This window comes from Thalassophryne amazonica, chromosome 2 (genome assembly GCF_902500255.1).
Source record: "Thalassophryne amazonica chromosome 2, fThaAma1.1, whole genome shotgun sequence".
NCBI classification, from domain to species: Eukaryota; Metazoa; Chordata; class Actinopteri; order Batrachoidiformes; family Batrachoididae; genus Thalassophryne; species Thalassophryne amazonica.
In genome coordinates, this window is record NC_047104.1 from 66,281,394 (window position 1) to 66,563,615 (window position 282,222).

General features: G+C 42.2%; 3 protein-coding genes across 7 annotated transcripts in view; 2 read left to right on the top strand and 1 right to left on the bottom strand.

Moving 5' to 3' along the window:
- Positions 1-79,460: 79,460 nt before the first annotated feature.
- On the top strand, positions 79,461-199,987 carry LOC117525198 (ras-specific guanine nucleotide-releasing factor 1-like). The gene is made up of 27 exons (XM_034187044.1): positions 79,461-79,736; positions 126,115-126,221; positions 133,534-133,681; positions 136,890-136,982; positions 139,327-139,580; positions 139,687-139,766; positions 142,090-142,283; positions 147,131-147,240; positions 149,998-150,116; positions 153,711-153,871; positions 157,826-157,889; positions 161,276-161,418; positions 162,188-162,270; positions 164,443-164,691; positions 172,440-172,813; positions 174,184-174,300; positions 180,920-181,090; positions 181,962-182,068; positions 182,161-182,273; positions 186,541-186,601; positions 186,711-186,817; positions 187,005-187,089; positions 187,170-187,367; positions 190,270-190,349; positions 190,486-190,603; positions 194,054-194,122; positions 199,758-199,987. Exons 1-27 carry the CDS (start codon positions 79,461-79,463, stop codon positions 199,848-199,850), a joined length of 3,774 nt encoding a protein of 1,257 aa, XP_034042935.1. The 3' UTR covers positions 199,851-199,987.
- A 14,750-nt stretch (positions 199,988-214,737) lies between these two features.
- wdr76 (WD repeat domain 76) lies at positions 214,738-242,698 on the top strand. Of its 3 annotated transcripts, none has more exons than XM_034187048.1 (15): positions 214,738-214,866; positions 215,070-215,183; positions 215,299-215,394; positions 215,490-215,582; positions 218,313-218,371; positions 219,343-219,463; positions 220,050-220,154; positions 224,382-224,422; positions 224,581-224,734; positions 233,506-233,664; positions 236,999-237,114; positions 237,455-237,553; positions 237,669-237,821; positions 238,512-238,565; positions 240,544-242,698. In XM_034187048.1, exons 1-15 carry the CDS (start codon positions 214,807-214,809, stop codon positions 240,797-240,799), a joined length of 1,680 nt encoding a protein of 559 aa, XP_034042939.1. In that variant the 5' UTR covers positions 214,738-214,806; the 3' UTR covers positions 240,800-242,698. The 3 variants fall into 3 exon arrangements, with proteins under 3 accessions (XP_034042939.1, XP_034042942.1, XP_034042949.1); XM_034187051.1 differs by having other exon boundaries at positions 219,346-219,463; XM_034187058.1 differs by lacking the exons at positions 224,382-224,422; positions 224,581-224,734.
- An 8,619-nt stretch (positions 242,699-251,317) lies between these two features.
- The window catches only part of LOC117525236 (FERM domain-containing protein 5-like), a 333,800-nt gene continuing 302,895 nt past the window's right edge, over positions 251,318-282,222 (bottom strand). For all 3 annotated transcript variants that reach the window (XM_034187087.1, XM_034187078.1, XM_034187070.1), the window contains 8 exons: positions 270,509-270,596; positions 266,683-266,771; positions 263,810-263,873; positions 261,908-261,999; positions 261,743-261,817; positions 260,699-260,767; positions 260,471-260,577; positions 251,318-251,966 (listed from right to left, as the gene is read on the bottom strand). In XM_034187087.1, coding sequence (XP_034042978.1) covers positions 251,377-251,966; positions 260,471-260,577; positions 260,699-260,767; positions 261,743-261,817; positions 261,908-261,999; positions 263,810-263,873; positions 266,683-266,771; positions 270,509-270,596 — 1,174 coding nt within the window. In that variant the 3' untranslated portion in view covers positions 251,318-251,376. The remainder of the gene's footprint in view (positions 251,967-260,470; positions 260,578-260,698; positions 260,768-261,742; positions 261,818-261,907; positions 262,000-263,809; positions 263,874-266,682; positions 266,772-270,508; positions 270,597-282,222) is intronic.

Below are 282,222 nucleotides of genomic sequence, written 5' to 3' on the forward strand. Positions count from 1 at the left end.
ACATAATGGCAGACAATTTGAATGTTGTGGACCGGATTTTGGCGACGCCATTTGATAGTCTTCCTTACGAAGAAGCCGTGGCTGCTGTCATGGCTTCAGCTCTCAATGGTTTGCAGTACAAAGTTAAAGCAATAGCCCCCAGTGCAATGTTTGTGCATTGCTATGCACACAGACTGAATCTGGTTCTGTCTCAGGGGGCTAAATGCTTATCTGAGTGCAGAATATTTTTTGCATCACTCTCTGGGTTTGCCACATTTTTCTCAAAATCCACAAAGAGGATGTCTTGAGTCTGCAGGCTGCTCAAGGTTGCCCAGAAATGCTCCTACTCGATGGAATTTCACATCACGAATAGTGAGCACTGTGGCAAACAATTATGATGCCCTCCTGCAAACTTTTGAGATGATCATTGCAGATAAGTCCATGGATGATGACACATTAGACTGTGCCAATTTCTTTGTGTTTGTTATTGCAGTAGTCATTAAAACCGGAAATTTGTTCTTGAAAATAGCTGTTGTGAATTAATTTGTGGGATTGTGGGTGTTCTGGACGAAGTTAGTGTTTTCATGGGTGGTGGGGCGGAGGTGGTGGCCACGATAGTGTGCGCGGGGGGGCACACACGGGGTTTCGCCCAGGGAGTAAATCACTCTAGGACCGCCATTGTCCTTTACAACACTGTTTGTCCTCTTTGTTCCAGACTAATATATATAAGATGTCTGAAATTTGGTTTGCGTTTATTAAATTTCACACAGGTTAAACGTAGCAGACACGGAACAAAAATATGGACCGAGCAGCGGCTAGTATTTAAAAAAGCTCATATGATTATGTTCCACTACGATTGTCAACATTGTCTTGTTTGGACCCGGAAACAGATTTATCACGTGATGCGTTACATCAGAGCTTAACAACAGGATTTTGCTGAGTAAAATTTACTCTACTGGGATAACATTTTATCCCAGTCCAAATAGAGTAAAAAACACTTTAATGCAGAGTGAAATCAGCTCTACTGTCGTCAGTGACCGAACGGTCCCCCCCTAAAAATTGGTCCGCCCTGCCTCCACTGTGCATGTGTCATTTTGGCACTCAGCAGCTCCTGTGAGACAGACTGTCTTCACCCAAAGTGATCAAAGGGAATAATGTGATTATTAACCATCATATGACAAGGTAAAACCTCTTAAATCATTCTAAAGTTAGATTTAAGCAGAAACAAAGCAGATTTAGGAACGAGGCGACACTCTGTGATGGTTTGAAATGACGGACGGTCAGTGAACACAACAGCTAGCAGCCCGTTTAACAGCGGCACTGTGATCACTTCCTCCATCTTTTCTGAGGAATGCTGAATTTAAGTGGAAATGATTCTTGTACAAAAGCTTTAGATATCTGTCGCTGAGACAGATGATGACTGGAGTGAAGTTTTAAACAGAAATGAGGTGATAAACCGTGAACGGCGTCTGATGACGCATGCACAGTGAAAGCAGGGTGGGCTGAGTTTTAGAATGGACTGTTCAGTCGCCGACACCGTCTAGTGAGTGCAAGTGGTTCTGCTTCAATAAGAGTTGATTTTACAATATGTTGAGTAGTGCTGATAGAGTATATTTAACTCTATTTAGACTGGGACCAAATGTTATCCCAGCAGAGTAAAATTTATTCAGCAAAATTTCCTGTGTACATGGTTTTCTATTTACCACCTCATTAACTGTTCAGTTCAGGAGTTTGTGTGTACTGTAGATTTTTGCAAACTGAAGAATGCAGCTAAACAGGATCTCAGTGGTCATATGAATTCAAAGACCCTTTGAAGAAATCTAATTGTGGCTTTTATTTATATGATCAGAAAAAAAACCTGTGAGTGTGGAATGAATGTAATGGTCAGGTTGAGACAACTAGCCGTAATAGTCAACTAGTAAGGTCCTTAATCCCCATGTTGTTTCCATGGCAGCATGCTGACTTAGTATGTAAATTGATGAATGTGAGGCATCGTTGTAAAGCACTTTGAATGAAAAACACTATAGAAATAGTCTATTTAACCACAGGTACCTCGTACCCAACTAGTAGACTATTTTCCTCTAGTCCATGAGTCGGGGAATTCAGGCAGACAGATTTTTTTTTTTTTTAACAATTTAATGGTAAATCATTAACAGTAGTAACCATTGTCTAATTGATCATTTTTAAGTCTTGACTGCTCATTTTACACAGACAGTTTAATGTATAAATTTCCACTGCGGTTGATTCACAATCATGATTTGTTTGAAAGAATCAGGAAGACTCCAAGACCCTCTTGGTTTTAGTTTCATGCAAAGAATTTGGAGAAGAGAATAAAGCATTAAGTTTCAGTTTCCAGGAAAGAGGCACAAACTGTTTTCTGACTGCATAGTGACCAAAAACACAGACAGGTCACCTCGGATAATCAGGAACCAACACAATCCGACACCCAGAACTATCATAGTACCATCATAGTTTTCACATAGCTCCCTGCCATGGCTTTTTTGCCCATAGTTCTGCAGTTTTGTTTTCAAATAAAGTCAGTTTGGAGTTGTAAAGTTTAGATTTGAAGATTCTATGACTTATATTACTCATCTAGTTGACTAATGATTTTCAGTAGTCATTCCCAACCCCAATAAATCATGAAGCACAATTTTTGTATCGACTTAGTTGCATTCATTTGTGTTAAATTGTACTAAAATAAAAAGTTGCTGTGTGATCATGTAAGTGTCTGTTTGTGGAGCAAAATGACAAATGAAAAAAAAAATAGTGAAATGCAGTTTTGACTTAGAAGACTTTCTGTGTACTACAAATAAATATAACTCAATTACAGGCACAAATAAGCAATTACAGCTAAATATCAGTGTGAGCAGTTGGCTATTTTCATGCACATTTTAAACTCCTTTGTAGATTTACATTTAAAAAGTCTACACTTTGAAACTTAAAAACCATGTTTCCAGGGTTTTGAAATTCTAACTCCTTTAAACTGCAAAAGCAAACAGGCAATGTGCAAAAAACTGGTACGACACTGTGATAATCAATTCGATATTAAGTCCAACTCTGCAATTTTTCCAGATTCTTCAGTATCTGTAGGTAATGTCATGCACATGCCCTTATCAGTTCTCCGTCCAACGGATTCAGAATCGATAGCTGGGCTGGAAAAGTGATAAGGAGATGTGAGCGACCACAGAACCATCTGTCAATCTCTATCAAACTCAAAGATCAGTGTTTGAAAGTGTTAAAAGCCTGTGCGATCGCTCTTCGGCTGCTGACCGAGGACTGCCTGACGTTACCATCACTCCCGAAGTCATGACCTTTACAGTGGAAGTTCCAAGTTTGACGAGATCTGTTGTGTGCGTCTGGAGCACAGGTGGAAAGTCCCTTTTGCGCTTGTTTCCTAAAAAAGTGAAAAGTGTTGGAATCCTCTTGTAACCAAAGTGGCTCCCTGCTGCAGGAGTCGTAAGCCTGGGCTGTTTGAGTGCTGACAAACTTTTGAGACACACCCCATTGATGAGTTTTATTTCACCGCAGCCCCGCCTGCCTCACAGGGTTTTCTTGCCGTCCATTGGTTTATCATCACAGCTCATCATACCTGCCCCCTGGGTGTTGTGGTCTGAAGCCAAACCATCCTCCCAACTGTCAGTCACAGAGAGATCAAGCAGTGGGATGAGAAAGGCCATGCTTAGCGTGTGTGTTGTCTGCAGGTGTGGCTGAGAAGCACATTCCGATATGAGCATACCTGTCAGCTCCGCTGGTATTCGGCTGTCTGCTGACCGCTCTCGCTTTGTCCCACAGGGGCCTGAGCAGAGGGAGAAGGAAATGACTTGTATTTCAGACTCAGAAATATGGAATGCTATCCCTCGTAGTGTGCATCTACTCCATAACTTCTTGGTGTGCCACTTCTTTGTGTGTGAATATTGTAACGCCTTCAGATGCAACACATCTCGCCTGTACGCACATAAACTGCACAGTACTACTGTGGTGTATATCATGATATGCACAGGTGCAGGCAGTGGCATGTGCTTTGCCCCCCAGCAAAGGAAGTCTGTGCCTCCCTCTGAAGATCATGAAGCCTGAGCCAGAATGCGTGTGATGTGGCGGCGTGCACGCCTTTGCTACTTTTATCATTCGGCCTTTCTTTTTTCAATCTGTCTTTACCCAGTTCCTCTCCCACTTTCTGCAGAAGTGTACAGCGTGTGCCCGAGGCGGGTGCAGGAATGCAGGTTTGCAGCATTCACGACCTTAGAGCAGAACAGTAAAGCCCATGCTGTGATTGCTTTTGGACGAGTCCGTGCATGTGCTGAGCTGACTTAGAAGAGCTGCAGTGACGTGACTCAGGTTTGTCACCAGTCACTTACCCTCAGCTCTTACCCATGTTATTAACCTTCAACTCATTCACCGTCTCTAAAGCAGGCCTGCAGTTCTGAAAGGGTGCGTGTGTTGGTGATTTTAAGGCCCTGTTGGTCAGCCCTCTGCTTCTCAGACAGACGTGTGCAACTACACCTGGAACACTGCATTTGCTGCTTTACTGTGATTACCGTATTTATACCCACAAGATCCAGATGAATCACTCAAGAGGAAGTCATTAATGGTTAATGATTAATGTAGTGGTTAACATTTCAAAAGTATGCACCTCAGTCAGAGGTCATGTTTACACCTGTATCTGATGTGGTTTGTTTGTTTTATTTAAAACCTGACTTGCATGACATTTGGTTGATGGGTGGAGCTTGAGCTGGGAAAGCATCCATTAAATTTAGGTGTATATCCAGTTCTAAAGGCAGAGACAAAACCTAAAAGCCAAAAAAACGTCTTCAACAGTGTGGGACTGCGTTTTTTTTTTTTTTTTTTTGTAATAAACAACGAGGAGCACACAAAGTGCAGCCATTTCAGGGATGTCTGCTTCTGGGTGTCATGTAATGCATTGTGGTCTAGCTTGTGTCCAAACACAGTTTGCATGTAACCAAAGTTTGAGAAGGATAGTTTTGCACAGAAGTACTCTATCAGATGACATTATAAAAATCACACAGTTATAGATACACATATGATGGTATGCGTGTGCATGCACAACACTCAGAAGCTGACATCTCTAAAAAAGTCCATGCCTATTCAGTGATACAATAACATGTAGTTCTGTGTGGCCTTCAAATTGGATTAATTCTGTTCAAAATTGAACCTTTACACAATCACATAAATGGTGGCCCATAGATTCAGTTAAGAGTTCTAGCAAATGGCCATCTTCTTAACGGCCAGTTAAGTCTTAAATATAACGCAATGCTAAACTACCCTCTGCCATATGAGCAAAAAAGGCACCACAATGAGGGGACCACTTTAATTATACACACCTGCAACTGTGTGGATCGTTCACTTACCCAAAAAACAAACACAACACAAAACACGTCCATAACCAGACCAGCTAGAACCGAACCACGGGTTCCTGGACAGTCACCTCTGCGCTTCTTCTCGCTGGCTTTATTTCTTTCACGACTTAGAGTCATTTTGGACACCATGATCCAACTTTTCACTTTGTGTTCGTCTGTTAATGTTTGCGAAATCACTCTTTTGTGCACTCACCTTCTGCGAAAATGCTTGCTTTGAGTGCGAGTCATTGCATCAGCGTACACATAGCGGAGTTCATCTGATCCATTATAACAAGATCTTAATTCTATCATAAACATACTTTTACAGCTGCTTATAAAGAAGGAATGAACATGCAACTATTTTACCAAGCTATTACAATAAAAGCAGTACAAATAATGACCTTTAAGGCTGTTCCAAATATGTTCTCAGCACATGACACACACACACAGAGAGAGAGAGAGAGAGAGAGAGAGAGAGAGAGAGAGAGAGAAGCTGCAAATGAAATGTCCTGTGATTCCAGAAGCGATTAGAGATGTTTTCAACATCCAAGCTCTGACAGAAAATGATTAATCCACTACAAAATAATTATGTTGTATACAGCGTCCAGCGTACAAAGCAGGTGGAATTGTAGCGCGGGAGAGGGCGGAGCCAAAATAGCCTGTCCAAAATAGCCTGTCCTGTCCTTGTAAACACCAGGTGCTGGGATAATGGCCTTTTAACAGCCTCGTTCTCACCACACACGCCTCTAAAATCCTCATTTGTCCTTGTAGTACCTTGTACACAAACTGCCCCATGCTGTTGTTGCTAAATTTTGAACTTCTTAAAATTAGCGCCACACTCAGAGATGAGTCTCGTTAGCTGAATATTCTGCCTTTAAGAGCCACTGTCCCCCACGTTTGTTGAATAATGCCTGGGTTCCACCGAATAATAAAGTATGAATAATGAGCCACGTTTTTTTGCTATGAGAAGGTTTCTTCAACTATCTTGGGAGAATGGTGGCTCTGAGTGGCTCTTAGAGACATTATCTTCAGTTAATGAAGCTCATCTCTGCACGTGGTGCTAATTTCAAGATGTTCAAAATTTAGCAACAACAGCGTGGGGCAGTTTGTATGCGAGGTTTTAGAGGCATGTGAGTGGTGAGTCTGCTAAAAGCCCATTATCCGTGCGCCTGGCAGCTACGCAGGACCTGATAGGCTATTTTTGGAGTGGCTGCCCTCTTGCGAACACAATTCCACCTGCTCTGTGCTCTAGACGCTGTATATAAAATAATTATTTTGTAGCAGATTAATAATTTTCTGCCAAACGTTGGATGCTGAAAACACCTCTAATGGCTTATGGAATCACAGAGGACTGTTTCATCTGGACGCTTTTTTCCCTCTCTCTCCTGCTCCATGTGGAATGTATTTTGAACAGCTTAAGGTAACAATTTTTAATGTTTTTATAGCTTGATAAAACAGTTCCTAGCTGTAAAAGTACGTCTATAGTTGATTTAATATCTTGTTAATGGATCAGCATTTAGGCAGAACGCCAGCTCACAAAAGAGTGATTTTTCAGTCAATAATGGATGAACACAAAGTTAAAAATTTGGATGATTGTGTGAAAGTGGCTGTGTGTTTAAAGCCGCGGAAGAAATAACTCCAGTGTGGAGCTGTGCAGCAACACAGAAGGAGAGCATGCAAAAGACCAATTTTGTAGCCATAACACAAAGTTAAAAGTTGTATCACGGTGACTTGTATGTATATACTACCTATATACAGTATCTCTCTCTCTCTCTCTCTCTCTCTCTCTCTCTCTCTCTCTCTCTCTCTCTCTCTCTCTCTCTCTCTCTCTATATATATATATATATATATTCTTAAAGTGATCCACATGAGTTGCAGCAGCAGGTGTTGTCTAAACGACTGCTGCTGTGCACCGTTCACTTGAGTCTCTGATGTCCGACACTTCCTTGTGTACATGAATGCATCACTCCCTCTGTGCCTGCACATGTAAGCAATACAGGCAAGAGTGATTATGGCAAGGTTTGACTTTTATTTTCTGGTGATGTCGGATGGATTTTCTTTGTTGTGTGCATCCATGACTATGTAAGTTACAAAGTTCTACAAGCTTGTTATGTTCTCTGATAGTTTGTCATCATGAGTGCAATTATAAGGAGTTATAGGAGTTAATTGATTCATTCTGCCAAGTCATTGCTTTGCTAGTTAAGTCCATATGTACTACTTGTGTGTGTGTACACTATAAACCTGTTCAATGTAATTGAGTATTTATTCAGTATTGTTTTTCATATCTGTATGCTAATATTAATAGCTTTCAGTTCTGATATACGTTGTATGTACTTGTGTTTTCTGGCCGATTGGTGTTTATGGTGGATTGTAGTTGTTAATCACTATGTATTTTGTTCTCTGTTGTTGCAGAACCACACAGATTTTAATGTATGACTATGTAAACAGTCAACTCTCTAAAGAGACTCTGCTCACAGTGTGAAAATGATGGTGTTTACAGCCAGGGAAAAAAATAAAGCCAGCAAACCACAGATGGAAAGGAAGCCAGTGAGAAGGAGCACAGAGGCGGCTGTCCATGAATGGACAACAGCAGCGTGCGCGCAAAAGAGCGATTTTGCAGAAATAAACGGAAAAACACAAAGCTAAAAGTGGGATCACGATGTGTGTGTTTAAAGCCGCAGAAGAAATAAAGCCAGTGAGCCGCAGAGCCAGCGAGGAGCACAGAGGTGGCTGTCCAGGAACCCTTGGTTCGGTTGTAGCTGGTCTGGTGCATTACAGGTGGACAGCAGTCTGGCGCACAGTGCACAACCACGGGTCTGTAATGGAGTGTCTATTTTTGGACTGCATTTAAAAAAATGTGACATCTTTAAATGCTGCTGTGAATGTGTGAATTGAACACCCAGACTTTAAAGGGACCAGGTGAGGGAGGGCTGGAGGCTTGGACCAAACCCATGCCTAAATGTACGCCAACATCGCGTTATCTTGGTGCTATCATGGCACTACGTGGCTTAGCGTGGCTAATGCGAGCCATTCGAGGCTCTAATGACTGTTTGGTCGTGGCTCACTAGAGGCTGCTATGTGGCACATGCGGGGTACAGAGAGACACATAGAGGCACCTTCATAGCAGATATGTGATAGATGAAAACATGGGTCATTCTTCAAATAATCGCTGACACACCCATGTGTGGCTCATTATTCATGGCTTATTATTTGGTGGGACCAGGGCTTAAGTATGTTCCACAAAGGCCACAAGGTTCGTTTGAGTCTGTGCATTCTAGCAGATTCTGCAACATGAAATGAATGAGTCTACAACTCAGCTGGATAGGATGCCATTTCAACAAATGTTACTTCCTCAGGGCCCAGCCAAGGTTGGTGTCTGTTTACATGTGGGTGGACTGAGACAATGCAGATGAAGTGGTTTGTCCAAAGATACAGGCGGGCAGTGTGACTGAGATTTGAACCCAAGTCTACCTACTTCACAAATGAGAGAGACTAGCAAATATAAAATCATCGCTTTCATTGGCAGGATAATTAAACACAGCATGATGTAGACCTGAGTGTCAGACAACCAAAATGCCTTAGTAAATGCGTATGTTTATGCCAGATCAGAGACATGGAGGTAGGACGTTTCCCAGAACCCACTCTAAACCAAGTGGACCACCAAGTTGGCTTCAAGATGATTTGTCATTTGGTAAAGTGAGTGGTGTGCAAAGCAGCTGGCTCAGTAAGGTAGGAGTTGGAATAACAAACCCATAGGTAGGATTACAGGTGTAGGTTGTAGCTGTAAATGGGCGCCAGAATTGGCTGGAGATGTAACCTGCGATGAACCTGGTGTCCCGTCCAGGGGGAGTCATAAAGTCATGTTACAGTATTCAGGGTGTAAGCACAGACACAGTGGGCCTATAGAGGACTGACCTCAATGTGAGTTCCTCGACTTGGATTATCGGTGCACTGTGTGATCTTCTGCCACAGGACGCTCAGGCTCTTCTTCAGCTCTGCCACACACTGACAAACACACTAATTACTCGTGTTCACTGTCAGTGGAACTGACAATTGAATTTGCTGCCAGTACTGCTGATGTGTTTACTCATTTCTTTCAAACTTCACTTTGTTTTTAAAAGTTAGGCATCACTCCGGATACATTTTATACCCTTACCAAAAAGTAGTTTGTTTTATTAAATAAATCTCAAGTTTGCTTCCTAAGTATAATTTATAATATACTATGCTTGTAAGTGTACTATTTCAGTACATCTTGGGACTATATTGGCCCACCTTTTCATTTCTAAAAGTATACCTGAAAGTACACTTTGAAGTAAGAGTAGTAAAACTTGAATACACAAGTTTTAATTTACAGTGCAAGTGAACTTGAAGGCAGTATTTTATATACTTTTAGTCCGCTTTATAGTTTATGAATGTACACTTACCCAAAGAACTTTAGTGATTTCCCATTGTGATCAGAATTTGAACCAAGCATCTTCTGATCACGAGCCCACCACTGTTTTATGTGTTACCTGAAGACACTTGCTTCTTATCTGGATCTGCAAAATATTTACAGCACTCTCCCCCCCCCCACCATTTTGTTATGTTACAGTCTTATTCCAAAATGGATGGAATTAATTTTTTCACTCAAAATTCATAACACAGTACCCCATAATGAAAACGTGAACACAAATTATGTTTGAGATTTTTGCTAATGTTTTAAAAATAAAAAGCTAAGAAATCACATGTACATAAGTGTGGTGTCCAAAAAATGAGGTGGGCTTCATAGATAATTGGCAAAGTTTCTGGGGAAAACCTGGTCTTGTTAGGAGAGACGGCATCCATCCCACTTTGGATGGAGCAGCTCTCATTTCTAGAAATCTGGCCAATTTTCTTAAACCCTCCAAACCGTGACTATCCAGGGTTGGGACCAGGAAGCAGAGTTGTAGTCTTACACACCTCTCTGCAGCTCCTCTCCCCCTGCCATCCCCTCATTACCCCATCCCCGTAGAGACGGTGCCTGCTCCCAGACCACCAATAACCAGCAAAAATCTATTTTAGCATAAAAATTCAAAAAGAAAAAATAATATAGCACCTTCAACTGCACCACAGACTAAAACAGTTAAATGTGGTTTATTAAACATTAGATCTCTCTCTTCTAAGTCCCTGTTAGTAAATGATATAATAATTGATCAACATATTGATTTATTCTGCCTTACAGAAACCTGGTTACAGCAGTATGAATATGTTAGTTTAAATGAGTCAACACCCCTGAGTCACACTAACTGTCAGAACGCTCGTAGGGGGCCGAGGCGGAGGATTAGCAGCAATCTTCCACTCCAGCTTATTAATTAATCAAAAATCCAGACAGAGCTTTAATTCATTTGAAAGCTTGACTCTTAGTCTTGTCCATCCAAATTGGAAGTCCCAAAAACCCTATCGTTGTTACTGTGAGTTTCTCTGTGAATTGTCGGACCTTTTGTCTGACTTAGTGCTTAGCTCAGATAAGATAATTATAGTGGGCGATTTTAACATCCACATAGATGATGAGAATGACAGCCTCAACACTGCATTTAATCTATTATTAGACTCGATTGGCTTTGCTCAAAATGTAAATGAGTCTACCCACCACTTTAATCATACCTTAGATCTTGTTCTGACTTATGGTATGGAAATTGAAGACTTAGCAGTATTCCCTGAAAACCCCCTTCTGTCTGATCATTTCTTAATAACATTTACATTTACTCTGATGGACTACCCAGCAGTGGGGAATAAGTTTCATTACAGTAGAAGTCTTTCAGAAAGTGCTGTAACTAGGTTTAAGGATATGATTCCTTCTTTATGTTCTCCATTGCCATATACCAACACAGGGCAGAGTAGCTACCTAAACTCTGTGAGTGAGATAGATTATCTCGTCAATAGTTTTATATCCTCATTGAGGACAACTTTGGATGCTGTAGCTCCTCTGAAAAAGAGAGCCATAAATCAGAAGTGCCTGACTCCGTGGTATAACAAACAAACTCGCAGCTTAAAGCAGATAACCCGTAAGTTGGAGAGGAAATGGCGTCTCACTAATTTAGAAGATCTTCACTTAGCCTGGAAAAAGAGTCTGTTGCTCTATAAAAAAGCCCTCCGTAAAGCTAGGACATCTTACTACTCATCACTAATTGAAGAAAATAAGAACAACTCCAGGTTTCTTTTCAGCACTGTAGCCAGGCTGACAACTTTAACTAGTAATGACTTCATGACTTTCTTTGCTAATAAAATTTTAACTATTAGAGAAAAAATTACTCATAACCATCCCAAAGACACATCGTTCTCTTTGGCTGCTTTCAGTGATGCCGGTATTTGGTTAGACTCTTTCTCTCCGATTGTTCTGTCTGAGTTATTTTCATTAGTTACTTCATCCAAACCATCAACATGTCTATTAGACCCGATTCCTACCAGGCTGCTCAAGGAAGCCCTACCATTAATTAATGCTTCGATCTTAAATATGATCAATCTATCTTTATTAGTTGGCTATGTACCACAGACTTTTAAGGTGGCAGTAATTAAACCATTACTTAAAAAGCCATCACTTGACCCAGCTATCTTAGCTAATTACAGGCCAATCTCCAACCTTCCTTTTCTCTCAAAAATTCTTGAAAGGGTAGTTGTAAAACAGCTAACTGATCATCTGCAGAGGAATGGTCTATTTGAAGCGTTTCAGTCAGGGTTTAGAATTCATCATAGTACAGAAACAGCATTAGTGAAGGTTACAAATGATCTTCTTATGGCCTCAGACAGTGGACTCATCTCTGTGCTTGTTCTGTTAGACCTCAGTGCTGCTTTTGATACTGTTGACCATAAAAGTTTATTACAGAGATTAGAGCATGCCGTAGGTATTAAAGGCACTGCGCTGCGGTGGTTTGAATCATATTTATCTAATAGATTACAATTTGTTCATGTAAATTGGGAATCTTCTTCACAGACTAAGGTTAATTATGGAGTTCCACAAGGTTCTGTGCTAGGACCAATTTTATTCACTTTATACATGCTTCCCTTAGGCAGTATTATTAGACAGCATTGCTTAAATTTTCATTGTTACGCAGATGATACCCAGCTTTATCTATCCATGAAGCCAGAGGACACACACCAATTAGCTAAACTGCAGGATTGTCTTACAGACATAAAGACATAGATGACCTCTAATTTCCTGCTTTTAAACTCCGATAAAACTGAAGTTATTGTACTTGGCCCCACAAATCTTAGAAACATGGTGTCTAACCAGATCCTTACTCTGGATGGCATTACCCTGACCTCTAGTAATACTGTGAGAAATCTTGGAGTCATTTTTGATCAGGATATGTCATTCAATGCGTATATTAAACAAATATGTAGGACTGCTTTTTTGCATTTGCGCAATATCTCTAAAATTAGAAAGGTCTTGTCATCTGAGAGTGATGCTGAAAAACTAATTCATGCATTTATTTCCTCTAGGCTGGACTATTGTAATTCATTATTATCAGGTTGTCCTAAAAGTTCCCTGAAAAGCCTTCAGTTAATTCAAAATTCTGCAGCTAGAGTACTGACAGGGACTAGAAGGAGAGAGCATATTTCACCCATATTAGCTTCTCTTCATTGGCTTCCTGTTAATTCTAGAATAGAATTTAAAATTTGTCTTCTTACTTATGAGGTTTTGAATAATCGGGTCCCTTCTTATCTTAGGGACCTCATCACCCCAATAGAGCGCTTCGCTCTCAGACTGCAGGCTTACTTGTAGTTCCTAAGGTTTGTAAGAGTAGAATGGGAGGCAGAGCCTTCAGCTTTCAGGCTCCTCTCCTCTGGAACCAGCTCCCAATTCGGATCAGGGAGACAGACATCCTCTCTACTTTTAAGATTAGGCTTATAACTTTCCTTTTTGCTAAAGCTTATAGTTAGGGCTGGATCAGGTGACCCTGAACCACCCCTTAGTTATTGCTGCTATAGACTTAGACTGCTGGGGGGTTCCCATGATGCACTGAGTGTTTCTTTCTCTTTTTGCTCTGTATGCACCACTCTGCATTTAATCATTAGTGATTGATCTCTGCTCCCCTACACAGCATGTCTTTTTCCTGGTTCTCTCCCTGAGCCCCAACCAGTCCCAGCAGAAGACTGCCCCTCCCTGAGCCTGGTTCTGCTGGAGGTTTCTTCCTGTTAAAAGGGAGTTTTTCCTTCCCACTGTCGCCAAGTGCTTGCTCACAGGGGGTCGTTTTGACCGTTGGGGTTTTTCCGTAATTACTGTATGGCTTTGCCTTACAATATAAAGCGCCTTGGGGCAACTGTTTGTTGTGATTTGGCGCTATATAAATAAAATTGATATATATATATATATATATATATATATATATATATATATATATATATATATATATATATATGACATAAGTATTCACAGCCTTTGTCATGAGGCTCAAAATTGCAGGGCAAGTGCATTTTGTGGCAGTGGCATGTTGTCTCGGCACTTCCGGTGGCATCTGTATGTGCTGCCAGTGTTTCTCTACCTACCGCAGCAGATGCCAGTGTTTTCTGTACCTGCCGTGGCAGATGCCATTGTATTCTTTACCTGCCACGGCAGATGTCAGTATTTTCTATATCTGCCACAGCAGATGCCAGTGTTTTCTGTACCTGCCGCGGCAGATGCCATTGTATTTTTTCCCTGCCACGGCAGATGCCAGTGTTTTCTGTACTTGCCACGGCAGATGCTAATGTTTTCTGTATGTGCCATGGAAGATGCCAGTGTTTGCTTTACCTGCCGCGGCAGATGCCAGTGTTTTCTGTCTGTGCCGTGGAAGACGCCAGTGTTTTCTGTATGTGCTGCAGAAGATGCCAGTGTTTTCTTTACCTGCCATGGCAGATGCCAGTGTATTCTTTACCTGTCTTAAGTTTGCCTATGACCATTTGGATGATCCAGAGGAGTCATGGGAGAAAGTTATGTGGTCAGATGAGACCAAAAGAGAACTTTTTGGTCTTAATTCCACTCGCCGTGTTTGGAGGAAGAAGAATGGTGAGTACCATCCCAAAAACACCGTCCCTACTGTGAAGCATGGGGGTGGAAGCATCATGCTTTGGGGGTGTTTTTCTGCACATGGGACAGGATGACTGCACTGTATTAAGGAGAGGAAAATGAAAAAAACAACCTCCTTCCCTCAGTTAGAGCATTGAAAATGGGTCGTAGATGGGTCTTCCAACATGACAATGACTCGAAGCACACAGCCAGGATAACCAAGGAGTGGCTCCGTAAGAAGCATATCAAGGTTCTGGAGTGGCCTAGCCAGTCTCCAGACCTAAACCCAATAGAAAATCTTTGGAGGGAGCTCAAACTCCATGTTTCTCAGCGACAGCCCAGTAACCTGGCTGATCTAGAGAAGATCTGTGTGGAGGAATGGGTCAAAATCCCTGCTGCATTGTGTGCAAACCTGGTGAAAAACTACAGGAAATGTTTGACCTCTGTAATTGCAAACAAAGGCTACTGTACCAAATATTAACATTGATTTTCACAGGTGCTGAAATACAGTCTCTCACAGTGGACATGCACCTAAGATGAAAATTTCAGACCCCCTCATGATTTCTAAGTGGGAGAACTTACAAACTCGCAGGGTGTTCAAATATTTATTTTCCTCATTGTGTGTGTGTATATATATATATATATATATATGTGTGTATATATATATATATATATATATGTGTGTATATATATATATATATATATATATATATATATATACGAGGTCTCTTAGATAATAAACCGACCCTTTTATTTTTTTTTTAACTATATGGATTTGAATGACATGCGATTACACCAATCATGCTTGAACCCTCGTGCGCATGCGTGAGTTTTTTCACGCGTCGGTGACGTCATTTCCCTGTGGGCAGGCCTTGAGTGAGATGTGGTCCCGCCCTCTCAGCTGAATTCCTTTGTTTCACACGCTGCTCGAGACGGCGCACGTTGCTTTATCAAAATTTTTTCTGGACCTGTGAGGAATATCCGAGTGGACACTATTCGAGAAATTAAGCTGGTTTTCTGTGAAAAGTTTAACGGCTGATGAGAGATTATGGGGTGTTTCTGTCGGTGTAAGGACTTCCCACGGAGCGGGACGTCCTGCAGCGCTTCCAGGCGCTGTCGTCGGCCTGTTTCGAGCTGAAATCATCCTAATTTAAGGCTTAATTCACCCAGGACATCGTGAGAGAATAGAGAAGATTCAGAAGAGGCCGGCATGAGGAATTTATGCGGACATTCCACTGTTTAAGGACATTTTTTTAATGAAAGACGTACGCGCAAATTCGCCGAGTCGTTTCCGTGACGACTCGGCAAATCTGTGTGCGCCGCGACAGGAAAAACACCTCCGTGTTGAAAACCATTTGTAGAATTCAGGCGGCTTTTAATGGCTTTCAACAAGTGAGTAACTGAGAAATTGTTTAACAGCTTGGGCATGTTCCAACTTGCCCGTTAAGGTTTCCAACGGAGGTGTTTTTCCTGCCGCGACCCCCCGCGGTCGGGTCCAGCCCGACATGCGACTCTGCCCGCACATTCTTTCATTACAAAATGACCGTTAACAATGGAATGTCCGAATAAACTCCTCATGCCGACTTCTTCTGAAAGTTCTCTGTTCTCTGACGACTTACTGCGTCAACAGAGCCTGAAATGTGGAAGTTTTCAACTTGAAATGGTGACACGCTGCTGCCTCGAAGCGCAGATCGCCGTCAGGCGCCGTGGACCGTCCTTAAAGCGACACTACCAGACCAAAATCTCTCATCAGCCGTTAAAATTTTTACCGAAAACCAGCTGAATTTATTGAATGGTGTCCACTCAGTTGTGCCTTACAGTTTTGAAAAAAATTTTATCAAACAAAGTCTCTGAGCCATTCCTAAACAATGAAAAAAATCGACGAGCGGGTGGACGACTCCTCACTCAAAGACTGCCCACAGGGGAATGACGTAACCGACAGGCGTGAAAAAACTCTCGCATGCCCACGAGGGTTCAAGCATGTCTGATGTAATCACACGTGATTCAAATCCATATGGTTTTTGAAAAAAATAATAAGGTCGGATACTTTTCTAATAGACCTCGTATATATATGTATATATATATATATATATATATATATATATATATATATACTCAACAAAAATATAAACACAACACTTTTGGTTTTGCTCCCATTTTGTATGAGATGAACTCAAAGATCTAAAACTTTTTCCACATACACAATATCACCATTTCCCTCAAATATTGTTCACAAACCAGTCTAAATCTGTGACAGTGAGCACTTCTCCTTTGCTGAGATAATCCCTCCCACCTCACAGGTGTGCCATACCAAGATGCTGAATAGACACCATGATTAGTGCACAGGTGTGCCTTAGACTGTCCACAATAAAAGGCCACTCTGAAAGGTGCAGTTTTGTTTTATTGGGGGTGATACCGGTCAGTATCTAGTGTGACCACCATTTGCCTCATGCAGTGCAACACATCTCCTTCGCATCGAGTTGATCAGGTTGTCAGTTGTGGCCTGTGGAATGTTGGTCCACTCCTCTTCAATGGCTGTGTGAAGTTGCTGGATATTGGCAGGAACTAGTACACGCTGTCGTATACGCCGGTCCAGAGCATCCCAAACATGCTCAATGGGTGACATGTCCGGTGAGTATGCCAGCCATGCAAGAAATGGGACATTTTCAGCTTCCAAGAATTGTGTACAGATCCTTGCAACATGGGGCCGTGCATTATCCTGCTGCAACATGAGGTGATGTTCTTGGATGTATGGCACAACAATGGGCCTCAGGATCTCGTCACGGTATCTCTGTGCATTCAAAATGCCATCAATAAAATGCACCTGTGTTCTTCGTCCATAACAGACGTCTGCCCATACCATAACCCCACCGCCACCATGGGCCACTCGATCCACAACATTGACATCAGAAAACCGCTCACCCACATGACGCCACACACGCTGTCTGCCATCTGCCCTGAACAGTGTGAACCGGGATTCATCTGTGAAAAGAACACCTCTCCAACGTGCCAAATGCCAGCGAATGTGAGCATTTGCCCACTCAAGTCGGTTACGACGATGAACTGGAGTCAGGTCGAGACCCCGATGAGGACGATGAGCATGCAGATGAGCTTCCCTGAGACGGTTTCTGACAGTTTGTGCAGAAATTCTTTGGTTATGCAAACCGATTGTTTCAGCAGCTGTCCGAGTGGCTGGTCTCAGACGATCTTGGAGGTGAACATGCTGGATGTGGAGGTCCTGGGCTGGTGTGGTTACACGTGGTCTGCGGTTGTGAGGCTGGTTGGATGTACTGCCAAATTCTCTGAAACGCCTTTGGAGACGGCTTATGGTAGAGAAATGAACATTCAATACACGAGCAACAGCTCTGGTTGACATTCCTGCTGTCAGCATGCTAATTGCATGCTCCCTCAAATCTTGTGACATCTGTGGCATTGTGCTGTGTGATAAAACTGCACCTTTCAGAGTGGCCTTTTATTGTGGGCAGTCTAAGGCACACCTGTGCACTAATCATGGTGTCTAATCAGCATCTTGATATGGCACACCTGTGAGGTGGGATGGCTTATCTCAGCAAAGGAGAAGTGCTCACTATCACAGATTTAGACTGGTTTGTGAACAATATTTGAGGGAAATGGTGATATTGTGTATGTGGAAAAAGTTTTAGAGCTTTGAGTTCATCTCATACAAAATGGGAGCAAAACCAAAAGTGTTGCGTTTATATTTTTGTTGAGTGTATATATATATATATATATATATATATATATATATATATATATATATATATATATATATATATATATATATAAAGGGTGTAATGGTTATATTTGTATTTGTATTGAACCGTTTCAGTACGGGACGTTTGGTTCGGTACAAGGCTATTCACGGGTGAGTTCACGTTGCTTGTGTTTACATTCAGTGTTGCCAACTTAAAGATTTTCTAGCTAAATCTGGCACTTTCCAAACCCTCTTGACAACTTATTTTCTCAAAAGCAACTAGTGACAAATGTAACTGCTTTTCCTGGCGACTTTTCTGATGCTTGGCGACTGAAAGTGAAAGTCTCTGTTGTCACCAAGCAGCAGCGGGTCTCCCCCTCCCCCTCCTTTGCAGCCTGCAGCAGCCTGAAAGTGCTGAGTGGAGGAATATCTACAATCCTCCTCACTCGGACCACTCAGCCTACTGACTTTGTTTGCTGTGCTGTGATTAAATAGTCCCCAGACTTTGAGAAGCCCTGGCCTTGAGAAGGTATTTTATTTTAATAAGTGATGACCAATTTTAATGGCAAAATAAATAAACAAAGAACTTTATTTGTGGTTCTAAAAATTTTGAAGGTGGTTTTACTCACTTTTTTGCAGTTACTCACTTTTTTACAGTTAATAGAAAGAGATCAAATAAATTGTACAAAAGTAAAGGGATTCTTTAACATTAATTCTCTTTTTTTAAAAATCCCTTATAGAATGTGACAGTTTTGGACAAGTTAATTTTTCTGGCAAAAAATATGAAAGTTGAATAAAATTGAACAGGGCTTAATGCAGGAACTGTTGTGCTGCTCTTTACTTGTGGAAAGGTTTTGTTAAAAGCTGTTTACTATGAATGTATTTTTTATAATATTTCATACATTTGTCATTTATTTGAGAACATTTTATTTAACTTATTACCAGGCAGCACTTTGCAATTATTTTATGATGCCGAAAATAGAGCTCGGACAGGGCTCCCCCCAAACAATGCATAAAAAACACTATAGTTTTGTGAAAGCATTGCTTCTTAATTATTGCAAACAAATGTCAGCATGTTTTTATCACACTTTCCTTCCAGTCTTGCCTTGAATTTCATGCAGTCTCATAATTTATTATAAACTGTCATTCCCATCATACTTCAGTATACACTAGGTGGAACCATTCATTGTTAAAGTATGAACTTTGCAAATTGTAATTTTGTCATTTACTGACTTTACATTGTGCATTGTACAGTGTATTGAAATATTTCACCATCCGTAGGACAGGTACTTTGCTAGTATATACATATATGGCAAGTGGCGACACACTGGCATCTGCCATGGCAGGTAAAGAAAACACTGGCATCTGCCACTGTAGATACAAATGCCACCGCAAGTGGCAAGACAACACGCCACAGATACAAAAACACTGGTATCTGCCCTGGTAGGTACAGAAAACACTTGCATTTGCCGTGCGAGACACGTCATTGCTGGTACGCTGGAATAGTCATGTATACACTTTTTATGAATGAATACTTTTGAGGGTTTTTTTTTTTATATATATAATTGTATTTTTATTTTTTCATCTATGGTCTGTTAATGGTTTTACATGTACACATCTGAAATAAACAAACTGTAATTTGAATGGGTTGAATGCAGAGGGCAAATTTCATTATATATATGTACAATGGCAATAAAGGCCCTTCTCTCTATCTTCTTTTCTCTTAAAGAAGACTTGAGGCTGTAATTGCTGCCAAAGGTGCAGCAACAAAGCATTGAGCAAAAGGTGTGGATACCTATATGTATAACCCAAATTCCAATAAAGTAGTAAAAACAGAATTCAATGATTTGCAAATCCTCTTCAACCTATATTCAATTGAATACACCACAAAGACAAAATATTTAATGTTCAGTCTGATAGACTTTTTTGTTTTTGTGCAAATATCTGTTCATTTTGAAATGGATATGCATTTTGTAGCACCAGTTATCCATCTTCATGATGAAGTGGTACAGAGGATGATTTTCTTAAAAAAGAAGACCTGAAAGTTTAGCTACAAATTGCCAGAAGATACATCTGAGATACAAGCCTGGATTTGATCTGTTTTGGTGAAAGAAAATTGTTCTCTGCTCTACTCCACTATGAAGCTAAGAGTAGTGATGCAAAATGCAAAGCTTGCACTGTGCACAATTTCTCCAATCACAGCCACATAAGCCCATAACTTCTCCTGGGTTGTGTGGGTGTCTTGGTGGCTTTCCTCACTCTTCTCCTTGCACAGTCACTCAGTTTTTGAGAACTATATACTCCATGCAGATTTACCATAAAGTGCCATACTGTTTTTCTTTCTTTGTAATTGATGTAAATAAAGTCCGGAACATATTCAGTGGCAGCTTTACCATCAGAGAGCCTTGTCCACAACTACCACAAAAAACTCCAAGCTGTCATTGATGTTAAAGGGGCAATACACAGTATTAAGAACAGGCGTATGTAACCTTTTGATCAGGGTCATTTGGGTAGTTCTCTTGTCATTTTGATTTAAAAAGTGGAAACTCAGTTGTTTGACAATAAATGGCTTCACCCAACCACTAACCATGAGTGGAAAAAAGTTTTTGTGTTGTCATTCATATTCTCTTAAAAATGGCCAAAAAAGGAAAAATTCTGCCAGGGTATATATACACACACACATTTGCAAAAATACGGAGTGTTATGAATAGAATTTTAAGGGACAAAATGAACTTACTCCATTTTGGGCATTTTGGAATAATGCTGTAACATAACAAAATGTGGGAAAAAAGTGAAGCCCACTGAATACTTTCCGGATGCGCAGTAGCTGCAAGTAGAATCCACTACAAGATTTAAACATACTTTCTTGTATATCAGTAAAATTCAAAGTATACTTAGACTTTACACTGTACTTTTTCTGTACATTTCTCTATTTTTGTCAGTATACGCCAAGAATAGATATTCTCCTGCATACCCGTAAATTACACCCAGTATACTTTGATTCTTATTATTTTATTGTTTGTTTGGTTGTTTTTTTTTTGGGGGGGGGGGAGTATACTTGTCAGTATAAACTGAGTATACTTTATATATCATCTGTTCAGTGTATATATCTGAAAAGTACATTAGTAAACTGAAAATTTATCCATCTTTACAAACAGTATACCTACCTCCCAAAAGCCTAAATGTAATCCCAATGCAAAATTGAGGATTGTTCACCCTCAGTGGTGGTGCCCCTTGCAGTTTGATTTGACATATTTCATGTGGAATAGTAAATGTTTATGAGGGGTTGGTTTGTCCTTCCAATTTAGGAATAACACAAGCAATTATACCCAACAAATAATAAAAAAAAAAATCTCTCGAGTGCTGAAGATGCTTTTAAAAATGATCAGATCCAGCTTGCTGTCTGTGTCACCGGTACCTTTTTGACCCACTGTGCCTCCATTTGCTTATATTACATAAAACCTGTTGGCTGGTTGAGTGGTAGTAAACCTGTCCCATGGTCCTGGCTGTGCATGAGAGGGCCGATCACAATCAGTGTCTGGAAAAATGATGAAGCCCGGGCGAGTATGATTGTGAGGGGTGTTCCCGAGGCTGTATTCTGTCACCACAGATAAAAACATTGTTGAGTGAGCACAGAGACAACAGGGGAGGTGTTGAATCAGCCATCCGCCTGGTTTAGCGCACGCTGCACTGCACCAGATGATTAACTGCACTGTTCCCATCATCAGCTTCTCCAGTCATGGACTCACAGGTCAAACCTGCAGTTCCTGACGGCATTACAGAAAGTCAGCTAATCTATGGCTTTGTGATATCATCATGAAAATGTGATGGGGGCACAAACAAAAAGCATGAACCTGGGCTGGTTTGGTCTGTGGTGGACCTTTTAATCAACATGTGAAATGCGGTATCAGCAACCCTTACTCTATAAGGTTAGGCATGTCTAACCTTATATTCCAGCTTTAAAATAAAAATGAATAAAATGAAAAGAAGTTTTTAACTTCAAATAATTTTTTTTAAATGAAAATAACTTGCACTCCACCCCCTGGAACATATATTATTGGGCATTTCGATTTTCATTTGCTGTAAGGCCATATTGTAATGACAAATTCATAGATTTTAAGTAACAAAACTGAATAAAAATATAAAATAAACTGAATAAAATGCTTGCACACCACAGTATTTATTTTGAAAATATTATTATAATCACAAATTAATGATAATAATAATAGAAAATAGAAATACTAGAACAAATCAATTAAAAAAGAAAAATAATCATTGAAATAAATTTTTATTCTTGAGTGCCTATGTTAGTGCACCATGGGTTGTATTTAGGGATAAAAAAAATCTTAAATTTGTCATATTAGTGGATAAGTTCATGTAGTGTATACTATTGCCTTTACATTTATAAGTACAGTTTAGGCTCTACTACGGTGAATCCTTCAAATATTGTTACTGTGTATAAAAGGAAGTAAATTGTGACGTGTTGGAGGGCGAGTGCGAGCAGCTCTGAAACTTCTCATTTCAAACTTAAGCACAGATAATATTTAGGTTTTGAGTGCAATTTGGAATATCCATGCAGAATAAAGATTCTGACTCGAGTCTTTTTGTTCAGCTGTCCTGTTATGACATTTTCACCTCTTTAGTGTTCTTCAGTTTGATGGCACGCTGCCTCAGCATGCAATCCTCTTCTGCATGGTTTGACATTGTGCTCTTGATATGTTGTGATGTCTTAACATACCATGGGGAGAGGAAGGGCTGCAGCTGTCTCTGCCGCCATTGTTGCTGATTATTTAGTTGAGTTCCTCTCATCAGTGTGAAAGTCTGGCGCTAACCAAACAGCCACCGGCCTCTGTTTATCCAGTTCCGGATACTGTGGGAACGTTGGACACCAGGGTCGCTCATGTGGACGAGGGGAGATCTGCTAAAACATCTTCTGCCCCTCAGGGGGATTAGAGAGGACACATTCCTAACCCCTGGGATCTGCAGCTCCCAGCATTCTGCTTCATGCTGCAGAGGTCCAGCAATGCTCACGTGTGTCTGCATCAACGATTACATGTATGTAGCCACAAGTAAATAATACAGTCAATAAATGACTTGAGTTTTCAAATATTTATATAACCTGGGTTGTGGCAGTTTGTTGTGATGAAGGAGAATGCCGTGACGGATTTTACTTCCCTGCTGCTTCTTGGAGGACTCAAGCAGGCTCCATACGTCACTGAAATAGTAATTTTTTTCGAGCACTACATGGCAGCTGCTAAATATACAGTAGTGTTCAGAATGATAGTAGTGCTATGTGACTAAAATGATTAATCAAGGTTTTGAGTATATTTCTTATTGTTACATGGGAAACAAGGTACCAGTAGATTCAGTAGATTCTCACAAATCCAACAAGACCAAGCATTCATGATATGCACACTCTTAAGGCTATGAAATTGGGCTATTACAACCCCTGGCAAAAATTATGGAATCACCGGCCTCGGAGGATGTTCATTCAGTTGTTTAATTTTGTACAAAAAAAGCAGATCACAAACATGACACAAAACTAAAGTCATTTCACATGGCAACTTTCTGGCTTTAAGAAACACTATAAGAAATCAAGAAAAAAAAATGTGGCAGTCAGTAACGGTTACTTTTTTAGACCAAGCAGAAGGAAAAAAATATGGAATCACTCAATTCCGAGGAAAAAATTATGGAATCATGAAAAACAAAAGAACGCTCCAACACATCACTAGTATTTTGTTGCACCACCTCTGGCTTTTATAACAGCTTGCAGTCTCTGAGGCATGGACTTAATGAGTGACAAACAGTACTCTTCATCAATCTGGCTCCAACTTTCTCTGATTGCTGTTGCCAGATCAGCTTTGCAGGTTGGAGCCTTGTCATGGACCATTTTCTTCAACTTCCACCAAAGATTTTCAATTGGATTAAGATCCGGACTATTTGCAGGCCATGACATTGACACTATGTGTCTTTTTGCAAGGAATGTTTTCACAGTTTTTGCTCTATGGCAAGATGCATTATCATCTTGAAAAATTATTTCACCATCCCCAAACAGCCTTTCAATTGATGGGATAAGAAAAGTGTCCAAAATATCAACGTAAACTTGTGCATTTATTGATGATGTAATGACAGCCATCTCCCCAGTGCCTTTACCTGACATGCAGCCCCATATCATCAATGACTGTGGAAATTTACATGTTCTCTTCAGGCAGTCATCTTTATAAATCTCATTGGAACGGCACCAAACAAAAGTTCCAGCATCATCACCTTGCCCAATGCAGATTTGAGATTCATCACTGAATATGACTTTCATCCAGTCATCCACAGTCCACGATTGCTTTTCCTTAGCCCATTGTAACCTTGTTTTTTTCTGTTTAGGTGTTAATGATTGCTTTCGTTTAGCTTTTCTGTATGTAAATCCCATTTCCTTTAGGCGGTTTCTTACAGTTCAGTCACAGACGTTGACTCCAGTTTCCTCCCATTCGTTCCTCATTTGTTTTGTTGTGCATTTTCGATTTTTGAGACATATTGCTTTAAGTTTTCTGTCTTGACGCTTTGATGTCTTCCTTGGTCTACCAGTATGTTTGCCTTTAATAACTTTTCCATGTTGTTTGTATTTGGTCCAGAGTTTAGACACAGCTGACTGTGAACAACCAACATCTTTTGCAACATTGCGTGATGATTTACCCTCTTTTAAGAGTTTGATAATCCTCTCCTTTGTTTCAGTTGACATCTCTCGTGTTGGAACCATGATTCATGTCAGTCCACTTGGTGCAACAGCTCTCCAAGGTGTGACCACTCCTTTTTAGATGCAGACTAACGAGCAGATCTGATTTGATGCAGGTATTAGTTTTGGGGATGAAAATTTACAGGGTGATTCCATAATTTATTCCTCAGAATTGAGTGAGTCCATATTTTTTTTCCCTCTGCTTGGTCTAAAAAAGTAACTGTTACTGACTGCCACAATTTTTTTTCCTGATTTCTTATAGTGTTTCTTAAAGCCAGAAAGTTGCCATTTGAAATGACTTTAGTTTTGTGTCATGTCTGTGATCTGCTTTTTTCTACAAAATTAAACAACTGAATGAACATCCTCCGAGGCCGGTGATTCCATAATTATTGCCAGGGGTTGTAGTAAAAAAAAAGTAGAAAAGGGTGGAAGCGCCGGTGCCATGTGTTGCCGTATCCACCACTTTATGGAACCATCTTGGGTATTGGATCGCAACCACCCAGGAAGACAACCAATCCATCCCCATTTCTTAAAAGTAAGCATCTATCTGTCATCACCAGGTGACATGTTGGTGTCTCCGCTTTGGCATTCTCCAGCTTTTGGGGTCCTCAAACTCTGAGGCACCTGCATGCTGTATCATACCCAAAGAAATAACTACATTGGCAAAATTTTGTAGCTATCCCTAAGTAACCATTTATTTGACACAAAGCCATTCACACAGAATCCAAGGATCCTCCAAAGCAGCCTAGTACCAACAACATCCAGTCATTTCCTTAAAGCCTCCCTCACAACTCACCGTACATGCTGCTATGTACTATGTACATACTGGTAGAGTGGCCTAAGCAGTGGGTCACCCCTTTGAGTCTGGTCTGCTTGAGTTTTCTTCCTCAATATCATCAGAGGGAGTTTTTCCTTACCACTGTCACCTGTGTGCTTGCTCTAGGGATTGGTAAGGTTAGTCCTTACTTGTGTGAAGCACCTTGAGGCAGCTTTGTTGTGATTTAGTGCTATATAAACTAAATGGAATTGAATTGCTATGGGCAGCTTATGAGTGAAAAAATGGCAAAACTGCGTGTGAGACGTTCACATCACATGCATGTGTTCATAGCTGTAGACAATTGTAGACTGCCCATGGAGACATTCACTCCTGCACATGCAAATTCTACTGGTCTTGTGAAAGCTCAGGAACACATAAGCATGTACAGGGCCCGTACTGCTGTCGTACACCTGACCCAAGTCAGGAGCACGGTTAGTACGGGCCGTGCGATGACTGTGAGATGCATGGTCATTGCCTGGGTGTCATGCATCAGAAGTACTACACACATACTCCACATTTGCTGTTTGTGCGGCCTGTAAGGCACAAGTCTTGCAGGCCCAACATACCTGCCGAAATTATTGAGGTGTTGGACTGCTATAGGCAGGTGATAAAAGCTGAGAAGAGGCACAAAATTATGTTGGCTTTGCTGACAAGTTAGTCATGAGTGATTGCTACCTGTGGACCACCTGCGTCACAGGTATCCCTGGCTTACAAAACTGCTAAATTGTAAGTTACATGCACTCCTCCCTCACTGCACATGCACGGATCACATGCGAATGGTGCAGACTAATGCTGCAATATTCACCACGCCTCCTGCATGACAGCTGTGCAGCCTGTATGTGACAAGTACGATGTCCATACTCTTTCCCCGGATACCTGTGGCACGCCATTTAATGGCTGGGACAAAACTTTGAAAAAATAAACTCCTGCCTTATATGCCATTAAGCACCCGGCATTATGTGCATTAAAAAGGATTACATTTGGTCAAGTCACTCTTTTTTTTTTGTGTCCGCTGCAGAGTGGTACCTTAAAATCCTAAAGCCTGATTTATGCTTCTGCAACTCCGTAACTCCATGTCCGTGCAATGACATTGACGTGCGCATGACCTTTTTTAAGTTCTCTGCCATGGTGGTGGGTGTTTTATTGAAATTTACCTCAGGAGCAGTTTTTTGTGGATCATTTTGTCTCTTGATGAGCTCCACTTCTTTGTACAATCAGCAACCTCCAAACCAACGTTACGGTATGTGCAATTTTCCTCTATGAAAATTTGGGCATCTTTTTCTGACTCCGTGTTGTAAGCGCTGTTGTTGAGCGCTTGCAGAGGAAAGCACAGGCCATCTGCAAGGATAACCGCCACCCGGGCCATTTCCTGTTTGCTCTGTTGCTGTCATGGAAGAGGTACCGCACTATAAGGACACAGACTAATAGGCTAAGGATGTTGTGAAAGTGTAGGAACACGGACCCACAACAGGGGGCGCAAATGAACGGACAATGGAGGAAGTCAAATAACAACACTTTACTGTCGTGAATGAGCACAACAAACACGGCAGGTCACAATAGTATGCAATGAAGTCAATGTACAGAACGTGTCATGTGGGCAGGCTCGAAGATAAGAGACGTCTGTCCAAAGCAGAACCGGAACCACACGATTTCCTCCGCCACCGAACCCCGGGAATACTGGAGCCGCCAAGTCCCGAACTCCCAGGTGGTCACTGCCTCCGCTTGTCGGATCTGGTACTGCTGGCGAGGAACAAAAACAGTTAGATGTAGGTGGGTTTACACCCAGCAACACGTATGGTGGGAAAATCCACCTCCACCTCTCATCAAAAAGCTGGTAAATGCAGGAGTATGGTTACTTATCAACAGGTAGGAGAAAAGTCCAACTCGGTCTCCAGCTGCAAGCACTCACTCTGCTGTCAAAAACACAAAGCAACAATATTCTGCTGTCAGAAAGATAATTCAATCGGCTGAGCTCGTTACCTCCTAAGAATAGCGATATCTCGGCAAAGAGGTGGAGATGTCGTCCTGCTGATATACAGATGAAGATCAGATGATTGGTGACAGCTGTCATAGGTGATTAGTGACAGCTGTCACCCCGGCGGCTCCTGTGAGGCGGCAGCGCCCTCTTGTGCCTGGAGCCCGCACTCCAGGCAGGGTGCCCTCTGCTGGTGGTGGGCCAGCAGTACCTCCTCTTCAGCGGCCCACACAACAGGACCCCCCCCTCAACGGGCGCCTCCTGGCGCCCGACCAGGCTTGTCCGGGTGGCGGCGGTAGAAATCGGCCAGGAGGGCCGGGTCCAGGATGAAGCTCCTCTTCACCCAGGAGCGTTCTTCCGGTCCGTACCCCTCCCAGTCCACCAAATACTGGAAGCCCCGGCCCATCCGACGGACATCCAAGAGCTGGCGCACAGTCCAAGCCGGCTCTCCATCGACGATCCAGGCAGGAGGCGGTGCCGGTCCAGGAGCACAGAGGGGTGAGGTGTGATGCGGTTATACACGGGACACATGGAAAACCGGATGGATCCGCAGTGAGGCCGGAAGCTGAAGCCTCACTGCGGCTGGACTGATGACCTTGAGTATCTTGAAGGGACCGATGTAACGGTCCTGCAGTTTAGGGGAGTCCACTTGGAGGGGAATGTCCTTTGTTGATAACCACACCTCCTGCCCTGGCTGGTAGGCAGGGGCCGGGGACCGCCGGCGGTCTGCATGGGCTTTTGCCCTCGTCCGGGCCTTCAGCAAGGCAGAACGGGCGGCGCGCCACACCCGACGGCACTTCCGCAGGTGGGCCTGGACCGAGGGCACACCGACCTCTCCCTCCACCACTGGAAACAACGGGGGCTGGTACCCCAGACACACCTCAAAAGGGGAGAGGCCGGTGGCAGAAGACACCTGGCTGTTATGGGCGTACTCGATCCAGGCCAAATGGGTACTCCAGGCCGCCGGGTGCGCGGCCGTCATGCAGCGCAGGGCCTGTTCCAATTCCTGATTGGCCCATTCTGCCTGCCCGTTGGTCTGAGGGTGGTACCCGGACGAGAGACTCACCGTGGCCCCCAGTTCCCGGCAGAAGCTCCCAGGAAGCTAACATTAAATAATTATTAGCTTATTGTATTCAAAAACGTTGCTATAAAAGGAAGTGTGAATGTGTCCTTGCGATACATTGGCAGCCTGTCCAGGTTGTACTCTGCCTCATGCCCAATGACCACCGGGACAGACTCCAGCCCTCTTCTGCAATTAACTGGAATAAGCAGGTCAACATAATATATGTATATACACATGGTGCTGATTGGGTAACACCAAATCTCTGTGAACCTTCATGGGCTTTGAAACCTTATCATACAGCAATCAATATTAAGAATGATGTCCAGGCCTCATGATGAAGTTTTAAAATTTCATGTCTGACCAAATGACCTTTTCACACAGAGGGAAAACCTTTTGTGTAAGAGACAATACATCGAAAGAAAAACTTTATTCATACTACATTATTGTCCATGGTATTACCACAGTAGACTGCAGGCTGTTAAAAAAAAAAGTTCTCCACGTGATGTTAACCTCAGTCAGGCCTCCTGGCATGTCTGTTTGTCCTCCTGTCAGACTCCAGTGGAATGTCCCCAGATGTTTCCTCCAGCATTGCTGAATCTTTTCCTCATTCCTCATGCTTTGTCATTAACCTTCCAGCAGCAGGCTGCAAAAGCATTTGCACTCAGACAATAGTGTTCAGTAGTGTTCAGCTGTCTGTTATATGGGATGTCTTAACTACGTTGGATAATAGTATTTAATTAGTGCTCACATTTACAGCCCATGCTTTCTGAAAACAATTGTTGTATGATGTGACATGTCTAACAATTGTGAAGCATGCAAAAACTGAGTTCTTTGTCCTAGGAATCAGTTTTATTAATTTTGTGTGTGTGTGTGTGTGTGTGTGTGTGTGTGTGTGTGTGTGTGTGTGTGTGTGTGTGTGTGTGTGTGTGTGTGTGTGTGTGTGTGTGTGTGTGTGTGTGTGTGAGCGAGGGGTATTGAATTAAATGACATTTTGAATGCACACATCAGATTAACTCAGCCATAGGGTGTGCAGTCAGGGCATTCTGAGTGCCAGTCCCAAGCCCAGATGAATAAGTAGGGCTACATCAGGAAGGGCATCCTATGTAAATTTTGCCAAATCAAACATGCAGATCACAAGCCACCAGTGCTGTTGTCTAACATGGTGCCGGTGGAAATTGGGCTACTGTTGGGTGAAGAAGAAAAGGTGGAGAATGTGTACAAAGGCAGTGGAAGAAGAGGAAAGTTGCAAATATTGAAGTGAGAGTTGGGACTTTGAATGTTGGCAGCATGACTGGTTAAAGGGAAAGAGTTGGCTGACAGGATGGAGAAGAGAATGGCAGACATACAGGTGTATCTTGAGTGTTGTGAAAAAGTTCAGTGTTTTTCTGTTTTGCTTTTTGTCAGGTATTTCAGAAAGTGAAAATTATATATTCTTGATCCATTTTATGTGGACAAAAATGTTTTAAGTATTTTTTTTATTAAATTTTGATTACTATGGCCTACAGCTCAAAAAAAGAAAAATCATTTGTCAGAATCTAAGAATACTTAACAAGAGGTTTTTTAAAAAGGATTGATAATACAGATATGTAAAAAAATATATATATACCACAGAGATTTTCTATGGGGTATTGTCTGTAGGGCAAATTGAGTACAATAATACCATCGTCAGAAAACCAGGTACCAGTAGTTTTGGCATTGTGGGAAGGTGCCAAGTCCTCCTGGAAAAGAAAGCCAGCGTCTCCATAAATCTTGTCAGCAGATGGAAGCATGAAGTATTCTAAAATCTCCTGGTAGATGGGTGCCTTGGCAAAAAATACAAAAATTAGGTCTCCCTAGATTTTGTATTTTCTGTGAAATATTTTCTGACCAATAATTAATTTTGGCTTACACATGTATACCATTTACAATTCTGAAAATCTGAAAATATTTGAGCAGAGTTGGAGACATTTGCTAACCTCCTACTAACCCCTGCATTTGAATGAATGAATGCATGAATGAATGAATTTATTCGGTACACATGGATCCAAAACAAATCAAGAAAACATACAATAAAAAGAGAAAATAATCCAACAGTACACCCATGTGGCCAAAACGGTGCAGGCAGAAGCAAAGCCTGTAAACGCCAACCCCATTAACCAAAAAAATAAAAATAAAAATTGTACATATGTATATAAAAGTTATACATACACCTAATACAAATATAAATTTATGTGTGAACTACAATTTCAAAAACACAAACGTACAAGGAGCAGTACACCAAAACAAGACAAAAGCAATAAACCTAATTTAACATACTATAACGAGCAATCAAATTGTTTTTTGAGAGCATTTTAAAGCCTACCAAAGTACCAAATGGTTTTATGTTATCCAGGCAATTTTTCCAAATGTTAACACATTTTACACAAACACAATGACTTTTTGCAGTAGTTCATATCTTTGATTTCTGAAATAACAATTTTCCTCATAAATTATAACTAGAGTCCCCCATTTTAAACAGGTCCTGGACATTTGTGGTAGAAATTTATTTTGTGCTTTGAACATAATTTTTATTATGATATAATCAATCAAATCCCAAAATTTCAAAATATGCCAATGGACGAACAAAGGATTTGTTGACTCACAATATGGTTCCTTACAAATAATTCTTATGGCTTTCTTTTGAAGTAAAAAATATAGGATTTGTGTTTGTTTTGTAGGTGGTTGCCCAAACCTCAATATAGTAGGTCATATATGGAACAAGTAATGAATGATATAAGGTAACTAATAAATGTTGGGGGAGGAGGTCTTGTGCATTATACAAAATGGTAATGATCTTTGACATTTTAGATTTAACATAATTTATGTGTTTTCTAATTTAGATTATCATCAATAAAGACCCCTAGAAATTTAGGTTCATTTGTGAGTTCTATTTCAACATCGTGTACTCTTATACTTCTACATAAGTTCCTGGGCTTATTACTAAATACGATACACTTTGTTTTTCCAAAGTGAAAGGACAGTTTGTTGGAATCAAACCATTCCTTGAACAACTTCTTTAAAAAACTTCTAAACTTCTAAAAAACAAACAAACAAACAAAAAACATAGCATCTTAAACGTGGGGAAAAAAACAACAATTTTAAAAGTGATTATTATTTTGCTATTAATTGAAAGCCTCATGCCTGCTTTCCTGTGGGGAGGAAATGACACAATATAAGCTACTTTTTTAAGATAGCAGGAAGTAGCATGTAGCTGATAGACTGAAAGTTGCCAGGCTTCGACCTGCTGTTGTGTTATGTTGTGTTACACTCAGTTTGTTCACTGAAGGGTGGAATGTGATCACAGAAAGCTAGTGGAGCAGATAACTAACAATTGTTCATTTCTGGTAAGAAGCACCAAAGTTGGCACAAATACTCCTTAGACATTACTCTTTTGAAAAAACTGAGTAGGCACTTGAATTTTCAGTAGGCGGACAGGTAGGGGTCAATTGAAGAATTACGCAGGGGTCAAAATTTAAAAATGCTCCAGTCATATTGAAAGCTATACCACATTATTTGTCTGATCACAGCGATACCAAAAAGGTATAGTTTGGACTATCTATGACTGAATGTTATGGAGTTATGGGGTAAAAACAACAAGAATGGTGACAAAGGTCAATTTCAGTTTATACAGGGGTTAGAAGTTAAAGTTGCTCCAATTTTGGTAAAAAAAAAAAAAGTGGTGCAAATTATTGGTTGAACTAATAGGATTAATAAATGAAATAGTTTTGACTGTGTTGAATGCTTGGTCTGCAAGGTAAAGGTAGAGCAAAGTCGACGTCCATTGGATTCTATGACATGTGACATATGTTACCCTGTAACATGATAACTAAGCATGCCGCATAGTGCAAACTATTCCTTTTTAAAACCCTATTAACTCAACCAATAATTTGCATCACATTTTACAATATTTAGAGCAACTTTAACATCTGACCCCTGTACAAACTAATGCTGACCTTTGTTACCATTCTTGCTGTTTTTACCCCATAACTCCATAACATTCAGTCATAGATAGTCCAAACTATACCTTTTTGGTATCGTTGTGCTCAGACAAATAATGTGGTATAGCTTTCAATATGACTGGAGCATTTTTAAATTTTGACCCCTGTGTAATTCTTCAATTGACCCCTACCTGGCCGCCTACTGAAAATTCAAGTGGCTACTCAGTTTTTTTCAAAAGAGTAATGTCTAAGGAGTATTTGTGCCAACTTTGGTGCTTCTTTCCAGATTTGAAGGATTCCTCTGTAAATATTCTGTTATCTACTGCACTAAGCTGTCAACACACACACCAGAGCCCCACAGAAGAGAGAACAAATCCAGAAAACTGTTATCTCACTGTAAGCTGGTGACCGCTAGAGGGCAGTAACGGTCTGAGCGTGAGTGGACACAGCCTTCAGTGTTTGAATGGCAGGGCTCCAGAAAATCAAATAAACGTGAAATCATCAGCTGGAATTAAACCAGCTCAAATGCTGATGATTTAAAGGTGTCATGGTGAAAAGTGGAAAAAACAAATAACAAACTTGCTCCTCGTAGTGGTTTACTCACCTTTGCAGATTACATTGTACAACATAAAACTTTCCCACAAATCATTGAAAAATCAAGTATAGGGCGCCTACAGTACATGAATTCAATTTACATTTTTCTGAAGCTTAAAACGCCATTGTTATTTATATAGGGACATTTTACCTACTGGTGGCAAGTCCATCGGAAACTACTAAAGAATCCTCCACTTTCAGTGTTCTTTGTTCAATTAAGCTAGAAAAAAATTAAAGCTGTACGTTTGTTAGCATGTTCAGCTAATAGTAAAGAAATGTCACAGCCCCCTTCTAGATCACTAGAAACACTCATAATATACCCTTTTTATATTGCCTGATTTGGATTTTGTTGTGTTGTTTGCTACACTGTGTGAAATAAGTTAATAAGATTAAAAACAAGCAAACGAACAACCAAAAGCAGGGTTGCCAACTTTGGGACCTTGGCTGGAGTGAGATTCTCCACACACAAAATTTTGGACCATTAATCCTAATTAATAAAAATAAAATAAACAGTCCTCATTTACTAATAAAAATAATAATAGAAAGGAAACACTGATCTTTCTTCTCTCCACATGCATGGTCCTTCCTTTTTTCAGAAATATTTCAGCAAGTTCATTTACAGGCATGTGAGAGACAAATAAAGACAAATGCTTAAAATGGCTGGATGTGAAGAGGGCCCTGACTGGGGGGCTGAAGGGTTTTAGCCATGCTAATGCTCCCCAGAAACATTTTCTGTAGTGAATTTGCAAGGAGCGTTAGGGAGGATGGAGGCTCTTTACAAATTGGACAAAATGTATCTTTATATGCGAGCAGCTTCGGTTCCTGTGTGAGTCTTCTCCAAAACTGAAGAGGAGGAACAGACTCGAACCTAACCTATGTGACCTCAGAGGTGGCATAGTTCAGAATTAGAAGTATTCCACCTTGTGTGGTGTGATGCTATCTTAGACTAAAAGCATGCATTACTGACTACAAAGCGGACCTATTACTCTGATTTGATCAACAAAAACAAGCATAACTCAAAGTTCTTGTTCAACACGGTGGCAACACTCATTCATGGACAAACAACCACCTGTAGTTTGCTCTCATTTTACAGCACAAAATTTCCTGGATTACTTTGAGAAGAAAATAGAAGACATTAGGTTAAACATATCTCAGCATGCCTTAACCCAGCCACTACACCCTACTATTGAGGTGGGTGCCATTACTGAGGTATTACCTAGATGTACAGAATTTGACAGTATCTCTGTAGGCATGCTGACAAAACTTGTAATGTCAACAAAAAGCAAAACCTGTCTATTTGATCCCATACCAACAAAACTGTTTAAGGACCTGTGGCCCACTCTTTGGCGGACTGTGCTGGAAATTATTCATCTTTCTTTAACTTCTGGATCTGTTCCTAAATGTTTCAAATCTGCAGTGATTAAACCATTACTTAAGAAACCTAATCTTGACCCTAGTGTACTGAAAAACTATCGGCCGATATCAAATCTATCATTTTGCTGTAAAATTCTGGAAAAAGTGGTTTCACGGCAGCTCGTGGACTACCTTACTGAGAATAATCTCTTTGAGCCACTGCATTCTGCTTTTAGAAAATATCATTCCACAGAGACGGCTCTCACTAAAGTGGTGAATGATCTTCTGCTTGCAATGGATTTGGACACCACTATGGTTCTTGTGCTGTTAGATCTCAGTGCTGCATTTGAGACCATGGATCATCATATTCTACTTGATAGGCTGGAAAATCATTTTGGGATTACTGGGAGTGCCCTTGCATGGTTGATGTCATACTTGACCAGTCGTTCTCACTGTGTTCTGTACAGTAACACTACCTCTAACCTTAGTGACATGAAATTTGGGGTTCCACAGGGGTCCGTCTTAGGTCCCCTGCTTTTCTCCCTTTATATAGCACCCCTTGGGCACATATTGTGGCGCTTTGGGATTACCTTTCACTGCTATGCTGATGATACTCAGTTATATATGCCGATAACTGCTGGTCATCTCATCCACATAAAATCCTTAGAAGATTGCCTTGCATCAGTGAGAATCTGGATGTCTAGAAACTTCCTACTTTTAAACTCTGATAAGACTGAAATGATGGTTCTTGGTCCAGTGAGACATCAGCATCAATTTGACCAGCAAACACTGAGCCTAGGCTTGTGTGTCATACATCACATGGATAAAGTGAGGAACCTTGGGGTCATTTTTGATTCTACGTTGTCCTTTGGTCTCCATATTAGAAATATTGCGAGGACTGCTTTCTTCCACTTGCGAAATATAGCGACGATTCATCCCATCCTGTCTATGGCTGATGTTGAGACCCTGATCCATGCATCTCTTCTAGACTGGACTACTGCAATGTTTTATTTTCTGGTTTACCGTAATCCAGGTTTAGGGGTCTCTAATTGGTTCAAAATGCTGCTGCCAGACTTCTGACACAAAGCAGAAAGCTCGACCACATTACACCCATTTTGGCATCCCTTCACTGGCTTCCTGTCCTAGTGAGATCAGATTTTGAGGTTCTGCTACTATCCTATAAAATTTTTCATGGACTGGCACCTCCCTACCTAGCTGACCTAATTAAACCTTACGTACCGGCCCGGGCTTTGCGTTCTCAGGGTGTAGGACTACTTTGTGTCCCTAGGGTGAATAAGACGTTTGCAGGTCATAGAGCTTTCTCTTATCGTGCCCCTGTTCTGTGGAATGATCTTCCTATGTCAATAAAACAGTTAGATTCTGTGGAGACTTTCAAGTCCAAACTTAAGACGCACTTATATTCCTGTTCGTATGGCTAGTATACTGGCATAGTATAGTTCTACGCTTTTCACTCTTTTAATTCAATTTATTAGGAAACGGAGCGTGCCGCGGCCTCAGCTTTACCTCAGTTCTTGGTCTTTTAGTGAAGCTCAGGGCTAGTGGCCTGCGATCACTTTAGTATTTCCTGTTTTTTCTTGTTGTTTAATGCTGACAAATTATACTGTATTTCTTGTCTTTCTGATGCTTTATTCTGTTTTTTCTCTCTGTTTAAGGTGCAGCTCCATCCAGAGATGGGTGTGGTCATTGTCCTGGAGACCCTCCTGTCCTGTGCACCAACAGCTTTTCCTGTATATTCGTTTTGTGAATTGTTCTATAATTTATGTCTGTAGCATGGCCCAAGCAGAGGGTCACCCCTTTGAGTCTGGTCTGCTTGAGGTTTCTTCCTCAGAGGGAGTTTTTCCTTACCACTGTTGCTCTAGGGGTTAGTAAGGTTAGACCTTACTTGTGTGATGCTCCTTGAGGCAACTCTGTTGTGATTTGGCGTTATATAAATGAAAATAAATTGAAATTGAATTGAAATATTCAAGAAGACTTGATGCTGCAATTGGTACCAAAGGTGCATCAACAAAGTATTGAGCAAAGAGTGTACTTTACTACACTTACTACTTTACTACACTTTACTAAATGTCCAAAAATTGCAGCTGGTCTGCTCTGTGTCAGCCTGATCCCGTCAGATCTCAGAAGCTACACACAGAGCAGTAGCTGGTTAGTACTTGGATGGGAGACTTCTTTGGAACACCAGCGGCTGTGAGTGTTTCTCCAGGTGAAACTGGAGTTGCTTCTGGAAGGGCATCCGGCGTAAAACATGTGCCAGTTACCAATGCGGATCTGGCTGTATCCGCTGTGGCGACCCCAAACAACAAACCGGGAGCAGCCGAATGAACTAAATTTGCAAAAATTAAAAAACAAAAAACAAAAAACTTTTTTTCATGTTAGGGTTAGGGTGATCAGTGGAAACAGGATGCACCTGAGCTCAATTTTGAGCTTAATGGCAAAGGCTGTGAATACTTACTTGCATGTGATTTATTTGTTTGTTTGTTTTTTTTATTTTTAATAAATATGCAAAAATCTAATAAATATTTTTCACAATGTCATTATGGGGTATCGTGTGTAGACATTTGAGGTAAAAAAAAAAAAAAATTTTTAGCCATTTTGGAATAAGGGTGTAACATAACAAATGTTACACTGCGCCTCTCCTTCGTCAGCTGCTTGGGGTTGGGCCTCACATGTCATACCCTTTTAATGCACTTCACCAGCGTAGTACATGCACACACATCATATTGGGTTTTAAGCAGCACATTATAGGGTTCAAATAGTTTTGCAGTCAGGTGTTGGGGATGGGTTTGCAGGGCAGGGCTGTGCGCTGCAGTCTCCCACTGCAATCTGCCCTGCCCTGCCATTTTAATGCACACACTTTATTTCTACACATTTAGTAAACACATTCACTAATTTAGAGTTGGGGTCACTCGGCGGTGGTGGGTTTGCAGGGCAGGCTGTGGTGCAGCGGTGTGCTGCGGCCTCCCATGGCAGTCTGCCACCTGCCATCTCCTGCCCTGCTTTTAATGCAACACTTTATCTTTGCTTACTTAGGGGGTGACACACAGCAAGGGAGATTAACTGTAACAACTTTGGTGGGGTTGGTAGGTAGGGTGAGTGTGGCATGTGGGGTTGGCCCCGGGTGGTTGTGGATGTCTGGGGCTCTGTGATGGCAATGGGGGGGTCTGCCTCGCCGTTCTGCCGTGGTCTGGAGGCCCTATTCTGGGGCTTGTGGGGCCCAGGATCCTGCGGCCCGTTGGAGGTGGGTGGTGGCGGTTGGGTGTGGTGTGGTGTTGGCACTGGGAGGTGGACGGCTGCTGGGGGGGTTGGGGGCCATGGTTGGGCGGACTCCCGATGTTGGGCTTTGGTGTTTTAGGTGGGGTCCGGGGCAGAGGTGGTGGATTGGGTCTGGTGGAGAGTTTGGAGGGATCCAGCTGGCTGCGCTGGGGGAGTCTTGGGTGTTGGGGGGGCTTGTGTGCTTCCTGGCACTGGGGATTGGGTCTTGCCACTTGTCTGGAGGCTGGGAAACATCCTCATATGGCTCAGTGGTCCCTGCCCGTGCTTTTGGTTCGGGTGCAATGGGTCCTTTGCCCCCATCCCCGTCGCCGCTTGCTCCTCCCTTTGGGGGCCGTGGCCTGGGTGGTGTGGTTCTGGGGTCCCACCTGTTGGTAGGCCCATGCTGGCACCCTGTGTACTTCCCTTGGGTATGGTGTTGCTTCCTGTGCCTCTGTGGGTGTGGCGGTGGTGTCAGGGGTGCATTCTGGCGCCACCGGGCCGCTTCCCTGTTGGTTCGCTGTGCTGCACCGGTGGCTCTGGGGGCTGCCCTTCCTGGCCCCTGTGCCCTTCCACTGCCTTTTTTCTCCTTGTTTCTCCTGGGGTCCTGCGTCCTGGACCCATTTCCATTGTTGCGTGCGCCCGGCCATATGTCTTCTGACGTGCCGGAGTGGTCCATGTCATATATAAGGTTCTGTACTTTCGTCTTGGCCCAACATACCAGCCACAGTAGTGATCGGATATTTAGCTGTGATCTGGGTCTCTGTGTGTGGATGGTTGTGTGTTTGTGGCCGTCACCACAATTCCGTTTTAGGTGCTCTCAAGGGGATCAAGACTCTGGTGTCCTAGATTAAATCAATTCAAATCAATTTTATTTATATAGCGCCAAATCACAACAACAGTTGCCCCAAAAGCCATACAATAATTACAGAAAAGCCCCAACGGTCAAAACGACCCCCTATGAGCAAGCACTTGGAGACAGTGGGAAGGAAAAACTCCCTTTTAACAGGAAGAAACCTCCAGCAGAACCAGGCTCAGGGAGGGGCAGTCTTCTGCTGGGACTGGTTGGGGCTGAGGGGAGAGAATCAGGAAAAAGACATGCTGTGGAAGAGAGCAGAGATCAATCACTAATGATTAAATGCAGAGTGGTGCATTCAGAGCAAAAAGAGAAAGAAACACTCAGTGCATCATGGGAACCCCCCAGCAGTCTAAGTCTATAGCAGCATAACTAAGGGATGGTTCAGGGTCACCTGATCCAGCCCTAACTATAAGCTTTAGCAAAAAGGAAAGTTTTAAGGCTAATCTTAAAAGTAGAGAGGGTGTCTGTCTCCCTGATCCGAATTGGGAGCTGGTTCCACAGGAGAGGAGCCTGAAAGCTGAAGGCTCTGCCTCCCATTCTACTCTTAAAAACCCTAGGAACTACAAGTAAGCCTGCAGTCTGAGAGCGAAGCGCTCTATTGGGGTGATATGGTACTAAGAGGTCCCTAAGATAAGATGGGACCTGATTATTCAAAACCTTATAAGTAAGAAGAAGAATTTTACATTCTATTCTAGAATTAACAGGAAGCCAATGAAGAGAGGCCAATATGGGTGAAATATGCTCTCTCCTTCTAGTCCCCTTCAGTACTCTAGCTGCAGCATTTTGAATTAACTGAAGGCTTTTCAGGGAACTTTTAGGACAACCTGATAATAATGAATTACAATAGTCCAGCCTAGAGGAAATAAATGCATGAATTAGTTTTTCAGCATCACTCTGAGACAAGACCTTTCTAATTTTAGACATATTGCGCAAATGTAAAAAAGCAGTCCTACATATTTGCTTCATATGCGCATTGAAGGACATATCCTGATCAAAATGACTCCAAGATTTCTCACAGTATTACTAGAGGTCAGGGTAATGCCATCCAGAGTAAGGATCTGGTTAGACACCATGTTTCTAAGATTTGTGCGGCCAAGTACAATAACTTCAGTTTTATCTGAATTTAAAAGCAGGAAATTAGAGGTCATCCATGTCTTTATGTCTGTAAGACATTCCTGCAGTTTAACTAATTGGTGTGTGTCCTCTGCCTTCATGGATAGATAGAGCTGGGCATCATCTGCGTAACAATGAAAATAACAGTATCAAAAGCAGCACTGAGGTCTAACAGGACAAGCACAGAGATGAGTCCACTGTCTGAGGCCATAAGAAGATCATTTGTAACCTTCACTAATGCTGTTTCTGTACTATGATGAATTCTGAAACCTGACTGAAACTCTTCAAATAAACCATTCCTCTGCAGATGATCAGTTAGCTGTTTTACGACTACCCTTTCAAGAATTTTTGAGAGAAAAGGAAGGTTGGAGATTGGCCTATAATTAGCTAAGATAGCTGGGTCAAGTGATGGCTTTTTAAGTAATGGTTTAATTACTGTCACCTTAAAAGCCTGTGGTACATAGCCAACTAATAAAGATAGATTGATCATATTTAAGATCGAAGCATTCATTAATGGTAGGGCTTCCTTGAGCAGCCTGGTAGGAATGGGGTCTAATAGACATGTTGATGGTTTGGAGGAAGTGACTAATGAAAATAACTCAGACAGAACAATCGAAGAGAAAGAGTCTAACCAAATACCAGCATTACTGAAAGCAGCCAAAGATAGCGATATGTCTTTGGGATGGTTATGAGTAATTTTTTCTCTAATAGTTAAAATTTTATTAGCAAAGAAAGTCATGAAGTCATTACTAGTTAAAGTTAAAGGAATACTCGGCTCAGTAGAGCTCTGACTCTTTGTCAGCCTGGCTACAGTGCTGAAAAGAAACCTGAGGTTGTTCTTATTTTCTTCAATTAGTGATGAGTAGTAAGATGTCCTAGCTTTATGGAGGGCTTTTTTTTTATAGAACAACAGACTCTTTTTCCAGGCTGAGTGAAGATCTTCTAAATTAGTGAGACGCCATTTCTTCTCCAACTTACGGGTTATCTGCTTTAAGCTGCGAGTGTGTGAGTTATACCACGGAGTCAGGCACTTCTGATTTAAGGCTCTCTTTTTCAGAGGAGCTACAGCATCCAAAGTTGTGCTCAGTGAGGATGTAAATCTATTGACGAGATAATCTATCTCACTCACAGAGTTTAGGTAGCTACTCTGCACTGTGTTGGTATATGGCATTGGAGAACATAACAACGAAGGAATCATATCCTTAAACCTAGTTACAGCGCTTTCCGAAAGACTTCTACTGTAATGAAATTTATTCCCCACTGCTGGGTAGTCCATTAAAGTAAATGTAAATGTTATTAAGAAATGATCAGACAGAAGGGAGTTTTCAGGGAATACTGTTAAGAGTTCAATTTCCATACCATAAGTCAGAACAAGATCTAAAGTGTGATTAAAGTGGTGGGTGGACTCATTTACATTTTGAGCAAAGCCAGTTGAGTCTAATAATAGATTAAATGCAGTGTTGAGGCTGTCATTCTCAGCATCTATGTGGATGTTAAAATCGCCCACTATAATTATCTTATCTGAGCTAAGCACTAAGTCATACAAAAGGTCTGAAAATTCACAGAGAAACTCACAGTAACGACCAGGTGGACGATAGATAACAACAAATAAAACTGTTTTTTGGGACTTCCAATTTGGATGGATAAGACTAAGAGTCAAGCTTTCAAATGAATTAAAGCTCTGTCTGGGTTTTTGATTAATTAATAAGCTGGAATGGAAGATTGCTGCTAATGCTCCGCCCCGGCCCGTGCTACGAGCATTCTGACAGTTAGTGTGACTCGCGGGTGTTGACTCATTTAAACTAACATATTCATCCTGCTGTAACCAGGTTTCTGTAAGGCAGAATAAATCAATATGTTGATCAATTATTATATCATTTACTAACAGGGACTTAGAAGAGAGAGACCTAATGTTTAATAGACCACATTTAACTGTTTTAGTCTGTGGTGCAGTTGAACGTGCTATATTATTTTTTCTTTTTGAATTTTTATGCTTAAATAGATTTTTACTGGTTGTTGGTGGTCTGGGAGCAGGCACCGTCTCTACGGGGATGGGGTATTGGGGGGATGGCAGGGGGAGAGAAGCTGCAGAGAGGTGTGTAAGACTACAACTCTGCTTCTTGGTCCCAACCCTGGATAGTCACGGTTTGGAGGGTTTAATAAAATTGGCCAGATTTCTAGAAATGAGAGCTGCTCCATCCAAAGTGGGATGGATGTCGTCTCTCCTAACAAGACCAGGTTTTCCCCAGAAGCTTTGCCAATTATTTATGAAGCCCACCTCATTTTTTGGACACCACTCAGACAGCCAGAAATTCAAGGAGAACATGCAGCTAAACATGTCACTCCCGGTCCGATTGGGGAGGGGCCCAGAGAAAACTACAGAGTCCGACATTGTTTTTGCAAAGTTACACACCGATTCAATGTTAATTTTAGTGACCTCCGATTGGCGTAACCGGGTGTCATTACTGCCGACGTGAATTACAATCTTACCAAATTTACGCTTAGCCTTAGCCAGCAGTTTCGAATTCCCTTCAATGTCGGCTGCTCTGGCCCCCAGAAGATTAGGGTATGGATGGTCACTAATTAGACAACAGACTGCCACTGTCACCGTTTGTTCATATGTGGTGGTTTGTTCCGGCATGTTTTATGTTGGGGCCCCGTCTCCTCGGTGTCTCATGTCACAGTTATTGTCTTCACCACTTGTCTCTCATTCTTGTCTGTCTTTGTGTTGTTTTGGTGGTCTGCCCTTCCTGATAGAAGCTGTCGGTTGGCTTTGAGTAGGATGTTGTAGGCTGATCGGGAACGGTGGATGGGGGTCACACACACACACACCACATTCACTCATGCACTACATACCTTCTGTCTTGCAAGAATAAATTGCATATATGTGTATTAATGTACATAAATGGTTCTGCCAGTGTGGCATTTACCATTGCTATATATGCAGACGGGAAAAAAGAAAAGAAAAAAAAGTATAAAAAGTGAAGTAAATGGACTGCATTTATATAGCACTTTTCCATCTGCATCAGATGCTCAAAGCTCTTTACAATAATGCCTCACATTCACCCCAATGTCAGGGTGCTGCCATACAAGGCACTCACTACACACTGGGAGCAACTAGGGGATTAAAGACCTTGCCCAAGGGCCCTTAGTGATTTTCCAGTCAGGCTGGGATTTGAACCGAGGATCTTCTGGTCTCAAGCCCAACACCTTAACCACTAGACCATCACCTCCCCCAATATTTACAAACATTTTGTGTCCTTACCCCGTAAATGAAATGCAGCATAATAGTTAGATGTTGAACGATGTTATTGTCCTGAGGCTACATCACGACTCAACGTTAGAGTGAAGACCGTCTTCTGCAGCTTGTGAGACACTGGGTCACCGTCTGCACCGTGTCTTCTGATGAGCCTTGGGAATGAACATGCACATCTCTTTTCAATCGGTCCTGCAGCACCTTGACCGTCTCTTTGCCAAGGGGCTGAAACTGTGCAAGGAAGTCGTTGCTGGTCTTGAAGTGCTGTGAATACTTTCCAGGTGCACCGTATGTCCTTGTATAACTTCACACTCTGTCACAGGCCAACAAAACGAGCATCATAACATTCATTTTGTCATCTGGAATATGTGAAATACATTGATTATGTATGTTACTTCACATAATTGCCACCAGGGGGGCTTTCACGGATGTAGTATTTGTAAAAGTGTGTCTGTTTCTGTATCTTTGTACGCATGGCCATGAGAAACTTTCATATAACACTCAAATGTCAACAGAAGGGGCATCATAACATTTATTTTATCTTTTAGTGTACATGGAATACCTTGATCACATACATCAGTTCCACACTTACAGTAAGTTATAGGTAATGTGAGAGCTGGATTGGCCATTATGAGTACCGAGATTTTGACTGGTGGGCCGATCAATACATCTGTTTTTTTCCATGGTAATGTAACAGACTTTTTTACCATTGTGTTATATTTAATTATTCATTCATTCTGTTTATTTGAAAGGGGCAGGGCACATTAATGAACATCAGTATACAATACATATATTAGTATGCCGGTATCGCAGACCGAATGGTCCGCCCCTAAAAATCTGTCTGCGTTTTGCATCTACACATGCGTCATGTCAGAGCTCTGACGCTCATCTAAGACAAAGTCTCTTCACCCAAAGCGATCGTGAACGCATCAGCTAGCAGCTCATTTAGCCGCGGTGCTCTGATCGCTTCCGCCGCCTTTTATGATGAAATAATGCTGAATTTATGTGGAAATAATTGTTGTACAAAAGCTTCAGATACCTGTCGCTGAGATAGATGATGACTGGAGTGCAGTTTTAAGCAGAAACAAGGTTTTAATCTGTGAATCGCGGCTAATGACGCATGTGCAGATTCAAAAAGCGAACCGATTTTTAGGGGGGACCGTTCCTTCGGTGACGCCGGATTTAGCAAAACTGCTAATTTAAATCCATAGTCCTTTAATAGCTGACACATAATACTGATCATCCAGTCAGATAGACTACACAACATAAAAAAACAAATACATACTAAAACACAAATTACAGACGACATAACAATTCATAATAGCACAGTAACAGAACTAATGTAAACTGTCGGTATAAAGTACAATATGCCTTATCTGTTTGTCTGTTAGTTTTGGTTTATTTTAATCCATAGTTTTAGATGGGCTTTTAACGTAGTTTATGTGGGACACTGTCACATTGCAGGCAGTATTGTTTCAGATCTTGCTACCTTTAATTGACAGCATAGAATGTCCAAATTTGGTGCGGCTACAGAGCACCTCACAAGCCCCCTGACAGAGGCTCCAGTGGTTTTCCCACTATTTGGCTTTTAACTTATTGTAATTAGTTAATGGTGGTGGCGCAAGTCCATCTAATACATTATCGACAAAGCAGGCATACTCAAAAAAATTTTAAACAATCAAAACTCAAAAATTTGTGATTCTTGAGGGCATATCAATGGTGTTAAAAAAAGAGTTATCCATCAAAGATATTTAGGGATTTTTTAATGTAATACTTCTGTTGGTTTGAGCACAGTTACGCCAGCAAGTGAGTAAATCTAATTCATCTGAGGAGTAATGCATACCCTGCATGCACACATAGTACTGCGCTCCGACATTTGTACAGTGGTTGTAATGTGACCACGAAGGAAGATGTTGTTATTACCTTCGCCAAGGAGGTTATGTTTTCGGTCGAGTTTGTTTGTTTGTCTGTTTGTCAGCAGGATAACTCAAAACGTTTTGAATGGATTTTGATGAAATTTTGTGGAGTGGTTGGAAATGACAAGAAGAACAAGTGATTACATTTTAGTTGTGATCCGGATCACGATCCGGATCCAGGAAGTTTTTAAAAGATTCTTCACCATTGCGGGATAGGGGGAATTTTGACATTCTAGTTTCTAACTCCACAAAAACAAGGCAGAAAGGCTTGAAAAAAATTAGGGTGTAACATAGTCAAATGTTCTATCAAACAACAAAGTTTGGTGATGATTGGATCCGGATTCCAGATCTGGTGATCCAGAATATGCAAAAATATAGGGAAAATAGAAAATGTGTCAGTGTGAGGTGACAAATTAAGCTAGAGATGCACAACTAACACCAAATTGTAGCTGAGTCTGTACTGATTCAGTAAGGTGTCATCAGATTTGATGTAGCTTCAAATGTTATGGAGCTGGATCCAGAAGAAAACCGCCATTACTGAAAAATCGTTTTTATACAATAACTTTTGAACTAATAAAGACATAAAAGTGATTCCAAGTTCTAGTGGTATGTTTTCATGGTCAAGGATGTCAAATATAAAGGAAAGAAAAGTGTATGCATCATAGTTTTGGTTGTAACACTGAATTGTTGGATAGATCACTGTGCCAAGGAGGGAATCTCTTTAAGGTCAGTGACCCTATGGCCTTGTGTGGCACATGCAACACTTAAAAAATAGTTCTATTTCAGAATTTACTGTTATTTATTTAGAGAAGTGTTTCATAAATGTTAAAAAATTCATATATTTGCAGTTTAGTTGAATAATAAATTGAATTTTGTCTCTTATTTGTTTTTGTAAGCACATGCAATATCAATATCAGTGCTCAGATGACAGTAGCTTCTGGGAAAGGTGCAAGTTGCAATAAACTGTGATGCCAATCGCTAAGGATACATGCTATCCAGTCACAGCAGATGAAACTTTTTTTACTACTGCACTGTAAAAAAACAATAGTTGAGAATACTTCAAATTTACAGGCAACAGTCTGCACTAAGACTTTTATGTTTTTTGTCTTTTTCAAATCTCGGTTGTCGTCCTGCGTCTTTGTTTGTCTGTGATTATTGTTTTTCTGTGCTGATGGGGTTTTTTTTCCTCATTGCTGCTGTGTAACGCAGCGGCTATGAGGGTTTTTTTCTCTTTCTTCCCTCGTGTGTGCTTTTTATATGTGTTTATGTACCGGGCAGGCTTATGTGTGTTGTGTGTTATGTGTGTGTCGTTTGTTATGGGTCGGTCTTGGTTTGCTCAGCCCTGCTGTTGACCAAGGCAGGGATGTACATCTGGAGCTGGTCCCCGGGTGCCTAATGGCGACTTCTGCTCCTAACTGGCAATTAGGATGGGTTAAATGCAGTAGACACATTTCATTGTGCAGGGAACATGTTCTTTTGTGCATATGACAATAAAATTCTTTTGAATCCTTTTGAATCCTTTTGAATCCTTTGAATCCTTGAATGTTGTGCCGATGATGAACTATATACTATAACATATATTTCATCATCGGCACAACATAAAAGCCTTAGTGCCGACTGTTGCCTGCAAATTTGAAGTATTCTCGACAATTTTTTCTTACAGTGTGAGCAAACATCATTGCTAGACTTTTTTAGGTTCAATGATTCCACGGCGTGTAGATGTTATGGCGTCAGTGACCCCATGGCCTTGGCGGAGGTTTGCATTCTCTGAGTGCTTCTACTTGTAGTTCTATCCATGTTATCCATAATGGTTGCAGACACAAGTGTTTCTCAAACAATAGTGATGTCATTTCATGATGTTTTAGTGATGTCATGACATCATTTATATCATGCAATTTAAGCACCAGGATTGTGTTCAGATCAATTGTTTTTTGGACTACACTTTGGACAACCTTGGCCTTGACCTTTGACCGATCTGCTCCAAACTATAAATCTCTTGAGAAATTCATCTAAGGAATATTCTTTAGTGAAAATGTGCATTTCTGTTTCACAGTTATTTTGTGCACAAACAGACGAGAGATTAGAACAACCTGCTGCACTGAGGGTGCACACAATAATTAGCACAGCAAACGGAGGCTGCTTCAGTCTTACATATGAGGCTGCATGGATTTGTTTGAACTTGTTCTTTTCACAACGTTTTTCCTGTTTTTGAAGGATGATTTTGCCTTACTATTTTAATATGCTGAAAATAGAAAAAAAGAAAAATGTGGAATGTGCAAATAAGTCACTGTGAAAAAATTAGTCTATTTGACTGCTGAAGAACAGCCAGATTTGATTAAAAAAGATTTAAACTACAACTCGCAATGTTTGTTTACTGCTGGTGTGATTTGTGGTTTCGTACTTCACATGTCAGACAGTGTTCCTTCAGTTACGGTGACCTTCAGCACTGTGCCTATTTTAGTTTATCAGTGTGCTCATGCACGGTTGTGCACTGCAGGCGGTGAGTGCCAGTTCTGCTGCAGTTTTGAAAGGAAGTGAGGCATACTCTGGGAGGTTTATTAGTCCCCTTCTTTCTCCTCGGGGCATGGCAAAGGCAGAGATGCTGCCACAAATAGACTCTCTAAATATGGAGGCCCTCAGTCAGGAGAAAATGCGTGATCGTATTTTAGGCAATGCCACAGCTTCCAGAAAAAGAACAAGACAGTAGACAGGCTGAAGACACTTTGTGATCTTTCCTTTGTGTACACCTGCAGCTGTCTGTGCACGTGTGGTAAAAGTGCAATCATCTGTGTGGTCTGAGGCCGGTATACGTTCACCTTTATGAGGTTGTTTCTGCATCTTTTGTTTGGTGACATGTATCCTCTTGTGGTGAAAAACCAAATCTTAATTTTTAAATTTTTGCAACACTGTGTGTGTGGTAAAGGAGACAAAATACTAAAACACTATTAAAGGCTGAATATTATTTTCTGTACATTTTACAGTTACATATAACCCAGGTTTATGTTGAATATCCCCAGAGTCCCCCAGTCCTATGACTGTAAAACTTAGCAATTATGCTGTTATGAACAAAACTTAGTGTTGAAACAGCTCCATGGTTAACATAGTGACTTATGTAACAACAATCATCTGGAAAGTATTCACAGAGCTTCACTTTTTCCACATTTTGCTATATTACAGCCTTAATCCAAAATGGAGTAAATTCATTTTGTCCCTTAAATTTCTACTCACAATAACTCATAATGACAACATGAAAAAAGTTTTTTTTTTTTTTTTAATTTTTACAATTTTATAAAAAATAAAAAAAAACTAAGCAATCACTTCAAGGTAAGTATTCACACCCTTTGCTCAAAACTTTGTTGATGCTTCTTTGGGAGCAATTACAGCCTCATGTCTTCTTGAATATGATACCACAACCTTGGTGCACCTATCTTTGGGCAGTTTTGCACAATCCTCTTTGCAGCACCTCTCAAGCTCTATCAGGTTGGATGGGGAGCGTCGGTGCACAGCCATTTTCAGATCTCTCCAGAGTTGTTCAATCAGATTCAGGTTTAGGCTCTGGCTGGGCCACTCAAGGACATTCACAGAGTTGTCCTGAAGTCACTCCTTTGATATCTTGGCTGTGTGCTTTGGGTCACTGACCTGCTGAAAGATGAACCATTGCCCCAGTCTGAGGTCAAGAGCGCTCTGGAGCAAGTTTTTATCCAGGATGTCTCTGTACATTGCTGCATTCATCTTTTCCTCAATCCTGATTAGTCTCCCAGTTCCTGCCGCTGAAAACATCCCCACAGTGTGATGCTGCCACCACCATGCTTCACTGTAGAGATGGTGCCTGGTTTCCTCCAAACATGACACCTGGCATTCACACCAAAGGAGTTCAGTCTTTGTTTCATCAGACCAGAGAATTTTGCCTCTCATGGTCTGAGAGTCCTTCAAGTGTCTTTTGGGAAAGTGGCTTCCGTCTGGCAATTCTACCATACAGGCCTGATTGGTGGATTGCTGCAGGTTGTCCTTCTGGAAGGTTCTCCTCTCTCCACAGAGGAATGCTGGAGCGTTGACAGAGTGACCATCAGGTTCTTAGTCACCTCCCTGACTAAGGCCCTTCTCCCTTGATCGCTCAGTTTAGACAGGTGACCAGCTCTAGGAAGAGTCCTGGTGGATCTGAACTTCTTCCATTTACAAATGATGGAGGCCACTGTGCTCATTTGGACCTTCAAAGCAGCAGAAATGTTTCTGTACCCTTCCACAGATTTGTACCTTGAGACAATCTTGTCTCTGAGGTCTACAGACAATTTCTTTGACTTCATGCTTGGTTTGTGCTCTGACATGCTCTGTCAACTGTGGGACCTTATATGTAGACAGGTGTGTGTCTTTCCACATCATGTCCAATCAACTGAATTTACCCCAGGTGGACTCCAATTAATCTGTACAAACATCTCAAGGATGATCAGTGGAAACAGGATGCACCTGAGCTCAATTTTGAGCTTCATGGTAAAGGCTGTGAATACTTATGGATATGTGGTTTCTTGGCTTTTTATTTTTAATAAATTTGCAAAAATCTCAGGCAGCAGGGTGGATTAGTGATTAGCACTGTTGCCTCACAGTGAGGAGGTCATGGGTTCAATTCCTGCCTGTGGCCTTTCTGTGTGGAGTTTGCGTGGTGTTCTCCCCATGTTTGCATTTTCGTGTGGGGTATATATATATATATATATATATATATATATATATATATATATATATATATATATATATATATGTATGTGTGTGTGTGTGTGTGTGTGTGTGTGTGTGTATAAACCCCGCAAATATATCTTTGTTCCAGGAAATTGTGTTATTATATAAGGTGGACAATAAATTGTTGCTACGCTCTGTCTTTCGATATGTCTTGGTAGCACTCAGTACACTGTCAACTTTAAAAGTGGATCTCGGTTTAAAAAGGTTGGGCACCCCTGTTCTACCATATTTTTTTTTTCATCCACCCACTAAAGAAGCTGATTCTAATTTGTTCAACTCTACAGGAAGGTAGATGAACTAGCTTGTGAAATCACCTGTTTTAGGTGCACAGCTAGGAGCAATACATGTAGGACCTTTACTCACTGAAGCCAGAGTTTAACACCTGTGCAAATCTGCAGACATAAGTAAGATAAAACTTTGCCCTATCTAGGCCTTGATGCTTGTCTTCTGCAATATGAAGCAGATGAGAGTCTACAATCCCCCTGGAGGGAACACCATTGTAGCACAGGTTAATTCCACAGCCAAGGATGGTTCATATTTACAGCTGGGTGGACTGAGACAACACAGATGGAATGTCTTGTCTAAGGACACAAGTAGGTAGCATTAGCAGAATTCAAACCCAGATCTACAGCTCCTTATCCGCTGAGCTACCTACTCTGTCACCTTAATTATAGACGGCAGAAAATAAATAGATAAATGATCAACTGTGTTGGATTTTCTAATATCAACAAGCAAACTGGTGTAATGTCCACTGACACGTGCAGAGACAGACAGATGATGGACAGTCGGGTTGGTGAGTTCTTCATTATAGTTTTGCTTTGCTTTGTTATCAGACACTTCACATTTAGCCTCATCCTCCTGCAGCACAATGTCCATGAGGAGTTTGGAGCCAGTGTTGCAGAATTCATGCAGTGTGACGGGGACTTTATTTCAATGTGCACTTCTCCAGCAGCAGAAGGAACTTCACTGACTCACTGACATTTGAGCAAAAACCGGGTGAAGACCTTCATCCTTCAACTGTTGCAATGCACCACCCAGTCCGCCCTGCATTTTAAGCACTGAGCACAAAGCATTCTGTCAACATCGTGCATTGATAACTTTCATACAAAAAATAGCAGAATCACTAAAGAAACTGCAACAGTCACATTTTAATATGATCAGCGAAAGACTCGTCCACACTGACTACATTACAATAATAACCACATGTCCCCCCGCCTGAGTCAGCCTCCGTCTCTGTGCAGTGTGATGGTGGACGGCGTCTCTAAGTGCGTGGACGTACGCATGCGTCTGTGCAGCCACGTGTCACAGCAGATGTTGCCTAAAGCTTGGTATCCAGTGACGTGCTGCCTGCTGACCTCCCGTAACATTTAAAGACACGGCAGCCTCGGTTGTCAAGGACGGTTGGTGTCTGCGGCTGATTGGGATGCATCGCCTTTTCATTAATATGCCTCACCTTCGGCTGTGATCTAACATTTGCATGATATTAGCATATATTTGAAATGTTTCTCGCCACAGCGTGCACATCATGTGGGAATGACACCTGTTAGACAGTGAGGCAGATGTCACTCTGACAGGGTCACGAGATCTGAGGGCGTTTAGTATCGTGTTCAGTTACACTGAATGAAATGGAAAAAGAAAAAAAAAATACATTTTTTATGATCTGTGAGATGTTTTGGAAGAAGGATTTTTCTCCTGATTTGGCACTGGAATGAACCCTTCACTGGAGATCAAACGTTTATTAAACATGGCTGTGCAAACTGTTTTGTTGTGTGACATGAACACCACATGCATTTCACCTGAGTAACACCAGAACACCCTGAATTTATTGCAAATTGTTTATGGGGTTACAGGAAATAAATTGAGAGAGTGGAGATACACACTTGGAGAGTGTGTAATAGCCTCCAAGGCTTCACAAACGTCAGTTTCACTTCGTACAGGGGTCAAAAGGTTCAAATTGCTCCAGTTTAGTTAAAAGTGATGCAAATGATGTGGTTTCACCAATCAGGTTTAAAAGGGAATCTGTCATGCTTAATCACATTACAGTGTAACATGTCATATGTCATAGAGTCCAGTGGGCATCCACCTTCTTTGACCATTGCTTTGGAGACCAAACATTCAGCACGGTACAAAGCTATTTCATCTATTACCTCAACTAATAAGTTGCATTTTTTTTTTACCAAAATAGGAGCATCTTTCCCTGCAGCCAGATCCCGGATAATCGGTTGAAGATGTATGTATGTTTGGAGCAACTTTAACTTTTGACCCCTGTATACATTGAGATTGACCTGTTTTACCATTTTTCAGATTTTACCCCCAGACTGGACAGAGTCTGTGTGACATCACCCATTGGTTTTCTATTGAGACTGGTTCTGGTGTTTATTCTGGTGTTAGTTGTTTGCCTAACAATTTACTTTGATGTGGCCAGCAAAAGTTCTGAGCTGTTTATTTCCTTGGTAATCATGCATGAAGTGGACCTACCTACAACATTAAATAAGACGAGAGCTTCAGTCAGTGCTAATACTGCAACAGGGACGTATTAGATGATCCATTAGGATGTTTCACCACCACAACACTTATTTTATTACAAACACCTGGATTATTCCAGGTGTTTGTAATAAAATAATAATAATAATAATAATAATAATAATAATAAAAACAGACGCAGCAACAACACAACAGCCAGTGGCTGCTGCCAGTGGACTCTAAGTTACGGTTGGAGGCTACGAGAGGAGGACTCATCAGCTGTCACTCAATGTAACCACACCCACAATTAGACCAAATTCTATGGCTTAAAATGTCTTAAACTCAGAAGTTAAAAAAAATCACCCCCATGTAATTGTTATGGAGACGGAAAACCATAAGCCAAAACCATTTTTGTACTAAACTGTTGTCCTTTCAGCTGCTCAGGTCAGTTCAAGGTGGCCTACAGTGGCTACAGGCAGAGCCACATTGGTATTTTTGGCATGAGTTTTACGCCAGATGCCCTTCCTGACACAACTCCAGTTTTACCTGGATAAAGGCACACTGCCCCTGGTGGCCCAAAATGGACTCCCATCCAACTGCTAACAAGCCCCACACTGCTTAGCTTCTGAGATCTGATGTTTATTTGTTTATTATTGTTTATTGGATTTAGCACAAAATAAAACATAAAATAATGTATATACATAAAGAGAGAGAGAGAGAGAAAAAAATACAATATAAATAAAGTGCAAGGGAGTGGTGGAAGCCAAAAGGCTTATAAAGAGTCCACTCCCAAACAAAGCATACATAACAGAATACAAAGGAATTACACCATTTTTGCCAGATTACAACAAATCATTGTAAATACTCCTGCAGGATCTTCGCTTTTAGACTACTTTTATACGTATATAAGGTGATAGATGGATTCAAAAGATGTACATTATCATTCCAAGATTTAACACCATGATATCCGATGTGATGCTGATAACAAGTCGCTCTATGCAAAGGTAAATGCAAATGTGCAGCCTGCCTGGTTGGATAATTATAAATTTGATGGTTATGCACAAAATAATATTTAAGAAAGGAAGGCCACTTAATATCATACAGAGCTCTGAAAACAAATGTACAAGTCAAGAAAATATTTATATGGAAAATATTTAAGAGCTGCAATTTAAAAAACAGAGGTGCACTTGGAGCACAAGGTTTCGAACAAGTCGCTATTCGAGCAAATTTTTTCTGTAGAAGTATTTTGTTTATATAGGTTGCAAAGGTACTTCCCCATACAATATTATTTAAGTAACTTAAATATGGATAAACTATAATATAATGTTAAGAGACATTTGTGATGTATTAAATATCTTATTTTGCTTATGATTCCTATTGACTTGGTTATTTTTTTACAAACATGATCAATATGTTCTCTCCGAGACAGTTTCTCATCTATCCACACACCCAAAAAACATATAGATGAGACCCTTGATATTATTTCCTTATCAATGCAAATTTTCATTACACCATGATTACATTTTTTATTGCCAGCAAATAACATAAAATTAGACTTTTTTATATTTCACGATAATCTATTGGCTTTGAACCAGGTTGAATAATTACAAAGATCATCATTTAAAGTACTAACCAAACTATCAATATCTTTGCTGGAAATAAAAAGAGTAGTATCATCAGCGAACAACAAAGGGAATGTAGTAGTAGAAACAGATGCAAAATCATTAATATATATGTATTATGAACAATAACGGTCCCAGAATTGAACCTTGAAGTACTCCACACACTATACAATTGATATCCGAGTCCAGGTTTAGAGAAACATACTGTTTTCTTTCAGATAAATAATTACTAAGCCATGTGTGTACAGTTGCCTTAAATCCATATTTGTTTAACTTTGAAAGCAAAATTTCATGATTTAATATATCAAATGCTTTTGAAAGATCTAAAAACACACCAATACCAAACTCATTATTTTCCAAAGCTATCCAATAATTCGATCAAAGCCATATACGTAAGTTGAATGATTTTTCCGAAAACCATATTGATAATTATATAAAATTGAGTTCTTAAGCAAATGATTATTTAATCTCTTGTAAACAAGTTTCTCCAAGATCTTTGAAAAACATGGCAAGACTGAGATAGGGCGATAATTTGAAAAAGATGCAGAATCACCTTTTTTAAACAGAGGTATGATTTTAGCGATCTTTAAATCAGAAGGTACTATGCCCGTTTTCAAAGACAAAGAAAAAATATGTGTAAGTGGTTCAGAAATTTCACATACTGTATAACAGATTTAACAACAGATGTACTTATTCCATTATGGCCAGCTGCAGATGGACGCAGACCAGCAATGATTTCACAAACCTCATTAGAATTTGTGGGTTCAAATTCAACCATAGAAGGAAATGAACCTTTAATGTAATCTACAGGATTTATATTTGTGGAGTCAATTTTCTTTGCAAGAGAAGCACCAACATTTGAAAAGAATTTATTAAACTTGCAAGCGATATCAAAAGGATCAGAAAGGGGTCACGTGGGACAGCCGAGAGGAATGGCCGCACATTAGATGAGCTCCTGAAACCCATCCTTATTTTAAAACTTTTAAAACATACGCTCCGATTAAGGACAGTATTTTTGATCGTGCAGCAGATTGGTTATGCTACACTTTTTGTTCTTTCTTAAGTTGTTCATTCAGACAGCATTCTATATGGGCCAAGGGATTTTTATTGCAAAGTATTTTGTTAAATGCCTATACATTCAAAGCTACTGCTCATGGTATATATTCTAATTCATGGTAATGTCTAAGTATATTAAAATCACATCTTAGAATATAAAGGGTTGCGGAGATCCAATTGAGAGGTGGAAGGTTCTTTCATACTTAAAAACAAAGAACACAGATATAGCGTTCATTCAGGAGTCACATATGGCAGGGGAGGAAGAGGCACAGAAATTTAAAAGGGATTGGGTGGGGACTGTACTGCATAGTTCATACTCAAGTAAACAAAATGGTGTCATGATACTGGTAAATAAAAGTTTGTTTTGTATTATCAAAGATGTATAAGGATGGGGAGGGCCGTTTCATTTGTGTAGAAGCCCTAATTAACGGAATTAGGATAATTTTGTGTAATATTTATGCTCCTAACACAGAGGATACACATTTTTTTCATTCAATCAATAGTGTAATAGGTAACATGGAGGGTCAAATAATTTTAGCTGGGGATTTTAACCAGGTTATGGATGGCATTATTGATAAAAGCAAATTAAGTGGAAGGTCTTCACCCAGGGACAGAGAGGCAATACATTTGTTAGCGGAGGACATGGGCTTGGTGGACATATGGAGGCTGGTTAACCCATCTGAGAGAGAGTATACCTTTTATTCACATTGTCATAACACATATTCAAGAATAGATTTCTTTTTGATATCTAGAGCTTTAGTCAACTCGGTGGTGGGATGTGACATTGGAACAATTCTTATTAGTGATCACGCTACAGTAGAATTACTTGTAGATCTGAACGTGGATAGATCAAAGAGGGGTCAATGGAGGCTCAATACTATGTTATTACAAGACAAATTATTTAGTGAGGAGATTTCAGAGGATCTTAAAATGTTTTATGAAATTAATATGGGTTCCACACATAAAGTTGCTTCAGTATGGGAGGCATCCAAAGCTTACTTAAGGGGTAAGATAATTGCACATGCCACAAAATTGAAAAGAGAAAAGTTGGAAAAAGAAAAGAAGGAAATACAAACATTAGAGAAAAAATTAGCTAAACAATTTTCAGATGATAAATACAACCCCTGGCAAAAATTATGGAATCACCGGCCTCAGAGGATGTTCATTCAGTTGTTTAATTTTGTAGAAAAAAAGCAGATCACAGACATGACACAAAACTAAAGTCATTTCAAATGGCAACTTTCTGGCTTTAAGAAACACTATAAGAAATCAAGAAAAAAAGATTGTGGCAGTCAGTAACGGTTACTTTTTTAGACCAAGCAGAGGAAAAAAATATGGAATCACTCAATTCTGAGGAAAAAATTATGGAATCACCCTGTACATTTTCATCCCCCAAATTAACACCTGCATCAAATCAGATCTGCTCATTGACACTGACCCTATGCCATGACATTGACCCTATGTGTCTTTTTGCAAGGAATGTTTTTGCAGTTTTTGCTCTATGGCAAGATGCATTATCATCTTGAAAAATGATTTCATCATCCCCAAACATCCTTTCAATTGTCCAAAATATCAACATAAACTTGTGCATTTATTGATGATGTAATGACAGCCATCTCCCCAGTGCCTTTACCTGACATGCAGCCCCATATCATCAATGACTGTGGAAATTTACATGTTCTCTTCAGGCAGTCATCTTTATAAATCTCATTGGAAAGGCACCAAACAAAAGTTCCAGCATCATCACCTTGCCCAATGCAGATTCGAGATTCATCACTGAATATGACTTTCATCCAGTCATCCACAGTCCACAATTGCTTTTCCTTAGCCCATTGTAACCTTGTTTTTTTCTGTTTAGGTGTTAATGATGCCTTTCGTTTAGCTTTTCTGTATGTAAATCCCATTTCCTTTAGGCGGTTTCTTACAGTTCGGTCACAGACGTTGACTCCAGTTTCTTCCCATTCGTTCCTCATTTGTTTTGTTGTACATTTTTCGATTTTTGAGACATATTGCTTTAAGTTTTCTGTCTTGACGCTTTGATGTCTTCCTTGGTCTACCAGTATGTTTGCCTTTAACAACCTTCCCATGTTGTTTGTATTTGGTCCAGAGTTTAGACACAGCTGACTGTGAACAACCAACATCTTTTGCAACATTGCGTGATGATTTACTCTCTTTTAAGAGTTTGATAATCCTCTCCTTTGTTTCAATTGACATCTCTCGTGTTGGAGCCATGATTCATGTCAGTCCACTTGGTGCAACAGCTCTCCAAGGTGTGTTCACTCCTTTTTAGATGCAGACTAATGAGCAGATCTGATATGATGCAGGTGTTAGTTTTGGGGATGAAAATTTACAAGGTAATTCCATAATTTTTTCCTCAGAATTGAGTGATTCCATATTTTTTTCCTCTGCTTGGTCTAAAAAAGGAACCGTTACTGACTGCCACAATCTTTTTTTCTTGATTTCTTATAGTGTTTCTTAAAGCCAGAAAGTTGCCATTTGAAATGACTTTAGTTTTGTGTCATGTCTGTGATCTGCTTTTTTTCTACAAAATTAAACAACTGAATGAACATCCTCCGAGGCCGGTGATTCCATAATTTTTGCCAGGGGTTGTATAAGGAACTTTGTAAGAAGAAATTTCAACTAAATGATATATACAACAGGAAAGCTGAATACGCATTGTTTAGACTAAGACCTAAATTTTATGAGGGAGGGGAAAAAATGGTAAGATATTAGCAAGACAATTAAAACAACAGGATAATCTTTCCAATATACCAATAATCAAAAAGGATGACCAAGTAATAACTTCATCAAAGGAAATAAATGACATTTTTAAATCGTTCTATCAGAATCTATATACATCCGCATCCGTTAATGAAACGGAGGTAGATTCATTTTTTTCAGATTTGGAATCGCCAAAACTAACCACTGATCAAAGGGAAAAGTTAGATGCGCCTATAACAGAAGGAGAAATAAGAGCAGCAATATCATCCATGAAGAACGGACGGTCACCTGGCGTGGATGGATATCCGATCGAATATTACAAGAAATATATAAACATTCTTAGCCCAATATTACAAAAAGTTTATTTAGAAGCATTTTATTTGGAGTCACTACCAGGCTCTTTTAATGAGGCACTAATATCTCTAATTCCTAAAAAAGATCGAGATTCCTCTGACCCAGCAAATTATCGTCCAGTAAGCCTTCTGGGAGTGGACTGTAAAATTCTAACAAAGATATTGACATCACGGCTGGAAAAAATACTGCCTACGATCATTGATGGCGATCAGGTTGGCTTCATCAAGAACAGATGTTCTGGAGACAATGTGAGGAGACTTATTCATATAATGCACAAAAGTGGGACATGCCTGGATCCGGTCGTGGCCTTCTCCCTTGATGCGGAGAAGGCTTTCGACCGGGTGGAGTGGGGTTTTCTCACGGCAGTCCTGTCTAGGTTTGGTTTTGGGCCAGCATTTTGTACCTGGGTGAGGACCATATATTCAGATCCAAAAGCCGCAGTTCATACCAATGGGTTGATTTCAGGTTTTTCTCTCTCTCTAGAGGAATGAGACAGGGATGTAGCTTATCTCTGTTACTTTTCACAATATTTTTGGAACCTTTAGCTTTAAAAATACGTGCAGATTCAAGAATTAAAGGGGTGATGGCTGGGGGCAGAGAACATAAGTTGTTCCTGTATGCGGACGACATCTTAGCAGTGTTAAATGACCCAGTACAGTCTCTACCAGCTTTACTTCAATGTGTTGCTTCTTACTCAAATATATCGGGATATAAAATAAACTGGAGTAAGTCGGAATGCATGCCTCTTTCACCTACATGCTTGTCTGGATATGTCTCTCCTTTTAACTCTAGATCAGGGGTGGCCAAGTTCGGTCCTCGAGAGCCACATTCCTGACACTCTTAGTTGTCTCCCTGCTCCAACACACCTGAATTCAATGAAAGACTTGTTAGCAGACTTTTAATGAGCCTTTCATTGAATTCAGGTGTGTTGGAGCAGGGAGACAACTAAGAGTGTCAGGAATGTGGCTCTTGAGGACCGAACTTGGCCCTCTAGATGGTTGCCGTTAGGTATGAAATATTTAGGTCTTCTTTTGAACCCTAATTTAGAAGAAAGAATGCGATCAAATATGGAACCTCTCCTCCTCAAAATAAAAACAAATTTAGATAAATGGGGGAAATTAAAACTAACATTATGGGGGAAAATAAATGTGATTAAAATAATTGCTCCGCAATTCAATTATGTTTCCATGATGTTACCTGTGAAAATTCCACCAGATATATTTGTTAAATTTGAGAGGATGATAAAAGATTTTTTATGGGAGAAAAAAAGACCAAGAAAAAATATAAAAAAGATGTGTGCCCCAAAAGAAATTGGAGGTCTTGCACTTCCAAATGTAAAACTTTATAATCTGGCTTTTGAAATGTCAAGGTTGGCAAAACATTGGACAAAAACGGACTTGGATATGAGCTGGATCAAGATTGAGCAGGAGTTGGCTGAACCAATCACGTTTCTTGACATTTTATCTCAAGAGTCAAATACTAATTGTTTGGGATTACATGACAACCCAGTCCTCACATATTCAAAACATGTTTGGAGTGAGGTACATAAATATTGTGGGGTATCTCATTTAAGACAACATTATGCATCTTTGTGGAATAATACTGCTATACGAATTGGAAATAAACTGCCAATTGGAAGGAATGGATTGAAAAGGGAATTACTAAAGTTGGTCAACTTCATGAACATGGAGGGATAATGTCTTTTGAGGGAATCATTCAAAAATATAGGTTGGAAAGGAGAGGGAATCTTTGGAAGTATTTACAATTGAGAGACTGCATTATCAAAGGCAAATTTACTCACGAAATAAACCCTGTAGTGGAGTATTGTAAACTAACTATTGGAGTGCAAAAAGCAGCTCTATTTTACAAAGTTTTTATTAAGTTAAGAAAGGACATATGTGATAATTTGAAAGTTGTTTGGCAAAGGGACCTGGGTAGTAATACTATAAATAAAGAAGAATGGGATAGGATACTTTTGCATTCTTGTAAATATATAAAGGAGGCTAGAGGGCAGTTTACTCAATATAAACTTTTGCACAGATGCTACTACACACCATCTAAACTCAAAAGAATGGGGATTATGGTGAATGACAAATGCTGGAAGTGTCACTTAGCCCCTGGAACCTTCTTGCATATGATTTGGGAATGTGGAAAAGTTTACCCCTTTTGGGAAAAGGTTTTAGAATGTTTGGAAAGGTGGAATGGCAAAACAATACCCTGGTCACCAAGATTATGTTTATTATCAGTCATTAATTCCAGGAATTACAAAATATGAATATGTGGTCTTGAAGACAGGAGTCATGACAGCAGCACGGGTAATTTTAACGGTGTGGAAGGATCCCTCTCCTCCAACTTTTGATAGATGGATGGATATCACAATGAAGGTAATTTCATATGAGAAGTTATTGGCAAGGTTAAACGACAATTCAGACATTTATTCTAAATCATGGGGACGTATTTTTGATTAAATAGTGAGGTTGGTTTGGGAGGAGATACTTGAGGCAAAACTTTTTCCTTTTTGAGTTGTGGTAATTTTGTAGAAAATCAATAGAGGCTATTCTAAATTCTATTGTACCAAATTGAACTATTAGGCAGTAACTATTATAAATATATATATTTATATTTTGCAGTTTGTTTATTTTATGAAGGGGACACGTATTGTTCAAGGTTGTGTCAACTTTGCCTGCAGTACCTCTTTCTCAGTACTACTGGGGGACTTTGTATGAGTATTGTACACTTATGGCATAAATTTTATTTTATATAGTTTTTTAAAATTTGTATTTACTATTATTGCTTTTTATTTTACTTTTCTTAATTCCCTTGGGCCCAGGAGGAAATGTATAATTTGGGTTGCTGTCTGTTATGTTTAAATGTTAAAAATGAAAAAAATTAAAAAATAAATAAAAACTTGAATTACAAAAAAAAATGATCAGAAAAACTTCTAGATCCATCTGAAAAGGTTGATGGATATTTTGTTAAACATGTTTTCTTTTTAAGTAATTCATTGATTATTTTCCAGGTCCCTTTAATGTTTATTGATTTTTGAAAATGGTCACTGAAGTATTTCTTCTTTGCAGCCCTAACAAGAGTAGTGTATTTGTTTTATAGATTTTATAAGTTGATAAATTTAAAGGTGAAGGAGATGATAAATATTTTTTTATACAACTTATTTTTTCTGAATAAGGATTTTTGTAGTCCCATAGAAAACCATGGGTTTTGCTTTCTAGACATATCACCAGATAATTTAATGATTGGAAATGATTTTTTGTAAGCTTTGTTAAACATTTGCATGAAGACCTGATAGGCTAAATTGGGATCTGTTTCCATATTTTTTTTTCAAAGGATATGTTCTCAATTAGTCTCTTAAATTTCATTTTATTAGTAGTATTGACATTTCTATAGTAAGTAGTAGACTTCTTATTTGGCATATAACAATTTTCTAATTCCAGAATTTGAAATATTGGAAAATGATCTGAACTATCCGTAAACAATATTCCAGATTTCATTGCATAATTTAAGTTATTAAATAAAATATTATCTATTAATGTAGCAGAATATTCTGTAACTCATGTCAGTTTGGTAATTCAGGGAAAAAAGTAATTTGCATGAAGATTATTTAAGAAATCATTCATTGCACAATGAGTTTCCCTATCGAACAAATTTATATTAAAGTCACCAAGAATTTGACAGATTTTATCCTCTCTGTTAATGAATTCCAGAATATTTGAAAAACACTGGTTGAAATTTGCAACATCTGTATTTGGTGGCCTATAAATACAACCAATGATAAGATTTTTTGTTCTACTATCAATAAATACAACCAATGATAAGATTTATTGTTCTACTATCAGACAATATTTCAATGAAAATTAATTCTAAATCAGATTCACTTGAGTTCATAAGATCAGATCGCACATTAAAATCCATTTTTTTTATGTCCAAATATTGAAACTCCTCCTCCAGACCTTTGTTGTCTAACAAAGTGAGTAGAGTTATAAAGTGGCAATTCATACAAGCCAGTGTCTTTGCACTGCTCAGTCAGCCATTATTCTGTAAGGGCAATTACAGAAAATTCATGATTCAAAGAGGATATAAGATATGTCAAAGACTCATAATTTTTAAGAAGACTGCAAATATTGAAATGTAAGACTGAAAATGTTTTATAAGTATTAGGATAAGATTGTAGAAGATGTCTGAATTTGAGTTTGTCATAATAATCACATGAATTATGAGTTAGTTGAGTTATTTGCATTAGAAAAAAAATAATATCTGGATCAGCTTGTAATCTATGAGTAACATCATCTTGATCAAGTTCAAATGGGTTGAATAACAAAGTCTCATTAACAGCAAAACCATTATAATTATCAAGATGTCTTTCAAACTCTTCATCATTAAGTGAAGAGAATGGGAACATTAAGCAACAACTTCCACAGAACCACATACAATCTATTTTCTTTATTCTGTCAGAAAAAAGTGCACATTTAGGATGAAATACATTTTTACAAAAAGAACAACCAATAAGCTGCAAACCTAATTGTTTCTGACATTTTGTGCAATTGTTATCACTGTTCATGGAGTTGCTGGACAATGAATTCCAAAATCATGTAGAACTACTAAAATGAAAAAACAAACAAAAAAAACAAACAGAAATAAATAAATAAATAATAATGCATGTCAAACCTTTGTTGGCTGTGTTGGTCGGTGGGTGATAATTTTGTCAAATCTTAAATATGCAATATCACCTCGTTGTCTTGCCTCGTTCATTGCTGGAATCAGCTCCTTGCGTTTTTGTCTCACAGATTCAGAGAAGTCTTCATTAATATAAATGCTTGATCCCTTCAGAAGCTTTGCCTTTTCCAACACAGCCATACGATCCTTATTCCTCAAAAATTTTACCACAGTTGGTCTGGGTTTATCACCTTGGCCAGGTTTGTTGCCACTACGATGCACACGCTCCATTTCAATATGCCTTGGGTCTAGTTTAAGTTTTTCAGAGATGATCTTCCTTATCTAGTCCTCAGAGTCAGACCATTTCTCATGGCCACACTCCTGAATTCCATCAAACACCAAATTATTCCGTCGAGACTAGTTCTCCAGGTAATCAAATTTGCTAACCACATTGTTGTATGTGGAATTAAAAACAGACATGTCTTTTATTATTTCTTTACACTTACGTGACAGATCATCAATTAATTTGACATCATCAACCTCCTTCTGAGTATACTGAAGGCTTACTTTAAGGTCACACAGATCTTTAATTACACTGTCTAACCTTTTGTTGAAGGAGTCCATTATTATCTGAATAAAACCTTTATAGGTACCTTCCTGTTGTTGCAGTAGCTCCTTAACCCCTTAACGCCTATTGTCGCATATATGCTACAATATTTGGCTCAAATATGCAACATACCAAATTGACCAGTATGCCTGTTGTCGCAAATTTGCAACATACCATTGTTATTATTATAACATTATAACATAAATTATTACCAGAATACCAAAATTACTATTTATTTTTTGTGCAATAGTGTAATTAATAATCTCAACATTATTTACCATCTACTTAAAGGCAAAATCACACACAAAACATTTTTTTATATACAGCTATATAAATTCAGGTGTTAAGGGGTTAAATGAGGCCATTTGTTGATCCAAAAGATCCCAAACTTGAGCGGAGGTCATAAAATCCTCCTCAAATTTTGCACTCTTAGGTGGCATTTTTGAAGATGTACTTGCAGGTCGCTGATTAGCAATGCTGGATGGCTTTCACCATAGCCTGGACCAGGCCTGTTGGTAGCTGTTTCAGGTAGCTGTCTTGCCGCGGTAGCCTGCGCCAGGCCTGGGGGTAGCTGGCTTGCCGCTGTAGCCTGTACCGGGCCTGGGGGTAGCTGGCTCGCCGCTGTAGCCTGCGCCGGGCCTGGTGGAAGCTGGCTGTAGCCTGTAAGCAGGCTACAGCGGGGGGATCAGGCTTACATAGTGCACACTGGCTGCTTTTTGCACCAGACTGTAAACATGTTTATTTCTGCTCTATAGTTGGGCATTTTAACATGGAGTCCTATGGGAAAGTGCTTTGTTTTGGAGCCAACAACAAGTGGCCACTCAAGGAACTACAAGAAATAGGACTTCAGCTTTATGCCGCGTTCACACCGGGCGAAACCAGACGCCACAAATTTGCATCAGTCACGTGGCGACAGACGCACCACCATCGCCCGGTGTGTCACTCTGCTTTCACTGCAAAAATTCGCCCCAGTGCATCATCAAATAGGAGGAGCTTCCATTCCGCTCGCCGGCTCTGGTTGTCAGTCAAGTTAACATGATGGACCTTGATCACACGGAGCGAGTTGTTGTCGAAAGCTAACAAACGTCATGAGACGTTCCCAATTCGGGGAGTATCATTATTTGCTGCAGGAGCTGCGTCTGGATGACGGCCGCTTTCAGCGGTCCTTCCACCTCTGCAGGACCCAGTTTGAGGACCTCCTGTCCTGTTCACACGCGCACATGTAAACAATTTAAAAAAAAAACCTCCGGTGCTTGCTGTGGGGCTGCTCCTCGCTCTTCCCCAAAAAACTCTGTCATAATTGTGTTTAGAAACCAGTCACCATTTGCTTTATTATACATCTGTGTAGGTAATTAATAAAATAATCTTCACGGACGATAAAAAAAAAAAACAACCAAAAAAAAACCTCTGCTCCCCCTGCTGTGGTGCTGCTGCTCGCTCCAAAAACTCTGTCATAATTGTGAAATAAAGGACAAAAGAGACATAAGTCTTGCTCACAGGCTGCTACCAGATACAGGACATGTTCACATCCCACTCAGTCAAACTCCAGACATCTCCACGTCACTACATATTCAGTCCCTGATTGGTCATCACGGCGTGACAAGATGAAAAAGTTCAGATTTTTCAACTTGGGGAGGAGGCCAACGCGACATGACGCGACGCAATATCATGTCACAAACGCGCCAATCGCTCAAAATCACTTCACTTGCGTCGCTTCATTCGCATCCATTGCATCGCGCTGCGTGGCTTGGCACCAAAATGCGTCCTTCCATAGGAATTACATGGCAACCTGTCGCTGCTGTCGCGCCTGGTGTGAACGTGGCATTAAGGCTAAAATTCAGGCTCTTGTGTTGCTGTTTAATTTTACCCCATAACTACGTAACATTCAGTCATAGATAGTCCAAATGATAGCTTTTTGGTATCTTTATTATCAGACAAATAATGTGGTATTTTTAAAATATAAGAACATTTTAAAATATTGAGCCCTCTGTAATTCTTTATTGACCTCTACCTGGCTCTACCTGCCACACTGGGATGGCTATCATACATTTTTGTCGGCCAAGGTACACTGAGGGTGGATTGTAAGTATAACTCTCTGGAAGGGGTCTTGATTAGCTAAAAATTTGGTTCTGGCTCTTGTGCTAAAAATGGAACCATTTGATTAAAACACAGCTCTTCCACCATGTTTAATCTATATTGTTTCAGTTAAACAGTTATGGCCTTAAGTTTGACCTTTCATTGATACCAGAGGTTGAAGGTCACATGAACAAAATAAAGGCGATATATGACTTTGTGTCAGAGTTTAATATTAAACTGTATCTTTAACCAGTTCCTCACATGTCAGAGGCCAAACATCAATGTTGGCCCGTGACCTTGGCTTTTAATACATTTACCTCAAAATGTAATCACTTTTTCTTTGGCTGACTCTGAGCCATTCCACCAAATTTGGTACAAATGGGATCAACAATCACGTAGGGTCAAAAACAATCCCCCCCCCCCCCCCCAAAAAAGGGGGAAAACTGCCATTTTGACCTGACATGAGGATGTCTGCAGAGGATTTGAAGCTTCTCATTGACATGTTCTAGTTTTGCTGATTTATGCTATAAAATCGACTGCAGCTTTTCCTAAACCTCACTCAAATGAGACACGGCTGCCTAAATATAATATCTGACTTTCTTTGGAGAACCAAATGCTTTGTGAACATTACTTTTCAATTTCAAAATTTCTGTATTGTACATTACACAACTTCACTGTTCAGCCTACAAAATACATAGATTGGATCCTTTCAAAATTCATGTTTTTATTCCCATTGACCTTCAGCAAGTCATGATTTAATGCTGTGCTTTCACTAGTTTCAAGAATATTAAAGGTGGCTGCTGGTATAGTGCATTCTAATGCTGCTCGCTCTGAGGATGCTGCAGCCAGGTGGTGACCCTGCATGCAGTACCTGGCACATCGTCTGTGGTGCAGCAGCCAAATCCCTTAAACTAAAACCTGCCTACATTACAATCTGCCAGCAGGGGAAATGTGACAAGAGCTGCAGACATCAAAACAACACAAATTCTCTGGCAGGTGAAGCAGACCAGGTCGTATCACAACAAATATTCTGTGCAAAAGATTTCCAGATTTTCACATCCATCACCTCCACAAAGGCAGGCCTAATTACACAGTACGGAATTAACACTGCACCAAGTGCATGTGCTCCCGTTCAAAATAGTGATAAATAAATTCTATCACTGTGTTAAATAAACTATGTCGTGGTGTAAATGTCAGGATTGGAACGATAATGTCGTGTGTTTTTTTTCTCCTTGGTTCTTGCTGCACTGCTTTCTATTGTCTGTCACTTGGTGCTCGGTGGTGGGCGTGTCCCTCTGTCTTTCCATTCCCACACCCTGGATCTTTCCCTCACACCTGTTCCTCATTGTCTGCTCATCACCTTCCTGTATTTAAACCTCACCTTGTCCACCTGTTCCTCACCAGATCGTTGTGCCTGACAGCCTTTGCTTCCAGCCCTATCTTCTGAGTTTTGTCTTGATTATATTTTAACACTGTAATAGAGTTGATTGAACTCTATTTGAATAGGACAATATGCACTTGCTGTGGTGTACATTTAACACTGCAAAATTTACTGTGCAGTGGTGCAGTATGTACCAGCTGCAGTGGTATGCTGTTTGAAATTGACATTTGGTTATTTGTAAGTACCTTCAGACTGGTTCACAGCAGGGAAGTCTGTTAAATTTTTAAGTTGCAGACAATTGCGACTAAAAACGAAGCCGTGTCTTCGCTGTCAAGCTAAGTGCTAGTATCAGTTACTGTAATTCACCAGCCTCGAATGGTTTAGTCCTGACTACCAGCTACTTGTCCTTTTTTGTTTTTGGTGCAATTCTATCCAACATTTGTGTGAAAGCCTTTTATTTAAACAAGTCCAAAGCAGAAAATATGAATTCAGGATATTTGATGGTTTGTGTGGTGAACGTCATTTCATTTGTTAAATACATCCATTCCTGGATTTCAGGACTGCAATACATTCCAGAAAAAGCTGGGACGGGGGCATTGTAGGGCTAGTAATGAGGTTAATTTAATAACAATGATTTTATTTCAAACAGGTGATGTCAACAGGTGACTGTAATCATGATTTTCTGCAGGAGAAATACCCATGAAAGTCTGAGTCTTTGAGGAGCAAAGATGGGCAAAGGATCTCCAATTTGTCTCTGGTGCATAATATATCATTAACGATTCTAGGAATCTGGAGGGATTTCACTGCATAAAGTGCAAGAATGCAAACCTAAGCTGAACAGCTGTGATGTCTGATCCCTCAGGTGGCACTGCACCAAGAACCATTATTCATCAAGAGAGAAACCTTTGTCAGGCACGACAATGCAGAGTTACATTCATAAATGCCACAAAAAACTTTACTGTGCAACAAAGCGGCCTTATCTTAACCTTGTCCAGAAGCAGCATTGATTTTTCTTGGCTTGGAGACATCAGGGTTGGACCATCACACAGTGGAAGCATGTACTGTGGTCAGACAAATTAGTATTCCAGATCACTTTGGAAGACCATTCAGATTATCACACTGAAAAAAGAATCAACTTAAAATGTTGTTTCAGTTAGTAACACCTGGATAAATTAAGTTGTTTGAACTTCAGTTAGTAAGTTAGATCAACTCTAACTTACAAACTGAAGTTCAAACAACTTAATTCATTTAAATGTTACCAACTGAAACCATTCAGTTAAGTTAGTTCAACTATTCTCTTTTTTCCAGTGCAGCTACAAGTCCAAAAGCCAGCGTCTGTCATGGTATGGGGTTGTGTCAGTGTCCTTAGAGGTAATTCACACTTCAGTGATGGGAGACGTGTGTCGAGATTTTAGAGCAACATATGCTGCTTTCAAAACAACATACCATAATTTCCGGACTATAAGTCCCTATTTTTTCTGCATGCTTTGAACACTGTGGCTTTTACAGTGATGTGGCTAATTTATGGATTTTTACAGGCTTTTTTTTAATAAGTCAAAATACAGCAATTGATGCTGTTGATTGATTTCAGCTGTGCTCCTCATTTAGTGTAAATTCACACACAGTGTAAATATAAGATCTTACCTGTTCGTTTTAGTGAAGAAAAGTCCCTCTCCGGCACTTTGTGCCCGAGTTGCGCCATCAGATGAGTCAGGGGAGCCGAGCCTTCTCCCCCCACCCTTCCAAACTGGTTCTCTGTCTTGGCGCAGCAAATCAAAAAAGTCACAGTGCCTCATTAATGTCTCATTTACCACAGACTCCATCCAATCCTGGCTGCATGTAGATGAAATCTCAAGAAAAAGTTGAAATTTCTCAGTTCTCTGTGTGCAACAGAGATACCGTGCGTGCGCTGGATGACGTGCGCGTCAGTATTTATATGTAATACTTCAAATAAAAAAGCATTTACGGTACAAATATCTCATGTTACAATGTGGAGACCCGCGGCTTATAGACAAGTGTAGCCTATTTATGTGCAATTTCTTTTTAAAATTGGTGGGTGCTGCTAATAATTGGGTGTGCTATATAGTCTTTTTCACATGACAAAAGTACACCTGTAGAAGAAAAGAGTACTTATATTGGACTGGCCTCTCTGCAGTCCTGAGATGTTCCCAATAGAGAATGTGTGGAGAACTTTGAAATGAAAAAAGCAGCAGCGACAATCTGTAGTACTGCTACACACCTCAAGGTGTGTATGCTGGAAGAATGGGAGAAAATAACAGCTCAGGTGCTTTGTCGCTTGCTATCCTTAATGCCAATACATCTTTTAAGTGTTGTGAGAAAGAATGACAGTGTTACAAAGTGCACTCTAAGAAATAAAATGTTGAATTTAATTAATAAAGTTAAGGTAACTTTTTCCATATAACATTGTCAATTAAGTGCAAAACAATATTGTAATTGAAATTAATTAAATCCAATGAAACATTATTACTTAAATCCCTAAAATGAACAATTCCAAGTATATTGAAAATAATAGTATTTATTACATTTGCAACCCCTGTGTTTCATTTCTTAGAGTGTGGCAAATGCTTTAGCATCCCATTAATAGATACATACTCGTATTAACAAATGAAATGAAGCTGGCCACACAAAACATGAAATTATGGCAATAGCTCAGTTGGTAGAGCAGGCCGTCCTATGACCAAAGGGTTAGCAGTTTGAATCCAGGCAACTACTCAAAAATCTACATATTTCTGTTGTGTCCTTGGGGAAGACACTTTACCTGCCTTCCCTGTGTATGAATGAGGTGATGGTCAGAGGGGCCGTAGGCACAGAATGGCAGCCACACTTCTGTCAGTTTGCCCCAGGGCAGCTGTGGCTACAACCAGTAGCTTGGGAATGTGTGAATGAATGAATAATGCAGCTTGTGAAGCCTTTTGGGTGTCTTGAAAGGTGCTCTATAAATCAAATCTATCTCTTCCAATCAATTCTATCATATCTTAGGTTCATACTGCCCCCCCCCCCCCCCTCCATTTTTCACATGTTCCTGACTGATTTGGAGTTGTGTATACTGTACATACAATTAAATATATTATATTTTGTAGAAAATTAACACTTTAAATTTAAAATGTCACAATTAATAAAAACAATATTATTTTATCTGCTTAATATTTATTTAGTAATTTACAGAGAATCAGTTAATTGTCATGGTGGGTCAAAACAACAGGAGTTTGGACTAAATATGGCCCACAGCTTAAAAGGAAACGGAAAAAAAAACAGTTGTTGACATTTTTTACCCTAGGCAACAGCCTATATCGCCTGTGCCACAGGCCGCCCCTGTGTCCCAGTTCAGTCAGTGAACCACTTTCAGTGATGAGCACAATGCGCTTAATGTGGATGATCATGTTCACCCATTAAAAAAGATGTTTCAAAAAAGCGAAAAGACAAGCTGAAGTCACTTTTTATTTGTTAGATCACACAAGCATGGGTTTGAATCCCCTTTGTGACCTTTGACAAAAGGTACCAATCAATATGTGCCACCATTTTTCAGTTTGAATGTCTAAGAAAAAGCCATAAAAAATAATCTGTGCTGTTCTTCTGAGAGGAGAATCAACACCTCATTAGCGCCGCTGTCTGGGGGTTGATTATGGGATGGAAGGAGCCTGGAAACAGAGCTGAGCCTGGGGCATCCTGGTGGCTCAGTCTGCTAATGGCTGCACGCCGCTGGATTGCAGCTTATTCCACACCGTTGCATCTTTCTGCCCCCCCACTTTCCTGCCACTCTTCACTCTCTACCTGTCACACAACAAGGGAAGAAAAATGAAATACTTGAAATGGATGGATTGTTCTCTCTTCTTTTGAATAAAAAAAGCTGGTTGAAAGCAATATAAGAGCAGTTTGAATTTCACTCAGTTATGCCGTGTTACCTCCCTGTATGCTTTTAATGATCCCACACAGACAACGCACTGTGATCCCACTCTGAAATGCTGTGATGAAACAATCCATTGTGTGTGTCCTTGCTCCAATATGCTAATCCTGGATTAATTATGGGCTGACCCTAATGAGTATCTCTCATGCCCTCTTAGATATGGAAATGTTGCAGCAGCGCACAGCTGCGAGAGGCTTTTGTATGTCTTCTGTGTTTATGACCAAAGTGTACAAAGTACACTTGATATTGATTATTACAAATCTTTTATTTGATGGTACTAAATTAGGTGTTTTATATAAAAAAAACAAATATGGAAATAATATAAAATGTGATCTTAAACTTCACAGTTAAATGAATTTTGAGTTTGTTGTATATGAGGAGCTCCTATCATAGTGTTTTGAGTATTTTGTAACGGTGACATTTCTAGAAGATGTTTTTAATGTTTCAAGCATTTCCCATCAGTTATCTGTTATTTTTTTATTTGTAGGGGTGGTGGCCAAGTGGTTAATGCGCTTGGTTTCAGTGCAGAAGGTTCCGGGTTCAAATCCCACCCCGGCCACATTTCTCCATGTAATGTGGAGTTGCGTCAGGAAGGGCATCCGGCGTAAAACCTGTGCCAATTCAACATGCAGATCCACCTTGGATTTGCTGTGGTGACCCCGAGTGCAAAAACAAGGGAGCAGTTGCATGAAGTAAGATTTTGAGTGTTGTGAAAGATTAAATATTTTATGAGTTTCAGGTAGTAATTTTTTGGAAGCAATTCTTTCATTTAGTATTTCATGAGTTTCAAAACAGGGAATCGCCTGAGGCAAAAGTGTATTTGGTGTTTCAAATATTTTGAGATAGCAAATTACTTTCTGAAGCAAATGTTTCACTTTGTGTTTTAAAACAGTGAATTATAATTTGTTTAATTTTATTTCAAGTGTTTTGAAATTGTGACTTTTTGAAACAGCTGGTTTATTGTGAAGCAGAATATTCTTCAAAACTTTTTTTATTTAGTATTTGAGTATTTCCGTGCATCTGTTTTCTGAACCATCTCATTCCAGTTAAGGGTCATGGTGACTGAAACCTATACCAGCAGTGTTCTGAGTACTTGAGGCAGCATATTGTTTAAACAGTTGTTTCATTTGGAGATGTGAACGTTTTTGTTGGGAAGGTGTCGTAGCACGGACCCACAACAGGGGGCGCAAAGGAACGGACAATGAATAAGCCAAAGTAACAATTTAATGTTGTGACAACACACAACTAAACACACAAGATCTGTAAAGTCAATTAACACCAGGTGACGTGTGGGCACGCTCGAAGATAGAAGACCCCCGACGAGAGATGAGCCGCGTCCCACACGGCTTCCACCACCAACGGTCTGAAGAACACCGGAGCCGCCAAGTCCCGAGTCCCCAGGTGGCCTCTGTCTTCTGCTGTCAACCCTGGTACTGCTGGCAGAAAACAAAGACAGGATGGATGAGTGTGAATTCGCACACTCAGTAATCCACAGTCTGCACTCAGTTAGGAGGGAGCACCTCCACCTCCAATCACACACTCGTGCAGCTCCTGATTAACCACTTATCTGGGTTGGGGTGTGAGGCGAAGCCGTCGCTGATCACACCAAACGCCAATCCCACAGATAAGGACAAACACCACAGGATAACGGCTGCAAAAGAAGTTCAGATTATTACTTAACGTTCGAGTCAGCAGAGAAAATTACCTCTTCGGTAGTTGATTTCTCGGCGAGGAGGTGGAGTTGCAGTCCGGCCTTTATGGTGATGGTGATGATGATGAATGAGTGACAGCTGGTGCTGAGGATGAGTGACAGCTGTCACTTCTTCTGGGTCTGGCGCCCTCTCGTGCTTGGAGCCCGCACTCCAAGCAGGGCGCCCTCTGGTGGTGGTGGGCCAGCAGTACGTCCTCTTCAGCGGCCCACATAACAGGACCCCCCCCTCAACGGGCGCCTCCTGGCGTCCGACCAGGCTTGTCCGGGTGTCTCTTGTAAAAATCGGCCAGGAGGGCCGGGTCCAGGATGAAGCTCCTCTTCACCCAGGAGTGTTCTTCAGGTCCATACCCCTCCCAGTCCACCAGATATTGGAACCCCCGGCCCTTACGACGGACATCCAGGAGCCTGTGGACTATCCAAGCAGGCTCCCCGTCAATGAGCCGGGCAGGAGGTGGCGTAGGTCCAGGAGCACAGAGGGGTGAGGTGTGGTGTGGCTTGAGGCGGGACACATGGAACACAGGGTGGATCCGCAGTGAAGCTGGGAGTTGGAGCTTCACTGCGGCCGGGTTGATGATTTTGAGGATTCGGAAGGCTCCTATGAATCTGTCCTTCAATTTTGGGGAGTCCACACAGAGAGGGATGTCCTTTGTCGAGAGCCACACCTCCTGCCCGGGCTGGTATGTGGGGGCCGGGGAACGCCTGCGGTCCGCATGGGTCTTGGCCCTCGTCCGGGCCTTTAACAGGGCAAAGCGGGCGGTCCGCCACACCCGGCGTCACCTCCTGAGGTGGGCCTGGACCAAGGGCACACCGACCTCTCCCTCCACCAGCGGGAACAATGGGGGCTGGTACCCCAAACATGCCTCAAAAGGGGAGAGGCCGGTAGCAGACGAGACTTGGCTGTTATGGGCATACTCGATCCAGGCCAGATGGTGACTCCAGGCCGCCGGGTGCGCGGAGGTGACGCAGCGAAGGGCCTGCTCCAACTCCTGGTTAGCCCGCTCTGCCTGGCCGTTTGTCTGGGGGTGGTACCCGGACGAGAGACTCACGGTGGCCCCCAGCTCCTTACAGAAACTCCTCCAAACCTGCGAAGAGAACTGGGGACCACGATGTCCGATGGTATCCCATGCAGCCGCATGACATGGTGGACCAGGAGGTCTGCCGTCTCTTGGGCCGTCGGGAGCTTCGGGAGGGCCACGAAGTGGGCCGCCTTGGAGAACCGGTCCACTATCGTGAGAATGATGGTGTTGCCCTGGGATGGCGGGAGGCCCGTGATGAAGTCCAGGCCGATGTGAGACCAGGGGCGGTGAGGCACCGGCAGGGGTTGGAGGAGTCCCGAGGTCCTCCGATGGTCTGCCTTGCCCCTGGCGCAGATGGTACAGGCCTGGAGGTAGTCCCGAACGTCGGTTTCCAGGGACGCCCACCAGAAGCGCTGCTGGACCACTACCACGGTCCTACGCACTCCGGGATGACAGGAGAGCTTGGATTCGTGACAGAAGTCCAATACGGCAGCTCTGGCCTCTGGTGGGACGTACATTCTGTTCTTGGGGCCGGTCCCCGGGTCCGGGCTCCTTGCCAGGGCCTCCCGGACGGTCTTCTCCACGTCCCAGGTGAGGGAGGCCACGACAGTGGACTCGGGGATGATGGTCTCGGTGGGGTTCGACAGCCCCGCCTTGGCTTCTTCTTCGTGCACCCGGGACAACGCATCCGACTTTTGGTTTTTGGTCCCGGGGCGGTACGTGATCCGGAAGTCAAAGCGCCCGAAGAACAGAGACCAGCGGGCTTGCCTGGGGTTCAGCCGCTTGGCGGTCCAGATGTACTCCAGGTTCCGATGGTCCGTGAAAACCGTGAAAGGCAACGACGCCCCCTCCAGCAGGTGTCTCCACTCTTCAAGAGCCTCCTTCACCGCGAGGAGCTCCCGATTGCCGACGTCATAGTTCCATTCAGCTGGGGTCAACCTGCGGGAAAAATAGGCACAAGGATGGAGAACCTTATCAGCCTCCACGCTCTGGGACAGCACGGCTCCTATCCCTGAGTCAGAGGCGTCCACTTCCACTATGTACTGGCGATCAGGATCAGGCTGCACCAGAACTGGTGCAGTCGAGAACCGGCGTTTCAACTCCTTGAACGCGGCTTCGCACTGATCCGACCAGGTGAAGGGGACCTTGGTGGAGGTCAGGGCTGTCAGGGGGCTAACTACCTGACTGTAGCCCTTAATGAACCTCCTGTAGAAATTTGCAAAGCCGAGGAACTGCTGCAGTTTCCTGCGGCTTGTTGGTTGGGGCCAATCTCTCACCGCCGCAACCTTGGCCGGATCAGGGGCGACAGAGTTGGAGGAGATGATGAACCCCAAGAAGAACAAAGAAGTGCAGTGGAACTCGCACTTCTCGCCCTTCACAAACAGCCGGTTCTCCAACAACCGCTGTAGGACCTGACGTACATGCTGGACATGGGTCTCAGGGTCCGGGGAAAAGATGAGTATATCATCCAGATATACGAAGACGAACCGATGCAGGAAGTCCCGCAAGACGTCATTTACCAAAGCTTGGAACGTCGCGGGGGCGTTAGTGAGGCCGAACGGCATGACCAGGTACTCAAAGTGACCTAACGGGGTGTTAAATGCCGTCTTCCATTCGTCTCCCTTCTGGATCCGAACCAGGTGGTACGCGTTTCTAAGATCCAATTTTGTGAAAATTTGGGCTCCATGCAGGGGCGTGAACACTGAATCCAACAGAGGTAACGGGTATCGGTTGCGAACCGTGATCTTGTTCAGCCCTCTGTAATCAATGCATGGACGGAGTCCGCCGTCCTTTTTGCCCACAAAAAAGAAACTAGCACCCAGTCGGGGAGGTGGAGTTCCGGATCAGCCCGGCAGCTAAAGAGTCCCGGATGTAGGTCTCCATTAATTCGCGTTCCGGACGTGAGAGGTTGTACAACCTACTGGACGGGTACTCAGCGCCCGGGACCAAATCGATGGCACAATCGTACGGTCGGTGCGGGGGAAGAGTGAGTGCCAGATCTTTGCTGAAGACGTCAGCAAGATCGTGGTACTCCTTTGGCACCGCCGATAGATTGGGGGGGACTTTAACCTCCTCATTAGCCGTCATGCCGGGAGGAACCGAGGATCCTAAACACTCCCGGTGGCAGGTTTCGCTCCACTGCGTCACAACCCCGGATGGCCAATCTATCCGGGGATTGTGCTTCACCATCCACGGAAATCCCAAAATCACTCGGGAGGTAGAAGGTGTTACATGGAACACGATCTCCTCCCTGTGATTTCCAGACACAACCAAGGTCACAGGCTGTGTCTGATGTGTGATTAACGGAAGCAGGGTGCCATCTAGTGCTCGCACCTGCAATGGTGCCGGCAGAGCCACCAGGGGGAGCCCTACTTCCTTTGCCCATCTGCTATCCAGCAGATTCCCTTCCGACCCCGTGTCTACCAGTGCTGGGGGGTGAAGGGTTAGATCCCCACAAAGGATCATTACTGGGATTCGTGCAGATTTGCGGGGTTTCCCCGCGTGCGTGTTATGGCTCACCCTTAGCCCAGTTTCTAAGGACGGGCATTTGTAGTTTGACCGTTTGGGGCAGTCCTTCTGCATGTGCTCACAAGAGCCGCAGACAAAACACTCCCCGCGGGCCAGCCTCCTTTGTCTGACGTTTGTCTTAACTTTGGCCCTGCTCGTGTCCATAGCCTCCTCAGCAGGGGGAGCTGTAGCCACACGGAGCTCTCTGGCAGTGAAGCGTGGGGACGACGTCACCCTTTCGGAACCGGAAGGGGGAGGGACGGCTCGTGCCCGGTCATGCCCCCCGGCCTGCTCCCGACGACGCTCATTCAAACGGTTGTCTAAACGTATAACCAAATCGACAAGCCCGTCAAAATCCCGCGGTTCCTCCTTAGCCAGCAGGTGCTCCTTCAGGACCGGAGACAGTCAATTTACGAAGGCGGCGCGGAGCGCAACGTTATTCCAGCCGGACCTCGCTGCCGCGATGCGGAAGTCGACTGCATACTCGGCTGCGCTGCGACACCCCTGTCTCATTGACAGCAGCATGCTCGAAGCGGTCTCGCCTCTGTTGGGATGGTCAAAAACTTGTTTGAACTCCCGTACAAACCCAGCATAAGACGTTAGGAGCCATGAATTCTGCTCCCAAAGCGCCGTAGCCCAGGCGTGTGCCTCTTCTCGAAACAGATTAATAGCATAAGCCACCCGGCTGGCGTCTGACTCATACATGACAGGACGCTGTGAAAAGACGAGCGAACACTGCATGAGGAAGTCTGCGCACGTCTCAACACAGCCTCCGTACGGTTCCGGAGGGCTTATGTATGCTTCAGGGGACGGTGGGGGGGGTCGTTGAACGACCAGTGGAACGTCTGTTACGGGCCCAGGACCAGCAAGAGGAGTGGCTGCAGCAGCGCCCTGATCGCGCGCTTCCACCCTGGCGGTGAGAGCCTCCACCCTCCGGTTAAGGAGAACATTCTGCTCGGTCACTAAATCCAGCCGAGCCGTGAAGGCGGTTAAGATCTGCTGCAGCTCACTCAACATGCCTCCCGCTGACGCCTGCGCTCCTGGCTCTATCATTGGCCGTTCAAGCTCGGGTTGATGCCCCTCGGAATCCATGACGAATGGCCGAGAAATCCTGTTGGGAAGGTGTCGTAGCACGGACCCACAACAGGGGGCGCAAAGGAACGGACAATGAATAAGCCAAAGTAACAATTTAATGTTGTGACAACACACAACTAAACACACAGGATCTGTAAAGTCAATTAACACCAGGTGACGTGTGGGCAGGCTCGAAGATAGAAGACCCCCGACGAGAGATGAGCCGCGTCCCACATGGCTTCCACCACCAACGGTCTGAAGAACACCGGAGCCGCCAAGTCCCGAGTCCCCAGGTGGCCTCTGTCTTCGGCTGTCGACCCTGGTACTGCTGGCAGAAAACAAAGACAGGATGGATGAGTGTGAATTCGCTCAGTAATCCACAGTCTGCACTCAGTTAGGAGGGAGCACCTCCACCTCCAATCACACACTCGTGCAGCTCCTGATTAACCACTTATCTGGGTTGGGGTGTGAGGCGAAGCCGTTGCTGATCACACCAAACGCCAATCCCACAGATAAGGACAAACACCACAGGATAACGGCTGCAAAAGAAGTTCAGATTATTACTTAACGTTCGAGTCAGCAGAGAAAATTACCTCTTCGGTAGTTGATTTCTCGGCGAGGAGGTGGAGTTGCAGTCCGGCCTTTATGGCGATGGTGATGATGATGAATGAGTGACAGCTGGTGCTGAGGATGAGTGACAGCTGTCACTTCTTCTGGGTCTGGCGCCCTCTCGTGCTTGGAGCCCGCACTCCAAGCAGGGCGCCCTCTGGTGGTGGTGGGCCAGCAGTACCTCCTCTTCAGCGGCCCACATAACAGTTTTGAAACAATGAATCATTTTTGAAGCAACTGTTTAAGTTGGTGTCTTGCATGTTTCAAAGTACAGAAATTTTTTCTAATTTTTTTTATATAGATATTTAACAGTAGACATTTGAAGCACTTAATGTATTTGCTGTTTAGAGCATTGTGAAACAGTGAATATTTTATGTATGAAGTGTTACTTTTAATATTTCAAGCATTTAAAGTCAGTTATTTTCTGAATCAGTGGTTTTATTTACTGGTTCTGTCATCTTTAAACAGTCATTTACTGAACCATTTGTCTAAATGAATGTTTCAAAATAGTGAATCATTTTTGAAAGAGTATGTAATTTTTGAAAAAATGATTTACTGAATTTTTGAGCATATTAAAATAGTGAATATTTGAAGCAGTTATTTTATTTAGTCTTTCAAATATTTCAAATCACTTGGGCTTTGGGGATCTTAGTCATATTGCTGACAGATCTTGTAATATTAGTGTCAATATGAATCCACATGTACTGGTAAAGAAAAATCATAAACTGTAATACTTCCAAAAATTTCAAAGTGCAGTGCCACATTGCATTATGGGTAAAAACAAACCACCCTGTATGTTGTGACCATGGTCACTACCCTACTCCACACTCATCAGCTGCACATTTGTGTGGTGAAAGTTCAATAAATTTTACCTTTTGGTAAGGGTACTCCTTCGTGGTGCATGTCACATGTTTATGCACAATACTTCTGCAACATTCAAAATGTACTAGTGCATTGCCCGTGGGGATCTGTGGGCTCTAGATTGAGTAGTCTTTATAAAATAGGTAGATGACATTTTTTTAAGGGTGGTAATAAATTATGCAAAGGTTCTATAATGATTTGGAATGGTGTGTGTGAATCCAGAATGTAATTAACAACGTCCATTGTTCACTGTTGTTGGCTAATATCCCTCATTTCTCCAAAGATATTTGTCCTATCAACGTTCTGTTTTGGTTTCATTCATTATTGACCCAAAATACATAAGTATACCAATTGGCAAATGTCAGCTCTCCACAGTTTGTCCGTGTTTGAAGATACACACGTACACAGAGGCCACTTGGCTTTTAATATATAGATTTTTCCTGTATTTTGACTGGGTGAGACATATATTTGGACACTGAAGTTTCATCAAATTGTCAGCTTTAATTTGATGGTAGTTTTGTGCACAGCAAAACTGGCAGTGTTAAATTGACACCGACAGTGTTAACAGTAGAAACGGGTTAATTTAACTCTGAAAGGAGTGGACACATATGGACATGCTCTAGAATAAATTTAACACTGTGAATTTTGCTGTGATTAAATCAGGTGGATCAGATTGCTGCTGATAACAGAGCGCTTTATCAGGAGGGAGTGCTGGAGATTTGGGGGCGGTGCAGGGGGCGGGGCCCTGCTGTCCGCGGTGCTGAAATCCACCTCTCCGTGGACAGATCACATGACTGCGCTTCCTCCAAGAGCAGGATGGCGTGCCTGCGTGCGTTCGCGCGCGCGGACACGCACGCAGGCACAGCTGTGGGGCTGCTGTAGTGAACTCTCCGCGCGGGATTCGAGCACTTCCACACATCACTTCTTTTCTTTTTCCCCGCCTCTGTTCTTGTCGCCGGCGCAAAACATTAAGTGCAGCAACTGTGGACGGACGTGCAGGAGCGCAGCAGCGCGCTCCAGCCCGCCAAAATGTGACTGCGATTCTGAGAGCGATGAACATGCAAGAATCCTCAGGCGCATCCTCTTAGATTCACGGACAAATTAAAAAGAAGAAGAAGAAAACAAAAAGATGCAGAAAGGGATGCGCCTCAATGACGGTCACATCAACTATCTGGCTCTGCTGGCGAAGAAGGACGGGACAAGGCGAGGGTGTCTGAGTAAGAAAAGCTCAGACAACACAAAATGGCATTCAAAGTGGTTCGCACTGCTGCAGAATATGCTGTTTTATTTCGAAAGCGACTCGAGCTCACGCCCCTCCGGACTGTACCTGTTGGAGGGATGCGTTTGTGATCGCGCACCGTCACCCAAACCGTCTCTGTCAGCCAAGGAAGGCTTAGAGAAGCAGGTAGGACCTCAGACTCAGCCAGCGCGCTTCGGGTTCCACTTAAACACCAACAAACCCACAGTGACACCTGCACCGGTGCAGCATGCGCCACAAACACACGAGAGGCGCTTTTGCACGAGTTTACTTGACGTAATCCCGTCATTCTGACTGATTGTGTAGATTCTGCACAGAAATCGACGGCAGACTCATCACATTCACCGGCTGCACAAAACAATAAAGAAAATAAATAAATAATAAAAGTGCAGTGTTTTGAAGTTGCCAGCTGCGGTACTGGATTTTTTTTTTTTTTTTTTACGTGGGTAGTAAACTTCAGTTGGCTCCCAACTTTGAAGGTTGCCATCTTGCGGAGGAGAGTTGCTCCTTCCTTCCCTGTCGTTTTTGACGTATTGATTTAATTCCTTGTCTTGATATTAATAGCATCCTACCTTGGCAACTGGGTCTCGTGGGTCTGAGGTATTCGATAACTCTGATTATCACAGTGCTCCTTAATGAATGAAGCAGCTCAGTGGCCTCTGAGTGGAGTCCTCCTGTGTGAGTGCCAGGGTGTCAGAATTCATATTGAAATAAAGGCCCTGCTTTGGTTGGATAGTTTCGAAGCTTGCAGAGGTTTATTAAAATAAAAAAAATGCACCTGGTAGAGGTGTTGGGATGCTGTGAGGTGACTGCCGTCACCTTCTGAAATGCGCTCTGCCAGCTGCAGCCTTTCCTGCTCTCTGCAGCACTGATAATGAACTGAGCAGTAATGTCAAATCTGTTTGCTCTAATGTGGACTTTTCCATCCAAACCGCACCATTAATCACACTATTTTCCCTGTATTTTGACTGCTTTCAAGAAAGTTCCATGCTATTTTAAATCCTGCACAAAGTAATGTTCTGTTTTTCTTAGAAAACTACAAACCAACTACTTGTAAATGTCCTCATTCACACTGGATACAGTTTTGCAGACGATATTAAGGTGTGCTTACAGGTCAGCAGACTTCACTTGATAGCCATTTTTAGTTCAAGACTCTGGAGACAAGAAAAATGCTAAAGTGCACATCACTAGTAAATAAAATCTCAAATGAGCTGACTATATTTTAAATAAATAAATGCTTGTGAAAATACTGATGTATTTTGTTTTATTTTTGGTGCCATATGCCCTGAGAAATTGTTATAAATAGTGCAGCAGATAAGTGAAACAATCATGCAAATGGTGATAAAAGCATCAAATTCGGCAGAAATACTCCTTAGACACTACTCTTTTGAAAAAACTGATTGGCCACTTGACCTTTCAATCGGTGGTCAGGTAGGGGTCAATTGAAGAATTACACAGAGGTCAAAATTAAAAGATGCTCCAATCATATTGAAAAATCTTCCACATTATTTGCCTGATCATAAGGATTCCAAAAAGGTATAGTTTGGATTATCTGTGACTGAATTCTATGGAGTTACAGGATAAAAACAGCAAAAATGGTGACAAAGGTCAGTGTCAGTTTGTACACGGGTCAAAAGTTACAGTTGCTCCAATTTTGGTAAAAAGGAATGCAAATTATTGGTTGAGCTAATAGGATTAATAAATGGAATAGTGTTGACAGTGTTGAATGATTGGTCTCCAAAGTAAAGGTCAAACAAGGTCAACGTCTATTGGAGTCTATGACATGTGACATATGTTACCCCGTAATGTGATAAGTATGATACATGGTCCAAATATTCCTTTTTAAAACCATGTTAACTCAACTAGTAATTTGCATCACTTTTTACCAAAATTGGAGTAACTTTAACTTTTGACCCCTGTACAAAATGACACTGAATTCAGTCACAGATAGTCCAAACTATACCTTTTTGGAATCTTTATGATCAGGCAAATAGTGTGGAATATTTTCAATATGATTGGAGCATCTTTTAATTTTGACCTCTGTGTAATTCTTCAATTGACCCCTAGTGAACACGGATTGAAAAGTCAAGTGGCCAATCGTTTTTTTTTCAAAAGAGGAGTGTCTGAGGAGTATTTCTGCCCAATTTGATGCTTTTATCACCATTTGCAGGATTCCCCTCTAAATATTCTCTTATCCGCTGCACTAAAACATGGGGAAATCAGCATAATGCTGCGTTTACACATAATGACAAGTCACGAATGCCATGAAGTACACATTCTTGGCCGCTGATCACGAATGTGATTATTCGGGGCGGAGGCGTCAGGTGTCATCAGGAACTGCTGCAACCTGTTACCACACGTTACGATTAATGGCATATGTTGCTGGAGAATTATCAGGAACCATTATGCACGGTCAAGAATAGTGTTCCGCGTTGTTGCGCGCTATTGTGCATAACAGCGCATCGTTAAGTTCTGTCACGTTGTGAACGAGGTGAATTGTCTCCACACACACTCCCATATTCATCCAACCGACTTCAGATCGCTCCAGTTTTTCAGAAGAACTTTGTGACTGCATGCGTAGTTGGGCTCTGTGCCGTGGAGTGGCGCAGAGAGGAGGAGGAGGAGACGGACAGAGCCAGATGTGTGGCTTCATGCGGGTGTCGTCTGGCGCATTTTCCCAAACATCAGGCTCATGCAGCAGGTGGAACACCTGCAGGAGTGCGCTGAAGAGCACTGAAATTTGACTTTTAGCCGACTTGGTGTCAGCAGTCAAACTGATTGCGGTGCAGCAGGGTTTAATTGTGTGCGCGCTTCTTCCTCCTCCGGACTGGAGGAGGTGCAGAGATGTCTGGCTGCACGTGAGTCTCCTCTGGTTCCTCTGGTTGCTCAGACTCGTTCTCCCGCTCATCGGTTACAACAGCAGGTGGAACACCTGCAGGAGCGTCCTGAGGAGCTTCAGCAGGAACTGTGGAACGACACTTGGAGCCGAGTTTAATTGTGCGCACGTGACGGAAAACTGATTCGTCGTGGCGCGCAGTGAAATGTGACGCCACGTTACACGTCGTGTCAAAACTTGACCGTTTCCGTGTCACTTCGTAATAACGCGTGACAGTTTGGGCTCCAAGAACCATCACAGGAACCACTACGAACGTTGTCACGTTCGATTAAGGATCAATACTCATCAAGACGGATCAATACGCTCAGTTGCGACCTCCACGACGTGAGACGAAATGAGGGTGGTGTGTGACATTCGTGGAAGATTTTTTGACAGGCAAAAACATGCTCCATGAATATCAAGAATATTACGCACCAACACGCACTATTAAGAAACCTATTCAGATGCGTTAAGTCACATTAAGAATGTCAGGAATGTGTCACGAATGACAGAAAAATGACATTTGTCACGCGTCTTGCTCATGTGTAAACGCACCTTAATTTCACCTGCTGCTGATAAAAGCTTAGAAACCTCAAGCTGTGAAGAATATGAACTTTGGTGACATCATCTCAGGTCACACACCTATCAAAATATTCTGTTGAAATAAATGGGGAACAACAGAATTTTTTATAGTGTGAAATTTGTGTTTTTTGCAGACTTTGAAGGTGAATACATCGAACTGGTTAAAATGTGTATTTTGCAAGGATGTAGTCACATGACTAGTGTTGCTTAGTAGGAGGACAGATTTTCCATAGAAAATATTTTGAGCAAGAAAGTGAGAGCTTTTTTATAGTGCGTCTCGTACAAACAGCAGAAGTGAAGTCCCGCACAGCGTGCAATGGTCTTCAAAACATGGATCTTACCACAGATTTTATCTTTTCCTTTCGTGTGACCATGAGAAAATTCTTAAATACGACAGCTAAGACCAAGCTTTACTAAATTATAAATAACTTTTTTAATGATATGAGATAGAAACTTACTTTTTTTTTTTTTTTTTTTTTTGCTGAAAAGTTAACTCCGCGGACTTTCGAGCCAGCAATCAGCCATCTTTGTACTCCTCATAGAAGCTGTGTGATGACGTGTGCAATGTGAGTGTCCAATCAGAATTGGTTCACCATCACATGGTTTTCCAAAATCCAATCGTAGGACAGATTTACCTCACGTGAAAAGCCAAAGATCGTTTTCAGGAGTGATATGTTACTTGTTGGCCCGTTTGAATAGCCCCCTGGGTGCTCCAATGAGTACATACAATAAGTACATACTCAGTGTGCCCTGCGCCATTATGCGCAGCGATCAGTGAAAGCAGGAGCAAACAGAGAGCCTCTGATGACAATCTAATGTGCTCAAACAAAGAGTGTGTAACTATCAGGATTGCTCCACTAGTTTGCATGTGAATGTTACTGGATAACTCTGTTGCTTTCTCTGTGTAAAGCACTGTTTACCATATCAATGGACAACAAAACGCATAGACCATTTTGTATATGTTGTTCAAAATGTGCATTTGTGTTTATTGTTTGAACCTTTTTGTTGTACAGCCTTTCACACAAGACCTCAAATTACCTTTATAAAGTGTCAAAACAGTTGTTTATTATAGTTTGCTGTGTGTTTTGAATAAATGTGTGGAAAATTATTTTTCGCTTTATTTTTTCCTTGCCTATTTTTGATTGTAAACCTTTATTACACTTATAAAACACAACAAAAACATATATATTCTGAAAGCACAGGTTGTCCTGAAAAAAAGAGACATAAAACTTGATTGTGGGATGCAGGGAGAGCTGTTAACAGCAATAATAAAACATTTATGCAAGGCGAGTGAACTGTCCAAAAAATGCCCTCGTACCCCAGAGGGTTAAGAGCCACACCTGCCCCCTGAAAAAAGCAATTGAAAGCAACAATTAGAGATTCAAAACATTGATATGTGCTTCTTAGCTGTAACTGAAAATATTATATTTGCCATATTCATGCCTGGAAGTCTTGTAATACAATTTCAGACACCTCATAAGTGGACCATATATTTATTGATGTTACTTATGACTTAAGGTACAATTTAACAAACTACCATTAGATAGCTAAAGCTAACATTTGCCTCACTTAGCTAACTGTCATTATCCAGCTAAAGCTAACTTTTGCCTTAGCTATCTGATTGTTATTGTGTAGTTTGTGCTTCTCCTGTTCAGACTTCCCTGTTTGCCCCAAAGTGAACAACATTGTTTTGTAACCAAAGTGAGTAGTTACAAATAAAACAAACAAACAAAAAACCCCAACAATATTAAACCAATCAGTGGTAAAAATGAGTGATAGTGTTATTTCATGAGCAGACACATCATCGTTGTTATTGGACATTTGATGCCTTTGTGGGATGTTGGAATTTCTATAATAGGAACATCATTTTAAAGTTTTATTTACCCTTTGGTGCTCAATTTTTTTTTTTTTTTTTCCCGACTTATGCAGAATGAATATTTGGAGTCATTAGATATCATAAACACATATGCGAGCTTGCTTTTTGCCAGTGCATGATGCAGGTAACATTAAGGATCAGCTTGCCTATAAGCCAGTGCTGATTTGTGAATCTTTAAAAGTACATCTATAAAGTACTTGGCTTATGACAACCAGAACTGTGAAAAAGTACAATATCTGACCAGCAGTCTGATTTAACACAAAACCATACTGATCAAAAGCTGAACATGATACATCTTTCTCTGGTCAATGAGGAGGTTAAGCAAAATGTATTTTAGTTTGTGCTCTGAACTTACTGCCTTCAAGATATCTGTCTTCTTGAAATTATTTCACATGGCTGTCTCCAAAAGCTAAGAGGGTCTGGCTACAGAGTGGAGCTCCCCAATTGACACTTGAAAGGCTGCCACTTGTGCTACTGTAACCCGAAGCCTTTTCAAAGTTGGGGTTTTCCAATGATTATTTGGATTAAGCTGGTCTCCCATTACTGATTTTCAGTCTAAATTGTGTCCAGATTCCAAACATGAGGAAATCTGGCGTGATTTATTACAGTAAAATCCATGTTCCATACTACTGTATACTGATGCTGTCCAGTTAGTGCTGACTACATCCAAATATAAACATGTCCCTTGACACAAGTGCTTATGGACATGCATGCAAATACTTGCATACAGACTGTGGGGAAATCCCTGCTGTTGTTATTGCCACACTTTTCTAAATTAACATCTCAAAACTGCCTTCTGTCGAAGAGTGAAACATGCTTTTCATGGGATTTATGTTGCATAGGAGAATCAGAAGAAGGGTCCTGCTCCGAACTGTTCCCGTCACTGCATGTTGTACTCAAATGTCCATAATCACCTACTTTTTCTATATAGACATTAATCATGTGTATGATATCTTTGCCTTTGCTAAAGCAATACACAGAGTTGTGCTCCTCATTGAGCCACTAAGCACCTCATGGATCCACTGCTCTTGTGACTAAAATCTCTATGCTCCAAAACAGAAACTCGACTTTGTATTTTAATTTTAGCCTTTAATTACAGCCTGATATCAAAATAGCAGAGCAGTTCAAATCCACATTCAAGCAGAACTTATTTATTTCAAGATGCACTAATGAAATAAAAAACTAACCTGTCTATAAAATTAAAGTAAAAGATGATTATTAACCCTATCTGCACAAATTACACCACATTTTTGTGGATCACAATGTTTCCCAGTGTCACAATTTTTTTTTAAACATGTTTAAAACTCTCCCAAATGCACACAGTGTTCTACAACGCTACATAAGCAGCTCGTTGAGTAATAGATTGCTGTACTCTCGGTGCAAAACAGAATGCCCTCTGCAGATCATTCCAGCTGCAGTCAGACTGTGTAATTCCTCAAAATGTTTTAGCAACATAACCACCTGCTGTGTTGTGTGTTGGGGGGTGTGGCTGGACATTTTGGTGTTCTTTTCTTTTCTTTGCTCTCTAGGTGGCATGAAAACTGATTTGTCTGTGGAGAAGGTGCTGGCTGAAGAGTCCTTCACCCTCATCAACATCATGTGCAGCACCTGTGACTGGTGCTCATGTGCAGCCTTAAAGACTTTCAGCTGAAGCAGATAATTGGATGGCGTTCTGCATTTAAGTCATGTGTGATTCAAGCAGAACTGCCGGGAACTCGACCTTGTGATGTTCGTTTGTGAGACGCTGAGGACCGCGCCTGGGTTTGACACATCGAGCCCGTGAAGCAGGAAGGGTGAGGGACACATGCTGTCAGCACACATCAGAGGTGATTAAGTGTTTGACTAATTGTTGATAGTAACGTGGTATTTTGTTACGCAGTATACTTGAATTGTGATGAGAATTGTGCAGCTTGCTTCTCACTGCTGTGGCGTGCGGACAAGTGATCCTCCACCTGTTGTGAGAAGCTGCTCATTTCCATAAAGCTTAAAATACAGACCTGAATGTGTTGCTGATAGTGTGTGTCATTTGAAGGATATTAATTGTAACTGCTGACTTACCTCACCTCTTCTATGCTTCGCAGAGAGTCGGTTTGTCGTGTCCACCTGGGGGGTGTTTGGCGGTGGTAGTGGTTCCAGGTGCGCTGAGCTTCGATCCTTTTGGGCGCTGGAGAGCGTGCCAGCCTTCACTCCACCAGAAGGACGCTATTTTGGTTTTTACACTTTGTTGTGCACCAGCGGGTGAAATAAATAAATTGTTTTTGTTATTGGAACCGCTTTCTGGTTATTTTTAGCGCTGGGTTCCGTCTGACGCAGGTCCGCTCCTCAACCCGCGTCGACACATAACATGCTGATTTTGTACTATTAACTACGACTTCCACCACCTTTTGTGCTTTATTACATGCACAACTGTGATATTTATCCTATGCAATAATTTTACCATATCTATACATACTTTATACTCACTTATATTCTCTTTTTCACGTAATCTGTTCACATTAGTATTTATGCACCAACCAGTAAAAATTGCATCATACTTTATACTTTAGTCACCTTTCTTTAATGTAAATATTTCTTTTTTCTTCACTACTGTACGACTCTTTAAGATGCAACAAGTGATTTTCCCTACTGTGGGATCAATAAAGTTTAGCTTAGCGTATTTACCATAGATTATGCCCCTTTTCAGGCACCGATTGGATATCCCCCTTTTTTTTTGTATTTATTCATTTATTTTTGTGTGCCAAATATGTACACAATGAAGTGTCAGTAGGGTTTGTAAAGATTACATGTTTCTGGCTGAGAGTGGAGCTCTACTTTCTGCAACCAGAACCTTTTCCTAAAAGCTGCTTCTTGCTGACTCTGTCCAAGGTGCTGGATTTTGCTGTTCTGCTACCCACTGCTTATTATCAGCACATCCAGCACATGTGTCCGTTTTACTTTACATAAAACTTAATCTGATTCATTCTCATTGAAGAAGATGATTAGTTTTGAGGGCGTTGTTTTTTCTGGAAAAACAAAATAACTTACAGATTCTTCAAATAGATTTGAGGACAGCCTTTACCAAGAAGTGTGTGTGTGTGTGTGTGTGTGTGTGTGTGTGTGTGTGTGTGTGTGTGTGTGTGTGTGTGTGTGTGTGTGTGTGTGTGTGTGTGTGTGTGTGTGTGTGTGTGTGTGTGTGTGTGTGTGTGTGTGTGTGTGTGTGTGTGTAAGCAATGATTGCAGGTTCTCTGTTACCAAAACAAAAGGAGTGTGCGATCCAAAGGTTTGCACATGACAAAAGATAAGGTTTTTTTTTTTTTAACTAAAAACCATATCTTTTGTCATCCAAGCCATTTTAGATCAGTTATGTTAAACATCCTGTGCTTTACCCACCGGTTTGGCCATTCAGAAAATAATCACTGAGATGTGTTTTTAAAAGTGCTTTGTCAAATGGCCTAATTTGAAGCAAAATGTTTTAGGCACCCCTTTCGTGGTGCAACCTCATTTTTTTTTTTTTTTTAAGTAGAAACATTTATTTATTTATTTGCCTATTTTATGAAAGAAACATCAATTAAGAAGTTACAGTTCATTGATTTGAAAAACAAAAACAAATTTTCTAGGCGCACTGCCTGATACACGACAACACAAATACACATTGTGATGATTGCTGAGCTATTAAATGATTGTTAAAAAAATTGTATTAAAGAATTTAAATTTGTATTAAATTCAGCTTTTGTGTGTGAAATTGCAGGAGACTGTTTGAAAGAAAATATACAGTTTTATCACCCAAATAAAATGATCTATTTTTACATGATTAAAACATGTGCATAACAGTATATAACAATTTTCATTTTGAATACTGCTTACTCCAATCAAGGGTCATGAGGGGGCTGAAGCCTATCCCAGCAGTCATAGGGTGTGATGCGGGACACACCCTGGACAGGATGCCAGTCTGTCATAGGGTTGCATATAGACAAACAGACACATTCATACTCACATGCACACCTACAGTTAATTTAGAATCACAAATTCATCTAACCTGCATGTCTTTGGAAGTAGGAGGAAGCCGGTGCACCCGGAGGGAACCCATGCGGACACGGGGAGAACATGCAAACACCACACAGAAAGACCCCAGGTGGGAAGCAATACCACATCCTTCTTGCTGTGAGGCAGCAGTGCTAACCACTAAGCCACTGTGCCACCATGACAACAACAATATACTTTATTTAAAACTTGATAACATCGTAGGTCATAATATAAAATGTGAAACATTAAAATGACATGTCCTCTTTTCATGGCGGTGGAGTACAACAGCATATTAAAACAAACAATAAGGAATAAAATGAACTACTTAATGAAGGATGTTACATCAAGCTGATAATAATGTTGACATAAAGCTGATCTAAAACTAGCTAGACTTCTACCATCACTGATATGAGATGGTAAGTCACTGTCTAATATGGGACCACTGACTTAATGCTTGTGGATTTCAGAATGAATGAATGGTACATTTAAAACTTTATGTGGACTTGTTTACTCTCATGCTTTAGCTGTTGCCACTTGTTCTACCATCATGCCTATTTTCTTTTAGTCCTGCCAACACAAGAGGCACGCTGTAGTCCGAGGAAGAAGAATCCGCTGCCATCTACAATGACAGCTGCTCATGCAGGCTGCTCCAGTCAGTTTATTTCAACAATGAATTAAATCAATGTGAAAGCCTTCAGTTAGTATAACACAGTCTCCTTTCTGTTCACCACGTGGCTCTTTACATAATATGCATCAAGAATAAATTTGCCGTTCTGTGTTATTCATGTGGTGCTGTGAGATGTTTCTAATTAACGTGTGCATGGAAGTAAAATGTAGATGCACGTATGCTTACATGTAGGAGAAGTGAAGACGTGTCCACGGTTCATGTGCATGTTGTTATTTAAGAGTGTGCATGTGTCACTGATTTTATTCTGCACAGAAAGGTGGAATCAGGACAGACAGACGTAAATAAAGCTCCCCAGTTGCTGGAAAAACAAAGTGATGCCTGCCTGAGAGCAGACTGCAGAGGTCGTCTGAGGCAGCACTACTGTATATTTGATGTTACCGATCCAGATCAACAGATCACGGCACAATTCATTGCTAAGTGTTGTGTATGTGCGCTGGAGCTGCAGGACAGGTCAGAGGACTGAATCTTATCTGTGTGTGACAGGAAGAGGGACAATGCAGCGAATAGATGCCAAGCCAACTGGCACCTTGCAGGGCTGCAGCGCTTTTTATAGCCTCGCGCCTCAAAAAGGCAAAAGATCTTTCTCTCCCTGACTGTCTCTCACTCCCTTGCACCGTTTTTCTCTTTTTGCTCTCTCTCTTTCAGTCTCTCGTTCTCATTGTATTCTGTGGCATGTTCTACTTTTTAAATGTTCTTATTCCCCATTTAGAAGGCCAGCTACATTTAAGCTCACAGTTACTATGGCAACCCCTATTTGCATCTGAAAAAGTGCATCTGAAGGGGCCAACAAAATGTGCAACATGTTTCAGTGTGATATTTCACTTGCAGAACTGCAAACATGGACATATTAGAGAAGCAAGGAAGGTCGCCTTGAGTGGTGATGATGAAGACAGTAGAATTAAGTCAAGTATATCTTTAGATTTAAAGGAAAAAGTATGTGCGTGTATATATATATATATATATATGCCACAACCCCCCCCCCCCATAAACTTAAAGATTGGTTCCAGCAGATTCCAGAAATAACATCTGAGAAATCTGTCCAGTGGAATATCTATTTGAGAATACTGTACAGAATCCTAAAGCTGTTGGGTCTCTGTTGGAGGTCTTAAGCTTGATTTTGAGGGCAAATGACTCATTGCACATGAAAATAAGCCCTGGAGACATAGAAATAAAGTTAAAAACTTATTTGTCTCAGACACTGTATCACTATCCCTGTCTGTCCTTAACCTCTGCCACTCCCTTGTGACTGTTGGTGGTGTTATTTTGAGTTCGCAGTGGGTTTTCATGTCAGTGTCTGTCCTTGTCCTCTGGCTCCACCTTGTGACTCTTTCTGGTGTTGATATTGTCTGGGGTCCCTGTGGGTTTTCATGTCTATGTGCTATATTTATCCTTGTCGGTTTTTGGTGTTTATTTGAATGTTCTGCAATTTAGTTCCTGTTAGTGTCGTCTGATTTTATTGTTTCATACCTGTGTTTATTTTATCATGATTGTGTTTCTACGTTTATTGTAGTTAGTTTTTCTGTTTTATTTTAGTAGTCTTGGTTTCCTTGTGTGTTTTGTTAACTTTCTCCCTGTGTATGTTCCCAGCTGTTTATCTAGAATTAACCTCAGCTGTCATCCATTTGTGTAATTACCTCCAGTGTGTATTTATACGAGGGATGCACCAATCCACAATTTTTCACTTCCGAGCCGATCCCGATACCTGAATTTGAATATCTGCTGATACCGATACTTTTCCAATCCGGTACCAGAGCTCTGTTTGCTTTAATATCATTATTATCATTATTGTTGATTTTATATGAGGATTTTATTAAAAAGGAGACCTGAAAGTCGAGCTACAATTTGCCAGTAGGTGTATCTAAGATAAAAGCCTAGATTTGATGTTTTGGTGAAAGAATTAAGTACTTTTATTTTATTTATTTTATTTTTTTTTATAGACTTAGAGAAAAGACAGCACTCTCTGTCTCCCTCTCTCTCTGTCTGTCTCTCTCATTCCCTCACTTGCTTTCTCTCTCACTTGCTTTCTCTCTTTTGCTCGCTCTCTTTTTCTCCCTCTGTCTCTCTTTTTCTTCCTCTTGAAAACAGCGGTTTTCGTGCTGCACAAACTTCGAACGTTTTGGAAACATGAAGCCTTTCAACTGTAAAATAGAGGTATCATCACCAACACTCATGTGCAGGATTTTAATAGAGACAGAATCTCTGTTCAGCCCTTCCTTGGCTACACGCTGAGCTGCCATTTTACAACCTTGGGCCAGTGATGTAGCTAACTTTTTAGCACACATTTTCAGCAACAATTCAATTAATTTTTGGGAAAATCTGTGCTCAACAAACAATTTGAACTCGAGAGCCGAGCAGGAATTTGGCACTAACCGCAGCTACAACACTGCGGAAGAGAGCTCTCTGAAACAGCTCGGCTTCAGAAAACCTCTCCTCCTCCTGCTCGGCAACAAACAAGCAGATAGCAAACACCAGCAGTTGAGAGGATCCACAGTGGCTCTTCTCCGGTATCAGAAAATGTCGCAGGTTTGATCGGTATTTTCCGATACGTGAATTACGTTGGTATCGGAACCTGATACCGATCCGGGTCCCATCCCTAATTTATACCTCTGTGTTCCTCTTGTGTGTTGCTTGAATGTTTGCACTTTGTTGCTTTCTTCTTGCCATTACTTGTAATGTTTCCCGGTGATTGTCTTCTTGTTGCTGACCTTTATTTGCCTCTTGTGAATGTTTGATCTTGGTTGCTCTTTGGACACTTTTGCTGTTCATTGCCTCTTGTGTTTTTGGACTTTTTGCTGCCTCGCTGACTGACTCTATTGCTGTATACTCCTGTGTACCGACCTTTGACTCTTCCTACGTGAGTCATTAAAGACTTTATAACTTCTCTGCATTGGGGTGTGAACCATCCTTCCACTTGTGAAATTACATTCAAGCCAGACCAGACCCTGCAGAGCACCAGTAAAATATAACATAACTTTTACAAATGAACTCAGCACGTGCTACCTTAATCTTTACCCAAACTAAAAGGCTCTTTGGCAAACTGAAATCTTTTTATGAGTGTTATCACTAATCATGCAACTCTAACCTTGTGCTATGTGCCTGGTTCCTGGATGATGCATGGCCCTTGTTTGGCAATAATCAACAGTTAGCAGGTTTTTTCCTGGGTTTGTTATGATTTGGGCTGGACCAGAGTCAAATAGAACCCCAAAAGCAGGTAGCCAGGACACAGAGGTGTGAGTACAACAAACCATGGTGCTTTAATAATCCAGGAGAAGGAGCAAAAACCAAACATGTAGGTGCAGGGATGTGAAAATAACAGAGTCCAAAATTAAACACAGGGCGGAGAAATACCAGGGACCTTCACACATAACACAATGTTGGCCGAAAGATGAAGAAAATCAGTGAATCAGAAACAACATGGGGAACCGCAAACATTCCACCTGTTGTCGGGAGGGACGCACGGTCGAACAGGCGTCCGTGATACCGCGGTGACAGTATAGTGCCGTGAACAAGAGTGTGCACGAACACAACAGCAGAGCAAAATATTAAAAAAACACCACAACTTATAATAATTTCTGTTATAAAGCGCGGACTTAGACTCTGCCGAGTCATACACCAGGAAGTAATGAAATGTTGTGGATTAATCTTCACTCTTTTGTTTTTTACATGAATTACCTGATGCACTCGTCTCATGAAGACATCAGCCAGGCTCTCGTCTCATGAGGAGTCAGCTTTCCTGTCACGCGGACTCGGGCTCCCGCCTCATGAGGAGTCGGCTCCTGTGTCATGAATAGGGATGGGTATCGAGAACCGGTTCCTTTCGGGTATCATTAAGAAATGATTCGATCCACCGACATCAATAAGCTTTGTGCTTAACGATTCTGTTATCGATCCTTCAGAGTGGCAGTTGTTTTGGGGGGGTGTTTGTCAGGAAAATGATCATTTCTCTACATTGATTACAGACCCTGCAGCGGGTCCGTAATCAACTTTTCTGCAGCGCGGCTTTGCTTTGAACGTTGAACCAATAGAAGCAGTGGTTTGCAGATTGAAGCAATGCTTCGATCTGTTGCTTCTTTTATTCTTTCTTTCTTTCGCTTAATTTTCCCCCGCTAAAACCCTAAAGAGCATACATCTGTGAGTATTATTTACCTTTTCTATGTTAAACTGACCTGTTATGGTCTTCTGAAACAACTGATAGATGTATTTTCTAACTTAAAAACGGGAGCGATGCTAATGCGTTAGCATGTCTATGGCATTTTCAATGTTAAAAATTAGCATTAAGCAGTTGCAGATGTCATCACGTTCGGGTGCATTTGTTTTCAAATTGTAATATTTCTTATATTTATTTTTGTTTATATATTAATAATCTAATGATTATTATATACAATATATAGTTATTATATACAATTTTAGAGAAAGAGACAAAAAGAACCTGAATAGAAACACAACAGAAAATATAAAAGCAACTAACAATGAAAATACATAAATAAATACATACATACATACAGAAATAAATAAGTGTTTCCTGTGAACACCTAGTGACTCTTACGCCTCCATTTAATCCCTGTCTTATTTAAGTTTAATGAGTTTGTTTCGGTCAAACCATATTTTCAATTTGTTAATTTCTTCTGTGATTTCCTCCAGAACTATCTGTCAAACTAGAAAACTGCTGCATCCTAGTAAGAGCAGAATACTACTGGAATGAATTTGAATAAGGAAAGTTGGGTTTTTTTCTCACCTAAATGGATGCTGCACTCACTGCAGTTTATTGTCTGGAATAGCCCCAGATTGCATTTCAGAGCTTCTAGAATTGAAACATTTTCGTGCAGGTGGTGTTGGGGGGTAATTTTGGGTTTCACCTTTTTTGTTATGTTTCGGACGCGGTCGGAGCACCGACCCAGCGTTTGAAAGGACCCAGCATAAAATAAGCAGAGCACGGTTCAAAGGATAACAGAATTTAATAAACATAACAGTGAGATGCAGTGCTAAACAACTAAAAAAGTCCGCAGTCTGGTGAGGTGGAAACACGGCGCGCTCTTAACAGCGCAAACGGTCCGGAGCCACAGCAGTTCGGACCCAGGGACCCCGCCGACACCCCCCAGGTGGCCGCGACAAACCGAGTCTGTGAAGAAAGAAAACATGAGGTGAGTCCAACTCCACACAGAGAGACACAACTCAAAGGTGCACGCAATCAGCAAACACTTCCTGGCTTAAATCTATACATCAGCTTCTCACCCTGCAGGCACGGAACAACTCAGTTCAAATCTCCACTGCAGCAGAAGCTGATTAGACAATTAGCATAACGTGACAGCTCAATAACACAAGGTGTAAGGGACACCAAATCCACTGTCATTACTTCATAAAAGTCACCAAAACCAAATTACCTCAGGAAGTGTGCTGAAGAGCGTGAGACCTCACCCAATCCTCCTTCACAGACTGTGGCGTCAAACCTGGAGCGGTCTCTGCGTCCGTGATGGTGAGATTGTTCTCCTGACGTCGATCTCACACGTCTGCTCACAAGGTCGAGTCTCTGGCAATCACACACTGTGCATTCAAGGTTTAAATGCAGCAATCTCTGATTAAGACAAAATACACCACAGCTGTGAGTCCTGATGACCTGCATGTGAAAACAAGCCTCAGGTGTTCAAGGTGAGGTCCTAATGCTCAGCCACTCAGTCCTGAATGCATACCACCTGGTGGGAGAAACAGAAAACAAAACCCAAGCCAGCCAAACACCCCAGCCCACAACAGTACCCCACCCTCACGGGAAGCCTCCCGGCGACCACACGGACCTGGGCCAGAAAAAACAATGCCCCCCTCCAGGGACCATGGCTGGAATGTTGGCTGGGAACAAAAAACACCTCCTGCAGCTTCAGTTTCGGCTCCTTGTGCTGACGATCCAGCTGGGAAAGGCCCGTCTCCAGGAGCTGTGCGTTACTGTGCTCTGACGACAGCTCCATCATCAGCTGCTCCACCTGCAATGTTAATTTCTTCATGCAGTCATTGATCATCTCAATGTTGAGCCTCTCCAGCTCTTCCCTCAGCTGGATAACGCACGCTTCCAGCCGCCTCTTCTCTGTCAACAGGGAACTCCGTGCCCGAGACCATCACTCTCATCCTGGAGCTCATCCTTTCCCACCCTGAGCCTGTCTGCAGCAGACTGCTCCGCAGCTGACACTCCAGTGCAGAGACATCCTTTGTTAACTTTAATGGTCTTGCCCTCTGTTTCATTTAGCAAACCTGTTAGAGTCTCCACCTTTGCGTTCATTCCTGTCCTGTAGTTGTTCACTTTGCATAATTTTGGCCAGGAGTTCTTGAACCTGTGCACTCAGCCTTCTTCCGACTATGTGTTAAAGTCTGCTTAGTCATAAAACAAAAAAAAAGACAAACACAAACAACCATACCAACCCCCCCTCCCCAGAGGACCGTTCCATCAAACCCCGGGAAGAGGAGAAAAGAAAAGACACAACCCAAACTTAAGCTTGCAAAAAAAAAAAAAAACGCTAACACCCCCCCCCCCCCCCCCCCCCCCGGACGACATGTAGGGACCAACACCCCCCAGAGGACATCCCACCAGCCCCAGGAGCAATAACCACAGCCGAGGTCCCTCTGGGATCCAAAGTCACCCACGGGGACTCCCAGCGCCTCCCAGAGGACCGTTCCATCAAACCCCAGAAGACGCCCCCCCTCATGACTAACAGACCCAGCCCCGGCCGTCTACGGCTAGATGGACCCACCGCACTTTCCCCCCCAGAGGACACCACAGTCACACCCTGAGGGCGGAAACTGGGGGGAAAAAAAAACAAACATACAAACAAAACAACCCCAACCCCACCCCCTCAGCATAGTGGAAACTGGAAGTACGTCCAGTGTCACCAACCACGACTACACCCCAAAGGTCAACCGGGAGGAGTGGAACAGCGGTAATGGCGTACGGCACAAGACGGCGCCACCCCTCCGACTTTTAAACCAGCCACCAGCTGCGGGTATAATCCACTGCCCCAAACCTCAGCTACGCCGATGGCATACGGCTCAAAGGCGCGCTGAAGCCGGAGGTGGAACAGGGAATCAACAAAAAAAAACAACACCCTGAACCCCCCCCTCCCGGATGCAGAGGTCACCTGGGAAACGCCCAGCACAACCAAACTGCACCACCCCAGCAATGCCGACAACCTACGGCTCACACGGCTGGGGCCAGAGGAGAAGACAGGGAAGTAAAAAAAAAAAAATACCCCAAACCCCCCGGGTACAGAGGTTACCTGGGAAACGCCCAGCATAACCAAACTGCACCACTCCAGCAACGCCGACAATGTACGGCTCACACGGCTGGAGCCAGAGGAGAAGAGAGGGAACAACAAAAACAAAAAAAAAGAAAAAAAAAACAACCCAATTACCCCCCCCATCACCCCCCAGAGGACCGTCCCATCAAACCCTGGGAGGTGAAACCAAAAGAAATAAAAAAGACCAACAGACAAACATAAAGTCACCTGGGTCAAACTATGCTCCAGACAGCCTGCATTTTCAACTCCACCAGACCACAGACAGTGCTTTAAAACCCACAAAAACAACAAATTAACCCCTGATAAAAACACCTCATACTAAAACAAGAAACAGATAATAGACCAATAAAAAAAAAAACTAACATTGGCCTACGTCGTCAAGTGCAAAGAATGGAAAAACGTGTTTTCCATCCTTTGAACCTGAACAGTAATGTGACTCTGTCACCAACAGAGGGACCCAAAGTGCCAAATAAGAAAATCCCTGTGGTAACAGAGTAAAAACCCATTCACACTGCTGTAAATGACAGCAGGTTATAACAAACAGCTTAACGTGCAAACTAAATACCACCGGGGCTGCTACAACAGGCATCGGAGCCAGCTGCACGGGAGGAGACGGGGCTACAGCCGTAACAGCGGGGTGCGACACGACCCAAGCTGTAAACTCCGCCATGCGCGCACCAACGCGCACAACCCGGGCGGAGAGCACCCGCAACTGATCCCGGATCAACTCCAACATCTGCTGCAGCCTTCCCGGCAAAAATACCGTCTCTGCTTCCGCTGGTCCATTGTTAAATGGCCAGAGACTACTGTTATGTTTCGGACGCGGTCGGAGCACCGACCCAGCGTTTGAAAGGACCCAGCATAAAATAAGCAGAGCACGGTTCAAAGGATAACAGAATTTAATAAACATAACAGTGAGATGCAGTGCTAAACAACTAAAAAAGTCCACGGTCTGGTGAGGTGGAAACACGGCGCGCTCTTAACAGCGCAAACGGTCCGGAGCCACAGCAGTTTGGACCCAGGGACCCCGCCGACACCCCCCAGGTGGCAGCGACAAACCGAGTCTGTGAAGAAAGAAAACATGAGGTGAGTCCAACTCCACACAGAGAGACACAACTCAAAGGTGCACGCAATCAGCAAACACTTCCTGGCTTAAATCTATACATCAGCTTCTCACCCTGCAGGCACGGAACAACTCAGTTCAAATCTCCACTGCAGCAGAAGCTGATTAGACAATTAACATAACGTGACAGCTCAATAACACAAGGTGTGAGGGACACCAAATCCACTGTCATTACTTCATAAAAGTCACCAAAACCAAATTACCTCAGGAAGTGTGCTGAAGAGTGTGAGACCTCACCCAATCCTCCTTCACAGACTGTGGCGTCAAACCTGGAGCGGTCTCTGCGTCCGTGATGGTGAGATTGTTCTCCTGACGTCGATCTCACACGTCTGCTCACAAGGTCGAGTCTCTGGCAATCACACACTGTGCATTCAAGGTTTAAATGCAGCAATCTCTGATTAAGACAAAATACACCACAGCTGTGAGTCCTGATGACCTGCATGTGAAAACAAGCCTCAGGTGTTCAAGGTGAGGTCCTAATGCTCAGCCACTCAGTCCTGAATGCATACCACCTGGTGGGAGAAACAGAAAACAAAACCCAAGCCAGCCAAACACCCCAGCCCACAACATTTTTTTTGTTTTTCACCACTTTCATCCCTGAATGTGTCAATCGTGAGACACTTTTGTGCAGATTAAAGTTAGTAACTGGGACTCCTGTCTTGTGAGAAAGAAACGAGAATTGTCCTCCGTTCTGTTCACACACCTCCAAATGCTGCGCGGCTCTCTGCCGAGTCAAGTTAGAAGCGAAACACCGTTTTGTTTATTTTTATTTATGTCCAGAGATCAAGGATACAGTGACCAATTTCATATTTATTTACTTTAAGACTCAATGAAATACATAGAAAACCTGTAAAGCCTACTTTTAGTACAAAATTCACGAGGTATCGATAAGGGAATTGATAAGGAATCGGATCGATAAGCAGAATCGATAATGGCATCGATATCGATAAAATCCTATCAATACCCATCCCTAGTCATGAACGCATCAGCTGGCATGGCATGTCCAGCGCGCAGTCTTCCGCTGGTAACCGCGTTACAAATGTGATATGTGTTTTAATTATTACAATATGCAGAAATCCCGCAGTGACACGTTGCTCGTGGTGTTTTTCTGCATGGCACGATATTCACCAGCGTTGCGGTGCGCTGATGCGGTGGTCATCTGAAGTGAAATATGGTTTAATTTATTTCCACATGAGGACAGCATGCCGACATTCGCTCCTCACGGCAAAGATATGCCAGGTCAAATCATACAAGCTAGTACAGGTGTTCCCCATCTGTAACTTGCAAGCACAGATACCTGAACAGCTGCACGTCGCAGGGGGACACGCCCACCTTTGTCTGTAGACGTTGTCAGGTCACAGAAAAAAAGGCTCACTGTCTGTTGCTTTGTTCTGTGATTTTAATTTAATGTATATATTATTTTTTTGTCCATTATCTGTCTGTCTGTCTGTGTAATGTAGCACCTTGTGTGCACAGTTAGGTCCAGATGTCAGTCAGTCGGCGGTCAGCTGACAGATGCTGTATGTCCACAGCAAAGTGTATGAGCAAAATGATCAGACATGAATGAGTTCACACCTTTACCCTTTTGTTTTATTTGATCTCCACTCTTTATGTCTGTGATGTAAATTACAATTTATGTGGTGGAAGTGACATGAGCCTGCCTGGCAGGCTGTGCCATGTGCTCAGATGCTGGCCGGTCCTCATGAGAGCGTGAGGGCCTGCACACACATGTGTATTGCGTGTTCACCAGCTGAGGTGCAGTGCACAGTGGTCAGCCGGTCCAGCAGCACACTGCGCTGGACAGCGGCCGGACTCTGGGACCCCCAGTCAGCTGACAATGTTGGATTCATGGTGTGTGTGTGTGTGTATGTGTGTGTGTTGGGGGGAAGACACAGTCCACAAGCCATTTGTGTTGGGGGGAGGGCGACGACGACCACACACTCCACACGCTATTTGTGTGTATATGTGGGGTGGGGAGTTCAACACAATTACACCCATGTGTGTTGCTTGACAATGCCACAATCGTGGGGCACTTAGACACTTTTCACAGACAGTTTGAATGTGGTCATCTGCCATCTACTATCGTCCCAGTTGTGTGAATAGCCATGCCTGTTCTAAGTGCCCGGTGAGTGGTGTTAGATGTTCGTGTGTGGCAACTGGAATGTGACAGACACCTGCCAAGAGAGGGGTAAAATGGGCATGCGCAGGGCATTCGCTGCCTTTCAGCCGCTTGTGTGCACAAATGGTTGTGGCGACAGGTGTACGAGGCGTTTGAGGCGGCTCCGATTTTTCATAGGTGGCATACAGTTCCTCCTTCGTGTGCCAGTCGGTTTCAATCATGTTATGTGTGAAGGGGCCCTAAAGACAACTAATGACAAGGTGTGCAATAACCATACGGGGTACTTACTAACACGAACACGGGACAGACCGCAAGCACAAAACACCACAACACACGAATGAAACATAAATCGACCCACAACAAACAGACAAGCGGGTGCAGCTTAAAAGCAAAACAGGTCTAATAAGCAACAGGTGCAAAAATCAAGGTGGACAGGAAACAATAGACACGTGAAATTCAAAGGAACACAAGGTGACTGAACAGAAAAATAAAAAAATAAAACCTGAGCAAAACCTGAGACATGAAAACATCCAAAACACAAAGTACAAAAACAACTCGTATTTGATCAATCAAGAGAGAATGCCAGATCATGTCTGCTTCGATCTCAATTTTTAAGTATGCTTCTGATGGTACCTGGGGCAGAAAAGAAGTATCCTTCCGTCCCACTATTCCCCATGCCACTTGAACAGGGAAGTTGTTGGCATAACACGTCGGGCACCACAGAGTCGGTGTTATCTCCCAGAAGTAGAGCGCTTGTTCCAGGGTGGCTTGACAATGAATACATCTTATATCCCCCTACATTGTAAGAGGAAACATTAGTCTTTTAACTATTATATTGCAAGCAAGCAAAAGTGTTCATCGGGATTATTCAGATGTACGCCAGAGACGCCTCATGATCACCGTAGGAGAGTGGGACTGTGGTGACATTGTCATTCCCGCTGTAGCTGAAGGAGCTGTACGCGGGAAGCAAGCATCATAGGTCGTAAACCATAACAGCAGGAGTAGTTGACTAACCATGGACAGCCAATATAAAGCTGATAATATTCCCCATCCTAAGGCCCAAATTATGATAAGTCCAAGTTTGTAGAGCCAGGGTTTCTTGCATTGTACGGCTCCAGTTAACGTAGCTATGTATGCCAACAGGGTCAAGGCCATCACAGCTTCGCACACAATGTCAGCTATCACTGCCGGGGCGTAAAAGATTGCTGTCATATCTATCACCATCCAAATTGTAATTGATGTGTACTGCCATATTCCCCAACAGTCAAACTGGAGAGTAAAGCGACCGAGGATGTGAGTGATGAATAAAGACAACCCTAAGCCACTCTGACCGTAGTGCAGATTGATGATCGCCAATCTGACACATCCATGTAGTAGCGTTACTATTTGCAGTGGTTGTCGTAAGTCCCAACGGCCGACACAGCAGTATAGCAGCCATACTAACAGTAGTGCAATAAACTCCACTCTACTCACTTTGAAGATGGTGTCATTTACGCCGCAAGTATTGTTGGACATTGTGCTCTCTTATTCTTTTTACTTATCTCCTTTAAGTTTGTACGCTGTTATGTAGATGCTTCTTCTTCCTTCACTCCCCCAAGTCAGAATGAACAGGGCATGTCTCGGCGTCGGGCTTTGTAGGCTTCATCGCTCCTCCCCTAACGGAGGAGGGGCTCCATATCACTGCGTTGTGTGCTCCTCCCACACAAGCGCAGGGTGGCTGCGAAACTTCCTTTTAACAAAACATATCCAATCACTGCAGCAATAATAAGTCCTATTATGATTAACAGATAGGGCCAAAGATATCCAAACAAATGTCCAATCCAACCAGTCACCACTTCGAGACCTTCTTTAATGACTTCTCCGGTCTCTGCAGCGAAAGTGGTGATGATTCCTCCAGCTATTATTTGCGTTCTTTCCCACCAAGAACATTCATGCCGACCTCTTCCTTTTCCACAGCTCAACCAATGTTCTGCAGGCGATTCACACATACCATTATTGTAAATCCGATTGGGTCCCAACCATTCGTAACCGACAATTTCTCGTCCTTCGCATAGACTTTTCTTGAAGGTGTATCCTTCCTCAAGCATTATCAAAGCATCACCAACAAATGGCACTATGTGGCCTAGGACCTGCTTCCTTTTCGACATTCCATGTCCCAGGACAGCCTTGGCACATCCAACGTTGGGTGGAAAAGCACTTATCCATACGCCAGCACTGTTCTTCTCCCAAACTGTTTGATGGCCGTAAGTGTCATACTCGCCGTCATAGTAAGCGTCACAATATCCTTCCCAGCCAGGAACATTTGTACAATTTTGGCGGGCAAGGCTTATCGTACATGTGGTATTATGTCTATTACAAATCATTTTCCAGGGTCGTGGCGTAACATAAGGGTTTGGTCTCCAGAGTACACTGGACCAAGTAGCTCTGTCTCTGGAGTAGACCGTGGCGATGTATTGATATTTAACCCAATAATTATTACTTTGATCCAAACAGGGGAATACCCAATCTTCAACTTCATATTTCTCCATTCCCCACCAGGTGACGTCCTTACTACGTCTAACTCCTTCCTGCCATGCTTGAAGGGTCCCCTTAATGGTTGGAATCTGTAACAACTGTGTACAGTTATATACCCATCTTAGCCAATTCCCTGTCTTAATTTGGTCTATGGGACATCGGGGGGATTTACGAGAACCTTCAGCCAAATTATTATGGTATTCTGTCTCATGTAAGCTTCCATAGATTTTATTCGCCACGCATTGATCAATTTTGCTAAAATCTTCCTGAGGTACTGACCTTAGCTCATCAGGCTTTGGTAGTTTTTGCACATAGAAGTTTGCTTTATGTGGACCCCGCAAACTATGCCCAGTCCACATGTATCCCTTTGGAAAATTCCCCTCAAAATGTATCAGTGGAACGCTCCAGACCCACGGAAAGGTGTCGTTAAGCCATTCATCATGTTTTGCCTCCTGCTTCTGTTTCCAAGTAATCCTGTCTATCAAATCAATAAATGGTGCAAGCACCATGTAGTTTTGAGATTTACATCCAATAGGTCGATTCCAATAACATCTATCTAATTTTGCCACTTTTTCTTTTACACAATAATCATGAATCTTCTTCCATCTTTTTTTTAGCCGCGTTATCAATACTTTTAACTTTTGGTTCTAATACTTGCTGGGTATCTTGTGTTGGCGATGTAGGGAGTGGTTTGGTTTGTCCCTGAGTTGGTGATATCTTTGTGGATCCCACCGATGCTGCTGATGGGATGGCGGTTGGTTTAGAATATAGTATTCCTGCTCCCATGCCGGTAGCGTTGTTCAACAGAGGGACTGTTGTAGATATTGTATCCACTTTCTGCACTCTGCTGCGGGTGTTGTCACAGGTGAGGTTATAATTACCCCAATGTTTCCAGGTAGGCATTATCATTCTGCAAACATCATGTCTTGGTAATGCTGGAAAAACAGCTTCTTTTTCCCAATATCCTGCTCGATAGCCTAGTAGTACTCTGCATCCCCATGAGCAATACCAGGCTGGCTCGCCAGGTTCAGGTCTTATCTAAGTGCAGCCTACTTCTCTTCGCTCTCTTTGTTTTAACCGTAAGATGGTTGCCACGATAATCTCTTGCTCCCTCACTTGTAGGTTTTGAAGGATGTCTGCTCCGGTGGTCAGGTTCATAGTAGAATTCACTTGGTACTGGTGGCAGCGGCTGCAGCTTTTGGGGTCGTTGCAGTAGTGGCATTTCTATGCCAAACTCCTCTTCTCTTGGTCTTTCGTTGGTTCTTTGAGGTTGCGTGGTGATCACGCTGTCCTCCCGTGGTCCTTCCATCTCGGAGATAGATGATCTTAGGTGCTGTTGTTTGTCTCATGTTCCCAACAGAGATGCTTGATGCTCATTGCTGAAGAAGGGTGACTAACAAGGGAGACGGCCATGGGAGTCTAATATCTAGTCCTCGCCACGCCCATTTCCAAGTGACGACTGTCACCTCCTTCATTTCAGGCGGTGGTCCCTGGGGTGTGTAGAAACACTGTGAAGATGCAGGATTAAATTCTCTACGTAGGTGCAAGATATCCTCATAGGCGTCCCAATATGGCGTTCCACTGTAGACATACTGCACCATCACAGAGTACAGAGGAGTCAATCTCCGGAATAGTCCTCTTCCCGACTTTATGCTAAGTCGTATCAGTATAGCCCTTGGGGGTTGCCAAAGCTCCACTAGTACTCTGGTTCGCCATCCACTTCTAATAGGTGGGAGACTTCCGCCTTTCTCGATGTCAGGGTACTGTACCGTCGTGCATATTGGCAAAGTTTGGTTCTCAATCAAATAGAAAGTTGAACGTGCCTCTTGTAGTTGAAGTTTTTTATACATATAGGGACTACTGGTCCAGATCTGGAAAGATCCAAGCTAAATATCCACATACACTCCCTGTAATGGATCAACATAATTAGGTCCCCACCTTATTATAAACCTGTAGCCCCTTTTTTGTACATGCACTACGTTTAAGATGCAGGGGTATGAGTCTGGACACCGGGGAATTGGGTAAAACTTCCATCCGACCCCAGGGCAATACCAGTGTTGTCCAACTTTGTCCACGATAGCTTCCAGAGGAGTGTATAATCCAGGCTCTGCAAGGTCAGCAGTCCTTTTATATGAATCATTATCACAAAGTATCCTCCTGTTCCCAGCAACCATCCTTTCTCTTTGAAATCCTTTTGTGGCCAGTTTAAACATATTTTCTTGTAGGGTAATTCCAAGTATGGTGTAAGTCCTCCATGCCCAGATCGTAGACTATTTACATTATTTTCATCCAGTTTGAAGGTCCGCAGCATGATTCAGAGTGAGCTGTCACTCCGCCATCGGTTTCTTTCTCTTTCTCCCAAGATGCACCACCATAGGGAATAGTCGTTGTTTCTTAAAGAGATGAGTGTAGATGGGAGATGGGTGCTTAAGTTCTGAATCCATTCCTTTCCACGCCCACTTCCACATCGTAACAATTATCCTGTCAGGTTTAGGGATGGGTCCTTCAGGGATCCTCTGTACCTGATGTGGGGGTACATAGTTCCATAGATCTTGCCAATGCTGCCAAAACAGTGTTCCAGAATACCTGGTCTGTGATAAGGCTAGATAAAGGGGAACTATAGGCTTCTCTTCTTGATCCTTAGGCTCAATTTGAAGCTGAATCTTCCTTGCTTGACAACAGTTCCAGACTCCTTTTTTGTACAGGTAGAAGAAGTATTGATTTACAAAAATTGTTGGTATGGTTGGGGGTAGGCAGCTCATACAGGCCCGAGGTTGATCGATAACTCTCAAATTTAATGTCTGGTTATCTAAAACGTGATATCTTGGGTCTTGCAGTCGTCTGTACATTTGACATCGCATGTTGGGGCTTGTCGTCCAGATCAAGCACTGGTTAAGGTATATTTCAACATAGACTCCTTGGAGTGGCTCAACGTAATTAATCCCCCATCTCAATGTGAATCTCAGGTCTTTGAGTTGTAGGTAAACCACATTTAATATCCAGGGGTAGGTGTTTGGACATCTTGGAACCGATTGGGGTATTCTTCGGCGTCCTATTATGTACCAATGCCGCAGACTTTCCTCGCTAAGCACTCGTTCAGCAAGTAATTTTTGTCCTGTTGTCTCTGTTAAGTCGGCATCTCTTTTATATTCATAATTTGAGACATAATATCCGTTAGATGCTAGTTCCCAATCTTCTTCCTCAAAATCTTTTTCTGGCCAATTTAAGTATAGTTTCTCAGCACCAATGCCACATTGTATATAGGGTCAAAGTCTTCCTCGATTATTGATAATGGGTACTCTATTTACATCTGGTCCTTGCGACATTTTGCAAACAGCCGCTTCTTTTTACTTCTTTCTTATCCCGTGGAAAATGGAGGGAAACATCCAGCGACTCTGAGGCCTTCCTGATTTTTCCTCACCTTGAGTCGGTTGGTGTAACGACTGCTGCTGTTCCTCCAGGAGGTCAACATGTGCCCCGACAGAGTAAACCCCCACACAGGGGACCAACACCATCAGCACTGTGAGCCGCACCTTAAGTGTTTGGTCCGGCCTACTAGGAGTGTCCGCTCTGCTAGCCACTCCCCCCAAAGATTGTATCCTCCTCTTTCTCACCCATTCTTCAGGTGTCACGTGGTGGCTGACTTCTTCTTCGGTTTTGCCGCTTTATTTCCCCAGGCGTCTAGTCCAGTGGTAAAATAATGCATGAGGGTTTCTCTGCCCCCTTTTCTTGTGGCACCTCTTCTGCATCTTCCAGTGGAATTTCTGGGTTTTTTAGAACTTCTTCTATCAATTTGGCCCAAATTGTCAGTTCCCTAGGGCCGATCCATCCTTCTTCTTGGGCTTTTTGCTGTTGATCATCGGTCAGTCCTCCCATCATGTCTGTATATCCAGGTCGCTCCGGATCTCTATACACTCTGAACACCAGTGGAATTTGCACTGTGTCTATTGGAGGGTCATAGGTTTGCCCATACTCTGGACCATGGGACCAACTTTGATGTATAGCTTCATGCAACATAGACGTCTTTCGCTCACCACCTCCTGCAGCTTGGTCACTTCCTCCTGCTCTAGTTGTTTCCAACATCAAATAGACACTTGGTGCCGTTGGACTCACGTCACCGCTGCCTTGATTCCCTTCAGCTTGATCAAGTGCAACTGTTGCTGCAGGATTAGCCCAACAGGCTTCATCGGTGTGAAAGGTCCTCAGGGGGTCCAAAAACCTTCTCACTTGCCATCCTTCCGCTCTTGCCACATGCAGAAGTCTTCCCATATGAGTTTTTGCTTTACACACCAGGCAATACTCGATCGCATGTCCATTCCAATAGCATGAGCACACCTGCATATCCACATCGTCTCCACGTATATCCCACTGGGTGTAAAAGACCATTCTTGGCAACTGGGATAGTCGGCATAACCCACATACTAGTGCATCCAAAACCTTCACTGGCTTGTGAAGTATTTGCTTGAACTCATGTTTTGCCCCATTTAGAATTGGGGGTTTTCTAATCCCAGGTCCCGACCATTGGACCGTCAGCGGTACTTCTTCGCGGCAAATCACACAGTGATTCTCAACTTTTTTCCACTGTAATATCTCCTTTTCACAAGATAAAAATCCTTTCTTTGCATGATATAGTTTCTTCAGGGCTCTGCCTGCCCAGAGGTCATTTTTTGTTCTTCTTAAGGCAACCACCCCATTGACAGTGGCCACTCTGACGAAGGGCGGAAGATCTTGGGTGTTTTTGGCCATGTTTAGCTCCTGGTTTCGTCTAGTTAGGAGTTGGCTTCAGCTGCTCCACTCCTTGGATTCCCTTCTTCTTCAACTCTACTGTGTTGCTGTCCAGTATCTTCACTACTGTATCTGTGGTCTCATACTTAGGTTTAACAGCAGTATTGGTTAGGTGATCTCGAGCTCTCACCCACACCTTCTGTCCAACCTTAAATGGGATCTTTGGTTCTGGTTCTCCATCCTTTTTAGTCTGACTCCGCCCCACTTCCGGTGTTGAAAATGGGCGTTGGTTCAGTTCTTGCGAAGGGGTAGGCCTGCCGGCACGATGGCGGTCATTCAGGGCCTGTCCAATTTCCAGGGACTTAGTACTCCATTCCCTCGTGTTAGCATTCTTCCCAATCCAGTTTTTCACCAGTCCAATAGCCCTTTCCACGACTCCATTTGCTTGAGGGGTGTATGGGGGCGAGTAAATTCTCATTACTCCATTTTTCTGGCACCACTGGTCGACCTGAGCATTACAGAAATGTGTCCCATTGTCCGTTCTCAGCTCCCTAGGTATCCCCAGATTTGAACACACTTGATCCAACATGCTGATCACACTGCTGCCGTTGGCTTTTCTCACAGGCTTAACAGTCATATAGCCCGACATAGAGTCCACAAGCACCAACAGATACTTTTCTCCTTTCTTACCGGTCACCCCCATGGGCCCGGCAACATCCATGCATACTGATCCCCATGGAACAGTACTCTTTATGGTGAAACCATCCACCCTTTGTCCTCGTCGTCCTGCATTGTATCGACCACATACTTCACAGTCTTTGAGGACTCGGCAGACTTGGTTTCTCGGAATCCAAAGTTGCAGCTTCTCCAGCTCCTTCCATGTGGGAATGGTGCCTGCATGGCCAAGCGCTTCATGTACAGCCAGCACCACTTCTTTCACGGACTTTTTTGGAACTACCCTTCCCTTGGGTGTCTGTTCCCACTTCTCGATCCCGACAACGACGACTTTTCTCAGCTGCACATAGCGGTCCACTTCTTCGTTCCCGCTCCAATGTGCTCCTTCCTTTACATGGGCCTTCTGATGTACCACATCTAAGTCCATTGTTAGCCTCAACTCGGCTATTTTCCTCCACAAATCCATATGAGCTACAGGCTTCCCCTTAGCTCCATCGAATCCATTTTCATCCCAAATGGATAAGTCCTCTTTCAGGGCTTGTGCGCAGTAATGACTGTCTGTAACCACTTTAGCCCTTTTTACTCTCCTCTTGTTTAACTCCAAGAGTCCTTCCAGTATTGCTGTAACTTCTCTGGCTTGGGCACTCCCTGGCGTTTGACCTTTTTGACGATATTTCTCCTTATCTTGATACTTCAGAATATAGCCCCAATAAGCTATATTGTCTGTACCCTTCTTCGACCCATGTACATAGTCCAGTCGTATGGCTCCATAGGGAGTTGCCTCTCCTTCGGCAACTTTTTTGTCGCCGACTGTTTTGGCCCAATTTCCAGCTCAGGGTCTAGCAGGATGTCCTCCCACCTTCCCCATCTGGCATTTATGGCTTTAGTACTCTCAATAGTTCCTTTCCTTAGGAACCGGTGGACTTGGCTTTGAGTGATAACTTTTATTCCCTGACCTTGTGCAAGTTCTTTTAACGCACTCCAGTATCTAGCCAGGACTGCCAGTTCTTTTTCTTCCAGTGGATATTTTCTCTCAATCGAAGACAGAGTATAGCTCCATAAAGTTACCATACCCCCTCCTTCGTTGCTCACTTTTACCACCGAATCCTCTTCTTCACACCTTATTTCGGCTAGCAGACAAGTAGTCAGACTACGCGGCTCCAGCCTAACTGCGTCTTGAATTGCTTACTTAGCATTTCCAAGCAATCCTGATCTGTAGCTGTCCAAATCCATTGCTTTGCTCTTGTCCATTAGGTTACTTCTTGAGACGAGCATAAAGGGGCTTTGCGTATCTCTGATAGTGTGGAACATGATCTCTCACATAGTTACATAATCCCAATATTTTCTGTAGGTCATTCTCAGACTGCGGTGGTTTAATCTGACTCAGTTTTTCTCGGAATACTTCTGAGAGTCCCAGGTCTGATGATACCTGGAATCCCAAATAGTTAACCTTGAATTGTTCAAACTGACATTTCTTCAGGTTGAGTTTTAATCCAGCTTCTGTGAGCTTCTGAATCACCTTTTGCAGCTGCATTAGGTGTTCATTTTCATCATCATGTGCGATAAACACATCATCGATGTAGACTGTTACCCCCAGATCTTTTAATATTTCCATTACTGCTGCTTGGAACACATTTGGTGAATTTCTGTATCCCTGCGGGAGTCGTTGCCACACATAACTTTTCCCCTTATGTGTGAATGCTGTTTTCCCTTGTGACTGTTTTGCTAATCGCAGGGAAAAGAATCCATTTGCCAGATCAATGCATGATTTGTATCTCTTAATTTGGAGCGTTTCCAGTGCTCCTTGGGGATTTATCAAACTCGCTCTATTGGCTATTGTTCGACGATTGAGAGCCTTGAAGTTGATTACTGGTCTCCAGCCTCCTCCTGCCGACTCTGGCTTCTTAACTGCTTGGATGGGGCTGTTAGTGATCGGATTCAATTCCACTCGAATGATCCCCAAAGCTTCCAATTCTTTTACTATTTTATCCATTTCCTCAACCGCTCCAGGGTTCAAGGGATATTGTCGCACCGGTGGATGTACTCCTCCTTCGATGACATGAATGTATTTAGCCCCCAAATCTCCACAATCATTTTTAAATTGTGCTACTTTAGCTTTGGAGATAATTTCCCTCAATTTTTCTTTCCCTGCTTCAGAGAAATCACTTTCTCCAATCTTTTCTTCTGTGACAGCTGGTACATCCACTTCTTTGTACCAGCTTACCGGACTCTTTCCAATTGGAGTCATATCCATTTGTACGACTTTTGCCTGTAATTTTTTCACTCGTCGTCTTATTAGATTTCAAAGCCTTTTGAGCCGATGCAAATCTCTCAAATCCTTGACTGTTATCAAATTAAAGGGGCCTTTTATCCAAACTACCCCTTTCCATATTCCAAATGGTCTTTTCTCCGTTGCCGCATTCGCATATTGGATCAGTAGGTATCCCTTGGTCTCGAGGCTTCTGCGGGTCATGGACACCTCTGCTCCCGTGTCCACCAGGTACGGTTCTCCATCCACATTAGTGTAGATGTTGTCCCCCTCCCAGTAGGTATGGTCTAGCGTGACCCGCGCCTCCGAAGCCATTACTTCTTCTGCCCTCCAGCCGCCGCTGAGGCTTGGCGGACTTCCTGGAGGGCTTTCCTTTGTTCTGGAGTTAATTTGTCATACTCCTCTTTAGGGAGATAGCCACCACTACAAGGTGCAGGTGTAGGTCGCGATTGTGGTGGTGGAGGTGGTGGACCTCTCGGCTGAGAGCTCCATTGTCCAGCTGGAGGCCTTTGATTATTCCTCTGTGGTGTTTGATGCGGCTGAGGAGGTGGTGGTTTGGGCACTGAATTTCTTTTCTCCACTCCCATCGGTTTTTGTCCTGATCTCGGTGTGCTCTCCTTCTTTCTCTTTTCTTCATAGAACTGCTGCTCCAAATCCCAGCTCTTTACCACCGCGTCCATTTGTGGGACTGTAGTGCCGTCTATGGGCATTTTCACAAAGGTTATCTCCCCTCTTCTTCCCTTAGTGACCTCTCTCAGTGCCCTAACATAGTGTTGTGGCAAAATCGTCTGTTTTAGCCCATGCCACACTTGAACTAATGTTTGACCTTTGTCTAGTCCAGCTTTAGCTCGAGCAATATGGGAATCTTCATCATTGGGATCTTCCAACACTAACCTGGCATAATGGTTTCGTGCTGGTTCACCCCGACTGATGGGTTGACTGGTAACTTGGGCCAGCCACATAGATTTACCCTCTTCGCTGTTAGAAGCTCTGTCAATAAGGGCCCACACTTCCTTCAAATAGTCGTTTAGGTCCTCATTTGGTTCTTTCTCTCTCACCAGCATCTTTAATTTCTTGAATTCCCGGAATTCCCTGCCGTCTGCTTGAATTTCAGCTTGAATTGCTGGCAGACTTTGCTCTCTAGATCCAGCAGGAAAGTCCTGATTTGGGAGGCTCGCTTGTAATCCTGACGATGGTGGAATTGTTTCTCCCTCATCATCCAGATTTTCTTCATTAGTTTCTCTCAACACTTGCCGTGACCAGCGTAAAGCTGCTGTTTTTAGTTTTCTCAACATCACATCATGGGCAACGCCTAAATAGGCGACTCTGAAGTTATTTGTTAACTCTTTACAGGCAGTCAGTGTAGGATAGAAGGGCCACATTAGTATATTAGCCCACTCTCCAACAGTTGCTGTTACCTCGAGAGTTTTCTTTTCATCTTGTCGCTCAATCCACTCTTCTGGGATGTCATACCCAGTTTGCCCAACTTCTGGAGCATAGGTTTGTCGCTTATCTCGGGTCTCCACTGCGTTAACCCTGATATCTCTTGCAATTCTCTCTGATGCTACACGCACATTATACACCCCAACTTCTTTCTTTCGTCCTCTGTAGTGTCCAGTTCGTAGTTCTGGGCGTGAGACTTCTCTTTCCCCTACCACAGATAGCGGTTCATCCTCTTCCGAGTCTTGTGGATTGATCTCTTCAGACTCTCTTTCCTGGTCGTCATCCATATCAGATTCATGGGAAGGACATGGGTCTCGTGGTTGTGGGTCCCTGTTTTGTTCTGACCTTCGGGGTGACCCGGTTGCTTCGGTATTTCCGACAGGTAGAGGAATGAATATAGGATCCTCTTCTCCATTATCAGGTGGCGGAGCCTGGAAAGGCTCTCTCATCCGAGATTGGGAGCTTGTGGGGTGTATGATAGTCTGGAGCCCATTTGCAACTCGTTTTAATGTTGGTCGTGGGGTTTTAATCCTTAATTGCTGCACTCCCACAGCATGAACTGATCTTTTCTCACTTGTCGCCGTGGGGATGGACTGCATCACTAGCGGGGGACTAGTTGCCACTCCACTAGCTCCAACTGCACCCTTCCTTGGACCTGCTCTACTTGGTCCTAGGTTCACCGCTTGAAGTGCCCTTCTCACTCGATCTTGCTCCTGCTCATTGCTAGTGACCACCACAATTTCTCTCATTGATCCCCATGCTCCTGGGGTACGCATGTGTAGGTTCATGGCTGCCATGGCAACCTTTTCTGCCTCTTCCCATGTCATATGTCCAGATCGTAATCCGTCCACACATATCACCACCCGCCGATGCTGGCGTTCTTTGGCCAAATCAATAGCTGTTCCCAGAGTTTTCAGCATTTCCTCCATGTATTCGATCGAATTTTCTCTCCCTAGGTAGCTTTCAAAGGGCACATGTATGAGTGCATGATAAGCCATTCGTGGTGCGCTTGTTATCACCATCGATCTTCCGTCCAGATCTCTCCCCTTTATATTCTTAAGCTCTTCTTGGTATTCTCTGCCTGCCCGCTCCTTGAGCTTTGCTCAGAATTTTCGGTTGGCAATTTTCAGTCTGGGATTTGTGAAGACAATGAGACTATCTCCATCTATATCCCAAGGACTGCCAAAATAATGATATGCCCGTCTTCCAACTTGGGCCACCATTTTTTTAGTTCCTTCGGGCATAGGGTCCAATTCCTCCATGTAGTCAGATTCATTGTATACATGGTGGGTTTTTGCTTTAGATTTTCTAAAGATCTCCTGCAAACACCCTTCCTCTTTAATATGGTAACTCGGTCCGGCAACACATTCTTCAGCTTTAAGCTGTCCCAAGCTTCTGGGCCCACATTCCGGCGATTGATGGAATATCTGTCCAGACACTCCCTGAAGGCTTCTTCGTCTTTTATCCTGCTCAACCAGGCGTTCTGTCTGTTTTTTAACTGTTGAGGTTGTTCCTCTCACACTTCCCAAGGGCAAATTTGGCCACTCTGGGTCAAAGCTTGTGTGGAGCTGGTCCGGGCTTTTGTATTCTTGACCATTTCCCCCAGGATTAGGACCTCCCGGGGATATCGATTCATCTCCACCTACCTCTGGGTTGTGTTCCTCATCACTTTGTTTGGATTCGACCTGGGAGTCTATCTTGCCTTCGTCTTCATTATCGAGGATCTTACTTCCACTCATATCTTCCATTATAGGATATTGTTCCTTAAGCATTCTTCCTAACCCTTTTAGCCGTTCTGCCATGGACTTAAACTCAGCATATATGGATGCTGATTTTGCTTTAACATCAACCAGCACCGTCTCTACTTCCAACAACCCAGCTGTCATTTTTACTACGGATTCATAACTTTTATCAGGGCTTATTAAGGTGGTGATTTGTCCTCTTTTCCACTCTTCTCCGAGAAGTTTGCACCACCATTCAAGCCACTCTCTGGTCCCCATCTTGTCCTTTGGGACTGGTGGTCTCCCCAAAACGGCCAGGATCTGCCCCTCCTTATGCTTACCTGGATAATATATCCCTAATGTGTGTATAGTTCCTGCCATATCTTCTTTGAAACATTCTTCATCAGTTTCCACACTTTGATCTATGACATATTTTTGAACTGTTTCTGCCCAAGTATTATATCCTCGTCCATACAATACCACTCTGTGTGGCCGAAAATCCTGTTCTTTTCTCCCTTCATGTTCAGATTCAGGGTTTGCTACGGGTCCTGGCTCTCCTTCAGCCATATTTTCACTGCTTGTTCTTAATACTAAACTTACTGTTTCATAATGATTGTTCTCTCTTTATTCTCTCGGTTGCTGAGATTGTCGATTCCACCACTGTCGTCTCCTTGACTTCAGCTATGGTCTTTGTCATCTCGAGTCGTCTGCCCCTTAAAGCCTCTCTTAGCGCTTCGAGTCAGGGATAAGTGACAGACTACTTGGCTATTCAGCGCTGACCTCAGGATTCAGCTTAACTGCTCCTCTTCAGTCGCTCCTTTCCCCGCTTCTCCCCTCAGGAACCTCACGGGGTGATGATCCTATTCTCTCTTGTAGATCACCATTTTGCACGGTATACTCTCATACCTGCTTTCTTGACGATCCGATCCAGCAGGCTCCCTCGACTGCTTCCCTTCCTCGTTGTTTCGTGACGATCCAGCAGGCTATCCCCATCTGCTTCTCGTCCCAGTCCAGACGATCCAGCAGTGACACATCTGCTTCTCATCCTTGATCCCAGCTCCCTGGGATACTTACTCCTGTTGTCTTTACTTCATCCTTCTGGTGGTCGCTTCCAAATTTTCACACCTCTGGAGGACAGATATGTTTCAAGCCATTACTGGACCTATACAGGCCATCAGCCGACACTCTCCACAACACTGTCTCCTTTGGTGATCTACTTAGGGGCTTTCCACCTGCCCAATGGCAAAGACTCTCCTTTAGCCAGGATTCTTCCTCAGACCCGACTACACTTTGTCAGGTCCCTGTTCGGGCGCCACGTATCAGATCCCGCTTTTTAGATACACGGCACACGCTCACCCTCCGATGAGTGTGTTTGTGTAAAAACCAGCTCTCCGTCTCTGGGGTCCGACCTTTGTGTCTCCACGGGTATTACCCGACAGGGCTGCACAAAGGCTGTTCAAGCTGGTGGCGAGGAGATTCATCTAGCTGCTCACTGCCTCCATCCGGACGTCCACCCCGCTGAAGCTGATCTCGCACCCCGGTCGAATAGCCTTCTCAGGAACCAGGATACGAACCGGCCACGCCCGTTAACGGCAGCTCTCCTCTTATGGATCAGGGCTCTTGGAATGTTGCTAGATTTTAAATTTAGTGACTCGTACAGTGAGTCCCCAGGATGTGTTATTTTCATTAAAAAACCAGACTAACCTTTTAGAGCCTTTTGATGTTGTACACCTAATAAACTTAACTTTCACACCTTAAGAAGCATCAATAATCCAATGTCTGAGCCTTAACACTTTAACTGCATGCTTGGAATTTTATTGCAGGTTTTGCAAGTGCCGATAACATAATCAAAATAGGTTATATGGTGATAATTTCACAACAGTAATTCAAATATAATTAGAATAATGATTGGCAGAGATTTTTTTAATTCAATAATTCTGACTGATCTTACTTTGACTGGGACTGGATTGATTTCTCAACAAATATTTTCTAGGAGTGAGGGAAGAAGGTTTTCGAGGTTAAGGTCCCCAACTGGATGAACTTGATTTCCTCTTCATCAGCTATTAGTCGTTAGCTGACCACGATCCTTGTGTGATATTGTAATCCTTCAGGAAGTTAATCCACATAAGAGTTTATTCTGTCTTCAATCAACCAAAAGTTGATCTAATCCATTCTGGTATGCTGTGATATTCCTTGAGAAAGAAATCGTTGAACATTCCCCACTCAGACTTAAGGCCAGTGGTTATCCTCCATTGTTCTGCTACTCCGTGACTGGACGGCCTGAGTGGGAGTTGAAATCTCTCTCAAATGATCTTTTATGGCTCCAGTCCTCTCACTCCATGATTCCAATTGATGCTCACAAGATGGTCAAGTCTTGTGATCTCCTCGTAGCAGGGGAGTAGTGCCAACAGCACCTCTCCCTGGAAGAATAACCCCGTTTTCTGGTGTTTCAACAAGTTATATATGTTCTTGACTCCAGTCATCCTCAGATGATCTTGGTTACCATGGGGACGCTGTTGACTCAAAACCTCCTCCCTTCTCCTTCTGCTTTACTGGAAATCTCCGCAGCCCCTACCAGTAACTTATTTCTCAAGTTCCTCTTTTCTGTTAACACTTCAGCTTTTCTGAGAATTCATTCTTTTAAATCATTTCTTCAAAATCACATCAATCATATTCAATCATTTCATTACAACTCTCTTGTTGGGAAAGTGTAGGTACACGGACCCACAACAGGGGGCGCAAATGAACGGACAATGGAGGAAGTCAAATAACAACACTTTACTGTTGTGAATAAGCACAACAAACACAACGGATCACAACAATAGACAAGAAGTCAATTCACAAGAATGTGTCACGTGGGCAGGCTCGAAGATAAGAGACGTCTGTCCAAAGCAGAACCGGAACCACACGATTTCCTCCGCCACCGAACCCCGGGAATACTGGAGCCGCCAAGTCCCGAACTCCCAGGTGGCCACTGCCTCCGCGTGTCGGATTTGGTACTGCTGGCGAGGAGCAAAAACAGTTAGAAGTGGGTGCGTGTGCACCCAGCAACACGTATGGTGGGAAACCACCTCCACCTCTCGTCAAAAAAGAAACGGAATATCCAACTCACACAATCAACAGATATTCACAGTCAGCTGAGAAATTACCTCCTTGGTAGAGCGATATCTCGGCAGAGAAGTGGAGATGACGTCCTGCAGATATACCGCTGCGGATCAGATGATTGGTAACAGCTGTCGTAGGTGACAGCTGTCACCCCGGCTGCTCTTGTGAGATGGCAGCGCCCTCTGGTGCCTGGAGCCCGCACTCCAGGCAGGGTGCCCTCTGGTGGTGGTGGGCCAGCAGTACCTCCTCTTCAGCGGCCCACACAACAGGACGCCCCCCTCAACGGGCGCCTCCTGGCGCCCGACCAGGCTTGTCCGGGTGGCGGCGGTAGAAATCGGCCAGGAGGGCCGGGTCCAGGATGAAACTCCTCTTCACCCATGAGCGTTCTTCGGGGCCGTACCCCTCCCAGTCCACCAAATACTGGAAGTCCCGGCCCATCCTTTGGACATCCAAAAGACGGCGCACAGTCCAAGACGGCGCACAGTCCAAGCCGGCTCGCCATCGATGATCCGGGCAGGAGGTGGTGCCGGACCCGGAGTACAGAGGGGTGAGGTGTGATGAGGCTTAATCCGGGGCACATGGAAAACGGGATGGATCCGCAGTGAGGCCGGAAGCTGAAGCCTCACTGCGGCTGGACTGATGACCTTGAGGATCTTAAACGGACCGATATACCGTTCCTGCAATTTAGGGGAGACCACTTGGAGGGGAATGTCCTTAGTTGACAACCACACTTCCTGCCCTGGCCGATACGTAGGGGCCGGGGTCCGCCGACGGTCTGCATGGGCCTTCGTCCTCATCCGGGCCCTCAGCAAAGCAGAACGGGCGGCACGCCACACCCAACGGCACTTCCGCAGGTGGGCCTGGACCGAGGGCACACCGACCTCTCCCTCAACCACCGGAAACAAAGGAGGCTGGTACCCCAGACACACCTCGAAAGGGGAGAGGCCGGTGGCTGACGACACCTGGCTGTTATGGGCATACTCGATCCAGGCCAAATGGGTACTCCAGGCCGCCGGGTGCGCGGCCGTCACGCAACGCAGGGCCTGTTCCACCTCCTGATTGGCCCGTTCTGCTTGCCCGTTGGTCTGGGGATGATACCCGGATGAGAGACTCACCGTGGCCCCCAGTTCCCGGCAGAAGCTCCTCCAGACTTGCGAGGAGAACTGGGGACCGCGATCGGAGACAATGTCTGTGGGAATCCCATGCAGCCGGACGACGTGGTGGACCAGGAGGTACGCTGTCTCCTGGGCCGTCGGGAGCTTCGGGAGGGCCACGAAGTGGGCCGCCTTGGAGAATTGGTCCACTATCGTGAGGATGGTGGTGTTGCCCTGGGATGGCGCGAGGCCCGTGACAAAATCCAGGCCGATGTGGGACCAGGGGCGATGAGGCACGGGCAGCGGCTGGAGCAGTCCCGAAGCCCTGCGATGATCAGCCTTGCCCCTGGCGCAGGTGGTGCAGGCCTGGATATAATCCCGGATGTCGGCCTCTAGGGACGCCCACCAGAAGCGCTGCCGGACAACCGCCACGGTTCTTCGCACCCCTGGATGACAGGAGAGCTTGGAGCCGTGACAGAAGTCCAGGACTGCAGCCCTAGCCTCTGGTGGGACGTAGAGTCTGTTCTTCGGCCCAGTTCCGGGGTCCAGGCTTCGTGCCAGGGCCTCCCGGACGGTTCTCTCTACGTCCCAGGTGAGGGTGGCCACGATAGTGGACTCCGGGATGATGGGTTCCGGTGGATCCGACAACTCCGCTTTGACTTCATCTTCATGTACCCGGGACAAGGCATCCGATCTCTGGTTTTTGGTCCCGGGACGGTAGGTGATACGGAAGTCAAAACGGCCGAAGAACAGTGACCAGCGGGCTTGCCTGGGGTTCAGCCGCTTGGTGGTCCTGATATACTCCAGGTTCCGGTGGTCAGTGAAAACCGTGAATGGCACGGACGTTCCCTCCAACAGATGTCTCCACTCTTCAAGAGCCTCTTTCACCGCAAGGAGTTCTCGATTGCCGACGTCATAGTTCCGTTCGGCCGGGGTCAACCTGCGGGAAAAATAGGCACACGGGTGAAGGACCTTATCGGTCTTCCCGCTCTGGGAAAGCACAGCTCCTATCCCTGAGTCCGAGGCGTCCACTTCAACCACTAACTGGCGACTAGGATCGGGCTGCACCAGAACGGGTGCAGACGAGAAGCGCCGTTTCAACTCCTTGAACGCGGCATCGCAACGATCCGACCAGGTGAAGGGGACTTTTGGTGAGGTCAGGGCTGTCAGGGGGCTAACTACCTGACTGTAGCCCTTAATGAACCTCCTGTAGAAATTAGCAAAACCGAGGAACTGTTGCAGCTTCCTACGGCTGGTGGGTTGGGGCCAGTCTCTCACCGCCACGACCTTGGCCGGATCAGGAGCGACGGAGTTAGGGGAGATGATAAACCCCAGGAAGGACAAAGAAGTGCGGTGGAACTCGCACTTCTCGCCCTTCACAAACAGCCGGTTCTCCAACAACCGCTGCAGGACCTGACGTACATGCCGGACATGGGTCTCAGGATCCGGAGAAAAGATGAGTATGTCGTCCAGATATACGAAGACGAATCGGTGCAGGAAATCCCGCAAGACATCGTTAACCAATGCTTGGAACGTCGCGGGGGCATTTGTAAGACCGAACGGCATGACCAGGTACTCAAAGTGACCTAAGGGGGTGTTAAATGCCGTCTTCCACTCATCTCCCTTCCGGATCCGAACCAGGTGATACGCATTTCTAAGATCTAGCTTAGTGAACATTTGGGCTCCATGCAGGGGCGTGAACACTGAATCCAACAAGGGCAATGGGTATCGGTTACGAACCGTGATTTCGTTCAGCCCCCTGTAATCAATGCATGGACGTAGTCCGCCATCCTTTTTTCCCACAAAAAAGAAACCTGCACCCATCGGGGAAGTGGAATTCCGGATCAACCCGGCAGCTAAAGAGTCCCGGATGTAGGTCTCCATTGATTCGCGCTCAGGTCGTGAGAGGTTGTACAGCCTGCTGGATGGAAACTCAACGCCTGGAACCAAATCAATGGCACAATCGTACGGGAGGTGCGGGGGAAGGGTGAGCGCCAGATCCTTGCTGAACACGTCCACAAGGTCATGGTACTCCACCGGCACCGTCCCGAGATTGGGCGAGACTCTGACCTCCTCCTTAGCCTGGGAACCGGGAGGAACCGAGGAACCTAAGCATACCCGATGGCAGGTCTTGCTCCACTGAACCACTACCCCGGACGGCCAATCGATCTGGGGATTGTGTTTTAACATCCAGGGGAACCCGAGAATCACGCGGGAGGTGGCAGGAGTCACAAAAAACTCGATCTCCTCCCGGTGGTTCCCTGACACCACCAGAGTTACTGGAGGTGTCTTATGTGTGATTAAAGGGAGTAGGGAGCCATCTAGTGCCCGTACTTGCACAGGTGAAGTAAGTGCCACCAGAGGGAGCCCTGCCTCCCTGACCCATTTGCTGTCTAGCAAATTCCCCTCAGAGCCCGTGTCCACCAGTGCTGAAGGGCCTGAAGGGTTAAATCCTCATAAAGGATTGTAACTGGGAGTCGTGTGGCAATATGGGTGTGTCCCACGTGAATGTCTCGGTCCACCCCTAGCCCAGTTTCTAGGGGCGGGCGTTGGTGTTTAACCGCTCGGGGCAGTCCCTCACCTGATGCTCTATCGAGCCACAAACAAAGCACGCTCCGCGGACCAGCCTCCTCTGTCTATCCGGGGGTCTAAATGTGGCCCTGCTCGTGTCCATAGCTTCATCAGCAGGGGGAGCTGTTACCACACGGAGCGTAGGGGCCGTGGAGCGTGGGGAGGGCGGAGCTTGGTCGGAGCTGGAAGGGAGAGGGACAGCACGTGCCCGGCCACGCCCTTCGTCTCGTTCCCGACGGCGTTCTTCTAACCGATTGTCTAATCGTATAACGAGATCAATAAGCCCATCTAAATCCCGCGTTTCGTCCTTAGCCACCAGGTGCTCCTTTAGAACCAACGACAGTCCGTTTACGAAGGCGGCGCGGAGGGCAGTGCTATTCCAGCTGGACCTCGCAGCCGCGATGCGGAAGTTGACTGCATAAGCAGCTGCGCTCCGGCGCCCCTGTCTCATTGACAGCAGCACGGCTGAAGCGGTCTCTCCTCTATTTGGGTGATCGAACACTGTTCTGAACTCCCTCACAAACCCATCATATGTCTGAAGGAGCCGTGAATTCTGCTCCCAGAGCGCTGTAGCCCAAGCGCGTGCCTCACCGCGAAGCAGATTTATCACATAAGCTATCTTGCTGGCATCAGTCGCGTACATGACAGGACGTTGTGCGAAGACGAGCGAACACTGCATAAGGAAGTCCGCGCACGTCTCTACACAACCTCCGTACGGCTCTGGAGGGCTTACGTATGCTTCCGGGGAAGGTGGGAGGGGTCGTTGAACGACCTGTGGAACGTCACTGTTACGCACAGGGTCGACAGGAGGGAGAGCCGCAGCAGCGCCCTGAGGGCGCGCTTCCACCTGCGCGGCGAGAGCCTCCACCCTGCGGTTAAGGAGGACATTCTGCTCGGTCATAAGATCCAACCGAGCCGTGAAAGCGGTGAGGATTCGCTGCAACTCACCGATCATTCCTCCTGCGGACGCCTGTGCGCCCTGTTCTTCCATTGGCCGTTCAACAGCCGGTTGACGCCCCTCGGGATCCATGACGTTGGCCGAGATATCCTGTTGGGAAAGTGTAGGTACACGGACCCACAACAGGGGGCGCAAATGAACGGACAATGGAGGAAGTCAAATAACAACACTTTACTGTTGTGAATAAGCACAACAAACACAACGGATCACAACAACAGACAAGAAGTCAATTCACAAGAATGTGTCACGTGGGCAGGCTCGAAGATAAGAGACGTCTGTCCAAAGCAGAACCGGAACCACACGATTTCCTCCGCCACCGAACCCCGGGAATACTGGAGCCGCCAAGTCCCGAACTCCCAGGTGGCCACTGCCTCCGCGTGTCGGATCTGGTACTGCTGGCGAGGAGCAAAAACAGTTAGAAGTGGGTGCGTGTGCACCCAGCAACACGTATGGTGGGAAACCACCTCCACCTCTCGTCGAAAAAAGAAACGGAATATCCAACTCACACAATCAACAGATATTCACAGTCAGCTGAGAAATTACCTCCTTGGTAGAGCGATATTTCGGCAGAGAAGTGGAGATGACGTCCTGCAGATATACCGCTGCGGATAAGATGATTGGTAACAGCTGTCGTAGGTGACAGCTGTCACCCCGGCTGCTCTTGTGAGATGGCAGCGCCCTCTGGTGCCTGGAGCCCGCACTCCAGGCAGGGTGCCCTCTGGTGGTGGTGGGCCAGCAGTACCTCCTCTTCAGCGGCCCACACAACATCTCTTTCACATAAAAACAATTCATATGATCATATGCAAACATTCTCATTCCTTATTATTCATTTCATTTTTACCAACATCTTAATCATTTGATCAGTTGTTTAACATCAGCTTTTCTTGCCCCACTTGCAACATCTTCTTCACTTCCTCTTTTTCTCTGACTCTGCACTCTTTATGAAAAACAACTCATATAATCATTCATTTCACTTATTCGTAAAATACATTTTCTAATCAACTCTTAATTTTAACACATTAATACTCCATTTGATCATACTTGTCATGTTAGAATCATTCTTAGACATATTCCATCGTCTTCACTACCGAGTTCATTCCGTGGGCCTCCCCATTTACAATGGAAAAGTCCGGTATGACCTCACTTACTCCTGGAAGGTACCAAACACTGTGCAGTTTAATCCAACAGCATGTATATTAATCCCGTGGCACGTATTATATTCCAAGATGAAAACAAGCTGAAAGCAAGCTTAAAGTCATCTTTCCTGACAGTGCAGTGCCTAATGTAATACTTAGGAAAGTGAGGAGTGGAAACGCCAGCTCCTCCAAACTTCCACAAAACCAGCTCCAAGCTGCAAGTATACACAAGGTTACGACTGCAAAGAGTTCAGAAGCAAAAACGTGCGTACGGCACAAAACGGCTGAGTTGGTTTACCTGTAAGGTAAGCTGATAACTTGGCAGAGTTATGGTGTCTCTCCCAGGCTTTTATGGAATGGTGTGATGAGGTGATGGATGACAGCTGACAGCTCAGGTGCCCCCGGTGATCCAACCAGGCCACTGCGCCCTCTGGTGCCTGAAACCCGCCAACAGGCAGGGCGCTCTCTGGTGGTGGGCCAGCAGTACCTCCTCTTCGGCGGCCCACACAACACATGGACCACAGGCGCATGTACACACAAAAGGGACCCACACAAATGACAGATGACTGAGAAACCACACACACAAACACAAGACTCAGACATAACAGCACACCACAGGAACCCACACGGGAGACATACATGACCTGCACAGACATAACGATCGGACACACCTGCAAGTGGGTTTGATGATATGGAACACTTGTTTTGCCAGAGCACCCTTCCTGTGTAGTCCCAAGATTCAGAATTTGTTTTTCAACACCTCAGTTTGTAGCTCAGTTTAATTAAAACAAGCACTGCTTCAGGTCCATGCTCTAGTCATAGAAATTTTGTTTTATGGTAACTTGCTGGCTTTGGACACTCTCATTAATTTCCTCAGTCATCCCTATCTGTGTCAACACATTCCTGGACTATCAAAAATAAAGATAATCAACCCACAAGGGGATCCCCTTTACTGTTGGAGGACCCAGGCAATGTCTTGGCAACTTATTTTTCAGACTCTCCTGCTGCAGTTCCTGGGTCCATCCTAAAGGCCACACCAGAGTTCTCCATTTCTCCAGCGCCATCTTTGCATCAGCCTCCAGCGCAGTCTTCATGTCAAACTCCAGCACTAGCTGCATCTCGGCAGCCTACAGTGCCGTCTTCAGTGGCGCTACATCCCCAGAATCCTCAGCTATGCCTTCAGAGTCTGCATTACCATCAGATTCTCCAGTGCTTACCTGAGTCTTCAGTGGTGTCTACTTAGCCAATGTCTGCTGCAGTGCCTTCAGTGGCACCTACAGCGAAAGTTGCACCTTCAGCAGCATCTACAGTGGCACCCACATCTCCAGCATTTATAGCGCCCAAAGAGTGCCTCCTGTGTCACTGCATCTTGGACAGTTATTCATTTTGTGTTGTGTCTTGTTTTTATGTTTCTTTGTTTTCCATTTCTTTTCTGTCTTTTTGGCAAGTGGTATAGTTCTCCCTGTCTTTGCCCTTGTCATCCTCCTTGTGATCCTTTTTTGGGTTATTTGTCCCTTGTTGCCACCTCTGTTGTTGTTCTTGTTCAATTGTTCCATTTGTTGTTGTTTTTTGTCTCCCCAGTCTCCTTTCTTTTGTGTCTGTCTACAGCCCCCAGTTCTGCTGTTTTCTTGGTCCTCTGTTTACTTTCCTGTTTATTATATGGTTTCCTGGCTGTTTTCTCCACTGCCAGTGTTCCGTGTAACCATCTGTTGATGTACGTCCATTGGTTTCCCCGCAGTCAGTCCTCTGTTTTGTCTGTCTTGTAGTGCCCTCACTGTTGCTCCTGACCTCCTGTGTCACCGCTGTTGTCCGCATTGCTGTCTGCCTGATGTTCGCCCTGTCCTGTTGTCTCTGTTGTTCCACTGTTTGTCTGAGCTCTGTTGGCCTCATGGGCATCCTGTTGAGGGTCTGATTGGCCCTGGATGCTTTTTGTTTGTCATGTCTCCTTTCCCACCCACCTTGTTGTTTTGGTGTGTATGTGTGTCTGTGTGCCCGACCTCTGCCTTCCCTGTTCCTACTTCCTGCGTCTTCTGTTTTTTTTTTAGGGGGCGCATGGTGTTGCCCTTTGGGGTGGGTGGTACTGTCAAGATCCCTTTCTGTCCGTATCCTCTGCCACCCCCTTGTGATTGTTCCTAGTGTTATATTGAGTTTCCTGTGGGTTTTCATGCCTCTGTGCTGTCTTTATACTTGTCTGTCTTTGGTGTTTATTTAAATGTTCTGCAATTTAGTCCCTGAGTTATTCTAGTCTCGTTTTATTGTGGTTCATTCCTGTGTTTATTTTGTCATGGTTGCATTTTTACATTTATTGTGGTTAGTTCTTCTTGTTTTATTTTAGCGGTCGTGGTTTCCTTGTGTGTTTTGTTAACTTTCTCCTTGTGTCTCTCCCCAGCTGGTTATCTAGAATTACCCTCAGCTGCCATCCATTTATGTAATTGCCTCCAGTGTGTATTTATACCCCTGTGTTCCTCCATGCATTGCTTGAATGTTTGTACTCACTTTCTTCTTGCCATTACTTCTAGTGTTTCCCGGTGATTGTCTTCTTGTTGCTGACCTTTATTTGCCTCTTGTGAATGTCTGACCTTGCTTGCTCTTTGGACACTTGCTGTTAATTGCCTCTCGTGTTTTTTGGACCTTTCACTGCCTCTCTGACTGCTCTCCTGCCTATCCCTTCACGGACACCTTTGCCAGTTGTGGACTGCTCTCCTGTGTACCGACTGTTGACCCTTCCTGTCTGAGTCATTAAAGACTGTTTGTAAACTTACTTGTGTTATCTCTGCGTTGGGGTCTGAACCATCCTTCTACTCGTGACACACTGTCCTTTCACTTTGACAAGTCTACAAATGTAATGTACAAACCAGTCTATATATATATATATATATATATATATATATATATATATATATATATATATATATATATATATATATATATATATATATATATCAGTTAAAAAGTCCACTAAATGTTTTTTGTGTGTGTTTTGTTACCCCTGGCAAACAACCAAAGACGTTTTCAGATAAAACATATAAAATCATTTGTTTTCCTGTTAACAGGTTTTGTTTTAAAATTTATAGATTTTTTTAAGTGACTACATTTTGTTATTTCACTAACTTATATAATGTCTCTGCCAAAAAAATAAAAAGTCGTGATGTGCTAAATATAGCTGGAGACGGGAACATCGACATAAATGTTGCTGATCAGGAAATATTTAACATTATTCCCTTTACAAAGGATTTGTTCTTGGCATTGGAATGGATTTAAAGAAAGTATATTGGATTTGTTGGTGTATCTTTGTTGCATTATTTGATGCATTTCAGTCACCAATAAGGTCTTGGTTTATTTTGCTGTCATGACATCACGTTACTCAACAGCTGCACATACATGTCATTACTGTCATATAAACTGCATGGTTACAGTCGTTACCTGAGAATGGCAGCAAAGACGAGCACCCAGACGTGTCATTAAAAAGCACCTAAATCAGTGGGACAAAGCAAAACTAAAGTAGACTCAGCGTGGCGTCAGCAGAGGCTTCTGCTAATTCAGAGGGAAGTTGCTAGGTTACAGACGGGATGCACAGAGGCCCTATAATGAATTTCTAAGCACATTTCCAATAGCAGTCAATAGCATTGTGCTCATTCACACACATGGCCATATGTGTGCACGGACACAGAATCAGTATCAAAGAAGTGGTGTTGATCAATGACGAAAAGGTTTTGACTGTCTCGGTACATGCTGACCAGATGTTTGACTCTTTCTCTGTGTTGTTTTCCAGTATTACTTCACTGTCACTTTCAATTATGACAATCAGAAGGCACTGGAGCTGCGTACTGAGGACATCAAGGACTGTGATGAGTGGGTGGCTGCTATCACGCAGGCCAGGTAACTCTCACACATGACCTCTCACACATGAGTCTTACCCTCATATAGACCCACAGCGGGGCAATTCCTGAGAAATCCCTGCTGAGGAGAAAGACAGCATGTAGAGAGTCATCTGCCATATTAATGTGAGCTGTAAGTCATCAATACAAAAGTCTTTGCTCACCTTCGATCACATTTACACTGAGGTGCACGTGGTGCATTGGTGCCACAGCAGCTGCTCCCCTTGTAGTTTTTTATGCTGGGTGAATTTCATGAAAATAAGAAGGTCCACTTCCACAGATTCATGGAAATTATTTCTTTGTGATTCAGTGTTACTATAATATGAACCACATACATATATGTGGTTCATATTATAGTATGAACATGCACACATACATACATATGCATATATAAACCACATGATATAATATGTGGTTCTGTGTGGCCTTGATATATGATCACTTTTGCCCAAAACTGATCCACTGCATCCCTGACTAATACACAACCCTCCCACCATGTTTCATCAATACTGGTGCCATTCATTTGGAGGTAAACAGTTATGACCTTGGGGTCATGTGACTAATAAAAAGGTATTATATAACTTTACAAACAGCCATTGTACATAACTCTAAAGGTCACCAAAGGCCATTTCCAATAGAAAGGTGATATGACTTCAAGTTTTTTCATAGTAACCATAGGTGTATATTTATCAATTCCTCAAAGCAGCCATTGTAAATGACTTTGACTTTTAAAGGTCAACAAATGTCAAAGGACGTGACCAATAGAAAGGTGATACAGAACATCATATTTATGTTGTGTACTAACCTTAGGTGTGTCTTTAATTTGATTGATTTCTCAAAATAGCCATTCTGAATATTCAAATGTAATTATTGGGCCAAACCATTTGACCTTGGTCTCTGAATGCAACTTTTAACAGTTTTTTTTTTTGTTTGTTTTAGAACAAATCTAATTACCTTTTCCTTGACAGACATGGACATGGCTGAGAGGCCTTTTATTGTGGCCAGCCTAAGGCACACCTGTGCAATAATCGTGTTGTCTAATCAGCATCTTGATATGCCACACCTGTGAGGTAGCACAGGTTTAGACAGATTTAGACAGATTTGTGAACAATATTTGAGAGAAAAGGGTCTTCTGTGTATATAGAAAATGTTCAGCTCATGAAAAATGGGAAGAAATTGCGGATTTGCGGATTCTGAAAAGCCAGAAAAGCAGCAAAGCAGTGGGTCACAGCGCTGCTTTGTTGCTTCAAGCAGACCCGCTGCTTCTGCAGCTATCAACGTAGAGAAATGATCATTTTTTTCGACACACCCTCAAAAACAACAGCTGCTCCGGCGTAATGTGAACTGAAGGACCGATAAGGGAATAGTTAAGTGAAAAGGTTATTGATGTCAGTGATTGAATAATTTCTTATCGATTCTTTACAGGAACCAGTTTTCAATACCCAATCCTAAGATTATATTGATTAGTGGTCAATGAATCTGTAAATGACTCGGCTCTTTAATAAAACTGTCCTGTTGTATGGCTGGGGGTGCCTGGCTGCCTTTTGTTTCTGTCTTCGTTTCTGTCTTTTGTTTTTCCTTCCAGGTGGCTTGCATTCAGGACTGAGTGGCTGTGTGGCTGAGCTATCAGGACCTCACCCTGATCACCTGAAGCTTGTTATGTGCAGCTCGTCAGGACTCACAGCTGTGGTGCATCTACATGGATTGGAGCATGGTTGCATTTAAGTCTGGAGTACACAGTGTGTATTTGCCAGAGACTCGACCTTGTGACCAGACGGGTGAGATCGTCGTCTTGAGAGCCATCTCATCATCATGGATGCAGAGACCGTCCAGGTTTGATGCCATGGTCTGTGAAAGAGGAGGGGGTGAGGTCTCACGCTCGTCAGCACACTTCCTGAGGTACAGTAGGTTTTGTGACTAACATTAGTACAGTCAGTAAATGTGGTGTCCCTCACACCTTATTATATTGAGCTGTTATGTTAGTCGTTTAATCAGCTTCCACTGCAGTGATAATGTGAACTGGGTGTTCCATGCCTGCAGGGTGGGAAGCTGATTAGTGATTAAGCCAGGAAGTGTTTGCTGTTTATGTACACCTTTGAGTGGTCTCTCTGTGTGTGGAGTGTGGACTCACATGATGGTTTCTTCTTTCACAGACTCGGTTTGTCGTGGCCACCTGGGGGGTGTCGGCGGGGTCTTTGGGTCCGAACTGTTTCTGGCTCCGGACCATTAGTGCTGCTGGGAGCACACCGGCATTCCACCACGCCAGACCGCGCACTTATTTGTTTGTATTTTGCACATCACTGTTATGTTATTAAATTCAGTTATCCTTTGTACCGTGCTCTGCTTATTTTATACTGGGTCCTTCAAACGCTGGTCGGTTCTCCGTCCTGCGTCCTACACATAACACTGTCCAATACTTTAAATACAGAAAAACTGTTTATTAAGATCTCAGGGAAAGTCAGCTAGATGTAGGCTCTCAATGAATATAGCTCTCACAGGAACTGGTTCAAGAAGAGCCATGAATACAAGTACAGTGGCTTTTTATAGAATGCAGGAGTCTCCTCCCCCTTACAATGGGTGGACCTAGTCTCACAACCGGTTCCTAATGGCTTCAGAGCAACAGAGGGGTGAAGCACCCGTATCGCGTGATTGAAAGATTACTGGATCGTATAGTGGTGTTGTGTCAGGCCATGTACTGTAGCTAAACTGGTTCAAAATGGAACATACAGATAGCATACAGATTACATGCGTCATGCAGATAATCTGGGGTTTGGTACAAACCCACGCTGTAAAAAAATGAACCGCTCTCTCAACGAGAAAAAGTGATGTAACATTTTGCAGAAATTTTTAAAAGTTATTAGAGATTAAACTTAAATGAAATCAAAATCAAATCAATTTTATTTATATAGCACCAAATCACAACTAACAGTTGCCCCAAGGCGCTTTACATTGTAAGGCAAAAGCCATACAATAATTACAGAAAAACCCCAACGGTCAAAACTTAAGGAATATAATATGAGCATAAGACAATCATTAACAAATCCATCAGCACTTACTGTACTGGCAAAAACTGTCCTGACAGGACATTGCACAGAAGGACAATGAAGGCATTTCTGCACTTTTTGCTGTTTTTGTGTGTGTGTGTGTGTGTGTGTGTGTGTGTGTGTGTGTGTGTGTGTGTGTGTGTGTGTGTGTGTGTGTGTGTGTGTGTGTGTGTGTGTGTGTGTGTGTGTGTGTGTGTGTGTGTGTGTGTGTGTATGTGTTGTGTCAGGGGGTTGTTCAAATGAATAACCCTGTCCCTCTGTCCATGAATCGTGTAAGTGCAGCTCCTCATGATCCAGTTGATGGACTTTAGTGAAACTTCATATAGTCGTAGTGCACAATACTATGGTGATGGAAAATAACTCAGACCATATTTGTCAGTTACAGTCCATGTGTAAACTGACCTGGTGGGCTCTAAGCAGTTTGTTATTTCAGGTATTTCATCACATATGATTTACTACCACTGATGATCAGCAATACAAGTGTGCAGCTAGTGTGCTCATGGGGGACGAGGGGGTGGTGCCCACAAATACCTGCTTATTGTAGATCAAAGTAAAGTCAAGCATCATCTTTACAATTCTGACTTTTTGCACCACTTCAAATGACTGCACCCATCAAAAAACTTCCCATTCGAAGCCTTTCCTCAGACACTGTAAAATGATGACGTGAGTAATGTAGCGAAATGATGGACATAGAGGGCTGGATTTTGTTTGGTGCGTTGCTGAGTTTGCATACTTACCGCTGTTCTGCTGCTGAGAGGTCAATGTCAATGTCAATGTCAATTTTATTTATATAGCACATTTACAACAACAGCAGCTGCCCAAAGTGCTTCACAGTAAAAACAATATCAAAAACCATACCACCAAAACAAAGCATTAAAATTCCAAAATATATGAAAACACATAAAACCAGACACACACAGCTTAAATTGTATTAAAAGCCAAAGCATAAAAACGAGTCTTAAGAACAGATTTAAAAGACTCTAGAGATGGAGCAGCTCTGATGTGCATAGGCAAACTGTTCCAGAGTTTAGGCGCAGCCACCGAAAAAGCCTGATCACCTCGAGTTTTTAGTCGAGATCTGGGCACATTTAATAAAAGCTGGCTTTCTGACCTCACTGATCTGACCGGAACATAAGGAGTCAAAAGCTCAGAGAGGTATTCGGGAGCCAAACCATTTAAACACTTGAACACAAGCAGCAGGATCTTAAAATCAATCCTAAATGTGACTGGGAGCCAATGGAGCGAGGCCAACACAGGGGTGATGTGCTCTCGTTTCCTCATCCCCGTGAGCAGTCGTGCAGCAGCGTTCTGAACCTGCTGCAGACGCTTTAGAGACGACTGGTCCAGTCCACAGTAGAGTGAGTTACAATAATCTAAACGAGATGTTATAAACAAATGAATAACTCGCTCAAAATCACACGCTGGGAGGTAACCCTTCACTTTTCTCAAAATTCTAAGTTGGTAGAAACTGGCCTTTACCACAGAATTAATTTGCTTGTCCATTTTGAAGGAGCTGTCAAAAATGACCCCCAAATTTCTGACAGAATCATGCACACAGGAAGACAAAGGACCAAGCACATCATATGAACCAGATGACCATGCAGGGCCAAAACTAACTATTTCAGTTTTATTCTCATTGAGAATTAGAAAGTTTTGAGCCAACCAAGTTTTCACTTCCTGCAGACAATTTACCAAAATAGTCAGAGAATTTGATGGGAGCTTAAGTGGCAGATAGATTTGCAGGTCATCAGCATAAAAATGAAAGACCAAGTTGTATTTTCTGAATATGGTGCCAAGTGGCAGCATATACAGTGAAAAAAGAGCAGGACCCAAAACAGAGCCTTGTGGAACACCATAATTTAAGGGTGCTGAGCTGGACTGGTGTGGCCCAAGGTGCACAGAGAAACTACGGTCTCTAAGATAAGATCTAAACCACTCCAGTGCTGTGCCTTTAAAACCTGCATAATACTCCAGACGGGACAGTAAAATACAGTGATCAACCGTGTCAAAGGCTGCAGTCAAATCCAGCAAAACTAAAATCCCAGAGCACCCAGAGTCAGCAATTAAAAGGAGATCATTAAAAACCTTCAACAGTGCTGTTTCAGTACTACGAAGTGATTTGAAGCCAGACTGGAATTTTTCAAAAATGCCATTAGAATCCAAATGAGACTGAAATTGACCATAGACAATTTTCTCAAGGATTTTAGCTAAGAATGGCAACTTTGAAACGGGCCTATAATTGGCGAGAATATTAGGATCCAAGGTGGGCTTTTTGAGGAGAGGCTGAACTACAGCATGTTTTAAAACTCCTGGAACACAACCAGATAAAAGAGAAACATTCATAACATTTAAAATGTATGGCCCAAGGACAGAAATAACACTTTTTAAAAATCGTGCGGGAACAGAATCAAAAAGACAATTGGAAGGTCTTAATTGCTGAACCACTTTGAGCAATTCAGTTAAAGTTAGAGGCTGAAACTCAGCAAAGGCCGAAGTACACTCAGTGTTTAAATTAAAATCATTAGAGTGAGACACTGAGATCGAAGCCCTGATTTGTGACACTTTTTCAACAAAGAATGACAAAAAGCTGTCACACAGTGAGTCAGACAGCACAAGACCAGATTTAGATTCTGGGTTAATCAGACGATTCAGTACATTAAAAAGGACCTGAGGCCTGTGAGTGTTATTTGCAATAAAATTTGACACATACTGGGCTTTTGCTGACTTAACAGCTTCTTGGTAATCCACAAGACAGTCTCGAAATATTCCCAGGGAAACATGCAAATGGTCCTTCTTCCATTTACGCTCCGCGCGCCTGCATTCACGTCTGCGAGCACGAGTAATCTCATTGTGCCACGGCTCCGACGCAGACCTGGAGCGCTTGGTCACAAGTGGCGCAACAGAGTCTAGCGCTGCTGTGCAGACAGAGTTAAATAAAATAAGAAGCTCCTCACAGTTCAAAGCACTCGGGTCACGAAGTGAGGAGGGCACAGTGGCCAGAAACGCACTCGTAAATTGCTCCACAGACTGTGAGTTTAACGCGCGTTTTGTGCGCACAGAGAGGTCCCGTTTTTCCACTGAGCCTGGAAGAGCTAAGTTGAATAAAATCGGCAGATGATCCGATATCTGACAGTCACATATCTCCTCGACTTGAACATTGAGGCCAAAAGAAAGAATAAGATCTAATGTATGCCCCTTTTCATGCGTGGGACCACTAACCCACTGCGTGAGATTAAAAGAATCAATCACATTAAAAAAGTCCTTGACCAGAGGTTTATTGTCACAACAAATATGAATATTAAAATCACCCACAATCAACAAACAGTCAGTGGTGATTACAATTCCTGCCAGGAAATCTGAAAACTCTTGTATAAAATGCTTGTTGAACTTAGGGGGGGGCGATAGATGAGCGCACAAAGGACAAGTGGGTTTGTCTGGAGTTTTAACAGTTGTATTTCAAAACTCGAGAAGAGTTCAGAAGGAGAGCGACAGCAGTGAAGTCTGGATTTAAAAACTGTTGCAAGCCCTCCACCTTTTCCAGAATTACGAGGCGCACTAAAATATGTGCAGCCCGGCGGGAGAAGTTCAGAAAAGGCCGAGCACTCACCCACTTGCAGCCATGTCTCCGTCAGGAACATAAAATCCAGTTTTTTAGAGGCAAAAAAGTCGTTAAGAAGGAAGGTTTTGTTGGTGACCGACCGGCAGTTTAACAGCACCAAACGGAGTGCGGTGTGCTCGATGCGAGGAGTTTGAGCACGGGTGACCACGCGGATGTTTCCCCAGTCCACACCCCGCTTGCCTGCTCCTGACTGCCGGGGGACGAACCAACACATGGGCGGATGCAGGTGATCCATGGGGCCGCATCTATCCAGGGCCAGTGGAGTGATCCACCGCATACGGGCCTCTGCTGCTCGCCCCGACAAGGACGAAAAATCACCACCACGAGCTCTCAGGTAGGCCCTTACCCAAACAAGGATGCCGCCTCTCTTTCCCCTTCTCCTGGAGCGTCTTTTTCGGGGACATGCCCAGGAGAGCCTTCGTAGGCACGCCGGAATAGATGCGAGGGGAGGACAGTTTGTGGAATCATGCTGTTTCAAGCCATGATTAAAAAGTGCCTCATATGATGCTCGAATATTTAGAAGTGATTGGCGATCATATACAATTACAGCTGTAATTGTATATGATCAATTCAATCAGGTCAAACATTTTCTGATCAGAAGTCTGAGCACTCATGAAGCATGCACGAATGAGATTTTTATTTGTGTGCAGTTACCGGAACCTGGCTACAGAGCATGAGACCCTGATGCAGAAGTACCTCCATCTTCTCCAAATAGTGGAGACAGAGAAAACAGTTGCCAAGCAACTTCGACAACAGATAGAGGATGGAGAAATTGAGATAGAGCGGCTAAAATCAGAGGTAACCAGTCTTATGGTTTCACACTAACGTCTACCTGTATGATTGCACAGAGGAGGAATGAGGCAGAAAGTCACCATGGGAAAGTGATCACAACCCAGATTTTAACCACATTCTCTGAGTTTATGCTGCGCACTGTTGATCACAGGTCCATGAATTACTGGTTAAAATAAAAATAAAAATCCTTTCAAAGCAACATCAAAATGGTCTTGTTTTAATGAAGTCCCTGAGCCTGCAGCCAATTTTGACCTCATTGGTACCACCTAAGGTGAATGAACAACACTTAACAATCCAGCCTCATGGCCTACACAAAAATGTATGATAGCCTTCTGGGGGTTAATGAATTATTACACAAGGGTCAAAATTTAAATATGCTACAATCATGTTTAAAATTTGACTGTATTATTTGTGTGACCATAAGGATTCCAAACAGGTATACCTTGGATGATCTATGACTGAGAGTTATAGAGTTATGGCATAAAAATAAGAAAATGGTGACAAAGAGAGTAAATTTCTTCAGGTGTCAAAAATGAAAGTTGCTCCAATTTTAGTAAAAAGTAATGCAAAATATCGGTTGAGCTAATAGGATTAAAATATAATGCAATACTAAAATACCCTTGGCCATATGAGTATGTACAGTGCCTGCAGGAGGGCGTGCGTGTGCACACGAGCTTTTGAAAACACCGGAACTAACCTTTGACTGTGTGTGATGCACATGCACGATGACATCCACGAGATGTCTTGCAAATCACTGCAGAGGTGTTATCAGGTTACACAACCAGCATATTCAGTTTTAGAAGTACTTATTTTTTGGGAGGTTTACATAATATATGAGAAACATGTTAGATTTACACAGAAATTCAGCGCATTCTGCCATGTTGAATTAGCAGCCAGAGAGAGACCAGCCAGTGACGTCATAGTGCCTCTCTACTCTGATTTGCATGATTCATAGCATAAAATTAGGAAACAGAATGTGACCTTTTGACCTCTTAAAATAGGTCAAGGTTAGTTATGTTTGAACTTGTCCAAGGTCTGTGTCCCAAGAATGTTCCCTGTGAATTTGATGACCCTGGCAGTAGTAGTAGTAGCACCTGGGTAGTCCTAGCCATTTCCTTACCTGCGCATTCACCGATCGCTCCAGCCAATTGTCATGGGATAGAGTGATCTCATGGATGGAAATTGGCCACATGAGGTGGGGCAGCAACCCGAACTGAATCCACCAGAGCTTCAACTTGCCTTGGAGAGCTGTGCTGGTGATTTGCTTGAGGTGAGTTGTTCCACCTGTATAGAGTCTTTAAGATTTGAGTTGCACCACCGACCAAGGCATTTGATGGGCTTCTTCAAGATCATTTACTGCCTCGTCATTGATTTGGATCCTCTTGCTGGCAAGCTGGCCCCTGACGATGGAGCTACCCCGAGATATGCTGGGTTTAATCTCCATTCATGCCTGATGTTTCCCTGGAGTTTGTCCAGTAGGCGTTTGGTGCATGCTTTAGTTGTTATGGTCATCATGTCATCCATATGCACCCTGATAGGAGGAAGCTGTAGCCCACTCTTCAAGCGTTCCCCTCCAACCACCCGTTGAGATACTCAAGTGATTAACTCCATTGCCATGGTGAAGACCAATGGGGAGATGGTGCAGCCTGCCATTATGCCTATCTCCAAGTGCTGCCAGGTGTATTAGCCTGAGTTGTAATGCAGAACTGGAGGTCCTGGAAATAGGCTTTGACTAACCTTCTGATGTGCTCAGGGACCTGGAAAAAGTTGAAGGCTGCTTAGAGCACCTCATGAGCCACTGAGCCAAAGGTGTTGGCAAGGCCTAAGAAAACCACATGCAGATCTTTCTTTTCCTTCTTGACTGTTTGTACCTGGTGCCAGATGACATTTACATGTTCTAGGTATCCTGAGAAACCACTTATTCCTGTCTTCTGCACTGAGGTGTCAACATAGCTGTTTTTATGCAAAAATGACGAGAGTCTTTGGGCCACAACACTGAAGAAATCTTTCCTTCCACATTCATTAAGATGATCTGATGGAATTATTTGATGTTTAAGAAGTTCTTCTCTTTGAGAATCAGGATCCCTCCTGGTATGATACCTTTTTCCCATGCCACTTTCATTAGCTTCCAGAGGAGCTTTAAGATGTGTGGGGTGTTCTTATAGGGCCTATATGGAACACCATTGGGCCCAGGGGCTGATGCTGTTCGTGCCCACTTTACTGTATTCTCAACTTTGCTCCATGTTGAAGGTCTTGTGTCCAGCCTGTGCTCGGGTGTTTGGATTGGTGGCATGTCATCAGGGATGGTAGCTGGCATATGCCTGTGATTGTTGGAGTAGGTCGTTCTCAGGTGTTCTTCTAGCTTGCTCAAAGGTGCTTTAATAGTCTCGGTTTTCTCCTTGACAGAGAGGTCTTTGTTGAACTTGTAGGGGTCTCTGCAGAAGTCCAGAGTAACCAGTATCAAGATCAACATCCATTGTATTCTATGACATATGACATAAGTTAGTACACAACGTGGTAACTACCATAACAGATGGTACAAACTATTCCTTCTTTACAATTCTTTCAAGCAATAATTTGCATCACTTTTTACCATAATTGAACCGACTTTATTTTTTGACACCTGTACAAACAGAAATTGGCCTGTGTCATCATTTTTATAGTTTTGATGCCATAAGTCCATAACTTTCAGTTAGAGGCACTCCACACTATACTTTTTTCAACTCAGTATGATCAGACAAATGACGTGTTGTACCTTTGAATATGATTAAAGCATTTTCAACTTTTTTGACTAGGATAGTTATTATACATTTTTTGTGTAGGCTATGGTAAACTAACACTGGATTGTAAATGTTAACTAATCACCTTAGGTGGTACTGAAAACCTGCTTGGACCATGGACTAAAGCACTACTGGACAATGTGAATGTCTTCAATATGCACAAATCTGCTTTTATCACACCCGATGCACAGTTTGCAGCACACAATGATCACGTTGTTTCTCTTTGTTACTTTTTCACATATTCCTGCAAACACTTTGAAACTAGCTAATGGAGAGTACGTAAGCTGAACAAAGAGTAAATGACACTATTCAATTCATCATTACAATGAAGTCAGTCAGTAAGGGAACATGTAGGACATGCAGAACCTTCTTCAGTGTAGTGCTTAAAATCTCTGTTGTTTGGTTGAAAATAAGTAATGTCTGGTTCATGTCAGATTTCTGGATTGCTGAAGGACAATGAGAAGATCCAGTCAAACCCAGAGGTCCCACCTAGTGAGGATGACACTGAGATTAAGAAAATTAAAAAGGTGAGTTTTTGTAGTGTTGCACAAATGTGGCAGAACCAAAGGAAGATGTTTGATTCTGTGCTGGGAGGGAAGCAGATTTAAAAAACATTATTTTTTTTTAAATCTGTTTCCCTGCCATGATGAAGCACACTATCGTCCTTGGGCACCTACTGTTTCTATTTTTAGCCAGCTATTTGTTCAGAGAAGATCCATATTTACATTCACAGCTGGAAGCAGCTCATCTACCACAACACCAGCTTACAGTGTCTTCAGCGCCGTGCAGCCGTGCTGCTCAGGGGCTCTTCAGTAACAGGCATGAAAGTTAATGGTGGAAACTTAGCTGTTAACACTTTCACCATCTGAATCAGTGCTTTAACTTAGTAATTGATTCCACAAGTACACAACAAGGATGTCCACATGTAGAAGTTGTAGCATTTTGGAACAAATGATTCCTTCCAGGTTAAAGGCTCTTTCTATGTTATAAAAGTACTCAAGTAGTTTACGCAGGTGGAGCCAACTGGGTGTTTGTCGGAAGGGGAATTTGGTCACTTCCACTTGGAATTTGGCTACTTCCGCATGCCACCCCCCAAAAATTCAAGCATATGATTGTCTTCCACCTTCCTAAATATATGTTTTTGGCCCATGAGGTGGAGAAGAGGAAATATATTTAATTTGGTGGTTTCAGTTTTGGAAACTGCTCTCTGGGACATCCTGAGAATTCGTGGGAACCCCAAGAAGCTGCTGGACATCAAAGCCAGGCTATACACAGACACTGTGAGTGCTGTGTGGAGCGGAGGCACAGACTGTGAGTTTGTTAGATGTGTGTTCTGGCTCCTACACTGTTCAGTGCCTGCGTAGACTGGGTGTTGGGTAGGTTGTGTAAACCAATGACTTGGGTGCTTTTTTGGAGAGGAATGGTTTACTGACCTTGATTTCACAGACGATGCTCTGATCTTTATGGAGTCAGTAGATAGTCTGAATGCAGAACGTGAGCTGAGTGAGGAACTGGAGTGTCTTGGTTTGAGATTGTCCTGGATAAAGACTAAGATTCAGGCTTTTAAGGATTTTCTGGACTCAGCCATCAGAAGTGTATCTGTATGGTGAAAGTGTTGAACTTGTAGAGACATTGACGTATTTCAGCAGTGACATTCATGTCTCTGGATCCTCAGCGTTTCAGATCGAGAGGTGCCTGGAGTTGTGAGGTCACTGGACAGAGGTGTTTGATGATGCTGGTATCTTTGCATGTGAATCCATGCTTATTTAGGGTCTGTTCCTTTCTCTGCCCCTGACCAAGGTCACATCTCTACATCTGGAGTTGGTCCTGGCACGAGACTGTGGCTGCTCACTGCTCCTAGTGGTTGGATTGTGTCTAACTGTAATTAGGATGGGTTAAATGCAGAGGACAAATTTTGTTGTAAATATGTACAATGATAATAAAGGCTCTTCTTCTTCTGAATGGAGGTCCAAGTCTTCAGGGTCCTGGTGTTGCCTGTCTTGCTGTATGATTGTGCGACTTGGATGCTAACCAGTGACCAATGAGGTGACTGAATGTCTTTGGTACTAGGTGTCTTTGGAGGATCCTTGGGTACCACTGGAATGATTTTGTATCAAATTACAGTTACTAACAGAGACTAAGATGAAGAGTATCACTTGCATTATGATTATGATGAGCTTCAGCTTTGACATGTTGGCCATGTGGCCCATTTCTCTGAGGTGCCTGAGTGTTGAGGACCACAGTAGCTGGTTGAAGACCAAAGGGATGGCCACTTTTCACCTGGCTGTGGCAGATAGATGGTTATTTTACAGATGTGGGACTCGACCAGTTGTCTGCCTGGGTGGTCTGCCTAGATACTCCTGGACTTGACTTGAGTTCTGCAATAATGAACAAAAGAAAAGCCACTGAATCAGAAAAGTAACAGGAAGACAGATCAACTCAAAGAACCACCCAAGAGTAAATTAACGGCAAACTTTTTTTTCTCAGTTATTGCAAGAGAAACTTCTTTGGAGTTGTCTGGGTGTCTTGATGGCTTCCCTCAATGCTCTCCTTCTTACACAGCCACTCCATTTTTGAGAACTGCCTCCTCTAGACAGATTTACCATGCAGTACCATACTGTTTGTATTTCTGAATGATTTATGTAAATGAAGTCCAAGACTTGTAGATGTACATGTATCCATCCTGATGTGTCTAAAGAAAACTGGCTGTGAAAGTGATGCTTTTGTTGTTACACTACTAACATACAGTATTTATGCATTCCATTCTTTTGACTTTGATGTTTTTATTTAATTTATGTCATGTTTGTCATATCTTACGGTAGCACTACTTCCCAAATACGCATCTGTGTTTGTACATTTTTTTAACTATAGGTCCAAAGTTTTCTACGAGGATGGATCTGCCGCAGGAAGTGGAAAACCATTATCCAGGACTATATCCGGTCTCCCCACGCTGAAAGCATGAGGAAGAGGAACCAGGTGGTGTTCAGCATGCTGGAAGCAGAGGCAGAATATGTCCAGCAACTCCACATCCTGGTCAACAACTTCCTGCGACCGCTCCGTATGGCTGCCAGTTCAAAGAAGCCGCCCATCACCCACGATGATGTCAGCAGCATCTTCCTCAACAGGTGACTGGCAGTGAGACTGGGAGTGATAGTCACTACTAACCGTCAAGAACAAGAGAGGGTGGGAACAGAAGCTATTTGGTGACAACCATTTTATTTGTTTTATCAGTGAGACCATCATGTTCCTCCATCAGATCTTCTACCAGGGTCTGAAAGCCAGGATCGCCAGCTGGCCCACACTGGTCCTGGGTAAGATTATCACATCAATCAAATACATAAATTATCATTCACCACACGTAGTGTCTGACATCCAGACAGTATTTTTTTTACTTTACTTTACTAATTGGTGAGGTGGTGAACTCAAGGTTCAAGAGGTGGGCTTATGAAGAGAGGCTCCTCAGACTAATTCCCACAGTCAAACCAGAAAATTGCTGAGGTCCCTTGAGCAACTGTCCTTCATTTTCAAGTTGCTCCCAGTGTGCAGCTGAGCACCTTGCATGACAGCAATCACGTCTGCGAGTGTGCATGTGAATTGGTGGATTTTAGGAATTTTGCTTTGAGCCTCTGCATCAGATGAAAAGAAGAATAAGTCCTACACAGGCCCTGAAGCTTGCTGGTGCCTGTACTTATCTTCTGATGCCATAGCATGAAGCAGATGAGAGTCTACGACTCACCCTGGGTAGGACGCCAGTCAGGTGATGGCTACTTCCCCAGGCAAGGGTGGTACCCATTTACATCAGGATGGACTGAGACAATGCAGATGACATGTCTTTTCCAAGAACACAGACAGGTAAAAAGAGCAGGAATTAAATCCACCTCTACATATTGGAAGGCCAGCTCCATATCCCACTGAGCTACATGGAAAACCACTGTAAAAATACAACCCTTTTTTAATTTTGGTGAGATGTCCAGCAGTCTAACTTCTCTTATCTTAGAGGTGAATAGAGGAATATTCAACAAACGAATAATTGACTAAGTTTAACCCTCTGGGGCCAACGCCATCGTATATGACGGCTAAGACCTAGCTTTACTATATCAGAAATAACTTTGTAATGATATGACATAGAAACGTACTGTTTTTGCTGAAAAGTTAACTCCACAGACTTTCGAGCCAGCCATCGGCCATCTTTGTACTCCTCATAGAAGCTGTGTGATGATGTGCGCAATGTGAGTGTCCAATCAGAATTGGTTCACCGTCACATGGTTTTCCAAAATCCAATTGTAGGGCAGATTTATCTCATGTGAAAAGCCAAAGATCATTTTCAGGAGTGATATGTTACTAGTTGGCCCGTTTGAATAGCCCCCTGGGTGCTCCAATGAGTACATCCAGTGTGCCCTGCGCCATTATGCACAGCAATCAGTGAAAGCAGACGGAGAGCCTCTGATGACAATCTCACGTGCTCAAACAAAGAGTGTGTAACTATCAGGATTGCTCCACTAGTTTGCATGTCAATGTTAGTGGATAACTCTGTTGCTTTCTCTGCGTAAAGCACTGTTTACCATATCAATGGACAACAAAACGCATAGACCATTTTGTATATATTGTTCAAAATGTGCATTTGTGTTTATTGTTTGAACCTTTTTGTTGTACAGTCTTTCACACAAGACCTCAAATTACCTTTATAAAGTGTCAAAACAGTTGTTTATTATAGTTTGCTGTGTGTTTTGAATAAATGTGTTAAAAATTATTTTCCGCTTTACTTTTTTCTTTCTTATTTTTGTTTGTAAACCTTTATTACACTTATAAAACACAACAAAAGCATACATATTCTGAAAGCACGGGTTGTCCTGAAAAAAGAGACATAAAACATGATTGTGGGATGCAGGGAGAGCTGTCAACAGCAATAATAAAACATTTATGCCAGGTGGTGAACTGTCCAAAAAATGCCCTTGGACCCCAGAGGGTTAAAGCACAAACTGAATTAAAGACAACATCCAATCATATTCATACAAGATCAAATTGCTTAACTTTTTGTGTGTTTAGACCCACTACCAGATGCAAGAGCTACACTGGCAGTCACGGAAACCCCATCCACCTCCCCCAACCTTAGATAATTCAAACATTATCATGGATGTTTGCAGGATAAATTGTTCACATGTTGAGCTAAATTGTTAAGATTAAGCTGTGTTTGATTATTATGAGCTGGAAAAATCAAACAAAACACACTTTCCTGTTGGCAGTCCTTATCAGGAACTTGGGTCAGTTGGGTAAGCTGGCTAAAAGGTGACTTGACTATGGGCATCTCTGTTCTCCTGTTTGATTATCTTAAATTGGTGGCAGCTATAAATTAGATAAATCTGATTTCCGACCATAATCGATCTTTAAAAGTGTAAATCCCTCAAAGCGAAGAGCCATTTACGCCTAATGTACCTAAATAACTACTCGCTAAAAATGGTGAATGATTTAAAGCAAGCATGACCAACTGACTTCTCACCAGCTCAGTCTCACTAGATGTCTGCATCACGTTAAAATTTTTGTTTGATTAAAAAAAAAAAACAGATTTTAATTGAAAATGCACTGTACTATTATATTAAGTTTTGGCTTGAGAAAGATGCATGCTTCTCATTCCAGCTGACCTGTTTGACATCTTGCTGCCCATGCTGAACATCTACCAGGAGTTTGTGAGGAACCACCAGTACAGTTTACAGATCCTGGCCCACTGCAAGCAGAACCGAGACTTTGACAAGCTGCTGAAGCAGTACGAGGCTAAACCCGACTGTGAGGAGAGGACACTAGAGACATTCCTCACATACCCCATGTTTCAAGTAAGACTCCACTGGTGCAATGTTGGTGTTGCATTATTATGTAATACAAACCACACCCTTGCACTATAATATGAGCTATAATGGGCTCAGCAGCATTTCATCGCCCTGTAAAGTGCATCCTATTCTGCATAAACTGGCAAACAAAAAATCTGAGTACAAATTATGCAATTATGTATAATACATGGTGGTTAAATTATTTCCTGATTTTCCAGAATGTGCTTCTTATGTTAGTATGGTACAAAACCAGTACCACTCTTCAAATTGTGCAGCAGGTGGGATTTTCCAATTCTGTTCTTAGTCACTTTTCAATCAATCAATCAATCAAATTTTATTTGTTAAGTGCCTTACAACAACCTAAGTTGACCAAAGCGCTGTACATATAAAAATCGCATTTAAAATATAGTTAAAAAGAGGAACACGGATTCATTTTATTCCCAAGTCTAAAAGACTAAGTATCAAAAGCACATCTAAACAAATACGTTTTGAGTTTTGTTTTAAAAAGGGGCAGATCCGAGATGGCACGCAAGTCAAGGGGCAGCGAGTTCCAAAGTTTAGGACCTGCTACTGCGAAAGCACGATCACCCCACTGTTTGCTTCGAGACCTGGGCTGCTCCAACAAGTAGAGCTGTGCAGATCGTAGAAATCTGCTGGGCTGGTGAAGAGTCAGAATCTCACATAGATACGCAGGTGCGAAGCTGTGGATGGAGCAGTAAACAAACAGGAGAAGTTTGTATTGGCTCCTGTATTGCACTGGCAGCCAGTGGAGAGAGCGCAGAACAGGTGTGATATGGTGATGTTTACGAGAATTTGTGAGGAGCCGGGCAGCAGCATTCTGTACCAGTTGTAATCTGTGTAAAGATGTTTGACTGAGTCCAATGTACAAAGCATTGCAGTAGTCCAAGCGTGAGTTGATGAATGCGTGGATTGCTTTCTTCAGGTCACAACAACTGAGGAAGGGTTTCACTCTTGTGAGAATGCGGAGCTGAAAGAAGCTTGTCTTAACAACAGAGTCAATTTGTTTATGGAGATTTAGGCCAGTGTCCAAGTGAACTCCCAAGTTTCTGATTACGGTGTTATGGTGAGGAAGTGAGTGACCATTTGAGACAGCGGCAAGTGGGCTTGTGGTGCCAAATAGACAGAATTCCGTTTTGGATTCATTTAGACTCAGGAAATTCTGTGTGAGCCAGTGCTTGATGTCATCCATACATTTTTACGGATGTAGGACAAAAAGGACCCTATAATCCTTTTAATACAGAACACAATCTGAGGAAAAATGGCCAATCTCTGTCAAGTGCAGTCACAGTATTGATAAGAACAGGTCAGATCAGGTGTGGGCACATGTGCTGGTGCCACGTGTCACACCATCCACAACACTTGGGAACTGCTGTGGGTCATGTATGGCAACTAACCAAGCAAACAACTGATCCATCCTCACTTCCCAAAAGTATCGATTGGTGCAGTCACATGATATATGAATGTCCTCTTGGCCTTTTCCAGCTGCTGGGGTCTTCAGCGTTGAGACATAGCTGGATCGTGTCCAGAGAAACACAGCACATGACCAACATGTTGTAGTCGATGGTTTTTGCTCGCTCAAAATGCAAGTGATACTCCTCATCTGAGCTTCCATAAGTAACAGTGCATTTGATACAAAGTCATTCCAGCTGTATTCAGGGATTCTCCAAAGAGATCTAGAACTAAAGACATCCTGTTCTTATCCTAGGTCACTGGATAGTGTCCAAATCTCACAAACATACTGTAAGACAGAACCAGGCTCCAAAAGACTTCGACCTTTGTTCTCTAAAAGTGTCGGCATCACCAAGCACCTGTGTCTAGCGTCTAGTGAACTCATGATTCCATGAGCTCTTTCCTGGAGTCTCAATCTCAAAGGCCGAGGAACGAGACACATGAATGCCACTGACCAAGACAAGTAATATTAGGCATTTTATGGCTGACAGGCAAATTAGAACACAGTCATTTAAAAATAAAATTTACAAATGAAAAACAAATGTGCGGTAACAATAAATAAATAAATAAAATGAATTGTTGCTTCCGACTGTTAATTGGGATTATGTTAAAAAGCTGCACTATGTGGAAGCTTTGGACTGAACACGTTGGTTCATTTTGGCTTCTTCAGCAGACAGCAACAGATCTACTGACCACCTCGTCCTGTTATGGTCCTTCAGATATCTCCGTTTCTCAATAATGCCTGTGTTATGGAAGATTTGATTTTTAATTACATGCGTTCAGCTGTCTGGGTGTTTGCTTGTTTGTCTGGAATTTGAACAGCACAAAATAAGCTTTGGAGTGAAACATTTGTTACATATAAATCTGATGCGCAAATATTTGTTTATTTTAAAAATGCTATTATAACTGTGTTAAATCTTTCACAGTGATGCAGCTGTTTCTCAAAGCTGACCCTGTTATTGCTGATTCAGCTCTTTACAAGTGCAGCGTAACTGAATATTTAGTTTTTACTGCCTATGACATAAGAGAGAAATTAGTAAAATTAATTTTTGTTACAGTTGCTGTGAGTTTTCAGATAGGGATGGTGTGACAACAAATATCCAGGAAGCTGTGGGTTCAAACCCAGATTGAGGTCTTTGTATGAAGTGTTCCTATAAACAGTGTCCCAACAATTAAACTTTTAAACCAGAACAGTTTTAAAGTACTTTTGTAAGTGCTGAAAACATCTTTCCATATGTTATTAAGTAACACTACAAGTGTCAAAAATGGTGCTACAGTAAACATGAGGTTTATTCTTATTCATTTATTTTCAGTCACTCATCCGTGTCCGGGTCACAGTGGCAGCAGAGCAATCAGCTCATCCCACACTTCCCTATCCTCGGCCAAGTCCTGTAACTTTTCCCGGGGGATTCCAAAGCATTCCCATGCCAGCTGGGAAATATAATCTCTCCAGCGTGTGTGAGTCTTCCTTGGGACCTTCTTCCAGTTAGATGTGCCTGGAAGACCTCCTCAGGGAGACAACCAAGGAGCATCATCACCAGATGCCCAAACTGCCTCAACTGGCTTCTGTTGATGCGGCTCTACTTTGAGTCCCACCTGGATCATCGAGCTTCTCACCCTGTCCAGGAGTGAAAGCCCAGACACTCAACGCAGAAATCTCTTCTGCCACTTGTATCCGCAACTTTATTCTTTCAGTCATAAAGTGACTGGTAAACTGAGAGCCTCGCCTCCCGGCTCAGCTCCTTCTTTATCACAATGGTAAAGGCGCTGCCCCAATCCATCTATCGATCTCCCGCTCCAATTACCACTACTCACGAACAAGATCCGAAGATACTTAAACTCCTCCACTTGGGATAGTAACTCTCCCCTAACCCAGAGTGGACAATCGTTTTCCGACAGAGGGACCATGGTCTCAGATTTGGAGGTGCTGATTCTCATCCCAGTCACTTCACACTCAGCCTCAAACCTGCTCAGTGCGCATCGGAGGTCACTGTCTGATGAAGCCAACAGAACCACATCATCTGCAAAAAGTAGAAATGCAAATCTGAGTGTGAGGTCACCAAACTGGACACCCTCCAGCCTCTGACTGCACCTTGAAATCCTGTCCATGAACATCACAAACAGGATTGGTGACAAGTGGCAGCCGTGGCAGAGTCTAGCTCCCACCAGAAGCAGGTCTGATGTAATGCAGAGGGTGCTGACACAGCTCCTTTGGTGATATTTGGTGAATCAGGTCATCTGCAAGTGATTTAGCACCAGGTTCTCCACAAACATGAGTTGCGTGGGAGGAGAGGGGCGGTCGCATATCCGGCCGTGCCCCAGTCCAGTCACGAGCGGCTCTGCTCACCGCCCCCCCGAAAATCCACGGTGCTTCGGTATCGCTTCGTCTAGGCAGGATTCTGACTTAGAGGCGTTCAGTCATAATCCCACAGATGGTAGCTTCGCACCATTGGCTCCTCAACCAAGCACATACACCAAATGTCTGAATCTGCGGTTCCTCTCGTACTGAGCATTGGTGATTGATCTCTGCTCTCTTCCACAGCATGTCTTTTTCCTGATTCTCTCCCCTCAGCCCCAACCAGTCCCAGCAGAAGACTGCCCCTCCCTGAGCCTGGTTCTGCTGGAGGTTTCTTCCTGTTAAAAGGGAGGTTTCCTTCCCACTGTCGCCAAGTGCTTGCTCATAGGGGGTCGTTTTGACCGTTGGGGTTTTTCTGTAATTATTGTATGGCTTTTGCCTTACAGTATAAAGCACCTTGGGGAGACTGTTTGTTGTGATTTGGCACTATATAAAAAAAAACTAATTTGATTTGATATAGAAGCCGGATTCCACGTTGCAGCAAATCCGGTACACCATACTCCCACAGCACCCCCCACCGGATACCCTGAGGGGCCCAGTCATATGCCTTTTGCAAGTCCACAAAACACATTTAGACTGGATGATCACACTCCCAAGACCCTTTTGATGGTAAAGAACTGGTCCATGACCAGGACAAAACCCACAACCCAGGTTTGTTCTTAATGATTGAAAATAATTGATGTTTTATGATTGTTGGGAAAACATTACTAAATAATAATAATAAGAATTTGTTTAAAAAGCACTATTAAGACAAAAAATTACAAAGTTCTGTCCAATTCAAAGTTAAAATGAATATGAAATTACAACAAATGTTTGAACAAGTTTAAAACAAAAAGCATACAGATCCTACGTAACAACAACAAATTTAAAATGTAAGGCACACACTAAATACAGTGGAATAGCTATAGTTTTTAAAATTGACCTTAAATATTTTGAGTGAAGTGGTCTCTCTCTCTCTCTCTCCCTCTCTCTCTCTCTCTCTCTCTCTCTCTCTCTCTCTCTCTCTCTCTCTCTCTCTCTCTCTCAGATCCCCCGTTATATCCTGACCCTCCATGAATTGCTGGCTCATACCCCCCATGAACACGTGGAGAGAAACAGTTTAGAATATGCCAAGTCAAAACTGGAGGAACTTTCCAGGTAAATCTCCAATTTGTCTATCAGCCATACAAGAAATTAGTCAGTGAAGTAACAGAAGCTATCTGTTTGATTTTACAACTTAAACTTATTATTCTTTTACCTTTCAACAATAATTATAATTATAGCAAGCAATTACAGTATTAACAGAGTTGTATTTTAGTAATAGTGATTGTGTGCATGCATGTGTAGATGTTTTGACCTGAAAGTGCTATATAAGAAATGAGCCCCTTCAGTTTCTCCCTGGGTCACCACAGAAGATCCAAGGTGAATCTACATGTTGATTTGGTGCAGGTTTTATACCGGATGTCCTTCCTTACACAACTCCACATTACATGGATAATGGGGGGGGGTCTTGAACTGGGACCTTTCCATACTTAACTGCCCAGTACACCATACCCTCTGTCCTGGTGTACTGTAGTGAGCGAAGAAGAAAAACTCTACTTAGGTTAGGGCCCCTTCACACATAGCACAAATAAGTAGGAATCAGGGTGAATCACGGCGAAAAAGCCCAAATGAGCGAACCACAAAAACATCGAGCTGAGGTCAGGAGGGACACATAGTCAGGCAGCTGTGAACGATCCCACTGCGACAGTTTCATGCACGCTCATCTGTGTGCACGAAACCGTCGCAGCGGGAACACAGGGCGAGCAGCTGGAGAGTGTGGAACCACATCGCACAGCTGCTGTGGTAAAAAATAAAAATAAAAAATACATGCCATCCGTGGGATTCGAACCTGCAATTTACAAAAGCTCTAATAAACAGACAGAAACTTTACCACTGCGCTACCATCACTGTCCTATAACAGGAGCATAAAATGCCTGAACTCAACTTGGAGATAAATGTACAGTATTTTTTTAAAAACGAAATTAGTAGATGTAGACGGTCAAAAAAGAGCCATAAAAAAACCCTGCATTTTATTAAATCCCTCTCATCGAGCTGAGAATACAAGTATGAACCACAGACGCCTGTGTGAAGCTAATTTATTTGCAAGAATCCCTCACAAAGTCCCTCTGTTAAATAAAAGACGTGCAGAAGAGGTTACAATTTGCCAAAGAACACATCACCTGGCCTAAAGAGAAATGGAGGAATATTTTGTGGACTGATGAGAGTAAAATTGTTCTTTTTGGGTCCAAGGGCCGCAGACAGTTTGTGAGACGACCCCCAAACTCTGAATTCAAGCCACAGTTCACAGTGAAGACAGTGAAGCATGGTGGTGCAAGCATCATGATATGGGCATGTTTCTCCTACTATGGTGTTGGGCCTATATATCGCATACCAGGTATTGGATCAGTTTGGATATGTCAGAATACTTGAAGAGGTCATGTTGCCTTATGCTGAAGAGGACATGCCCTTCAATGGGTGTTTCAACAAGACAATGACCCCAAGCACACTAGTAATCCAGCAAAATCTTGGTTCCAAACCAACAAAATTAATGCCTCGCAGATGTGAAGAAATCATGAAAAACTGTGGTTATACCATTAAATACTAGTTTAGTGATTCACAGCATTGCTAAAAAAGCAGTTTGAACATAATAGTTTTGAGTTTGTAGCGTCAACAGCAGATGCTACTATTATTGTGATCACCCCCTTTTCTACTTTTTTTTAATAATAGCCCAATTTCATAGCCTTAAGAGTGTGCATATCATGAATGCTTGGTCTTGTTGGATTTGTGAGAATCTACTGAATCTACTGGTATCTTATTTGCCATGTAACAATAAGAAATATACTCAAAACCTGGATTAATCTTTTTAGTCACATAGCACTACTATTATTCTGAACACTACTGTACACCACATGTGTTTCCGGGGGGGGCACAACACACGCACACACGTGCAATACACATGCAGGCCACGTGTGTTGCTTTTTGCAATGGCACACTCGTGAGGGCACTTCGACAAATTTCACATCCACCTCGAAAGTGATCGTCTGCTGACTGTTTTCGTGCTGACAGCATGAGTGGCCACACATTTTCTAAATGCCAAGCGAGCGGTTTTGGATGTTTGTGTGTGTCAGCTGGAATTTGGCCGATACCTGCCGCGAGAGGGATCGAATGGGCTCTCACAGCGCACTCTCTGTCTTTCAGCTGCTGGTGTGCACAAATAATTGTAGTGACAGGTTGGAGGCAGCTCCGATTTTTCACGTACGCTAGTCGGCTTCAGTCGTGTTATGTGTGAAGGGGCCCTTAATAAGCAGTAGATGCATTTAGGATATAGTGGATGATTGAGGCACTGAGAACATTAAGTGGATCTGAGACTGGAGTCCAGAATTAAAGACAGAACACACAGATGAGAGAAGGCAGGAGACTGGTACATAAGTAGGCCAGGTAGTAAAGCATACACACCCGGTAGGGAGCAGGTTGAAGGCAGGTCAAGTATTCAGTGGGTAGAAAAGCAGCAAGAAGAATCAGCAATGCGGACAAACCAGGTGAGGATCAGGTGGAAAGAAGGTTGAAGAAGTCAGATGCAGTACCAACTCAACATGGAATCATGACAGATAAGAACAAGAGACTGGCAGAATAGAAGAAACCATAAACAGAGAGGAGACAGGCAGGCAGATAACCCAGATCAGGAAGCAAGTGAATGGAAACAGGTGGAGCAGTGTAACTGCAAACAGGAGAGTGGTTTGAAGGTGGAGAGTTAAGAAGATGAAGGATTAATGGAGAACCAGGTTGCAGTACATGGACTTTCACTGACCAATAGAAGTTAAAATTTGGCTTTTGAAATCATGAATTCTTCAGTATTTACTGTGGTCCTTTCAGAATTATGCACGATGAGGTAAGCGAGACGGAGAACATCAGGAAGAACTTGGCCATTGAGCGGATGATTGTCGAGGGCTGTGAGGTGCTGCTGGACACCAGTCAAACATTTGTTAGACAAGGTGAGTATGCGTCAGGCCACAACACACACACACACACACACACACACACACACACACACACACACACACACACACACACACACACACACACACACACACACACACACACACACACACACACACACACACACACACACACACACACAACACAAACGTCTTCAGAGGCCAAAGCTCATGAATTCCCTCAAGGATGATTTTCTAAGATGATCTTGTTTCTTCACTTTCCAGATCTATATGGACTGCATTAATGTAGCACTTTTCCATCTGAATCAGAAGCTCAAACCACTTTACAATGATGCCTTACATTCACACTCACTCATCATATCAGGGTGCTGCCATGCAAGGTGCTCACTACACACCGGGAGAAACTAGGGGATTAAGAACCTTGCCCAAGGGCCCTTCAAATCAAATCAAATCAATTTTATTTATATAGCGCCAAATCACAACAAACAGTTGTCCCAATGCGCTTCATATTGTAAGGCAAGGCCATACAATAATTACGTAAAAACCCCAATGGTCAAAACGACCCCCTGTGAGCAAGCACTTGGCGACAGTGGGAAGGAAAAACTCCCTTTTAACAGGAAGAAACCTCCAGCAGAACCAGGCTAAGGGAGGGGCAGTCTTCTGCTGGGACTGGTTGGGGCTGAGGGAGAGAACCAGGAAAAAGACATGCTGTGGAGGGGAGCAGAGATCAATCACTAATGATTAAATGCAGAGTGGTGCATACAGAGCAAAAAGAGAAAGAAACACTCAGTGCATCATGGGAACCCCCCAGCAGTCTAAGTCTATAGCAGCATAACTAGGGGATGGTTCAGGGTCACCTGATCCAGCCCTAACTATAAGCTTTAGCAAAAAGGAAAGTTTTAAGCCTAATCTTAAAAGTAGAGAGGGTGTCCGTCTCCCTGATCCGAATTGGGAGCTGGTTCCACAGGAGAGGAGCCTGAAAGCTGAAGGCTCTGCCTCCCATTCTACTCTTACAAACCCTAGGAACTACAAGTAAGCCTGCAGTCTGAGAGCGAAGCGCTCTATTGGGGTGATATGGTACTATGAGGTCCCTAAGATAAGATGGGACCTGATTATTCAAAACCTTATAAGTAAGAAAAAGAATTTTAAATTCTATTCTAGAATTAACAGGAAGCCAATGAAGAGAGGCCAATATGGGTGAGATATGCTCTCTCCTTCTAGTCCCCGTCAGTACTCTAGCTGCAGCATTTTGAATTAACTGAAGGCTTTTCAGGGAACTTTTAGGACAACCTGATAATAATGAATTACAATAGTCCAGCCTAGAGGAAATAAATGCATGAATTAGTTTTTCAGCATCACTCTGAGACAAGACCTTTCTAATTTTAGAGATATTGCGTAAATGCAAAAAATCAGTCTTATATATTTGTTTAATATGCACTTTGAATGACATATCCTGATCAAAAATGACTCCAAGATTTCTCACAGTATTACTAGAGGTCAGGGTAATGCCATCCAGAGTAAGGATCTGGTTATACACCATGTTTCTAAGATTTGTGGAGCCAAGTACAATAACTTCAGTTTTATCTGAGTTTAAAAGCAGGAAATTAGACGTCATCCATGTCCTTATGTCTGTAAGACAATCCTGCAGTTTAGCTAATTGGTGTGTGTCCTCTGGCTTCATGGATAGATAAAGCTGGGTATCATCTGTGTAACAATGAAAATTTAAGCAATGCCATCTAATAATACTGCCTAAGGGAAGCATGTATAAAGTAAATAAAATTGGTCCTAGCACAGAACCTTGTGGAACTCCATAATTAACCTTAGTCTGTGAAGACGATTCCCCATTTACATGAACAAATTGTAATCTATTAGATAAATATGATTCAAACCACCGCAGCGCAGTGCCTTTAATACCTATGGCATGCTCTAATCTCTGTAATAAATGTTTATGGTCAACAGTATCAAAAGCAGCACTGAGGTCTAACAGAACAAGCACAGAGATGAGTCCACTGTCTGAGGCCATAAGAAGATCATTTGTAACCTTCACTAATGCTGTTTCTGTACTATGATGAATTCTAAAATCTGACTGAAACTCTTCAAATAGACCATTCCTCTGCAGATGATCAGTTAGCTGTTTTACAACTACCCTTTCAAGAATTTTTGAGAGAAAAGGAAGGTTGGAGATTGGCCTATAATTAGCTAAGATAGCTGGGTCAAGTGATGACTTGACCCAGCTATCGGCCTTAGCTTAGTTAAGCTAAGCTTAACGGCTTAACGGCATATGGTCCCACTCTGACCAGAGTAGGGTCATATGTACACTGGCAGTGTTAATTTAACACTGTCAGTGTTAGTTTCACACTAGTGATTTTACTGTGTATGCTAGAGAGTATTTCATACTGTTTTGAAATGGAACATGTGCACTGGCTGAAGTATTAATTTTACACTAAAAAAATGCTCTCTGATGTGTGGCCTGATGGATCCAGCATTGAATATGGCTATTTTTATGGACATGAACCCCCCCCCCCAGCTCTGTGGACACTATCTCAGCAGCCATAATGTTACATTTGATGGGATGTTGGGACTGACCCCTATCATTTAAATTTTTAAAAGGTCTGTTTCATGGCCACAAAACATTCAAATTTCCTAATATAACGATAAATAAAGACATTTATTGTTCTCTGCTATTCGTATGTGGACCACTGGGATCATTACACACGTTCTTATGTATGTGTGTGTTAGGGCTGTTCATGTTATATAGTGAAAAAAATCAAAGTTGTGAGAGACTTCGGGCCACATGTTGTTTTTGTTCCACTTTGGGTTTTATAGGTGCAGACCAAATTTGAACTCAATCAGATAAGATTTAGAGGTCCCCCAGAGTGACACATTTTCCTCTCCCTCCGCTGGCAAGGCAACATCACCCTAATGGGACAAGACTCTGATGCCATTATTTTTCTTTTACAGGTACATGTGATGGCTTCTAATCTCAAAAAGTGGTGGTTGATTGGTCATCCAGAGGAGAACATTACTGGAATTACTGGATTACTACATTGATTGCTTGGGGGAAATTTTTGCTTTGTGGGGGACCCCTAAACAATGTCCGATTACAATAAAATTTGGTACAGATCTTTTACTGTATTAGTGGAACAAGAACAACATGTGGCCCAAAAGATTTTGTAACATTTGACTTTTTGTGTGTGTGTGTGTGTGTGAACTCCCAGAGTTCGATCTTGGGGCCCCCGGCTACCATGGCACTATCAACACCATTAACTCTTGTCCATGTTTGATCATTCGAACGCTGCAAATCTCTGTTTGTTTTACAGATTTGATTAAATTAGATCTCATTCCACTTTAATCTTCAGGTTTCCAGATTGAATAAATAATTTACTCTGCACTTGATTCTTCGTATTTCCATAAAAGGCCCTTTTTTGTTGTTGTTATAACTTTGACATTTGTATAGAAAGCTGAATATGTTTTCTCACATATAGTACCAGTCAAATGTTTGGACACACTTTCCCATTCAGTTGAATGGGAAAGTGTGTCCAAACATTTGACTGATACTGTATGTGTAATGTACATGCAATGTACTCTATGTGTGTGTGAGTGTGTGTGTGTGTGTGTGTGTGACCACAGGTTCTCTGATCCAGGTGCCAATGAGTGAGAAGGGGAAGATCACGAGAGGTCGACTGGGCTCTTTGTCTCTGAAGAAAGAGGGCGAGCGACAGTGTTTCTTGTTCTCCAAACACCTCATTATCTGCACCAGAGGCTCAGGAGGAAAACTCCACATCACAAAGGTACAACAACTGTAAACAAGAAGAGCATCACTAGCAACAAAGAATAAATGTCTCTAATTGGGTCATTTTAAAAATGTAATTGTTATAAATGATGAGTAGAGTGACATGTTAACCATTAAAAAAAAATCTCTGCCAAAACCAAATTTCAAGTCAGGTTTTCTGTATAGATTCCCATATTTGCATATTTTAATCCACATGTACAAAATATTTGCAGCTCAGAAATATTTCAGTATGTCTTAAGTTGATTGACAGTTGAAATAAACTTTTCAACTCCAAGCTCATACATAAAATAGTTTAAGGAATTTAATTATAATGTTGATGTCAGTGTAACAGATATGTTTTTAATAATCACAGTGATGACAGTAACAGTGAGAACAACAACAATAACAATAAACAATAATAAGTTTTGTTTATCTGTATGGACAGAGGTGTTGGCGATGCTGATATCTTTGCAGGTGTATGAAGGTCCAAGCGTTTAGGATCCTGGTGCTGCCTGTCTTGCTGTATGGTTGTGAGACTTGGACACTAATACCCTGTCACACTAGAGGCTGAATTTGGCCAAATGCCAGCCGAATGAAAATTTGACCCACATTCGGCAAGTGTTGATATCAGACTGGGTGGACAGAGACGTCTGAAAACAAATGCAGGACTCAACAAGGCACCTCTGATTTTTAAGATTGTTTACTGTATGATTAAGCAGGGTCTGGTACACAAAAAGGCAGTACAAAAACAGCAAACAAATCAGGTACATCAGGTGATAAGGCATGGTCAAAAAAACAGGCAGGTGGTCAAAAAACACAAGGTGGCATGCAGGACTAGGAAAACACAAGAACAGAGCTGGACGGGAAGGCATAAAGCACAATGATCTGGCAGAGAACTACGTAGTGCAACCAGTGAATCTTATATACACCCTGGTGATGAGCTACAGATTACAAACAGATGTGTGGAAAGCTCCTGATTAGGGTGTGGCCCAAACAGTGTGCACCGCCCACCACCAAGCAAAAAGAGAGACAGACAAGAGAGATAGGGAAAGACAAAGCCCAAGTAGGAAAAACCCAGCAAGAGCAATCACACACTGGAAAAACAATCAACCTAAACTAAACATAACAAACATAATACAAAGGTCCAAATCCTGACATTTGAGGTGCATTTACAGCCATCGGACAGCATTTTGAGCACAGTCCAAACAATCTGGCACGTCATGTGGCTGCTCCAAATGTTTTGCTCATGTTCAAAATTTTTGTTGTGCAGTCGAAGTGGACAAATATTGAACGCCAGTCGAAGTTCCGTCTGACCGCAGTCTGACTGCATTTTAAACAATTGGACGGCATGAAAATGGCATTCATGACATTCTGAGTTCCGTGTTTGAGGGAATATTCGGCATGTTTCCACCACATCCTGGCCGAATGTCCCGAATGTGCTTGAATGCACCATGAGTGCACCTTGAGTGCTGCTACAATGTATTCTGCTGAACCGCTATCAGGCCATAATCGTACAGCTTGTAAGTGCATTCTGATTTGTTCGTACTGCATTCTGGCAGCTGTCTAGGTACCCTTACAGTGTTCCACCAACATTTGTACTGCATTAGGAGGCTCATGTGCACGGCATGTGCACAGATCAGTCAGGGCAGGGCGGAGTGTAGTCTGGGTATTCGGATGGCTGTCCTTCGCAATTCTTATGCCCTCCCAGATGTGGGCCGAATTTCATTTTTTGTTTACATTCCTGATTCGGCTTGGCTCGTGCTCATTCGTACTGTGACGGGGCCCTAACCAGCGACCTAAGGCGACAATTGGATGTCTTTGGCATTAGGTGTCTCCAAACGATCCTCAGGTACCTCTACCTGACTTTGTACTGAACAAGTAGTTACTGAGCAAGATAAGCGCCTTTATTGTCATTGTACCTTCATACAACGAAATTTGTCTTCTGCATTTAACCCATCCTAATTACAGTTAGATACAATCCAACCACTAAGAGCAGTGAGCAGCCCGGCGCCCAGGGACCAACTCCACATCTAGAGACGTTGCCTTGGTCAGTGGCAGAGAAAGGAACAGACCCTAATAAAGCATGTTTTTGATTGTGGGGGGAAACTGGAGTCCGGGAAGGGATCCCACAGTTTTCTTGCTGTGAGGTAATAGTGCTAATGACTAAACCACTGTGCCGCAATGCTCTTCATAGTAAAAATATTGAAGTATCTCAATAAAATAAATGGGAAGCAATATAAAAGTAAGTAAATCCCTTCGGCTGCTCCCTTGTTTTCATTCAGTGTCGCCACAGCAGTTCCAAGGTGGATCTGGATGTTGAATTCGTACAAGATTCACGCTGGATGCCATTTCTAACACAACTCCACGTGACATGTAGAATTGTGGCAGTGGTTGGGTTTGAAGCGGGAGCCTTGCACGCTGAAACCAAGCGCACTAACCATTTGGCCACTTAAAGATAAGGCTGGATTCTATTACCAAATGAAAAACATTATGCAAACCAATAAATATAAATAACATGAGATACACACACACACTTATCTTCAACCGGTTAGTCCAATCAAGGGTAGCGGGGAACATGGGATACAATCATACCTTAATTATAAGATACAGAAAATAAATATGTTTTAAGATACACCATAGAAGAGTCAACAGTAGTGCACCTTCTGATGTCTGCTGGCAAACTGTTGCACAAAGTGGGTGCACAATGAGCAAAATTTTTCCTTTCTTCAAACATGCAAACCAGTAACAGTAGGAATTAAATCCATGAAAGTATATTTTAGACCACACTAACAGAATCATGCTCAGAGTGACAAGTGATTTAATCCAAGATTCATATAAATTAAGACATTTTGTATGTTTATTTTCAAGATGAGTCCTTTTGCCCCAGTGGAAATAGTTTCTGCTCTTTTCACTAACATTTATATGCATTTATACGAGGTCTGTTAGAAAACTATCCGACCTTTTTATTTTTTGCAAAAACCATATGGATTTGAATCACGTATGATTGCATCAGCCAAGCTTGAACCTTCGTGCGCATGCGTGAGTTTTTTCACGCCTGTCGGTTGCGTCATTTGCCTGTGAGCAGGCTTTGTGTGAGCACTGGTCCACCCCCCTCATCGGATTTTTATTGCGAGTAAAATGTCTGAACGATTTGGAGCTTTGCTGCATCAAATTTTTCCAGAAACTGTGAGAGACAGCCAGGTGGACACCATTTGGAAAATTCAGATGGCTTTCAGGGACGATTTTATGGGGATCACACAAATTAAGGAGTGTTACAGCTGGTTTAAAGACCACCCACAGCGGCTGAGAGCGCACCGCGCTCCGAGCGGTGATCGACAGGTTGAAATGACCAGATCATTTCCAAAGTGAAGGCTGTGTTGATCCGGGACGTCGTCTGACTACCACAGAAATTGCAGAAGACATGGACATCAGCACTTTTTCGGCACATTCCACTGTTACAGGAGTTTTTTGTCATGGAAAGAGGAGCGGAGGAATGCGCCACAGAGCCGCGAATGGCGCGGGACAAAAGCACCTCCGTGTTGGTCTCACAGGACAGCTTTTAGATGGCTTTCAGACGGCTTTCGGTGGCTTTTCAGTCATGTGACTATCCGAGAAATTGTGGATGAGCTGGACATGCCAGAACATGTCTCTCACAGTTTCTGGAAAAATTTGATGCAGCAAAGCTCCAAATCGTTCAGACATTTTACTCACAATAAAAATCCGATGAGGGGGGTGGACCACTGCTCACACAAAGCCTGCTCACAGGCGAATAACGCAACCGTCAGGCGTGAAAAAACTCACGCATGCGCACGAAGGTTCAAGCTTGGCTGATGCAATCACACGTGATTCAAATCCATATGGTTTTTGCCAAAAATAAAAAGGTCAGATAGTTTTCTAACAGACCTTGTATAACATTTATACCCAAGCATCTCTATGCCACACGTGACACTGTGACTTTAAAACTTTCTCACAGAATGGAGTGGTCTCGCTCATCGACTGCACATTGATGGAGGAGGCAGAAGGCACAGATGATGAGTGTAAGTTGCTTTCATACCTTGGTAGTACATAAATGCAGGAACTCGCCATATCATTGATGAAATCTGTTGTCATTAAAACATAAAGTCTTTCAAGTAATACAACCAAATAATTGCATGACCTGTTTGCCATTTTACATTCCCGCCCACATTTCCCACAAAAGCATAAATATTTAAAATTAAGCCAAAACTGCAGAGTACTACTCCTGAGGCTCTTATGGGATCTGTCTGCATTTATACCATGCAAACTAGACATATAGAGCGCAAAAAATAAATAAATAAAAATGTTATTCATAATAACTATCCAAAATAAATGAATCAGAGTAATTGTGATCCTACCACAATTATGAGCAGCACTGGTGTATTATATTCTTAATCAAATATGAACATAAACCACAGTTATCCTCTTGGACAATGCAAGAAGAACAGGGCACATTATTCTGAGGGATTCAGACTTCAGACAACTTTATTGATCACAAAAAGGGGATTTACCACGATCTGCTTTTTCACAGATTTCAATTTTCATAAAATTATAATTTCTTAAGTCTCAGCGGAGCTTTCTGGACAACAGGTCATCTTATTTTGAATCATAATTACATGTAATCCATTACTGTGCAAGCTTGAGCACAGTGGGTCTGTGTGCACGCTGCAAAAGCTCTGTGATTTCACACCATACATTTCAAATTAGAATGAATTAATTTCAAGGTCAAAGTCCTGTTAGAAGTGGCTTTTCATAAGCTAAATTAGATGTGATTAAATGTCAGGAGTATGTTTTTAGTTCATGCACTTGAGTCAGAGTTTTTTGTGGTGCCAGGTTTTTCTTTTCTCAGCTTTTTCGGTTTCTGAATTCTTTTTCATATAATTTTCACAGAACATTGGTTATCTCTGGTATACACAATTTGTCATTGCTTTTAGGCACTTGTTAACTGGAAGATACACAAACAGGCATAAAATTGGAACCTCCATCCAGTTTTGGTGGTGTAGGAAACAGAAAAAATTAGAGTGATTGAGGCACTTTTGATTGAGATATAATGCAAAATGTACACCAAATGGGCTTTTCAATATTAAATTCAATTGTCCACAAAATTCACAATCCAGATCCAGATCAAACTTTTTCAGGTGATAGTCTGCACCTCACTGTCAAATATGAGGGTGACTGGGCCACATTTATTTAAGATATAATGTAAAATATACATTAAATGGGGTTTTCAATGTTAAATTTAAAGGATACCATCCTACATAATGCTGTCAAATATGAAAGAAATTTGTTCTTTTTTGACAGAGTTGTGAATTTTTGAAAATTCATTCAGTGTTAAAGATAGAGATTTTTCCTGGTTTAAGAGCAATCCGAGATTTCTGACATCCACCAATGTGGATCTCGATCACCTCCAAAATTCAGTGGGGTCTTCCATGCCATAATATCTATCTGTGGTGCGAATTTGGTGAGAATCCGTGTAGTTTTGACGTACTCCTTCAAAGCCTACTTAAATTTTATATGTATATGTGTGTATACACACACACACACACACACACACACACACACACACACACACACACACATATAGTATATATATATATATATGAAATTTTTACTTTCACTTTTGATGCTCTTTCTGTGTGCTTCTTAGGGCCCGGTCCCACTGGCGTTAGGAGGATTTGCATATGGATTGCGCACAAAATTGGCTCATATTTGCTTAACATCCGCATTATCAGTGAAACATGCTTGTATGAGTCGGCCGACACCCGCACACGTCTGCAATTATCCGCAGAGGCACGTTTTTCCATTGCCAGGATTTTTGAACTGCACAAAATTTTTTGACATCCGCCTTACATACTCAATACATACACAAACATAATCTATGTGCTGTATATTCGCCGTCATCTGCTGATATCCGCATCTGACAGGGATTTGCGGCTTGGCAGCGGACTGGGACAGTGTGTAAAATGGATATTTTGCGTGCCCATCATGTCCACATCACAAACTAAAATAAGTTGTAGCGACTGCATACAGATTGGCCACGAATAAAGCATTTTTATTGTGTCTGCTTTGCATCTGATTTGTGGCGGATGCAAATCAAATGTGCTGTGTTCACAGCTGGACGCCGTTCTTTGTTCTACTGGCTGCCACGCGCTCTGCACTGGATGCTGTGTATAAAATAATTATTTTGTGGCAGATTAATCATTTTATTCTGCAAATTGGCTGTTGAAAACGGCTCTAATCACCTCCTGAATCACACAGGATGCTGCAGAAAGCATTTTGAGCCGTCTAAAAAAGTAATTATTTGACTTGTTTACATTGTCACGACTTGATAAAACAGTTGCATGTTTTATCCTTCTTGTCTGCAGCTGTTACAGTATTTATTCCTGTTTATAACAGATTTATGTTCTTGTTATAATCGTTCAGACGAGCTGCGCTCTGATGCATTCCGCTGACGTCACCACTCGCCCTGTTCACTGCTTATTTACTCCAATCAACTTGTCCAAGTCCAGCAAATGCTCCAGAGGCTGTATTGTTGGTGTGAATAGTGATGCCGATGGCCCGAGTGTGCTTCATTTATGGCCGCAATGCAGATGCCGTGCACGCGCAACACGTGCATGATGCATTCATAATACACCCTTAATACTACCGTGATAATTGCAATGCGTCGGATCCGTTTCCTCACTACATGCGTTATACAACCGTGATTGTTCATCATATTATTCGCTATATATTATTAATATATCCGTAATTCATACTGGGACATTTGTCATTTTTGGCCATTTTTGTTGCGGATGACAACGAATGACCGTACTTTGTGTACTCAATTCATGCGCAATTAGCTAATCCTCTCCCCAGTGGGACCGGGCCCTTACCCTGTGTGCAGCTATGCAATGCTCTTGGAACCTTAGCTTCCCTGAGGAAGTCTTCCCTAAAGGATTAATAAAATTCTATATACTCTAATCCATAATTTAATCTGAAGTGAAATCTTAATCCAGAATCCAGATCCAGATCCAGATCACCTCCAAATTGGAGTGTTCCATGGCCTAATATGTATCTGTGGTGAAAGATTTCGTCAAAATCTGTTCGTAGTATTGATGTAATCCTGCTAAGAGACAGACAGACAAATAAATAAACAAACATTGATGTTTTTATTGTGTCCTTTATTTATGGATGTAATAAAGACAGTTAGGTCAATCAAATTGCTTGTGAACCTTGTTGCTAAATACACAGTTATTGCTTATTTTAGGTTCTGCCTTGATAGTCTTTTTCACTGTGTTTTTATTGTGGGTATTTTAGCCATTCATTCACCTACTGATTTTAAATGTTTTTTAAAAAACAGTCTTTTGTATTTTTTGTCTTTTGCTGTATTTTGATTTTACGTAAATGCTGCTGAATTTGTGTCTTCCAGCCAAAGCAGAGAAAAGTGGTCAGGACACGGATCACTTGGATTTTAAGGTGATGGTAGAACCCAAAGACAGTCAACCCTACACCGTCATCCTGGTGGCTTCGTCCCGACAAGAAAAGTCAGCGTGGACCAGCGACATTAGCCAGGTATGTCTCTTCATATGCATTTGAAGTTAAAAAACAAAACAAAACTCAAAATGTATTCACACAACTCAAGATATACACACACACACACACACACACACACACACACACACACACACACACACACACACATATATATGTGTGTGTGTGTGTGTGATGAAATATGATGCACTTATAATCAAGAGGATCTGCTAAAGTAAAAAAAATAGAAGAAAAAAAATGATTAAAAGGACTTTTATCATTGCGTGGTTGTTGTTGCCAGGCAGGCTGGTTTGAGTGTTTCAGAATCTGTTGCTCTGCTGGGAGTTTCATGCACAACATCAGCTTTGGTGTATTTCCACGTGTTGTTTTGTTTATGAGCCTGTGTTTGTGCTCCCTGTGTCGCTGTCTCTGCCCCTCACTCACTTGCTGTGTTTGGTGTTTTTCCGTTTGATACAGTGTGTGTAACTACTGACACCATTCTGTGCTTGGCGTAGAACTGGAATTTTCATCAACGATGATGGAAAAAAGAATCACCGTGCTTTCTCTCATCGGACATTTAATCTTTACTTCATCCTGGGAATGCAGTTCTGTGTGTGAATAGATGAATTTGTGAACAAATGTCACTATAATGAAGGTCAGAGCAACAGAGCTTGGAGCTCATGTCCATTTTTATTTCTTATTTTTTGTCCTTTCTGTCACATGATGTTTGTAAAAGGAGTTTGTGAGCTCAGTCATCTTCTTTGTGCTTCGTTGTGCTCATGGAACACTTTTTCTCTCTCCTGCATTCCAGTGCATCGACAACATTCGCTGTAACGGTCTGATGATGAATGCCTTTGAGGAAAACAGTAAAGTCACCGTGCCACAGATGATTAAGTGAGGATTGTACACTACAAAGCAATGCACATACATTATGCACGCTCAAACAGAGACTGAAAGCTGCATTTCATAAACGACAGTGACAGTGCATGAAAAATGCACGAAACTCACAAATTCTCTTTCTCAAGGCCTAAAAGTGGCATTTGCAAAAATAAAAGTACAAAAGTAATTAAACATTAATGAATCACTAAAATGTCTGTGCTCACTTAAAGGCAAATCAGAGGGTATTCCAGAGGGTCGAAATGAGTCAGAGGACCTTGGTTTGTTTTGGGTCAGAGACATGGGCATAACTAGAAATGAATCCATTTTTGGGGGGTGATGGGGGCGGGGGATTTCCAATAAATGCCACTACTGTATTGTTTCTAGAATTTCAGAATAGTGAATCATTTTCAGTTCAATTTATTTTCATTTATATAGTGCCAAATCACAACAAAGTTGCCTCAAGATGCTTCACACAAGTAAGGTCTAACCATACCAACCACCAGAGTAAGCACACAGGCAGTGGTAAGGAAAAACTCTCTGATGATTTGAAGAAGAAACCTCAAGCAGACCAGACTCAAAGGTGTGACCCTCTGCTTGGGCCATACTACTGACACAATTGTCAATACAAATATACAGGAAATTTTCTGAAAACTTTTCCTTTTAATGTTTCAAACATTTCAAAACTGTGAATAATTTTAACATTTATAAAGCCAATTGCTTCATTCAGTGAATCGTGGATCACTTTGTGAAGCAACAGATTAATGTTAATGTTGTTTTGAGCGAAAGAATTAATAATTTTGAACAATATCCAAGCATGCTCTGTGACAGACTGCTGTCCTGTCCAGGATCCAGGGTCTACTCCGCCTCACGCCCTATGACTGCTGGGATAGGTTCCAGCCACGCGTGACCCTTAATTGGACTAAGCGGGTGAAGATGAGTGTGTGTGTGTGTGTGTGTGTGTGTGTGTGTGTGTGTGTGTGTGTGTGTGTGTGTGTGTGTGTGTGTGTGTGTGTGTGTGTGTGTGTGTGTGTGTGTGTGTGTGTGTGTGTGAGTGAGTGAGTGACTGAGAGTAAACTGAACAATTGTTTCTGAAAATGATTCACTGTTTCCAAATGCTTGGATGTCCCATCCATTTTCTATACCCGCTTATTCCAGTGAGGCACAGTACACCTTGGACAGGACGCCAGTCCCTCGCAGGGCCACTGTTCAATTTACTATTTCAAGCAATTTGAACAGTGAGTTACTTTCAGAATCTTTCAGAATCAGTTATTTATTTTTGTATTTGAGCATTTTAAAACTTACCAATGCAAAAGTGAACCACTTTCAAACGTAGTTGTTTCACCCTGAGTTTCAAGTGTGTCTATTGAATTAATCATACTTGGATATAATTGTTTTATTTAGTATTGTGAGCATTTCATAACAGTGAGTAACTTTCTACCTCACCTGCTTCATTTGTTCCAAGTGTAAAGGAACAACAAATCATTTTCTGAACCATCACTGTCTGTGGAATATTTCACTACAGCCTTAATTCCTTCCACCTCTACTTTTTTGTTGTTTTACCCTGAGAGGTTGGTGTGGTGAACCCAGTACCAATCAAGGTTGTAATTCCCACACTGGGAGCAACATGTCCTTGGTTTTCATTGTCTGAATTATGTTCAGGCCCCACATCACACCTCCTACTTTTGCACTTTTACTGCCACAGTTTGCACTATTGGCTAAAATCTCCCAGCATGCTTTTAATGTCCAGCTGCTGTAATTTGCATGTGAGATGCTGTGAGCTGATGAAAATGCACATATGCTCCACCAGGTCACCTTCAGTTGTTATTGTGCACTCACAGCAATAAGCATTAGGAGCAGCAGGGAGTAGACAGGAGATTTAAGCTGCCCTGGGTTTTGCCTGCCAGGCTACGCTCAGGCAGTTCTGGACATCTGATGGTTGAAGCTCAGTGGTGATTCTGTGCAGCCTGACTGAAAACTCTACAAAGACCACTGTGAAATAATATGCATGAGAATGTACAAATGTAATATACTGTCTGCTGTCCTCAGAGGAAACTCCAGTTTTGATGCTGTTTGCAAAAATTCCTGGACAACTAGTTTTCACAGTAGAAAGCAAACTTCTATTTTAAGATGTATTAACAGGTATTTCTCTGAGTAAAAAAGCCTGATGTCACTTGTTGTCCGTCACAGGTCGGACACCAGCCTGTACTGTGATGATGTCGACATCCGTTTCAGCAAGATGATGAACTCCTGCAAAGTGCTGCAGATCCGTTATGCCAGCGTGGAGCGCTTGTTGGAGAGGCTGACTGACCTGCGCTTTCTCTCCATTGACTTCCTCAACACTTTTCTTCACTCTTACCGGGTCTTCACCAGCGCCGACGTGGTGCTGGATAAGCTCATCACCATTTACAAGAAACCCATCAGTGCCATTCCTGCACGGTGAGTGAAGTACCACTGACATAAAACATTGAATAAGAGATTTTACTTTCTCATTGGCTGGATATTAAAGGCCTTGTCACACCTTGACGATTTAGCCAGCGTATGCCAACCATATTATAACATGCTGTCATAAATCTAAGAAGTTAAGGGTAAGTTTTTTCTAAGTTAAGAGCACGCTGAAGCTCACTGATGTATGTCCTAATATGCTGAGCTCCTTGAAAAAGTCTGGGCATGCTGAAAATTCTCAGCGAGTGCCAGTGTGTGACACATGCGGGACATAAGTTGTAGGTAAGTTATGCGATTGTTGGCACACGTTTCTTGTAATTTACTCATAAGTCTAAATATGTCTGTCAGTGCTGTCCACTGATTGGCTGAAACCTGCAGTCCTCATGTGGACAGACAGACAGACTGTTTCATTCACACATGGAGTAAATCAGTCTGATGTCAATGGTTCTTAACGTATTTATTCTTAATTTGTTAGGATGGGTCATTATATACATTTTGTATGTTTTATTTTACACAATAAAATGAATTATGAATTGTGTTCACTTCAGTCCGATCCATCGTCACAGTGTGACGGACACGTACATAAAGTGTCCTGATTTTGGAAAACGACGACAATGAAACTGCACTCATTGTCAGCACCCCTGATTTTAAAGACAGATTTTACAGTATGTTCAGAAATAAATGCAAATGAACCAATTTTGTAGTTTTAATATTTCATAAAATGTGTAAAATAATTGAATAAGAGCAAAAAGACTTTCATGTACTGAAATACACAAAATGGATGTGTGTCTGACAGTTGCTGGCACTCTTTGATGAATTTATACTAAAACTTCACCTTTACTGGCAGTTCTGAAGATTTTGAATGACTGTATATGGATGGTGACATCTGGGACCATGTGTTGGTGCTGCGTGTAGCTACATTCACCACACTACAGAACCACCTTGGGTCATGAATGGCAATCACCCAGGTGGACAGTGGCCATCTATCTGCCACAGCCAAGTAAAAAGTGAGCACCCCCTTGACCTTCTTCAGTCGCTGCTGGGGCCCTCAACACTGAAGCACCTGCAAGTTGGATCACTGGAGGGGATTTGCATATTTCTCCCTCTACAGTGCATTACATCATTAAATGATTCAAGGAATCTAGAGGAGTTTCAGAGCATAAAGGACAAGGGTGCAAACCTAAGGGCCCCTTCACACATAACGCAACTGAAGCCGAATAGCGCACAAAGGGGGAATAGCATGCCAGTCGTAAAAAATCGGCGCTGCCTCTAATGCTTTATACACCTGTTGCTACAACTATTCACGCACACCAGTGGCTGAAAGACAGAGCGTGTGCTGTGAGAACGCATTCGAACCCTCTCGCGGCAGGTATCGGCCAAAATCCAGGTGACACACACGAACATCCAACACGCTCTCAGGACACTTAGAAAATGTGTGGCCATTCGCTCTGTCAGCACAAAAATAGTGAGCGTGCAAACACTTTCGAGCTGGCTGTGGAATTTGTCTAAGTGCCCCCACAACTGTGGAGTTGACAAGCAACACACATGTGGCCTGCCAGAGTGTCGGCTCCCCCCTCAACACGTGCCATGCATGTGTATCACGCGTGTCCCCCCCCCACAACACGTGGGTGCACCCCCCCACACACACACACACACACATGTGTTGCGGGGGGGGGCACACTTGCATGACATGCTGATATGTATGTACAGATGGGGAGCAGTCAGCCAGAGCACACACAGCACAGCGAGCCGCCTTTCAGCTGATCGTTGGCCAGAGACTCACTGACAGCTGCAAATGACGTCTCAGTGTACACGACATGTAACATTAACCACAGAGATCACAGCCAGCGCGCCGCAGGACTGCAAGCCAACAGTGCAACAAATATGCCACTTTCAGTCACGTATCACAAAGAAATACACTGTAACAAAGTGTGAGGAGGTGATGGTCTAGTGGTTAAGGCGTTGGACTTGACACCAGAAGAGCCTCGGTTCAAATCCCAGCCTGACTGGAAAATCACTAAGGGTCCTTGGGCAAGGTCTTTAATCCCCTATTGCTCCCGGTGTGTAGCGAGCGTCTTGTGTGGCAGCACCATTGGGGTGAATGTGAGGCACATATAAATGCAGTCCATTTATTTAACAAACGCCAGTTTGTTAGTTATTACGGTGCTTTTTTTGCTGTAATTAAAGACTTACTCTTCGTCTACATAATCTAATTTCTCTTTTTTTTTTTTTTTTTTAAATGAATTTATCTCCTTGTTGATTTTAGGCATTTTACACTTCTGTTATAGGACAGCAATGGTAGAGTGGTAAAGTTTCTGTTTGTTAATCAGAGCTTTTGTAAATTGCAGGTTCGAATCCCATGGGTGCCATGTATTTTTTTATTGTTTGTTTCTCCACAGCAGCGTGCGATGTGGTTCCACACATTCAAGCTGTTTTTTTTGTTTGTTTGTTTGTTAGTTATTTGTTTTTTTCCCTCTAACATCAGTGGCGTGATGTGGATCCACACATTTTTTTTTCTTTTTTTTATATAGCGCCAAATCACAACAAACAGTTGCCCCAAGGCGCTTTATATTGTAAGGCAAGGCCATACAATAATTACGTAAAAACCCCAACGGTCAAAACCCCCTGTGAGCAAGCACTTGGCGACAGTGGGAAGGAAAAACTCCCTTTTAACAGGAAGAAACCTCCAGCAGAACCAGGCTCAGGGAGGGGCAGTCTTCTGCTGGGACTGGTTGGGGCTGAGGGAGAGAACCAGGAAAAAGACATGCTGTGGAGGGGAGCAGAGATCAATCACTAATGATTAAATGCAGAGTGGTGCATACAGAGCAAAAAGAGAAAGAAACACTCAGTGCATCATGGGAACCCCCCAGCAGTCTAAGTCTATAGCAGCATAACTAAGGGATGGTTCATGGTCACCCGATCCAGCCCTAACTATAAGCTTTAGCAAAAAGGAAAGTTTTAAGCCTAATCTTAAAAGTAGAGAGGGTGTCTGTCTCCCTGATCCGAATTGGGAGCTGGTTCCACAGGAGAGGAACCTGAAAGCTGAAGGCTCTGCCTCCCATTCTACTCTTACAAACCCTAGGAACTACAAGTAAGGCTGCAGTCTGAGAGCGAAGCGCTCTATTGGGGTGATATGGTACTATGAGGTCCCTAAGATAAGATGGGACCTGATTATTCAAAACCTTATAAGTAAGAAGAAGAATTTTAAATTCTATTCTAGAATTAACAGGAAGCCAATGAAGAGAGGCCAATATGGGTGAGATATGCTCTCTCCTTCTAGTCCCCGTCAGTACTCTAGCTGCAGCATTTTGAATTAACTGAAGGCTTTTCAGGGAACTTTCAGGACAACCTGATAATAATGAATTACAATAGTCCAGCCTAGAGGAAATAAATGCATGAATTAGTTTTTCAGCATCACTCTGAGACAAGACCTTTCTAATTTTAGAGATATTGCGTAAATGCAAAAAAGCAGTCTTACATATTTGTTTAATATGCGCTTTGAATGACATATCCTGATCAAAAATGACTCCAAGATTTCTCACAGTATTACTAGAGGTCAGGGTAATGCCATCCAGAGTAAGGATCTGGTTAGACACCATGTTTCTAAGATTTGTGGGGCCAAGTACAATAACTTCAGTTTTATCTGAGTTTAAAAGCAGGAAATTAGAGGTCATCATCTGCAGTCATCATGCAGATGATGACTGCAGAGTCATCATCTGATGAACCTTGTGGTATTCTGGGTAAAGAAGTTTGGGCAGCTGGTTGTAGATGAGGCCGGGGTCTGAGACAGAGCACAGGAAGACGTGGTACACCGGCGTGTTCAGGTGGTGCACTGCAAGTACCGCGTCGGCTGCCGTAAGTCCCGCGCCCACAATCAGCACAGGGTCTGATTGACATTCCAGCTGGTTTCTTTTCTTCTTCCACAGCAGCTGCGTGATGTGTTCCCGCTGTGACGGCTTCGTGCACACTCGTGCACGTGTACACTCATGGGTGTGCACGAAACCATTGCAGCGGGATCGTTCACGACCGTGTGTCCCTCCCAACATCGGCTTGATAGGCTTTTCGTGGTTCGCTCATTTGGGCTGTTTCGCTGTGATTTGCCCTGATTCCTACTTATTGATGCTATGTGTGAAGGGGCCCTAAGCTGAGCAGCCGTGAACTCTGATCCCTCAGATGGTGCTGCACCAAAACCAGCCACTCATTAATAGCTGATATAACCACATAGGCAAGGGATTTCTCTGGGAAACCTTTGTCAAGTGCTACAATATGGAGTTACATTCACAAATGCCAAATAAAATTGTACTGTGCAAAAAAGAAGCTGTATATTAACCCTGTCCAGAAATAGTGACAATGTCTCTGGGCTTGGAGGCATCTGGATTGGACGGACCATTACACAGTGAAAACATGTATTCAGGCAAATGACTATTCCAGATCTTTTTTGGAAGAAATGGACACAATGTGCTCCAAACAGTTGTAAGTCCAAAAGGTAGGGTCCGTCACGGTGTGAAGTAATTTACACTTCTGTGATGGCAGCATTAATGCAGAAAACTACACTGAGATTTTAAAGCAGCACCTTCAAGATGACATCTTTTCAGGGACATCTACACAAGACAATGCAAAACCATGTTCTGCAAACATTACAAAGCCATTGCTGCAGAAGAAGAAGAAAATGGGTACTGGACTGGCCTGCCTGCAGTCCTGACCTGTCCTCAACAGAGACTGTGTGGAAAATCTTAAAACAAACAAAACAAATGCAATAATGATGATCTTGTACTACTGCAGACCTTAAAACGTGTTTGCAGGAAGTATGAAACAAAATAACACCTGAAATGTTTCATGGCTTGTCATCGTCATTGCCAAAATGTCTTTTCAGTGTTGTGAGAAGGAATTGCAACATTACAAAGTGATAAATGCTGTAGTGTCCCAACTTTTTTTGGAAAGTGTTGCAGGCAGTAAATGCACGCATGTATATTAACAACTGAATTGAAGTTGAACACAACAAACAAACATGAAATATCTTGGGCTGATATGTAGAAATCAAAGTAAATGTAAAGACCACAGAATTTTGTTTTTGATTTGGAATTAATTTATTTTGCATTTTCTATAGTGCTCCAACTTTTTTTCTGATTTGAGGTTGTACAATATATAATTTGTCCCAGAGTTCTTAAAATTTTTCATATTGGTTGAAAGTTGTGAACTGAGGTTCATACCCCTTAGCAAAAAGTAGTTTACTTAAAGTTCATTTTATTAAGTATGCTTCAGTATAAGTATAGCAAGTATACTACAGACCGTGTACTGTTAGTATACTAGAAAGTACACAAATTTAATACTTTTTCGGACTAAATTGGAACATTTCAAGTTTATAAAAGTATATTTTAAAGTTTGTTTTAAGTTTGCAAAAGTACACTTTAAAGTACATAACAAGTACACTCATCTATATACTATCAATGTACTTGGTATATCCCTCTTGTATGCTTAAAGTATACCACACATACACTTATCAATGTACTTGATATATCCCTCTCCTATGCTTAAAGTATACCACAAGTGCACTTATCGATATACTGCCATTGTACTAGTTGCATACTTTGAGTCCCTATTTTTAGTTTATTATTGTCTACTTAAAGTATACTGTTATACACATTGGTTATTTCACTATTTTACTTTTATACTTTAATTTTGCTTGGCATATTACTTGTAGCTTACTATTATATACTGAAAATATACTCCTTAAAGTATTCTTAAAGTTTACTCATACTGTATGTACACAAGAGTGTGATGCATTTAAAAAATCACAAGACAGAATGTTGAAAACAAGTTTGATATATATATAAAACAAAGACCTATGAGATCAAGTCCTTCCTTTGTGGAGAAAATTAAAAGAAAAAGTGCATGTAAAATGTAAACATAATGGTCTCTCCAAGATCAAGTCCTTTTTTGTACAAATGTAAACGTCTTCAACTGAGAACTAAAGTCCTTCCTTGTCAAAAAAGGTAAAAGAAAAGTGCGAACCTTTGGAACCAAAAATAAATAACTACATAGAAAAAAAAATCTGTACTTTTATGACTTCTTTTGAGTTACTTGAGTTAATGTCTTGACGTAGTATATCTTGCTCCAAGTGCATAATAAGTATTAGTACTTTGTGGCAGAAAGACGTAAAAAGTTTTAGTATTAAAGTATAAGTGTAAGTCTTAGACTTATACTTATAATGTACTTAGACTTAGACTTTTGTTTATACTTTTTCAGTATAAGCCAAGTATACTTCACTATACTATACTTAAGTATATAAAATATAGTTTATAAAAAGTCACCTTCAAGTATACTTCCTCAATTTTAGTAAAAAAATAAGTATACTCATAGTACACTTGAATAAACTTCTTTTTGCTAAGGGACTGCTATAAAAGAAATCCGGCAATCACAGTTCTAAAAATATGCAAGAAACAAGGAGTTGCACTCCAGACTGCCAGTACATCAGTTATACAAAGATAATAAGAACAAAAATATTAACTTAAGGGGAAGAAAAACATGATATGCAAATCACAAAAAACATCAATGATGTGAATGAGAACTATAAACTATTTACTTGGTTGCATATTGCCTGTTAGTAGGCAAACCACCTATGATGCCAGTGTGGTCAAATTACTAAAGATTCACTTTATGTTTGTGATTCACTTAAGGACTAAAAAGAGACAACTATTTTTACATACTTGTCTTTACGATCAGAAAAAATGTTTTTGGATGTGTTATCTCTGTAACGACACTTCCCACTATTATATCCTCTCCAGGTGAGACACAGGTAAGAGGTCACGCCCCCAGTTTTCTGCCCGTTAGAATGTCTGAGTCCTGCGTCCGCAGTTCACCTCCTCAGTCCCTCCACCCTCCACCTTCTCACCCTATGCCATTCTCACTTGTCTTCCTCTTTCCACAACTCTGACCATCCCTCGCTTTGCTGCGCTGTCACCATGGCAACCCTTCGCTCTGCTGCAGGACCCCACCCTCTCCTCCTGTTCTCCCTTTTTCTCTGCCTCTCTCCCATCATCTGCAGCGGCTCTACGATATTAAATATTGATGGTGGCGTTTTGCACCCAGACCCTGTTTTGCCCTCTTCTCATCGTTCTTTTTTCTTGCTTTGTTTGTATCCGCTCTTCTGCGCCTTTTCACTGTTTTGTGATTTAGGAAAAGAGACGCAACATGACTGCAGCTGACACCTTACAGGGCTGAAGGCTTCCCGTTTGCCCACTCCAAGCAGGAGCCTCCGCTGTGGTGGAATCCATGTCCACTATGTTGCTCCAGCGTCGCCTTTCTCCTTCCAGCTGACTTGTTTACTTACTCATTGGTTTCTCCCTCACTTGTTTTTTTATATATATATATATTTTACTGCACCTCTCCCTCCCTTCCTCCCCTTTTCTCTCCATCTCTGTAGGCCTCCCCTGGGCTGGTTGCTGTTGGCAGCACCCGTGCCTCCCACACTGTCACTTGACATGCTATTTATAGGCCTTCAGAGGGGGTGGCTCTCAGTGCAAGGAGGATGCTGTCTTAAACAATGCAGCTTAAAAAAAGAGGCAGGAGCTCCCAAAGAGCGGCGTGCTTAATGCGTCACATCATTGTATCATGTATCGCTGTCATCTGACGGCCACACCGAGAAGCTTTTACCAAAGCTCAAACTGCATTGTATGTTTTGTCTTAATATTTATCTTTTCCCCTCCTATCTTTTTCTCCTCCTTTGTCTTTATTTGCTGCAGTTCTTTGGAGCTTTTTTTTGCGAGTAGCCAGAACAACAAACTCCTTTACGGCGAGCCGCCCACATCACCGCGTGCCGGCCGCAAGTTCTCTTCTCCGCCTCCTCTCTCCCTCACCAAGACCTCCTCGCCCAACCGCCGTCGAAAGCTTTCGCTCAACATCCCCATTATCACCGGGGGCAAAGCCCTGGACCTGGCTGCGCTCAGCTGTTCTCCCAATGGCTATGCAGGCGTGCACTCCACCATGTCACCCTTCAGCAAAACCACACTTGACATCAACAAGCTCTATGTGTCCAGCACCATGGCCAGCAAGATTCCCAATGAGGCCGAGCCCAGAGCCGAAGGCAAGGCTGAGGAGTCTGTCCTTAGTAAGCAAGGTCAGAGTTTATTTAATGATGTTCATGTTTATCAGCAGTGCAAATTCTCTGTTGTGATTTATATGTTGGATTTATTTTCTTTCTTTCTCAGCCGAGTCCATCATTTTGGCCAGGGGTTCCCATCCTTTTATCTTTGGAGCCTTCCTACTTGTACCTAAAAAGGCAGTGCTCCCATAGCCCAAGTGCACCCCCCACCACCACTACCACCACAAAATTAAAAAAAAAACTAAAGTGATTCATTCCCACTTTTTGGGGTGAAGTGGGGAGACATGATAGGTTTCTCCCTTTTTTTCTTTAGTTCTCCACTCCCATCTTTAGCCATGCATGGCTGTAGAGCAGAGCAGTAGTCGTCGTAAGTCCTATGGGCTCTGAGATCCAATGGTGATCCCCAGATACAGTAGTGTGAAGTGGACGAGAATCTACAATGTCTGTCACAGGTTACTTCCCCAGTCAAGGCTGGTGTTGCCGACCGAACGGTCTCCCCTAAAAATCGGTCCGCCGTACCTTCACTGTGCATGCGTCATTTTGGAGCTCAGCAGCATCATTTCTGAGTGTCAGCAGATTATCATCTTGTTTCTGTTTAAAACAGCACTCCAGTCATCATCTGTCTCAGCGACAGATATCTGAAGCTTTTGTACAACAATCATTTCCACATAAATTCAGCATTATTTCATAATAAAAAACGGGGGAAGCAATCAGAGCGCCACAGCAGCACATCTGAGTCTGACATGCTGCGGCCTACGTCATTTCAGAGCCTCGGTAGCGACTCGCCGATTATCGTTTTGTTTTCTGCCTAAAACTGCCTCGTTTCTGCTTAAAACTGACTTTAGAATAATTTCAGAGGTTTTAATTTGTCATCTGATGGTTAATAATCACATTAATCCCTTTGATCACTTTGGGTGTAGAGAGTCAGACTCACACGACACGTGCTGCTGCAGTCCCAAATGATGCATGTGCAGTGAAAGCAGGGCAGACCAGTTTTTCAGTTTGCGACACTGGTACCCTTTAACAGCTGGGTGGATGGGAAAAAATGCAGATGAAGAGTCTTGTGTAAGGACACAGACAGGTCACATGTACAAAAATTCAAATGTTGCAAACACATTTGTTCTTGTACATGACAAGCTTTTCACTGAATTCCTTTTCCTTCTGTAAGTCAGGAAAATATTTTCATAGTGAAAAGCACAGGGCCCTTTGTGATTTGGGACTCCTGGATTTCATCCCACACAAACCCATGTATTAATCTACCTCTACCACAATACGGGTGTATCAAGACGATACAGTTGTTTCTCTTGATACTTTCTTATTTATGTTTGCAGGATTATTTTTGCATGGTTGCATTGAATTTATTCAGGTTATTTTTTTCTGTGCAGATCTCTCGGTGAAAGAGGAATGCAACGAAGAAGAAAGTCAAAGTGACGACGCAGAAGCAGAAATGTCTCCTCCCAAATCACCTTCAACACCGAAGAATGTCAAGTCAAAAAACTCTGGTATGATTGAAACCCCGTGGTATATTTTCTACGTTGTTTTATGTCTGAGATAGAGCCTGACCGATATGGATTTTTTGAAGCCGATGCCGATAACAATATTTGAATGAAAAAAATGCCGATAATCGATAAATCGGCTGATTTGCCGATAGCCGATAAATCAGCCGATATTATTTTTTATTTTTTTTTATGAATAAAATGTTCTTTTTTGGACCCTTAACAAAAAAGGTATGAGCTAAAAGCTGAAGCTTTGTCCTCATATTGATTAACTTTATAACAGAGAAGAATTTTCAAGTTCAAAAAATGCAAAAATGCAATTGGAGCAGTTAGGGGGCTATTCAAACTAGTAAGATATCACTCCTGAAAATGATCTTTGTCATATCACGTGAGGTAGATCTGCCATACGATTGGATTTTGTAAAACCATGTGACGGAGAACCAATTCTGATTGGACACTCACATTGCGCATGTCGTCACACATCTTCTATGAGGAGTACCAAGATGGGTGATGGTGGATCAAAAGTCCGCGGAGTTAACTTTTCAGCAAAAAAAAAGTAAGTTTCTATCTCATATCATTAAAAAGTTATTTACAATTTAGTAAAGCTTGGTCCCAGCCGTGGTATACGACGGCGTCGGACCCAGAGGGTTAATGGCGAACGGCAGTAATTCCCAGAATCCTTCCAGACGTCCATTGAATCTGAATGTTTCAACCTCTTAGCAGTAAACAAAAGTTTTTCATGCTAGAAATAAGGTCTACACAACGTGGGCTTAATAAAAAATGTGACCGACGCAATGAAGCACATTTGACACATTACTACATAAACTGAGTTAATCAAACTGAGTTGAACTGAAACGGGAGAAATGTGGGGTGAATGTAATCGCAAAGTTATTACAAACAACATCCTTATAAACTTACTTGTATGCTTTTGTCAGCTGATCAGTGCAGTGTGACAGCGAACTATGGGGACCAGTGATGAACACATTTAAGCAGGGGTGTAAGCAGCTCTCAGTTGAATGGAGTCAGAGCTCCATCTATTGGACAAATAGTGCAAGGACATTTTACTTTGCCTACACACAAACATTATTTCAGTAACTGTTCTGTTTATGAGAAATTATCGGCGTTCTATCGGTAAAATTTCGGCCGATAGTGAGTACTTTGAAAAGGGCTTATATCAGCTGATAATATCGGCCTCTAATATCGGTCAGGCTCTAGTCTGAGACCCTTGTGTCTTTTCAACACCAATCACCCACTTTGGAAAGAAATCGTTTGGTCAGAACTGAAAGAACTGAAAGCAGCTTGGCAGGCAGGAAAGTATCTACTTACAGCAGCGCGTGATACAGTATAAAAACATAGAAGCATGAAATTGTGCTTAATAGTAAAACTCAATCAATAAGTACTGGTAACATTCAGTACTGTGCAAAAGGTTTAAAAACCAGTCTCTGTATAGATGTGTGTTGTTGCTGTTGTTGTTGTTGTGCAGCTATGCTGCTCTGTCTGCACACCTGATCCCATCAGATGGGAGAAGTGAAGCAGAGCAGGTCCTGATTAGTACTTGGCTTCGGAACACGAGCAGCTGAGTGTGTTTCTCCCTATAGAACTGAATTTGCAATAGAAAGAGAATCTGGCATAAAACCCATGCTAACCTGTAATGCAGAGTTCTACCAAATCACCTATGGCAACCCTGCACAAACAAGTGCAGCCAAAGATCACAAAAGACAACACACCCGTTTCATCAGGAAAGGCATCCGGTGTTAAAGTTGTGTCAAATCAACAACTGCATTCATATCGGATCTGCTGTGGTGACCAAAAAGGACCAACCTGAAAGAGCTTACTTCTAATCATTTCTGTCTTAACAAAAGACCCATTTAAATGTTCAAATGTTCATTTTCAAAATAAATAAACATGATGTTGCTGAGGTAGGAAAGTATTACATTTTATCAGGTTAATCAAATGCTTACATTATACGTACAACAACATGCACAAAACTGTAAAATAAAAAAAGCTACTTTTTCAGGTTTTGCAGGACATTTGTAATACCAAAGTTAAAATAAGATGTTGAGTTTTTTTGTTGTTGTTGTTGTTGTTACTGAGTCATGCCTACTAAAAATGTTGAAGAAAGCACAGTGAGCTTGAACATGCGAGTTGTTAAAAAGTTTGAGGCAATTATTTGAGATCAGTTGAATAAATATAGCCACAGTATGACATATTACAAAGTTTTTCAGAAAGGACGAGCATAACCATCATCAAATATGGTCTTTATAAAAACCACCCACAGCCTCTGTGCGCCGAGAGAGAGAGCATCCACCCTGTAGGTAGTCAGGCTCCATCCATCCCCAGTGTGTTCTCTTCCCACGGTGCTGGATACAAGGGAAGCCAGTGCCTTGTGTGAGTAGGTGGAAGGAAACCTTGTACCTTAGCAACTATGTGCGTGTTCTTCTTTTCCGCCCCCGGCTGCATGGAGGAAGGCAGGGAGGGGGTGAAGGACGGAGGCAGAGAGGCAGACACCGTCACCACTGTGATGTGCAGGACCCACAATGCTGAGTGTCTCTCAGCTCTTTGTTGCCCTCCACTGGCTGTGACCTGGAGAAATATTGTGTATCCAAAGCTCAGCTGCCCTCACTTTGCCACTGCACACTCATATGACAGTGGAGCCTTTCAGCTAAATTCTGCCAGAGACCAGAAATAAGAAATATTTCCAACACATTGGTTGTTTTTCTTAAGACATTCATGACAATAATGAACGGCAAATGAGGATTTTAGAACCTCGCAGCAAAAAAGGTCATGGGATCGATTCCCACCTGTGTCCTTTCTGGGTGGAGTTTGCATGTTTTCCCCATGTTAGCGTGGGTTGTCTCCGGGTGCTTCGGCTTCCTCCCACATTTAAAAACGCACTGGTTAGGTGAATTGGAAACTTTAAATTGTCTGTATGTGGCCCTCCGACAGACTGGCGTCCTGTCCAGGGTGTACCCTGCCTCGCGCCCTATGACTGCTGGGATGGGCTCCAGACCCCTTGTGACCCTTAATTGGAGTCAGCGATTGAAGATGAGTGAGTGAGTGACTGCTGGTTATAATGTGCTACAGGGGCATCCCCATTAAAATAATCAGTAAAAGATTCAGTTTTTGTTTTTCTTTTCTTTTTTCATGTGTAACCCAAACTGACAGAATGTCTCACTGGGCTTCAACTTGTCCACAACATACGGGAAGCTGTTCCTGGAAATCAACTTTATGAACTCTAACAGAGTTCTAGTGTCTATGATTGAAGTTATATACAGTGAGGAAAATAAGTATTTGAACACCCTGCGATTTTGCAAGTTCTCCCACTTAGAAATCATGGAGGGGTCTGAAATTTTCATCTTAGGTGCATGTCCACTGTGAGAGACATAATCTAAAAAAATAAAATCCGGAAATCACAATGTATGATTTTTTAATAATTTATTTGTATGTTATTGCTGCAAATAAGTATTTGAACACCTGTGAAAATCAATGTTAATATTTGGTACAGTAGCCTTTGTTTGCAATTACAGAGGTCAAAAGTTTCCTGTAGTTTTTCCACCAGGATTGCACACACTGCAGCAGGGATTTTGGTCCACTCCTCCATACAGATGTTCTCCAAATCTTTCAGGTTTGGAGTTTCAGGTTCCTCCAAAGATTTTCTATTGAGTTCAGGTCTGGAGACTGGCCAGGCCACTCCAGGACCTTGAAATGCTTCTTATGGAGCCCCTCCTTAGTTGCCCTGGCTGTGTGTTTGGGGTCATTTTCATGCTGGAAGACCCAGCCATGACCCATCTTCAATGCGCTTACTGAGGGAAGGAGGTTGTTTGCCAAAATCTCGCAATACATGACCCCATCCATCCTCCCAATACAGTGCAGTCGTCCTGTCCCCTTTGCAGAAGAGCACCCCCAGAGTATGATGTTTCCACCCCCATGCTTCACGGTTGGGATGGTTTTCTTGGTGTTGTTCTCATCCTCTAAACATGGTAAGTGGAGTTGATTCCAAAAAGCTCTATTCTGGTCTCATCTGACCACATGACCTTCACCCATGCCTCCTCTGGATCATCCAGATGGTCACTGGTGAACTTCAAACGGGCCTGGACATGTGCTGGCTTGAGCAGGGGGACCTTGCTGCCCTGCAGGATTTTAAACCATGACAGCATCATGTGTTACTAATGTAATCTTTGTGACTGTGGTCCCAGCTCTCTTCAGGTCATTGACCAGGTCCTCCTGTGTAGTTCTGGGCTTTCTCAGAATCATCCTTACCCCACAAAATGAGATCTTGCATGGAATCCCAGACCGAGGGAGATTGACAGTCATCTTGTGTTTCTTCCACTTTCTAATAAATAATCATAACAGTTGCTTGCCTGTTGTCCTGTAGTCCATCCCAGTCTTGTGCAGGTCTACAGTTTTGTCCCTGGTGTCCTTAGACAGCTCTTTGGTCTTGGCTATGGTGGACAGATTGGAGTGTGATTGAATGTGTGAACAGGTGTCTTTTATACAGGTAACAAGTTCAAACAGGTGCAATTAATACAGGTAAAGAGTGCAGAATAAGAAGGCTTCTTAAAGAAAAATTAACAGGTCTGTGAGAGCCAGAATTCTTGCTGGTTGGTGGGTGTTCAAATACTTATTTGCAGCAGTAACATACAAATAAATTATTAAAAAATACATTGTGATTTCTGGATTTATTTATTTTTTTTAGATTATGTCTCTCACAGCGGACATGCACCTCAGATGAAAATTTCAGACCCCTCCATGATTTCTAAGTGGGTGAACTTGCAAAATCGCAGGGTGTTCAAATACTTATTTTCCTCACTGTATATGTTTAATGTATACACAGAACAAAAATATAAATGCAACACTTTTGTTTTTGCTCCCATTTTTCATGAGCTGAACTCAAAGATCTACATTTTCTATATACACAAAAGACTGATTTTTCTCAAATATTATTCACATCATCACATCATCTGTCTAAATCTGTGTTAATGAGCACTTCTCTGCTGATATAATCCATCCCACCTCACAGGTGTGGCATATCAACATGCTGATTTGACAGCATGATTATTGCACAGGTGTGCCTTAGGCTGGCCACAATAAAAGCCCACTCTAAAATGTTCAGTTTTATTACACAGCACAATGTCACAGATCTCTCAGGTTTTGAGGGAGCGTGCAATTGACATGCTGACTGCAGGAATGTCCATCAGAGCTGTTGCCCATAAACTGAATGTTTATTTCTCTACCATAAGCCGTCTCCAAAGACGTTTCAGAGAATTTGACAGTACATCCAACCGGCCTCACAACCACAGACCACATGTAACCACACCAGTCCAGGACCTCCACATCCAGCATGTTCATCTCCAAGATCATCTGAGACCAGCCACCCGGACAGCTGCTGCAACATTCAGTTTTCAGAACCAAAGAATTTCTGCACAAACTGTCAGAAACCATCTCAGGGAAGCTCATTTGCATGCTTGTCGTCCTCATCGGGGATCTCGATCTGACTACAGTTTGTCGTCATAACCGACTTGAATGGGCAAATGCTCACATTTGATGGCATCTGGCACATTGGAGAACTGTTCTCTTCACAGATGAATCTCGGTTTTCACTGTTCAGGGCAGATAGCAGACTATGTGCGTGGCGTCGTGTGGGTGAGCATTTTGCTCCTGTCAACGTTGTGGATCAAGTGGCCCATGGTGGCGGTGGGGCTATGGTATGGGCAGGCTTATGTTATGGACAACGAACACAGGTGCATTTCATTGATGGAATTTGGAATGCACAGAGATGCCATGACAAGATCCTGAGGTCCATTGCTGTGCCATTCATTCACGGCCATCACCTCATCTTTGCAGCATGATAATGCACGGCCCCATGTTGTAAGGATCTGTACACAATTCCTGGAAGCTGAAAATATCCCAGTTCTTGCATGGCCAGCATACTCGCTGGACATGTTACCCATTGAGCATGTTTGGGATGCTCTGGATCAGCGTATACAACAGCGTATTTCAGTTCCTGCCAACATCCAGCAACTTCGCACAGCCATTGAAGAGGAGTGGACCAACATTCCACAGGCCATAATCAACAACCTGATCAACTCTATGCGAAGGAGGTGTGTTGCACTGAGTGAGGCAAATGGTGGTCACATGAGATACTGACTCCTTTTCTGACCCCCCCCCCCCAACGCCCGATGAAGTAAAACTGAACATTTCAGAGTGGCCTTTTATTGTGGTCAGCCTAAGGCACACCTGTGCAATAATCATGCTGTCTAATCAGCATCTTGATATGCCGCACATGAGGTGGGATGGATCATTTTGGCAAAGGAGAAGTGCTCACTAACACAGATTTAGACAGATTTGTGAACAATATTGGAGAGAAATAGGTCTTTTGTGTGTATAGAAAATGTTTTAGATCTTTGATTTCATCTCATGAAAAATGGGAGCAAAAACAAGTGTTTTGTTTATATTTTTGTTCATTGTATGTTAAACTTAATTTTTGCACCCTTATCACTTCGTGTGGGGTGGGGTGGGGTGGGAGGTTGGGAAGAGCTCACCCTTTCTTAGATGTAAGTCGGGGTCTCCAAGGAAAAACACTGGGAAACACTGAATTACTGTCATTCCTGTTTTCCATTCTGCAGAGTTTTCCCTGTTTTCCTTCAACAATGGCATGGTGGTGTCATCATGTCGGGAACTGGACAACAACCGCAGTGCCCTTTCTGCTGCCTCTGCCTTTGCCATTGCCACTGCAGGTGCCAATGAGGGTACACCAACCAAGGAGAAGTACCGCCGTATGTCCCTTGCAAGCACAGGTGAGTTGCATGTGGTTTATATGTTTTATTGGAGATTTTGGGGGGGTTAGACCTGGCAGATATATCAAAGACTGAGTGTAATATAATGACAAAATGAGAAGTTAAAATCCTGGAGGTTCACAACAAAATGGTCAGTTGTAGAGAATGGAGAATTTCTGGTTTGGTCGCATGTTTAATTAAATTCTGATGAGCACATTCAAGTTTATTTAATTACTGATCAGTGGCTTTAGAGGGAAAATTTTACTTGCTCAGTCTTCTCATATGTTGGTGCGGTGAACTGATTTAATTTAATTTCATTCCCCTTTCATTTACTCCTGCAGTTCATTTTCTGCAACAACACTAAAAGTGAAACTGATAAAAATGAATGAATTTGTATGTGAAGTCCACCTCAAAGGCTGAAACTGCACAGCCGTGCACGGTGGTAAATGCTCTTCACACAGGAGGATGCAACAGGTTTTAAAGGACAGAATACATCTTCCAGTGTTATTTCTTCATGCATGTGCACACTCTGTCTGCACTGGTCCGTTTCCTCACCAGAAATCCTCTCACACCTCTTGCTGTCATTCTCTTAATACCATCGCGCTGTAGGCCTGACAGCATTTCAAAGGGAATTACAGGTGACACTGATTGAATTTATATTCAGTGTACAACCTGTGCGTGACAAAAGAAAACACTGAATACAGCCACTTTGCACTCAACGACCCCGTTTGTGCCATCTCAGTGGCGAATAGGCCTTGGACACGTCCCAAAAGCATTTATGCCACATGTTTGTGCCTCCCCATCAAGCCAGGATGCTTAGAGTCGAATGTTTTTGTCAACTTGTTAACAGGTGTCATCATTTTGAGTATAACTTTGTTCAACCTGATCCCAGGTTTTCCTACAGACCAGAGAAATGGGGACAAAGAGTTTGTTATCAGAAGAGCAGCAACCAACAGAGTCCTCAATGTGCTGCGTCACTGGGTCTCCAAACACTCGCAGGTACAGTTCATTTGTCTTTCTCCTTGTTTTTTTTTTTTCTTCATTCTTTCTTCCTGTAATGATGCATGCTGCTGTTGCTGTGTTGTGCTCAGGACTTTGAGCTGAACACCGAGCTGAAGGTACGAGTAATTGGCTTCCTGGAGGAGGTGATGCATGACCCAGAGCTTCTGACACAAGAGAGAAAGGCAGCCGCCAACATTATCAGGTTTGTCTTCTGCTGACATCATTTGATCGTCAGTACTTCCAGGCACCATCTGTACACTGTAAACCTGAACAAGTTAGCAGAACTCCAAAATATTGAGCCAATCAATTGCCTCAATATTTTTGAGTTCATAAACTTAAAAGTCAGTTGTTCTCAAAACTTAAATGGTTTAATTAAATGCTACTTGTACCTCATGATTATAATTAAATTAAAGTGCTCATGAAGTAAAAGTAAGTCCCTTCGGCTGCTCCCTTGTTTTCACTCGGGGTCGCCACAGCAGATCCAAGGTGGATCTGCATGCTGAGCTGGCACAAGTCATACACTGGATGCACTTCCTGACACAACTCCACTTTACATGGAGAAATGTGGCAGGGTTTGAACGAGGAAACATCTGCACTGAAACCTAGCACACTAACCACTTGGCCACCATCCCTTGCTAAAGTGTTCATTAAGTCAACTCAAATATTTTCATATTTGCATAAACGTGTGTGCTTTCATATCATCCTTCACCACACCCACCATATGTTGCTGACATGAGACACATGCAATAACGCTGAAGCAATAGAAATGAGTGGAATTCAAATATATCATTACTTAATTATTTTAAGTTGTGCTTAAGTTATGCTTTGAAGTTTTGTTTAATTAATGTACAATTAGTTCAAGTTAATCAAAAATTCAGAGTTTAATTTAGGGCCCTTCACACATAACACGAATAAAGCAGACTAGCGCACGAAGGAGGAATTGCATGCCATTTCTGAAAAATCTGAGGTTGCCTCAAATGCCTCGTACACCTGTTGCCACAACATTCACACACACAAGTAGCCAAAAGACAGCGAATGCCCTGCGCGTGCTCATTCGATCCCCCTCTCGGCAGGTGTCAGCCAAATTCCAGGTGTCACACACGAACATCTGACACCACTTGCTGCACACTTAGAAAAGGCGGGGCTATTCACACACCTGGTATGATAGTAGAGAGCAGGCAACCACATTCGACCTGTCTGTGAAAAGTGTCTAAGTGCCACACATGGGTGTGACTGTGCAGAACCCCCCACATACACACTCACACAAATGGCATGTGGAGTGTGTCGTTGTTGTCCCCCCTCCCCCCAACATGAATGGCTTTTCCCACTTTGTAATAATTAAAACACATCACATTTGCAACGGATCACTGTTGATGTGTACACGACGCGAGAGCCTGGCTCTTCATGAGACGGGAGCCGACCCTTCATGACACAGGAGCCGGCAGGCCTCGAGCGCATCAGGTAATTCATGTAAGAAACATAAAGGGGGGAACAGTAATCCACATAATTTCATTACTTCCTGGTGTACACCTAGGCGAAGGTTAAATCTGCTCTTTATAGCAGAAATTAAGTATTATAAATTGTGCTTTTCATTTTTTTCCTCCGCTGCTGTGTGCGCGACTTTCCACGTGCTCACGCTGTGTTCGTGCGCGCGAACATGAACGTGCACGAATCCATCGCCGCGGTTTTGTGCACGCTTCTCCAAACGTGTGTTCCTCACACCAGCAGGTGGAATGTTTCGTGGTTCCCCATTTCGTTTTTGGTTTGCAGATTTTCTTCCGGCTTCTGCATCTTTCGTGTTATGTGTGAAGGGCCCTTACTCAAAAAGCAAGACCATGTTACACAAACTCGAAATATTTAAGTAAGTAGAGCGTTTTCTGAAAAAGTTTGAATTTACACCACTCCATCTATTTAATTAATTTGAACATTCAGGTTTACAGTGTAGTCATGTCCAGTGTTGCCACAGTTACTTTGAAAAAGTAATCCAATTACTGATTACTGATTACTCCTTGAAAAAGTAACTTAGTTACTTTACTGATTATTCAGTTGTAAAAGTAACTAAGTTAGATTACTAGTTACTTTTTAGTTACTTTCCCCAGCTGCAGACAACAACCCTCTGCCACCTCAACATGAAAATGATACTTGTTTTGCCAAAACTCACTTTATAGTCACCCTTTCTTGACTTCAATGAAAATAAATACTTGTTTTATAAAAAGTAAAATAAAGACCTCTTTCTTGACCTCATATTTAACTGTTGACAGCACTGTAACAGTAAAACTTGCAGTTTCTAACCTACATTGTTTATAAATGTAACTATTAAAGTCTTTCTAACATTTTTCCAACATTTAAATGATCTCTAAACATTTTTCTTAAGTAGTATTAGCAGTTGTAGTAACAAAAAGGCTTCAAAACTGGACCTTTAATCTAGGGGTGTTGTTGTAGGGGGGGCACATCCTTGCCCCACGCCCCCATTCCATCTGGATTCACCCCTGCTTTGGCGTTTGAGCACAAAGAATGGATAACATTTATTTATGCAGAAAACATGACCAGATTTACAGGAAAGTTTTATTGCGTTTTCACATCATGTGGTCGTCAGAAAGAGAGTTTAGGTGCATTTGAGTGGAAAATAGTGTTAGTTGTTGACGCGTCGCGGAGGATCAGCTGTTTTTAGCGAGCAGATACGGAGCGGCTCAGCTCAGAATTCTAAATAAAGGAGAAAAAAGCATAAAATATCTTTGTAAAGCTCAGTGCAGGTGTGCTATTGTCACCGCACTTTAAGAGGTGAGGACGAGTGGTAACTGCTGCAGAAAACCGCGGATGAAAAGCTCACAGCTCGATTAAAGTGGGCAGTGCAGTCGAACCCCGACCTCCTGCCAATGGACCAAGTTTAATGCTGCTATCGACCCACAATGCAAAAATAATAGTAACGCACAGTGACTTAGAGAAGTAACTTTAATCTGATTACTGATTTCGAAAGATTAACATGTTAGATTACTCGTTACTAAAAAAAAGTGGTTAGATTAGAGTAACGCGTTGCTGGCATCACTGGTCATGTCTGCAGTTCTTGTACAGAGTCATGTTGACTGGAACCTAGAGTTGTTCTTCCAAGAGTGTTTCTTATGGTAGAAACCAGGAACATGTTCTCCGTGTGTGGATTAACATTTTAGCTGGATTACATTGCGTCATCCTGGATTTATCAGTTGTTAAAAAAATACTACTGGATTCTTGTCACAGCAGCATGTCTGTAAGTTCAAACCTACTCTGAAACAAGTTTGTTCAGCATAAAAAAGATTTGAAGAAGATGGACTTGAATTGTGGTACTTCAAGAAATCTGTCCAAGCATTGGCTGTGCCATTCTTGTGGGAGGCACCAGTTGAGATTGGTGCATTGAATAGAAGAGGAGCATTCCATGTGGAGAGAATATCTCATGATTGTAAAGCTCCTTTAGCATATCCTGATTAATTACTTTCATACAGGTACTGCTTCACCCAGGAGGCAATAAACCTATTACATCTTATTGATTCAATTCCCCACCCTGCCTCACACGCACACTAATTCCATTTGTTCTGCTATAACCTGCACATAAATCTATTTGTTCCCACCCGGGATCTCCCTGGAGATCATGTTGAGCGTGACTGATCATATATGCATAAATGAAGGGTTGCGCTGAGTCTTTTGTGTGTGCTTCAGTAGAATGCCCTGGGAGAGATACTATGCTGCTTGGCTTAAAACAACCCACTGGCAGTGGCAGTGTGGGTTCTCGTTCAGTTTATTTTGCAGAGCACATAAAAATTAATCTAAGCTATCAAGAAGAGTTCATCAGCCTGGAGTTCTGCGACCATCTGTTATGGTAAATTAGAAATAGAAAATCAATAAGTATATAAATGGTCATTAATTTAGTACCACCACCAAGGAGGTATTGTTTTCAGTGCTGTTTGTTTGTGTGCTAGCATGATTACACAAAAACTACTTTCTTGAAGCTTGGTGGAAGGGTGAGGTATGGCCTGAGGAGGAAACATGACCTTTAGAAGTGGATCCAATTCAGGGTGCAAATCCAGGACATTTTTTTTTTCACTTTCTTTAATATTACAAAATAGAACATAATGGCTGCCTCACTTACACTGAACGAAGATAACAAATTTGGCTAGAAAAAGTCTTTTTTTCACATATTCTTTGAGCAAACAAACATAGTATTTGTTTCTGATGGCATGAAAGTAATAAAATGATTAAACATTTATGGTACTAAGGGTACAAAGTACTATTGAAGGAGTTGTCATGAAACATTCAGGAGTTTGGCAATGCCACAACTTCTGCAAGTAACTTGATGAGTCGGAATTAAAGGGATCACCAGGATTTGGGAACTCAGCGCCTATGGGTAATCACCATGGCCCATATTGTGTATGTGAGTTTATGGTGCTGCAGATTTTGTCAATAAATAAATAACAGAACTTTTGTCTGTGTACTCACAGAACTCTAACACAGGAGGACCCTGGAGACAACCAGGTCAGCCTGGAGGAAGTCAGACAAATGGTGAGGAGAAAAATGACAGTAAATATTAACATTTTTTGTTCTTGTTAGAGTTACTGGCTGAGCTTTTTGACATGATTTGTAATTCCTGACATGGTTCTTTCTGCTGTAGGCCATGGAGGAGTGTAAGACTGAGCCTTTTGAGAACCACTCTGCCCTGGAGATAGCAGAGCAACTTACAATGCTGGACCACCTGGTCTTCAGAGTCATCCCATACGCGTGAGTGCACATGCACATGCACAAGAACACATGAACGATTACAGGGAAAGAGTAGAATGAAGGTTGAGAGAAATTGGCTGAATGAAGGAGAAATGCTGATATAGATACCAAGTATAAACCTTTTGTATTACTTTTGATGCATTTTCTGTTATTGATTATCTGAAGATGATTCTCATCCATTTTACAGGGAGTTCTTTGGGCAAGGATGGATGAAGAACGACAAGAATGAGAGAACTCCATACATTATGAAAACTACCAAGCATTTTAATGATGTACGTGTTTAATAAGACATTATTCCAACAAATTACTATCTCAACTTCTTCATCTTAACATATTTTCACCTGACTGTCAGATCAGCGACAGGATCGCCACAGAGATCCTGCATTGGGACGACGTCAACATGCGGGTAGCAGTGATCGAGAAATGGGTTGCAGTGGCTGACATTTGCCGCTGCCTCCACAACTACAACACTGTACTGGAGATTACGTCCTCTCTCAATCGCAGCTCCATTTTCCGCCTCAAAAAGACCTGGCTCAAAGTCTCCAAGCAGGTACCATTTAATATTGATGGAATCTTCCTGGTGCTGAGCAGCACACAGTGTGGTACAGCTGTCATTGCTAGTTTTCAGCTGACACATATGGTTTATAAGACACCAAAATGGTGGTAATGTGGTCAAACTTTCTGCTTCCTGTGAAAAGTCTGGCAGCAGCATTTAGAACCAATTGGAGAGCCCTAATACTGGACTGTGGTAAACCAAAAAATAGAACATTGCAGTAGACCAATATAGAAGAAACTAATGAATGAATCATAGTCTCAGGATCAGCCATAGACAGGATGGGACGAATCTTCGCTGTATTTCGCAGGTGGAAGAAAGCAGTCCTCATAATACGAGGTCTGTTAGAAAATTATCCGACCTTTTTATTTTTTTCAAAAACCATATGGATTTGAATCACGTGTGATTGCATCAGACAAGCTTGAACTTTCGTGCGCATGCATGAGTTTTTTCACGCCTGTCGGTTGCATCATTCGCCTGTGAGCAGGCTTTGTGTGAGCACTGGTCCACCCTCTCGTCGTTTTTTTATTGCAAATAAATGTCTGAGGGATTTGGAGCTTTGCTGCATCAATTTTTTTCCAGAAACTGTGAGAGACCTCCAGGTGGACACTGTTTGGAAAATTAATATGGCTTTCAGAGACGATTTTATGGGGATTATACAGATTAAGGAGTGTTACTGCCGCTTTAAGGATGGCCCACAACTGCTGAGAGCGCAGCGCGCTCCCAGCGCCGATCGACATGCTCAGACCCCGCTGAAACAACCAGATCATTTCCAGCGTGAAGGCTTTATTGATCCAGGACCTCGTCTGACTTTCACAAAAAGGCAGAAGTCGTGGACATCAGCACTTTTTCGGCACATTCCACTGTTACAGGAGTTTTTTTCATGGAAAGAAAAGCGGAGGGACGTGCCACGGAGCCATTCATTACGCGGCACAAAACCACCTCCGTGTTGGTCTCACAGGACAGTTTTCACGTGGATTTCAGATGGATTCCGGTTGCTTTTCAGTCGTGTGATTATCCGATTGTGATTGCGCATGAGCTGGACATGCCCCAACATGTCCCGGAAGGCTTCATCACGGCGTTGCTTTGCGCCATGCGGCTCCACCGCGACGCGCGGAACTCCTCCGCACGTCTGTCTTAATGTGCTGTAAAAATGCTGATGTCCACGTCTTTTCACAATTCCTGTGCTAGTCAGAAGACATACCGGATCAAGACAGCGTCCAGTTTAGAAATGAACGGCACATTCCACTGTTACAGGAGTTTTTGTCATGGAAAGAGGAGCGGAATTCCGCGTGTTGCGGTGGAGCTGCATGGCACAAAGCAACGCCGTGATGAAGCCTTCCAGGACATGTTGGGGCATGTCCAGCTCATGCACAATCACAATTGGATAATCACACGACTGAAAAGCAACCGGAATCCATCTGAAATCCACCTGAAAGCCGTCCTGTAAGACCAACACGGAGGTGGTTTTGTGCCGCGTAATGAACAGCTCCATGGCGCATCCCTCCGCTTTTCTTTCCATGAAAAAAACTCCTGTAACAGTGGAATGTGCCAAAAAAGTGCTGATGTCCATGACTTTTGCCTTTTTGTGAAAGTCAGACGAGGTCCCAGATCAACAAAGCCTTCACGTTGGAAATGATCTGGTTGTTTCAGCGGGGTCTGAGTATGTCGATCGGCGCTGGGAGCTCAGCAGTTGTGGGCCGTCCTTAAAGCGGCAGTAACACTCCTTAATCTGTATAATCCCCATAAAATCTTCCCTGAAAGCCATATTAATTTTCCGAACGGTGTCCACCTGGAGGTCTCTCACAGTTTCTGGAAAAAAATTGATGCAGCAAAGCTCCAAATCATTCAGACATTTATTTGCAATAAATAAATGACGAGAGGGTGGACCAGTGCTCACACAAAGCCTGCTCACAGGCGAATGACGCAACCGACAGGTGTGAAAAAACTCACGCATGCGCACGAAGGTTCAAGCTTGTCTGATGCAAACACACGTGATTCAAATCCATATGGTTTTTGAAAAAAATAAAAAGGTCGGATACTTTTCTAACAGACCTTGTATCTCTAATGTGGAGGTAAAGGACAACGTAGGATCAAAAATTACCCCAAGGTTCCTCACTTTGTCAATAGGATGTAAGACAAACAAGCCTAGGCTAAGCGTTAGCTGGTCAAATTGATGCCGATGTCTCACTGGAAAAAGAACCATAATTTCAGTCTTATCAGAGTTTAAAAGTAGGAAGTTGCTAGACATCCAGCTTTTCACTGATGCAAGGCAGTCCTCTAAGGATTTTATGTGAATGAAATTACCAGCAGATACTTTCTACTACATTGTCACCTTTTTTTTTTTTTTTTTTTTGCATTTTTACTTTATTTGCTTTCAGAGAAAGTGCCATGTTTCTGATGAGGACAGATGAGTGACTGGGCAATAACGGGGCTGTCCCCAGAAGTAGAATTATTGCATCATATGCTCTTTCATTTGAACCCTTTATTGGCCACCCTCAAACTAGACTATGGTAACCTATAGGGGCAGCATGGTAACACAGTGTTCAGCAGTCTCACAGCAAGAAGGTCCTGATTGCAAGTCCATCAATGCTTAGATCATTCCTCTGTGGAGTTTACATGTTCAAACCACGTCTGTATATTGGTAGCTTGCAGAGCAGATACACTACAGTCATTTGTTGGAGATGTGTGATGCCAGTTAAGAAAATTATTTCTATTTCCTGAAATGTTGAGGTTGTGCATAAAGTGGCTGAATTTTTTCAAACGTGCTGGGGTGGATGTTGTGTTTGGAGGTAGTAATATACTAATCCTCCACAGTGAAACACATTTAATAAACCTTTGGAATGGTCAATATAAAAAAGTACTGCACATTCCTGAAGCCTAACACTTGTTTTGATAGACCAAGACTGTGATTGACAAATTGCAGAAGCTGGTGTCATCTGAGGGAAGATTCAAAAACCTGAGGGAGGCTCTGAAGAAGTAAGTATATGCGGAATTTTGCATTTAATTTCCCTTTTCTTATAAAATTAGCTGCAAGGACAGGTTTTGTCTGTGTAGATGGACCCTTAATGTTTGTGTCCATGCCTTCTCTCTATCTGGCCTGTCCTATCATTAGCTGTGACCCTCCCTGCGTTCCATACCTAGGAATGTACCTGACTGACTTAGCCTTCATAGAGGAAGGAACGCCTAATTACACTGAGGACAACCTGGTCAACTTCTCCAAGATGAGAATGGTAAGCAACACCAAGAAGCCCCCACGTGTGTTATACTAGAGCGCTTGGGAAACTCTATGGTACCTGTATAATGGAAAATGTCCAACAGATTGAGAGTTTGCTCCATTTCACAACCGTTAAGGCTATGTGTGACACCACCCATGACAACCAACCTGTTGCTTATAATAGTTGAGAACATTAAATCTGTTGTTTTTTTAATGTGGGATGAATAACAAAGGTATTTTTTTACCAGCTACATCATTGATCCCATGGACTGTAAATATGGACAAACATGATGTCACGGATAGCTAGCTAGCTAGCACTTTATTAATCCCTGAAGGGAAATTTTAGTTGTCATAGCAGCCAGGTACCTCAAAAAGATAAAAAGAAAACTAACAATTACAATAACTGAAGTAGAAACACACAGAAGTGCAGTGGTTCCAATGTCACAGTTTAAGAGTGTGTGTTAATTAAGGCACAATGGTGTTATATGGCATGTATTGTTACGTATTAAGTGGTATTGTTACGTGGATTGCAACAGATAAATAGTAAATATTATAGGCTTTTTAATCTAGTTCAGAGACCACAGATGTAGCCGAGGCACATATATTAAAGAGTCTGATGGTACTGGGCAGGAACAGTGTCCTATACTGTTCCTTAGGCAGTGTGGTTGTATGAGTCTGTTGCTGAAGCTACTCTTAAGATTGTGCAGTGTTTTATGGAGGGGGTGAGAGGCACTGTCCTTATTTGCCAGCAGTTTAGCCAACATTCTGTCCTCAACCACCTCCTCCTGGTTGGCAAGCTTGGAGCCAAGAACAGACCCTGCCTTTTTGACCAGTTTATTCAGTCTGTTGGCGTCCTTTGCTGTGATGCCTGCACTTCAGCAAACCATAGCAAAGTAGATGTTGCTCACAACAACAGACCGATAGAACATCTACAGCAGGGGTGCCCAAGTTCGGTCCTCGAGATCTACCTTCCTGACACTCTTAGTTGTCTCCCTGTTCCAACACAGCTGAATCCAATGAAAGACTCATTAGCAGGCTTTTAATGAGCCTTTCATTGGATTCAGGTGTATTGGAGCGGGGAGACAACTAAGAGTGTCGGGAAGGTAGATCTCGAGGACCGAACTTGGGCACCCCGATCTACAGCATCCTGTTACATATATTAAAGGATCTGGTTTATAGACCACTCCAGTTTATTGTCCAGGTAGATGCCCAGATACTTATATGATGGGACTGTGTCCACATCAGTCTCACTGATGCAGACCGGAGAAGGTGGGGGCTCGTTCTTCCTGAAATCCACCACTATCTCCATCATCTTTGCCACATTCAGATGCAGGTGATTCTCCCCACACCATCTCACAAACTGCTCAACCAGGTCCTATACTCATCCTCCCAACTATTTTCCACATACCCAACTATGGCCGTCTCATAGGAAAACTTCTGTAGATGACAGATGTTGATGGGTTTTCTGAAGAACGGGTTTGAAGCTCAAGTGGGTTGGTTTTGGTTTTGGTTGTAGCCCTCTTAATAGTGTCTGACTCTGCCAAACTCCAACCGGCAACCTGTAAATGGGTAAAGGGATGCAGTGTGGTAAAGACTGCCATAGCTTGAGTGGGACAAATGAATCCAAAATGCATCTCACACACACACATGCACACTCATCTTCAACCGCTTACTCCAATTAAGGGTCACAGGGGGCTGGAGCCTATTCCAGCAGTCATTGAGTGTGAGGCGGGGTACACCCTGGACAGGATGCCAGTCTGTCACAGGGCCACATAGAGACAAACAAACACATTCACACCCGCACAAAATTATAAAAGGAATTACACAAAAAAATTCACTCACAGTTTTCATAGATATGTAGCAAGATGAAGTCCGGATTGAAAAGACGTTCCCGCTAGCTTGGCTAATGGGGAATTCCCCTTTGGCTGGCCTGGTAGAGTTCTGGTCTTTAATGCGAGCAGTCCGGAGTTCGATCCCACTGCCGTCCATGCCACAAAGGTCCTACGGTCACAATTGGCATTGTCGGCATGATGTGGGTTGTCACAGAACATGCTTAAATGCATCTGTGACTTCAGGATGAAGTCAAAAATGGTGGGGGAGATGTGTAGCAAGATGAAGTCCAGATTGAAAACACGTTCCCGCTAGCTTGGCTAACGGGGAATTCCCCTTTGGCTGACCTGGTAGAGTTCTGGTCTGTAGTGCGAGCAGTCTGGGGTTTGATCCCACCGCCGTCCCGGCCACAAAGGTCCTACGGTCTCAGATAAATTGCCCGTTAGCATAAATAAATGCTTAGTAAGACATGTCAATCTAATATTTCTATGAAAAATACTCCGAAAGGAGTTAGCAGCTAGCCTCTAGTGGCAGGCTAGTCGCTGGCTCCCTGGATGGTAGTGTTCACTTAAATTGACCACACCCCAAATTATTCATTGTATTGCACTTTATGGCTTAAAACATCTTAAACTAATGACCTATGTTAAAATTAATCCCATACAGCTGTCATGAAAGGGTAGACTAGGTCCACAAAAAAAAAAAATACCAGACTGTAATCGTGTTTATTTCTGTGGTAATGGTGGTCATTTTAACATGACGTTTTATGGGGATTGATGTTCATTTGGAACCAAACTCAAATGGCCATTCAAGGAAATGTGTATTTTGGCATTTCTGTATTTGGCATTTCTTCATTTTTCAGCAGTGGATATTACTGCTTGATTAATCCACAAGCGGGGCAGCACAATGGCCTAGTGGTTAGCACTGTTGCCTCACAGCAAGAAGGCCATGGGATTAATTCCCACCTCTGGCCTTTCTGTGTCGAGTCTGCATGCTGTCCGCGTGTTTGCGTGGGTTTGCTCCGACTTTCTCTTGCATCTAAAGACACGCAGGTTAGGTGAACTGGAAACATTAAATTGTCCGTAGGTGTGTGTGCGTGTGAATGTGTTTGTTTGTGTATATGTGACCCTGCAACAGACTGGCATCCTGTCCAGAGTGTACCCACCTCACGCTGGGATAGGCTCCAGCCCCCCATGACCCTTAATTGGAGTAAGTGGTTGAAGATGAGTGAGTGAGTGAGTGAGTGAGTGAGTGAGTGAGTGAGTGAGTGAGTGAGTGAGTGAGTGAGTGAGTGAGTGAGTGAGTGAGTGAGTGAGTGAGTGAGTGAGTGAGTGAGTGAGTGAGTGAGTGAGTGAGTGATCCATGAGCTTGAAGTAAGTAGGTAAGTCCCTTTGGCTGCTCCCTTCTTTTTCACGATGGGTTGCCAACGCAGATCCAAGGTACATCTGCACGTTGATTTGCATGTTTTACACCAGATGCCCTTTCTGATGCAACTCCACATTACATGGAGAAATGTGGCAGGGGTGGGGAACCTTCCACACTGAAACCAAGCACACTAATCACTTGGCCACCACCCCTGCGATGGTAAGGATGGTGAACTGTTAAGCTTGTAACTTCTTTTAATTCTGTCTTTCTCCAGATATCTCACATTATCAGAGAAATACGCCAGTTTCAGCAAACAGCTTACAAGATTGATCATCAGCCAAAGGTGAGACAGTTTTACCCCTTTGCATGGTTTATTGTGTAGTTTTATATTGCATCACGATAGTAGCAGTAACCACTAGTCTACGGGCAGTATAGAAACTTTTCTTCAAGAACAATTACTGATCAATGGCACATGGTTATAGAGTATTATGGTAACTAAAACGAAAACATGGAAGTCATATTGGGACACAATTCCGTTTTTGGCTCAACAACTACTGAGTGACATGCCTAATCCATCCATCCATCTTCTACCGCTTAGTCCAATTAAGGGTCGCGGGGGGTTGGAGCCTATCCCAGCAGTCATAGAGCGCGAGGCAGGGTACACCCAGGACAGGACGCTAGTCTGTCGCAGGGCCACAAATAGACAAACAAACACAGACACACCCACACACACACCTACGCACAATTTTAAAGATTCCAATCCACCTAACCCGCATGTCTTTGGATGTGGGAGGAAACCGGAGCCCCTGGAGGAAACCCACGCAAACACTTGGCCACCACCACGAAAAGCCACGGGAATTGAACCCACAACCTTCTCGCTGTGAGGCAACAGTGCTAACCACTAAGCCACCGTGCTGCCCTGAAATGCCTAATACAACATAAAAAAATTAAAATATGCCACTATATTGGTTAATACCATCGAGACCAACAAAACAAAACACAGCCAGGCAATAATGAGTAGTTCAGGCCACCACCTTGTCACAGGCATTGAATGATTTTAAACCATGTAAAAAAAAAAAAGCAATCTGTAGAAGTCCGGGAAGGAGGACAATGGGTCATCCAGTTTACTGGCAAATGCTGAATGTTTTATACCCCTGTCACATACTCGGAATCACACAGAGTGGCGTCGGACATATGAATTGGCACACATCCGAAAGGTGTCGGATTTCAGTTCCAAAATGTTCTGACAGCCATCTATGGAAGTCCACGCAGTTGGTCAAAATCAGCCGGCGGCCCCAAGTGTGATGCACATGTTCAAAACTCCCCGGGCACGGTCAAGATGGGACACCTGTCCGATGGCGGTCCATGTGTTATCTGAGGACCATCTAACTGTAATTTGCATATTCTGATGGTGGAAAAACAGGATCCGAAATGATTTGAGCGCATATGAGGGAACCTCGAGATGGCTCTGGCATGGTATGCCTGCCGGTATGACCTGCAGTGACATGTATAATAATGCCCCCCCGGGCGCAAAGGAAATGCTGAAATGTGTGTCAGCTTCATCACAATAATAATTATGAATTATTATCATGTACAGTGAATGTGAAAAGCAGCTGTCAAACCAAAATCTCCATGCGCTACTGCGCGCATGCTGCCACAAATATGAACAGGCTGTTATATCCACAAGAGACCTTACAGTACAGATTTTTGTCCATTTCTTCCCATGGGCAATGTAAATAATGTGAACTATTGTCTCCATCATAACACAGTAACCCGTCATTGCACATGTCAGGCTCAGAGCTGAACGGCTCTCAGGCTGTAATAAATGTTCACCTTCTAACTCTGGAGGATATATCACATGGAACTGTTGTGCCAGGTCGTTACACCATTAGCCCTCTGGGGCCGACGCCGTCGTATACAATGGCTGAGACCAAGCTTTACTAAATTCTAAATAACTTTTTAATGATATGAGATAGAAACATACTTTTTTTTGCTGAAAGGTTAACTCCGCGGACTTTCGAGCCACCGTCCACCATCTTTGTACTCCTCATAGAAGCTGTGTGATGACGTGAGCAATGTGAGTGTCCAATCGGAATTGGTTCACTGTCACATGGTTTTCCAAAATCCAATCGTAGGGCAGATTCACCTCATGTGACACACCAAAGATTGTTTTTAGGAATGATGTGTTACTAGTTGACCCGTTTGAATAGCCCCCTGGCTGCTCCAATGCGCCCTGCACCATTACGCACAGCGAAAATGAAAGTGAGCAGACGGAGCAGATGGAAAGCCTCTCATACAATTTCACGTATCACATGTATGAGTATCAGGATTGCTTGACTAGTTTTCCTGTGAATGCTACTGGAAAAGCCTGTGGCAAGCTCTTTCGCTCCGGCGTAAAGCACTGTTTACCATATCATTGGAGCAAGGGGGAGGGGCTGCTCCTCAAACTGGATGAGCCTCGAAGTGTGAATGTTGCTTTCAGAGCAAGAGAGAACAAACACACAGTCATCTTCATAGTAGAAGTTTGTGATGTGACCTTTGTGTAATAGCAGACAGAAATTGCTTTGAGATGAAGACAAACAAAACGCATAGACCATTTTGTATATATTGTTCAAAATGTGCATTTGTGTTTATTGTTTGAACCTTTTGTTGTACAGTCTTTCACACAAGAGCCCAAATTACCTTTATAAAGTGTCAAACAGTTGTTTATTATAGTTTGCTGTGTGTTTTGAATAAATGTGTCTGGAAAATTATTTCCGCTTTACTTTTTCCTTTCTTATTTCTGATTGTAAACCTTTATTACACTTATAAAACACAACTATAGCATATATATTATATATATTTTGAATGTACAGGTTGTCCTACAAAAAAAAAGACATAAAACTTGATTGTGGGATGCAGGGAGAGCTGTGAACAGCAATAATAAAACATTTATGCCAGGCGAACTGTCCAAAAATGCCCTCGGACCCCAGAGGGTTAATAAACATGTAGCTTACCTCCAACAGCGGTCTTGGAGTGTTTCGCAGTGCCAACATGTACATGAAGCTGGGACAGCAGCCTGCCATTAAAATCCTCTCATCCAAAAGAAAAAAAAAATAATTCCATGTGATAATCCAACCATTGCGGTGTCCACAGTTGCGTTGTGCTCCTGAAGTGGGCAAACAAGAAAAAAGAAAGTTCCTTGGAAAGGCTCCAGCTGAGGGATTGCATGGCCCAATGCCAGCAAACTTTGGAGTGAAGCTGTCCAGTGGCAGGCACGGGCACACATGTGCCCATGTAGCGTTATGCACACGCACACACACACACACACACACACACACACACACACACACACACACACACACACACACACACACACACACACACACACACACACACACACACACACCACTGAGTGATAATTACAGCCCCACGTGTGTGCGCGGAGCACATGTGCACATGAGCGCTCCAGTCTGCCATCCAGACATTTGGAGATGGGCAGTCTGCAGTGCCTTTTATGGTCATCTGACAGCAGTCTGTGTCATCTACATATGCTCTGGATGCGATCTGACAGGTGTGGACGAGGCAGTCTGACTGCACTCCGACACTGCTTGGCCACGCCTCTTTTCCTCCCGACTGCATCAGATTATGGCAATATTTGCCATATCGGGCATGCCTCCGGCACATTCTTACTATGTGTGACAGGGGCTTTAGATTCAGAACCAGAATCATAACACCACAGTCAATACCAGGGTGGACAGTTTCATTTGAGGCAATCACAGTGATAAATATTCAGTTTCAGTGCATAAAGCCCCTTTCACACTGGGCCAGCTTTGAGTTGCTTCCTGTGGTCTCATGCGTCAGGTGCACACAGCAGGGGGCAGAGAGGAGGTGAGAACGCACCTATCTTTAACATTGAACGAATTAAAAAATTAATAAGTGTCAAAAAGATCTAATTTCTTTCATATATGAGAGCTTTATGTAGGATGGTATCCTTTATCGACTGACAAAGTTTGTTAAAGATCTGAACCAGATGACAGATTTTGTAGCCATTTATATTTAACATCGAAAACCCCATTTAATGTATATTTCACATTATATCTTAATCAAACGTGCCCCAATCACTCTCATATTTGAAAGTGAGGTGTAGACTGGCACTCATTATAACCTGACAAAGTTTGATCTGGATTGTGGATTTTGTGGACATTGAAATTTAACATTGAAAAGTCCATTTGGTGTACATTTTGCATTATATCTCAAACAAAAGTGCCTCAATCACTCTCATTTTTCTGTTATGGATTTACCTACACCACGAAAATTGGATGAAGGCTGTGCCAAACAAAAAGCAATGACAACTTGTACATAGCAGAGATAACCAATGCCCTGTGAAAATGATCTGAAAAAGAATTCAGAAAACAAAAAAGTAAAAAAAAAAAACCCACCACAAAAAAACTTTGATTCAAGTGCATGAACTAAATACATACTCCTGACATTTGATCACATCTAATTTAGCTTATGAAAAGCCACGTCTGACAGGACATTGATGTAGAATTTTTTTTCCAAGGTAAAATTTTGTGGAATGGGAAACTCATGTTGGCAGAGGTTTGTGCTCCACGAGCACGGTGCTCGAATTTATGTATTTATTTTTATCGAGCCTGTCACCTGACAGCACCCATAAATTCAACAAATCAGCTTCTTTCGATGTGCAACAGAGACCGCAGGCCATTGAGAGCTTGTGGGGTTCCACACCTGCAGTTAAAAAGTCTCTGTCATTTTATTAAGCCTGCCAAGGTTGTAGTAAAATCACTGGCGTTTATTTATGTATTTATTTGTCTGTCTGCTGGCAAGATTACATCAAAACTACTGCACAGATTTAAATGAAGTTTGCACCACAGAAAGATATTAGGGCATGGAAGACTCCACTGATTTTTGGAGGTGATCCGGATCCAGATTGGCAGACATCAGAAATCTCAGATTGCTCTTATTACACATAATTCTTTGATGATCATAAGTGATTAAGTTGTTTGGCAGCACAGAAGTAATGGTGCATTCCATTTGCACTCAGAGGTTGTATTTCTCCCTTTGCAAGAAGGAAGTTTCAATTGAAATGCTCCCTGACGTTGTATTTCAAAGTTGTCAGCTTGTTCGGACACAACCAAGGTTGGGTAGGATTACTTTGAAAGAATACATGTGGATTACATGTATGTATGTACATACATTTGGATTACTTGTAATCTGATTACTTTTGGATTACATTTCAAAGTAATCCTACCCAACCCTGGACACAACATACTGCTACCAGCATTAACAGTGGCTGTAGTTTGGGGTTTTTAGGGGTTTTTTTTGGGGGGGGGGGTCTTTTTTTGTGTCCACTTTAATAAGCCTGTGGACATGTTGCTATAGTGTTTTTATACGTGTTTTTATACAGTGTGTTTGTCAACTGGTGCTTCTAATATTGGCTAACCTGGTAGATGTTGCACATGTAGTCAGGAAAATCCAGATTCAAGACTAGTGTACTACCACGTCAGCCAAAGGGGAATTCCCATGAGCCAAGCTCATAGGAAAATATTTCTTTCTGGATTTCACTTTGATACACCAACAACAATGACTACACTTAAACTGAAACGCTTCTGCATCATCTGTTCCAACTTGGAAACTGGAATTCATGTAATGTGGGTGTGATGTCCCAACTTGTGAGGCAACTGAAATGCAGCATAAAAAACAGACTTTACTCAGTGATGGAGTCTGTAGTTGAAAATTATAAATAAATAAATAATTAAAAAAAAAATCCATCCTTGTGTTTTTTATGGAATGAATTTCAGACCATTTGTTGGAAAAATGGTCAGAAACGGTTTCTGAGACTCCGCAATCTGGTACATTGGTCATGATTTGTCTTAACCCACCTGAACCTTTTGATTGTGATGTATCATCACATTACTGCAATTGTATAAAATAGCTGACCTGCAGTTGGCTGATGTATGTATTTGTATTTGCTTTAGGTTGCAAAGTTCCTACTGGATAGCAGTTCGGCGTTGGATGAGGAGAGCCTATACAAAGCATCTCTGAGACTTGAACCTAAAATGTCATCATGAAAAGGAGCTCCCACTTTCTCAGACTAAACTTTGTGGAATGTACAGGTGCAATATATCATATTGTACATATACTTTTGTTGGTATTAGATACAGTAGGCTGTGCCCTTCCAGTATGTGGACTCATTAGACACTAACGGAAGCCTAGAGAGGTTCACTTTGTGTTATTTGTCTTAAATACTATTTTGTTATCAGGTTATTTTTTAACCAAAGCACTAACAGCTGAGAGTGTATGTAGATGGAGTCTTTATTGTTATCCTAATGAGAACGTGCAGTACAATCAGTGTTGCAATTTAGTGAATTGTCGCTATATTTAGTGACTGTTTGACCTTCCCTAGCAACTAAAAATCCAGTCTGGCAACTTGTGACAAATCTGGCGACTTTTATTCCACACAAACTGGTCCATTTGTAAATAGTTAACAAAATTACCACTACATAGTTCCCGCTCATTTTTGGTGAGATTTTAATTCATTCATTCATTCATTCATTCATTCATTCATTCATTATTTGGCAACACTGAGTAGAATAGGCTCTCATTTATGCCCACATCTGAGAAGAACAGCACGTACAGAAAATTCAAGTCTTTCAGCAAATTTCCACATTAACACACTGCCTTATTAGCCGTTTCCACCACAGCAACTTGACCTACTTCCCATATGTCACAAATGTTTACAGGAACAGCCCGTAATTGGCCTTTTGCAGTGTTGTGTTTGCTGTGTGAAGACCCACCGAGCTCATGCAGCTATGTATGCAGTGACAGCAAGCATCTAATGCTAGCAAAAGCTAACAAGCAAACTTTAACGTCAGATGCAAAATGACATCAGACTTAGCTTGCTAGCTATTGCTAGCATCCAACATTAGCACATTAGTCAGTAGGCAAAAGGAGAAACATGATGCTTCTTTTATTTAGCTTTCCACGTTAGTATAGTGCAAACTCCTAAAATATTTGAATTTCATTAACTGTTTCCCTGACTCTGGATTTCTCAATGGAGTTTCCTCCACTGCAATATCTGTGTCCAAACAAAACAGCGAGTCTTTTGTCCCCACTTTGCTGTTGTACAACTTTCTGTGGGTGAGTACCGCTTGTTGGTTGTGTAGTCTCAGCACCTATTCTTGCTGTTGTCCTTCAGATGCCTGTTGTCCTGTGTCAGTATTTTTAATTTCTCTCAGCACTGTTTCCTGGTGTGTTTAGTTCCAATGGTGCGCTGACATGCTGTGTAGACACAGTCTTGCTTGACCACTTCCGCTGAGAAAAAGCCGCCAGTGCCTGTACTTCCTCGTCTGTTCAACTGTCACCTCTGCTGTTCATTCTCTTTTATTTCTGCGCACTTTCAGAAATTGCATTTGTTGATTTTTGGTATCTTCCTCTGTGTGAGTTTGACCAATTATCATCAAGTCCCACCCAAAGTTTTATCAGAGTGGATCAGTAGTACCCATCCTGAAGCAGGGACTTAGGCATCGTTTCCACATACTGTATGTATAATGCCCGTATATACGCAACTCAAAATCTAGTGGTCAACACAAACAAAAGCACTTCTGTATGTAGACCCCAGCAGCCATAACAAGCTAATTTTGTCTGGGTTTTTTTTGCTTGTTTGTTTGTTTTTTTGGTCATCCAGTTGTGTGGAATATGTACTACAGAAACAAAAACAAGAGATGACAAATTCACTTCTTATAGGTACCAAACATAACTCGTATTCACAATGTGTTAAACTCACTAAATCACTTTATTTTTGCTTCTCCAACTACACTATTTGACTGTGTAGTTGGTTGTGATGGTGACGCACAAACATGCCAGACCTCCAAAAATAGCCCACGAGTGTCTGCGGTGGAAACAGACCTATCAGAATATAGAGCATTTCTTTAACATATTTCTTCTCTAATGTACAGATAAAAGTAGAACTGCTACTCCATTGACTGGACAATCATCCACTTAAATAAATTATTCAATTTGAACAATAATCTGTAGAAGTAAGAGTACTGGTGAACAGTCGACTTATGTGCCGATGTTTAATGTAGCAAGCGAATAGCCGCTGTAAGGGATACAGAAGTGTTTGGCATCACACTGACTGGCATACAATCAGGTGCCAAATTCTCAATAAGCTAAGACACTTCCCATTTTGGAATGTTGAGTTTTGATGATTTGCATACTTAATCCCCTGGTGGGTAATATGATATGATATGATATATATATATATACACTCAACAAAAATATAAATGCAACACTTTTGGTTTTGCTCCCATTTTGTATGAGATGAACTCAAAGATCTAAAACTTTTTCCACATACACAATATCACCATTTCTCTCAAATATTGTTCACAAACCAGTCTAAATCTGTGATAGTGAGCACTTCTCCTTTGCTGAGATAATCCATCCCACCTCACAGGTGTGCCATACCAAGATGCTGATTAGACACCATGATTAGTGCACAGGTGTGCCTTAGACTGCCCACAATAAAAGGCCACTCTGAAAGGTGCAGTTTTATCACACAGCACGATGCCACAGATGTCGCAAGATTTGAGGGAGCATGCAGTTGGCATGCTGACAGCAGGAATGTCAACCAGAGCTGTTGCTCATGTATTGAATGTTCATGTCTCTACCATAAGCCGTCTCCAAAGTCGTTTCAGAGAATTTGGCAGTACATCCAACGAGCCTCACAACCGCAGACCACGTGTAACCACACCGGCCCAGGACCTCCACATCCAGCATGTTCACCTCCAAGATCATCTGAGACCAGCCACTCGGACAGCTGCTGAAACAATCGGTTTGCATAACCAAAGAATTTTTGCACAAACTGTCAGAAACCGTCTCAGGGAAGCTCATCTGCATGCTCGTTGTTATGTGTTGGGGGGGTGTGGCTGGACATTTTGGTGTTCTTTTCTTTTCTTTGCTCTCCAGGTGGTATGAAAACTGATTTGTCTGTGGAGAAGGTGCTGGCTGAAGAGTCCTTCACCCTCATCAGCTTTATGTGCAGCACCTGTGGATGGTGCTCAAGTGCAACCTTAAAGACTTTCAGCTGAAGCAGATAATGAGATGGCGTTCTGCATTTAAGCCATGTGTGATTCAAGCAGAATTGCCGGGAACTCGACCTTGTGATGTTCGTTTGTGAGACGCTGAGGACCGCGCCTGGGTTTGACACATCGTGCCTGTGAAGGAAGAAGGGTAAGGGACACATGCTGTCAGCACACATCTGAGGTGATTAATTGTTTGACTAATTGTTGTTAGTAACTTGGTATTTTGTTACGCAGTAGATTTGAATTGTGATGAGAATTGTGCAGCTCGCTTCTCACTGCCGTGGCGTGCGGAGTGGTAATCCTCCACCTGTTGTGAGAAGCTGCTCATTTACATAAAGCTTAAATGCAGACCTGAATGTGTTGCTGATAGTGTGTGCCTTTTGAAGGATATTGGTTGTAGCTGCTGACTTACCTCACCTTTTCTATCCTTCGCAGAGGGTCGGTTTGTCGTGTCCACCTGGGGGGTGTTTGGTGGTAAAGTGAGTCCAGAAGCGCCGGGCTTCGATCCTTTTAGGCGCTGGAGAGCATGCCAGCCTTCACTCCACCAGACTGATGCATCTTTTGTTCATACACTTTGTTATGCACCAGAGGGTGGAAAAAATAAATTGTTTTGTTATTGGAACCGCTTTCTGGTTATTTTAGCGCTGGGTTCCGTCAGACGCAGGTCCGCTCCTCAACCCGCGTCGACACATAACACTCGTCGTCCTCATCGGGGTCTCGACCTGACTCCAGTTCGTCGTCGTAACCGACTTGAGTGGGCAAATGCTCACATTCGCTGGCGTTTGGCACGTTGGAGAGGTGTTCTCTTCACGGATGATGCGAAGGAGATGTGTTGCACTGCATGAGGCAAATGGTGGTCACACCAGATACTGACTGGTATCCCCCCCCAATAAAACAAAACTGCACCTTTCAGAGTGGCCTTTTATTGTGGGCAGTCTAAGGCACACCTGTGCACTAATCATGGTGTCTAATCAGCATCCTGATATGGCACACCTGTGAGGTGGGATGGATTATCTCAGCAAAGGAGAAGTGCTCACTATCACAGATTTAGACTGGTTTGTGAACAATATTTGAGGGAAATGGTGATATTGTGTATGTGGAAAAAAGTTTTAGATCTTTGAGTTCATCTCATACAAAATGGGAGCAAAACCAAAAGTGTTGCATTTATATTTTTGTTGAGTACATATATATATATGGGTCATTCTTAGACTACGGGCACTTATTATGTCCTTTGATCATATTGTATGAAAAACAGAAAAAAGGGGAAATTTCACACTTTTATAGTTATCTTTACAATGAAAGTGTTTTAAGAAATTTGTTCTAGTAGTCTATGATGACTTTTTCACCCTTTTTCAGCATCATTATATGCAAATATTGCCGTTTTGTGCTTGTCCCACACCCAGACTTTTGATCTTCAATGATAAAAATGAATGGTAAAAAAAACATTTTTTCTAATGTTTTAAAATATCTCTGAATAAAATATCAGTAAAATAATCAAAACATAATTGGGGTATTCAATGTCATACAACTATTGTGATTTTTTTAAACAAAATGTAGTTGTCTCACACTATTGCCGTAATTTCCACCACAACACTGTAATGTCCCTTTAAACAGTTTGTATGAAAGATTGTTTGGGTAGTTTCTATGGAGATAAACAGTGACATCAGAGCACATGTATATAGTGCCAAATCACAACAAACAGCTGCCCCAAGGCGCTTTATATTGTAAGGCAATGGTGTGGTGGAAATTACATTTACAAGGCCAATATATATATGTCAATATATATATATATATATATATATATATATATATATATATATATATATATATATATATATATATATATATATATATATATAAATGCAACACTTTTGGTTTTGCTCCCATTTTGTATGAGATGAACTCAAAGATCTAAAACTTTTTCCACATACACAATATCACCATTTCCCTCAAATATTGTTCACAAACCAGTCTAAATCTGTGATAGTGAGCACTTCTCCTTTTCTGAGATAATCCATCCCACCTCACAGGTGTGCCATATCAAGATGCTGATTAGACACCATGATTAGTGCACAGGTGTGCCTTAGACTGTCCACAATAAAAGGCCACTCTGAAAGGTGCAGTTTTGTTTTATTGGGGGGGATACCAGTCAGTATCTGGTGTGACCACCATTTGCCTCATGCAGTGCAACACATCTCCTTCGCATAGAGTTGATCAGGTTGTCAGTTGTGGCCTGTGGAATGTTGGTCCACTCCTCTTTAATGGCTGTGCTAAGTTGCTGGATATTGGCAGGAACTGGTACACACTGTCGTATACGCCAGTCCAGAGCATCCCAAACATGCTCAATGGATGACATGTCCGGTGAGTATGCCGGCCATGCAAGAACTGGGACATTTTCAGCTTCCAAGAATTGTGTACAGATCCTTGCAACATGGGGCCGTGCATTATCCTGCTGCAACATGAGGTGATGTTCTTGGATGTATGGCACAACAATGGGCCTCAGGATCTCGTCACGGTATCTCTGTGCATTCAAAGTGCCATCAATAAAATGCACCTGTGTTCTTCGTCCATAACAGACGCCTGCCCATACCATAACCCCACCGCCACCATGGGCCACTCAATCCACAACATTGACATCAGAAAACCGCTCACCCACACGATGCCACACACGCTGTCTGCCATCAGCCCTGGACAGTGTGAACCGGGATTCATCCGTGAAGAGAACACCTCTCCAACGTGCCAAATGCCAGCGAATGTGAGCATTTGCCCACTCAAGTCGGTTATGACGACGAACTGGAGTCAGGTCGAGACCCCGATGAGGACGACGAGCATGCAGATGAGCTTCCCTGAGATGGTTTCTGACAGTTTGTGCAGAAATTCTTTGGTTATGCAAACCGATTGTTTCAGCAGCTGTCCGAGTGGCTGGTCTCAGACGATCTTGGAGGTGAACATGCTGGATGTGGAGGTCCTGGGCTGGTGTGGTTACACGTGGTCTGCGGTTGTGAGGCTGGTTGGATATGCTGCCAAATTCTCTGAAACGCCTTTGGAGACGGCTTATGGTAGAGAAATGAACATTCAGTACACGAGCAACAGCTCTGGTTGACATTCCTGCTGTCAGCATGCCAATTGCACGCTCCCTCAAATCTTGCGACATCTGTGGCATTGTGCTGTGTGATAAAACTGCACCTTTCAGAGTGGCTTTTTATTGTGGGCAGTCTAAGGCACACCTGTGCACTAATCATGGTGTCTAATCAGTATCTTGATATGGCACACCTGTGAGGTGGGATGGATTATCTCAGCAAAGGAGAAGTGCTCACTATCACAGATTTAGACTGGTTTGTGAACAATATTTGAGGGAAATGGTAATATTGTGTATGTGGAAAAAGTTTTAGATCTTTGAGTTCATCTCATACAAAATGGGAGCAAAACCAAAAGTGTTGCGTTTATATTTTTGTTGAGTGTATATAAAATGTAATACACCAGGCAGTGTATGTAGCAGATATAACCAATATTCAGCCACTTACTGTAAGGACGTTTAACTCCCAGCTTCCACACTCGGACAGCAACAGTATATTTTTTTAGGGTTAACCCTCTTTGGCCAGTGCATTATGGTTTTGCCTTAAATCGTGAAATCAGTTACGTACCACAAAAAAGATGTAAACTGTTTTGTTCTACAACTTGCCAATGAAGCAGAAATATTTGCTGTATACAGAGAGGTTGATGAATTTCCTAATGAGCAATGTGTTAAACATATCCCTGGAAATGTGTTATCCTTATGATCGTTCAACTCTGTAATAACTTTTCTGTGTATGATAATTTAACACAAATGTTGAAAACTCTTATAAGTGTAACACATTTGGTATACTGTCTTTTCCAATGTTTTAGCAGGAACTATACAGTAGTTATATTGTGCTTATTCTTGAAATATTTATATGTATTTTTTACAGGCTTTGTACAGAAAACACCTAATGCTTAAGTGGCAGGCATGTACCACTTTTATTCACTCATATCAAATTCTATATCTGGAACACTTGTATGTGAACTGTGTTAAAACCTGACATTGCACATGAATCTTTACCCTCCAACAGGCACATCAAATGTTTGCAGTGAGAAATACAGAGTGGTATTAGAGTTACAGTATCTTTCAGTCTGTTTCAACAGCTTGAGTAGTATTTACATTTTTGTATAAAAGTGTCTTCTTTCCTGATTACCTCTTGTTAATAAATCTATTCTTTCTCAGGAGGAGAAGTGTCTTCACGGCCATGCATATTTATTTTAATTTGTCGTTTGTACAAAGGAATAGTACTTTCATGTCTCTGGCTCCGTGGCCTTTGAGATCCAGTCCAATCCAATCCACCTTTATTTGTATAGCACATTTTAAAAACAACAAGGTTACCAAAGTGTTGGACAACAGATAAAATCTAAAAAAAAAAAAATAAAGTTAAAATACAGTAGATTAGAAACATATAAAAACAAAAGGAAGACATCAGATAAAACACTAAAAAGATAAAAACACAATAAAAACAGAGACAGAAGACCACACAACTCTCATGCAGTGTTAAAAGCCATGGAATAAAAATAAGTTTTTAAACGCGATTTAAAAATATCCAGGGTAGGGGCCATTTTAATATGAATGGGCAGCTCATTCCATAACTTGGGAGCCACCACTGAAAAAGCACGGTCCCCCCTGGTCTTTTGTCTGCTTTTTGGCACCACAAGACGGAGCTGATCAACGGCTCTCAATGCTCTCGTGGGGGCGTAGACATGTATAAGATCAGCAATATACTGAGGTGCCAGGCCCTTTAGAGATTTAAAAACAAACAATAAAATCTTAAAATTTATTCTAAAATGGACAGGAAGCCAGTGGAGAGAGGCGACAATGGGGGTGATGTGATCATGCTTACGAGTGCTTGTTAAAAGACGAGCAGCCGCATTTTGGACTAACTGTAAATTAGGCTTAAAACTTTCCTTTTTGCTAAAGCTTATAGTTTGGGCTGGATCAGGTGACCCTGAACCATCCCTTAGTTATGCTGCTATAGACTTAGACTGCTGGGGGGTTCCCATGATGCACTGAGTGTTTCTTTCTCTTTTTGCTCTGTATGCACCACTCTGCATTTAATCATTAGTGATTGATCTCTGCTCCCCTCCACAGCATGTCTTTTTCCTGGTTCTCTCCCTCAGCCCCAACCAGTCCCAGCAGAAGACTGCCCCTCCCTGAGCCTGGTTCTGCTGGAGGTTTCTTCCTGTTAAAAGGGAGTTTTTCCTTCCCACTGTCGCCAAGTGCTTGCTCACAGGGGGTCGTTTTGACCGTTGGAGTTTTTACGTAATTATTGTATGGCCTTGCCTTACAATATAAAGCGCCTTGGGTCAACTGTTTGTTGTGATTTGGCGCTATATAAATAAAATTGATTGAATTGATTGAACTGTAAGCGGGCCAGGGAGGACTGGTTAATGCCAGTATACAGTGCATTACAGTAGTCCAACCGGGTCGAGATAATCAAACACTCAAAATCATTAAAAGAAACGACAGATTTGATTATAGATAAAAGCCTGAGATGATAAAAAAAAAAAAAAAACTGGTTTTAACCACTGAGTTTATCTGTTTATCAAGTTTAAAATCACTGTCCATTTTAACACCAAGGTTTATGACAATGGGTTTTACATATGGGTGCAGGGAGCCCAGATCTATAGAGGAGACCCCACAGGCTCGACTGGGTCCAAACACCATAACCACGGTCTTATCTTCATTTAAATTTGTAAAAATTAGAAGCCATCCATGCCTTGATGTCCTTTAGACACTCTAGTAAGGGCATCAGGGAGCTCTTGTCAGTTTTCTTAAGGGGCAGATAAATTTGGGAGTCATCTGCATAAAAATGGTAGGAGAGGCCATGTTTTTAAAAAACTAAACCAAGAGGGAGCATGTATAAAGAGAAAAGGATGTGCCCAAGAATAGAACCTTGGGGAACTCCGCAAGACAGGGGAGCAGTAAACGAGGTGAAATCACCAATCCTCACTGAAAAGCACCTCTCAGACAAGTATGATCGGAACCACTCCAAGGGAGCATCTCTAATACCAACACAGTGCTCAAGATGAGAAATGAGAATTTTGCGGTCAACCGTATCAAATGCGGCAGTGAGATCTAAAAGCATAAGAACAGCTGAGTCACCTGAGTCAGTAGTTAATAACAAATCATTAAAAACCCTTAAAAGTGCAGACTCAGTGCTATGTAATGCTTTAAAGCCAGACTGAAAAACATCAAGAATATCATGTTTTTCCAGAAAATACTGCAACTGTACAAATAAAGTTTTCTCCAAGATTTTAGCGATGCATGGAAGCTTTGACATCAGTCTGTAATGAGAAAGAACTGAGGTGTCCAGATTTGGTTTCTTTAGCAGAGGTTCCACAACTGCTTCTTTAAAATATGCTGGGACAACACTGGAAGCAATACTACTATTTATAAAGCTCAAGAGATGACTGGAAATAGCCGTCTTGAGGATGTTGGACTCAGGTGTTTGGTGATGCCGATGTCTCTGCAGGAGAATGAAGGTCCAAGTCTTTATGGTTCTGGTGCTTTCTGTATTACTGTATGGCTGAGAGACTTGGATGATAATCAGTGACCTAATGTGACAAACAGATGTTGTTGGAACCATGTCTCTCAGGAGGACAGTGTCTTACCACTGGAATGACTGTGTCAAACGAACAGTTACTTGGGGGCCTCAAATGAGGTGTATCGCTTGCATGATGTCAGCAATGTGTGCCAGCTGTGACATTTTGACAGTTTGACTTGTTTATCTGTGCATGATCCAGCACATAGGCCCCAAATTGGTGATGACCCCAGAGAACAGCAAAAGGCAAACAGTCACCCAACCCACTCTTTGTCTAGCTGTGACAGATAGATGGTTATTTTCGAGACGTGACGATGGATCGGTTTTCTTTGTGTGGTGGCACGTGATACCAGCACATGCTCCCAGACTTGACTTAAAGCCATGGGGCAACCCATATTTCACTAAACTGACAAAATGTAGTTTCTCTTGAAATCCAAGCATTATAATGTAGGTTTATTTTAGAAATGTCTTATAAAATTACAGCTAATTTTAATCAAGAGAACATTTATGAATACTTTCTCTTTTCTTTTTAACACCGTCTGCAGGACGAGCATGTGTGTGTGTGTGTGTGTGTGTGTGCATGAATGAGCTTTTGAAAAGACCAGGAGTATGCGATGTGTGATGCTGATACGAGGTCTATTAGAAAAGTATCCGACCTTTTTATTTTTTGCAAAACCTGATGGATTTGAATCACGTGTGCTTGCATGAGCCAACCTTGAACCTTCGTGCGCATGCGTGAAAAAATTCGGTCAGATACTTTTCTAACAGACCTCGTATCTGTGAAATTCCTTGTAAATCGCTCCAGAGGTGTTATCAGTTTACAAAAACAGTATTTTTCATTTTAGAAGTGTTTATTTCTTGCGAGTTTTTACATAATAGGAGAAACATCTTAGATTTACACATAAGGCCCCATAAAAAGTCCCTCATCCCTGAGTTACTCCAGGTGTGTAGTTGAGTGCCTTGCATGGCAGCACTCTGATATTAGTGCATGTGTATGTGAGAGAGAGAGACAGAGAGAATGGGTGAATGTGAGGCATCAATGTAAAGTGCTTTGACCATGAAAGCACTCATGCAGTCCATTTACTGTAACCACCACATCTCTGGAAGTATTGTTAAATGTATCCAGCGATCCTCAAGGTAACTTATGAAATTATTCTTTCTTTTGAGGTTTATTTATCTCTTCAGCTCTTGACAGCTGTTTGTGTGAGTGGATTCGCTTTCTCTCCCTCTTGTACCAACAGACCTTCTCATTCTTTGTAGTGAGAATTTTTTTATTTTAAAATTTAGCTGTTTTTCCATGTGACGTTGACTATGGATTTCGTATGTAGCCAGTCTCTGCAAAACTTGCAGGCCAGACCTGAGGCCTCCGAGACCCCTGCGATCCAGCCCTGTCACACACTTCGCACAGTCCATGGGATTGCTCTGCTCATGGGCACAGCAACAGCAATGGCAATCTGACAGATGCAGTGACTCGTCACTCAGGTTATCAAGTGTTGGTTCCTCTGTACAGGCTGGCTGTGAGAGAGAGGAGCCTGAATAATCAAAACGTCAACAAAGGCTGTAATGAAGCACTTTTGATGTTCACCTCATTGTCCTTGCAGAGCTGAATGTCCAGGCATTTCAGAAGGTGAATGAAGATACACCGCTTGTGGCTAAATCGACTTTTGTCCTTTTTGTGGATGTTGTGTGTTCCACGAAAATGAATATCACAACTATTCTGGATAAAAGCTCTGGCTTGTGCATCCAGCTGGTCATCTGTAACTGTATCATCGCTCTTGGTCCTGCTATTGAAGGAGGCCTTGAATTCACACCTCAGCTCCAGGTTTTCCCAGTACGTGTCCAGGCTATTTATTTATTTATTTTTTTATTGAGTCATTCATTATGTATACCCAATAATTCCAATTAAGCTTCACTGGACAGCTAGAGCCTATTCCAGTGGTCACTGGGTGAGAAGTGGGGTACAGCCTGCACAGGCTGCCAGTCCATCTCAGACGCGTGAGGAAGCCGGAGCAGCTGGGGGAATTCCATGCAAACACAGGGGAGATCATGCAAAATCTACACAGAAAGGACCAGGCGGGAAGGGATCCTATGACCTTCTCACTGTGAGGCAACAGGGTTAAGTGACTGTGCAGCCTTATTAGCTCTGCCAACAAAATTGGGCTGAGGTAACGTTTTTGCCCCTGTTTGTTTGTCTGTTTCTTTGACTGTCTGTTTGTGAACAGCCTGTAACCCACAATTTTTTATGTCATTATGAAATTTTTAAAGAGGATTCATATCCTGATAGGCAAGAATTGATTCAGTTTTCAAGGTCATAGGTCAAGGTCAGGAAAAATCTTGGAAAATTGGAAAAATCCCTATCCTTTAACATAGAATGAATTTTCAAAAATTCATAACTTTGTCCAAAAAGATCAATTTTCTTTCTATGTGAGAGCATTGTGTAGAATGGTATCCTTTATCAAATGATAAAGTTGATCCAGATCAGATCCAGATTACAAATTTTGTGGCCATTTAACATTGAAAATCCCATTTAATGCATATTTTACATTATATCTTAACCACACATGCCCCAAACACTCATATTTGAAAGTGAGGGGCAGACTGGCACTCACTATTGCCTGACAAAGTTTGACCCAGATCTGATCCAGATTGTGGATTTTGTCGACATTTGAATTTAATATAACCACTGCTGCTCTGGGGGTTAGTAAGGTTAGACCTTACTTGTGTAAAGCGCCTTGAGGCAACTCTATTGTGATTTCGCACTACATAAATGAAAATAAATTGAAAATTGAATTGAACATTGAAAAGCCCATTTGGTGTACATTTTGCACTATATCTCAATCAAAAGTGCCTCAGTCACTCTCATCTTTCTGTTATTTATTTACCTACACCACCAAAACTGCCTGCCTGTCTCTGTTCCAGTTATCAGCTGGAAACCCAGTGCCAAAAAGCAATGAGAAACTGTGCATAGCAAAGATAACCAATGTTCTGTGAAAATGATCTGAAAAAGAATTCAGAAACTGAAAAAGTTGAAAATAACAAAACCTGACAACACCACAAAAAAACAAAAAACAAAACTTTGATTCAAGTGCATGAACTAAATACATACTCCTGATATTTGATCACATCTAATTTAGCTCATGAAAAGCCACTTCTAACAGGACTTGGATGTAGAAAATTTTTTCCAAGGTAAAATTTTGTGGAATTGGAAACTGTTGGATGGAGGTTGGCGCTCCATGAGCACAGTGCTCTAGTATGTTATTTAATTTTAATGAATAAAATCTTTATTTTGAACATGTAAACAAAGTAAAAAAAAAAAGAAGAAGAAATAAATACTATTCAGTGAAACCAAGTGTCTGCATGTTGCAGAATTGAATTCACATGGTGAAAAGGAGTGGGCTGAAGTAATAAACTTATATAGCCCCTCTCCTTCTCCATAACTCAAACTGAATTAAGTAAACATCCAATTTCCTAAATAATAAAGATAACATAATGTAAAAAAAAAAGACATCCCCCAAAACAAACAAAAAACAAAACAGAACATGTGATAAAGCAAAACGGCCAAAAATAAACAATGAAATAAATAAAAAATAAATTACCTTCAAACACCTTCTTCCCTGCACCTCATGAAAATCATGTTTTTGTACAACCTTTTAAAATGCATCATGCTTGAACTTCCCTTTAGCTCCTCATTCAAACTGTTCCACCGTTTCCCCCCACAAACTGAATACAAAAACTTTTCATAGTTGTGTAATTTTTGCTCTAAACAATATCTGTAATGTTTGGAAGTCTGCCAGGCCTGCAAATGTAAGTAATTTAGAGTGTAAAAATAATGTTTGTATGATCCAGGTAACCAGCCGTGTGTATATTTTTCTTATTGCTCTTTTTTGGAGAGTAAATAATAAATGTAGGTGTACTTTTATAGATATTTCCGCACACCTCAGCACCATAACTAGGGTGAAACCAGTGAGCAGAGAATTCAGAGTGAACTGTAGTCTAGAAACTGTTTTACTTTGTTTGTTATTGCAATACTTTTTGATACTTTGGAGTGTATGTGTCTTATATGTGTGTTCTAGCTAAGTATTTCATCAATAATTATCCAAAGAAATTTAATTTCCTTAACTCTTTTGATATTAGAATGGGCCAAGTGGAGAGAATTGTCCGGAGTCATCAACGACAAAAGGATGCCAAGAAGACTGAATGTCAAACTGTACAACACCATCATAAGACCAGTACTACTGTATGGAGCGGAGGTCTGGACCATGGGAAAAAAGGAAGAGAGAATCCTAGAGTCAACTGAGATGAGAATGCTTAGGAGAATCAAGGGAGTGACACTGAGAGATCGAGAGAGGAGTGAAGACATCAGAAGAGAGCTACAAATAAACACCATAAATGAGAAAGTTATAGAGATACGGTTAAGGTGGTATGGCCATGTAGCCAGGATGGAAGAGGAGAACCCAGTTAAGAAGGTATGGGAAGCAAGCATACCGGGAAGGAGACCCCGAGGACGACCTCGTAAGAGATGGATGGATTGCATCAAGGAAGATATGACCCACTTCAGAGTGAGACCGGAGGAGGCCCAGGACAGGAAAACCTGGAGGACAAAGACCAAGGCAGCCGACCCTGCAAAAGCGGGAATACAGGCTTAGGAAAAGAAGAAGAAGAAGAAGAAGAAGAACTCTTTTGATATTAACCTGTGTTTTGAATTTTTTGTGTGTTTATTTTTTTCAAAATAATATTACTGTAGCTTGTTAAAGTTTAGTGATAATTTATTACAATTGACCACTTCTTTAGTTATTTGGTGGTAACCTCCTCCAGTAGTTCCCTTAACTTGTCCCCACAACAAAGGACATTGGTATCGTCAGCAAATAAGGCGAGTTTGAATGATTTACGTACTTTACATATGTCATTAATATATAAACGGAAACATTTATTTATTTATTCATGGATAAAAGAATCAAGTTGCAAAAATGGAAAAAGTGCTGGTATATCTGCGGACCATTGGACTCTTCGGCAGAATCTGATCCACGTGTGTGGGTTTTTTTTAAGTGACCAAGAGATGGCAGCACCGTGCCTTGAACGCGTCTAGTCTGCTAAATAAGAGAAGAAGAAGAAGAAGAAGAAGAAGAAGAAGAAGAAGAAGAAGAAGAAGAAGAAGAAGAAGAAGAAGAAGAAGAAGAAGAAGAAGAAGAAGAAAGTTGCAATTTCCGACATATGCCCAGCTGGTGGCGGTAATGCACCAGGATGTCTGCAAACCGCTAATAATCTCGACCGACGAGGAAGAAAAACATTTCTCGCGGTTAAAGTTGATTTGAGTTGATTTCGTTACATAATTGTCCGACATGTCGACCACACGTACAAAAAACACAAGAGAAGAGGCTGAAAAAGTGAGATTAGCCACGGTAAGTCTGTGTCTTTGGGAATTTGATTTCGTCAAGCTGCTATTTACTGAAATTGTCGTTATCTTATGTAAGACTCGCTCAGTTTTTTTCTTTTTTAATTACTGAAACTTTCGCGTTTAGTTTTCCTAAATTATCATTCGCTGATTTAGTGAAGTTTAATTAATTTATTGGTGGCTGGCCGACTTTAATTAAACACTTTACAGGATGTAACTCCTCTGACGTTGAAGGAAGCAGTTCGACGGTCAGAACGACCGACCCGTAAACGCCTCATCTTCTCTCCTGAAGAAAATCTTGTGAAAACCTCGAAAAAATCAAGGGTGAGGTGCCGCGTGCACTGATAACTTATTTAAAGGTTACATAATGTTGTGGGCTATTGCTTAAATTTTATTAACATTGCCCTATTATTTATTTATTTATTCTTTTTTTTTACAGAGGACTAAAACAGTACACACAAACACACTGAAAAAGAGCAAGGTCGAAAAGCAAGAGGACTCTGATATTGAAAATAGTGATGTGGAGTGTGCATCTGTCAGTATGATCACTACCGACATTTTAAAGTTAACATTGTGCTATTGATTATTATATCTGGGTGTGATCAAGTCTTGTGCATTTGTGCACCACAGGATGTAAATGGAGGACTGTCAGCGTATGAACTAGAACGCCTGGAGAACATCAGACAGAACCAGGCATTCCTGTCTGCTATCAATCTGTACCAGGTAGTCGGTGTTTTGACACTCACCCAAATTTCCAAACTTATTAATTATATCAGGAAAATGAAAGTCACTTTAAAGCTGGACTGAGTTTGCCCGTCACAGCAGATAATCCATCACTGTCTCAACTTGTTGCCTGTCCTTTGTCCAGTGTTGGGGAAAGTAACTTTGGAAAGTTACTTCATTAGTTTGTCTATACAGTTATATTTTACATATTTTACATTTACTTCATTAGCAGCTGTGGACACCTTGTCGGCAGCTGCTGAATGTAATTAATAAAGTTACTCATAATCTAATTTGGTTATTTTTAAGATTTAGTACTCAGAAAAGTAACTATTAGTTACATTACTTATTAGTTGCAAGTTTTCTGCAGATTCTAATAAAGTAATTGCATAAAGCTGCTAATGAAGTAACTGCATAAAGCACCTGTATAAAGCAACTAAAAAAGTAACTTGTCAAAGTTACTTTCCACAACACTGCCTTTGTCCCACTAACCACCTGCATGTTCTTCCTCACTACATCCATAAATGTCCTCTTGAGCCTTCCTCTTCTGAAGGATGCTACCAGGACCTGGTAGCATCCTTCTTCTGATATACAGCAAGTATAGGGGATATTTCAGTTTAAAATTTTGGCAAATTGTAGCCAAATTTAACAATAACACAAGCGCTCTCTGTTGGTGAAACTGTGGACAGCTGGGTGACTTCTCACACATTTTCTAGGAATGTCCAAAGGTAAAGATTTTTTTTAGGATAATGTAAATAAAGAAATTAAGAAAATCCTACATTTAAATTTAGCATTTGAGGCTCATTGAATAATATTAAGTTGTGAAACAAATGGTGTTTGGGGAAAAAGGAAAGTTCTACATATTAAAAGTTTTACCGTTTGTTCCCCACAAAATGACAGCTAATTGGTTGAAGCCGCATTCACCTACTTTGGATCAATGGATCCAAAGATTAAAGTCTGTAAATTGTATGGAAGAAATTACAGCTATTCTGAGTTTAAAGAAGGACATTTATTTAAGAAAATGGTCATCTGTTATTCTTTAAAGAAATGTCTTTTGGATTGATATATTGTATATTATTATAACTGCTATTATTTCCTAATATTATTTTATTCATCTTTTTTTTCTCTCTCTCTTTTGCTGTTTATTGCTCATTGTGAATTTTCACCATGTTGGAAGTAATTGTCCTAAACGAGTGTGCTTACATGTCAAGGAATGTTTAGTTTTAATAAAAGTGGGTGATGGCAGCAGAAATCATACCATACATTGTCTGTTCTAATTTTGTGCATTTTTATTTCCAGCGGGACAAACTGTGCGCGCCCAAGCAGTGCACCACAATGGAAAAAATAGTTACGTGAATATCCACTATAAATGACAGCCATGAAATTCAGCACGTAAACTCTTTAGATTGTTACGTCTGCCAAGGACTTAATAAAATCATTGGTGTTTATTTATTTATTTGTCTGTCTGTGTGTTAGCAGCATTACATCAAAACTACTTAATGGATTCTCACCAAATTTTCACCACAGATAGGTATTAGGCCACAAATTTTGGAGGTGATCTGGATTCTGGATCAGGATTTCAATTTGTAGGCTTCACTTTGTTGGATTTTGAGGATTACGTCAAAACTACTAAACAGGTTTTCACCAAATTTTCACCACACATTAGTGGTAGGCTTTGGAGGACTCCATTAAATTTTGGAGGTGATTTGGATCCAGATCCGGATTCTGGATCAGGATTTCACTTTGTAGACTTTCAAGGATTACGTTAAAACTACTTGATGGATACAACATCACAATGAAAAACCAAGATCAGGAAGACACCATTTTGTTTCAGCTTGTGAATTAAATATGAGATTGCAACATCTTGATCATTCAGACCATTCTGGATTGGTATGCAATTATTGCATTGCATTGTGTTGTGGAATCTGGATCCAGGTAAAGTTCGGGTCAGGATGTGAATCACATATCTGTTATTTTGAGTCCTTAACCCTTGGTGGATGTCAGAAAGCTCGGATTGCTCTTGTTTATTTGTCCAACAGACTAGTCTGCGAAGCATTTAACGTGCTGACAGAGGGTGAGGATAAAAGTGGACATTTGGTTTTTGCGTCACAAACAGTCCATCATCTAACTGTTATGTTTGTTTTTTAGACTTTGAAGTTACAAACTGTGTTCAGATGGAGCCAGAACTTGTCACTACGCGCTTCTTGTTCTGTGGTGTGTCGCATATAGTCCAAAAAATGATGGTTTTCTGTTTTATTACGGAGTGCAGCACTTGCAGCTCCATGCTGTGTCCCCCGACATAAGGAAAATGAAAGCTTGACAGAGTGCAGCTGTCTGACATTAAAAAAATACACTTCTCACACACACATACTGTTTAGTCACATGCAGATTCATTGTATCGGACGTAATGCTTCAACACGACACTTTTGGTGATAACCGCATAAAGTTGTACTGTGTATTCCGCGTACAGTTCTGTGTACTGAACATGTGTACCGTATGGTTAATACAAATGCATGTATTGTGACACCCCTAATACATGAACATTACCAAGTCACTGAATAGCTCTTGGATTTTATTTACATCAGTCATTAAGAAATACAAACAGCATGGTACTGTATGGTAAATCTGTATCAAGTAGGCAATTCTCAAAAATTAAGTGACCATGCTGGAAGGAGACAAGAAAGGGAAGCCACAAGACAACAATCATTAATTGTTACTTTTCTCTATCCAAAGGCAACAGAGACACTGAGAGAGTCAACTCGGCCAAAGCCTTCACAGAGGGGTCTCATGAGGTACCACTGGCTAACCTGTAATTCACAAGTGATTGATTGAGCACAAGAACCATTTCTGAATGAAGTGAGCTAGGCAAGTAAAGTTTAAGTTAAAGCTGGGATTCCCCAACACTGTTAGAAAGCATTCATTTTTGTCCGCTGCACCTTTGGAGGTGCTGGTACTATTTAAGACATTACTGTCAAAAAAACATGTTTGTTGCTGCAGAACTTGAAACTCTAGAAGCCACTTGGATGACTGATGAAACATCTTGAAGACCAACAGGAAGTCAGGTTGCCATAGAGTTAATTTTGAGACTGACTGAATGCCTGAGAACCTTCATGTGAGCTTGTAGGCGCTAAATAACTAACTGTTTTAATGTCCTAGCATCTGCACAGGAAAGACTTTTACCCTGAAAATCATTGTGGCACGTTGCATTTAGGAAACTTGTCGGGACATTGCTGTTGTTAGGTTCTTAAAACAAACACATATTTTTGTTGAGAAATAATTGAGTAATGTGTGTCTGAAATGTATTTTGTCAATAAGAAGGAAAAAAAAAGTACTGGGATGAATATACAGTTTGCACAAATTCAGTAAGTGAAGAAGCTAAATAAAGGTTTTACTGTATCTAGGGGCTTCCATCAGCCACAAGTATCCAAAATCTGTAAAAATGATTCATTACTAGATCTGATACATTTTTAAAACTAGGTTTAAAAACATGTTCTTAAACCTGAGGGTTTTTTTTTTTTTTTTTTTTTTTTTTTTTTTTTTTTTTGTAAATGTAATACTTTGGAATTTCTGACTCCAAAAGAACTAATCTGAAGACATCATTTTACATTCTGGCATCTTGAAGTGCGGTTATAGTTGTGAAATCATTAACAAAAGTGTGTGAATGAAACAAGAAAGTTGATCTGAGAACAAAGAATTAAGTTTTCAGATTCTGCAAAATCCTGCATCTCCCCAATGCCACTGTAATAATTGCTTGCTGTTGTAGCAGGTCAAAGGCTGCTCCAAAAGATGTCCTTCCATCCCGCAAATCACTGCGTCTTCAAAATAAAGAGGCAGAGATTCCACCATCACTGCAGGATCTGAGAGCAAGTCTGCCAGATGAAGAGGTAGCCACCTATCACATCTCAAGTCATACGAGAAAATTCACCATCATATCTTTACTACACAAAACATCCCTTGCATTTATAAAACTAGAAGGCCAGGTGGTAGAACACACACCTTCACTGAAAACTCGGCCTCCTAAATTTAAATTAAGCCAAAAATCAAATTCCAGTCTTTAGTCCACCTTATAACGTTGTTCATACCATATCTACCTGAACAGGGCGCTCTGGATCTGTGGCTGACACATCAGCCAACCAACAGAATGTTGTGGAGGTCAGATTAAATCAAGAAACTAATATTTATTCACAAGATGTATTATTTAAAACTTTAGACAGTTTTACAAAATATCTTAGCATATGTCCATGAAGATCATGTTAATATTGCATCTCTGTACATGTGAAAACAGTATTTGGAGCATTTCTTTGGCTTGCTCAGGGTTTTTTTTTTTTAATTAATTAATTTCTTAATCCCTAATCTCGTTGTACTATGCAGACTTTGTTTGCTGTGTATAATGACAATAAAGGCTTTCTATTCTTTCTATTCTATTCTAATTTTTTTTTTTTAACTTGCCTTAATTAACTTTTTTCAAAGACTCTAAGGTTTTCCAAGAAGCCACCTGGCCCTCTGCCTGTGGTTCCACTGAATGTGGAAGAAGGAAGTCGTCTGCCTTCAGAACTCATTGAGCTCTGTGCTCAGGTAATTATCACCTTTCTAAGCTTTTACTGGTTTGTGTTCGCATTATGTCCCTTAAATTTCGCATCTTTTTTTAATTAAAATTTACTAATTGCTTTCTGAGATTGTCCACACAGTCTCCTGCTTTCATCACTTACACAGTTACAAAAAACACAAACTGTTAAGGATTCTTAGTTGTAGCCTCTGTATTGTTATTACTTGTTTTTGTTTAATTTGATAACTAAACTTAATATAAACACTGTGCTCTTGACTTCAGAATCCTTAATGCTGCACTCTGCCACCAGCACATGAATGCAAAATAATACTTAAAACATTTTGGAGTAGCACTGAAACAGTTAATGTAAGTAAATAAATCAGTAATAATAATAAAATCAACTCATAATTTTAAGAGTCAAATAGATTTTTTTTTTTTAATCCATTCAGCTGTATTCATCAGTGGGGGCCCGTAAACCTATTAAGCTACAAACTGAAAATATGGTCATCTTGGATCATCTGTACAGGAGACGCCCCAATGTGGAAGATACTAGAAATGTTACAAAACAAGTGTGGTTCAGGTGAAGTTAATTTGCTTATGTTATGCTGGTTTTTGAGCTTTGATAATGTTTATGTAACCCAGTGTTAAAAATGAGATTAAGAAGTATATTCATAAACGTTTGGTTAAAAACCACAAGAGCATAAATATTGATCAAATAATACTGAAATATAAGTTCAGAAATATGTTGATATAAATATGCTAAAAAGAGTTAAAAAGTTGTAAAATTAAGTTAAAATGTTGTTTTGATTGAAACACTGAGCAACCAATAGCAGTTAAGTGTGGTGTGATATTATCCAATAAGGTCAAAGGTTGAGCCACGGGGCATTGCGCATTGCTGCGCCTTGCTCAGTCTCTCATCAGATGCTGACAAGAGAACTCCCTGCTCGTGTGTTGTGAAAGCTAACGTGTGGAAATCGGCACTTTTCCATTGATACAATTGGTGCTTGATACTGAAGTGCCGAGTGCCCACGGAAGCCTCTGGAAACCCCGTAGCCTTGTTAGCACATTGTGCCCTGTAGCGGTCAGGTTTTATGGTTTGGATCAAAGTTCGAATTGCAGATGTGCAAGGGAAGAACGGATCAACATTTCCGGTACTGGATGGCGAGCCCCAGCCCAAAGAGCCAAACGAACTGGTAGCTTGTAGCCCAACTGGTTACAAACGCATTGAACACTGAACGAACCTCTAAAAAACACTTATCAGACTACAACAGACATTGAAAAAGGACTATACCCGGCTATATTTGATTTTATTTCGGGTATATTTTATTTTTGGTAAAGAGCGCTGTCTTTTATTTTTGATATTGTATTGTTATTACATGTGGGTTCATTGACAGTCATTTTCTATATAAATAGTTCTTCACTTTAAATCAAAGTGTTGTTCATGTCTTATGTTGATACACCCCTAGGCTCTTACGAATCTATAATCTGTCTGATCAGGCCCATTTCTCCCTTTCCTGCTAGTACATACGGTAGAGGTAAATATATTGCCACTTCCAAATACTACAAAGAGGGTCAAGAAAGCACCTTAAGTGTTACATTTACAAATAAAAAAACAGGCTGGTGCTCTGTAAACTGAATTTTTACTTTCACATGTAAAGATATCAATTTGTTATGGCCCCTTCACACATAGTGCGAAGTTTGGACAGCGTTTGGATGAAAACAGTGAAACAGTTTGAAATTAGTGCACAAAACATCGCTCCAACAGGCAGTCGTGCACGAACCCGGTGCGAGAGTTCGTGCACGCACCATGTCCGTCGAGCAGGAACAGTGCCAGGTGCGCCACATGGTGCCGCTGATGTGGAAGAAATAAAAACCAGCTGGTATATGTGGAACCACATCGTACCGCTTATGTGGACTAAATAAAAAATAAAAACCAACCGGTACCTGTGGGACCATATCACACCGCTTATGTGGAATAATAAAAAAAAAAAAAAAGAAAGAAAAAACACACCACCAGGGACGAAACCTCTGATCCACAGTCAGACGCTTTACCACTGAGCTGCGGAGCTGTTCTTTGAAAGCTACGGGAAGCTGCCTCATATCAGGAAGGACATGGAAGTATTACCAAAAAATTAAAATCCCACACCATATAGAAACACCACATTTATCAAGCGAGTAATACAAATATGACCCATCTGTTCCTCTGGTGATGTCCCATGGTCACAGACATACAGTCATGAAATGACATGAATGAGAAGCAGTGTGCTCTGTCTGCAACATCCAGGCGGCCGCGCGAGTGTTCTGCCCGATACGCATGTGTTGTGGACGACGCGCCACAGCACAGACACCAAGTCATGTGGAACACAGCCCACGTGGGTGAAGTGACGGTCAGATCGCCCGCTGTGTGTTCTGATGTAACAGTCCATTTCAACCTGGGGGGCTGTCAGTGGCCGCTCCGTGCGTGATCGCTTGCTGCAGTTTGTCGCCACCACAGCGATATGTTTTTATTTATGTCCACGTACGAGGTCTGTTGGAAAACTATCTGACCTTTTTATTTTTTGCAGAAACTATATGGATTTGAATCATGTGCGCTTGCATCAGCCAAGCTTGAATCTTCGTGCGCATGCGTGAGTTTTTTCACACCTGTCGGTTGTGTCATTCGCCTGTGAGCACGCTTTGAGTGAGCAGTGGTCCACCCCCCTCGTCGGATTTTTATTGTGAGGAAAATGTCTGAACGATTTGTAGCTTTGCTACATCAAATTTTTCCACAAACTGTGAGAGACAGCCAGGTGGAAACCATTCGGAACATTCAGACGGCTTTCAGGGACGATTCTATGGGGATCACACAGATTAAGGACTGTTACAACCGGTTTAAAGACGGCGCACAATGGCGGAGGGCGTGCCGTGCTCCGAGCAGAAGAGGCAGAAGAGGTGGGTATACCACTTTTTCGGCACATTCCACTGTTACAGGAGTTTTTGTCATGGAAAGGAGCGGAGGAATTCGCCACGGAGCCGCTAATGGTGCGGGATAAAAGCACCTCCGTGTTGGTCTCACAGGACATGTTGTAACATGCCCAGCTCTTGCACCATTCGGAAGATTCAGATGGCTTTCGGTGGCTTTTCAGTCGTGCGACTATCCGAGAAATTATGGATGATCTGGACATGCCACAACTGTGAGGCTTCATCATGGTGTTGCTTTTGTCCTGCGCCATTAGCGGCTCCGTCCCGACGCGCGAATTCCTCCGCATGTCTTTTCATGACAAAATCTCCTCTAACAGTGGAATGTGCCGAAAAAGTGGTATGTGCACCTCTTCTGCCATCTCTGTAGTAGTCAGATGACGTCCCGGATCAACACAGCGTTCAGTTTGGAAATGATCTGGTCGTTTCAGCCTGTCGATCGCCGCGCGGCGCGCCCTCCGCCATTGTGCGCCGTCTTTAAACCGGTTGTAACACTCCTTAATCTGCGTGATCCCCATAGAATTGTCCTTGAAAGCTGTCTGAATCTTCTGAATGGTGTCCACCTGGCTGTCTCTCACAGTTTCTGGAAAAATTTGATGCAGCAAAGCTCCAAATCGTTCAGACATTTTCCTCACAATAAAAATCCGACGAGGGGGGTGGACCAGTGCTCACTCAAAGCGTGCTCACAGGCGAATGATGCAACCGACAGACGTGAAAAAACTTGCATGCACACGAAGGTTCAAGCTTGGCTGATGGAAGCGCACATGATTCAAATCCATATAGTTTTTGCAAAAAATAAAAAGGTCAGTTTTCTAACAGACCTCGTATGTCCACATTTTATAAGTACCATGCGAGCGGTGTTGGGTGTTTGTGCGTGTCACTTGGAATTTGGCGGGCGCCTGCTGCGAGAGGATGTGATTGGTTTGTACAGCGCACACTTTGTCTTTCAGGCGCTTGTGTGCGCAATTACTTGTAGCAACAGGTGTACGAGGCGTTGGAGGCAGGGATGACATTACACGGTTTGCACACGATTCCTACGTCATGCGAACTAAGTGTGCACTTCGTCCAAACTTTGCACTATGTATGTAGGGTTAAAGGCAAGAGACAGTGCGTTCAGATAGTGTTTTTTTTTTTTTTTTTTTTCTTCAATGACAAGTCCATTTGAATGAATTCATCCTACTAATTAACTTAAACTCAGCCACTCATATTGTGACACTGGTAATCAGTCCATGCCTAATTAGAATTTTACACGCTCCTTCTGTAATCAATTAATCCTGATGGTTACATTCCTTTCTTAGGTCTCTGTGGAACAAGAGAGGGCGAAGCTTAATCAGAAAGAGTAAGATTTTAAAATTTGGTTCATAAACAAGTAACTACTGGGCTGTTTAAAGGGGAACTAGTTGATCTTTAGTCAGTCACCTTGCGGTTAAATGATTGTGGCATCAGTAAGAACATTGACTCTAACGGACAGAAAAATTGTCTGTTATCTTGCCACAGATACTGTGCTGTCCTTAAGACCATGAAGATAACTGAAGCTAAAGTGGCTAAAGTGGTCAAAGATCGCATCACTTGTGCTGCTTTCAACCCCTGCACCTCTAGCCTGTTAATGGCCGCAGGAGACAAATTTGGAAAACTTGGACTCTGGAACCTGGTATGTTTCTAAAGCTCTGGTGTATTTATAATTTCACGGCATCAGAAACATCAATCATGTGACATTTTTCTAAGCTGGCTGCAAAAAAACTGAGGATACAGAAAGAACCTGTATAACCTAGAAACTGTTCAGGCTGTGGTCTGTTCTCTATGGACTTGGAGCACGTGGTTGAACTTTGGAGATGTTCAGAAAATCCAACACGAGGATGTGGTTGTATAAAGTAGCAGTAAGAACTAGAGCGCCGCGCTCATAGAGTGCAAACCTGATATAAACTTAACAGAACAATCTCAAATTTATTTTTTTTTTGCATAAATAAATCAGAATACAATAAGAGGCAACTCACTTTGAAATCATTAAAACATATAGCTGCAGCTTAATAACTTATTCTGACTCCAGTTCATTTTAGTGTGATGAAGTCATCCTTTTTTTTCTCGTCAGACATTTTGTGCTTGAACACTACATTAAGCTCAAGACTGAACAAATAAATACCTTTGGAGTATAAACAGCTGTTCAAGTTCAGCTTTTTGTGATCTGTGCCTCTGCACAGCTTCTCCACAGCAGGGTTTTTTTTTTAACCCGTGTGCAATTTTTCCTCAGTTCATTTATATATTCTCATTTTTAAGGATATTTGACCGTTTATTTCATCTCGTGATCTCATAAATTCAGTATACGATGCGCACATGGTGTGAACAGGTCAGTGCCATCAGAACCACACGTGTAGAGAAATTACAGAGTAAAGGCAGTCCCAAGGTTTTTTTTTTGTTTGTTTTTTTTTTTTTACATGTTCACTTGGGTTAAAATCCTCTCTCTGCTCCGCGCTCACTGATGGTTCACAGCAGAACGTAACATCTCGTGCCTCCGTTCAGGAATCTCTGTCCCTCACCTGCTCCCTCCCTCGCAGTCTGTAGCGAGTTGACCCCGCGCGCACGCACATGCACACACAGCTCCTTCGGTAAACTACCCATTTTAAACGGTTTTGAATAAGACGGCCACTGTTTTAATCGGCCGTCTCATTCAAAATTTGAACGTCCAAATGACGGCAGGACGGCTGTCAGAACTATGAATTGCGAGGAAAAACAGACTTAAATAAAATAAATGACTCGTCAACTACTAAATTAGTTGTTAATGATTTCGATCATCAACGTAGTCGTGACTAGTCAACTAGTCGTGGCAGCCCTATTTAAAACCGAAATGCATCCACAGTGGTGCTGTGGTACGTGGCTTTGGAACCAGAACCTCCTCACGCTCCGTGTTATTATCCGAGCCTCGCTAACCATCCGACCAAGACGAGAGGAAACAGAGCGAGTGAGGCAGCGAGGCTGCGTGCGGCTGCTGCAGCACGATGACGTCAGATTCTGAGTCGTTTTATGCAACTTTGTGGATTAAAAAAAGTAATTCACGGTAATCGCGATTATGAAAAATATTCGCGAATATGAAAAAAATCGCGATTGGCGAATATTGTAATAATTGTGACTGCCCTATTCAGTAGTTCAGTGCAGTTGAACCCAAAATGGCGCCATGTTCTGAGTTGACGCCACTCTCCAATGTGGCACTCTATTCCCCTTGATGTGTTGCTGCCCCTAGTGGTGAACCAAAGGCAAAGAGAGGCAGTACCAATGTGCTGCAGCCATGGAGCTGTATATAAGAACTAGAGAGCGCAGTAGCACTGAGCCGTGTGCCGACAAGGAGGCGTGATCGCCATTTTAATTCCGGGCAATTTAGTGATTTGCGTGCATAGAAGTTCAAGAAACAGGTGGAATATGCTGGAAAGCTGCGCATGTTGGCAAAGCCACAAACGGAGGAACAAGGGAGACAATATTTCCTTCTATAAGTAAGTGGTTTTGGTTCTTCTTGTCACTTTGTCCGTGATATTTGGATGATAAACAGCTGATGTTTCCTGCCGTACCTGTCACCCGATGACACGGCCCATTAACTCTTCACTTATGTCTAGTTGATATTTTCCACTGCTAGACCAAAATCTAGTTAAAATACTTGTCGTTAGATAATGAGATTATGACCCACGCACTGTGCTGCTCACAGTCACACCCACACATGGAGATGTGTACCCACACCACTGACTTCATGAATGAAACTCGGTCAATAAGGGATAATTGTGTAAACATATACGAGGTCTATTAGAAAAGTATCCAACCTTATTATTTTTTTCAAAAATCATATGGATTTGACTCACGTGTGATTGCGTCAGACAAGCTTGAACCCTCGTGCGCATGCGTGAGTTTTTCCACGCCTGTCGATTGCGTCATTCGCCTGTGAGCAGGCTTTGAGTGAGGAGTGGTCCAGCCCCCTCGTCGTTGTTTCATTGCCAGGAAATGACAATGATTTGGGCTTTTTTCCATCTGAATTTTTTTCAGAAACTGTTAGAGACTGGCAGCTGGAAACCATTAGAAAAATTTATCTGGCTTTCGGTGAAAATATTACAGGCTTGGTAGAGAATAAGGAGTGTTACTGTCGCTTTAAGGACGGCCCCCAGCGGCTGTGGGGCGCGCCGCGCTTCGAAGCCGCCATCAACAGGCTGAACGACCATTTCATTTCTAAACGGATGGCTGTCTGGGTCTGTGACCATCGTGTGCCATTTCTCTGGTTATCACAAGAACTGGACATCAACCATTTTCCGGCAGATTTCACTTTTAACAAGAGATTTTGTCATGGAAAGCCGAGCGGAGGCTTCGCGCGTCACGATGGATTCGCTACTGGAGTGAGACAAAACCACCTCCGTTTTGGTCTCACAGGACGGCTTTGAGATGGCGTTCAGACAGCTGTCGGTGGTTTTTCCATTGAGTGATTATCCGAGAAATTGTGGATGTGCCTGGACATGCCAGAACATGTCCCGTGAGGCTTCATCACGGCGTTGCTTTGCGCCATGCGGCACCGTGCGAAGCCTCCGCTCCTCTTTCCATGACAAAAACTCCTGTAACAGTGGAATGTGCCGTTCATTTCCAAACTTGACGCTGTGTTTTATCCGGGACGTCGTCTGACTAGCACAGGAATTGTGAAAAGACGTGGACATCAGCACTTTTTCGGCACATTGAGAAAGACATGCAGAGGAATTCCGTGCGTCGCCGCAGTGCCGCATGGCACACAGCGACGCCATGATGAAGCCTCACAGGACATGTTCTGGCATATCCAGGCACATCCACAATTTCTCGGATAATCACTCAATGGAAAAACCACTGACGGCTGTCTGAACGCCATCTCAAAGCTGTTAGACCAAAACGGAGGTGGTTTTGTCTCGCTCCAGTAGCGAATCCATCGTGACGCGCGAAGCCTCCGCTCAGCTTTCCATGACAAAATCTCTTGTTAAAAGTGAAATCTGCCGGAAAATGGTTGATGTCCAGCTCTTGTGATAACCAGAGAAATTGCACACAATGGTCACGGATCCAGACAGCTATCCGTTTAGAAATGAAATGGTAGTTCAGCCTGTCGATGGCGGCTTCGGAGCGCGGCGCGCCCCACAGCCGCTGGGGGCCGTCCTTAAAGCGACAGTAACACTCCTTATTCTACCAAGCCCGTAACATTTTCACTGAAAGCCAGATAAATTTTTCTAATGGTTTCCAGCTGCCAGTCTCTAACAGTTTCTGAAAAAATTCTGATGGGGAAAAAAAGCCCAAATCATTCCGCCATTTCCTGACAATGAAACAACGACGAGGGGGCTGGACCACTCCTCACTCAAAGCCTGCTCACAGGCGAATGACGCAATCGACAGGCGTGGAAAAACTCATGCATGCGCACGAGGATTCAAGCTTGTCTGACGCAATCACACGTGATTCAAATCCATATGGTTTTTGAAAAAAATAATAAGGTCGGATACTTTTCTAATAGACCTCGTATATAAATGTGTTGTAATGGTTTAGGAGCCACGTTGCATTGAACACAGCATCAGCTGCAGCAGGACGCCTCAGCTCAGCAGTTTGAACAGCGCAGATCCGTGTAACTTTCAACACTAATATTTGGGAATGTGTGTGTGTGTGTCCGAGTAAGTTTAATACTTTCCTGACATAATTTAATGTCATTTGGCATTTTTTTAACACACATTTTGTGAGCATTTTTCTGAGTGTGTTCAGTCATGAATCTCCATTGAAAATGCATTAACATCCGGGTACTTCATCAATATTTTGCCGGTTAGGAGACGTCATGTCGCTGTTCATGAAGGGATGTTTTCGTTTAGTGGGCAGCATTGGGAGTGTGCTCTCTAGTTCTCATATACAGCTCCATGGCTGCAGCACAGTAGCAAAAACCTGAAGAAGGTTGGTGGTTTGTAAAATAAACCTCATGATAATATAAACCACAAGTCTATCAACTTTCTTTTTTATGCTTTTTATAGTAATCAGTGCATTATTATGACATGGAGTACTTCACACATTTTTGTCATATGATAAAAAAATTATTGGCCTTTTTGCCACACCATATGTTGATCGGGGTTACTGTATGACTTGTTTGACTCCTTCACTTCTTACAGAAGTATTTTTTTCCTGTTATTTTTGTTATTGTTTATGCACCAATTACTTCTTACAGAAGTATTCTTTTCCTTTTCTTTTTGTTGCGATTTATGCACCAATGACACCAGATCAAATTCCTTTTATGTGAGAAATTACTTGGCAATAAATTTGATTCTGTAATGTCTAAGTAAAATAAAGTGCCAAATGTAACCCTAACATAATCGTCCACTAATTTGTAGTCTGCTTTCCTTTGACCTGAATCACAGTGGCACAAAAAGTGGATATGTACCTTTTGGAATATAAGCCCATAAAGAAGACCAAATCTAAAACTCAAATGCATTATTTTCAGTCACTTGGTACAAAAATCATGCTTGTAAACCAGCATGCAAGTATTAATCAAATTAATCACACAGCTCAAGCAGGGCTTCATCACAGATCTTGCAGTGTATCACTTATTCTGTAATTACAGTGATATCTGGAGACATAATCTCAATCAGAAGTGTCTTTCAGTCAGGTGGGTCCTGTGCTTTGCTTTAATTACATTTAGGGATGGACCAATCCAAATGTTTGTCTTCTGATCCTCAAACTTTAGGTTTGGATGGATCCTGATTCTATAAAGTTTTAAAAGTCTATTTAAATTTTGTATACTTTGCCAAGTGCTGATGGGGATTCGAATTGTACTGATCTGCATCATTTTACAATGACAATTTTCTTTTCTGTTACTACTACTTTGGAAAAGACTAGGCATGTACAACCCCAATTCCAATGAAGTTGGGACATTGTGTAAAATGTAAATAAAAACAGAATACAATGATTTGCAAATCCTCTTCAACCTGTATTCAGTTGAATACACCACAAAGACAAGATATTGGGCGACAGGTCTGGACTGCCGGCAGGCCAGTCTAGTAACCCTTTTACTATGAAGCCACACTGTTGTAACACATGCAGAATGTGGCTTGGCATTGTCTTGCTGAAATAAGCAGGGACGTCCCTGAAAGACATTGCTTGGATGGCAGCATGCGTTGCTCCAAAACCTGGATGAACCTTTCAGCATTGATGGTGCCATCACAAATCTGTAAGTTGCCCATGCCATGGGCACTAACACACCCCCATACCATCACAGATGCTGGCTTTTGAACTTTGCGCTGGTAACAATCTGGATGGTCTTTTTCCTCTTTTGTCCGGAGGACACGACATCCATGATTTCCAAAAACAAATTGAAATGTGGACTCATGAGACCACAGCACACTTTTCCACTTTGCGTCTGTCCATTTCAAATGAGCTCGGGCCCAGAGAAGGCGACAGCGTTTCTGGATGTTGTTGATATATGGCTTTTGCTTTGCATGGTAGAGTTTTAACTTTCACTTGTAGATGTAGCGATGAACTGTGTTAACTGATAATAATTTTGTGAAGTGTTCATGAGCCCATGCAGTAAGATCCTTTACACAATGATGTTGGTTTTTAATACAGTGCCGCCTGAGGGATCGAAGGTCGCGGGCATTCAGTGTTGCCTTTCGGCCTTGCCACTTACCCATATAAAGTTCTCCAGATTCTCTGAATCTTCTGATTATGTTATGAATGGATGGATGAGATTTATTGCCATTGTCATTACAAGTGCAACAACAACGAGATTATGTCATTGTTGTTGCACTTGTATTATGGACTGTAGATGATGGAATCCCTAAATTCCTTGCAACTGAACATTGAGAAACATTGTTTTTAACTGTTGGACTATTTTTTCACACAGTTGTTCACAAAGCCCCATCTTTGCTTGTGAACATCTGAGCCTTTTTGGGATGCTCCTTTTATACCCAATAATGACACTCACCTGTTTCCAATTAATGGTAAATGGACTGCATTTATATAGCGCTTTTCCGTCTGCATCAGACGCTCAAAGCGCTTTACAATTATGCCTCACATTCACCCCGATGTCAGGGTGCTGCCATACAAGGCGCTCACTACACACCGGCCCAAGGGCCCTTAGTAATTTTCCAGTCAGGTGGGGATTTGAACCCATGATCTTCTGGACTCAAGCCCAACACCTTAACCACTAGACTATCACCTCCCCAATTAACCTGTTCACCTGTGGAATCTTCCAAACAGGTGTTCTTTGAGCATTCATTAACTTTCCCAGTCTTTTGTTGCCCCAGCTTTTTTGAAGTGTTGCAGGCATCCATTTCAAAATGAACAAATCATTTGCACAAAAACAAAGTTTATCAGTTTGAACATTAAATATCTTGTCTTTGTGGTGTATTCAATTGACTATAGGTTGAAGAGGATTTGCAGATTGTTCTGTTTTTATTTCCATTTCACACAATGTCCCATCTTCATTGGAATTGGGGTTGTACATAACTGAGTTTTTCATTTACTCAGACCTATGTGCAACACTGTCAACATCTTGTGCAAGTGTCTTTAGTCATTTTGCATAAATATGTTGTACTCATTGTTCTCACTGTAAAATAAATAAATAAATAAAAAGCAACGTTTACTCGGCACTCTGGCAAAAGAATTTCCTTCGGGATTAATAAAGTTCTTTTGTATTATTATTCCTATCATGACCACCACAACCAGTCTCCTTTTGCTCCTTTACCACCTCCATGGCAGCAGGAGCCTCACTGTCACTTTAACTGAGTCCAAGAACACCTACAGCTGCTGAGAAGGATCCACAGGCGCCCCTGCCAGGCCGGCCCCCACACCAAACATCTCTGAAATTTTTCGGGTCTTACTAGCATCAGTCGCAAGAGCTTTTTTTTTTCCCTTCAGTGTTTACGCACTGCCTCACTTTTTTTCCCCCTTCATTTTGTGACTCGCTTTGTTTTATGTGTTCTCTCTCTCTCACTCACTCACATAATGATTGCTCATTATTAAAGGTGACTGGGCAAGAGGAGTCTAGGTGGGTGGGACTCCTGGCTCTCTGTAGCCCATCATAGGACCACAGTTGGGTCAGGTATTCTTTTGACAGAGAAGCCACTGGGTCTGTGCTCTGTTCCTAGGCTGCCACTGAGCTCTGTGGGCCAGTGCATGTTTCTCTCCCTTGGCCGGGAGAGTTACCATGACAAGGTGCAAAAAGAAAAAAATGGGCAGCCATCCGCCCATTATTGATTGGCCCACCAGGAAAAACCTCTAATCCCAGTGGCCAATCCACCCTTGCTTTGAGCCAACTTTGAAGCTCCAAATGTGAGGTTTTTTGGTGCCTTCACTCCTAGGAATCTAGCAAAGGAAGCCACCAAGACACTGATGATTTACATGTGTGGCTGTGATTGGAAAACATTTGTCTATTGTTTCACCAGTTACATCTTTATGGTACAGTGACATTGAGGAAGCTGATGTTCTCATGAAAATGTATGAAATCTTGATTTGTGATCTCTGGTAAACTTAAGCTTAGATCCATCCATCCATTTTCTTCCGCTTTATCCGGAGTCGGGTCGCGGGGGCAGCAGCTCAAGCAAAGCCACCCACACCTCCCGATCCACACACACCTCCCCCAGCTTCTCCGGGGGAACCCCAAGGTGTTCCCAAGCCAGCCGAGAGACATAGTCCCTCCAGCATGTCCTGGGTCTTCCCCGGGGCCTCCTCCCAATGGGACGTGCCCGGAACACCTCTCCAGTGAGGCGTCCAGGGGGCATCCGGAAAAGATGCCCGAGCCACCTCAACTGGCTCCTTTCGACATGGAGAAGAAGCGGCTCCTCCCGAGTGACCGAGCCCCTCACCCTATCTCTAAGGGAGCGCCCAGCCACCCTGCGGAGGAAACTCATCTCGGCCGCTTGTACTCGCGATCTTGTTCTTTTGGTCATGAGCCAAATCTCATGACCATAGGTGAGGATTGGAACGTAGATCGATCGGTAAATCGAGAGCTTTGCCCCCCCTACTCAGCTCTCGCTTCACCACGACGGTCCGATACAGCGACCGCATCACTGCAGATGCTGCACCGATCCGTCTGTCGATCTCACGCTCTATCCGTCCCTCACTCGTGAACAAGACCCCGAGATACTTAAACTCCTCCACTTGAGGCAAGGACACTCCACCGACCTGAAGAGGGCAAAGCACCTTTTTCCGGTCGAGAACCATGGCCTTGGATTAGGAGGTGCTGATTTTCATCCGGGACGCTTCACACTCAGCTGCAAACCACCCCAGTGCACGCTGAAGGTCCTGATTTGGCTTTGTCAAATCAGGACCTTAAGCGTAGATTTCACGCTGAAATGATCATGTCTCATTTTTCACAGTGGGTATATAGAAGAAGTATGTAGTTGGTGTGTGTGTGTCTAAACTGACTCTTTTTTTGTTGTTGTTGTTGTCGTCGTCCCCACCCCCCAGGGCAGTGATTGGGGCGATGATGGTGTGCTGCTCTTCGAGCCCCACTCTCGTGCAGTGGGCTGCATGGCCTTCTCTAATGCTAATCCGGTCCACCTCCTGAGCCTCAGTTATGATGGATCTGTGCGCTGTATGGATGTAGAGAAGGCTGTCTTTGAAGATGTGAGATCATTTTATTTTCCTAATGGTGTAATTGTGATAATATGTGAGCTACAGTTTTGAAGTACAGATGGGTGATCTGCCCCAATCATTCACTGCACACATGAAGACACAATAAAGTCAACAGTGATGCTATTTTGAAATTCTGCGTGTGGACCCTTGCCCCAATATTAATTTTTAGTTTAAATTATTTTTCTTATTTGTTTACAAGGACTAAAGTTCTCTGTTGCTACAACAGATTTCCGTCAATTGGGCTACCAAAAGTTTTTTATTCCGCTCGGAGCAAGTCCCTGCATCTGTTCCTCTGTGTGTCTGCGTCCACTCCGCTGGTGGGAGGGGGCAGCGTCTTTGAATGTCTCACAGCGCGGTGACAACACAGTGAGCAGAGTTTAACATGCTTTTAAACTTTTGTTTTCTTTCAATGTCTGCTCTGAGTGTCTGTGTGAAAAAAGTTACAGAATATTTACAGAGGAATCTTTCAAATGCTGAATAGAGTTGGATATCGGGAACGGGTTTTTTTTCGAGAATTGTTGACATGTACAACTGAGGGCGACACCAGTCGGAGCAGCTCGTATGAGCGGACCACGAAACATCGCGCTGACGAGCAGGTGTGCACTATGCCGGTGTGACGGTTTGTGCACGCGGGAACACAGTGCCACCAACTGCACGAAGTGGTTACACATTGCGCAGCTGCTGTGAAGAAAAAAAAAATACATGCTGTGATGGTTTTGTGCCCACGGGAACACAGCAGCTTTTCATAGCAGCTGCTGTGGACAAAAAAAAAAAATTAGAATTACATGCCACCCACAGGAATCGAACCCATGTAAAGAGCTCTGATCACCAGTCAAAAACTTTACCACTGAGCTACGATCGCTGTCCTGTAAAAGCTGCGGGAATCTGCCTTATATCAGGAAGGACATAGACGTATTAAAAAAAAAAAACACTATATAAAAACATTGCATTATATTGATTCCCTCTTTTTGAGCAGGCAATACAAGTGTGATCCATCTGTTTCTCTGTAGATGACCAATGGTCACAGACATAGTCATGAAATGACATGAATGATGAAGCAGTTCGCTCTTCTCATGTCCACATCTACTGATCTGGTGCATCCAGCCGGCCGCGCGCACGATCTGCCCAATACGCATGTCTTGTGGACGCCACACCGCGTCATGTGGAACAGAGCTCACGTGGAACAGAGCTCACGTGGGTGGTGTGACAGTCAGATTGCCTGCTGCGTGTTATGATCTGATGGTCCGTTTCAACCTGGGAGCAGCCTGTCCATGGGTTGCAGCGTGCGTGCGTGTGCTCGCTGCAGCCTGTTGCCACAGTGATATATGTTTTTATTTATGTCCATGTGATGACAGCAAGCAGACACGCACGTCACAGTGGGCAGTTGTTCGTCCATGTCCATCCAAACACAGTATGTCTTGTCCAGCTGGAATACCCGGAACGACAGTTCTCCACAGCTGCTTCTGTCGGCTGCCACGCCTCCTGTCAGTTTAGTGCACACACCAAAGCCACACCCGTGGGGCACTTAAACAAATTTCACTGCCAGCTCGACAGTGATCGTTTGCTGACTGTTGTCGTGTTAATAGTACAAATAGCCACACATTTTCTAAGTGCCAAATAAGTGGTGTTAGATGTGCGTGTGTCACCTGGAATTTGGCTGACGCCTGTCGGGAGAGGGTTCGATGGGTTCACACAGCGCACACTCTCTTTCAGCCACTGGTGTGCGCAAATAATTGTAGCAACAGGTGTACGAGGCAGCTACGATTTTACGTTTTGCACACGATTCCTGCTTCATGCACACTTTATGCGCAAATCAACCAAATTCTCACTATGTGTGAAGGGGCCCTAAGAAATGATTCGATCCACCGACATCAGTAGTCTTTTTGCTTAACGATTCCCTTATCGGCCCTTCAGAGTGGCCATTGTTTTTGAGGGTGTTTGTCGTGAAAATGATCATTTCTCTGTTTATTGCAGACTGCAGCGGGTCTGTAATCAACCATTTCCGTAGCGCAGCTCTGCTTTGAAGCCTGAAGCAGTGCTCCGACCCGCTGCATTATTGGTTCTTTGCTTTGCTGCTTTTCAGAAGTGGCAAATCTGCTTCTTAATCCCTCTCAAAGACATTACAATATGTCAATCGTGAGTTGTTGTAAGAAAGAAACGAGAATCGTCCTCCGTTCCGTTCGGACAGCTCCAAACGTTGTGCTGCTCTCTGCCGAGTCACGTTAGCAAGATAGTCTGTTCGGAATTAATAACTTCAAAGCGAATTGCCGTTTAAATCAAATGACACCTCTTTCCAAACGTTGTAATACAAACAATAAACTGCAGTCGATCAAAACGTTTTTTTTTGTTTTTTTTTCCCCCCCCAAAATCAGACGTCCTGCGTTGACATGCAGCTCAGCTGGCTGAGCTCAGCTCAGATGTACGAGTATGAAGAGACATTCATGCCAAAATGTCTGAAAGGAAATGCTTTTGACAAAAACTACAGATTTGGTTTATTTCTATTTATGTCCAGAGTTTAAGGATCCAGTGACCAATTTCATATTTATTTACTTTAAGACTCAATAAAATGTTGACATTGAAAACCTGTAAAGCCTGCGTTTAGTACACAGAAAATTCACAAGAGGAATCGATAAAGAATCGGATCGATAAGCGGAATTGATAATGGCATCGATATCAATAAACTCTTATCAATACCCATCCTTAATGCTGATGTACAACCACCAACTTCAGCACAAAAACTCCTTAGATATTACTCTTTTCAATATGATTTGAGCATTTTAAAATTTGACCCCTGTGTAATTCTTCATTGACCTGGCTGTCTATTGAAAATTCAAGTGGCTAGACTTCTTTTTCAAAAGAGTCATGTCTAAGGAGTGTTTGTGCTGAATTTGGTGCTTGTATCACCATTTGAAAGATTATTTCAGTTATTTGCTGCACTATATAGTAATAATTTTTCAGATTAAATACTGTAAATACAAGTCACTTTTTGACAGTTGATGTTATGGCACCTAATGTTGATTTAAATCAACACAGGGAATACTCACAAAATACAGCAAATATTTCTTTTGTAACTTTTGAAAATGCCACCCAGTTATCTTAATCCACCTATTTTCATTGTTGTTCACACATTGTTGATGAGGACATGTCCAAGAAATGACTAAAACCCAGGTTGTATGGTTTAGTAGGAGTTTTTATGTCACTCTTCTTTTTAGAAAACACCCGTTGTCATTCTTACTCCATGTGTTAGTTGTCCAGTTATTGTCTCCATAGATCAAAAATCTTGCGTCACTTGATGACATGAGTCTGTTTGTCCATCTTCCTGTAGGTGTATGACATGAATGATGACGCGAAAACCTTTGATTTCATGACACATGACTGTATGACACTGGTGGTTGGTAGCTGGAGTGGACTTGTTGCCATTGTTGACAGGCGCACCCCTGGGTAATTATCAGTTATTGCCGTAAACTGATTGTTTCGTCCACCAAGGACGTCTGTCTGTTAGCAGGGCTATGTCAAAACTACTGCACGGATTTTGACGAAATTTTCAACATAGATACATATTAGGTCTTGGAAGACTCCATTAAATTTTGGGGGTGATCCAGATCTTGACTGGCGGATGTCAGAAATCTCTGATTGCTTTTGTTAATTAATCAAGCCTGGAGTGTGCCAATTTTGTATCAATGTTTTGTATCAACTGTGTTGAAAAACAGTAATTTGTAAAAATGTCTTCTGCCAACTATCTTGAGCAGTCCCTTAATCACATGGTACATTTTCTCAACAGCAACTCTCAGGAGTCTCTCCACATATTGGACCCCAAGTGTGTGCGTTGTGTGAGTGTGCACCCTGTGCAAAAACACTATTTTGCTGCTGCAGAAAACAGGTATGTCTAATTATGGATTTATTTGCCCATTTACTGTACATTCATGAAAATCTTATTTTCTGATTGTTTACCTCCCTCTTTTAATTGTTGTAAATTGTTTTCTTCTTGACTCCAGGGTGGTGAGCATTTATGACAGTCGGTGTCTGAAGAAGACCCAAAACAAGGCAGTGTCCCAGCTGCATGGCCATTCGCTCAGCATATCCAGTGCTTATTTCTCCCCTTGGACAGGAAACAGTGTTCTTACCTCTTGCATGGATGACAAGATAAGGTAATTATCACTCCTCACTATAAAATGTAAAACAAACATGCTTCACTGTTTATCCGAAGGAGGATTATGTCGTGGTGGTTTCTTTCTGTCCGCCTCTCTTACACTCCCAACAAGTGAGGGACGGACATTCTGAAATCAACACCTCTCACACTTTTAGGAGGAATTTCGTGAAACTTGGTACAAGTCCTTGTTATAGGTTAGTCATACGCACATTATTATATTGTTCGAGTTGGGCCCATTTTATCAGCAGTATTGGTCTTGATTAACAAATATAGACTCTCTCTGTTTCATGAGTTGGTGCCTGCATTCTGAAATCAACTCCTCCCACATGTAGGATGACATTTGTTACAGTTGGTGCAAGTTATTGATATATGTTGATTATATGCATATTATACTATAGTTTGATATATATATTTTTTTATCTATCTTGTGGATCATTAGCAAGAAATCTCTCTTGATTTAGAAAGAAACTCTTCACTAAAATGACCTCATTTTACAGTTTTTGCTAGAAGTGCAAATAGCTGATGTGTGCTGACAAAACAAATGTTATCAGAATGTAACAAGCACTTGTACCAAAACAGCATTTGTCAGCGGGATATTGTGCTGTCAGAGCACTCTGTTCTGCTTTGGAATTCCAACTCTGAAGTTGTTTATTATTATTATTTTTTTATTTTATTTTTTTTTTGATAGGCTCTATGACACTTCTGTAATGACTGCAGACACTCCACTGCTCACATCCATCAGGTATGTCTGCTGACTTCAACTTAAACCTGTATAGCAGGGGTATTCATCTCCAGTCCTTGAGGGCCGGTGTTCTGCAACTTTTAGATGTGTCCCTGGTCCAACACACCTGAATCAAATGGCTAAATTATGTCCTCAGTATGCAGTCAAGTTCTGCAGTGTTGCTAATGACCTCATTAATTGACTCGTGTGTTGAAGCAGAGACACATCTAAAAGGTGTAAGACACCGATCCTCGAGGCCTGGAGTTGAAGAGCCGTGCTGTATAAGAACATTACTCTGGATCAACACAAGAATATTTCTTGATCCAATCAAGTTGTAACATGGCATATAAAACTTAAATTGAAGCACATCACACTATGGAATATATTTAAAGGTATAGTCCCTTTTGGTTTTCACTTTGTGTTGAGGTATAGTCATTGTAAAGAATCTTCATTTCTAGGGTATATCACAAAATTGTAGCTAATTTGATTACTGATTTAGTTTTGGGGTATATCTCAGCAAATACACCCATATTGGCCTCTCTTCATTGGCTTCCTGTTAATTCTAGAATAGAATTTAAAATTCTTCTTCTTACTTATAAGGTTTTGAATAATCAGGTCCCATCTTATCTTAGGGACCTCATAGTACCATATCACCCCAATAGAGCGCTTCGCTCTCAGACTGCAGGCTTACTTGTAGTTCCTAGGGTTTGTAAGAGTAGAATGGGAGGCAGAGCCTTCAGCTTTCAGGCTCCTCTCCTGTGGAACCAGCTCCCAATTCAGATCAGGGAGACAGATACCCTCTCTACTTTTAAGATTAGGCTTAAAACTTTCCTTTTTGCTAAAGCTTATAGTTAGGGCTGGATCAGGTGACCCTGAACCATCCTGTTAGTTATGCTGCTATAGACGTAGACTGCTGGGGGGTTCCCATGATGCACTGTTTCTTTCTCTTTTTGCTCTGTATGCACCACTCTGCATTTAATCAATAGTGATCGATCTCTGCTCCCCTCCACGGCATGTCTTTTTCCTGGTTCTCTCCCTCAGCCCCAACCAGTCCCAGCAGAAGACTGCCCCTCCCTGAGTCTGGTTCTGCTGGAGGTTTCTTCCTGTTAAAAGGGAGTTTTTCCTTCCCACTGTAGCCAAGTGCTTGCTCACAGGGGGTCGTGTTGACCGTTGGGGTTTTACATAATTATTGTATGGCCTTGCCTTACAATAGAAAGCGCCTTGGGGCAACTGTTTGTTGTGATTTGGCGCTATATAAAAAAATTGATTGATTGAAATATAGTGAGTATGTTGTGTGAAATTATGCAGATGACATGAGATAGGTGTGCCCATGTACAAGGTTTGTAGTTCATGCAGCATTCATTGGAAACTAGCTCTGACTCGGAAAGCTACATCTGAAAGCTTTGATAAAATGTCAATATCCTACTGACTTAACGTTGTAAAAACATAACAGTAACTAATGTTTGTGGGAATCACTGACACAATGGACTTGTGTGAGGATCATCTTACCTGTCCAGTAGATTTCCACCAGTGTTTTTGTGAAATATGTCTGTCACCTATGTTTACTCGCTGTGTCCCAATCTGTCTTTCAATTCAACTTTTTTCTTTTTTTTTTGGCACTTTCAGGCTCTTTTGAAATCTACCATATTTCTTTGGGTCCATGATACTAACCCTCGTATATATATTGTACCAGTGCCATGCAACCCTCTAATGATATAGTTAACCAGCTTGCTGTCCCTGTATTTTAACCCACATTAGGTGAAAATTGTTTCGTGCTGAAGAAAAAAAAAATCCCTTTTGTGGATTAAATGGTAAAAGAAATTGAAAGGAGATTATTATATCGGCCTACATCAGTGCACCAGAATCTTTTGTGAAAACTTCTGTTTTTTTTTATTATTTTGTATATTCTTTGAGACATACGTATTTTTTTGGGGGGGGGGGGCAGTTATGAACCCAGATGTAATGATGATGATGTCTCTTCTGAAATGTTTGTCTTCAGCCACAATATGCACACTGGCCGCTGGTTATCAAAACTGTCGGCAGTGTGGGACCCTAAACAGGAGGACAGCTTTGTCGTGGGCAGCATGGCAAGACCTCGAACGGTGCAAGTGTTCCATGAAAGCGGTAAACTCCAGCACTCCTTCAGAGATAACAAACATCTCACCACAGTTCTGTCCATCACTGCCTTCCACCCCACAAGGAACGCCTTACTGGGTGGCAACGCTTCAGGGCGTCTGCATGTCTTCTCTGACTGAGTTACAGGGATGGCCATCATTGCACAAGCTAGAAAGAATGTTAGGAAGAGTTTAGTTAGACTTAAGGTGTATAAATTACACGGTGTAGGCAGGACATAGAGTAGATAGAAGAGTTGTATCATTTTAATAATGCACAAATACAGCTCTTGGTTTTTGTTTTTTTGCCATAAGTTGGTGAGAATCTCCAGTTTTTGTCAGCATTGTCAAAACTAACATCCTTTTCTTGTAGTGAAATGTCTCTTTCTGCTCTTTACGTTTTGTTCACTGCAATCAGAAAGTGGCTCGTGATGTTTTTAAAGATGCACCGCATGCAGGATTTGTGTGTTGTATTTCAGTGTAACACCATGAGCTTGGTCTTTGTCACTAGTCATACACACATACATGTGCACTGCTCTAGTGAGTAGGTCATTCAAAGGCTGTTCAGATTCATCCATTGAAGTGATGAGACAGATGTGATTTTAGAGGATTGTCCAGTGAAGTGTGTTTGAAATCGCACTTGATCTTAGAAATGCAGTGAAAAATGCACCACAGAATACAGAATGAGAGGGAAAAACAATGTTAAAAATCACTGGACTGTGGATGCTTCATTAATCATCTAATGCAAAACTAAATTTGTAGTAAGTTTAAATGTAAAACGTAACTGTCAGATTTTGGCAGTCACCAGTCATAAATTCATACAGTTCTGTGCCAATGTTTTTGGCATTTAATCTCTAAAATTTTTGAAAATGAAATGAATCCTGAATTTAAGACATTGAATACTTATTACATGTAAATAAGATACTTTTATCTTTTATTTATATGTAATATGTATGGGTATTTTTCAGCTTGCATAATTTGGTTTTTAAATTAATTTTTTTTTTTGTAATTTCATTGAATGACCACCAGCTGTGTTTTATTTACTTACAAATGAATGATTATTTGAAAGTGTTTATCTTGTTAATTTCTTTACTGAAAGAGAAAGCACTTTACATTAGACTTTTGTTAGATTAGTAATATGTCCATTTTGATTAAAATTTATTTTCTGTTTTCCCGCTAGTGATAGAGCACTCAAAAACGTCACTTTGCAAACCAGATCTTTGCACAGTGCTGTGGGTCTCAATTAGTTCTACATATTGTGCACTTTCGCATTTTCTTATTTCTTTAAAAAAAAAAAAAAAATTTTTTTGCCAATGGTTCTCAGTCCATCTCAGTTGCTGCTCATTTTCTGTTCCATTATGTTTTATTTTAGCTGATTAGCTGGCCCACTGAAAACCTAATTCTGACTAATTGGGTGTGGGAACAGCGGGGGACAATTAGGACTGTGCAGTCGCCTGATTGGGAAGCACTTTTCTGTTCAGCAGTGCTCAAGAGATGGCAAGTCTTTGACAGTCTTGTATACTCTGAGGTCTTTATTTGGTCATTTAAAGACATTTACACAGTGAAGCGCCTTGTGTTGTCTCCTCAAATTTTCCTTATTCTGCAGGGTTGCAGATTTTCATCCAAGATTTATCAGATTTTTGGTGAATTCATGATGTTCTGTTTTTGGAAACCTTTGTCTGGACCTGATGAGGCAGAACACAAACAGTCACTGCCATACTTCATGACTGAGATGGACCAATGTGACCTTTCTCTGCTTCATGGTAGGAACAGTGCACGTCTGCTGCTCAGCAGTGGTTTGTTTTCTCTGTAATCCAACATCATTTCTGAGGATCCTCTGTAGTTTGTAAAATTCACATGGCAGGTTGAGAGTTCTGCAGGCAGTGAAGGTGGCTGAAATTTTTTGATGTGGACTTTCCTGCTTTCATATTTCAAATTGGTTCGGCTTTGAATGTCATATTTTTGCCTGTTTTCCATGTCTAAGTTAATGGTCCTGTTGATTTTCTTTAACTACAATAATAAACAATTTATTTATATACCAACCGTTTTAAGTGTGACTGTTGTTCATGTCTGCAGTAGTATCATTATCACCTTAAGGTGGCAGTCTTACAGTATTTTTCTTTAACCTATGCTGACTGAGTAAATTTTAATCTCAGTTTAAAGGACTTGACTAGTTCACACTTAAATTAGCTGCAAGATGGCAAGAATAAATTGCATTTATTCACAGATTACATTGGTGTTTAGCTTGTGATGAGCAGTCATCTGGAGGTAAAAAGCAGAACCCATGTTTACAGAGAAATTAGCTTTTGCAGCCCACTGGTACAGAGGATTCTTAGAGCGAGAACATATTCCCGTGTATATCTCAGTAAAATGATGTCTTGAAGTTTAATTAAAAGCAACTGAAGTTTTTGTTCAACTTTAAAGATGTTTTGCTACACATTCAGTGGAGGGTAAAACAATGTGGTGGCCCAAAATTAAAGACCCCACATGAATCATTAAGAAGTTCTCCAGCTTCTTTGTGATTAAAATTCCACATGGCTAACAGAGTCTTCAACTGATCTTGACAGTGGAACTCTACCAGGTCAAACTCATTTTTAAAAATGTTTTTGCATGAAACAAAAGTTTCTGGATTTAATGTTTATTATGCTACTTCAGTTGTTTACATAAAAATTCAGAAGAAACTTTATTCCAAGAAGAAGAATCTAGGATTGTAGGCAAGCAGATTTACATTGATAGGTACGTCTCAAATAACCTTTTTATTTTTAACTCCAGGTCCAATTTTAATATTTGCCGTCTGCAATTGGTAATTTTACAATATACCTTTCCTATGATGCACAATAGTAACCAAGTGCAGCTCTTTAAATGTTTGACCCTTCAACAATGACACAAAAATCTGAATTTAGTTGCCTGTAGAAATCTGTCAGATTCCTAAAGATTTTACTTGATGACACTGAACCACTAAACTTTAACCATCTGTAAGCAGATTAAATTCATTTCACTAAAATCAACTTGCTGTGTGATAAGTAACTGCTGCATCCCCCTTGTGGAGCCTGTTCTCTGTACATCATTTAATAGGCCCAAGATCAACTGGGTGATACAGGATCAACTGTATGCAGTTCTTTGAATCCAGCTGTGGATTTGATTAGATGAGCTGTATTCTATAATCTGAGATCACTGTGCACACCTGTGGTCTTTAAGTAGGGTAAATATATTGATCCTGGAAACCATGACTAACAATGTGTTATTGGAGGAATGGAAAAGGTGCTAATTTTCACCCCACAGCTAGTGGAGCGAAAACTAACAATTATTCATTTCTGGAAACAAGTACCAAAATTGGCACGCGTACTCTGTAGACATTGAAAAAACTGGCCTAATTTTCAGTAGGTGACTACTGAAGAATTACAAAGGAGTAAAAATTTTAAAATGATCCAGTCATATTGAAAACTACAGTATATCACATTATTTGTCTGGTCAGAAAGATTCCAGAAAGGTATAGTTTGGACTATCTTTGAATGTTACGGGGTAAAAAGGGCAAGAATGGTGACAAACTTCAATTTAAGTTTGCACAGGGGTCAAAAGTTAAAGTTGCTCCAATTTTGGTAAAAAGTGCAAATTATTTGTTGAGCTAATAGGATTAATAAATGTAATCATTTTGACTGCTGAATGGTCTCCAAAGTAAAGGTCAAACAATGTTGACATCCACTGGATTCTATGACGTGACATAATGTTACCCTGTCACATGAAAATTAAGTGTGACACATGGTGCAAACTATTCCTTTTAACCTGAGGCCATCAAATATGGCCATCGGGTATTGCAAAGGCTTTTTGTCCATCTGTCCGTGCTTAGCATAAGTCTAGTCCTGTTACTGCCACTCTTCAAATTCACAGGGAACGCTCTTGTGACCCAGACCTTGCACAAGTTCAAAGATGGTTAACCTTGATGTATTTTAAGAGGTTGAAAAGTCATGTTCTCTTCCTATTTTTATGGTATGATCTTACAAATGTTAGCGTGGTGATGTCACTTCCTGGTGTTGCTAGCTGCTAACTTTGCTTTATTTTTGGCTAAATATAACACCTTTGTCATAAAAGCTAGTAAGAAATAAACACTTAAAACTGAAAATGCTGTTTTTGTAACCTGATAACACTTCTCGAAGGATTTACAAGACATTTTGTGGATAGTCAGTGTGCATGCTAACTTCTGTGAACTCAAAGCTAACTTCCGCTCTTGTCAAAAGCTCATGTACACATGCACGCTCTCCCGCAGATGCCGTTAAAATGTAAATATTGTTTATGATTGATAGAGGGGCTTTATTGAACATGCAAATTGTACGTAAGACAGTAGGATCTTAATAATTAATTAAACTGCAAATTATAAAGAAGACTGTATATGGCCAAGGGTATTTTAGCATTGTGTCATTTTTACAACCTTATTAACCAATAATTTGCATCACTTTTTATCAAAGCTGGAGCAACTTTATCTTCAGACCTGTGCGCAAACTGAAATTGATCTTTGTCACTATTCTTGCTGTCTTTACCCCATAACTCCATAGAAGTCAGTCATAGATAGTCCAAACTATACCTTTTTGAAATCTTTGTGTTCACACCACTAATGTGGCATAGTGGCAATGAATGAAGTTTTTTCAAATTTTGACCCCTGTGTAATTCCTCAATTGACCTCTGGTAGTCTATTGAAAATTCAAGTGGTCAGTCAGTCTTTTCAAAAGAGTAAAATCTAAGGAGTTATTGTGCTGTGTTTGGTGCTTGTTTCATTATTTGAAAGATTCCTCTGTAAATATTCTGTTTGCTGCACTAAGGAACCAGTGCTTCAGTTCGAGGGCTGTGAGGAATTTAGTGCAATGACAAGCTGCAAAAACAAGAAAGGAGGGCTGGAAAGAAGTCAGAAAAAAATGTGTGCAAGAATCCTCTTGCAATTAAAAGTATGACATAAAGTCAACATAGGAACTAAAAATGAACTGAGACTTTAGAATAACACAGGAGTTTCAAATTCCAACAGCAGGAGGAAATTAAAAGTGCGTGCCCTTTTGAGTTGTTCACTGCATTAATGATCTCTTATACGGTCTTATTTCTTTTTTCAGAGCTCATATCAGCACACGAAGGACCTGGGAATAGGTGAAAGTGAAATAGAGAAATATTAAAGTTTATAAATCACTGCTATTATAGTATTAATGTTATTCCCTCCCAGTTGAAGTTATACTAGTCTAAAAGTAATGAGTTAAGGCACCTTGACACTTGCACAAATTTGATCCCCACACTGGCACGTGATCTGGCGTCGTAAACAGTTGTAAACTGTGTGAACTGTGTGCAGCTGCCTGCCAGTGCGCAAAGAAAATTTTGAAATGTTCAAAACTTATGACTCATTAATTTTGTGAATTAGTCCTGAACATTGTGCAACCTACTTGAAAACACTGTGTGTCAATGCGTCATGCGCATCTGAACGATTATGATGAGATGTTACATCTATAATAAACATAACTTTACAGATACATTATATAACTCATAAGAAGCAATGAAAATGCATTTGTTTTACCAATCTATTACAATATATATTATAATTACTTTTGAGACGAGATTCCAAATGCGATCTCCACCGCATGACGCTCACGAGACAGCCTGTAGCTGTAGATAATTTCTCTGTGATTGAGATGAGATGCGAGAATGGTTTCATCGGCCAAGTTCTGAGAGCAAATGCATCATCAGCTATGAAATTATTATTTTATATGCCGTCGGGGCAAAGCGGGATGCACTCTTAAGATGAACTGCGCGGCAGTACAGGGCTCAAATTCATGCAAGTGTCAAGGTGGCCTTAGGGTACGCTCAAGGATCTTGACAGTTTTCTTTTGACTGCTCCTGGGTCTTGGTGATTAGCACTGCTGCCTCACAGTGAAACAGCCCCAGGTTCACTTCTGACCACTTTTTCTGTGTGGTGTTTCCATGTTCTTGCCGTGTTTGTGTGGTTTGCCTCTGGGTACTAAGATTAGGTGATTTAGCAACTCTAAATTGAGTATTTGTCTGTCTGTTGGACTTGTAATAGACTGGCTGTTTGTCCAGCATGTACCTGTCTCTCATCCAGTGGCCACTGGGACTGGCTCCAGCCACCTCTGATCCTTTACTGGAATAAGCAAGTTTAGCAAATGGATGTATTTTTATTTATTTATTTATTTTTGCTCAGGGATAAATGGTAAATTGGCTGCACTATAGCACTTTGATGCTCAAAGTGCTGCCTTACATTCACCCAATCATGTCAGGGTGCTGCCATACAAAGCACGTAACTGCACATAAGCAGCAACTTGGCGATTAAGGACTTTGCCTGGTCTGATGGGGGAGGATCCTCAGGTCACATGGCCACTGTTTTAACCAGTTGCCCATCACTTCCCCTTTACCAGGTCAAACCTATCTGCTTGTTGTTTTATTGTCAGTTTTTCACAGGATGCACATGGAGATTGACACACATAGCTTTGAACAAGGTACCTTCTCTTCAGGAGGTAAGAGTCCTACCATAACACCACTATAGGATTGTGAATGCTTTTGTAAAGCACCAATCTGAAATGATGCCTCCTGCAAGCATTGTTCCGAAACAATGCTGTGCAAGTCCATCATCTTTTGTGTGCATTGAGCAAACCCACTTCTAAGTAAGCATGCCTTCATCGACAGAGTATGTAACTGTAGCTGTGACAACTAATCCAACATCCATTTCAAAGGACTAAGAAATCTTGGATCCACAAACAGAGAACAGGCCCTTGCTATCTTGAAAGTGCATTCAGCATGAGCTTTACATTTATTAATTTTTCCACAGGAATGAAATTGAAGGTTCAGATGTGGTTTTAACCTACAGAGATCCTGCATCCACATATGGGAACGTTACATTTACAAAAGCAAAGCTTGGAGTCGGCTCTTAGGCAATTAAAACAAAGCTGACAGTGTTTGTGAGTTGTAACTGAAATTAAAGGAGCCGCGGTGATGCTAGTTACTAGCTGTACGTTGCCGAGGGGAGTGATGGAGCGTAACTAGAGTCTTATGACTTGCTGACAGAAAAGGATTAAGATTGGACATAGATCAAACTTGTGATGCTGATACCCGATCGTCTGCGAAACACTCAAATCTGCGCCATTATTAATTCTCTGCATCCTCTTGGTATAGTCTTAATAGAAATGAACTTGCCAACACAGAAATTTCAAATAAGTTATTTGATGCTCCAGAGTGGTGCACTGTGTTCAATCAGGAAAAATAGCCATAAATTTTTATCACAGACTGCTTTGTACCTACTTAAGAGGATTAAAAATATTTTGAATGTCATTCAGCAAGCAGTTTTATATAGATGAATCATATTCATTACCATATTACATAATTGTAAGTGTTGCTTTATTTAAGTAGTATAATTTTAAATGCACATAAAATAAAAAATAGGGGAAAAAAACTGCTTTATCCAGATCTTTCTGAATTATTGTGAAATAGAATAGATAGTAAATCACCTTACACCCATTAACAGTAGCCTAGCACCAGTTGATTAACTGAAGAAAGAGCAGTTCGTACTGACTATATTTGTTGGTGGTGTTCTTGCATTCATTCATCTAATTCTGAACTAAGAAGATCGAGACCCTTATCACCAGTACTTAGGCTTATCTCGCATATCTGATCAGAAAATGTCAGGACTGTACAAGAAATAATTTAAAGCTTCGGGAAGAGTTAGAATTGATAATACAACTCATTTTAGCTGAAGGAAGCTTGATATTTACACAGTAAGTTTCTGAACTCCTGCATATCATAAACATCTTGGCAAATCACAATCTTATCTGCCTGCACATAAACAGTTCCTCATCGACTCGTCGTGGAGCAACAGGACACTGGTTGGAACTTATTTCATTGTGTGGTTTGTTTTAAAGTCACGGGGAATAACCTGCAGTAAGGCCAGAGATGGACAGCAGACAGTTTCCACCTGATGATGCAAACTGATGTTCTGCCAGAAAACCATTTCTTTGGTGGTTGTGGTGACGATTGAAATACGACTCAACCGCAACTTATGCTGTCCTCGTTTAAAAAAGTGCAGAGTCAAAAACTTGCTGAGGAGTAAGACCAAAGGACTTTAACGTGTCCAGCTGTTTTGTACGTATAAATGGATGGGTGTGAACACAGCAAAGATAAACTGAGATTTATGACAAACACTCAACATGAGTCTTTAAAAAAACCCTTAGCTTTACCTGGGTAATTTGTGCAAACGGCACCAATTTTTCTACAAATAAAACACTCAAATGTCCCAATAAATAAAGGGCTGTTTTCCCCACTTAAATTAACAGTATTGCACATCAAGTTAAAGTCAAATTTGTGGGAGTTACAGTGAAACCAACATGTCACTATGACGACAGCGCCAGGCTACATAGTGCCCTTAGCCTAACACCTACTTCTGTTATGTAATATAGAAACATGACAACAGTTCCATACACACAAACTGATTGTAGCGATCACAGGCAGGTTCATACGTCAATGGACAGTGACATTTTTTTGTCCTTTTGTGTGTGTACAATCATTACAATGGAGTTAAAATTAATCAAGATGTATCAAAGTCACCGAATTTACATTAATCGTGAGGAAATACACAGTACTGTACCGTATGGTAAATCTTTCTGGAGAAGGCAGGTCTCAAAGTGTGTGACTGTAAGAAGAGTAGTGAGGGAAGCCACCAAGGCCCATGACAACTCTGAAGGAGGAGTTAGCATATGTGGCGGTGACTGGAATAGCATAGAGAAGGATTTTGATACAAGAAAAATCAAATCCAGGATTGAGTCTTCCATTGACTTTCTGGCAAACTGTAGCTGAAATCTCACATTTTTAAAAGACAATCTTTCTCTGTGCCACTCTACCATAATGCTGTGACTGATTATGCAACAGAAAAAAGTTGCAATGTACTAAGTTTCACCATGTCACTCACAACCACAGAAGGCTAGGGTGGCTTCCCTCACTCGTCTCCTTGCCCGCCTACTCCAAACATGGTTACTATGCAGTACCATACTGTTTGTATTGTATTAATATTTCATGTAAATGAAGTCAAAAAATATTCAGTAACTTGAGAAAGTTTGTGTATCCCCTCCACGTCTGTAAAGGAAATTGGCTGCAAAAGTGATGATTTGCATAAAAAAAAAAAACTATTTCTTCAATCGCTTTTTGGACTCTTAAAAATGGACGGATTATGCTTACAGATGAATGTAATTCTTATATAACATGAAATTCTGCACAAGCACATCTTGTTTCATTTATACTCTGGTGATGGTGTACATAAGCAAAATCACAAAAACTGTGTCACTGTCCAACTGTGGAATTATTTGGCTGCTATTTTTAATAAACTGGTAAACAGAAATTCCACTCATCTCTGGGCATCAAACTTCTGACCATCAGGTGCAGCTAATCCAAAACTATTACCAGATTCCGTTTTCTGTGTGTTTCTGTTGTACTCGGGGTGACGCGTTTTATTATCACCAGTGGTTTGAAGAAGAAAGAAAAGTATCCTGTTGCTTTTCACGAACTCTCACTTCGTGGCACGTCAAACTGCATGTGTAATGCCATAATGTTTCCAAATATAAATGAATACAAAAGTAAAGGCAACTGTTATCTGTAATTAAATGTCTGCTAGACTGGTAATAAAGTCTGTAGCTGTGACTTTGTGTCAAAACAACATGACCTGAATTCCCAAAGTAGCATTTCATTACTATAATGATCAAATAAAACAAACACGAGGGGGCAGTCCGTGGCTTGTGACAGCATTTGTTTTCCGAAGTGAGATACGAAGTCTGTTAGAAAAGTATCCGACCTTTTTATTTTATGCAAAAACCTGATGGATTTGAATCACTTGTGCTTGCAAGAGCAAACCTTGAACCTTCATGCGCATGCGTGAACTTTTTCACGCTTGTCGATTGCGTCATCTCCTGGTACGCAGCCTTTGTGTGGGATGTGTGTTGTGCGCTCTGCGGATTTTCATTGCAAGGCAAATGAAATGAAAAAGGAATGACTGGAGCAGCGCTACTGCATCAAATTTAGCCAGAAACTGGGCGACAGCCAGGTGGAAACCATTCAGAAATTTGAGACGGCTTTCGTAACGCTGTGGTGATGCGGGACCATTGCGTGACTATCCGAGAAATTGCGGAAGAGGTGGACATCAGCACTTTTTCGGTACATTCCACTGTGACAGAAGATTTGGCCATGAAAAGAGTGGTGGTGAAATTCATGCTGCTGCTGATGGCGGCGCAAAAGCGCCTCCGTGTTGAAGTCTCACAGGACATGCTGTGACATGCCCACCTCTTCCACAATTTCTCGGATAGTCACACGACTGAAAAGTCACCGAAAGCCGTCTGAATCATCCGAATGGTTTCCACCTGGCTGTCGCCCAGTTTCTGGCAAAAGTTGATGCGACGCTGCTCCAGTCGTTCCATCTTTTTCCTTGAAATGAAAATCCGCCTAGCGCACTGCACACGTCCCACACAAAGGCTGCTTACCAGAAAATGATGCAATCGACAGGCGTGAAAAGTTCACGCATGCGCATGAAGGTTCAAGGTTTGCTCATGCAAGCACACGTGATTCAAATCCAGGTTTTAGCAAAAAATAAAAAGGTTGGATACTTTTCTAACAGACCTCGTAATATTGTGAATAGGGCAGCCGTCATTTCCTGTCCTCCTGACCAGTCCATGTGTCGCATCTCCATCTGTAACTCTGACTCAATTGCTGATGAGGAAACTTCCCATCCAGCGTAACTTGCAAGCAAACCAACGCCGCAGAGGGCAGAAGTACTCAAAATGGAACTGCTGGAATTCTGGCGTCTTACGGATGTCTCTCAAGAAAGCGATATCCAACTCTGACTCTGTTAGCATGATGAGGAGTAGCAGCAGGGCGAACAGCAGTCCAATGGTAACCAGGAACAGGCGTAAGACACTAAGGATGAACTTGTTCAGCTCCTCCACATCACTAGGAGGTGCTGGTCTGCTTCTGACCATGTGCAGTGCTCGCCGACTAAGCCTGAACTCTGCCGCTCGACCCTCAGTCGATGTCCCTGCCTCTGATTCATTCTCCTCATCAACACTGCAGGGGGTGCCGTTGAGGTGACGTGCCGCCACGGTCTCCATTCCGTGTTCGGCAACAGGCGTAGACAGCATGCTGTCAGAAGGGCTGTAAGCCTCATCGGAGATGACCGCTGATGTGCTCGCCTCACTGCCGTCCACTATCTGACCCCGGCAAGACATGAAAGAGTCGCCATGAGAGACAGAGCGCACAGGCGTGGAGTGGGCACTGTCTCGAAGGGACTCCAGCCCTGAAAACACAGCAGAGGAAAAAAGGTAGCCGAGACAGATTCATTATTCCAAAATCTCAATGTTTTGTAGCAAAACATATTTAATAGGGGTGTAAAAATATGATTTAAAAAATTGATTTTAAAGTAACAGATACAACTACATCGATAGACATAAAGATTAACTTTATTTATCCCAAAGAAATTATTTTGCCAAGTACAGAAACAATAAACAACATTGGTTAGTTAAATACACAATTACAAAAAGTGTTAGTATTAAATAGAAATCAATCCATTTTTATTTTTTTACAATATGTACAACAAATTTATGTGAAATGACTGGAAGATATATTGCACAAGATGTTTGACAATATTGCACATAACTGAATAGCTCTGTTCATTATGTATTCATCCTGCAGAAGGGGGAGGAGTTATACAGTCTGATTGCCACAGGTAGGAAAGACTTCCTGTGGCTTCTGTGGTGCACCTTGGAAGTCTACGATTGAAGGTGCTCTGTCAGGACATCAGTATGGCTTGCAGGGGTGGGAGGTGTTGTCCAGGATGCTGAGCACCTTCCTCAGCATCCTCTTCTGATACCTCCACCACAGACTCCAGCTCCACCCCCAGGACAGAACCAGCTCTCCAGCCTGCTGCCTCAGCACACTACAGTGTAGAAGATGACACTGGAGACCACAGAGTGATAAAACATCTGTAACATATTTCTGGAGGCATTGAAAGATCTGAGCCTCCTGAGGAAGTACAGCCGGCTCTGACCTTTCTCATACACAGCGTCTATGTTTACAGTCCAGTTTGTTGTCTATGTGGACACCCAGGTACTTGTAGTAGTCCACAATGTCCACCTCAGTTACACTGATGGTAACTGGGTTCAGACGGGCTTCCTTCTTCTCAAGTCCTCCACCAGCTCCTTCAACTTAGATACATTGAGTTGCAGGTGCTTGAGTCCACACCACTCCGCAAACCTGTCCACTACACTCATGTACTCAGCCTCCCGGTCACTGCCGATGCAGTCCACAATGGCAGAGTTGTCCGAAAACTTCTGCAGATGGCAGGACTGTGACCAGAACCTGAAGTCTGAAGTGTAGAGTGTGAACAGGAAGGGCGACAGGACCGTCCCCTGTGGTGACCCTGTGCTGCTCCTGATGGTGTCGGATTTAATGTCTCAAAGCTTCATGTACTGTGGGCAGCCTGTGAGGTAGTTGGTAATCCAGGCCACCAGTGGAGCCTCCACCTTCATGTCAAGTAGCTTATCACTGAGCAGGTCAGGTCAGATGGTGTTGAACACACTGGAGAAGTCAAAGAACATGACTGTTACAGTAGGGGTTGGTGTTAGCACAAATATTTTGAAATACACCCTTATACGGAAACGGTTATTATGAACAAGAAAATGCAAATCATTGACCAAATGATCATTGTCTAACCCCCCTGTACATACCCCATGAAGTCGAAACCCTCCAAATCATGCATTTTTTTTACTTCAAAATGCTGCCTGGCAATGGTAGGATGCCTCTACTTGGAGGTTTGCTATGCTCAAGATACCTTGGTTTCCCGGCCAAAATCGAGTGACCTCTTTCACCTCGTGAAGGTAGGGGGTGGTACTATTTTGGATAATTAAATGTTGCGGTGGATTACCCCTCTTAAAAATATCGGGACAGTTAATATGAACAGGAAAATGAAAATCATTGACCAAATGATCTAGTCTGACTCCCCTGTACAATACCCCCTGAAGTCGAAACCCCCCAAATCATGCATTTTTCACTCAAAAATCCTGCCTGGAAATGACAAAGAGCCTGTAAACCAATAAAGAAAGCTATTTTAGTAAGATTTTCTTTTATCACACAAAAATAATATTACAGGAACATTGTAGATATTGTAAAGTGTGAATAATGTGAACATTTCAGACCATTATGGACTTTAGGAGGTATGGGGGGGGGGGGGGTAGACTGGATCATTTGGTCAATGATTTGCATTTTTTTGTTCATAATAACCATCCCCATATTTTTAAGGGGGTGATAATACACCGCAATGTTTGATTATGCAAAATAATACAACCTCCTACTCACAGTGCTGCCTACCTCCTCCAGGTGAGGATAAACTCTGTGCAGCATGACAATGATGGCATCCTCCACTGCCCTGTTGGGCTGGTATGCAAACTGCAGGGGGTCCAGTGATGATTCGACGACTGTGCGGAGATGCCTCAGGACGAACCTCTCCAGTGACTTTATTACATGTGATATTAGGGCCAATAGGTCTGTAGTCATTAAGTGTGTTTGGGTTCTTCTTCTCGGGCACAGGGACCAGACATGAGGTTTTCCAACGCTCAGCAACAACCATTTGGCTCAGGCTCAAGTTGAAGATGTGCTGGAAAATCCCACACAGCTGGCAAGCACATCCCTTTGGCACTCTGGGGCTGAGGCCTTCAGGACCAGCAGCCTTTCCCAGACAGAGGTGACTAAATTCTCTTCTCGCATCCTCAGCAGTGATGGTGATGGGAGAGGATGGAGAGAGTCCCGGTTGAGATGGGGGGGCTGAGGTGTCTGGGCAGGAGCAAGTGGCGACTTCGAGGAGAATGAGGGTGTAGGGGAGGGAGGGGAATGGAGGCAGGTTGGTGAGAGGAGGGGGTAGTAATAATAGTAGTGGGAGGTGAGTGCACAGGGGAGGGGGAGCAATGAGAGGAGCTGAGGTGGACAGAGTCCATGTAGTCAAACCTGTTGAAGAACAGGTTTGGTGCATTGGCCTCATGCAGGTCTTTTTCCATCATCTAGTCTGCCTTCTTACCATGACCAGTGGTGGTTCTCATCCCACTCCACACCTCCCTCATATTGTTCTGCTGGAGCTTGCTCTCCAGCTTCCTCCTGTAACTGTCCTTCCCCTCTGTGATATTCTCCCTCAGTTCAAGCTGCACCCTCCTCAGCTCCTCTCTGTCTCCACTCCTGAATGCAACCTTCTTCCTGTTCAGTGTCGCCTGGATGTGCTTGGTCACCCACGGTTTGTTATTGGGGTAACAGCACACAGTCTTGGTTGGGATGTTGTGGTCTGTACAGAAGTTGATATAATCCATTATGCATTCCATAATGCTTTCGGTGTCCTCTCCCTGCGCATCAGAGAGCACACCCTCAAAACATCCACAAAGACTTGTCTTCTGCCTCCTGTGAACACCTCCATATCACTCTGGTGATCACAGCTTGCTGCCGAACTGCAGGTATGTATAGTGGCTTTAACTAGATCAGGTTATGGTCCACTTGCTGAGCGTAGGGAGGGCTGTAGCATACAGTATGTCAGTTGTCTTATTATCTCTTGTTTCACAGTCCACAAACTGCTTGAAAGTGGGAAGCTGAGTTAAACATATTACACTGCTTCTTCCACATCGTAAAATCCTTGTAAATGTTAAAAGGTTGCCACAAGGCTCTCACGAGAGTGGTCACAGGAATGTTAACTTTGCCTGGAAAATAAAAACAAAATCGACATATCCGATAGTGGTAGGTGGTATAAGAGGAAAATGTATCCATTTGAACTTTTCGTTCAGTTCATGATTTAATATTGTCATACCAGTTAAGAACAGTAAAGTTATGCTGTGTGGACAACAGTTGGGTTCCTCTTCTTTGATTAGTTTAAGATGCTGTTTCTTCCCCTTGATATGTTGCTGCCCCTAGTGGTGAACCAAAGGCAAAGAGAGGCAGCACCAATGTGTTGCAGCACAGTAGAAAAAACCTGAAGAAGGTTGGTGGTTTGTAAAATAAAACTCATGATAATATAAACCACAAGTCTATCTTAACTTCCTTTTTTATGCTTTTTATAGTAATCAGTGCATTATTATGACACGGAGTACTTTACACATTTTTGTCATATGAGAAAACAATTATTGGCCTTTTTGTCACACCATATGTTGATCGGGGTTACTGTATGACTCTTGTTTGACTCCTTCACTTCTTACAGAAGTATTTTTTCCTGTTATTTTTGTTATTGTTTACGCACCAATTACTTCTTACTGAAGTATTCTTTTCCTTTTCTTTTTGTTGCGATTTATGCACCAATGACACCAGATCAAATTCCTTTTATGTGAGAACTTACTTGGCAATAAATCTGATTCTGATTCTGTAATGTAATGTCTAAGTAAAATAAAGTGCCAAATGTAACCCTAAAATAATCGTCCACTAATTTTTAGTCTGCTTTCCTTTGACCTGAATCACAGTGGCACAAAAAGTGGATATGTATCTTTTGGAATATAAGCCCATAAAGAAGACCAAATCTAAAACTCAAATGCAATATTTTGAATCACTTGGTACAAAAATCATGCTTGTAAACCAGCATGCAAGTATTAATCAAATGTAAATGTGACGCTTCACATAAAAACCGGAGCATCAAGCTTTCAACAGGAAAAATATGCAACTACCTCAGAGGAAGAAAATCACAAATGAACTGAAGTGCAACGTCCCATCATGCAGTCTGATTTAGAAAGAATATAATTGTTCAGTGTCATCCAGCTCAAGCAGTGCTTCGACACAGATCTTGCAGTGTATCACTTATCATTCTGTAATTACAGTGATATCTGGAGACATAATCTCAATCAGAAGTGTCTTTCAGTCAGGTGGGTCCTGTGCTTTGCTTTAATTACATTTAGGGATGGACCAATCCAAATTTTTGTATTCTGATCCCCAAAATTGAGGTTTGATAGATCCTGATTCTATAAAGTTTTAAAAGTCTATTTAAATTTTGTATACTTTGCCAAATGCTATTGCAGATTGGAATTGAACTGATCTGCATAATTTTACAATGACAATTTTTTTTTCTGTTACTACTAGGGTTTGGAAAAGACTAGGCATGTATCATGTAAAATGCAGTACATTAAAATCCATATAAATTAATGAGTGGATTTCGTCCAGTTTAAAGTACTTCAAAAGCAATATAGTATCAAACTCGTTAAAATTGGGTGAGCTTGATGCAGCAGATAAATAAATGAAAAAAAATGCAACTTTGCTTATGCAATATCCCATAGACCTGCATACAACCTGCTGCATGCTTAGTGGACACTGGATGGATGATGGATTAGGGGCAGGTGTGGTCGTCAGTGAGAGGTGGCTACAGCTCTGTCAGCGCGGCATTTAAGCAATCCACCAACATCCGAACACAGTGACCAGTGTGAGACTCGTGTTTAATGAATCAGATGTCCTCAACAATTGCATTGATCAGGCCCAGTATTGATCTTTGTGATAGGATCTGTGCATCCCAAGACATACTGAAAAAAAGTGAAGTTTCAACCAGGATCATAAGTACAGGCTGAAAGACTGAAATTTCCAACAAACTGAAACAATCATGCAACTCTTAATCGATCCATGTCAGCTTTGTGTGTCTCCAAGTAGGAAGAGTCAGGTCAATTAAATCAACTGGAGTTATTTAGATCTTTCAAAATGTTTAGATCTTCATCAAGAAAAGCATCATCAGTTCTCTCTTCACCCCGCTTTTCTGAATGAAGTGCAAAGTGTCTTCAAGGAACTAAACATGTCCATTTCACTCATCTCATCCAACTTGGAAACCACAACATGGATGACTGAGAATCTCTAGATGTTTGCACGTCTCATTTTTTCTATTTTGTTGCTGATTAAACTTCAGCACTATGCACAGAGTAAGAGAGCTTCTATTACTCTCCAAATTGTGCAAAAAATTATTTGAGAAAACTCAAACACCGCAAAAATGTTTTTACAACCGAGTGAGGTGGTTTTCTGGTGATTTGAAAAAGCTCCATTTCTGCTCTTACAGGTCACATGATAATACAGAAAGTGTCACATGACAGTCGAAAATACATGACAGTATGTGTGGATGAAGTTGTTAAACATAAGATATTATGTTACAGCAATATAGGATGAAACAACAAAAGAGTAATATTTAGTTGGAATTACAGTTCCATCACCATGACTACTGATTTGCATTTCTCAAGAGAGCCTCATTAGAATAACAGTTATCACGGGAACACAGGACCCAGCAGTCCCATTCCATCAGTTAATAGAAATGCTGTCATTTCATTATTCTGCTTCGCCGACATTCTGAAAATATCACTAGAATGCAAATCTGTAATGGAAATCATCTAGTGCTGGATTGAACCTCCAACTGCCAAAGTGTGATTTTCATAGGATTTGGCCTGATAGAAAAAGGAGCCTAAAATATTTGACTCCTTTAAGTCACTCACTCATATTTTACAAATCAAAAGAACTGTCCCACGTAAGAAGCTTAACTCAATTAGTTACTATAACAGACGTTACGATTCAGCAAAGACAAGAACAAGAAAAGGCAGTCTGAGGAGGATTTACCTGCGTGGTTCACCGGTGATGTGCAGTCATGGTGTTCAGGTGGGACAGTTAGCCGTGATGGAGCTCTGGACGCCTGTACTGAAGAGAGTCCCGATCCCGAGGTAGTAGAACCCCCGCGGAGGGCAGGGAAGATAGGGACGTCCCCCAGAGCTTTGCCCAACAGCCTCGGTCCCAGAGACAGAACACGCACATTCACATCTCGATAACAGTGGTTGATCATGCGCAAGTGAACGTTGACTTTGGTCTTGATGTGGATCAGGCACTTCACCATGGTTCCAGGACAATGAAAAGTGGCAGGCTAACTGTGAGTCAGTCCACTTTTCCTTCTCTATCTCTCTCTCTTCTTGCTTTATCGCTCATCTCATCATCTATATTTGTCCCTGAACAGCTAAGCAGGCCAACCGATTAGTACAAAGGCAGAGAGTGAAAGACAAGGCCCCGGAATGTGGTCCGTGTTATCACCTCGGCTGTCCCGCTGACAGTTGGGATATACAACAGGAGCTATTTTCAGGCTGGGATATTATTACCAGTGGAAATACCAGCGTAGACACGGCAACAGGATAACACACAGGGGGTTTATTCCAGCGCTGCACCGTCAGAGCCTTCTCTCTGTGTCAGTGACAAGAGGGAGACCAGTTCGACAAGTGACCTTTTTGCTGTGAGCCGACAAGCTGCAAGTTCATTTCTTTTTGTCTTCCCGCTTAGCTTAGGCCAAATGACTTAGAATGGAAGCACTGACAAAAGGTTAACAGCTTGTTTGAGGAGAAACAGGACAGTGAGTGCTTGAATAAACTTAAAGTGACTTTCTCATATCTAACCAGAAGTGATCACCCCTAAAATTCTCTGGTCTTCTGCTTCAAAACAGTTTTGCCAGATCTTGCAGAAGACACGAAGTAGGAAGCACAGGCACGAGGCTCAGAGTTCACGCAGCAACAAAAACATGGAAACTTGTCCATATACAACCATGAAAAATACTTGCCGATGACAGCCAAGTAAAATAATGTAACTCAAACTAATGTTAGCAATTAAAACTGACACAACAAATTTCAGTCTTGCAAGTGTCTAGCAGATATCCAGCAAAACCTTCTTGTGTAATAGGTCCAGATCGAATTTCTCCATAGTACTTCCCAAGAGGATCTCTGGTGGCTGATGTTTATTAGTTGTTCCCATTGCTTGTTGATATCCATTTAACATTTTATTTTATTTATTTGTTTTGGGGTGGGGGGGGGGGGGGCACTTTCAGTCACAGTTAAAGGTCTACCATATTTATTTGGCTCTGCAAAGCTAACAGAATCATACAGCTATGTATGCTTCTGTATTTCTAACAATGCCCTTTATGTCTTGAACAACATGTTGGGAAACTGAATTTTTATCCACATGGTCAAAGATTATACTTTTTTTATATAAGAGGTTAATTTTTATCAAATTGGTGATATAAGATTGTGAATCCTTTGAATGAGTGTTATGAAACAAAATTATAGTGGTAACCTGAACTTTATTTTATTTTATTTTAAATTGTACAAACCTCAAACCCATTAAAGCTTTAAGTAACTAGTTTTCAGATTCATGGCATTTTGTTTTTTTTTGAAAGAGAAATGTAAATGTGCACTTTTTGGGAAAAAAAAATATCCACACAGCTAAAAATAAGCATTTTGACATAGCTTTTGTAATCAAAGGTGGTGAAACTACACCTTCTTTAATGTGCCCATAATGGATAATCATTTTTCTTTTGGTTTCAGCTTCACTACATGATTACTTTGTAGCTGAATACAAAACTCGTGTGTTTAAATTAAGGCACTGCTGGGATAAGTATCCAGACTCACTCTGGTTTTTTAAAAGCAACAAAACTATAATTATGTGGCACGGAAAACATAACCAAGGTAATTGTTTCCTACAAAGCATTATCTATCCCTAGAAAGTTTCAACTTTCAAGTCCAGCACAATGATGTGACGCCAGCAGTATCCAAAACAACATAAGTAGTAACACAATACGTTTTCCATTTTGGGCGACACAGTGAAAGTTGCTGGTGTAGTCCTTTGAAGATGACCACAGACAGAAGTGTGTAATTGATAGTGAGACTGAGCATGTCACAGCAAACGTGTACTGCACACTGAGGGTGACGGTTTCTCATCCTCCTTGTTTATTGCCAAACTGGTACTTACTCACATTACTTGCAGTACCGTCTGTAGTTGTGTGTCTCTTACCTTCCATGATGGAGATGTGCACGGCTCTCCGTCGAGTCCTGGGCACGCTGGTCAAACGTGGACCGTGAGTGATGGATGGACAGCTCCGACTTGGCACCATGCCAGCTCTGGACACACACACACACACACACACACACACACACATGAACAGCAGTGCGTCCATGTGCCATCCAAACCCTGGACGCAAAAAGAAAAAACAACTGCATCCAGCTACAAATATTTTCTGACCTGTGAATCTCAGGAGGGTCTCGCTGAATTTTGGCACTTTGTTCCATGACTTCTTTTGCAACCTTTCCACTACAATATAAAAAGCACACAACAACAAAACACATTAATGTACTAATTAGAACATATGAGACTGCTTCTAATTAAAGCCAGTCGTGCAAATTATAGTCAGCGCAGTGGCTTAATGGTTAGCAGTGTTGCCTCACAGCAAGAGGGTCATGGGTTCAATTCCCACCTGTGGCCTTTCTATGTGGAGTTTACATTTTCTCTCCGTGTTTGTGTGGGTTCCCTCTGAGTGCTCTGGCTTCCTCACACATCCAAAGACATGCAGGTTAGATGGATTGGAAACTTTACATTGACTGGAGGTGTGCGTGTGGGTGTGACTGTGTTTGTTTGTCTATTTGTGGCCCTGCGACAGACTGGCGTCCAGTCCAGGGTGTACACCACCTCACACACTATGACTGCTGGGATAGGCTCCAGCCCCCCGCGACTTGATTTTGGATACGCGGTTGAAGATGAGTGTGTGCAAATTATGAAGACTGATGTGTTTTATATTTTTTTGTGTGTCTCTTAGGGTCCCTTCTCACATAGTGCGAAGTTTGGACGAAGTGCACACTTAGTGCGCATGATGCAAGAATCATATGCAAACCGTGTAATGTCGCCCCTACCTCCAATGCCTCGTACACTTGTTGCTACAACTATTTGCGCACACAAGCGCCTGAAGCGTTGTTGTTTTTTTCCACATAAGCGGCGCGATGTGGTCCCACAGGTTTTTTATATTTCCTCCACATAAGCAGTGTGATGTGCTGCAGCTGGCACTATGTTCCTGCCCGAAAGACACCGACGCATGCATGAACTCTCGCACCAGGTTTGTGCACACCTGCCCATTGGCGCAATGTTTCGTGGTGCAAGAATTTTGAATTGTTTCGCGCGGTTTCGCCGTTTTCGTCCAAACACCATCCAAACTTATCACTATGTGTGAAGAGGCCATTATGCTCATAAAGTCCCGTTGTACAAAGTGATACATGCACAGTCAGCAGATGTTACCTGTATCTAAAGCGACTACCCTTGAAGAAGAGATTGCTACTGGACACAGTGCGGACTTGACTAGATTTCTCCAACCTGAGAGAAAATGTGGGAGAAAAGTATCAGATTGTTGCATCAAGATTTCAGGTTCGTTCAGCAGTTGGTATTTAAAGTCAAGTGACTCACTTGTAAAAGGCCTGATTCTCAACTCCACATTTCCACAGATGCTTACAGGACTCAGGCGTAGGTGCAAAGTACGTCAGTATGATCTTCCTATCCTACAACACATGTCACATGAAGTGATTTTGTGTGTGTGGATCAAAGCAAGACAGACAATCAAGAATGAAAAAATAACCTCCTTTATGAGGTATAACGGTCAGAGTTCAGCAAACAGGATGAGAGTGCAATCAGTTTGTGATTAGGATTAAAGATCCACAATCTGGACGGAAGGTCGGGCTCAAAGATGTACTTTTTTTTTTTTTATTATCATTTTAGGTTCTACAGCACATGGTTCAAAAGGCATAGGCTAAATCCATTTGGGGTCTTTCTGAACACACATTGCTATCTCGACTACATATTCTGAGTGCAAAACTGAGTGTTGGGCATAAAGGAGCTACATTAAGATCTCAGCTTGGGACTCCGGCGAGGACGGTCACATCTCCTCCTCTATCCTCTATCTCTGCTCCAACCTTCAAAGTCCCTGCTTCACCAGACTGAATTCTTCAAACTGTATTGGATTAACCATGGAATTGATCAGCTGGTCTCTGAACGCTATTGACACCATTTTTTCTACAAGAAGATCAGGGCCAGGGGACCCTGCTTGCCCAGATGGAACTTACCCTGCGGGCTATGTTCTTGACGCCTGGGAGTCGTGGCGTGTTGCATGCTTTGCACCATTCTCTGTGGAGGACGTTGAGGATTTATTCATATTTGGTTTCATAGTAGGAGGGCTGGTACTTATTGGCTTATGTGCTGCCCTGACCTAACGGAGAATTGGCAAGACGGCTGCCACCAAAACCACGACCCCTCATTTGTCCATCATGATTAATGAGGAGGGCAAGGCGATGCATTCTCAGATTGTGTTAACCCTTGAACTTAGATGCAAATTGGATAACATCTCTGAGCAAATGCGCACCTTGCAGGAGAAGGTGAAGATTTCAGAGACCGGTGAATATTCATAATTTGGGATCTGGTTTGTTCATGTGAAGCTGGAAAAGTGTTTTTCACTGCTAAACCACAAACACAGCAGGCTTATCAGCCTCTCAAGGATAAAATGCTCCATTGTTTTCCTCCAGAAGAATCTCTACAGCCTTGGGGAATATTGGTTGCCTCCTTATCTCTCTAACTCCAGACACAAGGACAGTAACTGACTCACACATGGACAAAGACTGAAGCATGCTCCATTTCCCCCCCACCTCCCCTCCTGCCCCCATCACACACCCCATCCCGGCCACCGCTCATGCCACCCCTTCTCCCCTCCGGGGGCTGTGCAGTTTTAGCTGCAGCAGGTCCCCGTTCCCCCCAAGTTGACGGCGGTGCGACTCCTGTTGCAGCGGCTCCCCCCACACTCACAGCCTCAATTTGGAAAATGGACTGTTTCAAGTTTAGTGCCCATAAACAATGTCAAATATATATGTCTTAATTCTGATGTGTACCATTATTATGGTAAACAAGTAATAATTGTGGATTAATTGCCGTATCTTGTCTGTGGCAATTTGAGTGTGGACGTAATCTCACTGTTGTTGCACTTGTAATGACAATGACAATAAATCTCATCCATCCATTATACAAGAGTGTGTTGCGGGTAAGTTGCAGTCACATCATAACATCAACCAGAGTGTGACCTGCATATTCTCTTTAAATAATCATTTAGTCTTCCAGCTTTTGGGCGGACGATGCTCGTGTTCAGAAGAAATTACTGGCCAAAGTAAAACCACAAGGGTCGATTCCTGAAACAAACCTTAGAGTATTGCTTAACATTGCTCCTTTACTCCTGGACTCCCAGTGACATACATACATAAAATGAGGCTATGCTCATTTAACTTTATGAGTTAGAAAATGCTGCACTTCAATAAATAATGCACGCACCTCTTTCTGATTTGCATATATATGAAATGTCTTCGCTTCAAATTTGAGTTTGGTCACCTCGTCCCTGTGTTGGAGATCCAAAGACGACACAGACAGACAGACAACAATAGAAAGGATGGGGAAACAAAAGAAAAGGATCGGAGAAAGAAAACACTGCAGAAAAATGGTAAAATATTAATTACAGCTTGAAGCTAATTAACAAATCCAAATCTCTCTTGAAAAGTGCAGATACTGTTGTGCTCAAAAGTTTACATACCCTGGCAGAATTTTTGATTTATTGGCCATTTTTCAGAGAATATGAATAATAACACAAAAACTTTTTTGTCACTCATGGTTAGGGGTTGTGTGAAGCCATTTATTGTCAAACAACTGTGTTTACTCCTTTTAAATCATAATGACAACAGAAACTACCCAAATGACCCTGATCAAAAGTTTACATACCCCTGTTCTTAATCCGTTTTGCCCTACTGGCAACAACTGGCTGTATCACTGGCATTTTCTACTGACAATAAAAAAAATCAGAAAGGTACTAATGCAACTTTTTCCACAACTCCCAAAAAAAATCTGGGCATAAACGGGTTAATACCGTGTATTGACCCCTTTAACAGCAATGACAGCTTGGAGTCTTCTGTGGTAGTTTTGGATGAGTCTCTTTATTTACTCTGATGGTAAAGCTGCCCATTCTTCTTAGCAAAAAGCCTCCAGTTCCTGTAAATTCCTGGGCTGTCTTGCATGAACTGCACATCTGAGATCTCCCCAGAGTGGCTCAATGATACTGAGGTCAGGAGACTGACAAGGCAACTCCAAAACCTTCACATTATTCTGCTATAGCCAATGACACGTCAACTTGGCCTTGTGTTTTGGATTGGAATGTCCAAGTACATCCCATGTGCAGCTTCCAGGCTGCTGAGTGCAAATTTTACTCCAGCATTTTCTGATAACATGCTGCATTCATCCTGCCATCAATGTTGACCAAGTTTCCTGTGCCTTTGTAGCTCAGACATCCCAAAAACATCAGTGAACCACCTCTGTGCTTCACAGTTCCTTGTTGAATTCTCTCCAAATATGTTTATGATTGTGGCCAAAAAGGTCAATTTTGGTCTCATCATTCCATTGACTTTGTTCTCTGTGCTGTTTGGTGTATTGTAAGTGGGATACTTTGTGGAATTTGTGTAGTAATGGCTTTCTTCTGGTGACTCAAATATGCAGCCCATTTTTCCACAAGTGCCTCCTTATTGTTCATCTTGAAGCAGCTACATAACTTTTTTCAGAGAGTCCTGTATTTCAGCTGAAGTTATTTGTGGGTTTTCTTTGCATCCTGAACAATTTTCCTGGCAGTTGTTGATCTACCTGACCGTGGTTTGGCTCCAACAAAATCCCTCATTTTCCATTTCTTCATTAGAGTTTAAACACTACTAACTGACATTCTCAGTCACTTGGATATCTTTTTGTATCCTTTTCCTGTTTTATTCAGTTCAATTACCTTTTCTTTGACAAATCTCTTTTGCTTTCCCTATGACTCAGATACCAGAAACATCAGTGCAGCACTGGATGAAAGAGGCAAGGGTCTGTTGGGAGCCCAGAAACTAAAGCCTAGTTCACATGGCAAGTCAATAAGGCTGAAATCGGACCCGTTCTTCCCCATCCGACAATCTTAAGGATGCCTCGACAATCGTGATGACACAAAGATAATCTTATCAGATATTCCTGCCGTGTGTGGTGTGTTAAGAGCGCTCTGATCTGCTCGGAAGGATGTCAGGAGTGCGCCGATCGAAAAGCGGGGATATTCAACATGTTGGATTGTCTTGGCCTGATATCGCAGCGTGTGTGGTGTCCTCTGACTACAAACGAGCACGCAGCCTGCTGAATGTGATGTGCAGCCACTCAGAAAGCGAGGTGACAGACACACGGAGTGAAATCTAAAATCAAAACGGCTTACCAGAAAATCTGGTGGGCATGCTGTCTCCACTCCTTTAAAGAATGCCTTTTCTTTTTGTATCATTTTTTTTTCTCTGTTGTAAATAGTCCACAAACTATCTCCGATTGTTTACTCTGAAGTCACGTTTAATCTTGAGAGATTTTGTGAGATTTCCTGTCTGACCTGGGAATGTTTGTGTGTGAAATCTGTTTATGTGTGGTGTGTTGTTTTTACCGTGTGGCTGTACACCACACACTGTACAAACAAACCTGTCAGATCTATGTTTTTTTTTATCTCAACGTGTGTGGTCTCTCAGGTTTTGGAAACCTACAGATAAATTTAAAATCCTGCCATGTGAACCAGGTGTTAGTGTGTGTGTATAAAAGGTCATTGATTACAAGCAAACAGATCACAGGTGAGGATGGTTACCTTTAGTAGCCATTCAAACCCATTTGTGTCAATTTGTGTGCATGTTATCAGGCCAAAATCACCAGGGTATGTAAACTTTGATCAGGACCATTTGGGTAGTTTCTGTTGTCATTATGATTTAAAAAGAGTAAACACAGTTGTTTGACAATAAATGGCTTCACACAACCACTAACCATGAGTGAAAAAAACGTTTTTGTGTGACCATTCATATTCTCTGAAAAATGGTCAAAAATATAAAAAATTCTGCCAGGGTATGTAAACTTTTTGAGAACAACTCTGTGTTGTTTTCAGATATACAAAACAAGCTGAAAGATCGATTTCTGCAACAGAACTGTGCTCCACATGACTAATGCTGCTGTAAAATATAATGGTGCCGGCTGCTGGGCTCAGCTGTTCACGGAGGGTTAATATCACCCAGAATAACTAATTTACAGATTTATTCCTGTTGTCAAAAGTTGTTCATGCACACACTTGAATTATTTCTCAGCACCTGCAGCTGCATGTGGGTTTGAACCATTTGTCTCACCATTTGAGGAAATGGACCCTCCTGTTTCCTTGGAGCACAGTGAATCCAAAAGGAGTGAACGCCAGAAAGGCTGGATTACCAGACACATCCTGACAACCAAAAAGATTCAACAAAATATTTAGACCATCAAGTCAGACTGAGATCATCTGAATTCTTGCAGAATTTCTAAAATGATAAATGACAGTTCCAGACAGTTGTATGGCAAAAGCAACTTTATATGAGACATCTAAATTATAACAGCCAAGTGGCTTCTGTGTGCATGCATGCGTGTTTGTGTATGGCTTCAATCACAGAGAAACCCGGGAGAGCTGACATTTGCCGTTTGATATGCTTATCTATTTTGGGTCAAGGATGAATACTGTGAAAACGGAAAGTGGATAGGACTAATATGTTTGGAGAAATTAGTGATACTAGCTAACAACAGTAAATGGTAAAATGGACAGCATTTATATAGCGCTTTTCCATCTGCATCAGACACTCAAACCACTTTACAATGATGCCTCACATTCACACTCACTCATTGATGTCCCGGTGCTGCTATACAAGACGCTCACTGCACACCGGGAGCAACTAGGAGATTAAGGACCTTGCCCAAGTGCCCTTAGTGATTTTCCGGTCAGGCTGGGATTTAAATCAAAGATCCTCTTCTCTCAAGCCCAATGCTTAACCACTAGACCATCACCTACCCAAACAGTAAACAATGGATGTTGTGCTGCAATGTACCATGGGAGTGAAGGGTTTGGGGGTTTTAAATGTTGCCATTGTGGTTCATGTTGGTTTAACAGTTTTGTTTGTGCTATTGAATTATTGTTTTTGTAGTTCAATTGGGTTAGTCAGTTTAGTTAACTATCATGTTGCCGTTACCTTGAGTGAGACGTGTATTGTGTTTGATGTGTTCCCCACCGTCTGTTGTGGGTGTGTGAAGATAAAAGCACCTGCTTGCGGCAGAATGCAGAAAAGACAAAAAGCCTCTGCACACGCGTGTGTGTATAACTTTGATCACGGACAAACTAGGGAGAACTGACATTTGCCCTTTGGTATGTTTATGTATTTTGGGTCAAGAATGAACGTCGCCAAAATGGAATGTTGATAGAACTAATATATTTTTGGAGAAACTATGGATATTAGCTAACAACACTGAACAATGGACGTTCATAATTACATTCTGGACTCACATGCCATTCCAGCAGGGGACAGTAAGTCATCTATATATTAAAAGTGCGCGTGCGTGCATGTGTGATTTTATTTAGTAAGATCACTATAAGTACATAATATAACTGTAAATACTTTAAAAACACATGGATGACACAAGAAAGTGAAAAAAATTATTTCCATTATGGTCAATCAAATGACAAAACAAGTAAAAATAAAATAATAATAATAATACTGTATTTCCTTGATTAAATGCCTGACCTTAAATATGGCCTGTCTCATTTAATTGCCAGTGTCACAGCTCGGGCAATTAATAGCCTGAGCGTTGATTTTTTTCAAACTGTGTGCAGACCCGGTGTCGGAGACTGAACGGTCTCCCATAAAAATGGGTCCACTCTGCCTCCACTGCGTATGCATCATGTGGGACCACAGCAGCACGTCTGGAATGGAGTCTCTTCACCCAAAGCGATCAAATGGATTAATGGGATTATTAACCATCAAATGACAAGGTAAAACCTCTTAAATCTTTCTAAAGTCAGTTTTAAGCAGAAACAAGGCCGTATTAGTACAAATGAGGCGAAACTCGGTGATGCTTTGAAATGGACGCCCAGTGAATGCATCAGTGAGCAGCTCATGTAGCCGCGTTACTCTGATCGCATCCTCCGTCTTTTATGATAAAATAATGCTGAATTTATGTGGAAATAATTGTTGTACAAAAGCTTCAGATACACTGGTCTACAGTCAAAATGCTTCTGAAATAAATGTAGTCAAACTTTACTAATTTTGGGCCACTGAGAATGAAAATGTTTGAAATGGTTGATTGGCTCTACTTTTAAGAAATGTTACTACTTTGATGGTGTTTTAAGTGTTACAAAAAAAACAGGTGAAATATTATTATATGAACAGTCAAAGAAACATGAAAAGACCTAAGTGTATGATTTATCATGAAAACTCTGCTATCAACACAATATAATTATGTAGATTTAAAATTATAAAACTTAAATATCTTAGAAACAGTAGCCAACCAGTCATTTTTATGGTCATATTTGAATTCAGCATGCCAAAATCCATTGTAAATAGCACATTAGATTTCTGAAGCAGACAACGTCTTAAAATTTGTAGACCAGTGATATCTGTCGCTGAGATAGATGATGACTGGAGTGCAGTTTTAAGCAGAAATGAGGTGATAATCAGTGAATCACGGCTGATGACACATGCGCAGTGAAGGAAGGGTGGACCAATTTTTAGAGGGGACTGTTCGGTCTGCAACACCGGGTCAAAACTGCTGGAAAAAGTAAACGTATGCCTTAAATATGCACTGGCCTTGTTTAAAGGCTGCATCACTTATGTTAGCCGCCAGACATCTCTGTCTGGCTGATTGCCCGTGTGAGCAACCAGCATATGTGCCGACGTACAATATACCCGTAATTTGACTACTGAGGGAGTAACTCCTTCTTCTAGTGATGTTAAAAAACAAATACATTTCCTACACCATTAAGGCAAAGCTGCAAGCTGTTGCGTTTGCAGAAAAAAACAAACAAACAAGCAAAGTAGATACAGTGTACAATTAATTTAAGTCCACTGTGGAGTGTTACCTTAAAATCCTAAGATGAAATGGCATGCCACAGTGTCAGTTTCAGAGGAATGATGGTAGGTGGCGCACTGGTATGGTTTTGATTTAGCACTGCATTGATTTCTTACCATCCCATTATAAGATATTGAGAACATCTTGCTAAATGCTACATGAAAGATGTAAAGTGGTTGTCTTTGGTTTGTCACACCCAGGGATATGTGTGAAATTTATAAATTACAGTGAGACAGCAAGCAGCATTTTGTTAATACTCGCCAGCCTTGAATAATCGCCTGCCTCATTTAGGTGCCGGTGTCGCCAACTGAATGGCCCCCCTAAAAATTGATCCGCTCTGCCTTCACTGCGTATGCGTCATTTGGGACCACAGCAGCATCATTTCTGCGAATCAGCAGCGTTTCGTGGATTATCAGCTCATTTATGCGTAAAACAACTTCGATTCTGCTTAAAACTGACTTTAGAATGATTTAAGAAGTTTGACTTTGTCATCTGATGGTTAATAATCACATTATTCCCTTTAATTGCTTTGAATGTAGAGAGTCAGATTCAGATGAGCTGCTGTGGTCCCAAATGATGCATGCAGAGTGAAGACAGGGCGGACCAGTTTTTAGGGGGAACCATTCAGTCGGTGACACCGACTCTGCACATGGTTTGAAAAAAATAAATGCTCAAGTTATTAATCAAGGAAATACGGTAATACTGAAATAATAATAATAATAATAAGAAGAAGAAGAATGAAAATAAAAATAGTGTGTAGATGATAACAAGAACCTAAACAATTTATAAATACTTTAAAACAGTAAATTAACATTAAAAATTATATCATTAACAGGAAATAAAAGGGTTGAGTTCTTCTAAAAACTGTTGAGGTTTAAGGTTCTAAAAACATTGTGTGCTCACACACCATTCCAACTCATTATAGAAACTTTGCTCAATTTATTACCACTCGTGAAAAACGTCAGTTACCTATTAATAAACACTACCCAATGTAGAGCCTGTGGTTCCCCATGGGCAACACGCTAGTTCTAATTTATATCATGAGGCTGCACATACAGAAGATGTGTGATCTGACTCTGGAATCATCACCTTGCATGGATGGGGGTCGACTCCGTAGGTTTCCAACATCTGAGCCTTCTGCAGGAAGTTGAGCTCTGATGTTTCTGGACTTTGACCTCTAGGAGGAAAAACAGCTGCTGTCACTACAGTCAGTTCCACAAGCAGCTGGACAGCAACAATTTTTGACTTTCAGCTTTAATTTAAGGGGATTAATAAAAATATTATTTTACCCATTTAGGACTTACAGCAGGAAAAAGTAACATAACTAAAATATTGCCTCTGACTCATCGGCATTAAAGGGCATACTCTGCCCTGTGACCAGACTTTCACACACAGATTAAAGGGAAGCATGATGATGATCAAACCAGCTCTCTGGAGCGGACAGCAGCAACAGAGGGCAGTATAGGATCAGATCTACAGCAAGCGCTCACTGCTGTCAGCGCACCATCCTATCATAAGGAAAGAAAGATAAAAAGAGATGCTATCGCATCGTTCCCTGAGCAGTTTCAGACCGTATTACGCAGTTCTATTGATAACTGCGTTCATCAGAGCATTTTGTCCAAAAAGCCTGACTGACACAAGCAGTGGTGTTGATTTCTGCAAATTTCATGCTGTGTTTTCTCTTACAGGCTGTACAATTTTGGACTTTCATTGTGCCTAAGGTCTGAGACAGTGTTCACTACACTTAACCTTCACAAAGGGTGAGAAGATTATTACGTCCGCTTTTCCACCAAGAGCTCACTTAGCTGAATGCAAGAATATTTATCTCCACTGTCTGTGATGGCGCACATTGGAGTTTGCAGAAATCATTTCATAACAGCTTTGTTCATATCTTGTGTGTGTGTGTGTGTGAGACCAAATGCATTTAATCATTTTCATAATAACTTTTTTTAATGAAATATGAAAATGGGCTTCAAATCATTCATTCTTGTCCCATTAGTGTAGCCTAGACTTAGCTGACTCGCTGTAAAAATAAAGACATTTAGAGATCTGATGGAAAATTAGAGACTTTCACAACAGTATACAGTGAGGAAAATAAGTACGAGGGCTGTCCGTAAAGTATAGGTCCTTTTTATTTTTTTCAAAAACTATATGGATTTCATTCATATGTTTTTACGTCAGATATGCTTGAACCCTCGTGCGCATGCGTGAGTTTTTCCATGCCTGTCGGTGACGTCATTCGCCTGTGAGCACTCCTTGTGGGAGGAGTCGTCCAGGCCCTCGTCGGAATTCCTTTGTCTGAGAAGTTGCTGAGAGACTGGCGCTTTGATCAAAATTTTTTCTAAACCTGTGAGACACATCGAAGTGGACATGGTTCGAAAAATTAAGCTGGTTTTCAGTGAAAATTTTAACAGCTGATGAGAGATTTTGAGATGATTCTGTCGCTTTAAGGACTTTTCACGGTGCGAGACGTCGCTCAGCGCTCTCAGGCAGCGTCATCAGCCTGTTTCAAGCTTAAAACCTCCACATTTCAGGCTCTATTGATCCAGGACGTCGTGAGAGAACAGAGACGTTTCAGAAGAAGTCGGTTTCAGCATATTATCTGGATATTCCACTGTTAAAGGAGATTTTTTTAATGAAAGACGTGCGGACGGGTCCGCGCGTCGGGACGCAGCCGACGCGGCGGCACAGGAAAAACACCTCCGTGTTGATAACCATTTGTTAAAATCCAGTTGGCTTTTGATGGCTTTCAGTGGAGTGAGTATATGAGAAATTGTTTATCAGCTGGAGATGTTCCAACTTGTCCTCAAGGCTTCCAACAGAGGTGTTTTTCCTGTGGCGGAGCGTCGCGGCGGCTGCGAGCCGACGCTGCAATCCGCCCGCACTTCTTCCATTAAAAAAATCTCCTTTAACAGTGGAATATCCGGATAAAATGCTGAAACTGACTTCTTCTGAAACTTCTCTGTTCTCTCACGACATCCAGGATCAACAGAGCCTGAAATGTGGAGGTTTTAAGCTTGAAACAGGCTGATGACGCCGCCTGAGAGCGCTGCGCGACTTCTCGCACCGTGGGAAGTCCTTAAAGCGACAGAATCACCTCAAAATCTCTCATCAGCTGTTAAAATTTTCACTGAAGACCAGCTTAATTTTTTGAACCATGTCCACTTCGATGTGTCTCACAGGTTTAGAAAAAATTTTGATCAAACAAAGCGCCAGTCTCTCAGCAACTTCTCAGACAAAGGAATTCCGACGAGGGGCTGGACGACTCCTCCCACAAGGAGTGCTCACAGGCGAATGACGTCACCGACAGGCGTGGAAAAACTCACGCATGCGCACGAGGGTTCAAGCATTTCTGACGTAAAAACATATGAATGAAATCCATTTAGTTTTTGAAAAAAATAAAAAGGACCTATACTTTACGGACAGACCTCGTATATGAACACCCTGCGATTTTGCAAGTTCTCCCACTTAGAAATCATGGAGGGGTCTGATGATTTTTTAATAATTTATTTGTATGTTACTGCTGCAAATAAGTATTTGAACACCTACCAACCAGGAAGAATTGTGGCTCACACAGACCTGTTAATTTTTCTTTAAGAAGTCCTCTTATTCTGCACTCTTTACCTGTATTAATTGCACCTGTTTGAACTTGTTACCTGTATAAAAGACACCTGTTCACACACTCAATCAATCACACTCCAACCTGTCAAACATAGCCAAGACCAAAGAGCTGTCTAAGGACACCAGGGACAAAACTGTAGACCTGCACAAGGCTGGGATGGACTACAGGACAACAGGCAAGCAGCTTGGTAGAAGACAACAACTGTTATGATTATTTATTAGAAAGTGGAAGAAACACAAGATGACTGTCAGTCTCCCTCGGTCTGGGATTCCATGCAAGATCTCACTTTGTGGGGTAAGGATGATTCTGAGAAAGCTCAGAACTACACAGGAGGACCTGGTCAATGACCTGAAGAGAGCTGGGACCACAGTCACAAAGATTACATTAGTAACACATGATGTTGTCATGGTTTAAAATCCTGCAGGGCAGCAACGTCCCCCTGCTCAAGCCAGCACATGTCCAGGCCCATTTGAAGTTCACCAGTGACCATCTGGATGATCCAGAGGAGGCATGGGAGAAGGTCATGTGGTCAGATGAGACCAGAATAGAGCTTTTTGGAATAAACTCCACTTACCATGTTTAGAGGATGAGAACAACCGCAAGAAAACCATCCCAACCGTGAAGCATGGGGGTGGAAACATCATACTCTGGGGGTGCTCTTCTGCAAAGGGGACAGGACGACTGCACTGTATTGAAGGGAGGGTGGATGGGGTCATGCATTGCAAGATTTTGGCAAACAACCTCCTTCCCTCTGTAAGAGCATTGAAGATGGGTTATGGCTGGGTCTTCCAGCATGACAATGACCCCAAACACACAGCCAGGGCAACTAAGGAGGGGCTCCATAAGAAGCATTTCAAGGTCCTGGAGTGGCCTGGCCAGTCTCCAGACCTGAACTCATTAGAAAATCTTTGAGGGAGCTGAAACTCCAAACCTGAAAGAGCTAGAGAAGATTTGTATGGAGGAGTGGACCAAAATCCCTGCTGCAGTGTGTGAAAGCCTGGTGAAAAACTACAGGAAACGTTTGACCTCTGTAATTGCAAACAAAGGCTACTGTACCAAATATTAATATTGATTTTCACAGGTGTTGAAATACTTATTTGCAGCAGTAACACACAAATAAATTATTAAAAAAAATCACACATTGTGATTTCTGGATTTTTTTTTCTTTTTTTTTTAGATTATGTCTCTCACAGTGGACATGCACCTAAGATGAAAATTTCAGACCCCTCCATGATTTCTAAGTAGGGTGTTCAAATACTTATTTTCCTCACTGTAGCTCTACTTACCAGGTAGCTTGGTTAAGTTAACATCATAGCTGTATTCCACTTTTGTCTATGTTTTGTTTTTCTTGGTTTTGGTTGTTCTCTGAGATGTTTGCTGGCTGATTGTATGGTCATAAATGCAGCCCGGCCACCTCCAATTTAGATAAATTTCATTTTTACGTCATTAACCAGACCACCAAAGTAAATGTGGTGCCATGTTAGTCTGAGGAGAACTGTTATTGTGTTACTTTAAGTCTCTACTGTTTCAATGCAGGATTCAAATCAAATCAAATCAATTTTATTTATATAGCGCCAAATCACAACAAACAGTTGCCCCAAGGCGCCTTATATTGTAAGGCAAGGCCATACAATAATTACGGAAAAACCCCAACGGTCAAAACGACCCCCTGTGAGCAAGCACTTGGCAACAGTGGGAAGGAAAAACTCCCTTTTAACAGGAAGAAACCTCCAGCAGAACCAGGCTCAAGGAGGGGCAGTCTTCTGCTGGGACTGGTTGGGGCTGAGGGAGAGAACCAGGAAAAAGACATGCTGTGGAGGGGAGCAGAGATCAATCACTAATGATTAAATGCAGAGTAGTGCATACAGAGCAAAAAGAGAAAGAAACACTCAATGCATCATGGGAACCCCCCAGCAGTCTAAGTCTATAGCAGCATAACTAAGAGATGGTTCAGGGTCACCTGATCCAGCCCTAACTATAAGCTTTAGCAAAAAGGAAAGTTTTAAGCCTAATCTTAAAAGTAGAGAGGGTGTCTGTCTCCCTGATCTGAATTGGGAGCTGGTTCCACAGGAGAGGAGCCTGAAAGCTGAAGGCTCTGCCTCTCATTCTACTCTTACAAACCCTAGGAACTACAAGTAAGCCTGCAGTCTGAGAGCGAAGTGCTCTATTGGGGTGATATGGTACTATGAGGTCCCTAAGATAAGATGGGACCTGATTATTCAAAACCTTATAAGTAAGAAGAAGAATTTTAAATTCTATTCTGGAATTAACAGGAAGCCAATGAAGAGAGGCCAATATGGGTGAGATATGCTCTCTCCTCCTAGTCCCTGTTAGCACTCTAGCTGCAGCATTTTGAATTAACTGAAGGCTTTTCAGGGAACTTTTAGGACAACCTGATAATAATGAATTACAATAGTCCAGCCTAGAGGAAATAAATGCATGAATTAGTTTTTCAGCATCACTCTGAGACAAGACCTTTCTAATTTTAGACATATTGCGCAAATGTAAAAAAGCAGTCCTACATATTTGTTTAATATGCGCATTGAATGACATATCCTGATCAAAAATGACTCCAAGATTTCTCACAGTATTACTAGAGGTCAGGGTAATGCCATCCAGAGTAAGGATCTGGTTAGACACCATGTTTCTAAGATTTGTGGGGCCAAGTACAATAACTTCAGTTTTATCTGAGTTTAAAAGCAGGAGGTCATCCATGTCTTTATGTCTGTAAGACAATCCTGCAGTTTAGCTAATTGGTGTGTGTCCTCTGGCTTCATGGATAGATAAAGCTGAGTATCATCTGCGTAACAATGAAAATTTAAGCAATGCCGTCTAATAATAATGCCTAAGGGAAACATGTATAAAGTGTATAAAATTGGTCCTAGCACAGAACCTTGTGGAACTCCATAATTAACTTTAGTCTGTGAAGAAGATTCCCCATTTACATGAACAAATTGTAATCTATTAGATAAATATGATTCAAACCACCGCACTGCAGTGCCTTTAATACCTATGGCATGCTCTAATGTCTGTAATAAAATTTTATGGTCAACAGTATCAAAAGCAGCACTGAGGTCTAACAGAACAAGCACAGAGATGAGTCCACTGTCTGAGGCCATAAGAAGATCATTTGTAACCTTCACTAATGCTGTTTCTGTACTATGATGAATTCTAAAACCTGACTGAAACTCTTCAAATAGACCATTCCTCTGCAGATGATCAGTTAGCTGTTTTACAACTACCCTTTCAAGAATTTTTGAGAGAAAAGGAAGGTTGGAGATTGGCCTATAATTAGCTAAGATAGCTGGGTCAAGTGATGGCTTTTTAAGTAATGGTTTAATTACTGCCACCTTAAAAGCCTGTGGTACATAGCCAACTAATAAAGATAGATTGATCATATTTAAGATCGAAGCATTAATTAATGGTAGGGCTTCCTTGAGCAGCCTGGCCGGAATGGGGTCTAATAGACATGTTGATGGTTTGGAGGAAGTAACTAATGAAAATAACTCAGACAGAACAATCGGAGAGAAAGAGTCTAACCAAATACCGGCATCACTGAAAGCAGCCAAAGATAACGATACGTCTTTGGGATGGTTTTGAGTAATTTTTTCTCTAATAGTTAAAATTTTATTAGCAAAGAAAGTCATGAAGTCATTATTAGTTAAAGTTAAAGGAATACTCGGCTCAATAGAGCTCTGACTCTTTGTCAGCCTGGCTACAGTGCTGAAAAGAAACCTGGGGTTGTTCTTATTTTCTTCAATTAGTGATGAGTAGTAAGATGTCCTAGCTTTACAGAGGGCTTTTTTACAGAGCAACAGACTCTTTTTCCAGGCTAAGTGAAGATCTTCTAAATTAGTGAGACGCCATTTCCTCTCCAACTTACGGGTTATCTGCTTTAAGCTGCGAGTGTGTGAGTTATACCACGGAGTCAGGCATTTCTGATTTAAAGCTCTCTTTTTCAGAGGAGCTACAGCATCCAAAGTTGTCTTCAATGAGGATGTAAAACTAATGACGAGATACTCTATCTCACTTACAGAGTTTAGGTAGCTACTCTGCACTGTGTTGGTATATGGCATTAGAGAACATAAAGAAGGAATCATATCCTTAAACCTAGTTACAGCGCTTCCTAGTGTAATGAAACTTATTCCCCACTGCTGGGTAGTCCATCAGAGTAAATGTTATTAAGAAATGATCAGACAGAAGGGAGTTTTCAGGGAATACTGTTAAGTCTTCAATTCCCATACCATAAGTCAGAACAAGATCTAAGATATGATTAAAGTGGTGGGTGGACTCATTTACATTTTGAGCAAAGCCAATTGAGTCTAATAATAGATTAAATGCAGTGTTGAGGCTGTCATTCTCAGCATCTGTGTGGATGTTAAATCACCCACTATAATTATCTTATCTGAGCTAAGCACTAAGTCAGACAAAAGGTCTGAAGATTCACAGAGAAACTCACAGTAACGACCAGGTGGACGATAGATAACAACAAATAAAACTGGTTTTTGGGACTTCCAATTTGGATGGACAAGACTAAGAGTCAAGCTTTCAAATGAATTAAAGCTCTGTCTGGGTTTTTGATTAATTAATAAGCTGGAATGGAAGATTGCTGCTAATCCTCCGCCTCGGCCCGTGCTACGAGCATTCTGGCAGTTAGTGTGACTCGGGGGTGTTGACTCATTTAAACTAACATATTCATCCTGCTGTAACCAGGTTTCTGTAAGGCAGAATAAATCAATATGTTGATCAATTATTATATCATTTACTAACAGGGACTTAGAAGAGAGAGACCTAATGTTTAATAGACCACATTTAACTGCTTTAGTCTGTGGTGCAGTTGAAGGTGCTATATTATTTTTTCTTTTTGAATTTTTATGCTTAAATAGATTTTTGCTGGTTATTGGTGGTCTGGGAGAAGGCACCGTCTCTACGGGGATGGGGTAATGAGGGTATGGCAGGGGGAGAGAAGCTGCAGAGAGGTGTGTAAGACTACAACTCTGCTTCCCGGTCCCAACCCTGGATAGTCACGGTTTGGAGGATTTAAGAAAATTGGCCAGATTTCTAGAAATGAGAGCTGCTCCATCCAAAGTGGGATGGATGCCGTCTCTCCTAACAAGACTAGGTTTTCCCCAGAAGCTTTGCCAATTATCTATGAAGCCCACCTCATTTTTTGGACACCACTCAGACAGCCAGCAATTCAAGGAGAACATGCGGCTAAACATGTCACTCCCGGTCCGATTGGGGAGGGGCCCAGAGAAAACTACAGAGTCCGACATTGTTTTTGCAAAGTTACATACCGATTCAATGTTAATTTTAGTGACCTCCGATTGGCGTAACCGGGTGTCATTACTGCCGACGTGAATTACAATCTTACCAAATTTACGCTTAGCCTTAGCCAGCAGTTTCAAATTTCCTTCAATGTCGCCTGCTCTAGCCCCCGGAAGACAATTGACTATGGTTGCTGGTGTCGCTAACTTCACATTTCTCAAAACAGAGTTGCCAATAACCAGAGTTTGATCCTCGGCTGGTGTGTCGCCGAGCGGGGAAAAACGGTTAGAAATGTGAACGGGTTGGCGGTGTGGGCTTCTGTTAAGGGCTACGCTTCCTCCTCACAGTCACCCAGTCGGCCTGCTTTCCCGGCTGCTTGGGATCTGCTGGAAGGGAACTAACGGCGGCTAAGCTACCTTGGTCCGCACCGACTACAGGGGCCTGGCTAGCTGTAGAATTTTCCACGGTGCGGAGCCGAGTCTCCAATTCGCCCAGCCTGGCCTCCAAAGTTATGAATAAGCTACACTTATTACAAGTACCATTACTGCTAAAGGAGGCCGAGGAATAACTAAACATTTCACACCCAGAGCAGAAAAGTGCAGGAGAGACAGGAGAAGCCGCCATGCTAAATCGGCTAAGAGCTAGTAGCTGCGCTACGCTAGCGGATTCCTAAAAACACACAAAGTGAATAATGTGTAAATAATTTAGAGGTGATTCAGCAGGGAGGGAGTGCTTTGTTAAGGCACGTGAAGATTACACCGTGAAACAAATCGTTATCTAGTTAACTACATCAATCTAACTGCGCAGATTAAACAGCTAACAGATACAGCAAAACACTGCTGTGCTCCGGAACAGGAAGTGATACAATACCGCAGTGAGAGCCAACCACCAGTAGAGGCAAGCAAGAGTAATGAGAATCATTACCATTCACCAAAACTAATTTGCCAAAACTTTCATCAAAGGGAAGTGACGCCATAAATGAAAGGTACGTCATAAAGGGGAGTGACGTCATAAATGGAAGGTACGTCATAAAGAGGAGTGACGTCATGAATGGAAGGTACGTCATAAAGAGGAGTGACGTCATGAATGGAAGGTACGTCATAAAGAGGAGTGACGTCATAAATGGAAGGTACATCATAAAAGAGAGTGATGTCATGAATGGAAGGTACGTCATAAAGAGGAGTGACATCATAAATGGAAAGTACGTCGTAAAGAGGAGTGACATCATAAATGGAAAGTACGTTGTAAAGAGGAGTGACATCATAAATGGAAAGTACGTCGTAAAGAGGAGTGACATCATAAATGGAAAGTACGTCGTAAAGAGGAGTGACATCATGAATGGAAGGTACGTCATAAAGAAGAGTGACGTCATGAATGGAAGGTACGTCATAAAGAAGAGTGACGTCATGAATGGAAGGTACATCATAAAGAAGAGTGACGTCATGAATGGAAGGTAAGTCATAAAGAGGAGTAACGTCATGAATAGAAGGTACGTCATAAAGAGGAGTGACGTCATGAATGGAAGGTACGTCATAAAGGGGAGTGACATAAATGGAAGGTACGTTGTAAGGAGGAGTAACATCATGAATGGAAGGTACGTCATAAAGAGGAGTGACGTCATGAATGGAAGGTACGTCATAAAGAGGAGTGACGTCATGAATGGAAGGTACGTCATAAAGAGGAGTGACGTCATGAATGGAAGGTACGTCATAAAGGGGAGTGACATCATAAATGGAAGGTACATCATAAAAGAGAATGATGTCATGAATGGAAGGTACGTCATAAAGGGGAGTGACATCATAAATGGAAGGTACATCATAAAAGAGAATGATGTCATGAATGGAAGGTACGTCATAAAGGGGAGTGACGTCATGAATGGAAGGTACATCATAAAGAGGAGTAACGTCATGAATGGAAGGCACGTCATAAAGAGGAGTGACGTCATGAATAGAAGGTACGTCATAAGAGGAGTGACGTCATGAATGGAAGGTACGTCATAAAGAGGAGTGACGTCATGAATGGAAGGTACGTCATAAAGGGGAGTGACATCATAAATGGAAGGTACATCATAAAAGAGAATGATGTCATGAATGGAAGGTACGTCATAAAGGGGAGTGACGTCATGAATGGAAGGTACATCATAAAGAGGAGTGACGTCATGAATGGAAGGTACGTCATAAAGGGGAGTGACATCATAAATGGAAGGTACGTCATAAAAGGGAATGATGTCATGACTCCATATGAACATATGTGTTGATGCTATGATATGATGTAAAATTAAGACAATCCACTGGACTGTTGTAGAGTCATGTCATGTCTAGGTGCCCCTACCACACTGCTGAACTGCTTTGAGTCCTGGATGCCAACCACCCTGGCAGACAACCAATTGCCACCTCTAGAAAATAACCATCCATCTATATACATGCTGCCTGGTGAAATGTGGCCGTTGCCTTGGCCTTTCTTCAGCCATTGGGGTCCTCAATATTGAGGCATCAAAGTCATCTGGACACTGTGACAAAAAGTGCCAATAAAGGCATCATCTTTGAACCACCTTCAGGATGTGAAATGGGCCAGCAGAGGATCCATCCAGGCCAAATAATTATTAGGTCATACATACAATCATGTACTTCACCTTTGCAGACTTCACACAGCATTTACTAACCTCTGGTTAACGTCATGGTGTGCTGCATGTGTTGTGTTCTTTCAGGCAGGGAAACAAAAAAATATTTTAGAGTATGATGATAAAGTCGAAATGGAGACGTTGGCCTGTCTGTTCTCAAATAGAATCTGTGACAAACTCAAATTAATGTGAAATAAAGCAGCACAGCATCAAAATCAAATCATGCTGACAGACAGAAAGTCACCAAACAGGCAAAGTGAGCACTCAGCATACAAAGATATGAAATTACAAACCTATGGTTCTGCATGTTTTATTAGAATATAATCTTTCACAGTGAAAATCAGATGTCCTTTGGTGACTGAACAGTCGCTGGGGGGGGATTCCTGACTGTTAAACAGGTGACATGTAATCCATGTATCCACCTGTGACAGGTAATATTGCTTTTGTCCATCCATCTTCTACCGCTTAGTCCAATTAAGGGTCGCGGGGGGCTGGAGCCTATCCCAGCAGTCATAGAGCGTGAGGCGGGGTACACCCAGGACAGGACGCAGTCTGTCGCAGGGCCACAAATAGACAAACAAACACAGACAAACCCACACACACACCTACGGACAATTTTAAAGAGTCCAATCCACCGAACCCGCATGTCTTTTGGATGTGGGAGGAAACCGGAGCCCCCGGAGGAAACCCACGCAAACACGGGGAGAACATGCAAACTCCACACAGAAAGGCCACGGGAATTGAACCCATGACCTTCTCGCTGTGAAGCAACAGTGCTAACCACTAAGCCACCGTGCTGCCATATATATTGCTTTTGTGATTTTTAAAGGGAAAATATGTAAAATAAGCCCCCTGAATATATTATTTTACTAAACATTTTATATATATACGAGGTCTGTTTTTATTTTTTTCAAAAACTTGATGGATTTGAATCGTGTGCTTGCATGAGCCAATCTTGAACCTTCGTGCACATGTGTGAATTTTTCACACCTGTCGATTGCGTCATTTGCTGGTAAGCAGCCTTTGTATGAGGAGGGTGTAGTCCTCTCGTCGGATTTTCATTGCAAGGAAAATGGCAGAATGACTGGAGCAGCGCTACTGCAATCAAATTTTGGCCAGAAACTAGGCGACAGCCAGGTGGAAATCATTCGGAAGATTCAGACAGTTTTGGTGACGATCCTCTGGGCATCACACAGATTAAGGAGTGGGTACAGCATTTGTTTTCCCGAAGTGAGATACAAGGTCCGTTAGAAAAGTATTGAGCCTTTTATTTTTTTCAAAAACCTGATGGAT

What these genes read in the sequence shown, in the direction of transcription:
- LOC117525198 (XM_034187044.1), top strand. Translation starts at nt 79,461, where the DNA reads ATGCAGAAAGGGATGCGCCTCAATGACGGTCACATCAACTATCTGGCT. An exon ending in AGGAAGGCTTAGAGAAGCAG is followed by an intron (nt 79,737 to 126,114) that starts GTAGGACCTCAG and finishes GTTGTTTTCCAG; the next exon opens with TATTACTTCACTGTCACTTT. An exon ending in GGCTCAAAGTCTCCAAGCAG is followed by an intron (nt 187,368 to 190,269) that starts GTACCATTTAAT and finishes TTGTTTTGATAG; the next exon opens with ACCAAGACTGTGATTGACAA.
- wdr76 (XM_034187048.1), top strand. Translation starts at nt 214,807, where the DNA reads ATGTCGACCACACGTACAAAAAACACAAGAGAAGAGGCTGAAAAAGTG. An exon ending in GCGAAGCTTAATCAGAAAGA is followed by an intron (nt 224,423 to 224,580) that starts GTAAGATTTTAA and finishes ATCTTGCCACAG; the next exon opens with ATACTGTGCTGTCCTTAAGA. An exon ending in AACTTGGACTCTGGAACCTG is followed by an intron (nt 224,735 to 233,505) that starts GTATGTTTCTAA and finishes CCCACCCCCCAG; the next exon opens with GGCAGTGATTGGGGCGATGA.